This window comes from Falco peregrinus, chromosome 2 (genome assembly GCF_023634155.1).
Source record: "Falco peregrinus isolate bFalPer1 chromosome 2, bFalPer1.pri, whole genome shotgun sequence".
Lineage (NCBI taxonomy): Eukaryota > Metazoa > Chordata > Aves > Falconiformes > Falconidae > Falco > Falco peregrinus.
In genome coordinates, this window is record NC_073722.1 from 6,457,789 (window position 1) to 6,746,146 (window position 288,358).

The 288,358-nt window shown below is 41.7% G+C and overlaps 1 protein-coding gene and 1 non-coding gene across 2 annotated transcripts; one reads left to right on the forward strand and one right to left on the reverse strand.

Moving 5' to 3' along the window:
• The first annotated feature begins 52,345 nt into the window (after positions 1–52,345).
• On the forward strand, positions 52,346–203,620 carry FAT4 (FAT atypical cadherin 4). Its single transcript, XM_005238547.3, is given in 18 exon segments — positions 52,346–53,585; positions 53,587–58,053; positions 131,642–131,773; positions 135,845–136,106; positions 138,615–138,965; positions 143,154–144,076; positions 144,834–145,008; positions 161,935–162,115; positions 166,443–166,693; positions 169,598–173,947; positions 181,213–181,317; positions 183,025–183,332; positions 187,156–187,241; positions 188,374–188,553; positions 189,441–189,565; positions 190,702–190,919; positions 195,623–195,884; positions 200,118–203,620. Coding segments are annotated over 18 exon segments (15,081 nt in total). The 5' UTR covers positions 52,346–52,763; the 3' UTR covers positions 202,001–203,620.
• Positions 67,773–67,844, reverse strand: TRNAE-UUC (transfer RNA glutamic acid (anticodon UUC)). The gene has a single exon. It is a non-coding gene; the product is annotated as a tRNA-Glu (tRNA).
• Positions 203,621–288,358: the final 84,738 nt, after the last annotated feature.

The window sequence follows — 288,358 nt, forward strand, 5'->3', positions numbered from 1 at the left end:
CAACCTGGTCTACATCCTTCTTTCTATTTTACATGAAGAACAAGAAAACTTAAACGTGTGTCTTCAGTGTGAAATATGAAGGTATTAGACCAATTTTATTAAAAATTTATTGTTTGTTTGGAACAATTATACTTGCCATAGCTCATTGACATTATCATGCATGATTTGCATCTCTAATAAATAATGTATATTCCAACTAGTCTGAAACTCCTGAACAAAGATGATGAACTCCCAAAGGACTGCTGGCAGATAGAAATTTAATATAAAAAAATATATAAATGTCTTAACTTACTAGTTTATACTTTAATGAGGGTATCTGAACAAGGTCCCTATGTGCCATACTTCTTCCTGTTGTTCAGATCTTGCCTTTCAATAGCTCCCTGAGCTAAAGTAGCGATGCAATATAGCTTTGCTTGATAGAAACAATCTTTCAGAATTATTACAGTCTGGTTTTGCTACATTTAATATTCAGCTTTATATTAAATCATGTAATGATGTCATTATCAGTTTGTTAAAAATAAAAAAGAGCTGTCATGAAACAGTCTTATGAACTGATTCCAGCCACAAGCTTTTGTTTTTCACCTCTGGGATATGAACCTCCAAAAACCACAAAGAGCAGGCGATTGTAAGTACTGGGCCTCCTGGGTAGGTCTAAAAGCACCTTCCCTATTCTGGGGAGGTTTTCATATGCATGTTCATATTGTGTCTTCCTGCAAAGCCAAATCAGAGCTGGCACATTCAGTTATAATGCAGTGCTCTTATACAATTTTTTTGACCAAGGCTGTTATTGCACCTGTGTAGGAAGGCTGCAACATCAAAGGCAACACATGAAAGGGAGGAAGAAAAACCCAATAAATTTAGGGATTTGATTATTTGTGTAAATCATCATAGATACGGCATCTTTCTTTGATGTAGCCAGCACAGAAAAGGTTGGAAGGTCATACTTAAATGTAAACTGCTTTCCAGCTTCTGCATTGGTCCTCCTTCAGAGCAAGATTTTGGTGTGATCTGGTGTGAAAGCTCCCCCCTTTCATCCTTCCCTGCTTTCATCATTTCCATGCAGAGGGATTGCTCATTCATTGCTTATGCAGCTGCTGGAGAGAGCAGTACCTAAAGATGTTGGTGTATAGTCCAGTCTACCTTTTGGTACACTGAGATCTTCAAACTAGCCCTCCAAATACAGATTATGAAAGGATGTTCCAATAAAACTGAAATCTGCCTGCTGAAATGTCTTGAAAACTGAGCTAGAAGCACCACAATGAAGTGATGGTTCTTGTGAAACCAGGCTCCTGCTGGAGACAGGCAGGTTGTGAAGGTGCTCTGAACCTGGGAGATGCAGTCTGGGCTCCTCTTTCTGCTGAGAAGCAGCCTAATCCTGAATGTCACTGCAGTGCCTCTAATCCCCAATCTCGCCTGTATCAGAGTGGGAATATCGCTTTTGCATCAATAAACAGTACATTAAAAAGCTTAATAGTGTTCAGAATCTTATATAAAAACCATTTGATGTTTTAATCCTACTTGATCAAGATAACTATAGCTCACTTGCTTAAGCTAATTAGCTGGGAGAGTGTTATCAATGTCTGCCAAATAGCATGGAGTTTTACGCAGACTAAGGTCTCAATTAAAAGAACTATGTAAAATCTCACATTTCTGGCCCATGCCAAAATAGCATTGCCTGACTTTACAAGTTTGGTGCAGCTAGGTTTACATGAGCTGTGGTGCTTCTCTTTGATGTCATGTGTGACATTACAATCCGCAAGGCAAGTTTTCTACAGGAGCCCTAGAAAGCCGTGATTTCAGATTGCAACTCGGGCATACTTTGGACTCACTGCTGCAAACTTCCACTTGTGAAAGAAATGTCAATGAAGTCAAGGTGAATTGAGTGAAACAGATTTTACAATCACACTTTTAAAAGTCTGATCCTGTTCTTGCATCTGAGTAATTTCTTATGCTGCAAAACATCAGTCTTCCTGATGTTTTTAGTTTTTAACTAAAAGGCATCTTTCAAATACAGAGTTTCAAGGCTGTTTCTCTCCTTAGTTTAATGAGGAGAGGATTTTAGGGCTGTGAACTTGAAGGAATGAAGATGTTTCTGAAGTGGAACTTTCTAGCCTCTTTGTCGTTATTATTCTATAGGTATGGCTGAAGTGTCAGTCACTTTGGGGAAGCAGTATGTCCAAGCTCAAGTCAAATTGTTTCTGTGAATTGGGCAGATAATTAGAGAAAAGCATAGAAGTACTGGCAAATTACCCATAGGATATCACAGTCATCTATCCCATGGGGCTGTTGAGTGGATTAACTAGTAATGCTTGGAGAAATAGTCACAATTAATGTATTTTATTAGCTTGATTTTTTTAAAATTATTTTTCCCCCATGAAATTGCCTAAGAGAAGCCTATGGATTTTTAAAAGTGCATGTAAGTGGGATAAGAGTCTGCATTTCAAGTGCTTACCTACCTAAGCAACCTTCCTGTCTGCCCTATCGCATAGAAATTGTGCAGACTACCGTCCCAAAATGATGTTGGAAATCATAGAATGACTTGCGTTGGAAGGGAACTCAAGATCACCTTGTTCTAATCCCCCTGCCGTGGGCACATATCCCCCTCTTCCTTCACCTGCCTTCTGAATCCGACAGCAAATGGGGGGAGCTGGCTCTCACCTACCTGAGACTATAACATCCCCAGTCCTGCCCAGCTCTTGGACATGTATATGGGTCTTGCTATGAGAGAGGATGGTTGTTTGCTCACCCTGCAGAGTTTGTTGTGTAATACTCCATTCCATAATTCTTTCCAACAGAGAACAGTGATGTCTTTCAGTAGCTTGTGTGTCAAGAGACTGAATTTTGCCTTTAACATGTTAGTGATAAGCTGCTGCAGGCAATGACCTATCCACTTAACTCAATGAAGATGACTTGGAAAAAAAATAAAATACCAGAGGTGATGACTTCAGGACAAAAAAAAAAACCAAACAAAAAACCACACACATACATTCTTAGAGTAGTATTTGAGCCTATACTATGGGGGGAAACAGATGATATTTCAGATCAGACTAGCGGTGACTTATAGATACTGTAATGCTTCAATCCAGAATTCCAGGCAGCTGTGAAAGGAAACTGCTGTTTCCTATCCCATAATAATGCATTATTACCTTAAAAATACTTCAAATGCACCCAGAGGCAAAGAAAATTGCCCTACATCTTGAATATGGGTTATGCGCAGAGTACATAAAGAACACTTTTCCTGGTTTATCTTAATAAGTATGTTTCATATAGGTTTGGTTCATTGAGAAAAAAGGACTTTCTGCCCTTTTACATCAATTTTAATTGTGCTGATCCATATGGACTGGAATGCATGTGGAAGCCTTTGGTATGGCAGAGAAAAATGCATTATGTTTTCCTTGTATGGATGTGACCTTCTAAAGCACAGTAATAGGAAAGAAATTACATCTGCATCACAGGTTTTGTATTCCATAGCAATACATAGAAACTGCACATAAGTCTCATGTGGTGGAGCAAGGGATTAAATAATATGCGTGAAAACAGATCAGTCACTATCACTTTGGAGAAAATACCCCTTGGTTTCAGAAGGAACCGGGCTCTTTAACACCTATGGGAGGGCAGTGTGTTGGGGAGGGGGATTACAGTTCTTGAGTCAATTGCCCAGGATTAATTTTTTGATTCCTTGAAAATTGCATCTAGGAAAAATGTGATATGGCATGTTTGTTTGGTTTTATTTCTGGCAAAGCTGTTTATTCTCATGTGGACGTCTCATTAAAGGTAAGATCCAGGTGTAATTCCCAGAGGACTGAAACGGAACCCACGGCAAGGAAACTGCTTCACACATACACTCTTTCCCAGCCCTGGGAAACGGCAGCGGGGCACTGAGTGCACACATTTGGAATCCTTCTCGCTCTCATCAAAAAAAATCTGATGAGCTCCATCGTGGGATTAAGAGAACACGTTAAGAAAGCCTATCGTAATATGAAAGCGATGAAGCCTTTCTCTGAACATCTGTATGCATAGTGCGAGTGTCGTTACTCAGCAGCAGGCGTGTAGAAGGGAAGGGGAGCTAACCTCCCCATGAGCCCAGCTGCGGCATTTATTCCAGCACAGACCCTGGGCTCCTGTGCAGGGATCCTTCATATCTCAGCACAGCTTAAGTTAGCAGTGCTAATTGTGACAAGGTTCCCAAACCTTGGAAGGGGATGCTGCTCCAGTGGACAGGTCTCCAAGCGCTCTCGGAGAAAGCGCCGCCTTGGAGATTGCCAGTCTGCCCCTGTTCTACTGCACATTGCTTACACTGATTAGTTTTGATGGATGAATTGCTTTGGAAATAGTATTAGGCATCAGTGCACTCAAAGTGAGGCTTTCATTCCCTTATGGACGTGATTATCCTCATCCTCCTTTTGGCAGCATTTTGTCAGAGTGGCGGCTCGCGCAGAAGGGCAGGAGGGGGGAAGCCGGACGCTCAGCCCTCGTGAGCCAGCACAGTCGGAGCTGGGGCTGTTCACCATATTGTGCAAATCCGAGAGGGCTGACAACATCAAATAAAGTATTGCAAATTACATTAGCAGTGCTCCAGGTAGCAGGTTTTGAAATATCCGGTGACTGATGCATATGAATGACTAAAACCATTAGCTTTTCCTACTAATATTCCCACTAATGATTTCCAATTGGTTTCTCTAACAAGGAAAGCCACGCTAGGGAAGTGAAAACAAAACCGTTTGGTCTGTGCTGGGTAAAGCTCTTCAGCTGGAGAAAATGGTACAGTGTTAGTAATTGGATCTTTTCTCTTTCCTTTTTTTTTCCTGAAAGCATACAGGAAAATTGACAAAAGCAGCCGACTAATAATTGGCTTTGTGTCAATGTTCTGTATGTAGCACTGAAGAGACAAAATCCTTCTTGAAAGCCCTAAGGCAAGCTGCAGGGATGCAGCATGGCCACTTTGTGTCTGCTCCTTCAGCCGCTGGGCTGCCACAGCAGCTGTTACCTTCTGCATCTCCGAAGAAGCCTTTCCCAGCTAATTGTTTTGCATAAACACAAAGGGACTTTTCCCTCAAATCTCCCCTCAAAGGCAGCCTTTTAAAAGCTGGCAAGAAGCCTACCTCTCCACTCACTAAGCAGGGCTTTTTGTGGGACCCCTTTCTGCTCTGCTGCAGATTTGCTTTTACAGCCCCACCACCTTGCACTGGTTCTCTGTGTGGGGTAAATTCAGTCAGGTAGTTCGGCTGTGACGTCTTTTTTGTGTGTGCATATGTCTCTGTGTCTGCGTAACACTGCCGGCTTCAGCAAAATGGCTTGATCATAGGTAGGTCTGTATGTGACAGCTAACATCCAGATTTTTTTTCTGTCTGACAGCCCTCCCCTGAGCATCTTCCCACCTTTGGGTGAACCTCTGCAGTCTGCTCTGCTGTGGCAGCTCCTAGGTGCACAAACAGTTTCAGAAGTAGGTATGGATGTAGTCATGTCAAAAAAGCTGGTTTTCCAAAGACTGTTTTATATTTGTGCTTAACGTTATCAGAAACCAAACCTTCTCTTTATGCCTTGCCCATATGGATGTACAATAAAGCTGTATCCACTTCCTTTCTTCTTACACACATATAACTGAAAACCAAATCAGGATTTAATCTGCCCGGTGCAATGCCTGCTTTCTGATATAGTAGGCATCAAGTTATTTTTAAGTTCTCTGCAAAATTCTCTTGAACCTGCAGTTTTCCCCTTGATAAGCTTCTGGCTCATCCAAAGGCACCATGTGGGTTAAGCTGTGGTCTGTGCTGCTGCCTCAAACATCGGTGCCATCGGGTTAACTGGCTCTTCCTTCCAAGTGATGCTCTTTGCCTGCACCTCCCCGGTTTGCTGCTTCCTCCAGCTTTTGTATGGGTCTGTGACTCTTCTCTGCAGACCCTTTGCTGGTCAGGGCTGCTCTCATCACAAATGAAAAAATGAAATATATCCATTGCATTTTTTTCCTGAGCTCTCCATTCCAAAGCATCCCAACCGAACAGGAAGTGCTATTAAGCACCTTGTCCCTGTTAGAGCAAAAGTTGAAATGCTGCTGTTTTCAGTAGAGCTGATGTTTTGATTTTTCCACCAGCTGTACAGCATTGACCAGATTAGCACTCCTTTGTAATCAATACACTGAATTCTAAATTTTGTGCCTCTCTGATCAGATCCCCATATCTCTCCAGGCTTCATGGATTTGCTTCCCCTGTGGCTCCTGCACAGACGAAGTAGCCAGATCTATTAGCCACGCACAGCAAAAATGAAGATGCTCCTGTTCATGCCATGAAGTAAGGCTGTTCAGCAATTAGCTAAAGGGGACCAGGTGGGGCACGATTAAAGTGGATGGGCTAGAAGCAGTGTCCTGTTGGGGTGGCGTTGATCTGTGTGTATGACAGGCACCCAGGTCAGCAGGGTGGGAGCACGGGTTTTCTGTCTCACTGATGGTTTCTCTCTTTGCACTTGCACAAGCTAGCCGCTGGGAGAAGGGAGGAGTGCTGCGGCTTCTTCAAACCCTGTCCTGTACAGGTAACAATCTACCTTCAGTAGTTTCACTGCTCTTGTGGGCTCCTTCTCTTCTCAGCCTATTTGGCAAGCCATTTAGTTTTGCCTCACAAGCCAATAGCTGGCCTCTGGGCTGTCACTTGGACCCTGAAACAGCTCATGATACTTCTCTCAGGACCATTTAACCGAAATGTGTTAACCATGTCCTGGGTTGAGAAATCACATCTGCTTATGTGTATGTAAAACTGTCGCCATCCCTGAAATGACTAACTATACATTTCTGCTGTTCCTAAAGGTGCTGTGCAGTGCTCCTGGCTCAGGTCAGCTGCCTCATCAGGACAGAGGAGGCTGAACATCACCATTACTCAGGTACTCTACAGAGAACAGCACTGGATAAATACAAAATTATCATTTGGGTGTTCATGTAATGGGTTTAATTATCAGAGTTCATCACTGGGCCCTGTAGATGGATGTTGCTTTAAAGTTGCAACTTCTCAGACTTGAAAGAAACCTTGGGAACAACGTTGATTCACCCAAGGAGGGAACACGATGGTGAGTGTGGAAGTGCCAAAGGCCAGACCCTGGGAGTTACAGCCATGATGCTTTGTGCCCCGAGGCTGGGAAGGCACAGGGGAGGCAGCACGGATCCGGGCTGCACCATTCCCTGCTGGAGTGTTCCCCAGATCCAGCCCCAGCTGTACCCGGTGACTGTACCCAGGAGCTCCGGCCAAAGGGGACCGCTGGTAGCCTTTGCCCCGCTCAAGTGACTAGGTCCTGGCTGCCAGGGGCAGCCCCTTCAGCCTGGAATGAGCCACTGGCTTCTCAAGTTACCTTATTTATGATTATGTCTCAGAGCCGTAATTTAAAAAAAGCTCAAGCAGACGTATCCAGTTAATCTGATAAAATGTCAAAATACTTCTGTGTACAAGATAATCATCTGCAGGCTTCCTACAAGTGCTCTTTCAGAATAATGGCAGCCTTGTTCAAAGAAAATACCTGGATAAACCAGCACCTTTTGAGGCAGGTAATCATCTGGAAGATAGTCTGATAAAATGACCTTACATATTAGAAATGAGCTGTAGCTCCTTCTGCAGAAGAACTCCCCACAAACAAATACTTGCATATCGGTATCACCAAAATTAAATGAGAATCCATCTGTTGTATGTAAAAACGTATGTAGACCGTTTGCCTTCGGTGCAGCTATGTCTCCTTTCGCTAGATGAGACTATGAACAGGTGTAATTAGAAACTGTGCCCTGAGAGGCCGTGTTAGGCAGGGCAGAAAAAAGTGATGGCTGGCTGGACCACCTCTTCTTGTATTTGCCAAATGCCTCTATGCTTATGTTTTTAATTTCTTCTAAGAATACCAAACCTAAACAGTGAGCTGAAATTTTCCCTGCTGGAGGTCAGCTTTCCAGTGGTTTTATTTACTGTTTACTCCAACAGAAACAGTTTGGTAATTCTGAGTAGGAGAAAATAAAGTATTTTATCTTAATAATTAATTCTGTCAGTCCTTTTAAAAACACCAGATAAAAAGACTGCTCCTTTTTTGAGGCAAAACATTTATATTTAAAGACGGAATGACCTCTCTATAGCAAGAGAAATTTTTTTGCTTTTGACATGACAGCGTCAGTAGTATTAAACCATTATTTAGAACAGTGCAATAAGTAGTATTACCTCATTTCCATTCAAACTACTTCTCTTCTCTCATTTCAGCCCTTTATGGACAAAGAGATACAAGGCAACAAGGCATGTAAGAACTGTAGATTGGGATGAGTCCTTGCTGTAAGGCATAGCTTCAAACATGACTTTCTCCATTTCAACCTTAGGCTAGGTTTTTATCCCACTTCTTCCCTATGCAAATTGTTAACAGTGCAACAATAGCAAGGATTAAAAAAAACCCCAAAATAAGAGTTTCAAAAAGGTGAGTATTTTGCTTCAGGAGCTTCCTCTAAATCAGAGGCTGCCTTGCAGGCATTTTGTAATTGTCTGTTGTAGGTTTTCCTGCACCTCCATCTCCCATCAGAGGCAGGGTATGATTGATCAGAACCAGGAGGATGATTGTATTAACTTTATTTTGAAGTTCGTTTTGAGCTGAAAGTGGAAACTTGAGACAATCTTCATGGTATTAGGAAGCTAAGGAGAGTTGCTTTATAAAACTCTGAATTGAATTTAAAGCCTGGTCTCTTCTTTTTCAAATTGTCGTTTTCCCCGACCACCTCCTCTTTTTTTATGAACAAAAGCTTGTAAGGTGATCGCTTTCAGTATACTATAATGATTCTGGGAGGAAGATATTTCAGTGTCAAATGTGCCACGCAGAAGCAAAAAAAACATATTCCAATGAAGAATCTTCAAATTTAAAACAACCCTTTCCCTAGGTGCTTGGGGGGTAATGGTTCAATTCTTCACACAGGAGAATAACATCTTTTTAGTGTTTTAGATGTCCTGATAAACAATAGATTATAAGCCTAAACCCTGTATGATTCTCACATCTGTGTCATTAAAGATGAAGTGCCTCAGACCAGAGGTAGCAAATGAAGACTTTTTAATATTTCATGTGCAGTGGAAGTTTCAGAAAGCCTGGCTTAGATGCAATTTATTCTTTTTCTTTGCAAGAAGAGCTTTCAGTTTGGGGGGGAGTTTTACATCTTTTCCATGTTGTTTTGGATTTTTCTGTTTCCCTTTCATTACCACGGTCACCTAATTACTCCCTGTACATGTGTGTTTCCTCTTCACCCCCCCCACCATCTCTCTGCTGCATCCTTTCTGGGTTTCCCCTTCCATTTGTTTTCTGCTTCAGCCCCACTTCTGGGCCTACTGATCCCTATGTCCTTGTCCTAATTTCTTTTCCAGACTGAACTCATTTCCTTTCTTGGCCATATTTCTCCTGACCCAGTCCAAGCTTCCTTTACACCTGCCCAGAGCTATTTTCCTGCCAAACCCAAACTACAGTAATCATGCTATGAAAGTCTCTTAAAAAAAGGCCAAATACTGGAAGATGCAGAAAATGGTTGCGTTGTACGCTGTGTTGCTCTGCACTTATGCAGCTTCTGGTGATCCAAGTATGGGTGCCAGTGAAGACCGTAGCAGCTATCGGGTAGCATGTATCCCAAAAACATTTCTGGGCATAAAAGGACAGATGCAAAGTTTCAGTAAATTCGTGTAGCTCACTTGTGATAATAAAATGATAATTTTATACCAGATGTGGATTTGATCCCTGGAGGAGCAAGATACTAGAGATTATGAAACAAAGCACAGTGGTTTGCTGGTTTGTTTGTTTTGAGTGCAGTAATCTTCAACAGCTTTGTTTCGCATTACAATGACATTACTGCCATGTCTGTACTTCATCCCATGGAAAAAATTTATCCCAGCCTTTTCTGTTTTGTTCTGAGCAAGAACTTCTCCATTTACACTGCCCTTTTCTGTTTCCTGTCTCGCACTTGGAATTTTGGTTTCTTTACTCGCTTTAATTTAAAAGTCCCCTAAAGGCCGGTCAAGCACTAAGCATTAACCTTGCTAAGATCTGGGTTTGACCAGAACTTGTAAATTTTCATTCCTCGTAGCCTCCCTTGCTTTAAAACTAGCTAGTGCAGTGTTTCCTACATTGCTAGCTCTACAAAAAAAGCACCATAGGAAATAAGTTACTATCAGAAGTTACTTCATGGTATTCAAATTGTGAAAGGAGTCTGTAGTCAAAGATTAGCTTTTGTTTTAGATCTGGCTGGACTAACAGGAAAGACATACAGAAAACGGCCCTCCACACGCCCACATACTATAAGGTGTATGTAATCCAAGGAGTCGTGGTGGCTACAGATGGTAATGTATGTTGCAGCCCTAGTGTCGCAGGCTGTGATCTTGCCACACAGTAATGTAGCTCTCGGGGCTGGTCTGCCTTTGGGAAACTTCCAAAGAAAACCTAAGTGTTATAATAAGTGACGCTGGTGATTTAAGAGGTGGCATTTCCCTTTCTGTATTAATCTTGAGCCAATGCCCCAGCATGATGCTAAAGAGAATTATGTTTCTAGAGGTGTTATGCTTTGGAGGAGATGCAAAATGGTGATCCATTGCTCATGTCATTATTTTCTGTCATTCTGTGATACTCTATGTGGAAGTTTTGTTCCTTAAAAGGCAGTGTAGGGGCAATTGTATTGCTGCGATAATTTGTTTCACATTTGTGTTAGGTCTTGGAATAGTTAGTGCAATATTATTTTCTTGTGGTGTGTCATACGTATTAAATGTGGGCTATGGCCACTGCTTCTTGGTGATCTTTAATGAATAGGGAGGAACGTCCATAAGACTCACTTGCAGAATGCAGTTTGTGTGTAACCAAGGGCACTTGCTAACCCTACATTTTATATAGCCAGCTGAAGTTTCAAACCTTAGTTCTTGCATCATTTTCTCAAGGTATTCATATACACATATGCAAACCATGCTCCTGAATGCAGGTAGGTGCTTCCTTGTGCAAGTAGTTACTTTGACTCGATGCGCTTAAATGTTTTTTTTATTTTTTTTTTCTCAACTGTTTCGAGATGCATCTGATGGCTTTGTCTGGGAACACATCCTAGCACATTCTGTGTATTGAGAGACAGATAATAAATAGTTGGGGAAAACACAGTCACTTTCACAGGGAGTCTAATAACTGCTCCCTGTTGGTGGTATCTGTAAGATACAGATGTGGGAAACAGCAAGGGGTCCTAATACTGACAGCAAGAGAAATAAAGGTAGTTACAAGCCAAATATCTTTTTTTCCCATCTGAAAGGACAGCTGTACTACTGGAAAAGACTGAATGACAAAGTCAGGTAAACACTGATTTCACACTTATTTCCTGCTGTCACATAGAATCTAACAGGGTTGTGCTTTCAGTATTCCCCCCTCCCCCAAACGCATGCTGAATTTGATAGAATACCTCCTGTTGGACTACATGTCCTGTATATTCCCTCTAACTACTTCAGCACCTCTGTGATGAAGATCAGCTGTATCACATCCCAGATGGTTACAGAGTAGCCAACATCTCACTCAAACCTCATCTTTCTTCTTGGCACTTGAAGGTTGGGGGATGTTTTTGAAACTGCTTTCTTTCCCTCCAGTTACAAATGACCAGCTCTCTTCCAGCCCCTGTAAGTTGTCAGTTCCTCTGGGCTGCAAGTCCAGAAAGTTCTAGTGAAGAAAACCTCAGGGTATGAAACCCCTGTGGAATGGGGGATTTGTTTGCTTCATATTGCAGACTTTACCCAGCATCAGGGTTATGGGCTAAAAGCACAGAGCAAGGCAAGTCAGGATGAAGAGTACTTGCAGAGCCAGCTGCAAGACTTAAAAAAAAAAAAAAAAAAAAAAAAAAAAAAAAAAAACACCACCAAAAAAACACACACACACAAAAACCCACCACAACCTGGGGGGAAAAGAAAACAAACACAAACAGCCCAGTCTTGAGCAAAGATTAATCAATCAGCAGGCAGCAATCATGACTGTTATATATAAATGCAGCCTGTGTAAAATGGAGCCATGGCAATTAAGCTTGCAACTTCTTTTTTTTTTTTTTTTTTTTAAAATGTGGCTGGAGAAGAGGTTTTAAGTCGTGGTGTTCCAAACAAAACCCACCCTCCTCCTGTTTTTAACACATTTTCTTTCTGAAACTTTTACTTCTTCCAAAAATGAGTTTGCCTCCATATGTCATAGCTGTTCCCAAGGAAAGATGTCTGATAGTATTAAGACATGTACATGAAACATTTGGGCTGTGATACACATTTGAATATCATACGGTTTACTGCCCTCTGTCACCGTACAAAACTGGGATGATATTTTTAGATGTATACCTCATCAGCTGTGACTTTCCTAGAAATCCAAGGTGCAAACCATCTTAGTACACTGCCCCAGGAGCAGAGGTCGAATCCTCATCTGTTTTCCTTGGTAGACAGCACTGACTCTGCAGCTAGGATGCGCTATGGTAGGCTGACACAGGTCTGCTTTCTGGAGGGGAGCAAAGGTGCTACCTTTGTCCAGTGCACTCGCCCATCTGCTTGCTGTCCTTCTTTCTTCTACAATGCAGGAAAGAAATACAGGGTAAAAAATTCAGTCTGTCAAACGACTACGATAGCAGATGGACAGGCCGATGTTGGACACTAAAGCAGACCTAGAATGTGTTATACTTAATAACTGAAAATGTTATGACACCTTCTTTTCGCCTTGCCACTTCAATCTTAGTTCACAAAAACATTTACACAATGAACACGTGGAGTTCCAACCAGATCAAATGGCAACATTAACGGTTAATGTAAATCAAAATGTGATATCTTGGAAGCAAAAAACCTTTTATAACATAATAGCTATATTTATAATAGCAGAGAAAACCCCCAAATATAGGAAAAGAATCCTGCTTATAAACCTATGGCTAGACCCAAGAAAATCCTTGATCACTGTTAAGGCAATTCCAGATTTTCACGTGTCAGCCTCCATTATGCTGTTTCTTAGGCTGTAGGAAATTCCACTTACATCATTGACTTCCTGCCACTGTGGAAAATAGGTTTTGGTAATGGCTTAAAGTTAGAATTAACCCTCATCTGCCTTGTTCTCTTAACCATACCAGTTTAATTACCCAGAAATTATTAGTGCAGTCTATTTCTTTTTCCTCTTTTCATTCCCCAGAATTTCCCCTCTATCAAACAAAACCAAGTTTTTGCAAGACAGAGCAAAAGTAGGATTTAAAGCAGTTAATGCTGCTCAGAGCAAAAACCTCCCTCAGTCTACAAGCTATACCAGCCACAGGGAATCCCTAGACTGGAGGGAATGTTGTTGATTTCTACCGTCGAGAACTGTGATGCTCATTTGCAGAGCTTTAAGGGCCAGTAATAACGCCTGCGTTGCTTAAGCAGGCAGGAAAGCCACTGTTTCTCAGAATTTCATCCAAAATGCAGGCACAAAAGTGAGATTAGGATTGCTGCTGTGTGCCAGAGATGCCAGGTAGGAGCTGCCCTTTTTGCTGACTGCCTTTTGACAGTTTCCAGAGGTATCGAGTAGCTGCCTACAGCTGTGAGAAGTTTCTGCTGGTTAAGGATGTGGCAACGACCTTCAATGAACTAGTTGGGGAGAGATTTTTACCTCTTGGAGGGACACGTGTGGCTGAAGCATAATGAATTGATAGAGGTGGCTTTAGGTCTTGTGTTTCATCCCCCCTTCTCAGTCTCACTGCGCACGACAACATGTATTTGTTGCTCCTGTCTGGCAAGCATAAGAAACAGAGAAAAGGGGATGATCCTGATGGTACCGGCAGCAATTTGTGCTTTTTGCAGTAGTTCACGTATTTATAATGTTATCAGGGATAATACCTGAAGGCAACACAACAGCAAGGGCAGCTGATCTTCTTATCCCTTTGACTGCTGAGAAGAGATTCAGAGCCTAAAATGGCAAACATTATCTTTCCTTGAGAGTAATCGCTTGCTTGGTTTTACATTCATACCCCTAATGATGTATTTCAGGAAGGTAATGGCTTCTTACCTCAGGTCTGAAATAAATATTTGTGGGGGGTTTAAATGAGCATTTTGCAACTCTCTCCCCATTTCCAAGTGAGGACACTTCCACACAAGGAAGTGGAGGAGGTATCACGCTCATCCATTCACATTCCCACTTTTGGTTTTGTTTTTTCATCTGATGGACTTGCCCGAAGCTTGTTCCAAGGGCAGAGATTTCCAGCCCAGGGTATATTCTTATTTACTCAGATTATTGTGCTGAGAGAAATGCCCTGCTGTGATATCAAATGAGAAGAAAACTAAGTGGGAGATTTGATTAATGAGCTGCCTGCTGATGTGGGGATGCGTGGGCAGATTAGGCACAAGAGCAGAATTACCCAGCTAAACTTAAGTGCCGAGAGCTTCTCAAAGTGTTAGGATATTTGTATAAGTTTCAAGCTCTAGACTGGCATCTTAATTCAAGATCTTGGATGGAGCTTGTTAATAGTGAAACTTGGAGGCTTTGCCATTTGTCAGCTTACATGGTTAGCAATTAGCCATCAGAGTGAAGTCCTATTTATTGTAATTAAATTTGTGTCAAAATGCATGTGTTCATTACCTGTGGAAAACACTCACAAACAGCATACATTTTTACTGGAAGTACTATTGAACACCCTGTTTTTTGTCAAGGTATTCCCTTCTGATGTTATTACAAATTCCCCTACTGCTTGCTGTTGTCTCTTTCACCTTAACGTGCTTTGAGGGGACTGAACGAGGATGGCACAAATTTGAGGGCTTTCTCTTTTTAGCATCTCTGTGAACACACCTGAATACTTACCAAATCTCATTCAGCAAAAGTAAATAATATGTAACTTTAATATTCGTGTTCATAGTCATAAATACCATAATGTATATCTATTTATACTTCAGTAGTGTCAGTGACAGCAAAGCAAGGGAAATGTTTTAAATGAGCTGTCTGATTTAGCCTTACCTAGGCACAAAGTTCGTTAGTAGTAACGTACAACTCTTTGGGACCCTGTTGATGCTGCCCTGGACCATGTGGAACAGTTGTCACCTTCAGAAGGTGAATTGTAAAGACTGTCTGTTGATTGTACATTGATCCAGACCACTCACTTTGTTTAATTCCAGGGAAAATCAAGTTTTGTTTGCGAGTCAAGGCCGAGGACGATTTTTTTTTCCTATATGCTTTGATTCTTAGGGGAAAAAACTACACTGAATTCCCCTTTCAGACCATTCTCAAAAAAAAAAAAAAAAAGTAGGGTCATTTAGATAGGATGATCACAGAAAAGTATTCATGGGAGGTGTCTCCTTTCAGTGAAACCCTTTTCCTGAGCTTAGACATCATGTAGGTATTACATGCATTCAAGAATTCAAAAGTCAACAAAACCTACCCCTCTCCCAAACATTATTCTTTCCACTCCCCTCTCACCAGCTGGAAACAGGCAGATCACTAGTTTTGATGCCTAGGTGGTAGAAAAATATCCATCTGCAAATGCTGATAGGGACATACTGTCATAGCAATAGGCAGATATTCACTCCCCCACCAGACCAGCCTGTGCTCTGAATGACCACTTTACTGCTAGAAAGCAAGAATTTTACCAGAAAAGGGACTTGGTGATGAAAAACGTAGAAACACACTAAGGGAAAGTCTAATTGACCTAAAGGACATTCTTTTTCAGCCAAATCTGAAGTGAGCTAACAAACGTCCCTCATGAGGAATTGCACGTCAGCCTTTCTTGTCCCAGGGCTCCCTGACCTGTCTCTGTGTGGAGAGCAGGGTATGCGCCCCAAGGATTCACAGCGTTTATAAAACCTTCCCCCACTTATTCAGAATCGTGTCACTGCTAGGCTTGGAGAAAAGGTGTATGTAGTGATAACCATTGTATTTTTAACATCCCAATCTACAGCACACCTCAAAGTGTCCTTTGAGGTTTCTTATGAAACCTGGGGTGCACTCACCCTTGGGCCACCTACAACCCTGAGCAGAGAGGTCCTTCCAGCACCTCGCTCTGACTCCTGCTCTTTCTGCCCCTGCAATTCCAAGTCACCTGCTCAGCCCAGAAGTGCTCCCCAAACGCTCGTACAAGAAAGTCACCAACAAGGAAACTTGAAGCTGCTGCTGTGCAAGTCCCTGCAAACCGTGGTTTAGCCTAGCATCCTCCTGGCTTTTCAGCTCTTTCCTTATAGCCTCCTGTTTTCCCTTTTCATCCCAAGAGCAATTGACAAAGGCAGAATACAGGGAATTTTTTTCTTTCGGGTAAATATATCACCTCTTTATGAAATCAGACCAGACCTTTAATAGAACTGATCCCCCTTCATTTAAACAACAGGCAGCCAGCAGGTACAGCGTTACTGCTCTTCATAATTGTAAAAAAGCTTGCATAGTATAACACAAATTGGCTCCCAGGAGTCATAGAGACTAAACATAATGGTCCATCAACTCTAATTTTCTTTAAAAGTGCTTGGTATGAACTGCATTAGAGGAGGGAGTTAAAAATCCTGCATCACACAGCTACCTGCTTGAACTGCTCTCCTAAATAACATTTTTTTCCTAGGTTTATACACTGAATTGCAACAGTTCCCTTCCGTACCTGTTATTTTCTTGGGTAGGGGAATGTCTTTTTCTAAAATGTTCTGATCTTTCTTTCAGTAAGAAAAAATGCTATCTTTTAAACCATGCTAATCTTCTCAAAATGGCTTGGGACAAGTTCCACCTGTCACTGAGTGAACACGTGTCTCCTTTTAAACATGGCAAAGGTAAACCCATCATCCACTGAATTCCCCTGGCCATTATTTTTGTGTTTGTAAGAATGGGCGAGCCTAGCTTACCTCCCTTACTTCCTTCTTTGTTCTGCTCAGTTGCATGTTTTCTTTTAGTTATCTTCGCCCAAAAGTAAGGGGGCCAGCCTCAGTCACGCAGGACAGCCGTCCCTAACCCTGCGTGCCCACGCCAGGGCCATTTGCAGGCTGACCTGAAGGCACTTGTCCTGCTGCAAGATACATTCCCATCTCCTTGTGCCCCAAACATAACAGCAATTTCTTTAAAATAAGAGTATCGCATTTGCTCCCTTCAAAGGAGCAGCTTCTTGCCTTTCCCATTTCTAACCCTCCTCTCCCAGCCAGCCTGACATTTGAAAAGAGAAGCAGCACTTCACTTTAATTGTGGCTTTTTGACGTGAGTAGCATATAGAGCATTTTGTAAAATAGCACAGAAGACCATAAAGCTTTAGAAAAAGGCTTCCTATTTATTGCAGAACACCTTGTTCTCCTGTTAGTGCAAAGACCAAAAGACACAAAGACCCTCTTTCCCTCTAATCAGGTTACAGCATCACAATATGGCTCTCTTTATAGGGGTCATTAGATCTTTTCTTTGGGGAAGAGAGTTCTTCCCATAGCTTTGGTGAATTAACTCTTTTGTCTGTAACAGAAGGTGCTTCCCTCAAGCAAGCTTTTTTAGGCTCTACAGAGCAATCTCAACTGCCTGGAAGTTGTGTGTTTATTTTACTCCCTTTGTTTGCAGAAATACTTACTTTCTGAAGAGAAGCTACAGAAACTTCACGCTACCTCGAGTGTCTGTCTTTGCATAGTGGCTCGTTGTTCATATGCCGCTAGGTCTCTGAAGAAATTTGGAATAACTATCACAACATTCAAACAGCATTAAACTTTCCAGGAAGGCTGTCAATGAAAATTCTCCGATGCCTGTTACCTAACCTGAGTCCTGGATGCTAAAGGCGATGTGTTTGAATTTCTATCCACTAAAGCATCAATTTTAAGAAGGCATGCTTTTCAAATTAAAAACTTGTCTTTGTTCAGTCAAGTGGTGTATGTATTGGTTATTGTATGTATTGGGTTTGTTTGTGATTTGCAACTTCTTTTCTCGCCAGACGAGCTGCCACAACTTAGCTGCCACATAGGAGCACCGCAACCCGCTGGCAGCACTCCACAGCTGGGGTTAAGCTCTAAAGAAGATAAATATAGAGATATATAAAGATAGATCTGTGCAGGTTAGAAAAGCCCTTTGCTAAAACTTGCCATCGAGAAATCCGTAACAGAAAGTTGCTGTTACAGGCTCTTATTCACCTGCTCTTCATGTCTGAAGAACTCTTCTACAAAACCCTTTCTTGCATTGAAAAATACTAAATGTGCTTCTGAATTGAGATTTGCATGTCTGCTACAATTAAGAGTAGGAAAATAAAAACTCTCCATGCTTTTTATCTTGGGGCTCCTTCATTACTGAAGCGGTGTTTCCCTGCGAAGCCAGAGCACTGCAACAAAGCAACTTCTTTCTGAGAGAGGGGGGAAAAATATGATTAAGCAGGCAGAGGAGGTGTTTTGAGAGATCTGCAGTGACCTTGGACTAGGCAGCAGTCTCCAGGAGGGAAGCAACCGAGTCACCCCGCCAGCATGTGGCTGTATGACAATTAACAGATTTTACCATAGCCCAGATGTTATCTGCAAGGGGAATAATATCTCATTGTGTTATACCCAGAGGGTATAAAACTCGCTCATGCCATCCATATATATTCACTGTAGCAAACAGGGAGAGATCCAAGCTGTTAAATTCTTTGCCTGTGCTCTGTCGCTGCAGAATGGTTGGGCGAAGCTGGCTGGCCGCAGAGGCTGCAGAAGACGGATGCCTGGTGGGACGCAGGGGAGGGAGACCAGTCCCTTGGTCACCCCACTGGCCCCCCACAGCTGGCCCTGCCATGGTTTGAAGACAAAGCCAAGCGGTGCTGAGCAGGACCAGTGATGGGGAAAGGTCCCCATGTAGATGCAGGGAGCTGCCCCCCACCCGGGAAGTGTCGGGCCGGAGGGGCAGGCCAGCTCCCTGCCCCCACCTGCCCCAACCCCCTCCATGGCTGTCCTGCTCTCGGCCAGGACAGAGCTAATTCTCTTCTCAGTAGCTGGTGCAGCGCTGTGGTTTGCATTTGGTGTGAGAACAAGGCTGATAACACACCGATGCTTTTAGTTGTTGCTGGATGATGTTTATACCAAACCAAGGACCTCTCTGTTTCTCTGGCCCTGCCAGCGAGAGGGCTGGAGGGGCACAAGAGACTGGGAGGGGACACGGCCAGGACAGCCAACCCGAACTGGCCAAAGGGATGTTCCATACCATAGAACATCATGCTCGGTATATAAATTGGGGCGTGGGTTTGCCAGAAGCTGCCAATCACTGCTGGGGGACTGGCTGGGCATCGGTCACCACCTGCAACTGTGTTGTGCATCGCTTCAGGGGTTTTTTCCCCTTCCCTTTGGACTTTATTCCTCTCCCCTTCTCTCTTCTTTCCATTACAATTGTTGTTGATATCATTATCATTATTTCATTTTAATTATTAAATTGTTCTTATCTCAACCCATGAGTTTTACCTTTTTCCCCGTTCTCTTCCCCATCCCACCAGGGGAGGGGGAGAAGTCACTGAGCGCCTGCGTGGTACTTACTTGCCAGCTGGGGTTAAACCACAACATCACTCACCCCCTCCCACCCTCCGCAGTAACAGCCCTACCATGGCCATGGTTTTGGAGAGGAACTAGAAGGATCATTGCTAGGGAACACCACTCCTCATTCCCCTCCTTCTCCCCACTCTGTCTGGCAGGAAACCCTGCTGCTGTCAGTCCCTGCCTGTAACATTTTAACTTCTGGCTTTCGCCAGTTCCAAGAGTACCAAGCGCTCTCCCTGCTGGGAAAGTCCAGATTTGGATTGCAGCTGTCAGTTAAAAATCTACCAACCCCTACTGTATACTTTACACTGTTCAGTGGACAGCAAAAAAAGGGGTTAAATATGTCCAGAAGAAGATGGGAAAGAAAAACTGAAGAAGCTGACTAATTACGTATTATTTTTAAGCAAAAACGATGTAGCTGTTAAATGTGCCCTACTCAGTATTTTCCACAAAGCCAGAGTAAGATGATGACATCTATGTTAAGGTTGAAACATCCAGTATTTCAGTCATAAAAATACGTCACAAAATCCCAGATGATCACAGTAGGGTACCAGGGGGTACAGCCCCCTGTGACCACAGGGACCACCACCCACACGTGATTTGGATGAGCAGCCTGGAGGGAAGAGACCTTCAGCCACCAGGCTGGGCAGGTTAAGTTTTTGCAATCCCCACTCCTTTTCTAGGTAACTTGGGGTTTATCTGGGTCTGCTACTTTATTGTTATTATTATTTTTTTTAATGTGGCTTTAGAGGTCAATCACATTTCCATATTCACATCAAAATGGTTTTGAACATTAAAGGAGCAAGGATAATTGGAATCTACAGGATCCTTTATTTTTGATGGCAGTACTTGTCACAAATGAAATCTGTCTTCTTTGCCTCTCTCTCACTCTTTTTTGCATATGCATCTCTAATGCATTACTTTTTTTTTTTTTTTGCAATTTTAATAACACTTTGAAAAAATCAAATAACAGTACAAATTGAATGTTGCTTCAAAATTATTCCTGAGACATCATGACATTCCAAAAATGTTTTAACCTTCTGAAAAGTATTGGCTGCTACTCAATGTTCTGCTCAACTTTGTTATCACAGGCAGAAATGCATGATTTCTCTTCCTTGAAGCTAGTCTAATTCTTCTTGTATGTTATCAGGTCGCCTTCCTCCAGGAAATTAATCTTTGTCCCTTGTGTGAAGGAAATTTTCTCCTTCCTAGATCATACTGAAAAAAAATTTTAGTGGTTTCTAGAAAATTTAAGACTCCTGTTTCTGCACTTTAACTTCAATTTCAGCAATTTTATGAGCTTTTCTTTCCTTTCTTTATTTTTTCTCCCCCCCCCCAAAAAAAAAAAAAAAATTACAATGGCTTTACTTGTGGGTTTTTTAACTTGTTCAATTGCAATCTTAAAAACATTATTTTAAGGATCATTGGGAGAGCCTTTTTGTTATTTCTCTTTACCTTCAATTGTACATACCTTCAGTATAGATCTCACTATTCTGCTCTTCCAGATTGTTAAGCTGCTTCGACCTTCATCATCTTGTTCCATTTGATTTATTTCCCGCACACCTGAATTTGCTAAATAGTCTGCCCAGCCTTGTCTTAATTAGCAGCTTCTGGGCCGAGCAGTTATATAATTTAATTTATTATTATTCCTTGTACTTTAGGACTTTTATTGCTGCCTTTGTGCAACATCTGAGCTTTGACTCTGCTGTCCACTTTTAAAACTGGGATGAGGATGCTGTCGGGATTGCATTAGGAGAAGTAACAATGGTAACATGCAGAAGCTTCAGCTGAAGCTGGGACCCTCTGTAGATGGTGTGCACTGGTTTTGAAATGTCTTCTGTGAAAAGTGAAAGCAGACAAATCAGATGAGGAAACAGCAGTAAAAAGAGGTGATGTCATCAGGCTTTATTACTGTCTCTGCAAGGAAGAAGATGCCGTTCTCCAGACTCCTAATTTTGTACCAAGCTTTTGATCATGCTTCCTCCTGATAATGTGTTTTGCTAGCAAACGATATTAATTATTATGTCATAAGCTGAATGACCCAAAGCAAACAGATCAAATCCAGCCTGGCAGCAGAAAATAAACAAGAAAGCCATGGCAACACAACTGAAAAAGTAGTGGGCTGCTCTTGAAAAGTCTTTTCAAAACTGATATTGCCACGTTGTGCTCATTCAGTAACCTTTTAAAGAACAATCCTCTTTTGCCAAATATTATTTTGGCAGAAAAACTTAGGGAATAAATCAATAAATCTAGCAACATCTAAGAGCCTTTTGCAGAGTATTTGCTTCCACTCACACCCCCTCCTTACCCCACTCTCTCAGTGCACACTCCTGGCTTTTGTTTGTTTCACATAATAAATAATAGGGTTAATCGGTAGCATGCTAGTAGTCAGAACCTGCTATGGCACCAGGCTCATGTGAGATGCTGACTCCAATGTCTGTTGGATGTAGAATGGCCTGCTTGGCTGCTGGCAGCCCATCAAAGCCTGTGTGGCATGTCCCCTCCACGGGGCGGGTACGGTGGCCGACAGGGAACTCTGCATCGCACGCAGTGCAGAAGTAGAGCCGTCCACTGATCGCATCTCCCCCTACGGCATGAATACCACTGTAGTGGTTTTTCATCGGGGAAGATGTATGGGCATCATTTATTTACGGCAAGTTTGATATATTGAAATATGTCAAACACAAGCCACTGCCTTTGGAGTCATCCAAGGACTTAAGCTTGAGTGTGTAGCTGAGCATGCAACAAATCAGCCAGCACAGAGAAACTGCACAAGCACCAGCACAGAGACAGCAAGGGGCCGTTCTAGGTTCTGAATGAAGTCAAGACCAGCGCATGTTCTTTTCATAAACCCGCTGATCTTCACAGTGGTTAAAAATATAGCTGTAGACACTGAGACATACTGCTAACCTTTGTAAAGTACCTAAGAATAACTGAATAACTGTCTCCCCTAAACGTAACCACTACAACAAAAATCAGCTTTAAAGCTGTCTTTGGACTTACAGGTATTTGGTCTACGTTTGTGCTGATGTCAATGAAAATATCCATGAGTAAGGCCTGTTAGCAATAGGCTACAACAAGGTGTGCATTTATTGGGGTAACAGCCAGTTATAAAAGCAGGAATGCAGGTGGATATTTCTAGATCCAGGCCTGGTGGGGAGGGCAAGATGAGGAGGAAATGTCTACCTGCCTTATCCTAAGTGTCATTTTAACACCAGCATTATTGAGCAGCACCAAGCTGCTCCCACCTTGGTTCTGGGTGACAGTCATCTTTTTTTGTGCTCCGCAATTTCATACTGTAGTTATTTGAAGACAGAAGTTATCTCAGGACTAATAAGTCTTCTTTCCACAGTCGCAATCCTTTTTGAATCTTGGTGAAAACACAGAAAAAAAGAGTATATTCTACTTCTTAATCAGGAAAAAAAGCAATTCAAACCAAAGAGAAAAGGACACTTTTTCCTTCACAGCTGCTGCCATCTTTCCCAGTGAGACAGCTTTACTGTTTCAGTCTGTTGCATTTATTATATTTACTTTCTTCCCCAGATTCATTCATTATCACAGGTAGCCTGAGATTTACCTCGTGATCTCAAAACAAGCTACCAGAATACCTGGGGGAAATAAATGTTCTGAAATTACAGTGTTTCTGGTGAAATCGGTGCTGTTATTGTCTTTACTATTGTTTTTTCAGGGTTTTGGGTTTTTTTTTGTGGTTGTGGGGTTTTTTTGTTTTGTTTTGTTTGTTTGTTGTTTGTGGGGTTTTTTTGGGGGAGGGGGGGAGATAAAGTAAACCACTCATCAAAATCTTAATTTATCTAGACATCATTTGAGTTGCAGTCACAGAAACAAAACACTTTTTTTGTAAAGAAGTGTTTAATGGTGGTGAACCAATCTTTTAGCTGTTGCAAATAGTCATAGATTCTGACTTCTCAATAGCTGTCCCCTTCTAAACCAACTAATGCACACGTCGAAGTCAAAGGATGGGGTAGACCACTTGGGAGCTCACATTTCCATGACAATTTTGTCTGTTCTACTGTTGGCCTCACTTAAAACACCTAGGAAGAAGGAAATTCATCACCACGACATCAAAACTTCTGGCTCTGTAATATACCCTACCAGTATTTATTTTTCTGTGCTGCTCATCTTTATACATCAGACTTACTGAGGTGTTTTTCTGTGTGTTTCCTTCCTTCTTCTTCTGCATATGAGTCTAAAAGCGAACACTTCTTTCTCAGGCCTATGGCAGTTGATTTTCCTTTTCTGGGGGAACTACAGAAGTGGTGAATTATGACAGAACAGTTGTAGCTACAAAAATAAAAATTTCTGATAATAGTTTCTTCATTATCTTGTCTTCTGCAGCATGAATACAAAATCCATAGCTTCTGTTACAAAGAGAGAGATGTTTGTTGATAGGCAAACAAAAGAATAACCTTAGCTTGGAAATAATATAATCTATTAGCAAGTCACCAAACTCTTACACTGACAACAGACAAGTAATCGATGCTTTGTCTATTATTTGCAAAACAAAGCAGTTGTATTAAAATAAGAACTACATTTATTCACTTTCATTTCTTACATGTTGCTTCAATATTTGGAGCCACATACATTTTTTTTAAAAAAAAAGGAGGAGAGAAAAAAAAAAAAAAAAAGAGAAGCAAACTGGAAAGCTGTAAGCTTGCCAATAGCTTCCCAGACCTCAACTTTAAAATCAGCTCTCTGCAACTAGGTGAGAAATAATTTATTGTTTTACTGGATTATGCAGATGTTGAAAATATCATGAGGTTTTCTTGGTTCCACTGAGTCCTGCTAGGCTGCTTGGGCTCGCCTCCACAGTACTGGGATTTGGCCAGCCTGGTTTTCTTGGACTCTTTGATGTTCATATGCTCTGTTGGGCTTCCTGGGATTTGCTCCTTCCTGATTAGAAAAAAATAAGTACTTTCCCAAGCCCATCAATTCCTGGCACTTCTCTGAGCCGTGAGTCACAGGAGGCTAATTGAATCAGTGGTGCTCAATTCCCTCCATCCCGAGACCTGCCCCCAGCCCCAGCAGCCAGCACCAGCCTCAGGGAATTGCAGCTGGGAGCTGCTGATATGCTGGATATGTACAGAAGAAAACAGAAAGAAGAATGATTCTGTGTAAGAAGGAGTGAAACGGTGACAGTTAAGTGGCACCTGAGCAAACGTTTACTGCAAAGTGGGAATAATGCATGTTTATGAGGGCTACTCTTTGGGATTTTTTTCAGACTGAAACAGATTTCACACCTCCTTGTTTATACATTCCTTGCCATCTATGCCCGAGCTTGCTGCATCTCCTATACCTTGCGCTGTCATTGTTTTGAACTGTAGAGGCAGGTGCCCCACAGCAGTAGGTCCAGCCAGAGCAGCCTCGGAAGGGCCACTGGGAAGCATGGCTGGAGCAGTAAGCTCCGGAGATGCTCTGGTCTGCAGAAGGCAGGCTAGGTAATACTCCCAAAAAGATTGTTGTCAGCATCTTTCCATGCTAGCTGATTTTCACAGCTCCTGTGGTAGCTGTCACACTTCTCAAAAGAGAAAGGAAAATGCCTCTGTCTGGAGACTGAGCTGTGCAGAGCCCCTGAGATGGAGATCAGACCACAAGTCTCCACCTGCCAGGCAGCGGTGCAGCCATGAGGGCAGGCAGTCATGTTCCTTCTTGCAAGCTCCCATTGAAGAGAAGTACAGACAGATTTTGCAACACCTTTGATTACAGTTTCTAAAGTTTACAGAGAAGCCAAAACACACAAATGATATAAAACAACGAGAGAAGCTGGATCTTCATGTTTAGCATGAAGTTTGCACTGGAGTCGTGTGTCTGGAAGGCAAATGAGACCTTCTGGAGGGTTTTGCCGGGGCATGCCCTTTGAGCACACGTCCTCCTCCTCCTAGAAGGCTGGATTGCAGGCACTCGCTTGTTCTCAGGTAGTGCCACAATTTCTTTACACCCAACAGCCTAGAGGAGAAAAATATGTCAGCTGTGACTATCTAAAGAAAAGCCCTGTTGATTTACATTTAAATGCAGCTGTCACTTGCTGGTTATAGCCAGTAAAGCAAAGGCAATAGGACACGGTACTAAAACACTGCAGGGCGCTTGTACTTTGACGTGCTTGCAAAGCACCCAGCTCTGCTGCTCTCCAAACAGCACAAGGTGCCAGGAAGAAAATGAGTGGCAATGAATGCACCAACACCGGAGCCGTATCCTTCCAATATGCTGTTGGTGAGGGGTACGAGCAAAACCCACCCAGCTCCAGGGTGGTCCTAGGGGCTCCATTTGCTTGCAGGGAATGGGGGGACTCAGCTGCGGAGGAGATCAGGCTGCACGGAGGGAGCCGCAGCTGCTCTCACCCTGGCTCCCTCTCCGTGTCCTATGTCAGCGCTCGCACGCATAAAGCACCATTGTTCACAGGCAAAAAAATTGCCAGGGGAGCACTGGACAGTATCGCTGCCTCACAGCGTCAGAAACCACACGTGTTCCCTCTCCCACCCACGCCCGCACACATGCAAACAGGCATCCCGAGCGTCCCACTGACAGGCACGGAGAGGAGTATCCCAGTGTCCCAAAGCACCGCTGACTTCAGGCTGTCCCCCAACAAGCTCCCGGGGATGGCTCAGGCTCTCGGAGGGGTGGGATGCGATGGACACCCCCACTGGGGGTACTCCAGCCAGCACATCCCAGCTCAGCAGTGACCTAGAAGAAAAAAACCTGTGTAATAGCTGAGTGAATATCTGGTATTAAACCGCAGAGCTAACTCACTACTTTTTTCGTATCTCACTTGGGATGGAATATTGGATTTTTACATGTGGTTCTGGGGGGTTTCGAGCCCTCTGAAACATTTGTGAGTGTAGAGTGACATGTACCAACGATAAAAGGGAATAATTCCCCGGTGCTAGTTTTTAATTCTGTACATAACAAACACTTCTTTCTTTGGTATTTCTTTCAACTCCATTTTTGAAGTTGATTTATATCTGCCTCTATTTTGCTCCAGTTTCAATCTTCTGGCGGCGTTCCTTGCCAAACCAGCCTAATGCCCACATGAGCCCCATTCAGCTGCGTGCTGCTGTATAGGCAGAAGTACATGTTTTTCTGGGCTGAGCTTTGTTTGCCAAATCTGGGCCTGTTTTCACAGATAATGACTTCCTTTTTGTCTCCTTCTCCTTCTGTGTGCCTTTTTTCTACACACGGTCATTTCAAAATGTAACGTGACCCTCATACATCATTTTTATCAGCCTTATAAACCCAGCATTATATGGCGTATGATGTATGTAAATTCATGCACCTAGAGGCAGCGAGGGAAAAAAAAATCTTTTCGTTCTCTGTCAGGAACAAAGGATGCCTCTATGTCATTCAGAGTCAAGGTTTTTTCTATCTGCAACTATTAGCTACAACAGTCCTATATTTCGGATAAAAATGGAAATACCTTCTTTTAAAGAGGTCATAATTAATTTCTGCATTTTTTCAAATGTTAAGATTCTGACATTCTCTTTCACGGTAACTTTTCCTTTTCAAATGTATTTTTCTGCAGTACTATAAACCCCTTTAAATCAAAATCTTAAAAAAAGCAATTGACCAAAAAAATTTCACTTTTTCCATTCACAGAATACTTGAAGCTTTTTTCTCACTGGTAATGAAAAAATGTTCTGGAGAAATGCAGAAATATATTTTTCGAGTAGTATTCATCCTAGTCATATTTGTAGAATTGCATCTGTGTGCTAGACACAGAACCACCACTACCGAGTTCTTGGTGAGGGGACCTTGGCCATTGAGTCATAGAATGGTTTGGCTTGGAAGAGACCTTAAAGATCATCTAGTTCCAACCCCAAAGCACTCAGCTTTGCCATGGTAGCCAACCACAGTTAAAAGTTGGAAACTCGTTTTGCAAGAAGAGAGTTAGTTTAGTTAGGGGCACCCCAAGAATGATGGGGAAGTTTTACCAAGTGTCAGAAATTCTCAGCGTGCTGTGAGAAAGCCCATACCAGCCACCCGCACGGCTGAAGAACAAGCTGTAGGACATTGCTGGACACCAGCAAAGGATCCCCCGTCACCGGCAGGTCCTGCAGTGCTGCACAGAGGAAAAGTCAGGTCTCAGCATTACAAAAGCACATGGGACTATGAGGTTTCAGTTCGTTATGTTATACCCCCGTCTATTGATACTCCCTGATAGCATCTGGGATTTCTGAGCACTACAGGGACTTTTCTAAATGAAGTCGCCTCAGCGTTGTTGGTCCTAGACTGGATACGCCGAGGCAGACAACTGATAAGGGACCTACAAGCTTGACATCAATACACAGTTGCGCTGTCATAACAATGCAACCTCAGCCTCTAGGTTACAACTTCTCAGAAATAAAGAATGCTCATTAGGGTGAAAGATAATTGGGAGTGGTTTCCTCGAAAGGAGAGCCACTCCAGGCAGCTGCAGTGTCGAGAGCAGGCCTTCACAACGGTGGCATTGTTTAGAAGCCATTGACGTCTGCAAACAAAAATCTATTTAACTCAGTGTTACAATCTAAGAAAAAATTACCAGGAATCTGTTATCCTTCCGCTCCAAGCAGAGTTGACCGAGATTCAGCAAAACTACCTACATCTGTAGATAAAAGAAGGTTATGTTTCTGAGGGCGTTAATACGAATGCCACAGATTTCCTTTGAGGTATTTTATCCTCCTGCAGTAGATGTGTGACTAGGCTATATTGGCAAATATCACAAGTCATGTAAGGCCAGAGCAGGAGAAATATTTTTCTGCAATGACTGCAATGCAGAATACCGTGGTGTCTTTTCATTTTAAAACGCTTATATTTAGGTTTAAATGAAAACATTTCTTTGAAATTCCTAATCATCATGCATCTCTCAAATTCTTCAAATTTTACAGGCACAAGATGAAGCCATTTTTTAAAAGAGGGTCTACCTAGATCTGCATAAACAGTGTTTAACATACAAACAAGTGCCTCTAATATACAGACACAGAGATAGGTAATCTTTGCCCTAGAGCTCTTTATTTAAAATTCAAAAAGCAGTCTGAAAGACCTGCAAGCCAAGCAAAAATACCTCAGATCTGTCAGTTTTATCAATAATGATGCTACAGTGGAGACTGCAACCACGCTCTTTGGGCCGCAACCTGCACTTGCGTAACGTCAAGTGTAATTCCCCTTTGTCGACTTTTACACCATTGGGTATTTTAGATCCTTCATTCTGAAGGTAGAGAACAATTAATAATTGGTTATTAGAAACTTTATTGGCCTAATGTGTGACAGAAGCTGTTACAGCATGGCCTACATTCTTACAGGCTGGATGAACTGGGACATTCGTGGCATTATACTACAACTGAGCCCTTTTGTGTCACAGCCCAGGTCAATACTGATCAGTAATTAGCACCTCTGAGGGAAGTTTCCACCAAGAGAGCAATTACAGGGACAGCAGCTCAACCCTCCCTCCCTGATGGCTCTCTCCAGAACCTGAAAGAAACATATTTGTGAGATCACATGTTACATTTTTCAACGGCATTACATACGTTGCATGCCAACTGGACCACAGTTGCACATCAGTAGTTCCAGTATGCTTAACTGCCTAGACCATGGAGAGCAAGGCAGCCCTTGTACCGCTGAATCATTTTCCTCTGCCATCCCTGCTGTTTCGGTAGAGCAATCTTCTTGCCTTAATTCTCGTCTCATGCCTATGGAATTCCCATCTAAAGAAAAATTCACTCATGATTTTGTATGTATGCTAAATGAAATTCCTTGCTAACAAATACCAAGACGAACAAAAGCTTTTCACGTGCAAAGGGGCAATTAAAACATGAATTACGACATCAGGATGTCTAACTACATGCACAGGGTGTGCATCTATGTAGGTCTACTTCGTCCTTTTTAAGTTAAGGTGAAGCTGAATTTTCTTACCAAATGGAAAAGAAAAAAGGGGGGGGGGGGGGAGGGGCAGGCAGACGGATGGATGGACACTGTTAAATAGACGCAATTATGTCCATATTTATTCTAACTCCTTTTCCCCCTCTTTCTCTCCCCTACCTTCAAGAGCCCCCTCTCTTCCTTCCTCCCTCTCCCACTGTCTCTGTGACCTACATTACAGCCAAAAATTGAAAAGACAGAAGTGAACAAAGCTATAGGAAACCTCTGCACGTTTCAAATTGCAAAGCAACGAGAATTCAGTGCCTCTGTGGAACCAACGTCTTTTTCAGTTTTAGAATTACAAGATTTGCAGGTATGCACGTTTCCTTGTCAGCAAGAAAAAAATATGTAGCTGGAAAAAAGTCCTTGATAGCCACCAGTTGCACATCAGTTGCTCCAGTATGCTTAACACTTGGTAAACAGAGAGGTAGAAGTGAGGTACATATTGGGGTTTTTTTATCACAAATAATTGTAATTATGAGAAGAAAAGGTATTATGCTATTTAGACAATTATTTCCTTTTCTGTTCCTGAGGGATTTTTCAAATGCTCATTCTGAAATGAGAAACAACAACAACAACAAAGAAAACAAAAAGGAAATTCTTTAATCCCATCCTTTACTCTTAATCCAATCCATGTGACACAGAATAAATTAATTAAAGACGAAGTTTATATCTGAGATGGCACTTTCCAGTTCTTGGTTGGAGAGTTGCACTGCCTGGGCTGACCAGGGTGGACGTTTTCCTCCACGGTTACACAGCACATGCCATGGCACCGCCTCACAAAGCCAGCCGGATCGAACTCTGTTCAGGGATAGCTAGGTCTACGCCTGGCAAAAGCACATTTTTTTGCATTTTCAGCTTCCATTCTATTAATTATGGAGTTTTATGGGCTGCTGTGGACAAATTATGCTCCTTTTTATGAAATCTAGATTTTATCTTCTCTTATTCCCTCTTGGGAAGTGTTAATGGATACAAAAAGGAAGGATTACAGTGACGGTAACGCCACACTGGGAAACCCTCACAGCATAAATTTCCGAGCCAATCTAGATATTAAAGCAGCCCCTATCTCCTGCTGTTCCAATCCTGCCAGATTTACAAGATGCTCCTCAGCCGACCATACATTGTTGAGGAGTTCTCGGGGTAAGCGTGGGCTACTGCAGTCTCCTGCTATACAAGAGAGATGACCGAGCTGAAACTGCTGTGACAGCAGCCAGCTCCTTTCATTGCCATTTCCAACTCCTGCCTGAATCCAAAGGAGGTGCCTTTCCCATCCCTCCTGTAGTCACAGACGACGCACCCTGAAGACTGTGAGAGGTGTTTGCCAGCTCCGGGATTTGCCATCTATAATGGTAGCTTTTGCCTATCTTCCCCTAAGCCTGACGCTACAATACCCTTGCACTCTTAAATGAGAACAGAGAATTTCTTAAATCACCTTTTAGTCAGAAAAAAACAAGGTGAGGATGTGGAGCCCAGGGACTTCGACAGTACCTGTGGCTGGTAGATGGAGATAGTAGGAGAAGCTCTCTAACCTTTGGGTAGCCTGCTCTTCAGCCTCGAAGCGTGACTCGATGATTGAACATCATCACCGCATTTCATTTGGCTTTTGAACATGCAGATTATGCTTTGGCACGGCAGAAATCAGCGTGCCTGAGTGCCAGCCACAGAACAAACCGCCACACCTGAGCCTGTGAGGGAAAAAGGGCACGTAGATTTAGCTGGCTACCCAACGGGAACCAGGAGGGGAAACAAATAAGAGCACAAATAGAAATAAGCACTCATCGATCTCTGAAAGACTGATAAAACTGATTTAGTTTTATCAATATCTATTGCTAACTCATCATGGACAGTGGGAATATCATCACAGAATGAACGTGACTGAAGGCGTCAGATAATCTGAGCAGCTCAAAGGATCAGGGCGACTCTAATTACAAGTGCTTGATCCCATCCAAAGATAGTGCTTTCTTTCAGCCCCCCTGCTCAGGAGGTGGAGCAATACACACTCCAGGCTACATTCCTCCTCTACATACAGTGTACGAGCTAAGATACTGCAAGTTGTGTCCAGTATTTGCATCAAACAGAGTAAAGCATGCTGCTTGCTTATTAATTAGCATAGAAATTTAATACTGGCTGGTTTATTGGCTTACAAATACATTTTGGCAATTACAAGAACCTACTGGATATACCCACAAGGTGAAAGCCTGGGAATTTTTCCATTTATTTAAATAAAGCCAAGATTGACCTCAATTCAGTATAAGGAAGATGAACATTTTATCTTCTTAGGCATCTCTCAGTATTTTGAAACATTTTCTCTTACATGTAGTACTTCACATATGAATATGTACCGCATTTTATGGTAAGCTCTTGGTTTGTTTAATCTTATCTGTATTTTATTTTTTAATTTACAATAACTGGACATATGGAAATGCTTGGAAATAGATGAATTTGCATAAGGTCAGTGTTGTTCCACATTTTGTTCACTTAAGAAATGATGGCAAATATGCTAGTGAAATTTGTGCTCAAATAATTTCTGGTGTTCTGCTACATTTAAAAAATGCAATACTCCTGTTCCTCTCTGTTCACAGTAGATTTCATGTTATCCTCACAGCCCTTATTACCAAATATAATTTGTTTTTCCAGATTCTGATGCCAGATGCTATTATGTTGGAAAGCACTTGATATACATAAGTGTAACAGCCAATTCTATAAAACGTTTCATGGGTTCCCATGTTCCCATGCAGCACTGACAACATTTTGTTAATTAGGAAAATCAAGTTTGCCCAAGGAGGGAGAAAGGCTTGTCAATATTAATGATGGCAAGATCTTTCTCTCATCGTGTGAATCACACATTTCATAATAAGAACCGCAGAATGATATTTTTTGGAGCACAGAAAGAAAATCAGTTTTGCCAGACACCCACTGAACAAGGACAGAGAGGGGCTCTGCGGACTATGATGAGCAAAGTATTTGTTGTCTGAAGTGGACATATGGCAGCACAAGCTTTCAGACGTGATTTCGGGCTCTAAGAGGAGTGCTGAGAAAGCTCTGCTCTAAAGTACTGGTTAAAGTGGACCTAGCAGTGAATATAACAGGGCGTTTCATTTCTGTGACACAGCATTCCTGAGAATATCCGAATCCAAGATGAAATTTGGCTCAACTGGGTTAACTTTAAATGTGAAAGGAAGATGCTGATGTCCAATTAGCAGACACACAGAGGAGAGAGCTCTGTAAAACAATAAAAGTGCAGCTGCCCCACTGGCACCGAGGTGATGCCAGGAAGATCCGAGCATATGAGCTGCTCTGCAGGGCTAATGCACAACGTGGAGTCCACAGGGCATGTGATCATTGATGCCTTCTTTCCCTTCCCCCTCCCCCCCCACACACACACACACAAAAGAAGAGGGTTATCAGAAGCTATCAGCAAGGCTCTAAGGAAATACACCAACTTGGAAAACAGAAAGGAATCAAGATGTATGGAGGGTACCGAGCACTGCCTTTACATACATTGTAGGAAATGAGTGAATCGTGCAGGTGGACAATAAACAGGAGGAACCTTAGTGAAAGCAATTCATACAGCACTTGCTCTGTACTGTGAACAGATTTTGAAATCAACGTTGATAGCAGAGCGAGGATCTGTGTTATTTTTCACCTGGAGAGTTCATTGTTCGGGAACAAAGGGATGCAGGACCAGCCAGGCGCACGGGGTCTCGGCGGTACCTCCTGTGGGCGCAGGGTGGGGAAAGCCTCCGCAGCCTTCCCGAAATTACAGGCGCCTGCTTCAGTGCAGGAGGTGTCATGTCCACCCAGAGCATGCAAATCCACCTGCAGCAACCATTGCGAAGCAAAGTACTCTTCCAGTTTGCAGCGCACCACACTTATGCCACAAGTTTATTTTACAATGAAAAAATGCATGTGAACTAAAGCGGCGCTTCCTAGTGAAAACGGAGTCAGTTTGCTTGACAGCAAACTGCTATAGACCAAAGATAATGGTAATCAAGGATTATAAACTATTACTCTAATAATCCGTTATAAATTATTTTTCTACATTTAGTCATCATTCCCTATCTATTATGTATCCTCCAGAATATCCCATTTGACGGTGGTGAGAAAGCTAGTGTACGTGGATTTTGCTTGCTGCTGAATTTAATTGTGCCTTATGGGGATTCCCTTTTGTCAATGGTTAGTTGGATATTGATCTACATAACTGGAAGACCTTTTATTTTATTTTTTTTTTAAACAATTGATCTATAAACAAACATTCGCAAGGAAGCACACTAGACAAGGAGAGCTTTCATCTTTCAAAATTCTGCCAGTAAAAAGCCTACTAATAATCTGTAGATGTCTTAGACCATGTCCTTTGCTGATGGAGAAGTTTGGAAACGATGTCAGGGGGTGAACTGGAGTCAGAGTTGTTGTTTGGGGTTTTTTTTAAATTTTTTTTTATAAGACATCCCATCATTTTTGTGGCGCACAACAGGTGCAGGGAAGATTATTCAGCCGAGGGCAGAAAGACCTAATCATAGGGCTGCTGTTTAGCCAGGTACCACCTTGATTATCCAAATGTCATGGGGACACTGAATATGTTTGCCTAATTAAGGCCTTGGCTAATGGTGGTGCTTTTAAATGTAATTAATAGCTTTCTGGGGATACAATTATTCTGAAAAACAAGGAGATGGTGGTAATTGAGGTTCAGATAACTGTGGTAGAACAAACAAGAGCTAGCATGAAACGAGTGAAGAATTATGTGAAATATTAATTAGTGAATAAATATGAAGTTATCCCTCATTTTTAAGGATACCATCAAAACATATGAGCAGATGAATTGCAGTCACAATATGTGTTAAATTTAACAGAAAGTATGAAAGCAAAATTACATTTACAAAATGAAAAAAAACAAAAAAGAAGTGTTACGTTAGATTTTAGAAAAGCAACTGACAAATTCATTCCATCGTTTAATTAACAGTTTTCCTTCTTTCTCATTTGAGAGGCGGTCATTCTCACTTTGTTCAAGGTTCCTTCCTATATGTGTAACAGAAATCAGACACTTTCTTCCAGTAGAATTTGCATGTCTCAAATGATGTATGTGATTCAAGCCAGCTTTTACTGTCTCTTCAAGACAAAAACAATAAAAAAACCACCACAACAACAAAAACTCGAGTAAACTTCAAAACGACTTGCAAATATCCTGCAAACATGCAAAACACAGCCCTCCTCTCAGAGAAGCGAGACTGCACCTGCACCGAAGGCCAAGCCTGGCAGGGGCCGCCAGGCACTGGGCGGACAAGGGCCGTTCCCCCAACACGGCGGCCGGGAGCGGCGGCCGCAGCCGGCGGGGCAGGGCCGGGGCCGGGCAGGGCCGCGCTGGGCGCACCGCCCGCCCCTCCGCTGGCGCCGGGGAGCGGAGGGGGGCACGCAGAAAGATGGCTTTGTGTCCAGCCGTTTGGAAATATAGTCCATCTTTTCATATGCTCAGATCTAGGCAGAGACAGCGAGAGGGGATTTACATAGATGCTCCAAGAAAATACCAAGGGTATTAGGTTTTTTTTCAAAATCTTTAACTTTTTTTCCCCCTTTTAGAAAATAACAGAGAGCTACTGTACCCTGCTGAGACCAACATCTGTGCAGACAATTAAACCCTTTTAGACTCCGAGCAGGGGAAACTCAGAGGAACTGGCCCTTTTCTACTACATCCTCTGAAGGATTACAGTTAAAGAAAAGATTTTGCAAATAGCTAGGCACATGCATAATTACAGAGAGGTCCCGCTGATTTGTTTTTAAATAAATTTGGTTAACAATCAGGTTTTATTTTCTGAAAAATACTTACTGATATTGGCACTTGGACCTGAAATGCAGCTCTAACATCTCTGTTGTGTACCCCCTTTGGTAGGAAGCCAGATCTAAGATGACAGAATAAGCAGCTGAACAAGTCCTTGGGTTTTATTCTTCAAATTTCACAGGAAATAATTTATTAAAACTTGATTCATGGCAATGTGATGCCAAAAGCTCATTATGCAGCATTCTAGTTTTCTTCTTTAAGTGTCCTTTATTTTCCTTTACTTTTTTTTGTTATTTAGCTAGGGTTGGGCAAGCGATACAGAATATTTCTGTGAGGTACTTTCTCTAATTAAAGTTTATACCTGGGATTATAGTTAAGAAAGGGGCTCCAAGCAAGGAAGGATGCCATTGTGGGTGGTATGGGTGGTTTAAATGCAGAGCGAGTTCAGTCCCTGCTCTGGAGGGCTCAAAATCTAGATGAAGAAGGTGAGTGGTGAGAGAGGAAACTGAAACGGAGAGTTCTGCAGAAGAAAGATGAATGAAAAAGACACAACTGCAGATACAATTTTAATAGCACTTTCTGCTGAAAAATGCTTGTGTTGAAATTATTCTGACCCAGGGCTGTGTACTAACCGCTTTCAGGGCCAATCACTGTACATGCTTCCTCATGCACATACCATTCTGTAGAAACAGAAGTCCATACATTTATCAGATTACATGTCGTTCTGGGAAATGCCCACCAACAATTTCAGGTTTCCAGGCAAACAGGCAGATTAGCTGTGGTTCCCCTTCCCTGCACCTCTCCTGCCAGCCTGCGCCTTCTCTTGTGCCGCTGGAAGGAATTCCAAAGAACAGGTGGGTGCTTTCCACACAGTGGTTTTGGCAGTGCTTTGGTTCACTTTGATATGTAGAGGTAACACTGAGAAAAAGTACGCTCTGGGAAACATGTGCTGCCTTCAACTGGAGATAACAGCATGTGACACTTCTATCACAGACAGGATGCCTTAACGAAATCTGATCCGTCAAGGTTTAACTCCTTGGCATACATACAGTGCAAGATGCAGATGTTGCCTCTTACAACACCATGTGTTGTGTTTGTTTACATTTTTCTGTTGTTTTGTTTTGTTTTGTTTTTTAAAGCCTTGTACTAATGGCACAGTATCAGCAAACAAGTTTTACACCGTTTCTAAATTGTCAAACCCAATACAATTCTGTACATATAGCTTCAGGTTTGTAACAGCCTAAGAAACCCGGATTGCAGAGATGCATGCAAGAACAGTTTGTTTCCCGAGCTCCACACAGAGACTTTCAAAACTGATTTGCCCTGCAAGGCTAGAAACATAAGCATAGCAGTTCACTCTAACACCAAAAAATCAAAATTATTCCACAGATTTCCAATAGAAAATGGACAATGACAGACATTAAGACAAGTCAGGCTATTTTTCATGGATTTTCAATAAACATACCTACAACAGGAACAGTTCAATCGTGAGAAACTCCAGGGCAAGGAAGGGGACTATCTCGTTGCTGAGGCACTGCACCTGGCTCTCTGCCCCAGCAGCCTTTCATCCTTCTTCCCAACACCCACATTTCCATGCTACAGAAATCTGGGAGCAAAAGCTGCCAAAAGCCGTGCTGTTCCTTGGCCAGGGGCTGGGTGATGGCCACAGAAAGACCACCAGGTCCACAGCATGCTGGTCTCTTCCTCCAGGCATGTTTGGCAAGGGCGAGGAAGCTGCACCCAACCAAAGGCTTCTCTGCCTTCACAGGTCTTCTGCATCCCTTCCACACTTTGCCTCCTGTTTTAAGGTCATCATTTTGTCTGGGAAGTTATAAAGTAAATTTGAAGGCAGAAGATAAGGTCCCACCACAAAGCCTGCACTGTCACCTGGACAGAGTATACACACTGGGGTATAGCTGGCTACAAACCTTGTTGTCTGCAAACTGGAGCTGGGCTGGCAGGAGCACCCCCAGAGAGAACAGAAGCTCAGATAGGAAGAAAGGTTTGCTTATAAACAAAGAGGCAAATCTTTCTTTCTGAAAGTGTGATTATGCTTCATATTTAAACATACACCTCCAATCCAGCCTGGTACGCAATAACGCTGTGATATCAATGGTGATGATTTCAAGAGGCACCAAAACTGCAGCGATGAAAATGTTTATTTCAGTGTGAGAATATGAGCTTTCTTAATATTTAGTATGTATTTAAATATTTGTTTCAAAATGTGGCTCAGATTATAAAGACAGATGTTTTAAAGCAAATAACTTTAATTAGGTTTGCACACGGGGTTAACTCCATAACATTTAAGATTTATAGAACATGTAATTATGAGTGTTCGTCTACTAAATGATCATGAAATGAAAGGATGCTCCTGCAAAAGCAGAAATAGTCAAAACTTAGAGACCTGCAGTGCCTCCCCACAGCTAAGCATGTGCTGTCCCTGCTCTGGGAGAGGAGTCCGCTGACCAAGGGACCCTCTGTTCTCAGGTGCATTGTGTATGAAGGAATTAGTTATGTTTGTTTTTATGAAGGCACCAAACTTTGATGTGCCTTTTTTCCTACTGTGCCTCAAAATAGTGACTCTTAAATCAAATACAATCTTTTTGGTGATGGACACATTAGAAAGGGGGTTCTGGTAGGTTTGCTTTGTGAAGAAGCTAATCCTTTTGGTTCCTCCACTAAAGTCCAAACTCAGACAGGCCAAATGGAAATGGAAAGGTGCCTGCATGGCTCCAAGTGTCACACACAGGCTGTCCATCGCTGCTGCAATGCCAGCTTTTACTGGCTTTTGCCAGTGCTTCACAGGAATAGGGGCAGCTTTAAACTTTTCTGTCTTCAGCGTGAGTTTTGCTTTACAATTCCTACTGATTCCTGGGCCTGACACATTCTGGAAGCATGATGGGGGGTAATGGAAAAAGTCACAATAACAGAAACGTCAGCAGAAACATCCTAAGTGGAGACTTTCATTCTCATTACTTCAAAATTAAATGGAAGCAGTAAACAGAGAATGGGTCAAATGTAATGGTCAGCGGCTTTTCCATATGGATAGCGATTCCTCAAGGAAGTGAAGCAGTTCAGCCTCAAATACAGTTCTCATACAAATAAATAAAAGCCCCACCCTTGCTAATACAGGTGATCTTGTACAAAAGCAAAAGCTTCAAGTAAGCATTTATTCTGAAATCATGCAAAGAGTGTATACTGCAGTCCGTAAATAGTGTATTGCCTAAGGAAAATCAAGGCAGATATTTTAGTAATTGCCACTCCAAGAGCATTTCCAATAATGAAGAGGTGTAAAAGAAATGCTCGCTGCACTTGTTCTCCCTCTTCTGGTGTTCTGTTCCTTGGCAGAGATGGACACACAGACATCTATACACATCTACGTGAAGTTTTGCGTACCAGAGAGGTTTATTATTAAGGTATCTGAAACCTGAGACGTCAAAGAGCATCCAATGGACTTTGCTCTCTGTGCAGGGCAGTGCTCCGAGGGGAGGCTTTGGCTTCTTGCTGTGCTTGACAGCTCTGCAGGAACACGTGCTTTCTCTGCATGGACGCATATGGAGAGCAGGCACCAGGGAAGGCATTAACACAGAGGTACCTAAATGCATGAAATCAGCCCCGGTATAATTCGGTTAGGCGTGATTGTAGCTGTGAGGTAAGAGCTGCAGAACAAAAGATTCTCATTTTATCATTTGTAAGAATGAAAGGATCTTTGTTACACATTTTGCCAGTTGGTGTCGGACAAGGAATACACCTGCTGGTGTTCCTCCTTGATGCAACAAACTAAGGTCATTGCTGACTTTTGTGATGGAGGCCACAGCTATGGATTCAACACACAGGGAAAAAAAAGGCTTATAAATAGGACACAAACACAGAATCTATGTGGCTTCTTTATATTTTCTTGTCTCCACATGCAACATTGAACTCCAGATGATTAGGCCTGCTCAGCCCTTCATTAGCCCTGGTACCCGACAGAGGTTATTCGCTTTCTCAGTGAAAATCAGCCCTTTCAGATCCCATTAATGTGATGTGTGTTGTCAGACCTCAGGCAGGAATGTCACAATGGGAGTCTGAGCTGCCTTGATCACTACCTGGGTAGTGTGGCCACTGCCCTGGATTTAGCTGCAAAATCCTCAGAGGATTTTAAGACTCCACTGATGACTTCTCCTCAGTGTTAATGACTCAGTCTTGATACTTGTCACTGGGTGCAAGATCACTGGATCCTAGCACAAATCACAGTGATAAATAAAATTCAGAAAAATTACCCATATCCACTGAAGTTTTGCACTCAGTAACAACCAAGAAATTATTTCCTGGTTAAAAACAAAACAAAACAAAAAAAATAACAAACAAAACTAGCATGACAAAGGAGCTGACTTTATATAAACACTATGAATGCAATGCTGGAAAAGCCCTTATTTCCCAGGAAATTCAAATCTAGGTATGTGGGAAGCAGAAGCTACTTTAGCAGCTGTTGGTTCATCCTATAATTAGCCAATATGACCACAGTGAGCACCAGTACTATTTGGCTGATACAGCTCTTTTAGTAGAACAGCAATATTTGACGAAGTGGGGGACTCATTCTGCGTGTCAAATTTCTTTATTTCTTCGTGACATTTCAATGGCAAAGATTATACTCAAACCCAATGTTTGAAAGGAAAGCCTTATTTGCAGCAAATACTGCTGCTGAACTTAATCACCAATTTACCGTTACATTTTAAAGTAAAAACTTAATTGATGCCAGTTCCTATATATTATTTGACTTCATTTATAATTTGGTAGACTTACCATAACTTTCATATACAATCTATTTTTTATCTCCCTTTGATTTTTAGATTTATTTTAATAATGATGCACATTTCCAAACCACAAAAACATGTTAGGAATTTTATAGAATTTGGTAGGAAAAAAATAAATACTTTATAACCAGTCTTGAGGTTACCAGCAACCCCTAGATATTCTTTCTTTGATAAGTACTGTCTGCTGATCTTACATAAGACATTTGATACAGCTTTCTTTCTGACTGTACATTGTTAACCTCCCTATGAAATAAATTTCTGTCTCATACTCAATCCTATAACACTGTGCATCAAAATGATTTGGCACAGATCTCATGTTAGTCAGGTCCAAGTCAATCAAGTAAACAATACTGTAAATGGATAGACCTATTGGACAGGCTTTACACGCCCAAGAGACCAGTTGCTCAGAAGGAGGGGTAAGCAGTTTCCGATGAATTAGTTGCCTGATTGTGTCTCTGCACCGGAATAGATATAATTTAATGAGAAACAGCTTCTCTGTTTGAGGTCCAGTCAGTTACAGCAGGACTAACCCAAGTACATTAAGTAATGGTAAGGCTAACTTTCCATTTCAGTTCATGTTATACTGCATTTTCTGGAGTGCTCCTGTATGTATCCAGACACACATATGAACATCTTGAACAGATTTCAAGAGAAAAATCCTTATTTTGCCCAGTTCCAGGTTAATCCTTCATTTTGGTGTTTTCAAATTCCTCTTATGCTTCAAAGGGCAGCTCTGTACAGAAAGGTTAGAAGAATATTCTGCTAATCAGGGTTTGCTTATTGCTTCTCAGAGTGCTGTTCCCAGGAGTAGCTGTTGGTGTTCCACACATAGTAAGGTGTCTGCCATGACCATGGCAGGGCTTGCAGTAGAAAGCGGCTCTCAACCACCCTTCACTCGGGACTCAGCCAACCTTTAAAGGAAATATTTCTTACCTTTTTCTTTTTGGTGAAGCTAACCTTGAAAACGTGAGTGCAAAGAGTGTCGTGTGGCTTTTCCTCAGGAAGCCCACTACTGTTTCAGGGATGCCCTGGTACCCCCAGCAGATATCATCTCGCTGTAACCACGCTATTACAAAGGTCAAAGCATTGCTCCTGAAGTCCCGCACCGTTATTCCCTGGGAGAGGAGTTTGCAGCCCTGCAGGGGGGTGAGGGAGCTGGCACACCAGGGGACTTGGGGCCATAGCGCTGCCACCAGCATCACCAGTGACTCCCTCCCACATCCACCTGGCTGTCCTGTCTGTGAGGAGGCGAAACTGTGGGGTGCCACAGAGGCATCACAGCTGCTTCTCCAGCGATGAGGAATCATTTCTTATTTACTGTTACCTGATGTGAGTTCTGGCTTCATTTTACAATTCCCACTCAGCACTCTGTTATATTTTACCTCAGAGTAATGAAGGTGCTTTTTAGGATGACATTAAGTCATGATATAAAGTGACTGTGCCTTACCCTTAGGGTCCCTTCATAATATGTTAGAAATTCAATATTACTGGCATTTTTTTGAAAACAAAAATTCTACTTTAGTTCATCTATGAAAGATGAAACGTTTAATTAACATAAAACACGATGTATTTTGCCTTCTGTACAGCCTAAAGGCTCCAAGGTTTTTCTTTTTAGTATCAAAAAGCCTTCACAGTAAATCACCATACGATACTAGGAGTAAAGACATAAAAGTCTTGTTCTGTGTTATTCCAAGCCTGATTTAATTCTGAGATATTTTTTTTTTTTTTAATTGAGTGTGAAATATAGTAATTTGCTTTATGGCAACGTAGGATCAGGCCTACATACCACTTACATCCCAGGCAACTCAGTACAGAGCATACATGCTTGGGTGCTTCACAGTTTTTCTAAGGTATTTTAAAAAAACAAATGATGATGGAGATGGTGTTTCCCCCCTTGCCTGTGCATTCCTGAATGTTATAAAGATACTCTTTCTTACTGAAATTTAGTTCCTGCTGTTTCTTGGCAGTTTATTACCTATTAGCAACTTGGGTTGAGCAACAAAGTATCCCAATGATGAGTCTGAGGAGATAATCAGCAGGGGCTGAGCCTTGTTAACTGTCGTGGCAGCAACAGCTCAACAGGCGCTCCGTTATTTGGGTTTATAAGCAGCTGTAACTAAAATCCTGTAGAAAGGGTTGAGGTTTAGGTTGCTTTAGGGGTGGGGTGTTGTTTTGGTGTGTGGTGGTTGTTTTTTGTTGTTTGGGGTTTTTTTTTTGTGTGTGTGTGTTTTGTGGGTTTTTTGTTTGCTGGGTTTTTTTTTGGTTTTGTTTGTTTGTTTTTTCCTTGGTCTTTCTCTACAGCATCTGACCAGAGGATTGCAGGATGCTGGGAAGCAGGAGCTGCTGCTGGGTGATGCTTTCAGCTCTCCAAATTGGTAGCGTAATGGCTACTGGAGACAGCCCTTGCAAACACATAAATGATGGTAATGTACATCAACAATATTTCTAACAGGACCTTTTCCTAGCTTTTCTTGCTTTATCCTCTAATTATACCTGTGCTGAGATAGCTGCCATTGCAGGCTAAATTTATACCAGAATTTTATTCCTCTGAGCAATTTTTATATTAATGGCTTTACTGCTTTAAGCACTGTATTTGAAACATTATGGCTACTCTTTCTCTTCCTTAAACAAATGGTGTGATGACAAGAGAGTCAGTAAAGCACTACTTAGCATCAGAGCAGATTTAACGTTCAGATTTGTAGATTTGCAGAGCTGCTTTACTGGATAATAGGCTGTATTTCTGGTTTAGAGACAGGTGGTGTTTTTTTAATGAAGACTTAGTAAAAGTCCAGCAGCCTCAGAGTAACTGATGTACTAAGCTGTATTACAGATTTACTGGAATAAAGACAAATAGTCAATTTTCCCAATGTCTTGCTGCCAGTAGTTGCATCCCGTTACTAAACACACCAGATGAGACAACTGCATCCAGAATATGGTATACAGATGCTTGAAAGAGTAATGAGATGCATCTATTCGCTTTCTTTCAAATAGATGACAAAGGCTAAGTAAGAAACAAAAAGCTTTCCAAATGTTTACACAGATTGGGGGGGGGGGGGTGGGAGGGGGCGGTGGGGAGGGGGAAGATTGAAATTGAGCTTCTGGGACCTTAGCAAAATTAGTTAATAATTAGTTAACAATGCTATGTCTTTGTGGTCCAGGCAGCAGTAACTCAGTGCAGATTATCTTCTCAGCTGAACTCTACCATCTTGTGGGTTCCCAGGAAATTACAGTTTCGGGATCAAAATAATCTTTAGTAAATTTTTCAGTTTAAACTTGTTGAAAGCATTGCGATTTTTTTTATAACTAAGTTCATCCAATGAACAGAACGCTATTAAAGCTCTTCTTTAATTTGCACTTTCCATCTGTGACTTTCCAAGCCGTTATAATATCTATACATCCCACATATTCCAGTATTTTCTAGTTATTTTACAAACTTCATCTGTGGAAGTCTTACACTGAAAATAGAAAAGAGGATGAGGCAAACCTGTTGCTATTTAGGCTTTTAAATCTTGTGGCAAAGAAATCAGAAGAACAAAACTTAAAAGAAACATTAGCAGTCACCTTGAGAATCCCTTTTCTTTCTCCTGCCTAGTTCAGTTGTCCTTAAGTGCCAGAGATGCAGTACAGGCTTGTTTGGTTTTTTTGAAACTGCAGGATTTCTACTTGTTCAGGGGGGGTTGTGTGCTGTGTTTTGTTTGGTTTTGTCCTGGTTTTTGGTTGGTTTGTTGTTTTTTTTTTTTTTGGTTTATCTTCAGATGTGATGGAAATCTTCGGTTTGTTTGATGGGGTTCTGATTTTGAGTGGGATAACGCTGAATTTAACACTTGAATTGTAGAGGAGGTTTCTAAAAAAAACCTTTGTAAATGTGGCAGCTGCTGACTTCAGCAGGGTTTTACCAACAGCCAGGCCATAAGCTATTAAAAAAAAGACTCGTAATTAAAAAAAGTCATAGCCACCCTATACAGTTAAGTTCACTGCCAAGTACTCCAGCTGTTAAGGTAAAAGGAAAGCATACTGTTGCAGACAGGTGTTGAAAAATAAAACTACCAAGTTCAGACCAGTGTATTCCTAAGCTATAAAACATGGCTGGAGAACATTTTGGTGTTTTTCTCAAAGCACAGTGAGTCTATCAAGTGCTAATATCAAAAGACCGATGCAGCTCTCATTAATGTGATTGGGAAGACAACAGAGAATTGAATCAGACCTGAAAGAGCTGATACTGCTGTACCTATCTGGGATGACAGGATCCTCAGCAACACATTATAACTATTCCAGTTGAAACTCTTTAGCGTCAGAGCAAGTAAAACTTGAATGTTATGAGGACTAAACATGGCATATCAATAACAGGGCTCCATGATGTTATTATCTGTTTTGCTCTTTATATAACGACACACTCTGCTTACAGCTGTAGCAAGCTCCCTCCCAGGCTTGGTGGGAGACAAGTGCACAGTTGCAGCAAGGCAAGGAAGAAATAACTTGCTTCTGCCAGCTGGTTCTGTAACAAGTGAAAAGTGGGTGTGCACATTGAAAATAATGCTGCCTGTGTCTGCAGGTATGATTTCCCGTATCATATAAATTTCCAGAAAGATTTTCTGTGTTGAGGTCATAGCTCTGAGCCCCATGACCGTGTTTATCGAAAGGTCCTAGGCAGAGTTGATGATGATGAGAGCTCTGGTAGACAGCTCTCCCTCTCTTTTCCAGAGGCAGTAGCAATCACGTACCTTCACACTTAGAGATTTTACAGCATGTCTTTCAACTCATGACATGTGGACCTTGGGAGACCCATGAATGACTGCTGAAAGTCCCCGTGAAAGGCAATTGTGCGAAAGCAACCCTCTTGTCAGGAGTCTCAAATTATCTGTGGTTACACTGCTGCTTTGCTTGCTCTTGGCTATAGGCTGGCTTGTGTTATTTCTAACTCGCCTGCCACCCTGCAGTTGGCCACCTGTGCTCAGATCTCTGTTTTTATGCAGAATAATAATGAATAAGGTTGGGTTCAACACCTATTGATTGAAATCAATATTTTTCTGCCTCAATGACTACTATATTGCCTCCTGAGGGGAAAAAAAATCTAATAATATTTCATTCCTATAACATCAGATGAGAAAACAATGGAGAAAAGGTGTTTTCCACTCCATCAGCCCCGAAGTGAAATGCATAGTGGTGTTAGATATTTGAATGCAGTTAGTAAAAGGAGCCAATGGAGAGAAAGCTCAGTAAAAGAACAAAAAAGAATTAGATTTAATCATTCATCAAAGAGATGCTGCACCCTCTTAAGAAAGAAATGTCTCAAAATGAGACAGAGGAATAAGACAAATCCATTTGCAGATAAAAAGCTAGGAGAATATTCTAGGAAGTAAAGAAACTGACTGAGAAGCTGGTAAAAGAGTGGGAAATTCTTATCCTTTGCAACTGTATAATTACCAGAATACATCTAATAAAACTCGCCTTTGCCATCAAGCTTTTTAGTGGGAAATTCACAATTTCATTGTAAGACCTAGCATTTCTGATTACCATGCTACTTGGGGGCCTGAAATAACACTTTGGGTGTGCGTGTGTTGTTAGGGGTAGAAAGCAGGTTCCAAAACGTGCCTGTGATAAACCAGCCTGAAGCCTGATCTTTTGCACTGCTTTGAGGATGTTCACAGTTCTCAAGCAATGTGGTTGTCATAGCACCTCCAATAAAGTCCTGCCAGAACAGAGAAATACCACCTTTGAGGGGTTTTATAGGCCAATAAAAGAAGCTGGCTTGGGCTGGTATCGAGACATGGAATAAGGCTTTAACAGCAACAAGTAAAGAATTATTGAATGTTGCTTTATGTAAGTAGTGACAAGAACGGTCCTATGGTAAAAACTCCTGGAAAAATTCATGCTAGACCACTGATGAGGAAAACATTGGTTGTCTTCAAACACACAAAAAAAGGAGAGGAATAGAACAAAAAGCAATATTTACTGTACAAGTCGAGAACTGCAGCTCTTGTCTTGACTGCTGTGAAATGATGCAGTTTTATAAAACACACAAAACCTTACTGAGCTACATAACAGGGAATCTACACTGTCCTGTCTGAAATCATTCCCTCCCCAAAATGGTCAAATAAAAATAAATCTCCCCAAACAAAAAGAGCGGAGACAATCAACCTCAAACACGGACACCTACAAATGCAACTTAAATCCTAGCTCCAGTATCGAATGCTAGTTTAGATGCCTATCTTGGTCATAAAATTAGGCTTATTGACTTTGCATTAGCACTAAGATTATAAGGCAGCATGGCTTGAAGAAATGATTGATACATGTTGATATAAGTATGTGCTTTAAGTTTTGACTGAGCTATAATTCTGCAAGGAAAACAAATATTTTTAACTGCTTTCAATGGTCTGAAAGATAGCCTCCATTCTTGGCAGCTGCTGCGGACTCACTGTATAATTTGTCTCTTTTCACAGCATCAGATGGCTGAGTACAATAATGTCAGCAAAGCAGCTATTCTGGATTCTGTGCATTAAAAGAAAGAAAGGGGGGAAAGGACAGTATTAGAATAATTGTTGGCTTCCAGGACCTGGAATGCTCATTTTAAACAGATCCTTGAATGTATAAATGGAATACTAAAAGACAGTTATTAACATTATATACTTTTACAGGCTGGAGAGGACAAACCGGTTAGTCTGTTGTCTGTCATACAAAAATGCAAGGCTCCTGTGGCACACAAGCACAGAATTAAAGCACCGAATGCCAAGCTGGTTTGCAATGTACTTAAAAATAGGATTTATTGAAGAAATAAACAAGAAAATCTAATAAAAATAGTTTGATATCGGTTTTGTGAGTAGTGATACTAGGGTTCTTTACAGTATTTAATTTAATCCCGTATGAATCCTGATAAAATATCCCTGCTCAGAGAGCAGTCTGTGTTCAATACAGTAACACAAGTGGACCCACAGACCTAAAAAAAAAAAAAAAGTTCATGAATTATCCTCATTCTGTTAAGGTGTTTTTAGTGGCTCTGCCAGCCATGATGTAGTCTTGGTCAAATACCTTTGCAGACCTTTATCAATGGTCTAGAAGGAAATAATTCTGATAAAAACATCAGCCAACAGCAAAATGTGTGGTGTAGCAAAAGGATAAGTCAGTTATTCAGAGCAATTTGGAATGCTTTTTGACTGAGATACAGCACACCCCATAGGAAAACATAAAACTGAGTGGTTATGTCCCCAGAGACGCTGCATTATTGGTTATCTTTATCTACTGGAAAGCTGAATTCAGACCAAGATGCATTTTAATACAGCATAAAGTTGTGTATATAGGAAAAAAGAGCACAGCTCACACCGAGAGGGGAGCTGTTGGTGTATCTCTGGGACATGCTAAGATTTCAGACGGGTATCCGCCTGACTTCCTGACTACAAAGTTCCCCAGCACAGTGCTGGTGAGAAGTTAATGGATTCGATTGCTACACACAGGAGTACAGGAATCTCTTCCTGGAGTCCTGCCATGACTTTTCCTTGATATATCATCCTAGTGAAACTAGAAACTCCTTCCTGGGAAGACCTCGACAGGCCTCTGAACAGCTTCCAGTTCCACCATGTGCCCTTGCAAGGAAGACATTAGGCAGGTGAGAAGATCAAGTCCATCCTAAAAGGACTCTGGTATCTTTTATCACAAATGAAGCTGGGGTCTGTAGATGATGACAGAACCATTTAGGTTAGAAAAGACCTGTAAGATCATAGAATCCATTGTAAACTGTAATGATCTAAGTGTGGGCAAGGTTCCAGCTGCCTGCAAGAAATAATGAAAATGCCCAGTGCCAAGTCCCAGGTTCCTCAGGAGTGCGGTGCATCAAACGGGGCTTTTGTGGTCTCGCCAAGTACAAAACACAGAAACCTACCTGCCAGATCTGCTGAAATCGTAACTGGTTCCTATTCAGGCTGTAGAATAAAATCCTTTGCCTGTTGTAATACCCGACTATAAGCACGAGACCTCTGAGGACTGTGTGAGATGATGGGTACACATCCAATTTTAATTTAGCTTACACAGGAAGGAAACATGCTTAAACATTGTCTTTCTGCCCTACCATGCTTTTCATTTCATTCATCAGCTCTCTGCTTGCTTTCTGTGCCTCTTGCTTTCTCCGCTCTACTTTCTGTGCCTTCCAGTACAACATTTCAGCAGTATCGTTGGCTGCTTTGGGCAAAACAGCATTGGAAACACATTAAATGTGACAGCCAGATGTGTTGATCTGTTGACACTGGACACTGTGAGGTAGCTATTAAGATTTTTTGCAGTGGAGTGTGAACTGGGTGGTGTTGGGATTAGATTGCTTTTTCTGTATCTGGAGGTGAAAGCCTGATGAAGTGTTGGGCTGTGTTATCAACAAAGCTGTAGGCAAGAGGAAAAGTGCAAAATGACCTTTTCTTCACTTTCTTTCTGTTCTTACAAGTCGTGAGTGGTGGAACACTTCCTAGCATAGCCTTAACTGTCTAAATTTATTTGTTTTAATCTAGAAGGGGTCAAACCTCTACCCATGTTGTGGGTAGAGTAATTCCACTGACATGAGCAGAGCTACTCTAGACTTAGGCTAATGCAATGTGAAGTAGAAGTTGGCTTAGGATGTCTCTCTGTCATGGTTTACTCATAGGCTTTAAGAATTACAGAGGGGAAACAGATCCACACTGAAAGTTTCCAGTGAGCTTCAGGGAAGGATCTGGGGAGTTTCCCTGAGTTTTAAAACCTCTCTTCTTTTTTTTTCTTCCCCCTCTCTCTTTATTACCCTCATGCTAAGCAAAAACAAACAACAACAACAAAAAACAAAACAAACTCTATTAAAGTTCCCAGAATTTTGATTTTTTGAAGCAGTTTGGGTAGCACTTCCACTGGAGATGGTCACAGTTTCCACAGGCTTTAGTTCTTTAGGAGCTTCCCTACGCCAACAAAATCCCAGGTTTGTTTCAGTTTCAGTCTGAATAACAAGGACAAACACTGTTGCAGGTGATGGTTGATTTTTCTCCTGCTTCCTACCCCAGCAAGTGCCTCAGAACTACTCTTATCTCAAGGCAAGATGGGGAGCCCTTACGCAGCTGGCACTGTTCTCTGCGACTCAGGGCACTCGCTGGCCATGATCCTGTGGCTAGCAATCAAGCTTTCCTTAACGGCTTTTTGGTTTTGGTTTTTTTTTTTTTTTTTCTTTTTCTTTTTCTTTCCTGGAATGTCCTGTCTTTTTGCTACTGATATGTGAAATAATGTAGCATTTGTGATATCCACAGTCACATCCACATCTTCACATAAACAAACTGTTCATCTTTCAGGGGGCAAAATTATGGGCAGTGACAGACGAGAGAACCTATCTCAAGCGATTTACCACACTGCTCTGTTAACTCACTGAAAACTTGTCTGGCTGACAGTAGCAGTGACAACATAGGCAGGTTTGTGCTGGTTTATATCTACCATAGCTGCTTAATTTTCAATGGTTTTTTTTTTTTTTTCTTAGCCATTAAAATATTTTCTCCAAAATAAAAAAGAATACCTTAAAATTATTATTCTTAAAACATCTCCTACCTATGGCTACGTTTGAAATAGAAGCTCACATTAAAAATAGAATACAACTGCAATGAGAATATTATGATATTTTTTTTTTTTTTTTTTTTGCCTGAAATTGTTTCGGTAACTGAAAATTGGCTGTAAAGTTTTATATAATTTCTGTAAATTATTTGATTGAAAAAATACTTTCTGAATACTATGAGATGGGATTTTGATATACTGAAACACTTCAGGAATTTAAAAGTTGGTGGTTTTTTTTCTTTTGTAGGTAGCTTATATCTAGAAATAACACCTAAGCTAGCTTTACATCTACGGATACAAGAAGCTTAAGCAATGCTGTTTCTGAAACCACCTGATGATATTTAAAGTCATCGTATAAGATCAGTGATATAATTCCAAATAGTAAATTACACTGTCTGTAAGCTGACAAATAGATAGTTTTATTCATTTTATGTAAATTGCAAAATTTTGCAGTGTATCATTTTGTGTTAATATAATGCAAGGGGCACGTGTCATAATTCTGGTATCCAATATTGACAGGCATTATTTGCAAGTGTTTAGAATAGAATAAACCTGGTGCTTTAACACCTATTGTCTAGATATTCTCTTGTTTTCTAGACAGTCTCTTTTCCAGAATTTTATGCAATTTGCCTACCTCAGATGTACAGCATGTAAAAGGCTGATGCTGAGTTTTAGTATGTTTGAATTTGCTTACTTTTGTAGCAGTATTTTTCATTTGGGCATTTGAGAGAAGAATCCAGAGGAAAGTGCAAACTGTGGGCACAGAAAAGCTTGAACAACGGTAGACCAAGATTGTGTCTGTTCCACACACAAAATATACTTGATTAATGATGTATTCTGACCTAGTCGTTAGTAGGACCAAAATCCTTCCAGGGGGGTGTCAGAACACCCAGCGTGTTTTTCAGTACTGTGTTTTTGACTTCGAACTCAAGTTTAGCGGGCAGATGTGAAAAATCCCAGGCAGTGAGAAACACCTGTAGAGGCAAACGGTTGAAGAGTTATCCTGGCTAAGGCTGATGCTGGCGTATGCTGGTAATCCTCCCTCTTCACCCCATACAATCTTTTTCTTTTTGCGAATGGAGTAGTACCGTTGTTTTCTGCTGATTCCGAACACCTCATCTCGAGTAGGGGCATCTTTGTGGTGGAAATAGAGCAGCCACCCAGCTCCGCAGGGCTTGCTGCAGGCACGGCTCGGTGCGCGCCGGTAGATGGAGTAACACATCAAAGAACCGGTGCAGACCTGAACAGCGGTACGTGATCCCGGCAGCCAGGCAGGGCCCGCGGTCACTTGTCGCATCGCTTTACCGTCCCGCTCCTTGCAAGAGGAAAGGAGGCGTTTCCACTAACAGTTTGTAGGTAAATTTGCTGTTTCCTACAGAGCCGTCCAGGGCGGCTAGAAAAAGCCGAGCACTTTCAGGCACAAACGTCCTTCTCCGTGTCGGCAGCAGATGCTGGAAGGTGCAAAACTAAACACCGGCTGAGGGCAGCCGCGTCCGGGAGGGGGGGTCCCGGCGGTGGCACGGGGTGCCCGTGCACAGGGAGGGGTGCTGGGCATCAGCGCTCCCACCCGCCGTGCCACGGGGCCGTGCGCTGGCCGTGGCGGGGGGCTCCTCGCCCGACGGAGAGGGGGTTTGCGGGAGCTGATGGCCCGAGGCACCTCGTTGCCTTAGGTGACGGTACCGGGCAGGGGCAGGAACCACCGCTTCGCCCCTACTAACCCGGTCAAGGCTGCCGGTACTGTTTGTTTGATCTTCCTTTTGAAATCCCATCGGGGGGTGGCGGGGCAAAGTACGACATGGACGTGACACAAACTGCCTTTGACACCTTATCCTCACAGTTCTTCCAACCCCACATTACTCGTACGCTCTCCTAGTATCTTTTCACCTAACTTCTCTCTTTTCTTACTTTTTCCTGTTGGAAAATCCACTGCCGGGTTCATAAACTACTTCACGGGGAGAAAGAAACTCCGTATTTGCTGATTTCGTTACGTGGCTGGGCTGCGTGTGCCCGGTCAGTTGCACTGCTGCCCCCAGGCTGGCCGACCGCCGCGCTGGCATCCCTGCTCGCGCTGGGGTGTCACCGAACTCGGCATCAGCCTGTTGCCCCCGCTGGCCGCGGGGCCGTCCCTGCCCTGGCTCCCGGCGGGATTAGGGCTCTCCGCGCTGCTTGCAGCGGGTCGGGCCGGAGCAAGGTGTGGGCTGGCGGGCGGGCGGCGACCTCACCCAGACCGAGGGCGCATTTTCCATGTGATGCTCCTGCATCCCTGCGATGCTTCACTCCCCCCGCCCCCCGCCCGGGACAGCGAGCCCCCCCCGTCCCGTCCCGGCTCACCGGGCGGGCGGCGGGCAGCAGAGGGCGCTCTCGGCCCGCGCTTGGAGCGCGGCGGGGCCCGGGGCTGCCGGCACCGCGCTGCCGCTTGCGCTCCGTGTCCCGGGAAGTTTACCGCTGCGCAGCGGAGCATCTTCGCGGGGATAACGTGTCGCGCCCCCCGCGCAGCCCATAAGTTCCTTACAGACCCGCTTTAAAAACGCGGCGCGGCGCGGCCGCCCGTCGCCACGACCCTCGCCGTGCGGGGCAGGCGCGACACCGCCCCTCCTCGGCCCGACCGGGGCGAGGCGGGGGGTCCCCGCCGCCCCGACCCCCTCCGCACTGCACGCGGGAGCGGGCGGGGGAGCTGCGCCTCCCTCCCGGGACAGCAGGATGGGCACAGCCCCCCCGCCCTGCCCCGCCGCCTCCCCCGGGCGCAGGGGCCGGGGCGGACCCCCAGGTGCGCGGGGTGGCGGGGCCCCCGCCGGGCGGGGCGGGGCGGTGGGCGGGGCGGCGGCGGGCGGGGCGGCCAATGGGAGGCCGGGGGGGGGAGCCGGCCCCGGGCGTCAAGAGGGAAGGGATCAATGAGCGCCGGGCAAAGTTGGGGCCGGGCGGCGGCGAGCGCTGCGGCCCTGGATTACAAACCCGGCGGCGCCGCGCACCGCCGCTGAGCACCGCCGCTGAGCGCCCGCGCCCGGGCATGGTGGCGGGGCGGCGGCCGCTGAGGAGCGGCGGAGCGCGGGGCTCCCGGCGGTAGCGACGGCGGCTGGTGAGCGGCGATGCGGCGCGGCGCCCCCGGCCGCCCCCCAGCCCCGGAGCGGCGGCGGGAGGAGCGGCGGCGGCAGGAGCGGCAGCGGCGGAGCGCCCCGTGAGCGCGGCGCGCCGGCGGGTCTGCTCCCGTCCGCGGCGGGACAGGGCGAGCGGAGCCTCCGCGGGTGAGGAGAGCGGGCGGGAAAGCGGGAGCGGGGGGAGGCGGATCCCCGGGGGGCGCCGCCGGGAGCAGCGGCCTCGGGGCGCCGTCCCCCCCGGGGCGCCATGGGCCGCCCCGCCGCCGGCCGCGGGGCCCCGCTGCTACCGCTGCTGCTGCCGCCGCTGCTGCTGCTGCTGCCGCTGGGCGCCGCCGCGGAGCCCCGCCAGGTCTTCCGGGTGCTGGAGGAGCAGCCGCCCGGCACCTGGGTGGGCACCATCGCCACCCGGCCCGGCTTCACCTACCGCCTGAGCGAGCACCATGCCCTCTTCTCCATCAACGGCACCTCGGGCGCCCTGCACACCCGCGCCACCATCGACCGCGAGAGCCTGGCCAGCGACGTGGTGGACCTGGTGGTGCTCTCCAGCCAGCCCACCTACCCCAGCGAGGTGCGGGTCCTGGTGCTCGACCTCAATGACAACGCGCCCGTCTTCCCCGACCCCTCCATCGTGGTGACTTTCAAGGAGGACACGGGCAGCGGGCGCCAGCTTATCCTGGACACGGCCACCGACGCCGACAGCGGCACCAACGGCGTAGACCACGGCTCCTACCGCATCGTGGCCGGCAACGAGGAGGGACGTTTCCGGCTCAACATCACTCTCAACCCCAGCGGTGAAGGAGCTTTCTTGCACCTGGTTTCCAGGGGTGGGCTGGACCGGGAGGCCACCCCCAGCTACCAGCTGTTGGTGCAGGTGGAGGACAAGGGCGAGCCCCGTCGGCGGGGGTACCTTCAGGTCAACGTCACCGTCCAGGACATCAATGATAACCCACCCGTCTTCAGCCAGACTCTTTACCAGGCACGAGTGCCCGAGGATGCGCCTGTTGGGGCCAGTGTTCTCCAGGTCGCTGCAGCTGATGCTGATGAAGGCACCAACGCTGACATCCGCTACCCGCCTGGAAGGAGGTGATGGCAGCGGTGGCGGCGGGGAGGGGGCTGGCAGCCTCCCGTTTGAGGTGGACCCTGAGAGCGGGGTGATCCGCATCCGGGAGCGCTTGGACTATGAGATGCGACAGCAGTACTCGCTGACGGTGCAGGCCATGGACCGAGGGGTGCCAGCACTGAGCGGCCGGGCTGAGGCACTCATCCGCCTGCTCGATGTCAATGACAATGAGCCCCGGGTAAAGTTTCGCTATTTCCCAGCCACCTCCCGCTTTGCCTCCGTGGACGAGAATGCAGCCCCCGGCACAGTGGTGGCCCTGCTGACAGTGAGCGATGCAGACTCCCCTGCAGCCAACGGGAACATCTCTGTGTCAATCCTGGCAGGAAACGAGCAGCAGCACTTTGAGGTGCACAGCAGTAAGGTACCCAACCTCAGCCTTATAAAGGTAGCAGCTGCGTTGGACCGGGAGCGCATCCCGGCCTATAACCTGACAGTGGCAGTGGCGGATAACTATGGAGCCCTGCCGGCACCACCGGGCTCCCCAACTTCTGCCTTTTCCCCTGATGGGGTGGTGACAGCTCCTGTCAGCCGCTCCTCTGTAGCTAGCCTGGTGATTTTTGTGAATGACATTAATGACCACCCTCCAGTCTTTGGGCAGTCGGTCTACAGGGTGAACATCAGTGAGGAGGTGCCCCTGGGCAGCTACGTGCGGGGCCTGAGTGCCACGGACCGTGACTCGGGCCTCAATGCCAACCTCAAATACAGCATCGTCTCGGGAAATGAGCTTGGCTGGTTTCGCATCAGCGAACACAGCGGGTTGGTCACCACAGCCGGCCCAGAGGGCAGCACCACTGGGCATGCCATGGGCACGTCCATCTCCAGCGGGCTGGACCGGGAGACTGCTTCTCAGGTGGTGCTCAACATCAGTGCCCGTGACCAGGGGGTGCAGCCCAAGTTCTCCTATGCCCAGTTGGTGGTGACCATCCTGGATGTCAATGACAACAAACCTCGCTTTAGTCAACCCGAGGGCTACCAGGTGTCCCTGGCTGAAAACTCCCCGTCGGGGACTGAGCTGCTGGTCCTGAGCGCTACAGATGGGGACCTGGGGGACAATGGGACTGTCCGCTTCTCCCTGCAGGAAGCTGAGCCAGTGGTGGCAGCAGTTGGCCCCTCCTCGGTGACCCCTCGCCGGATCTTTCGCTTAGATCCTGTGTCGGGCAAGCTCAGCACTGTCTCGCAGCTGGACCGGGAGGAGCAGGCATACTTCTCCCTGCAGGTCCTGGCCACTGATTTAGGCTCTCCTCCCCTTTCTTCGATAGCCCGAGTTAACGTGAGCCTCCTGGATGTGAATGACAATAGCCCTGTGTTTTATCCTGTTCAGTATTTTGCCCATATCCAAGAGAATGAGCCAGCTGGGACCTATGTGACCACAGTGTCTGCCACAGACCCTGATCTGGGACCCAATGGGACAGTCAAGTACAGCATCTCTGCTGGAGACACCTCTAGGTTTCAGGTCCATGGCCAGACAGGGGTCATCACAACAAAAATAGCCCTTGACAGGGAGGAGAAAACTGCTTACCAGTTGCAGATCGTGGCCACTGATGGTGGCCATCTTCAGTCACAGAACCAAGCCATTGTCACCATCACTGTCTTGGACACCCAGGACAATCCACCAGTTTTCAGCCAGGGCGTGTACAGTTTTGTTGTCTTTGAAAATGTTGCCCTGGGTTACCATGTAGGTACTGTTTTCGCTTCCACCATGGACCTCAACACCAACATCAGTTACCTTATTACAACAGGTGACCAAAGGGGCGTGTTTGCCATCAACAGGGTGACGGGACAGATCACCACAGCTAGTATTATTGACAGGGAGGAGCAAGCGTTTTACCAGCTGAAGGTAGTTGCTAGTGGTGGGGTGATAACTGGTGATGCTGTGGTTAATATAACCGTCAAAGATTTAAATGACAATTCCCCACACTTTATTCATGTGGTGGAAAGTGTGAATGTGGTTGAAAACTGGAAAGCTGGGCATGCCATATTCCAGGCCAAAGCTGTTGATCCTGATGAAGGTGTTAATGGCATGGTCCTTTACAGCCTTAAGCAAAACCCAAAGGGCTTGTTCTTGATCAATGAGCAAACGGGTGCCATAAGCTTAATAGGGCCGCTTGACATAAATGCTGGGTCTTACCAGGTTGAAATCCTGGCCTCGGATATGGGGGTGCCGCAGCTGTCCTCCAACTTTATCCTGACTGTCTCTGTTCACGATGTAAATGATAACCCACCTGCGTTCGACCAGCTTTCCTATGAAATTACTATTTTGGAGTCAGAGCCTGTGAATTCCAGGTTCTTTAAGGTGCAGGCTTCCGACAAAGACTCGGGAGTGAACGGTGAAATAGCTTACAGCATAATTGAAGGAAATACTGGGGATGCCTTTGGCATATTCCCAGATGGTCAGCTGTATATAAAAAGTGAACTGGACCGTGAACTTCAGGAAAGATATATTTTACTGGTTGTTGCCTCTGACAGAGCAGTAGAACCACTCAATGCTACCGTAAATGTTACTGTAATTCTGGAGGATGTGAATGATAACAGGCCCCTGTTCAACAGCACCAACTATGTATTTTATTTTGAAGAGGAGCAGAGGGGTGGATCCTATGTAGGTAAAATAAATGCTGTAGATAAAGACTTTGGGCCAAATGGTGAAGTCAGATATTCATTTGAGCATATGCAGCCAGATTTTGAGCTGAACGCGGTAACAGGGGAAATAAGAAGCACTCATCAGTTTGACAGAGAAGCTCTTATGAGACAAAGGGGAGCTGCGGTATTTAGTCTCACGGTAATAGCAACAGACCAGGGACTGCCAAAGCCTCTAAAAGACCAGGCAACTGTACAAATCTACATGAAAGACATCAATGATAATGCCCCCAAATTTCTGAAAGATCTTTACCAAGCTACTATATCAGAGTTGGCAGCAAATCTGACACAGGTGCTGAGAGTTTCTGCCTCAGATGTTGATGAAGGGGTTAATGGATTGATTCACTACTCTGTAATCAAGGGGAATGAAGAAAAACAGTTTGCGATAGATAGTAGCACAGGCCAAGTGACGTTAGTAGGCAAACTAGATCATGAAGCTACTGCGTCATATTCGCTTGTCATCCAAGCGGTAGACTCTGGAGCAGTTTCCCTAAGCTCAACTTGCATGTTGAGCATTGATGTGCTGGATGAAAATGACAACAGTCCTTCCTTCCCTAAATCAACCTTGTTAGTGGATGTCTTGGAAAACATGAGAGTTGGTGAACTTGTGTCATCTGTCACTGCCACTGACTCAGATTCAGGTGACAATGCTGACCTCCACTACAGCATTACGGGGACAAACAATCATGGGACCTTTAGCATCAGTCCCAACACTGGTAGTATTTTTCTTGCAAAGAAACTGGACTTTGAGACACAGTCTCTATATAAGCTAAACATAACAGCAAAAGACCAAGGAAGGCCACCACGGTCATCTACAATGTCAGTGGTAATACATGTTAGGGATTTCAATGACAACCCTCCCAATTTTCCTCCAGGGGACATCTTTAAATCTATTGTTGAGAACGTTCCTGTTGGTAGCTCTGTTATTTCTGTGACTGCTCACGATCCGGATGCAGATATTAATGGGCAGCTGACGTACGCAATCATTCAACAGATGCCAAGGGGTAATCATTTCCGTATAGATGAAGTGAGAGGGACAATATTTACCAACGCTGAAATAGATCGTGAGTTTGCTAATCTCTTTGAATTAACAGTCAAAGCCACCGACCAGGCGGTTCCTGTGGAGTCCAGACGATTTGCTTTGAAGAATGTGACCATTTTGGTGACGGACCAAAATGACAATGTTCCTGTGTTCGTATCGCAAAATGCTCTCGCAGCCGACCCCTCGGCTGTGATCGGTTCCATCCTGACGACCATTATTGCTGCGGATCCTGATGAGGGTGCCAATGGGGAAGTGGAATATGAAATAGTCAATGGAGATACCGAAACCTTTATTGTGGATCGCTACAGTGGAGACTTAAGAGTAGCGTCAGCTTTGGTGCCTTCTCAACTCATATACAATCTCATAGTTTCTGCCACGGATCTTGGCCCTGAAAGGAGAAAATCCACCACCGAGATGACTATAATTCTGCAAGGGGTCGATGGGCCTGTTTTCACTCAGCCAAAGTACATAACCATCTTAAAAGAAGGCGAGCCCATTGGGACAAACGTGATCTCTATCGAAGCAGCGAGTCCGCGGGGCTCTGAAGCTCAGGTGGAATACTACATTGTGTCTGTCCGATGCGAAGATAAGAGTCTTGGGCGCCTCTTCACCATTGGGCGCCATACTGGTGTCATCCAGACCGCTGCCATCTTGGACAGGGAGCAAGGAGCGCGCCTCTACTTGGTGGATGTTTATGCCATTGAAAAGTCGTCTGTTTTGCCTCGCACGCAACGAGCAGAGGTAAAGCTTTAATTCAGTAATTACTACCTGTTTGCTTTCTAAACGAACCATTTTGTGTATTTGTTGTTAGCTGTTTTACAGATGGTAGCACGCTGCAAAAGACCTGAAAGTTAAGGCTGCTGATAACCTTTCAATTAGTCTGCCTCAATCTGTTTCTCTCAAAGCTGCCTCTAGAAATTTGAGAGAGGCTTAGGCGTAGTGCATAAATTTGGCTTCTGTAGGCACAATCTCGGTCAGATGAATTGTAGATACTAAGTACTTCAGCTGCTAAAAGTTGTAATAATGGACGTTTTGGAGTTTTACGTGCCTTCTCATTTTAACAATTGTTAATTGTTTTAAATCTTCCTATTCCTATGTGAATATATATATATGTTTAACTGAACTGCTTTCACTACAGTCATTGTGTCAGTATTTATCTGAGAACAGGTCAGTAGGGGATTGCTCTCTGACCAGCTCACCTGGTGTCTCAAGTCTTGGGTGTGCTTGGCATCCCTGCCGGGTTAAGTCCCTCAGATAGGTCTCCTCCTGCATGTTTGATTTATGTTACTTCTTTGCCCTTACTGATGACTATAAAAATGGCCTTGTTTCTGTCCTTGGATGTGACAGATGGTCAAAGCGTAACATGTGAGCTGGCAACCTTTCTTATCACAAAACCTTGACTGAAGGGTCTTTAATGTTCTCTGCATGAGCAGCTTCAGGAGCAAAGGGTGGAAAGCGAGTTGAAACATCATCTGTGAAGTATCAGTGTTTTATTTGCTGTGTCTGGTAATTGAGCCACAGAGCTGATAGTTTACACCATTCTTGCTGCCTTCTGCGGGACTACTGAGAAGCCTGGTGCGGCAGGGAGCCTCGTGTTTGTTTTTCAGTTGCACCATCTTCTGGAGCTGCCTTCTGCACTTCACTGTGAGCCATTTCACTTGCAGGTCCTGGCACTTTGGGGCTGGCACTGCTGAGTGGGTCAACCAGCAGAGGATGCTGGTAGTGCGTGGCAGTTCAGGCGTTTCCCTCACGAGCCAAACGTATTGCCTCAGTATCGCATAGCCCTATGCATCCCAGGCGTTACTCTCCAGCTATACTTCCTCGTAGGAATTATGTCTTAGTTCTGAGCCACACAGCATACTGTGGTGGTTTGGGTGGGTTTTGTTTCTTTTTTTTTTTTTTTTTTTTTTATTTTAGCAGATGTGGTATTTCTGATTCTCACTTGGCAGCTGTAGCTTTTTTGTTCCTAGCCACTTCATCATTGTTTTACTGTGGCTTAAGTATGTTCTGTACAGGTATGAAACCTCACTGTCCTATACTGTCTGGTGCTCTACAAAGTAATTGTTGAGGCAGAGAGTTTGAGCACTGTTCTCAAAGATAGAATTCTTAGCACGTATGGGAGAGCTCATCTTGGTGTGTGTGCTACGTGCTGTTGATTACCATGTTTTGAGGAACAGTAGTGTACTGGAAAATTGCTTGTTCTAGTGGTGCTGCTGGTTTAAATAATTCATGCTGTTCTTACGAGAAGATTCCTCTTATATAGGTCTTTGTACCACTGCTGGTATTTGTAAAAGATTTAACCTTTGTAATTTTTTCTAATTATTACTATGTTAAATTTTGTCTTGGTAGACCGTTGTTTTGAGGGTTAAGCCTTTGTCAGTGAGTATTTGGATTGTAATCCCTCAACTTTGAGTCTGCCTGCATGACCAAAGAGTTCCTTGACTGTAGAAGGACTTACAGGAGACCCTATGGTTGCAATAGTCTTGCACATTGTAAAAGTAATTAATGTGACTATTTGGTGAGCAAGGAGGAGAACCGCCATTGAAACTTTAAACAAATTTTACATTGTTGAATACAAACCACTCCTGAAATCAAAAGCAAATGTTTTATTCTGTTAAGAACATTGAAAGCAATAGTTGGGAGCTAGGATTTCCTATTACTACTTGTATCTTTATAGTTTCTAAAATGCTGCTTCTCCCAAATGTAATTAGCTTACTGTGCTTTTTTAGAAATACATTATAAATTATAATCAGCTATCAACTTTAAAAAACATAACCATATGCAGTCTTTCTCTTGACTGATTGAATTTCTCTGGAATGGCTTTTGCTGTCCCACACTTGAACAAGAACTACTACAGTGGCATTCTTTGTGCAAGCTGACTGTCAGTGGGTGCTGAATAAGCAATGCAGCTTTTTTCCATGTTGCTTTTGGATGGCAACTTTTTTGGTTTGGTTTGATGTATGCAGGGCACATGTTTTGGTCTTCGAATTTGCTGCCAATCTTCTTTCATAAAAAAACAGCCAGTACCCAAATATGTAAACACAATCTCTTACCTTTGGAAACCCACCTTAAAGCACACTCCTGCTAAAGTCTTTGTGTATCATGTGTAATTCAGAAGGTTTAATGTTTCAGTCCAGTCCTGGTTTTTCAGGTGATGGCTTGAGCAGTGGTATAACCAGAACACCAATGAAGGACAATGAATGTTCACAAACCTATAGAATATCTAAAGCCATAAAACTTAAGCATTCTTTTGCCCATAATGTCTACAACATATATATATATACACATAGCCAGATGAAAACTGACCGATTTTTAGATTCCCCCTTGAGAAGCAAGTTGTAAAGCATTGATGCAGATGTGCAGACAAAGCCTAATAAGTCTGGTACCACCCTACCTGACAGCTTTCTGAACAGATAAACTGGATATAAGTTTGGTTTGGTTTTGGTTTGTTTGTTGGCTGTTTTATTGTTTTGGTTTTTTTTTTCTTTTTTGGGAGGATGGTGTGTTTGGTGGTAGTTTTTGTTTGTAGGGTTTTTTTTTTTGTGAGGAAAAGTCTTGAATATTGTGTATTTTCTTTCTTCCCTTATGAAGAGTATGTTGGGGTTTGTTTCTGAATGTAGGTAAAGGGGAAAACATTAATAGGATATGATTAAAAACTTCTGCGTTCTTCTTCACTGCCTGCTATGCCTCCTGCCCTGATGCCAGACATCATCTTAATTGCTCTGTGGCATGCGAGTGAGCCACTGAGCACTCAGAGCCACGTGGTGTTAAACTGGCTGGCTGAGATTGATGAAGACAGCAGCAGTAGGAAAAAAGCTAATAGATTTTTTGTCTAATGTAGACTTCAGGAATGGTTATGGGTGGTAGATACCTGGTGTGAAATAGAGATATTTACAGCTTTGAAACAGTGACTAGGCTTTGTCTAGCCAGCAGGCAGTATAAAAGAGCAGGCTTCATGAAACCACTTGCTTTAGAAGTGAATCAATCCTTGTCCTTGGGAAATGGTGTGATTCCCTCCCCCCCAAAAAATTCTGACACTAAACTCCACCTTTGTTGTTCTTGTTTTGTTAATAATATCATCTACATTGGAAAGATCTGCCCAGTGCTACAACTGAAAAAGGCTTTTACCAGTCTTTCTCATCCATCCCTGGGGTTTGCCCCATAGGATCAGACTATAGATCCCCTGATTGCGTAGCTACTGGGGTTTATGCTAGCCCTTTCTGCAGCGAGGGCGGGAGGGAAGAGCTATGCAGTGGAAGGGCTATGGTGAATCCCCTTCGGATCCCAAAGCAGCTGTCCTGCCTCCAAACTGAACCTTTACATTGTATTTTCAGTAAAACATAAACATAGGAGGCAAAGAACAGTTTGTTTATTTACAGTTTGTGGATTAGTTTTTTTGGGGGCTAGGTTTCATATTTGTGTATGTTTCATGTTTGTTGTTACTATATGGAGAGAAAGTGGGAGGGGTGGTCCGAAAAGTGCGAGTAGCTGGGTAAAGCTTTGTGCTCAAAGCACCAAATGCTTTGAGATTTGCAAAGAAAACCCAGGTGCTCGTTCCATTGTATGTCACAGCTTTTTGATATTTGTGATTTAATTTGAAGGCTTTTGTAAAAATTATTTTGGACTTCTAGCCTTATTTCTGTGTAATCTCCAGTGACAAACCAGATGATTTGACATTGTGTGAACGTGCTCTGTGATCAGTCTTAGTTTTTCCTTTCTTGTATTAATGATCAGGTGTTGAACTGTTCTTCTCAGATAAGAAAAAAAAAATAATGTAGGTGTCCTGAAGGGAGCCCTTCTGTTTGCCATTTTACACATTTTTATGTGTTTCTGCTGAAAGAAAAAACTCAGCAATTGCTTAGCTCATTTTCTTGGGTCTCCACATAAATTTGCTTTTAACCTCATCAGGCAGGGCTGAAGGTTTCATCATCATGATTTTGTATTTAATATAGAATGACTAATACGTATTGGCATCACTTGAAAACCATGTGACTTTATTCAATCCTACTTCCCAAAGCAACAATTGTGTATGCTCTGGGATATTTTGGGTGGTCGTATGTTGTACCCTGTTTCTTGGCTGGCAGTAATAATAAGAACCCAGGGACAATACCTCATCTTCTGTGCTGTGTTACTAGGGATTAAACAGAACTAGACAGGATCTTGTTTGCATGTTTAACCCTTCAGTGGGCAGCTTTCTTGAAAGGAGCAGTGGGTTTGCTAGAGACCAGTGGTGCTAACATGTATATCACGTAGGACAAATGAGAGACACTAACAGTTTGGGAGGTGAACTGCTTGTTCAGTTAAACATCTTTCATATCCTTTGGTGCCAAAAAAAACTCGGAATGAAGAAAACTGCTAGGAGACTTTTTGTGCTTTTAGCAGCAAGGCGTTTATTTGTGCGCAGGGGAGGAGGTGGTTTGCACCACCGGAACTGCCTCCGAAGCACAGGTGCGAAACAGGCTAATTTATACATTTGACATACATGATTGCAAGAACATTTCATATAGTATTCATGTAATTACAACATCTCATTGCATATTAATGATGGGCAGAGTCTAGGTGGGGCCTGGGCGGAGTTTAGGCGGCATTTTCTTTTGGCATCAATTTTAGAGGGTCATTCCGGCCTTCGGCCTTGCTCAGGTGGTCTTCCTCAGAGTTGAACTTTTCAACTTTTTTTTTTTCATAAGTGACCCTACCAGGGTCTTGTACAAGCATCTTGCCTAGTTATAATTTTCTTCTATTGATGTGTCTAACTCTACCTAATTTATGATTTCTAGTACCTGGTACAGCGATTTCCAACAGTGGTTTAGGCCTGGGTACAGTGAGCAAGAACAGGGCGATTCAGCTCTACGTGCTATGGTTCCTCAGGAGCCAAGGTGAGCAATCTTGTAAAGCAGGACAGAACTTTTACCTGAGACTTTTCTCAGGTGGATCTTTAGGTTTTTAGGCCTTTTTCCTTTTCACTTTAAATAGATTCCTAGTTTCCAAGGAAGGGAGGGAAGGGTATAAATGAGGAACGTGTATAAACTTGAAAGATTTAGTGATGGTATTGATTTAAAAATGGAAATATTTGGAGAAGCAGACCAGTGATCCTGATAGCACTTTTTACTTGGGAACATTCACATGCTCTTAAAAGAGGGGCGATTGCCTTCATTTTCAGACAGGGAAACATGAGGCACTGTGTTTTCTTTTCCGTTTGTACGTTTGTAGCTGCTTCTTGTGATACATTTCATGACTGGCACTGTTAGGAAGCTTGGGCTTTCAAGTTGGGGGACATTCGTATCTCCCAAATCCATAGTCTAGGCAAAAAAAGCATTCATTCTTTAATCAGGCAAGGTATGATGATTTCAGACAGTGCTTACTGCTGGCATAGTAAAGACCCAGAAATTAATGAAGACAGGCAAGATGAATGGCTTTCTCCTCTTGGAAAGAAAATCATAGGACTTTTCACCTTGATACCATGTGAACTGCAGCCATGGCTGTAAACCGCAATTGCACGATGTAACCAGGTTATGTGGAGCTTTTTGACTCAGCCCAGCCTTGGTCCTGTGGCTTAGCTGGCTCCGTGTCACTCCTGCACCCACCCCATGAGTCCTCGCTGGACCTAGGAGTGAGATAGAGGTACTCAAAACCTGTCTCCTCTGTTGCACATATCTGGTGCGGGGCTCCAGAAACTAAGAGAGACTAAGCAAGGGAAGATGCTGCTAAGCAGGAATGACAGAATACGTTTTGGGAGAGGCTGCCTGAGCCACAGAGGCACGATGCATCCCTTGTGCTGTTTGGGCTGGGTACTGCTTCAGGGATGCGGGGCCGGATGTAACATCCTTTTGAGAGAGGGAAAGGGGTGGATTGGTGGGGCAAAACATTGAAGGTGCTACTTTTCTAACCAAGCTGGCTAACAGTAGAGGGCTTTAAATTTAGTACGAGAGTTTGAAACCCACTTCGAGAAGTCTTATCTGGCATGTCTTGTATTTACCAGTACAAATAAGAACAATGGCGTAGTCCTTGTATTCAAACTATTTATAAATCTTTTTATTCTTCAATGATACATGGCACATTAATTGTAGCTTGACAAAGGAAACTACTTATGAAACATTTGAGTAAACAATGAAAATCTGCTGCCTTGTCCCAGCTCCAAAACCATTTTTTTTCTTCATACTGCTGATATTGCTGATTCTGAGAAACATGCAATTATTTAAGTTATTGCTGTCATTTGCACTGATCTGAAAAGGGATCTTTAAGCTCTTCTTGAACTAGAGCAGGAGATGAATGTGCCTTATGTCAAAAACTGTTCCAAACCAATTTGTGGGTTTTGGTTCAAAGTTGTCACTTTTTTCATCCTCTCTAATTTCTTTAATGATTCTGCCTCGCTACGTTTTCTTAATATCTAAAATTTCTTACTACTTTGCTATCTTAGCAGCCTCTGGGCACTTTTGGATGTGAGGTCATTTCATATTTTTATGTTAAAAATCACTAGACTTTAAAACCAACATTCTTTATTATGGAAAATATTATTTTTCATGTGTCTCTAATGCAAACACTAGAAATAATGGCCAAAAACCAGAGCAAAATTTTCATGTGCTTATTTTTGCTAAGTGTTAAATTCTTCATACCACTCTCTAAATGATTCTTGGGTTCTATTGATGTTAATAAGCAAGTCCTTTTTCATGTAAAATGATACCCCCCAGAGCTGCTGGAGTACAGGCTTCTTTCCACGTGTTAGTGGTAGGTGAAGGAGTTGGTGGCTGTTTATTTAGGAGAATTCCAGAAGCTGGTCACCAAAGCCTGCTTGCCCTCTCAGTGTTGCTAGCTTTTCTGGGCTAAGAGTACGTTGTCAGTCGCTCCTGAAAGCTTTGCTATTGTATTTTCCTGTTTCCTGTACGTATCTCAAACCTTGAGACTGCGTCTCGTCAGAGGATGTTCGTACCCTTTTGACGGATGGAAGTAGGCTCCAGACATCTCCATGGTCTCTTCTGAGTCTTTTCAGAGGTTGGATTTTGTTGAACTACCACTCCGAGGGCCACTTCCCACCCCTCCAATAACAGGGTGCCTGTTTAATTTATATCAAAGCAACCCCTTAGCATGACATAGTTCTACTGGTATAGTTTGTTTTAACTGTGTCTAGACTAGGGAGTAGCATTACTGTTAAGTCAGTTTGGTTTCTTACCCATGTAATTGTGTCTGTGCAAAACCTGCAAGCCCTAATACTCTTGGGTTCTAATTAGAAAAGAAATTTACGGTGACTAAAATGGAAGTAAAACAAAGAGTATTCCTAACATATTCTTGTAGTCAGGAAGAGTGATGCCAGATCAGTATGGTACATCAGTACCATGCTGATTTGTTTCAGTAAATTTATAGCCTTATTTCACTTTGCCAAGAATAATACCAGATATGTTAGAGAAACTGGGTCTTTGTTTTACTGCAATGTTTCTCTCTATTCTAATAAATTTTATTTTTAATTAGACCCTTAGTCTAGACTGTCACCCAGGTTTGTTTTTGTAGCAATCTATTTTTGTTTACTTCCTCAGAGCCGTAACATACCAAAAGAATAGTAGAACAGATGGAAACTGATAGCTATGATTGCACTGTAAAAATACATATAGTCACATTAGTTAAAGCAAAAGAATTTCAAAGAGCCTATTATGAAGTGGTAATTTATGTGCCAACAGCTATGCAAAAAGTAATGAAAACAAGCGTTTGCCTTTAGCATTTCATATTCTGCAGTCTTCACACATGCACACTGTTAATAGGCTGTTGCTTGTATTGACATAGTGATCTTCAACTAGTGTGTAAGGGTTCTACTATATTTAATGCAGCCATCCAGACATCCAGCTCTACGGGCAGAAAGGTGTGCTCGTGGTAAAAACGTTCAGCAGCCTCTGAGGCTCAGACAGACGGAAGGAGTTTTCAGGGTCCTTCTTCTGGAGATGAGTCATCTTGCAGTGCGTCACCTTCCCCCTTTCTCTACCCTGTCGCCTGGAGGTGGCATCCCCTGGCTGAGTGTGGGATTCCTGCAGCGCCTGTGTCAGGGAAGCTAACTCCAAAGAGCCCCATGAAGTTGATCTGGATCCGCTAATAGAGCTGAAATATGAAGAAGGGATTTTTCTTAGAGATCTTTAAGTGAAACACATCGGAATAGCTTTGAGATGTGCCATATGGCCAGTACATGAAGTATCATCAGCATTAACACAAAATTGTAACTTTCTTGATTTCGTATATCCACATTTTCCAGCCTCATGGCTAGCTGTGCTCTTCTAAATAAGCATGTACATGCATGTGTCAAAATGATTCCCTCTTCAGCCACTCAGTTGGCTGCGCTCGGAAAACAACCAAACAGGGTCAAAGAACGCTGTAGTTTTCTCTGTAGAATCTGCCTGTACTGTTTTTAGTTCTTGTCAGGTACCTACCTGGGCCCCTTCTGAGCAGGAGTCAAGCCCCAGCTTGCCATTATGAGCCAAGAAGTGTGTAAAAGGTGAGGGAAGAGTGGCAGTGTGCCTCTGTGTTAAGTTTTTTAGGACATTCAGAAGTAAGAGGGGCGTACTTGTTTCTTCCATAGTAGCTATGATACAAGATGGGTGATGAAGGTTCAGAGCAGCCATTGTGCATTGTTTGGTGTGCTGCGTGTGTGCCTGTGGTGTGCTGTGCTATGCCCCCGGTATCACAGAATGGCCAGGGTTGGGTGGGACCTCTGGAGACCATCTAGTCCACACAGAGCAGGTTGCAGAAAGGCACGTCCAGGTGGGTTTTGAATGTCTCCAGAGGACACTCCACAGCCTCTCTGGGCAGCCTGTCCTAGTGCTCTGCCACCCTCACAGTAAAGTTCTGCCTCATATCCTGAAGGAACAAGTTCTTGTGTCGTGGTTTGTGCCCGTTCCCCTTGTCTTGTCACTGGGCACCACAGAAAAGAGCCTGGCCCCGTCCTCCTGACACTCGCCCTTAAGATATTTCTGTGCTTTGGTAAGATCCCCTGCCAGCCTTCCCCAGGCGGAGCAGCCGCGGGTGTCCCAGCCTGCCCTCCCCCGGGAGGTGCCCAGGCCCCTCACCCCCTGCGCAGCCCCCGCCGGGCCCTCCCCAGCAGCTCCCTGTCTCTGGAACTGGGGAGCCCAGCGCTGGGCACAGCACTCCCGGGGCGGCCTCCCCAGGGCAGAGCCGAGGGGCAGGATCCCCTCCCTGCGCCTGCTGGCCACGCTCCTCCTCACGCCCCCCAGGGCGCCACCGGCCTCCTGGGCCACCGGGGCTGGCTGCCGGCCCAGGGGCAGCTGCTGTGCCCCGGCACTGCCCGGCCCTTCCCCGCAGAGCTGCCTCCCCGCAGGCAGCCCCCAGCCGCTGCTGTGCGTGGGGCTGTGCCCCCCGGGGCAGGGCCCTGCACCGAAGGTGATGAGGTTGGTCTCCGCCCAGCTCTGGCCTGTCCAGGTCTCACTGAATGGCCGCGCAGCCTCCCGGGGTATCAAAACTGATGCTTCCCATACCGGGAGTCGAACCCGGGCCGCCTGGGTGAAAACCAGGAATCCTAACCGCTAGACCATATGGGAGGTGTCAGGTTCAGTTACCTGAACTCCAATGTGTCTGGGCATCTGTGGTTGGTTTGTTTTTTGAATAAATGCAAGTGCATAAGAGAAGGCTAAAGCTGCACTTTGAAGGATTGACATCGGTAGGTGTCTTCTGGGCCTCTGCAGCACACTGCTGCAGCCTGGCAAGAGGTGAGGTGCTCCTGTCTCCCCGGGAGCTGGGGGTTTGACCCAGCACTGTACCGTGGTGCCCAGCTGCCGTGCCCTGCCTGGGCATGGATGGCATGTCATCTATGTCTGTCTTAATTCCGTATGAATGGCACTGACAAAACTGATGAGACAGAGACTTCATGTCTTACAAATTACTTCTGACTCCTTTCCAGGCCCTTTGTTGGATATATCTGTTATGGGGCAGCGTATTAGTACAGAGCATAACCGCTACTGTCACTGATGGGAATGAAGAGTGGATTTACGAGCTGTGCTGTGCAAGTGGCCGCTTTTGGAGGTCCCCATCATAGCTCTGCGATACATTCCTGTCCGCTCTCCCGGAGAGCAGAGCTGGGCCAGCGCTGCGGCACCCGTATGCACGTCCTGCCTTTGGGAGCGGGGTCTGCCGTGCTGCTGCTGGCTTTCTGCCAGGCGTCGGGTGTGGAGCTGCTGTGGGCTGATTCATAGCTCTGCTCTGATATTGCTGCTGATGTGAGTTTAACGTCTAGTGTGAAGCGGAGAATGAACAAAAGACAACTTTTCACTCAGTGAGTTATGCTAGTGAGTGTTAGTTTTAGTTATAAAACCATTTAAGCTTTTTCCTTAAGGATTCCTTTGGAGGTATATTAAATTTTAATGCTTTTGTAGCCTTTTCAAGATGTGTTTTTGTCGAAACTATGAATGAGTAAAATATTAACTTTACAATTTTAAGCAAGTGCATCATATCTAAATGATATTATAAAACCTCTTCCGGTTTTAAGGCAAAAGTTTTATTTTTGGTAGCTGCACCGTTTCTTGAAATATAAGCCAGGAGAAGACTATTAATTCTAAGTATATGACACATTACCTACCAAAATCTGTAGTCTTCTTTTTAAGCTATGAGCAGCATTTATATCCTGCTTGGATCAAATTAATGTAAATTGCATCCAACACTAGATAGTGCTGAATTAAACTCTGCAATAGCAATTGGCTATCAAAACAAGAATTTGATGCGTAGCTTCCTGAAGTGGCTGGGGAGAGAAAACAAGTTCATATCACGAGGCAGATCTGTGTATTAAGATAGAAAAAGCACCACTTAAAACTCTAAGCTAGAGGTTGGGGTTTGCCACAGGCACTGTGTATGGGGAAATACGTGATTATGTTTCCCTTGCAGTGTACTAGGAGATAAATTGTTCCTTGGAGAGTTAGAGAGAAAACTGAGTCGAGGGCTTTTCATGTCAACTCCTTTTTGGATCATTTTTGATAAATAAGAGAATTCTATGGAAGTAGTTCAGAGGAATAAATAAGATGCCTAGCTATGGTACACATCTGCAGTGTATGTCCTTAAAGCTTGCATTTTCCATAGGGGTTTTCTTCTCTGGTATTACACCAGGTTTCCTGGTGCTTTTCCCCACTCCCATTCTTAATTCTTTTCAATACAACAAATCTTTTTAATCCATCAAAATGTCATGCTGTCTGAAATATGAAGACATGTTGCAATTACAAGGCTGTTCAGAAACAGAAGGCGAACTCAGTAGTTTATTGCGCTCATATTCTTTCGAGACCTGCATTTTTGTTTGTGTATATCTAAATGATTTTTTTTCTGAGCATGATTCTATTCCCTTTGAAAGGTGCCTAATAAAGTTTTTATGCCAGTCTGCTCTGAGAAATGAGTTTGAACCTTTATCATTTCAGTGAACAAATTAATGAAAATCCAGATTTGAACCCCAGTAGGGTCATGTCAGATTGTCTGGAAACTAATTTATGGCGGTGGTGATCTTACTTGAAGTTGAGGTTTTCTTTCCACCATTTCCTCTCTCTGGCAGCACTCTGAACTCCCGCACTTCTAACTTTCGAGGAATCGGCTTGGTTTATTTTATTTTTACATATAAGTTTCTTAACTCCAAATAATTCTTGCAGTCAGCACTGAAAGTTGCAGAGGTTTTATCATCCGTTTATTTCTCCTTGCTGTGCTATCAAGTGGGGTTGCGGTTACTCAGAATAAGGTTAAGCGATTGTGTTGAGTTTGTATTTAATTAAACATAAGCGCCGATACCTTGTTAATTCCAGCCCTGCGATGGACGGACTGAGGGTGCCGCGTGACCTGCGTGCTGGTGGAGAGGGGAGGAAGCGGGAGTGGACTTTTCCTTGCAGGGCAGGACGATACTGGGTAGGAGCAAGCTACGCACATCCCTGCCAAAATACTTGGATCAGACTAAAGGAACACAGATGGCTGAGGCTGATAAAGGTGTCTCTTTTTGTTTGGTTTTCTTTTTTTCTTTTTTTTTTTTTTGGTCTGCTCCGTACTGTTTTGAGTTTGTGTGTGAGAGAGGGGTAAGAGGGGAGGAAGACAACTACATGAATATGTTTATTTTGATACATTTTACAGTGTAGGAAAGGAGTTGTATAAATTCAATACTCCTGCTCGGTAGGATGCCAAAGGCTGGAGCTAAGCCCTCCTTCTAGGTTTCTGTAACAAATGAACAATAATGTCCCCTCAGGGATTTATGTCATGCTGTCTGACCTTCAGTTCTTATCTGCTAATAGAAAAATCCTGATGCATTTCTGAAAGTAGCTCCTAAAAACTGAACTGAGAAAGCCTTGAAGCATGTGGCTGCCTCTGCTCATAACCGACCTCAGTGCTAGCTCTCCTCTTGCATGGCCCCTTTGCATCTCCTTGTTCCTCAGGTCGCTTATTACAATGGTTATTTGTTTCTTAGTGTGCTTTATGTGATGCGTGTGTATGTATAAACATGTATATATGTGTGTATACACACATAGGGATAAATAATGTCTTGTCCTCAGAGGAGGTGGTGCCTAAGTCTGTCTGTAGTTTGCTTGGCAGAGGGGGAAGCCGAGCCATGGCAGGACAGGGTCGCATATGGGAAGAGCAAGTCCTGCAGACTCTTGATCTGAGCAAAGTCCAGTTCTTAGCATTTGTTATTTATTGTTGTAGAAATAACTGGTTGCTGCTGTCTAAAAATGGTATGTCTGAACTTTAAAGTTGCTTGCAGAAATAAATCGTTGTCACCAGACGTGGTGGTGGTTGTTCCAAGTCTGTCTGATCTGTTACACCCATGAGCAACACCATCCATCAGGGCAGGGCTGAGGAGAAGGGAGTAGAAGCAAGACCTTTTTTCCCTTCATCTATTTAAAGCAAAGTCTTAAACAGGCAATTTCATTAAAAAGCCTTAAGAAAGATTCGTGTTTTGTAAGTGATGGCAGTAATGTTCTCCTGCTCCTGACAGCTGGAAATCTGCAGGATGTTCTCGCTAGCAAACATGAAAGAAAAATGGTACTTGAGACTTCATGCTAGGGTGAATAAATTTCATTTTGAATATCTTTTTCAATTTGTAGTCATTAAGTTGAGATATTGCAGTTGCTTTTCATAGAAACTAATATGGTTGCAAAGCTGTACTGCTAATGGTATACTGTAAATAACTAAGACCAAACTTCATCCAAAACACTGCTATTTTGGTCTGTTGTCTTCTAAACATTCTTTCTCTTCTTCCTTAATCACCCCATATGTATATGTTTTTAAAACAGACATTGAAATTTATTTTTTTTTTTTTTTGGTGCAGCAAAGCTGCCCAAAACTGATGAAGACAATGTTTCATTCTGAGACTGTGCTGTAAAAATGAATGTGCTTTGCTGATGCCTTGAGGTCTCACATATGCAAACAGTCTCCTTTATAAATACACCATAATATTATGATTATTAATTGTGGCTACTACTATACAAATAGAAAAATAAATGCAGCCCAACTGTATTCCCTCGGAAAAAAAATATAAAAAAAGCCGTTTGTGTGAGCAGGAAAATGCTACTTTTTTTTCTGTGAAAATATATCATTGTTATTACAGCTTTGACTCTGTAAAGGACATATGAGCACGAGAATCTGGAATTTATAAAAGAAATTATTACTAACAGTGGACTGGCTTTTCTTTAAGTTATGCTAATTTTCCGTCACTGTAACTATATTTTGTTTAATTAAATTACTCTTCATTTACATTGTATAACCAAGCAGAAAATGATGCCCCAAGTAAATAAGACCTTATATTTGGGTAAATTTAAATCTATATTGAAAGTGACATAGAGTGAGCACTAAACATCTAACAAAAAACTTGCCTTTGCCAAAGAAATAAGGAAATAAAGACATTCTGCAGTCTATAATTAGGCACTTACATGAATGTTGCTCTGTAAAAAGGAATATAAGACAATGGTATTAGAACAGTGCTTCAAGGAAAAGAAGTAACAACAATTTGTAGTGTGAGTGGGCTACACTACAACTTCACGGAGGACGGTTTTGTAGGAGCCTCCATCGAGAAGTCAATTAACTCTAGAAATTAATCTGTAAATATATGCGTTCCTTGCTTTCATATAATTTAAAAATGAAGGGCAGCTTTATCTATTGTTAATTTTGAGTGCTTTCTATTGTGGAAAAGTTTTCAAAAGACAAAAATTAGCTGCTTTGTCTGACCTAAGTCAGAGAGTAGGTACTTGATGTTTAGATAAGCTGCTAAAAAGAATGGAGAAGCCATCTAAAGTAGTTTGGTGGGGGCATGTAGCAACTAAAAAAACAGCCTAAAAAACGTAGACATACCATATTTATTCCAGCCACTAATAGCTGCTTGCACTTATGGAAAGCAAAGAACACATTTTTTTAAAAAAAGAAAAACAACAAAACACCCAAAAAACAAACAAAAGAGGCAGCGCCAAGAAGGTTTGTGTTGATAATGCCCACCTCCATAATCTTACAGGTTTTATCTTAATGAAAATATTATTTCAAGTAATATTTCTTGGGAATAAGAATGGTTCTTTTAGGGGGAAAGAACTAGGCTTAGAAAATGTATTTGTTGAGAAACCTGAGCGTTTGCATGCATAATGACCTAACTACAAAATCATGTTGTCCTCATTCCTCTGGTTAGTTGCTTGGAGACTAGAAGGACTACTAGTGCAAGGCTAACAGAATATGATCTTCTGACAGCACCAAGACTTCTTGTAGGCCACCGCCTGATGTACAGGAAAATGAAATACCTTCTATGTAAAATAAAATGCATGGGCAATCATTGAAAAATGTTGAAGTGGGCGCTGCAGGGAAGGACTTCACCAAAGGCAGATTGAATGGAGCTATTTTCCTCTTCTATTGCTGTCAGGACCAGCAGTCCTTTCAGTTGAGGTGGTGGTAGGTTTTGGAGTCACCTGCAAGCTCTCATCCCCTGCAAGTCTTCTCTCTCATTGTTTTTTTTGATGTGGGGGCTGTAACACTACGATTGAGGTATTTCTTCATTTGGCTCTCTGGATGCATCTAGCTCTTATGGTTGGCTTCAGATCATGTAACTTTAGCTCTGTAAGACTATAAGATGCTTGTTGAGGCTTCTAGTGTCTCCTCAGCGTAGGACAATAGATCCCCCAGAGACTGTCCTTCAGAGGCAATCAAGAAGGGGAACGTGCCTAGCTATCATGGGACAGGAGACTTGTCCTCCCAAAGTCCCCGAGCTGGGGCCTGTGTGCCTTGCTGAAAGTAAGCCACTGCATCTGAGATTTGGTTAAATTTGGGTAGTGAATCCCCTGGTAGATGCAGGTTTCTGTTTACATCAGGAAATCAGGACCAGCAACTATCAGGAATAGTGACCAGCAAGTGCTTATAGAATGCTTGAGAGCAGGTTGGTGCTAACAGGTCTACTTTCCTGTGGCCCCAAGTTCATCTGTAGTTGGAAGGGTATGAAACAGACCGTGTGTTCAGTGGTTCATACGTTTTTAACCAAGTTTGCATGGCAATGTCCTTTGTAGAAGAAATTTCGTTTCTTAATAGTTTTTAATTATTTTTTTTCGAGAAAGTTGTATTGAAAAGAAAGAATTGCTTTTAGTAGGCTGAAAGATACTTTTGCCCTACTCCAAAATATACTATGATTATAACATATGCCTAGCTGTTGGTGTATTTCTGCAGTTAAAAACCAGAAGTCTGGTGTTTAGAATAAAGGATTCTGAAACAGAAACGGTGCGTTAGATTTCCTTTGCAACTCCCACAGACGTTGATTAATGGGGACAGTCAGCATGGCTTGCTTTTAGAAAGAAAAAGCTTAATGATTAACTAAGTTCTTTTTCTGTCTCCCCCACTGAGCATATAAAATGCTTATAAAAGAATGTAGAAAAGAGGCAGTTGGAGTTGTTGTTGTTGTGCACAATAGAAACAGAGCCAAATATTTCACAATATACTATATATAGCCAGAAACATTAATTTCCATGTGATAGCTGTCAAGATCTGAATATAATAATGTATGCTCCTAGTCATTCAGTGTTTTTTTGGGGAGAGAAAAGCTGTCATTCTCTCTGGGTTGTAGATAAAGTAACACCTATATAGAACAATGTACGAACGCTTGTTTTTACGTGTGTCGCAACACTGGAATTGAAAACTGGGGATTTGAGAAGTTATTACCAATTCTAAACCAAATGATGTTGCTCCGGCTTGACGTTTCTAAATGCTTAGAGAAAAGTAATGAGACTCGAAGATGTCCCCTCTGTGAATGTGTGAATTTTTTTCATTGGTGTCATCTGGGGAAATGAGAAATTTGTTCTATAAATAAGTGAATGGTAAGGGATCCTGTCTAACGCAGTTGGCAACGTCTGTCATGTTACACTTGTAATCCCACATTGTTGGTGACTGCCAGCGATGGTTGCAGCATGCTGAAACGTGTTAATAAGCATCTCTTGAGTGAAGCCTACACAATATTCGGTATTTCTTTTACCTGAATCAAATTCAACTCTGAAATTACATTTTCAAAACTAATGTATAAAATTTGGGCATACGCTTTTGCAAAACATGTTCTTGAGACTTGTTATATCAAAACTTCTATCTTCGTATTTGTCTCTCGAAAGTGGGATTTGATGTTTATCTAAGGGGATGGTGGGATGACCATGAGTTTCCATTATGCTTTACGGAGCTACTTGCTTTTACATCATACAAGTCTTCCAGATTTATTTAGGAATGCCTCCTTTGCATATTGGAACTTGAAGAGTAGAGGTGCACTCAGGAAGGAATGGTACAGTAAGAAGGTCGATGATCTTGTATGAATTGGATTCAGCAGGAGCAGCGCAATATATGTAATAGATGCAAAGCTTTTGGAGATACCATGAATTGTGGGGCATCACAGTTCTTGCTCCTGTTCAGTGACATCAGCTGCATTTCTCTGTTCTTAATCTCTCTCGAGACCCCCGGCTTACTTTCTGGAAACTGCTCTCTTGGGGAAGTTTTCCCTGTGTTAGCTGATAGTGCTTTGTAAATTGCTGTGATTTTTTTTTTTTTTCCTCCCACCACCCCCAGCCTCCATCATGTGAAGAAGAGTAGTAGGATATAGCTATATGATTTGCCACAACTTTTAAAATACAAAAGTTTATGTAACTTTGTGGTAATCTTGAATCCATTTAACAGATGTTATGTATAGACTTATGTGAAAGTTACAGCAGGATAAGTGTCAATGTGATGACTTTGATTTATATGTTTTGAAAGATATACCCTTTGTAGAACTACTTTATAAGTATAGAATTGTAGGTTTACACAGTCAATGTCTGTCAGTAGCTTCCAGCTCAATGTTTTTGTCTTAGGAGTTCCCTGAAAGTCGTTTTCCCTCTTAGTTATTAAACTCAACCAGTGGTAGTCTCATATGTGCCGGCTTGTAGCTTGTGCTCACCTAAGTACTTGAAACTTAGTTTTATTTTGATGGATGCTGGAATTAGGCCTCTTATGGCATGTGAGTAGTGTCATCAGAAAAATTTACAGCTTCAAGTCAAAGCCCAACATATACGTTTGGGGGCGTGTTTGCATTATAGACAGATAGGTTTTGTCTGGCTGCCCTGGCTTTCTGAAATATTGGTGGGAAGATGACACCATGGTGTCATGGTGTGGTGGTCTCTCATCTTGAGGATTTACTTTCTTCTGAGGAACGTAAATTCTACTCCAGGCTGATTTGTATTAATTTTTATTGTGGCAGTGGCTTTGTTTTCAGAAAGCAGCCTGCATTGGAGATTAGTATCAAAGCTTTCAGTAAGTTTGGAGTGCCTGGGCATTTCCTAGGACTTGGTTCCTTTTTTGTGCACTTCTTTTGGGTTGAAGGGGTACCTCTGTAAAACTGAACTTTACTCTCAATGGGAAGGGCCATACTGTATCCTTGACATAACTGGAGCCAAAGAATAACTCTATTTTCTTTATAGCCTTCTCTGTGTTGAGATTAATCTATTACTTTTTTTAGCTTTCTGTAAAATTCTGTTATCTCTCCTTATATCTTTTTTAAATAGAGGCTTACATTTTTCTTTATCAAACAATAAAACATGTTCTTATTTTTAAAAACTGAACTTTTGTGTTTAATAGCAATACTTTTGAAGACAGAAATGTTGTAGCGGTCAGGTTTTAACTGTCTTGCAGCAAGTCTTTCAAAAAAATATGAAAGTTATCTAAGGATTTAGTTAGTAGTAAAACTGTTCCCTCATTTCAAATGCAGACCTGCCTGGGTGGATAAGGGGTTCCAGGAATGCAGGGAATGCAGGAATGCAGGTGGATCACAGGGCTTCATGAGAAGCCAAGGTCATCCAGAGCCAGAGCTTCAGTGGTCACTGAGGATGAGCACTTGGCTGATTGCAAAGTGATTTTCCCCAGGCCCAGAGGGCTCCTGGTTGTTGAGTGCCCTGGCAGGGGAGGCAGATAAACACACGTGTCCTTCTCGCAGAGTATAGAGCACCTCACATAGGAGAGCTGGAGAGGTGTGGTCAGGGCAAGGTGTTAGAAAATGGGATGATACGTCATGTCATCTTCCCTAGGGAAAGAGGTGAAGTGGAGCCCCTGTTCCAGCCAGCCATAATTACTCGCTTACTCGATTTATTTATTTATTTCCGCCCCAGCCTTTGCCCTGGCTCTGAATCCTGTAGCCCGCATCTCCAAAGCATCATCTTGGGAGGCAAGCCAGGCAGGCCATGAGCTCACTGCATGCATGTGCAATGATGCTAGGGAGCGAAGGGGCTTGCCCCGAGGGCTCCCACCATTGCCTGCCTCTCACGCTCGGTTTTGTGAACTACTTGCTAGAGCAGTCTCCCAAAGTGAAATCATTGCAAGGTAATTCCTTCCTTGTGTAAGATCTCAGGCCTTCACATGTGAGGATCGCTTCAAAAGAGTAAGGTAACATATTTTATCTTTAGGAGACAGGTGCTTTTTTTTTTGCCTACTGTTGTGCTCTGGTTTTTTGATGGCACCCATGGGTACTTTACTCTCCTGTTAATTTCCAAATGTTAATTATATATGTGTGCATGTTTATTTTAGTGTGTAGTCATTTGAATTTATTGTTCTTATTTAACAGTTCTTCCTGCTCTGTTATTGGCAGCAGTATTTGATTTACTTCTGTGATTAATTCTTATCCCTTTGAAATCCACGGAGCCTTTAAAAAAGAAGAAAGAAATCCTAACAATAATAGTAGTATTCAAGCTCCTTTGTCTTCATTTTGTTCCAGTGCAGTGGTGGATATTCCAGATTCTCCATGGTAATAGAGAAGTATTTCAGAAGCAAATATCTTGCCAGATCTTTGAATTTTCATTACCATTATTGCTAAGGAGAAAGAGTACTTTATCAGCCATAGGCTTTGTGGCACTAGAACACGGATGTTTAAAGCTGATGCAAATGAGCATTCTCTTTTCATTGTGAAGTTACTGCTGAAGTAGTGCAATTTTTTAAGAACCAAAGATCTTTTCTTAGAAAAACTTCACTGGCATCTCTTTGGTAAGCAAGCGGCGCAATGCATCCCTGGGGTTTCTTACAGGCAGAACAGAAAGATCTCCTTTACTCGGCCTATTTTGTTACTCACGGATTATGTGCATTAGCTGTTATCCCATTATATGGTACATTCATAACTGTTCTGTTCAGGGCCTGAAGTAACCAGGTTGGGACTGTGTGTAGTCCCGCTGACATGAAAAGAGTACAGACAAAATAGAGATGAGTGTTTGGCTACTGCGAGGACAAGTAATCAACCAAAGAGTTTTATTTAAATTCAAGTTCAATGTTTTTTTTCTTCTTGTATGTTTACCTGCCTGACTACTAGTCTTGGGCAGATCATCTTCCCTCTTTGGTTTTACACATCACATCCAGCCTCAGGGGCAAACAAGGAATTAATTTGTTGCTCCTGAAGGTTCTGCCTGATTTTGCAGTGGTGCAAATAAGGGTTGGTTCCTACGCTGTAAATTTTACAAAACCAAGGCTGGAAACCGGGGGGCTTTTCTACGTTAATCAAAGACACAGTCAAGTTGCAGTAACAAGTATATTTCTGTTCCTACAATAATATTGCGTTGTTATTTTGTTCCATTCTCTTAATTTAATCCCAGAATTTAGGTCCTACTTTGTACTGAATTTAGAATTGGCACTTGTAACATTAAACCGTTTTAATATCCATTTATTCTGCTTAGAGAGTTTGTGGGACACATACATTACCCTCTCAAAAGAAATAATTTTGTGTCTGTTGCCTAAGCTTTCTTAGACCAAAAATAGTTCTTGTTGTGTAAAGGGTAGGAATGAATGCAGAGCACTGTCCTTGACCGGGCTGATTACAGAATACTTCAAATCAAGGATGTTCATCAGGTAAACCGTGAAAGAAGTGTTCTAATAAAAAGGAATGTTTGAAGAGCTTTCATCTCCAGTGAGATTACTTCCATGAGTCAGTTGAAAAACATTCACCTTTGTTCACTGATGTTTAAGAAATTAAGTAGCTTGGAGCTACTTGTTACGTTGTAGTTAATACTTGTTTAACTACCGATTGCATCTATAATATGGAGGATTAATTCTGGGGAAATTATATATGATAGCTAATTTGATATTTAAGGCTTCCTTAATTGCTATGCTAAATGATTATTAACAATGATGAAACTTGGACGGACATGGATCTCAGTCAGTTATGGCTGGGACAAGTATAGTAATGCAAGGCAAAGCACATGGAACTGTCAGCATTTGGATTAATTAACATTAAGTGCCTTTCACATTTTTTTTTTACTGCTCTCTTCACCAGGCTTTGATGTGCATTCCTGCCAGCATAAGAATATGCACGTTGATGGGAAGAAGAAAATAATGAACTAGTTCATACAGTTGTGAGAGTTGAGCCTAAATGGCAATATTGCAGTCAGGTCTGTCATGTATGTGTGTCCCTGTATCAGCTAAATATATGGAATAATATATAAGTAAAGGAAAAGGAATTGTTTCTCTTCTTATGGGTTTCATATGCTTAGGAATTTTTATGTTGATGGGTTATTTTTTGAGTCATTCTTTTTATGTAGATACATATTTCAGTCCAAATGGTAGTATCAACTGTGGAAGATCTTAGACATAGCAGAATGCGTGATGTGTTATGTAGAGGACAGCCAAGAAATGAATGTAATCATCCTTGTAATCACCTTTGAGAGCTTTGTATGGCCCTGCTGCTGGAGCTCGTGTCACTGCTGTGCTCCTGAAGAGGAGGCTGAATCTTCGGATGGATAACGTACTGGTAACTTTTGAAGGTATTGCTGTCTATTCCTTGTAATGCTATCCTGATAGCTTTCTGTCATAGCCTAGGAAATTTAACAAAGAAGCAGAAAAAGGCTACTATAAGGAAGGATAAACTTCTTGTTAAGCTACAATACCGGGCATCGGTCCCAACCCGGACTCTGTCGTGCTAAGGGGATTACTCAGTCTGTGCCATGACAGCTCACCCAAAACATGTCGGAAATATTAGTCTCCTGTTAGTTTAGATTAATGAACTTTAAAAATTCATATTTAGCTGGTTTGGGTAGATGTTGCTAATTTTTCCCCATAGTTTCAGAGGGAAGACACGCAGAAGCATGCCCTGTGGGACGGTACTTGAAACTTCGGCATCTGCCCTGTTAGCGGGGGCCCGGTCACTAAAGGGCAGAGAGCTCCAGTGTTGCCCGTGGTCATATCTAAAGGCAGTTTTCTTCCCCTCTGACCCTTAAATTGCTTTTCCCTGGTCCTTCTTAATGCTTGAGCACACCCATTTATTTTCACAAATCCTACCTTGTAGGTTCTCCCTTTCCCTTTATTCACAGGCTCTTTTGGCAGTAGGAAAATGATCAGTTCTTATTATTTCAATTCTTAATTTTGATTGATCTCGGTTTTTATTACGTTTAAGCAAGGGGAATATTGGTAATAACTGATTCCTAAAGATTAGAAATCTTACTAGTTAGTTACTGTGCTGCTTTGCTGTTTGGTGTAGTTAAAGAGCTCACATCATGAGAATACAATCTCACTACTTGTGCCACGCTACTTCTGAAGCGTAAGATTTTTTTGGTAGGTTTTTCCAACAGGAGTGAGGTTTTATTTAGTTGAAAGCTAAAATGATATTTGTCAGATGGTTTTTGTGAAGGGGGATGTTTTGTTAGAGCAGGACACAGTATTTGTTGGTCCAAAGCAGGTGGAGTAAAGCCCTGAGTTGAGACTGGGTAGAGGTAAGTCTGAAACAGTGTGGAACAAAGGATGATAGTATATGTAGGTTATATTCCTGCAATGCTGAATGCAACTAGGTAGGAAACAGTGAAATAATTTTTTGCAGTGAAGATATATCTGCATCAGCTTCTGCATACCAAGAGCATCAGTCTAATGGGATCTCAGTGTGTGCTTATCAACAGGAGCTGCCCGTCTTCTCTTGTTCTCTGCACTACCTGAACTCAAGTGTGCAAACAGATATCTCCTCTAGTGATACACCTTTACTTTGCTATACAGTATTTTTTTCTAAGGTGTAAAAGTTTTTCTTCAGTAAAAACAAAACAAAACCAAAAGAACCCACAACAAACCAAAAAAAAACCCCAACCAACCCAAACCCAAAACCAAACTGCCCCCCCTAAACAAACAAAAAATCCCAACTGAGAAACTATGATGAAATTATTTCCCTAGAAGCATTTAGAAGGACTTGAATAAGCAAAATGGAAGGAAGATGCAGTAGTTAAGACTGCAAAGCATGATGCCCTTCAGAAGAAACCTTGCTGTATGAACGGGGAGAACCGACCAGAGCTGCAGGGTGTTGTACTGGGAGGAACACCAAGTTTTAAGCGTGGAGCATCTGGTGTAACTCTGGAGACAAAACTGAATTGGGGGTGATGCCTGCCTGATAGGAGTGGTAGCGTCTCATGTGAATTAATATATTCAATCAGCTGTGATTCAGGTAACCTTCTGATTAATGACAAAAGATGTCATGCGGATGTAACTTAACTTTCAGTGATTTGTCAATGTCTGCCTGTGTCCTGGAAGTACTGATATGGATAAACAGCATTTCTTAATTAAACTTCATAGATATTTGTCCTTGTCCCCATGTTTCATTACATGTGGGGGTCAACTTCAAATCAATATTTCATATATTTCATTTAAAGTTCAGCTTAAACTGTCACAGATAAAAGCAAGTGCTTTGTTGTCTTTGTAGTATACTATATAAAAGTTTTGGACTGTTTTATCTTACATGAGCCATACCTTCCTGTTTTCAGAGACATAGTTCAGTTGGGTTCTTGTGAGCTGCATGGGATTACTCGTTTCTTAAAGGCAATCAAGTTTCTCTTATTTCACTTGCTGTTGACAAGTGGGGTTTTTTTTTTCGTTGCTTTTTTTTTTTTTTTAAGTAATGCTCTTAGAAGGTCATTTGACTTTTGAGGGTTATTCACTTCGTTAGCCTGAACACTAAAACCTTGTGTCCTTGGGTTCTGATTAGTGACACTTTAATAAAGTCATTTGAAGTTCAGTAGACTGAATTTTCCACCTTTTCTAATGTTTCTATGGTCACAGGGAAGCGACCTGTATTCAATCTTTTAAATGCAAATCTTTTAAAAGTTAATGTGCAATTTTGTGTACCAGACTTCTTCATGGGTTACAAAAAGTGCCTTTTTTTTTTTTTTAAATGGCTACAGCAGTGTCTTTTCTCTTTCTTCTTTGCTTTCCTCCTCTCTTTCTTTCTAGTGATGTGACAGCCAATTGACTAAACTTGGGTCTTTTGGGATAACAAAGGATTGAGAAAAATCTTAAAGGTTTTTATTGCTGCACTTTTTTTTTCTTTTTTTGGCTGGACCAGGGTAGACAAAGGCCTTTCCACTTGATTAGATAATAAGGCTAACGTGGGCTTTGAGTGAAAAATATCTTTGCATTCTGCTCTTCTTTTTCCGCCAACCAAAAAAAAAAAAGGGGGGGGGGGGGGGGGGGGAAGAGAAAACTATGCCTAATCAGCCACAATTAAATCTTTCATGGTGAACTCACTTTGGAGGAATTAATGCATTTTGTATTGCCTAACAACTCGAGTGAACATTAACAACACGTGAGAACTGAGGGGAAGAAAAATTATGGCTGTCTTTTTTTGGTTCTCAAGGAACAGGGAAGGGCAGGTCATTGACTTGATTTTCATGGGAAGATTGACTCTGGAGCGCTCGCATATCCAGGAGCGGAGCGAGGGGGTATTGACAGCTGGGGTTTGGGGAGGGGAGTGTGCGGGAGCAGTGATTGCGCCATGGCTTGTTGGGGAAAAACAAGGGAAGATGGAAAACAAAGACCGGAGAGGGAACAGTAGCTGCAGTGTACCAGGGCTGAGGGGCTGCTTCTCCTCACTGGTGGATGTGCGTTGCGCTTGGACTTGAACGGTTGTGGTAGAGAAATATTAGTATCATGAAAGGGCTGCCCTTAAGTGAGAAATAGTTTGCTCTTAATGAAGCTGAAGAGGTTGTACCGTGCTCCACCGTGCATGCTGTGAAAGGGTACAGGGGATGCTCATTCAGCCCTTTCATCCTCCTCACTGCTGAAGAACAGCTCATGCCAAAGAAATTTGGGAATCCAGATGTGTTTTCCCAAGATTTCTTAAGAGGTACTATAGACAAAGAACAGTAAGTAAAGGTGTCATTAACGATTATTTTAAAGACCTTTTTCTTCTGATACCTGTTTTGTTTGCACTCTCCGATTAAAAATAACCTGGACACTGAGGTGTGCTCACACAAATACGTTTCCCCTTCAGCTGCGTGGGTCCTGGATTTGACACAGGCATCCAGACAGACCCTTACGCACACCAGGGAAGGCGGATGTTCATGCAGTGTTACCACCCCTTCCCCTCCGAGGGAATCACGCACGCTCCATCCTCTGCTCACAGTACAGCCCTACTGCCTCTGCCATACATGTCCCAGGCCTTTCCTTCCACCCCCCCACTCATGGGTGCTCATTCCCCAAACGCTCACAGCCCTATTGAACTTGCCCACAAGACCTGGGGTCATTGATTGTCTCCTTTTACCTGTTTAATCTCTTTCCTTTCTTGTCCCTCCCTCTACCATCATTTCCCACTCGCTGCGTGCCAGCAGCCCTACCCCCTGCCAGGTTTCCTTCTCATGCACTGTTTTTTCCAACATCTTTTCAGGAAGGTTTTGGTCCCTTTTGATCGTCACGTGCAGGTTACAAGATTGTTATTCAAATTAAATAAATTTTTCCTTTACAAAGCCCACACTTAAAGTCGCAATATGTTAAAGCCTAATCTCATGAGGTATTAAAATAACTGAAACCAAACAAAAATGCAAATTATATATGGCTTTGCAGGTAAGGGAAACATGGCAAGAGCCAAAACAAACAAGTTTGGCCCATAAATGCTTCCTGAGAGAAGGCTCATGCCAGTCCTTAAGTCTTTCATCTTGGCATCCAGGCTCTCATCTGAGCCCCAAAATGTGGATACCCCCTGCGGCAGCCAAGCAAACCCCTTTTCTTGCTCACGGTCCCACTGGTTGTGTAGCCCAGTCTTGAAGGTTTCACCACTACGTAAGGAAGTATCACCACCCAAAAGCTCAGAACTAATTTTATTTTTTTTAAAGTACTTAACCGGGTTTTGGCAGCAAAAGCCTTGTCTGCTGCATCAGAAGTTTCTTCAGTTCATTCAACAAATTCAAGTCATTTAGAACTGGGAAACTGATTGGAAGCCAGGAAAAAAATTGAGAAAGCATACTTTCCTTATCTAAAAAAAATGACGAAGCTGTGAGAGAATGAGATCTGCTAATTGTGAGCTTCTGGAGAGCAGGGTGGTGGCAGATGATGGCTGGGTTTTTCCTTCCAGTCTCTGAGGGCAGAGAAAAGGTAACGAGGTAGCTGGCTCACTTATAAGCTTTTGTCTGGCTAGAAAACAATTGGATTTTTTTAATATATTTCTCTATTTATCAGACCCTTTCTTAGCGTATATTGTGGGATTACCACGGTTTCAGTGGCTGTGCCTTCACAGGTGATGACACAGTTAAGTACATCTTCGTAGTCTCATCCTATAGACAAATTTTCATTAATTCTTTTGAATTGCCCATAGTGGGCTTGTGAATATGTGTCAAGATATGTAAGCATATGAAAGCTGTTTGTTTTATTTAGGTGCGTGTATGCTGTTCCTCTGGGATGTGCTACCTCATTTTTCTCTTATTGCAGTACTTGTTACTATTTTGGGGGGGGGTGTATTTGTTTTTTCATTAATTGCTTAGTTATCCTTGTGCAAGTACTTTTATTTTATTTTATTTTTCTTTAAAAAAATCTGAAATTCATCAACTGACTTTTCTTTTTTGGAAAGCTAGTTTTATTGTTCATGCATGTAGCTCTTACACGTTTTGACACAGTTGCTCTGAATTCGAACTGCTCTCTGCAATGGCATACAAAAGCTATCCAAAGCACAGTCCACAGTTTTTGATGCTGACTGAAAGCAAACTGACCCACACACCCCAGCATCTAAAAAACCCTGGGGTTAGCGCTGCACAAAGATCACTATAGGAAGTGGCTGAGGTTTTTTGTGGTTTGTGTTTTGTTGGTTTTTTGGTGTTTTTTTTTTTTTTTTTACCATTGGCTTTTATCTGAATCCCTGCTTTGCTTGAGCTTTAGAAGTCAAATGAGCAGAAGAAATGCAGTAGATGATTTGAGATGTGTGTGGGAAGAATGGAAGCTGAAAGATTGGCTTTCTGAAGGCTTCGCTCAGTTCCTGCCTTCTCAAAGAGACTGTGGGGAGGTTATTCTTCCTGACTGCATCTCTGCAGCAAAATAATTGCCTTGAGGATAGCATTGTGGAAAAACACTTAATTCAGATTATCTTTGTTTTAATGGAGGTTAAAAAAAAAAACAACAATGAAAAAGCAGAGGTAGGGAATTGTTTTGGATAAATTTAAGTGCTTTATGGCTAATTTAATAATCAAGAATGGCATCATTAAAATCAAACAAATGTGGGTTCCTAAACGTGATGGCTGTAAGTGACATGCTGTATTTCACAAAGCAGCCGTTGTGAGTGCTGGAACATAGCTGTGCTTTGCAACCTCCTCAGTCCGGATGGAAGTGGGGGTCTCCTTGTGCTTTTAATGTGGTGGTGGTGATGAAATGATACAAACTGAGGAGGATGATCAGGTATTAGGGGGTCCTGCTGCACTGGAAGCTCGAGGCAACCTTGTGGGCACTGCAGAGATGGGACTTGAACGCAGGCTCTGGGAGCAAATGACTTCTACCTGCTTGAGATACCTCTTGCTGGGTATCTTCCAGTGGTCTGCCTGAAGACCTGGGAGCAAGCCTGGATCCCATGGAGGCATGTGGTGCTTTCCCTAGCACCTGCCAGATCAAATGCTGTCCTTGTCTTAGACCTACAGTGCCTTAATCGATTAGTCCTGGGGAAGCACTTGCAACTGTAATTGGTCTGATCTGTAATCTTATCACCTTGCCCAGCAGATTATCCATTTTTAGCTGATTTGAAGTAATGACCTGATCGCATCAGCAAGCCGATGCTCTCAGGTCACTTCTGCTTCAGCATTTCTATAGCTGCCTCTTTCCTTTCTGGGAGCTCTGTGCTTCTCTAAACCAGGGAAAAGAATTGACTGAAAAAGGAACATCAGGTCAGAAGATGACATTTGAGTGTTCAGAGAAAGCTGTATGTTATTGCTACCTATTCAAGCCAAAAAAAAAAATAATCTGCTTTCATTGAATTCGGAGCTAGTGTATTACGATAAAATGATGGTGCTGTATGTTGTAGATAAACAAATGTAAGGTAGCAACATTACATTAAACACAGCAACATCTGTAAAGAACTGAAGGCACAAAAAATGAAAAACCCATTCCTGCTAATTAGTATTTCTGCAAGCAACTGCTACTTTAATTCCAAAGCTGTTTTGTAGCATTATGGCTGCTATCCAGTGTGTTTCCTAAGTTGTAGGCCTTTTGTCTGAAGTTAAATGAAAAATTTCAGATCCAACCCATTGTGCATATTTAATGAAAATATTCTAACTGGAGAGTGGGGTGGGAAGTCATTCCTAGACGTGTCTTTATTTGTCAGGACACCAGTGTGACTTCCAGTTACTTGCTACACCTTTGTTTCTGGCCCAATGCAAAAAGTGAGAGCAGAAGCACTTTCATTGCCAGCCCCAGGCTCCAGACCTTACTGCTGGTATTTCTGCACCCTACACTTTGTATTTTTACCCCTTTCTAACCTCTGGAGCACTGAAAGGGTGGAATCTCTGATTTATCACTTCCATTGTTTGTATTAATCTAAGCCTTGAGTGGATCTATTCTCTGTCTTCAGCTTTTATTACTGATCGTTTTCCCAAGTTGCCTGGCACTTTTTTTAGTGGTTATGTGGTTGGATATTGCCGAAACGTAACATGGTGTATTTCTAATTTTTCTGAACTTAGTAGAAGTCCCGTTGCTGTTGGTTGCAGTAGGATTTCATGATGTTGAAGAGTGAGCTGATTATGTAGTTTCTCAACTTTTTCTCTGTTATTAGAGTAAACGGACATATTTCTGCTTGCAATTTGGGATAGACAATTTAGATGATGTAGTTCTTGTAAGTTAGACAGCTTTTATTTAAAATGCATGTAAGTGATTAAGTGGCTTGGCAGGCAGTCAGGATGATTGCTTAAGTACTGCAACTACACAGTAATTTCAAATGGAAAACCAGCTAGTAATTCAGTGATATCATTGAGAAATATAACATTTTTTCAAAGCAAGCAAAGAAGTTATGCACAAGGGATAGACATCATCCCTGCTTTTGGCCATCACTGGCTCATACATGCTTTGCTCCATGTTAACTGAAAAATGAATGTTGAGTATTTTCTTTAATCAAGTGCAAACTTTTTTGTTTGCTAACGCCCTACAAGGCATTAGAGCCCATCCACCCCAGAATCACAAATTCTTGCTTTGTGCAGTATTAATTGGATTAAGTTGTTACTGTTATCTCTCTGAGAAGAGGAGACAAGCTCTCTCTGGCAATGTTAGTGTGGGAGAGCTTGTTTATATGGAGTGGTTGTGCTTTGTTGTAATTGTTAGGAAGCTAACTAGCAATGCTAGCTTGCCAGTGGTGTTCTATCATTCCACCTACAGAAAACAGTACAGCCTGCGATCCAGAAATCCTTACCATTCACAAGACAAGATGAGCAGTAGCATGGGAAGATTACAGGCACGGAGAAGTGAGTCTTCTGAGTCCTACTCCAGTGCTGTGCCCTAGGCTTGTGTATTATTTTACATTTCTACTGACTTTAATACTGAAGGCACTGTGCAGACCAGTGGAGTGTGGTCCAGCGTGGACTGGAGAATTTCTGTTCTAGCTGCAAAAGCCACCTTGTAGTTGTGCAGTGTTGCTCTAATTGCCTACTGTTCATTTTCAAGGCTAAAATGAATCACTGTCAGGCTTGCGCATAATTCCATGTTTGGTCCTAATGCAGTGGTTGCAGAGCTTGCCTATAAACCACACACACATTTATATCATGGGAAATGTATTTTCTTGAAAACAGTCAAGGGGAAGCTAACAAGCCACAGCTTGCTCCAGTTTTCATCGCGGAAAAGCTTAGTTGTGTAAGTTGTCTCTTAGAAGCTACTGTCTGGAGGCACGGCTCAGTGCGTACCAGGCTAAAGTGTCGTAGGCTTCAGAGAGGGTTGCAGTGGGTCTAGCAGCGGCTGTGCCAAAGGCTCCTGTGGTGGCTGCCCCGGCTGGGCTTTGGGAACAACGGCGGGTTGCGGCTGTCCCTGTGAATCAGAGCGGCTTTTGCCTGGCACAGTTCTCAGGTCTTGTTACTCTTGCAAAAGTAAACCTGTCTAAAATTGGCACGGGCAAGCAGGCAAGAGCCGGGCTGCTTTGTTAAAGAGCTGCCTTGCGTCGCAGCTGCATCCTGTGATTGACGCGGTCGCATCCGGAGAGGAGCAGTCCTGCTGTTTGGATTGTGGGGTGTTTTCTGTCCGTCCGTGTCTCGCGGGCTCTTCTTGGTGGGCGTTGCAGACCCCAAGTTGATAAAAGACCTCCCTGTCACCCTGTCCATGTTTGGACTATTTGGGAGATGAGGGCAGCCGCGGCGGTGCTCCAGCTGGCATGCATGGTGGTCTGGTTTCCATACCTCTCCTCCTCCGTACAGCAGTGCACATCCCTAACTCACATCTCCATCAGCCACTTCATCCAGCAACGACTGGAAATACCAATTACTGGATAACTTTGGCTTCCCTTGAGCAAATAACAGATGAGACTTGTGTGTGTTATGTTTAGCAGTGCCACAGCTCTAGGGGAGGGAATGCCAATAGTTAGATGATCCATTTTAATGTGCTTTCAGGTAATGCTTGCTTTGGGGTCAGGGCTTGCTTGCTCTGCATGGTTTACAGATCCATTCTTGCACAGGGCAAGGGCTTTTGGGGTTCCCAGAGGTGGGGGATGCCTTCACCCTCCCTGCCCAGCAGCGGAGGTGACCACTGGTGGGGATGCTTGCTGCATCCCCTGGGGTGATACCCACCCTGGGAGCACTACGCCCATGCTGTGGGCAGAGAGGAGCAACCAGCTCTGAGGGGTTTGGAAAATCCCACCAAGGCATTCCCATAAGTCAAGCAAGCGGCTCTTCGTGGTCCCAAGAGCAGGAGTCAGCCTGAAGGCACGAGCAAGCCTGGTGTTTAACAAGTTGGTGTAATCCATCCCTCAAGCTTTACCAAATGTCACTTAGTGTGGTTTTTGGTCTGTGTGATGTGATGTGTGCTTCCTTAAATTGCATGTATCAAGGGTATCAAGCTAACATTTATGTTTTTTTCTTCCCTGTAAATGAAGGTGTTTCCTGAGAGAGTGCCAAAAAAATTCTCTTTTGTTTGGTAGGAAGTGTTTGTAATGTTAGAGAAATTAAAGCTTTAAGCATTCAATGCCTGTTGAGAACAGTTTGCTCCAGAGAAGATTTCTTAATGGTCTAAACTGTTGAGACACACAAATGCCCTCAGTAATGACAAATTAAGAAAAATGCCTAAGTCGCATACCTAGAAGACAGTTTAGGCAGGAATCTGTTTCTTACACCCAGTTCGTCCAGCTAATCATTTGCCTGTAGTCAGGGGTATTGGGCAACCACTACCAGGTGACAGCACCCTGAGAGGTAAAGCTGTAAGGAAGGGTTTTTCCATAGTGTGGCAGGTTGTATCTGCAGACCGCATTGCTAACGTATCAGTGTTGAACTGAGCTGTGAGGCAATTTGTTGAGGAAAAATCTACTGTGTAACTGAGACAGAAGTGGGGGAACAGGCTAGTTTAACAAACAACTTTTCATCCTCCATCTCACGGGTCTAAAGTACCAACAGAACAATTGACTAAGTAGAGACCAAAAAAAAATTTTATAGTCACCTATATGTATTGCAGAAAAAAATATGTGATGGTACAATCTTTTTATTAACTTGCTTTAACAAACAAACAAAAACAACCAGAAAACCTTGATTTCAGTCCTGAGCAGCACTGCAGCACTACTGTCATTCATCTTTCCATTAGCAAAATGAAATCTTTAGACCCTTCCCCCAGCTAATGTTATTCCTCACATGGTGACAGTCAAAAAACCATTGACAAGCTGCAAATGATGTGTGAAGCAAACTCCAGGATTAAGTTTATAACCTTTCCCCAGGGGGAAAGAATTTGGAGGCAGGAATGAACTCGGGACAGTAAAACAAAAGGGCACAACTGAGATGGATCAGGAAAACTCATACTCATATTTAGCTAAATGAAAAATACTAGCCAGTCCTAGTTTATGTGGTGTCCCAGGGGTTTTCCGCCCAGGTATGTAGGACATTATTTTATAGCTCCTTCTCACAGGTTTTACTGCTCTCGCTAATGAGAAACTACATCTCTCTCTCTCTCTTCAGCTTTGCAGCTGGGATTTGAAAGCACGATAAATAAAATATAAACGGTAGAAGACGGAGGGCTTATGTCCCGTGGATATTTTTGCATCTTGGGTTTCGAAAGGCATGTACCTTCCTCCTGGGGGGTTGTCATTTACTACTGAGTTTGTTGTCGGATGGGTGTTGAATAGGCTTTGGGGGCCTTTAGACACTGTTAAATTTCAGATGTTAATGAAGTGATGGAGCTAGGGACCTCCTTCCCTGCAGTAATCAAAGAAACAGCTAGTTCCTTCACATATCTATAAGATTATTTCCTTTCATCTGCCAGTATTAGTTTCTTTTGAAGTCATTTAATCTTTGCTCCATATAAATTGTGAAAAGTTATTTTAAGCAGCTCAGTGGGCAAAAGGGGGAGTCTTGTGACCCAGCCTTCACAAAAAGAGGTCCAGCCACAGGAGTTAACCCCTGTCACCCTGGCATCTGGTGCTCACCGAGGATGCTTCTAGTTAGCTGGCCCCTGCTGTCAACTGGATGCCAGGGTAAGCTGTGCCCAGACAGAAATGTGGCTTTACTGGAAATAGATAATTGAGGAGAACCAAAATATAAAGTATTTCAAGGCTTGCCAGTACGGCCACTTCTTAAAAAAAAAATTAAAAAAAAAAAAAAAAAAAAAAAAAAAGCAAAAGCTTTTTAGAAAGCCAAACAACTTGTGTTGTAAATTGCAGTAATGGGTATAAATTGGGCCTTGGGTAACTCCTAGGAAAGCAGATAGATCCTTTGACGTAAAGTAAGCCTGGAGAGGGGGTTGAAATGGAGTTCAGCCATGCCCACAAAGCGAGCGGTGCACTTGTCATAGATTCACAGAACAGTTTAGGTCGGAAGGGACCTTTAAAGGCCATCTAGTCCAGCCCCCCTGCAGTGAGCTACATCTTCACCTACATCAGGTTGCTCCGTGCCCCGTCCAACCTGGCCTGGAATGTTTCCAGGGATGGGGCATCTGCCACCTCTCTGGGCAACCTCTGCCAATGCTTCACCACCCTCATTGTGAAAAATCTCTTCCTTATACCTACCCTCCTTTAGTTTAAAACCACTACCCCTTGTCCTATCACAACAGGCCCTATGAGAAAGTCTGTCCCCATCTTTCACGTGAGCTCACGTGAGTGCTGAAGGGCCGCAGCAAGGCGCGGTGGTCTGACCAGAGCTGGCTTCCCAGCACTGTTCTATGCGCATATGTTACTCAACAAAGTTTGACACTTGGGCTTTTGGCTTGTTTTTGTTTCCTGACAGCATACTTATGAAAATGAAAAATCATGATAACTTGCTAACGGTTGCCAAAAATGCAGAGAACTCCTATATAAAGCTGAGCTCCATCAGCAGGACGATACAACGGGACAAATTCCTCTTGCCAAATTAAGATGTATGCTTGGAATGAGAGGTCAGGGCCCTGTGTCATTACTCTGTCTGATGCTGCGTTATCACCAATACGATAAATTACTGTCCTCTTCGTGGTTAGCTGTCAGGCGGCAGTGCTTCCCTTCTAGATTTCAGAGCTGTAGATTGTGCTTTGTGTGTCTTCATTTTTAAGGAACTTTTTTTTTTCCTTTTGTTTTTCCCTCTCTGGGTCATTGTATGCTTTTGGCACTACTTCTCCTTCTGCGTGAGTCACTTCTTTTAAGGAGGGACCGTAGTTCGGAAAGTCCAGAACTGTGCTTTTTCAGGAATTCAAGACAGAAAATATTTGGCAAGGTTTTCTGTTAGATATCCTTTGGAAATATGCTAGTTCAAAAGTAAATATTAAGAAATAAATTCAGGATGAGGGGGAAGAAAAGTTTTAGTAATAGCCAGTCTGTTGCATATAAGAACAAAGTTGTTGGTATCATCTGTCTTTTTAATTGCAAAGCATGAGTTCATATTTTTGTTTCCACCCCTTCTCATGACTCTCGGCACTCACAGCCTGGATTGCAGGCATTCCTGCTGTGTCCACATCAGGGATGATGGAAAGAGGCAACAAATGATCTACAGAAACTAGCCAACTGAATTATGGAAAATATGCAAACACACATTGTCTTCTGCTGTTCCCCCAAGTACAAAAGAGTTCCTTGTAGCTGTAATACCTCCCAGAAATTGAGGACTGGGCTCAGTCCCTGTGAAGCCCAGCAGGCACCAGGAGGGCAGTTTGCTGTGGGCTCTGCGAGGGGGGTGTGAGGGTTCTGCCCTCGCCTCCTCCTGCCCCTTGGAGAAATGTGGGGCTAAGTGTGTCTGTGATCAACAGAGGTGTTACGGCGCAAAGGCTTGGGATGATGTCTTACAATCTTTCCCTTAACTAGGCTTGTGTAAACAGTTTTACTTGCTGCATTTCAGTGAAAGGAGCTTATATTTGAGTATCTGCTTTTATGAGTGTTGTACATCCTGAAAAGAAACTGAGTTCTTGCAGAGCCTGCTGGGGTTTTCCTCCCAAAAGAACTGAAGTATCACCAGTTCTGATTCTTGAAGTTCTCCTTAAAAAGTTGAGGCATACATGTGCAGTCTTTGGACAGTTGATTATACTTGAAAATATGCTTTTGGTTTTTTTATTCCTTTTTTAAAAAACCCTGTGTGTCACCATGCTCTGTAAGTACTCTTCACATCTGAGACTTACTTCATTAAATATTAAAATGTCTTCAGCAGTTGTAGGTAATTCAGCATCTGTCTTTCTTGGTCCTTGACCCCTGGTGTGCTGTGGCTGACCCCTGTCCCCAGTGTCAGAGGATGGTGGTTTCCAGTGACCTGATAGCTGGCTGGTATCTCCAAGCAGTGACCTGAAGGTGAAGAGCTGTAGGCTGCTCCCCAGCTGCCTGCTCTGTCTGGTCTTCTAGCTGGGATGCTTCTATGGGGAAAAAGTGGTGACAACAGGTGATGTTTTACAGGGGTAAAGTAAAACTGCGTGGAGGGAAATTACCCCAAAGTGGAATACTCCAAATAGGAAGCCGACTGAAGACTGATGTTGTTTAGCGCTCTGGAATAGCCCGGTCCCACATCCCAAATATTTTCCCAATAGTCAGTATTAATCCCTGGATGTGATGTTTTGGCCACATTTACCGAACACCACGGTCAAAAAGTCTCACTCTTGTTGAATAACATAATTTCTGTTTGTACATATTGTTGTGTTGGAAGGTTGCATGTCATCCTGTGGCTTTGAGCTGCAATATCCATTAAGTGCTTCCCTATTATTATTTAAACCCTTACACCAGAGAACACGCACATTCCTTAGGCTGTTTCATTCGGGTTTCGGTGTTGTTGCACCTGTTGCTATTGTCTGAGGCAGAAGATGGAGATGATGGTAAAAGCAGATGGAAGCCATGGCCATCCGGAGACGTGGCAGTGGCCAGCTGTGAGATTCCCTGAAGCTTGGCTGAGAAGCTCATGCTGGATGCCTGGTCTTCTTGTTTTCAAACAGGCTTTGTTTTTCCCTTGCTGGTTTTTTTGTGGTCCTGTTTTGTAGTAGAAATCAAAAAGCAGATTACTGTTCTCCGTTGGGAGAAAAGAAGGGAAGGAGAGACCTTTGTGCGGATCTTCTTTGGAGGTTATCTCAGATGGTTTTCAGACGATCATAGAAGGGGGCGTGTGCCAAAAAGTTGAATCACTGTTACAGTGTCATACCAGAGGCTTGAGTTTTCCAGAATACTTTTGTGTTGCACATAATGCCCACATCTTAGATGCTGAGCTCTGAAATGTTTCCTCGGTGATCCTGCGGTGCTTTGATGAGAAAAAGTCCTTTTGAATTACAGGGATTGGTTAGCTGTCTTTTAGAAAAATAAATTCCAAGTGGTCTTTGTTAACCACTGAATGATAGGTTATTATGGCATAAAATAGAAGTTCACTTAGACTGCACATTTTTGTTCTGAAATCGGCAGGAGGAGGAAATGCTGATACGGGTGTGTACATGGGAGGAAGATTTATCAAAGAAGCGTACATTCACACACACCCTCTCTTTTTTAAAGTTATGGTCAGTAAATGATAGGCTTCCTTCCCTTGTTTTTGAATGCCAAATAAATTTCTAACAAAAGTATTTATATACACATTTCTTTTAAAAATATGAAGCATCACCAGGTCAGTGCAAGGCTTCACTGTCCAGTTTAAAGTGGGAGATGTGGAAACTTCAGGCACAACCTCCAGCCTTTCCTGTCACAGCATCTTTTTTCTCCAGGAAGGGAAGATGGATAATGTGAATTTAACATTTTATTATTGATAGTTTGCTTCTCAGTTTCCTCCCGCTTATTTTAATGCACATCGATTGCAACAGACATTCATTGCAGTTGGCCGGTTTAAATCTTACGGCTGTAACTTTGACCGGCTTTATGGCTTTCTTACTGCTCTGTGTTGAATGAGCCTCATGGTGACAGTGGCAGTGAGCTGGGTGTACGACGTGGTGGCCAGGCCGGTGCCCTGGCAGGCTGGTGCTGGCGGGAGGAGCAGGTCCGTGGCACTGGCTGGTACTGGCTGCCTTGCAGCATAAACGTGTCTTTTCCTGCCTTCTCTGTCATCACAGCACCTTGTGAGATCTTAGAGTTGTTTTTTTTTAAAAATACGGGCAAACACAGAGAAAGGCTAATTGTCCAAAAATACTAGATACCAAGGGAAGTATTTTTCCCCAAACCAAGCAAAAATATATGTATAGAGAGTTTATACTTTATTGGTAGACCTACTAGACGTACGCTATTTGTGTTGTTGAACTCACTGAGACAGTCAGGATGTAGGTTTCAAAGCAAATGAATGTGTATGTGTGCTTGCATAGCCTTCCTTCTTCAGAAACATTCTTCCTGTTTCCTTTTTGGTGTTTCTCCTAAAATTAGTTTATTTCTGGCAGTAGACACAATTGGGGTGCTTTTAGATAAAATATTACGAGCAAAGGGGAAAAATGTTACTGGTTTTAGTAGTCTTGCTGTGGGTCTGAGTGATGCTGGTAGCAGCTAATTAGTACCACTTGTTGTTTTACTTGGTGTTGCTGAAGTTGCAGCGTGCTTAACCATAAATGACCAAACCATCTCCTGAAAGGCTTTGTTTGTAACTGAGTTGAATAATCTATAATTCTGCAGAAATGTTTCTTTCTTCAGGCTTTGTTAGGAAGCTTTACATTTTAATGGACAACTATAATTAGTTTTATGGTTACCACTTGTCTAAAGTTTTCAAACTTTTTCTTCCCACCCTTCTGTCCCTAACACCGGTGGCCTTGCGGGGAAGGTGGCCTTGCCGAAGGCAGAAAGCAGGGCTCCCCGTGACCGAGACGTGCCCGCCGTGGCACGGCAGCAGCCCGCGGAGGATGAGCAGTGGGTGTTTGCAAGTGCAGGTCCCCCACACATCCTTGACCGGCTCTGCATCCCCCAGAGAGGGGACACCTCGAGCCCAGTGCACATTGCCCGTGTACTTGGGCATCTGCATCCCCCAGAGAGGGGACACCTCGAGCCCAGTGCACATTGCCCGTGTACTTGGGCATCTGCATCCCCCAGAGAGGGGACACCTCGAGCCCAGTGCACGTTGCCCGTGTAGTTGGGCAGAAGGACCTGGGGGTCCTGAGCAGCTTAGAGTGCCACTTGGATCGGTCATCTCAGAAGTCGTTCGTTTAAAATCATTCGTGTTTGCCTGCCTCGCTACTCTGTTTTAAAATCTCCTCCTCTTTAAAAAAGGGAACGTGCAAGAAGGTGAGTGAACTAGAACAAAAACTCCAGCGCTCGGTCGGTGGATCGAGCCGTGTTTTGCTGTACTGCAGCAGGAGCAGCAGAGGGAGCACAAGTTAGCACAGAATTCCTTTTCCAAGGGCTGCGCTATCATCGCTGATGACATTTTGCTCGACGGATGAAGATCAAGAATGAAAAAAACCCACCCCAGCCTAGTGAGTTTGCCGTAGGACAGGAGGATAGCAACCTTTACATTAAATACGGAGGGGTAGCGAATGAAAATGTATCCTATTACGGCTTCTGTTTTAAATTTTAGGTTTGTGCTCTCCACGCAGCTCCAGGTTGCATGATGTCAGTACGGTTTCATGCCAGGGTGCAGCCAAGGGAAGATTGATGCTGTGCGGTTCTGGAGGGCTGTGGTGCTGCATGGTATTCTCCTGATAGACCTGAAGCAGCAGATTAATAATTGTAGGTATTGAAAAGGAAAATGATGACGGCAAACAACCGGCCAAGTTATCTTTGGTGGGTGAGATCAGAGCCACAAGCTGGTCAGGCTTTTGCAGCACATAGCAGCCTGACCTGGCCTCCAGGCAGTATTTAAAGCAGAGCTTCATTTTCCTTGAGTTTAAAAACATGTAAAAAATTATAAATGGGTGTTTTTCCTTTACAACAAATGTCTGTTGTAGCCTTTCAGACCTGGGCAGTGTGGGCTCTCTTCATCCACGCAGCCCTTGCCACCTTGCCAGGGCAGACACGTGGGCTTTCAGAGCAGATTGCCGTCACCAATGTCACCAAATAATATTTGTCACTATTGTCTTAACCCTTGGGCCTGCAATTTTGTCAGCTGTTTTTCCCATAATCAAAACTTTGGACAGGATTGAATTTCCTCCTGCCAGTCCCCGAAGCAAAGTCCTGAACAGGGTCAAAGAGGAGCTATATTTTTTTTTTTTCCTCCCCTCCAGGAATTTTAATAAACAAAATGTAAGCTTTAAGTTTCTCCTTCAGATTAGAGATTGCCAATAGCAAATCTTTGCTTTGTTGAATTATTCAGCAGAAGTAAAGGTTATTGAAACGTGTACAGATAGATGGCTGGAGGCCCAGAGCGTTAACTTTAAAAAGCCCTGGCAGCGCTGGGGGCAGGAACCATTTTCGGTCCCGGAGAATAGAAAGGGCAGAAATTTCTTTGTGTGGAAAACATAAACCACTGGTGTACTTTCACAAATTCACCCTTTCCACCTTGCTGTTTTATTTAGCAGTCTACTTTTTCCAAGGCCACAGCTGACTGTACACCGGAGATAGGCATGGGCCGCTAAGAAGCGAGGAGTTATCTGAGCAGCTCAGGCAGCAAGTTCATTGTTTTCCAGGAACACTTGTTCAACGTGCAATTGCGTAATGCTCGGAGCTGCTGTGCACAAGTTGGATGCACAGATGGTGGCCTTTGTTATTCATTACCTATGAAACTAATTACTCACTCCATAGATTTTTAATGCAAGTTCTTGATAGCTGCTTTTTAAATACCTTCAGGAAGTGGCTATTTATTCTCCTAAGTCTTGATTTTCTTGTTTCGGGGAAGCATCCCTGGTTTATCTTAGTCATAGCTCTCCCTTGGATTTCCACAAGGATCTGAGCACATTAGCTGCTCTTCCCAAAGCTTGGTAAAGTTTTCTGTGCATCAGAGCACCGATCTGCTGCCGCCGTGCCCTGTGGCCATCAAGAGGGCATTAGCTGATGAATAGCTTCAGGCTTTAAGACTGGGGAGGGCACTGTGCTGCCCAGCCTGATGCCCGGCTTTCTCAGGCTACAGAGCTCCTCTGCTAATTAAAATGCATCTCAAAGATACCTAGTTTCTCTAAAAGGAAAGTTTTCCAGCACAAGTAGGAAAACCTCGCCTGCTTTTACTTGTTTCGATGGTTGTTGTTTTTCTTATGGGCAGCCTCATAGCAGAGACTTTAGAACAGAGATGTTAGAACAAGGTGAGATGCTGTCTTTGACTGGAGAATCTGCTTATAAAAACATCTAAGATCTAATGCAGGACCTCTGGCATTATGTATCTGGTACAAAATGTGGTCACCTGCTGTAGTCTGTCTTTTTAAATGACTCCCTTTCCTTTACCAGAAGCAGGGAACTAGAGATCAGAAGCCACAAATAGACATCACCATGGCCATCCCCGTTACCAAGGATGGACAGAAAGGTGACTTTATCTCATGTTAGTACTTTACCCATTTAATACTCTTAAATGCAGTAGTTTTAGGAAAACCTAAAAAATAAAATCTTGCTGATATCGGAGAGGTAATTTTTTTTTTTCTCCTTTATAAAGGTGTTGGCTATATTTCTGCCATGAATAAGAATATCATCTATCACATGTCTTGGTTTAGTTTCACCCAGCTGTTTTTGATTGAAGAGCTGATCTTGTTTCACAAGCAGGAGAGCTCAGAAGTGATAGAAGTAGCACCCCAAGTGCAAAATACAGAGTCCAGTATCATCTGTAAACTTCCAGCACTGGCTGTTTTTGCTTCTAACCTTTCCTGTTTGTTTAATATAAAAGTTAGAGATTGATCTGTGGCATTTTTGTGTGAGCGAGCTGTGAAGGTTGTTCTCTTCATGTGTGCCTCTGTTTTACCAATATCCTGTGTGGGAAGAGAAGAATGGACATTTGCAACGGAAAACCAGAATCATTGTAATTTGTGACTAAGTTTTTGAGGTGTTTTTTTTTTGAGGTAGACAATGCAAGAAGCAGTATATGACCATATCCACCTGTGAAGATGTAAAATAAATTCAGAACTTTGGGACTGGATTTACACAGACATTTTTGCAATTGAAAGACCTCCCTGCAAATAAGGAGGCAAAGGCAATCAGGTTTGTCACTTCTCATTTCTCTCCATTCTTCTTTTTCATCCCTGAGGAGCAGGGTTTGGGCTCCAGAGCTTTGCTTATGGCCAGTGTTTAGTGATGTTCCCACTGGTGGCTTCACTGGTGTTAAGTGTTGGTAGGTTTGTCTCTGTCAAGTCTCTAGATGCTGGTAGTTAGCTATCACAAGAAACAGCAGAGTGAACAGTTGCACACTTGTAGATCTATTTTTAAATTTTCTTCGATCCAGAGAGTAGTTTGCTTTATCCTAATCCAGTATTCAGTTAATAAATTCCATTGAGGACTTGATCCTGGTTCCGAAATAATTTTCCTGGGTCTTGAAGGACAGGCTATCGAGTGTAGGACTATTTGATGTATCGGAGTGGTACTTGAAACAGCACATATTGTGTTGATTTGAAGAAAAAAAGTGTTGGAAGGAGCTCTCAACTTGTTTCATCTCCAGGAGAGATGGTAGGGGGTGGTTCTTTACACAATTGATGGAGCTGCACAGTAGAGTTCCCCGCCAAAAAGCATTGTTTGCACTAGAAGTCGACATGGGTTCAAGGGGATGTTGGACAATGGTTTAGTGGTGGGCTTGGCAGTCCTGGATTAATGGTTGGACCTGACGATCTCAAAGGTCTTTTGCAATGTAAGTGATTCTATGATTCTATTCTACGATATTATATATAGAAACCACATCCTGCTCAGGAGGCCCTTGAACTGAAAATGTCTGGAAGCTGGGGAAGTGTGTGGAGAGTTATTCTTACATGCATCCCTGTGGTGTGTTTCTTGGTGGTTTTTTGTGGGTTTTGTTTTGTGGGTTTTTTTTTTATCCATGATTTTAGACTTGCCTTTTCAGCCCCAAATTATGGGGGAGGGGAGAAACACAAACAAGCCCCAAACCCAGCCATTAAATACATTTTACTAAAGAAATTTTTCCATACATGCTTTTCATAAATCACGTCTTTCACAAATAATAACTGTATGGAATTGAAGTTGGGCTCTTGCTTACAGCAGTATTGAAGGCCTGAGCAGGTGAACCTTTGGTCTGACCCAGTATGATCATTCCCATGCCGTTATGTAGAAGAACAGGCAATTAAAAGATAAGAAAGGCACCAGGAGAGGCACAACCTGACAAGACATTTAAATCACCTGCATTACTTTGGGAGCATCTAGAGGGTAAACAAAACACCAAAGAGCTTTTTGATTGCTGTAGGTCTTTATGATAACCACAACAGTGCTCTGAAAAGAGAATGTTCAAGCAATTGTTGTTGGACTGTTTGTGTTGAAAATTATTTTCACACCTGTTAGGGCAGGAAGACTGTTTCTGTGCCCATCACCTAAATGACATCAAACAAGAGAGGGGATGATGGAGAGGAGATATACCAGCCCTCAGAAACAGGGGGGAATTCTGCAGCTCCGTTTCTTTATTGAATGACAAAAAAAAAAAGGTGCTATTTTTGGCTTACTGCATCAAGGGAGGGATTGCTTAGTCACTTGGATAACTTTTTAATAGCGAAGTTATTTATGCCTTGTTAAGGGCATGTCCAGGGAGTTTGTGAAATAATTTTTAGTTCATATATTTCTTAAAGTGGTTACAGAAGTGCCTGTCTGGGATACCACAGGTACAGTTGATCCTCTCCTTGGGCATGGAGATGAACCAACTAGTTGATTTCCAGATTTTTCCAGCCTTATTTTTTTGTGCTCGTAATGTAGGATAGAAGAACTTGGCGTTGTTTTTAGGACTGCTAATCCTAGCAGTTGAAAAACTCAGACGTACCCAATTTTTAGGCCAAGCCGAAATACAGTACAATAAATAAATTGCAATTCAAGCTGAAGTGCCCCAAAATAGGAACAAATGTATTCTGAGCTGGAAAATGAATGTTTATGAACGAATTGCTGTTGATGGTAGGAATTTTTTGTATGGTGGCTTACCTTTCTGCATACTAAGTAACTGTTAGTCCTATGAACATTCTAGGTAAACAAAAAAGAGTAACAAGATTGTACTTTTCCCCCCTTTTCCACTTCTCCAGTAGATTTGATAAGAAGCAATGGCTCACTTCTAACCATTTATCTAGCAAATACCTACCTGAGATGTTCTGGTGGTCTGTTAAGGCACATGATTTCTCTGCAGCCCCGGGCATTGCATTGTGCTGGTGAGAACAAGGACTGCCAAAGACAATACTGAGCTGGGATTTCAGATTCGTTTCTTATCCACTGTTGCCTTCTTCATGTGCATCCCTTTTTCAGTTAAGAGGATGTGTTTCACAGCGTCAGGAAGCGCAGTGTTTTTCCAGCCCCTGTGTTCATTTCTGAATCTTTTTTGGTCATAATTTCTGTTAATAACGAAAGGTTCATGCCAAGATATATTTTGGTTTTAATTTACAGTTCTTCAGCTGCTGCATAGTGTGTATGGAAAAAAGGGTTTGCCGTTTGCAGTGTGGGGGTACAACAGAAGTGCATCGTTTCAAAAACGTGGGCAGAAGCTGGTTAACTGGCTGCCTTTCTCAGAGCATCTTCTGGAGTGTAAAAGACACCAAGGGTTGCTAAAATATTCATGTACTGCCTTAGCTCTAGGGAGGAGTGATGTCACCTGAAGAGCCTGAGGTGGAGATAAATAAATAAATAATGCACATTCAGAAGCCACTGCTGTTAAGTAAAGGTTGAGCAAGCCACAGGTTTTATTCAGCTAACATGAAGTTTCTTATAAAGTCTGTGAAGTCTACGGCAGGAGATCTTTGATCTTTTGCTGTCAGGGTTTGATCAATATTGTGTAAGGGCATTATACCAATATGTAGATTACAGCTTTAACTCCATAGTGTCAATATTTGCTTTTAAAGCACATGGGTTTTGGAAATGCATGCAGGTATGTATACATACATTAGGTAAAGACAGGAAATAGATTTAAACCCCACAAAGAAAAAAAACCAAACCAAACCTCAGATACTATTTAATTATTCTTTTTTTAATTGTGTTCTAGTCTCTGTTTCTCTGATTAGAAGAGGCTCTCTTCCATCATGTACTCTGTCGCCTAAAATAGTGTTAATAGTTTCAGTCTTGAGTAAAGTAATAATTTAGAAGCTTTATATTTTTGTGTTTTGTCATGGACGTAACTGAAGCTTGAAATCCTAATGTTCTTTACAGGTGGTGTGCCGAAATAGGTGAATACTGTTCTCTGAACTTTACAGATGATAATCTGTCTACCAGGGACAGATTTCATTAGGAAAGTGATGGGGGTAATTAGAATGAGGGACAGACTTACAGAAATGGGAGACATTTGTTACTAAGAGCCCTATAAAAATATTTCCTTCTGTAAACACAGCTGCTGTATGAAATGTTATTTTAAAATATATTTTAAGTGTCATATAAATGTCTAATTGACAGTTGAGATAGTGCAGAATGTAATCTGTGTGTATAGGTCAGGAAAAGAAAGTGATAATTCAATGACAAGATTGTTTTTGACACAGTAGTCGCAAATTCAAACTTTATGTATGCTTCTTATTCAGAGACTTAGATAATATGTACCATTTCTTATGGGACTTAAATCTTCCAGGACGTTCCTCCTCCCCATAACACCGGTTTCAGCTTCATGAAGAGCCTGTTTAAAACACCGTGCTAGTTGTTTGTGGAGGGGGGTGGGGCAGTGCGTTTGCCTGCATTTTCATGGCCAGCCCTGGCATAAAAGCCTTCAGTTGGCCATGTGTAGATGGCAGCATTTACCTACTGTACGTTCTTCTTACATGGCTTCAGGTGATGGGGATGATTAGTTCTCAGTGCTGGAATAAATATTCTTTCAAAGAAACAATAAGGATAAAAACTGATTTTGTCCCAACAACTGAAATAAACGGGGTATGCAAGTGGGTGAAAGGTGTGTGCACAGCTGACAGACTTTTTGTTTTTGCCAGAAAGACAGCCATCCTGCCATGCCGTGGTGTTTTTTCCACAGGGAAAAAGTTAACAGCACCATCTACCTTTGAGGGTTTGGCTATTTGGGCTAAAACAGGGCAGCACTGCGTGTCGGTGGGTCCTGATGAGAAGCGCTGCCTTGGGACTTCGCCTCTCGGCCATCGTGCCCACAGCGGTGGCTTGCCTTTCCCAGAAACAGCATCGCTCTTGGTTTGGGTCTCATCCGAATCTGCTGTTTTTCACTCTGAAATACGTATGTGAGTGCTCTCCAAACTTTTTTCCACCTATTTGAGGTTTGACCTTTCTATTAAATGGCTTATTTCTTGTTATTCAAGTTTAACCTTAATAACAAATGTAATACAGATATTCTTAGAAATGCCTCTGTAGGATCTTTCTTATTTGTCTAAAAGCATTTGAAGTAATTGTGTGCAGAAGGATTAGACCACCCCCACCACCCCCCAAAAAATAATATGTTGCCATGAAGTCCAGCTTTTGAACAAGTTACAGGTTATGGAAAGTAGACACCATATGGCACAGAATTTGGATGGCTGGCAAGCACCACGCAAGGCAGCCCTCTTCATTTTGCAGCACTAGGAAGACTTTTATAGGAAAATTTTCAAATGGCGTTATTATATGCATATGACCTAGCTTATCCCTCCACTCTGTAAGGTGCTTATAATCTGTTAAATGACTATTACTGTTCCTCCCATCACCTGGCACTAAGCGATCCGTTGCAGGTAGCTCACGAGCAGCGGCTCATGTGCGTCTGAGCAGGTGACTGGCTGCTGTGTGTGTGATGCTGTGAGAAATGCTCTGCGGTGGTTGTAGGGACACCTTTTACTGCAGTAGGCAGTAGGCTCAGCATTAGCCTGAGACAACTAGCCTAGGTCAAATGATAAAGCCATGTTCAGTATGTGCTAGCAAAGATCACAATTCAGTATTCTACTTCTGTAAACCTGGGCTAAGAATGCACAGCACAGACTACCTCTGCCCCAAGGAGTTTGCAGTATAAATAAAGCCATCAGAGCAGAGTGCACTGGGAAAAGCAAAAAGGAAATACCTAAGATTGAAAAAAAAAAAATATCTTCACATTATTATTATTGTTGACTCATATTTCTGGCTATTATATTAAATATAAAATGAGATGAGAACAAAAACAATACCTGGAAACCCCACAGTGTCCAAAAGTAGGAGGAATCTCACTGTATGGGTTTTTAGTATTATAAGATTTTTATAAGAGTCCATGACTTTGCAAGTTCTGTTGCCATAAGGATTGGCAGTGAAGCATAGTAAAGTAATAAAAGGGCAAGGCGTGGAGCCAAATACTTCTGTTTGTAATTGTGGTGGTGATGTGCAGAGCAGCAGGAAGAGCAAATCAAATACAGATGTTTTCTGTATGAAGTCTTGACTTTTATTGGTGATAGTGCTCAAGGTGGTGTCGACACTGAAATATCCCCGAATAAAGGCTGTTGTTATACAGTTTAAAAGGGATGCAGGCAAGTATCCTGCGTGCCATGGATGGTGCCATGCTGTAGTCCGAGGCTTCATTTTAGTTGCCCTCTCAGTTTTCTCACTGAGGTCTCTACCAGGTTGCTCTTACCAACTTCTGGTGGTGACTGTTCAACTAAACTCTTTCCTGACCAGTTACGGTATTGCAGGAGAGAGGGGTGGGAGGAACCTGCGTGTTTTCCAGCACCGAGGCAGGGCCTGGTCTGTCTTCATTTTTCCTGGCTGTGGCTTCTCCTGCTCCTTCCTAGACTCGCCTCCCTTCCAACGCTGCAGCGTTTCCTCCTGCTGCCGACCTAAGCTGTTTTTATTACAGTTTAATTCCTCTGGTTTTCAGACATGCAGAACAATTTATTCTCTTTCTCGTTGTGCTTTAAAGATATTTCCATATCCTTTCTCCCAGTCGTCTTTTTCTAGACTGAATCTCAGCTCTTCAATATCATTCAGCTGGTGGGTCACGTTCAGTGACTATGGTCATCATTGCTTCTCTTTTCTGAGCTCTTTCCTTTGCATCTTCCTATTGTGGTTTTCTGTACTACACTTTGATCCGAGTGCTGTAGCTAAGGTAAGCCTATGAGTAGCAGAACAGGAGGCTTATTTCTCATGCCATGTGCACGGCATGCATGGTTTTATGCCCTAGCATGTTGTTTGTCTTTCCTACAGCTGGGGCACAATATTGGCTTGTGTTCAGATGGAAAGACCCCCTTTAACAGAAAGATGCAACATCTGTGGCTTTTCCCTTATACTCATGGTCACTGCAGGAAATTCGGTCTGTTTTACACAGCTGGCTTTCTGCTGGTTTTTATCTCTTGGTGGTCTTCTAGGTGCCCATGAGCCCTTTCTTTGGTTGTCTAGGTGGCATCTTTCTCCTTTTGCATTCCTCTAGAAAAAAAGTCTACTTAAAGTCTCATGTCAATGGTTTGGGAATGAGCAGGTAATCTTTCCGCCTTCCTTCCTTTGCTTCTCCTTCAGGACTGATCCATCACGACATGGAAACAATGCTGGGTCATAACTGTTCTCCAGAAGGGACATATTAAACAGCTCCCATGTCTGAAGCATATGTTGGAAGGGCCCTTGTAAAACGTCAGGATATATTGACTATGTGTAGCTGTCATGCTGCGTTGCCCACAGTGTTGCCTGCTTGCTCGGGAAGGATATTGAAGCATGCATGGAAGAGCAATAAACATTATGAGAAGAATGCAGGTAGAGAATAAGGCCAATGAAGAAAGCCTAAGGGAGCTAGTTAATTTTTCAGTGGTTAGAAGACAGACGCCTTAGCTGTGGTAGTTAATCTGCCTACTTACATACAGAGAGACATGTATTAACAGCAGTGGAATAAAAGTAGCAAGGCTAGGCAGTGACACTTGTTGTCCTTGGAAGGCAATAGATTCCTGGAAAACTCTGCCTTCTTTGGCACCACCTCTGCCCCTAGTAGCTAGAAGAGGAGGGGATGAATTCTGGGCGAGTTGGGAGTGATAACAGGTGATCTTTTCTTCGTCTGTACCTAAGGAAGCAGCAGACCATGCAAATCCCACATTCCAGTGTGCAAGTAGGTGAGCACCCTGCCAAGGAAAGCAGTATTAGACTCTACCCACATAAGTCAGATTTAATTAATACTGTTGCATCAATACACCCATAGTAATGTTAACTCAGCCCATTTATAGCTGTGCAGCTACATTTTGAGTGAGCAACAAACAATGGAAGAGATCTCACAGCCTTTTCCAAAAGATGGGATATGGTAGCTTTTAGAAGTTGCACTGCAAAGGTGTGTGCCACCGCTGCTTCAGTGGGACGAGAGCACAGGTGGTATAAATTGCACATCTGGCAAATATTTGGACCTACTCTGCTTGGTTCACATGTTCTTGGCAGAGCCGAGACTGAAACAGAGGTAAAAGTTCTTGTTTGCCAGCCCTGAAATAATCTCAGGAGTGGGCACCCAGAGAGGGAGCGGCCATTCCCGCAGGACACCGCTCTGCCTGGAGCTGAGAGCAAGGAACAAACAGGTGGTCTCGTTACATACTGAAAATATTTTACCTTGTTTGAAATCATCTTTCTGAGATTTTATGTAGGCTCTGAGGGTATTCAGTAGCTTTCAGCTCTGAGGTATGTCACATTCAAACTCCCACTGAAGTTCCTTGGTTATCCCTCCCTCCTACTGAGATCCCCCTGCAGCCGGTCAAGGTTTGCGCTGAGCGGTTCATTTGATACCTTCAGAAACCTTCTGCCTAAAATATCAGGGAGGGTTAATGCTGACAGCTCTCTCTGTTTAAAATGTGGTGCTTTGGTTTTTCTGACCATAAACTTTTTGTTTTGAGGAGACTTCTTACTAAAGTATTTTTAACAGAAGATTTTTATTAAATTCTTTCTTTGTAAAACACCATTGCTAGCCAATGAATACTTATGATAAGTGTCTCCAATAGAGATTTTTCTTTTGCTAATATGTGCGTGGAAGGTGGCTCTTCCAGCTTCACACAAACCTTTTTGTATCTGAAAACATAACATAAAGCCCAGTCCTACTGCACACACCTTCTTTAAACTGAACTTTTGTCCGGTTAGCTTAGTCCCATCAGTGGGTTCATGCCCACTAAGTGAACTTATTGTATATTTTTTTCATTTGGCTTGAAGTTGTGAGATGATCTCTGGTCATGTTTGTAAGGTTATTGTTGACTGTGCTGCGCAGGTACACGCAAGCACATGAGAAAGCTTAAGAGCAGATGCTATAATTACAGAATTTTAGATGTACTATTTCTTGGTTTTAAGATGTGCATGGATAAATTGTTAGGGATTAAATTTACCTTTTTTTTGTTCTTTTTCCTTTCTTATTAATCTGCACCCTGTATTTTCCAGTAGGGTCTGCTGAGAGAATGGCTCACACTAAAGCGCTGCCCTGGATCCACTGGATTTTAAGGCTATATCTGGTAGCAAATGCAGTAACAACCTGGTTTTTTTTCTCTTGTGCATCGACTCTGTAAAAGTTATCTAGGTTACTGGAGCATTTGGCACTTGGCAAGCATTGCCTGGCCCAATGCCAAATGAGGGACACAACTTTTGTCACTGTGGTGCATAAGTTGTACAAATAAGAAGATTTTTATGCCTACAGGAAAAAATATGTCAATTGAAATTCTTAGTCACCTTTTCTTAGTCACATTGTAGAGAAACAAGATGATATCATAGCCATTGTACAGAGTTACACAATTCGGAGGGGCATGTGGTAAGATAAATCTTCTTAGTTAGCCTTATTTTGTTACGTGGTCGCTGTTTTCTGTTTTGTAGCAGATGACTAACATAATGGACCGCTTTCTGCTGTAGTTACTGGAGTCAATAGAATTTACACCAGCAGGAATTTTGATGTAATTTAATTATGTTTTTCAATACCAGGAAATAAGCTCAAGCTTGTATGAAAAATATTGAAGCTCTGCTCTGTTCCTGTGTAGGCTGATGATATTATTTGTCAAAGTGATTATTGAATTTGTGGTGTTAATAGAGTTACTCTTAGTAAGATGCACACATAAGTTTACCAAAAAAATCAGAGGAGCTGAGGTGTCTTTGTACATAAATTAGCAAATTTGATAAGCTACGGTGCTATAAAGTGTGTGGTACATTAAGCTAAATGAGGAAGCACCAGTGAAGTCAATGACTGTACAGTACAAAAGTTAGTGCAGAATTTGATATGCTTTCTGCGATGATTTTATTGGCTCAGCAATGTATCTGTAATGTTGTAGCTGTGTGTTAAGTTAAAGAGCTGCAAATAGCGGCAATCATGGTTTGCATCACACTTTCTAAGTCTGCAAAGTAGGAAGTTACTAAAACTGCACTATATTCCAAGCCCAAGAACTAAAAGTTTAAAGTTCTTCAAGCTTTTACTGAAATAGAAGGGATAAATGTGATTTTGAAGCTGTATGCGTAATCTTAGTGATCTTTCATGGAAAGTAAGTTATGATAATATGCTTCATAAGCAGCTTTCTCAAGCTGTTCTGACGTTTGTGGTGGTTTACCAGGGACAACTATAAATGTAGCACAATACTTTTAACTAACATTAATGCAAGAAGGATGTCTTCATATGTATCAAACTACTTTAGATAATTATCTGTTAGTAGAAAATCGATTTAGGATTCCTATTTGCATTTGTACTGTTCATTAAGTACATGTTCATGAGCCTGAAAAACAAGAAATGAGAAGGAGTTGTGGCAGCAGGTATGGATTTGCCAGAAGTGCCAACAGGACTTTCATGCCCTGGGCTTGTGGATCATATCTCCTGGGTTTGGGGATGTCCAGGCTGCCCGAGACCCCACAGGGTGCCCAAAGGGATGTCAGAGCTGTTGGGCTCCCCTGGTGAGTTCAATGGTCAGTTCTGCTCGGCTGTGCCCCGGCATGCTGTGCCATGCGTGTGGGCTTGCTTTGTAAGGCTTTTCTTCGTAAGATTTTTTTTCGTTGGCTTGTTCTCCTCTGAGGGCTAAGATGGGAGAAGTTTGAAAACTGACACAGGGTATAATTATCATAGGCTTCAATTGTGGCTTTGCATCCACTCGACATGAAAGGTATTGCTGTCTGACGTCTGCGGATCGTGGGGGAAATGAAAGGGGTTTGCTTTGCCTGGTTCCCTCCAGCTCTGGGTCAGACCTATTTTGCAGCTGGGCCTGCGTGGGAAGGATGGAGGCAGGAGGGAGAAGCAGCCCCACAGCTCGGCCACCGGCACACAGGGGCAGGTTGGGGCTGCTCTCCCATCCAAGCGTAATGTCACTATCAAGCCCAGAGAAATAAATGATTCCCCATGCTTTTGTGTGGCCCCTTGCTCCAGGGTGGCAGAGCAGGATCGGAAATGCAACGTCTTCTGCCATACGCTTCCCAGAGTGCTCGCAGAGGTGTGGAGGCATCACTTCAGTATGTACAGACAAGCTTTTTGGAAACCTCCTCCTGCCTGCCGTGATCTGAAATGATTGCACAAAATCAGCAAGGCTAATGTCACTGTTAGTTACAAAGAAGGGCGGGCAGGAGGAATAACATTGACTAAAACCAACTGGGCAAAATTAATACTGAAAAAATCTTAAACCTGCTTCTCACCCGTCTTTAACAGTGTTACAACAAACAAGTTTAGACAGGAAGAAAGTTAATTTCACTAGGTGTCCAACTACTAAACATAAATGCAGCAAGCATTGTTTATTCTGAATTCACAGAAGCTATTGTAACCATGAGTAATCTTAACACTTGGCAAAGCACGTCCTCCCCCTTATTTTGCGATACCTTACTGAAACAAGTGGGTAGACAGTAAATTGCTTAAAGTGTAACCTATTAAAGAAAAGCACATTGCGAGCAATTGTTGGTTTTAATTTACTCCATGAAAGCAAACTGTTTATAAATATTTTTTTTCTTGTTTGCCTTTATATAATGTCATCATAGCTCTAGCAGTTTAAGTTGCTGTATGCTCTTCACTGTCTGTAGGTGTGACCATACCAAGGATGACTCTCTAGCAAGATAGAGTTTTCTTCCTCCTCTTTTCCACTTTTATCCAACAGTAGTCCAAGAGACTGTGACGCTTACTATGAGCTGGTAAATCAGATTTACTTTGTTTAGTTGCATTTTTATATTGTTTACACAAAATCAGGTGCTTTGGGTATTTGTTTGGGATTTTTTTCCCGGTTGAGTCACTAGGCATTAGTGATTCCCCGGGTTTTGGTGTGCATAAGAGAGGTGCAAGGCAAATTTTCCTTGAAATGGAGAGAGTGGGAAGAGGCAATGTTTAGCCATACCATGCATAGTGTTTATTACCTCATTTAACTGAATATGACCAGATGTGTTTCTACATGGCTTTGTTTCCAGGTCTTGCATTTATTCTTCTTTTGAAGTTAACTACCGCAACTAAATGTTCTCTAAAACTGTTAGGTGCACACGTGCCAGTTAGAGGGGTATGATGCAGCTTTTCATTTGCCGGGAGTGAGTTGTCTTCACAAGTTGGGGAAGAAAGTTAGTTTCCTTCCCTGGGGGGAAAAAAATATGCACAAAGATCTGTATTTCTCAGCTTGTGAAGTATACAAGATTGTCTATTTATGAAATACCTCTTGAGGATGAAGGTGTCTTGTAAGGTTCTGGTTTGGATTAAACTTCTTGCAGTTTAACACCTATTTTCTTCTGATGGTCAGCTTTTCTAATAGGCAGCAAAGTGGTCCTCCAAGGCTAAAAGAGTTTCCTCAGATGAGAGACCTTGACTAAACATACAACCTCACCCCTGATATTTGGTGTCTTACTGTTCTGATTCCAGCCCTGAATCTCTAGGGCATCACAGGCTCTGGAAAAGCAGCTGTTAAATCTGGGAGCTGAGCAAGGCAGGCAGCTGAGGAGCGCAGACTCAAATGAGAAAGTTTGGCTACGCTGACCCCAGCGTGCAGGAAGCTGGCGCATCCTATTAAATATCAACCTGCATGCTGAAAATGAGGAGATAGCTGTCACTGGAGGTGGGAGGGATGGTAAAACGTTTCCTTTTTGCTGGTGATGTAAAAAGAAGGATAATTAGAATCATAGAATGGTTTGGGTTGGAAAGGACCTTAAAGATTGCCTTGTTCCACCCCCCCTGCCATGGGCAGGGGCACCTTCCACTAGACCAGGTTGTTCCAAGCCCCATCCAACCTGGCCCTGAACACTGCCAGGGATGGGGCATCCACAACTTGTCTGGGCAACAAATTAATTTATAATTAATAGGCCAGTTTTAAGCCAGTTTTAATTCCCAGGGAATTCAATCTCCACCTGGCTGGAGGAGATGCCACATTATGTCAGCGCTCTTAAGTGTGAAGCAGATAAATGTTGGTATGTGTTGTGGTAGCTGGGTTTTCTCCGTTCCATTCACTTCATCATTTTCAATATATAAAATTGGTTAGAAAGTGTATTGCATGGACCATTTGTGCAGTTGCAGCTGGACTGTCACCAGAATATTAGCAAGCTGCACCTCATTTTTAGTAGTGGAGGAGACTGTCGGAGCAGTAACTTCTCGTGAAAACTTTCTGTTCATGCTGAAGCATGTCCGTTTGTCAACCTTGCTTTCAACAGTAAATGCCAGAGAAAACTATCGAATGGTTTCAATAGAGTGTGAATGAATAAGTTCAAATATGGCATGACAGGGATATTTTTCTGGTTCTGAAAGTTCTAGATCATCAATATATGTAGAGGCACAGAAAATTAAGATAAAGCAACATCAGAGTTGAGCCTTTGTTTTTGACCAGTGCGTTGAGATGCGCCGTTGCCTACATAAGAGTTTTATTTGAGGATGCTCGCTGTTGCTTCAGAAGACTAAAGATGCAGGAACTCGGGGGGGCATTGCTGCAAGCCAAGTGCTAGGAAAATGAGTTGTTAATGTCCCAGTTGTCTCCTGCCTGCTTCATATCTCCTGAACTTTATATCAGCCTTTCCCAGTGGAAAGAAATGACAAGAGGGAAGGGGATCATCCCAGTTGCAGTCAACGCAGGTGAACTTGTGAGTTGGGTATGCTAGTGGATATTTTGTGTTTGATTTGAGATTCAAAGTTAAATCCAACTCCAGAGGCATTCCCAATTTCTTCAAGCCACGTGGTGGAGACCTTGGGACTGGTGGACAAAAGGGCTGTAATGGAGCTAAGCTTTGTAGAAAACAAGGCTGTGTGACTTAACTGGAACTTTTCAAATTAGCACATTCTTTCCTTACCATGAGAGCTTTTTTTCCATGGATTCATTGTTTTGAAACAAATATCCATGACTGTTTTCTAGCAAAGAGAAAGATTTGGCTGAATAAAGTTATCCAGCTTCTCAGACCCGTCTTGACTCTCTTCTGAACACCAAGTTGTGTGCTTGCTTGCCTGGTAGCAGCCCAGACCCTGATTTGGATGTTCGTTACTTTTCTGTGCATGTTTCTGTGAGCTGTCATTAACAAGTTTGCAGTTTTACTGTTGTCTCAAGATCGGGAGTTAGCAAAGATGATTAAAATGGTGGTGGATTCCATTGCTCAAAGAAGTCCTCTCTGTTGCATTCAAGGGGTAACGGACTGCAAAATAGAAATACCACAGCTAGAAGAAAGGAATAGATTTCCTATAGCATTTCTTAAGGGGAGGCAAACTGTAGGTTCTGGTGGTCCAGACGGGAGAACTGTTACGTTTCTTCTGGTCTTATTAATTCTGACATATTTGAGGGGTTTGCATTGATGCACAAAGAGGTTTTGATTAACCCTTTTAACTTCCCTGTATCATAGGCTCATTTTAATTAATTTGACAGCGCTTACCAAGTACATTAGTCTGTGCCACATGTGCAAAGAAAGGCATTAACCTTGCTGGAGCCTTTCAGGATTTGTTTCGGGGTAACTGAAAACAGCATGTGAATCCAGTCATCAATTAGCATTGCTGCAAATATTTACCCTTCATTTCTTTTTACTGTTGTTATTTTAACCTGAATTACTGTAATCATAACCTGTAACTTTCTCCCTGAAGCTTAGTGCAAGTAGTTACAGCATTTTGCATATCATCTCATTGGGAAATTACCATTGCCTGGCTGGAAAGCATATGTGAATTACTGGGCTTCAAGAAGGAAGCAAGCTGCTGTGCGTGTTTTTGTTAACGCCTGTGTAAGGAATGTGTTTGAAAAAAATGCACAGGAATAGTTATCAGGAAGATGTTTTGAATATATCAGCAATTTATATTTGATCATTTTTAGAAATAACTTCTTAGAAATACCTTCTTTTGAGATGGAATCTAACATGTCAGCAAATGGCACGCAGCAGGATGTGTTGTTGATTTCTAAAGCACAAGCGAAAGGTAAAGGTGCCTCTAAAAAGGCATTCAAATACTGTATCGACAACTCTGTGAATAAGCAGATAGAAACTACAAAGCAAAATAATGTATTTTGAAGTTATGAGAAACTTCTATTAACCTTAAGATTTGTAAGTCAGGATGGTAACATGAATCTATTTTTAGTTTATTTTTAATGTTAAGTGCACCACAGTCAGCAGATACTTGAAAACAACCTGACATATTTGGTTCTGTTGCAGAAAATAGTTTCCTGGCTATTTTTAATTTCTGCATCATTAATACTAATTTTTATGAGTTTCTGGTCACTTGCACAGTTAGCCCATCCCATAGCTAATGATGAGAGGGCTGAGGACCAGGCTGTGTATGATAAATTTACTGTATTTGTTTCAGTTTCAAAGCTTTCCATTCCCTGCCTGTTTCATGACCAATTCTCATTTATTGCATGCTACCAAATGTAAGAGATGAGTATATTTCTAAAGTACTGTAGAAAGTGAGCAGCACTTCTTAACTTCTTTATCTGTAGCTATCAAAAATTCCCTGTGGAAAGTCATTTTAAATTATGTTGGCCTGGAAGATGAAGATATTAATAGTTACAAATATAACTGTAAGGTAAAGGTATAGTGTAGGTTAGGGACAGATTTTTTCCAGCCTGGCAGGTGCTTACCTTTTGACACACTGTATTTGCAGAGGCATTTACAACTTAGGGCTTTCATTGCATCCATTAGGTTTGAACAAACTAACATACATCTCCTAAGCATCAAAACTGACCCTGTCTCAAATAGATATGTTGGTGACTCAATCAAATATGAGCATGTCCAGTTTCTGAGATACAGCAAACAAGATTCCTTTAAAAGCTTGGCGAGTGGTGGTGGATTAATGAGAGTGCTGATACTTGTCAAAACTCCCCTTGAGTATCTAAAATGAGGTGCAGCTTGGTTTTAAAGCAACTGTGGTTAAATCTAATTTGTCTTGTTCTGTACTAACTTCAACCAAATACCGTCCATCTAAAGTTACTCACAAGACTTGTGTCAGACTGTTCTGTGCAGTCTGAATAGGCGCAAGGTGCTTATAAAACCATAGTTCATTAAAGTTGATGCCAGTTTTCCCTGGTCACCAGTTTTGTTCTTCATCACGCTTGTACGTGTAAGTTTTCTCACAATTTGCTATCATTTATTCAGCTATTAAAGAATAATGATACTTTTATAGTACGTGGTATTAGGGCATTATGATAAAAATTGCTAGATACATCTCAATTTATTATACCATAGTTTGATAGAAAAATGAAATGCCTTTTAATTCAACAGTGGGTTGAACATGATATTGTCCTTTAGGCTTTGAATTTGATTGAAATTTATCTGTGAAGGGGGCAAACTGAACACTGGCTATATAACTCTTAGAATTTCATATGGCACCTTGCTAGGCAGGAATAGTCCTTTTACTTCTGCTGTTTTCAAGGCTCTTAGTATTATTGGTCTTTAATTCAGGATTAATGGGTTTAAATGCCAGTTAAATATCGAAGATTAAATGAAAGGCAACAGATATGCTACTTTTTCTTTACTCTTTGAGGTGTTTACTAATTTCATTCAAATGTTTCAGACTTAAATTCATCAGGTTCTGACAGCTAGGCTTGAAATATAGATCACGTTGTAGAGCAGTGGTTCTAAGTCACTAAATGCAGAATTCACAAGGAATTTTCAGAAACGCTAATGATTACAGGTTTAAGCTATTATGTGTTTTTTAGTTTGTGGTGATCTCAGTTAAGATGCTGGATATTGTTTAGGAAAACACAAGTATGATTGCTAGCAAATTAACTGAGCCGGTTCTCAGTGAGTTTTTGCTTTGACTTGCTTCTTCAAAGGGCATTTGTCCACATAGGAACCGAGTAAATCGTGGGAAAACGCTGCAAAACATTTAATATATTCTGAAATTGTGCATGTCTGTATATGTATTTACTTAATGGCCTAGGAGTGTAATAGTGTCCACAGACTGGGATTTTTTTTTAATCTGTAAATAGAAAAGCTTGACAAACTTCTGTCTGCTCATTTTTGTATATAATTGGGGAATGGGGAGAATTGTAGCTAGATTATTTCACTGTTATGATCATCATGGCAGCAATAGACAGTGAATAAACTTTGTGTGGTAGTACATTTTTATGGTAGTTTTACAAATATAAAGTTACTATGTGATTAATTTCTGATCTTTCTGCTGCTTGCAAACTGGATTTTCAAATTGCGGCACCTCTTTTTTAGGTGATGTACCTTAGGATTCCAAAATGAGGATACTCTTTTATTTTACCGTCCCTTGAAGTATGTTCTGTATTAATAGCATCTTCTGCTTCTCTGTACTATATTTTGGTCACAGAAATCACTGAAGGAATGACTGTGTTGTACCCATGCTTTGGGCGCTTTTTGGCGCTTTTTTGGGGCTGAGAGCGAGACAGAGATTTTTTGTGAGAGGTTTCCTTCCTCCCTTTGTCGCTGCTGTCCATGCAGCTTTTGGATAGTGTCATTCCGACTGTGAAAATGAGGAATGATGAGGGCTTAAGCCGGCAGTCAGATCTGCCATCAACTGCACTGTACAAAACATATCACCTTATTTCTCTGTCCCTTATTTTTGCCCCTGGAAGACAAATTCATTAATAATTTTACTACTACAAAGATGCCTTTAGTCATGTTTGAGAAGTCTGCTGGAAGTTTGTAGTAGGCATCTATTGATAAATGCAAAAATTGATGCTATTAATTTCTCACAAATGCTAATAGTGCTTTTCAAACAGTATGTTTCTGGATAGGTATTTATATTTTCAATTATAGAATGCTTTTAAACAGAGCATCTGCACCTCTGCTTCCTATGCAATTACTTGTAGTACGAGAAACAAATCCCTGTAAAGCACACTATGATGTCTTTGAGGCATAACGCTCTCCCAGTTGCCCTATCACCACCTGTTCATTATGAAATTATGTTAGTAATTATGTTGTTGTCAACATTAACACTATGAGCTAGCAGAGGCTTCTGAGTTGTTGCCATTGTTTAATTATTCAGAACTCTTTGCCTGCTTTGTTTTCCTTCTTTCCACTGCTTGATGGCTTTCTCAGGAAGCTTTTAGGATTATTACATTTGTACCTAGAAAATAATTTTTTACATAAAGGTTTTCCTCTGGCATTCTTCTACATTATACTGAGGGGAAAAAAGAAATAAACTGTGTCCTACTCTGTAAGGATCAAACCAGGCTGAGACTGAGGAATTTTACGGGGGTGGTGGTGGTGGAAACATACAAATGGAGGGGGGAAATGCAGCATTATTCTCTAGACCTCTCCATGATGCCCTGATTTGTTGCTGTAATTTTCTTACTAAGGGTCAATATATGACTTCCTTTGGTTTAAGATTTTCATTTTTCCTACCCTCTGTTCTCCTGCCCTTTAAAATAATACGATCATTTCACTGTAAACCATTCCATTTCTGCCTGCAAAATACTTTTTTCTTGACTGTTTGTAAAACTATTGAAATGCTTCAATGGTGAACATACAATGAATGATCATCCTCTAATCTGTTCCACATGGATAGGGGGCCACTTTGTACATCCAGTACATAGAACTTCTTGATTCAGTTAAACGCAGCAAAACTGATGCTGTTGCAGTTTAACCTACAGGATCACTGAGAAAAACCGTATGTTTCTTAACAATTGCGTGGCACAGCATAAATACGCTATTGGAGGCATGACATACATTATCATCTGTGAAGAATGGAGAAGCAAAATGAAGGATTAATGCACAGAAATTGAGTTTCGGTTCAATCTTCCAATGAAAGCATTGTACCTTCTAGTTGTATATTTAAGGGTGCTTAAACTCTGTGAGATTTTCTGCATCTTTTATGGTTACATTTGAACATTCATTCTGATTTCTTTTTTCTTTTTCTTTAATCCCCCACCCCCACCCGAGTATTTTTTAAGAGGGAACTGGTGATTCTCAGCCCTACTAAAATTCATCCCATACGTTTTTAAACAGAGGCTTGTCGTAATGACCGGTGGTGGTGAACTTTCAAAGGATCAAAGAGTTGGCATGACAAGGATAACAACTAAAAACCCAAGTGCTATAATGCAAGGGATAGCTGTGTCACTTTAGTCAGGACATCAGACAGGGACCTGAGCAAGAAAAGTCTCTTTGGTTTCACTTGTGCTCGAAATACCATGAGAACCATTTTCTTGTGGTATTTCTGCATCCTGCCACACTAAAATTAAGATATGCAGAAATGCCAGTATATTTCTTTCTTCTCCCACCCCCCCCCACCCCCCCCCCACCCCCATCTTTTTAAAGTTTGCTAAGATTATCAAAAGTTCAAATTAGTTTTGACTTGATTGAAAGGAGGCTTTGGTGTGGTCCTTCCTTGTCTGGAGCAGTCCAACTGGCCCTTCCTAACAGCTGTGTTTGTATTATAATTGTCGACTGCTGGTGGTATTTCTGACTCAGTAATCAGGACTTGCTTAAGACTATCCACAAGAAAACCACGTTCTTCTAATGTCCTTTGGGAGCAGGTGGCTGTGAAGGGTCCCCAGGTCAGTCATGGTGTGTCCCATAAGGGAGCTGCAGGACAGTGTGTACCATTAGGCGTTCACCTCTGCCTTCTCCTCCCAGGCAGCCCAGAATTGTACTACACTAAAGGCAGAAAAAACCCAAAGAAGCATATCAATCAACGCTTTGAGGAAGGAATTAACCACAGAAACTGCCAAATAAGCTCACTCTGCTCATGTATTGTATATACGTATGTCTGCTGTCTCTCTTTGCTCTTCCCTTAAGGTGTCATCTTTGAACGCATTGAAGTCAGTGAGAGTATGGCTGTGATGTAAAGCCATCGGTATCGGGGGAAAGAGCTGTAATATAGCACTTGGGTATCAATAGAGGATTTGGACTATTAAAAGTTCTCATTATGGACTGTAGTGGCCAGAGAGTGTAACTTCATAGGTTGATGTAGGTTCTACATATAAGGAAATATGTAGCAGATATTTAGGAACCCATAAAAGTAAAATCTCTGAATTTATGCTCAAATAAAACACTTCATATTCTTTATTAAGGAAGATGACTGTAAGAATCCCACATAAGCACACTGCTCCAGATATTCCAGCTATTTCTGTGAAAGCCTGTTTTCTTTTGCTTTTTCTTCAGTGTGCAAGGTCATGGATAGATATTTACAGAAGTGAGGAAATGAGAAGTTTGAAAGGTACCTTTTAGTTAGTCTGTAATGCTTGATTTTTAAAAATTATTCCATCTCAAATCCGAGGTCCAACAGCTGAGTAAGACAATTCGAAAGATAAGTGTGGGAAACTAAATTGTCATTGGCTGACATGAAGGATTTTGTAAACTGAGCTTCAGCTACCTTCCCCATTCCCAGGCCAAAAAATGGTGTTATTCAGCACATGTCTGGAGATCAAAGTTTGTAGTTATATGTAAATTTGAATCTTCACAGTTTGGTAAAGTTCTAGTATCTTTGTCTCTATTCAGCTTCAAAAAGCTGCAAAACCTCATCGCTAGAAACAGCAATTTCTTAAGGAGGGATAATGTAGACCGACTGAATGTTGTTGGGCAGAAAATCTAAGCGTTGGAGGCATGTGGGACTTTCTTTTTTGTCCAGGTATATAAATTGGTCTAATACATCCCGCAGCAGCCTACTGTTAGCAAGAATGACTAATTGTAGTAGCGGTGGTGTAGTCATGATTGACCAAAAAGATAACTGGAGTAATTTTTGCATGAAAATTCAGCTGCCTAAACAGAGATTCTGATGTATGGGAGAAAGGTGGGTAAAGGAGGGCCGGTGTGCCCAGAAAATTGACGTTCTTGGCTATTTTGCTCAATTTTTATGAGGTGAGCAGGGAAAGCAGCATAACTCTATATTTTAAAAGATGCAGATTTGGAAAGAAAAGAGAAACAGAAGGATTTCCTTCGCCAAAGATAGTTTCCCCAAACCTGCAGCGTTGCAGGGTTAATCTTTTTCATCATTTGCAAGACCTAAGATGAGCATGAAAAGCCTTTGAGGTGGGGGCCAAGGAACGGTAGTGGATTCCAAGTGCTTACCTTCACAAGCTCTCAACCCACCGTTGTGCATTTTGATGTTCTTTTCCCAAGCTGATAGTACTCATGGAGCTGGTGTTTCCTCCAGGAGGAGGAGAGAGGCCTTCCCAGCCAGTTCTCAACTGCCTGACCCCATGGTGGAGCAATGCTTCTGCTGCCTTTGGTGACTTGGGGGACATTGCTCGGTCACGCTGCACCAGTGGACCCCAGATGAATTCATGTGTTCCCATCTTGGAAAAGCCAGACAGCTCAGGTTTAACTCCTGTCATAGCCATTGCACAGCTCCCCATCATGGACACTTGGGGGCTGTTGTGTGGGTCCCACAAATAAAGTCCCATTTGTTTCTAAATGTCCCCTTATCTGCTAGGGCAGCAGCCTTGTGTCTCTCCTTGACAATTTTCAGTGAGACCAAGGGTGAAGTTGGATGAATCAAAGTTGACCCTGTTGTAGCCTTCCCAGGACTAGCATTTGCCTCCAAAATGTTCAGGAGAACGTACAATACTTTAAGTCCTATGTGACCTGTGTTTGTTTGAGCAGACCTGCCGTGGCTTTGGCAGCCATGCAGAAGGTGGGAGCGGCAGGGGAATCTGCAGCGTGTGGCCGGGTGGTGTGGAGTCACTGGCACTCAGCAAGCTCATCTTAACAGACCTCTTTGTGATCCTCTGAGTACCCAGAGCTCGCCCAGCTGGCAGAGGAGATCCCGCCACCATAGCCTTGATGGTCAGCTGGGTCGGCTGAGGGCAGCCACAATGAGAAGGTCCATCTGTGGCCACATAAAAAAGCCTTTCTGGCTGCAAGTGGCCCGTGGCCATAGGGAGGGAACCCACCCCGCCCCTGATGCTGCAGGAGCAGATACAAAGCAGCCGCAGAAGGCTGCAGTCTGCAAATGAGGAATAAGGTGATGATGGCGTTTCCCTGGAATTTGTAGGAGGATGCAAAAATTTGGAATTTCTAGCCCTTGCGGTTCCCTGCTAGCAGCCCGCTTGATGCTCTGGGAAAAAAGCTTTTGGGCATTTTTAGAAAATGGCTCAGTTCTTCTAAATGCGAACCTGGAAAGCAACATTTTGGCCTCGTGTGTTTTAATTGCTAAAATCTATTTAGACTCATATAGTGTTTCTTCTCAGAAAGGTGCCACTATAAAACCCTCTTAATGCTGCAAAACATCAGTCAGCATTCAGTCCTATATCTTTAATTAATTCCCTTCCACTCACAGGAAAAAACGGTGATTTCTGAAGTGACTATAGCAATGCTTTTTCTACTGTGGCCCTGGGTAGAGAGCTTTTCTTCTCTGTTTGGGCAGCCTTCAGTAGTGGAGTTATCCTATTGTCCTGATGGCTGAATGTGTCTTAGATGTCACACCTGTGAGTTTAATTAGGTGATTTATTTAATATAGAGGTGTGACATTCCCATCCTTGAACTATTAATGCTTACTTTTTCTGTCTTTATCCTTCTTTTTTTTTTTTTTTTTTTTTTTTTTCTGGCATGGACAGAAGTGTTCTTACCAATTCAATCCATTTCTTATTACATGGCAGTAGACTTCATTTAATTAAATGCAAAGTTATAAACTAAATGGTTCCCAAATGTATAATGTTTTAAGTATTTAACAAAAAAAAACCCCAAAACAACAAAAAAACTAAAAAGAAAGAAAAAAACACCCTCACTAGCAAGTGTTTGCCAAGTGTTTGTATTGCTTTGGCAGGTATTTGGAATAGGTTTTGTAACTGGAGGTACTGCTAGATACAGAAGAATTAATGCTTTTATGAGAAAATCACCTCTTTTGTCTGGGGAAATGACATAGGATCACATGTGTGCGCATGTCCCGGTAGGGAAGGGTAGGCAGTGAATGGATGGGTGGAAGAGTGTTTTCTGGTCCCTGCAGTGGCCAAGCAGTGCTGCTGACTCAGGGCTCCAGGGGCAGATGGAGCCGCTTTGCTCTCCCTGCCCTCCTCGCCATGCACCGTGCCCCGATGGCAGCACAAGACGCAATTGCACCTCCTAACATGTGCTGTGTGCCGTAGTAAACGGGTCTTTCTGATACCCGTAGCGGTTGCTGAAGTGCATAGCCCTATGGTGCTCCCCAGGTGAGCGCGTTTTCATGTTGAGATTACAAACTGGGCGATGCATGCACTCTGGGTATGCTGGACTAACTGAATGCAGTGCTGCCTGAGCTCTAACTTGTATGGCAAACCTCTCTGAGATGTTGTTCCAGCGCAGACTGGAAAACTGATCCTCTCCAGTTGTGGGAAGAGTCATAGTTCACGTCAGCTTCTCCAGGAAAGATGTGCCTTGCCTGCCCCAGCTGCCTGGGCTGCGCCATCGGGACCAGCTGGGTGAGGAGAGGAGACATGCAACAGCTCTGCCATGTCCCTGTGCCCACTCTGAGCAGGTAGGCTGGCGTGGCAAGCTGGCCTTTGTCATATGCATGTATACATACACATGCACACACGGGTGCCATATGCAGTTGGAGCAGCTTATGGTCCTCGGTGCCAGCACAGTTACGCGTCCGTCCCACCGGGCTGCTGTTTCTGGGCGGACCTGGGAGAGGTCCTAGTATGTTAGATGGCCCTGTTGAAACGGAGTTCAAAATAACTTACTCGAACAATCAATCTCTTTTTTAAACTGTATGAATATTGACTGAGCTACACATGTTACTCATTTACCAGTACTGACAAAATAACCTGTATTTCATTATGGTTTTTGTGGTGAAGGGGCGGGGGGGAAACATGACTGCTTGTGGCATTTTTTATCAGTTTTATTCCTTGTACCACTTGGATTTTTATCTCTCATATATTGTGAAGTTGGATTATTTGGGGTTTACATATATATGATTATGCATGTTTTGATGTGTGTTTTAAAAAGTGTGCTGTTACTTTCTTATATTAGCCAAGGTTTGAGTAGTGCATTCCTCAACCCAGTCTTAATTCCCTCTTGTTGCATGTGAGACCATGCCTCTTTTTAGAGAGCAGTAAATGATGTAGCGCTTAAACAATTACTTAAAAATATTGATTTCAGGAAGAGTGGGAATGACAACGTGGCTTGCTTTGCCTTTAGAAAAACATTTTTTACTGTTCTGGCTTTAGAAACGATGGAATCAGCCCCCAAAGCCTTACTCATCGGTACCGCACTGCATCCTCAGCTAGCCTTTGCAGGTGTCTCAGGACTGGGAGCGGAGGTACCAATGTGGTGTCCTGGCTAGCGATCTTCTGCTGGGTCAGCAGAAGTAGTCACCTTTGCTAGAGGAATGCCACCAGCTGTGGCTGCTTGCATATAACGCGCCCGAGCAATAAGGAATTGGTAGTTGAAACATAGCCTGAATTGTTTGCTTCGCTTGCATTTGAGTATCCAACCCTTCCTTTCCCTGTGCCCTGGGGTGCGTAACAGGACATCGTGACAAATCTTTGCCTGGAGTGACCTGATGGGGTATCTGAACACATGAATGGCTTGGTTGAAGTGGAGAGAGTCAGTCGGGGAAGCCCAGAGAGCATCTTTGCTTCTGGCTTCGGACCCGGGAGCTGCTGAGCAGCAGGGGTGAGCCCCCGGCTCCAGTGCTTGTTTCATTAGTGGCTGTGTCAGGATACTGCTGGTGGCCCCTTCCGCGATGTACGGTATGCCTGCCAGGGGCAAGTGCTGCAAAGAATAGTTTCTAGAAGTTTATTTCTGTGTGCTGCTTGGGCGTTTATTCATCCATTACTATGAGCATGTAGAGCAACACAATTTATCAGCCACATGTGTTTACTCACAGGCTAATAATGCCGTTTCCCATGTCTCTGGTTTTAATGAGCATTATGCCCAGATACTGATGGACCCCTAGCACGAATGGATAAATCATACTGCATGTCTGCTAAAACCGGTATTTGCAGCTCTCTCACATGAACGAGTCATTTCTTTTCAGTGGCGTTATCATCTGGGCTTTGCCGAAAAGTTCGATGTAACCACAGTAGGTAGCGTGTTTCCAGACAATGCCTTATTGTCTGCACAGGCTGGACGCAGAGACCTTGCATACCTACTTAGAATCAAGATTAAATTACCAACCTTTTTGGCATTTTTATGTAAAATGTTCTTTATTATGGTCTTCTCATAGCTGAAGCATGAGTCACTTGCAAGCCATAATAGATTTTGGCTATGCTGCATGATGAAGTGTTCTGGATGCAGTGAAACATTTAATCAAGACTCCAGGCAGTGCAACTCCCAGTGGTCACCTTAACAAAAAAAAAAAAAAAAAAAAAGGGGTGTGGGGGGGGTGACAGTGGGAAGAAAGAAAAAACAAATTATGGCACCTTTTCTTTGCAGCACAAAGAAATTACATCTTCTTAACTGAAATTTTACATAATGATGAAAATGGATTTACACCCAATTTAGACTAGATATAAGGAAGAAAATTTTCTTGACGGTGGTGAAACATTGGCAGAGGTTGCCCAGAGAGGTGGCAGATGCCCCATCCCTGGGGACATTCAAGGTCAGTTTGGATGGGGCTCTGAGCAACCTGATCGAGTTGAAGATGTCCCTGCTCACTGCAGGGCGGTTTGGGCTAGATGGCCTTTAAATGGCTCTGCCAACCAAACTGTTCTGTGATTCTATGATTTTTCTGGTAGTGTCAGTTAAATCCCTGAGTTTTTGAAAGCACTCTGATTTCCTGGCATTTTTTAGAAAATACTGATGCTTTATGTAATTGTAAATTTATATATATATATATAAATTACATAAATAAATTTATGTAATTGGTTGCAAAACGTCAGATTGCCTTACTAAACTGTACTTTACCATTTTAACTCCTGGGAAGTTACACAGTGTTAAAATACTGGAATTAGAACCCACAGATTAAAATTAGCTGGGTAACTCCAACATTACATATAAATCTTATTAACCATGTTTCCATGCATGTTTATTTAATGGTGAAAATTAAACATTGACAAAATGCATTGAGCCCTAAGTTTCCAAACGATTAGAAGGCTGGTAATCAGTAGTAATTCCTGGTTTTGCGAAGGAGAAAGAAATATTTCTATAATCCCTGTTCCGTATGGGCTCAAACTGTTGTCTTTTCCTGGGTTAACGTTTATTCTGCGTTGGGGTGCTTGGAGTGGGCAGTTGTGTAGCCCTGGGCAACTTCCACATCCTCTCTTTTATTAAGGTACCCTTATGCTCAGACATCAAAATTAAGTTTTGTGCCCTCATCAGCTTCTGCAGAGAGATCCTAATTGTCCAAGGTCTAAGCATATGGCTGACACGTGTTTATTGCCTAAGTGCTCGTCACCGTCGCTTAAAATTAGGGACTTTGCCTGAAATGGACTAGAAGGAGTTTGGATTATATTCACCTCATTGATTTTTGTTGTTGGGTTTTTGTGTTGTTTCTTTTAAAGATGTTACTCCAAAAGTCAAAGATCAAGTGACTGCTGCTGCCCCATGACATTCAAACATGTCTTTTCTTTCCAAATAGCACCTTTTTAGAGGTGGTTTTTTTTCACATTTTCTCCCCAGCTGCAATCTTACCGCTGTTAATAGTGGGACTCTTAACAACTTTGTTTTTCTATTTAACAGGTTTGCTGGCCTGCAGCACAATAGACTAATGTGATTTTTATTGTACTAGCATGCACTGGGATTGTTTGCATCCTGGAAAATGGGATATTCAGCTGCCTCGTTCAGCCTCTGTCTGAGCAAAAGCTATTGCCTTGTCCCAAGACATTTACTTTATAAATGGGCTTTCCGTCTTGTTGTGGAAATTATAAATATGCATGCTCTGTAGTTCAGGTTTTCCACCTTCCTGAGCTCTGCTATTATTGGTTATCCAAGTAATTTTAAAACATAAGTGTTTATTTTTCGTCCCCACACTTACTGTTTCCCAGTATTTTAGTTAGGGCAAGGTGGGAAACTGGTTCAGGGTAGCTTATGGGTTTTTATCATTATTAGGAACATTATTATAGAGATTTTCTAGGAACATCTGATTTCTTTTCCAAAAAGGATTTTTCTTCTTTTCTTTCTGGAAATGCATTTTTGCTTGCTTGTACTCTGGTAATCTTTCTGTTCCCTTGCCTTCACGGTTTGGAGGAAGCATGCACGTGCTGGTCCTGCAGACAGTTTAACTGTAACTTGGCTGATGTGAGTAGCCAATATGATTACTCACATCAACAAAAAAAGGAATCCACACATACATATGCCTTTTTCGGGATTAGTGAAGCATTATTTTCTGGATGAACAAAAAGGCTAAAGTGCTGGAGGCAGAAGAAAAATTATTAGCGTTGGCCAGTTTTTTCAGTCAGTTACATGGGTGTGATGAATTAATAGTTGAATTTTTCTTTTTTACGATTGTGAATGATATTGTTTAGAATATTTAACAAGGGATAGGGAATAGACTCCTTTCACTTTTATTCTGTTAAATTTGGTAACACACCTCCATGGTGTCCAGTGAAGAAGCAGCTCCTTAATTTTTTTAATGTGAAGGGTCATATAATGGCTTAAGCATAAACACAAGTCTACAGGCAATGTGTGGCAATGCTGCTTGTAGATTATTACATGGTATCTCTTGAGAGAGGCAGTGAACCTCACATCAGAAAGCAAGGGGAAGAAGAATGACTCAACAACCTCTAAACTGAAAGAAAAGCTGTTGCCTTTCCACTCTGTTTGATCTTTAATCAAATAGCCGTAGCGTTTGAAGAAGTATCGAACGTGTGAGACATCTGGGAGTTCCTTTCTTCTTAGGTCGTGTTCTGTCTATAGATCTCCGATCGAGCATGTAATGCGGACAGGGTGGCTGCAAGCAAGAATTACTGTGTGTGTTTGGGGACTCCCGGTGAAACTTGCTGCTGCCACATGAGCTCATTCAAGTTTCTTGTGGCATCTATTTTTCCCCTCATTTTCGTTCAATAGATGGAAGAACTTTAGAAAAAATATTCTGTCTATAAACCCTCCTCACCTTGAAATAAAAGAAAAAGAAATGTTAATAAGTGCAATAAAACAGAGGGATAGGTTCTTGCCAAATGAGCCCATTGGTTTATAGAAGGTGTTACGATCGGATAGAATTTGGCACGTTGCCTTCCAGTGCAATGTTTTATTTTACATACCTTTGTAGCTCATAAACCCAGTAAGTTTGGTCACTAAAATAATTTCTTGTTCCAGAATAAAACTCTCATGTTAAGCTTTTTATGTTGAGCATGGAATTTGTCTAGCCTTTCAGTAATAATTGCCTGGGGCACTGGTGTTTTTGAAGTGGATTGGTTCTTTTGCCCTAAGAAATGAAATTTTGTCTTTGAGCAACTGTTCCTTAATTCAACAAATTACTTTGAATAAGAATAGATTATTCAAATGCAAACTCATATTCATTTTGGTTAACAAAAAAAAAAAAAAGACCTTTTTTTCTTGGTTTCCATCATAATTTTCTCCTTCACCTCCCTCAGAATAAATTGTTTTCAGAACTGTGTACAAAGTATGAAACTACTGAAGACTTGACATTGCAGCACCACTTTCTGTGTAAAGTGTCTCTTTCACAGAATCCTCATGAATGCCATCAGTTGATGCTCAAAGAGAGCATTTTGTACTTTCTTCAAAGTAAAGACATTTTGAAGCAGCAGTTGAATTTCCCAGTGACATTTTGCGTTCAGGTTCCTGCCCTAAATGCTTCAATAGATACTGTACGCTTTAGGAAGGGAGGTTCTGGTATGATTTCTAATATCTGTTAAGACCTGAGGTTTGCCTGAATGAAGAAAAGAACTCTTATTTTTCTTACATCTACATGTAAAGTAAATTGAGGCAAAACCGTGTGAGGTGAGTGCTGCCCTGCCTCAATCTTTTCTGAATTTGTTTATGGAGAAAAATACACAAAAGACTAATTTGAGCAGCAAATATGAATCTTAAGAAGATAAAGGTAATTAATACTTGCTCAGCTTTGTACATGTCTATGACAGCAGGCTGCAGCAATTTAATTGTTGCAGATGAGGATGGGTTGGCCCTCTGTGATAGTGGCAGGGGCATGGCATCATTGTCAGAATGTTACTAAGCCTGCAGAATGAGAAATTTGATTCAGACATGGGGAAATTTATGGTATTGACCCGCTACTTTTGCTAATCTATGAGTTGTTGTATGTCTGTATTTTTGCATCTTAATTTAATATAGGTTGACTCAACATAAAACACACACAAACAAACAAAACCTACCCAAAGATAGTTTACATAGAAATTTATATGTAAAATTATTGTGGTTTTTTTTATAGGACATAGTAAATAAGTAGTGTATTTTTATGCAGAATAAACTGTGAGGGAAAGCTTTAATTTGCAGTCTTTTTTCTAGACATATTAAACGTGATGAAAAAGCATTATGTTAGAATTTATACAAAAGTAGAGTGATTGTTGTGGAGGTTTACATACATATGTACGTGGTTAGAACAAAGCTTTCTGATTCCTTCATTTCGCTTTGAAGAAACAAAGTAAGGCAACATTTTGAATCTATTAATCAGTTTTCCGTCCCAGGCTTAACAGACTTAGAAGTGTCTGTGACTATTTATGTTCCCATGGCTTCTGCAGGAATTCAAGGCTGTTAGAGGAGCAAAGCCCACATCAGTGCCTGGACCACCAGAGAGAGCAATTTAGACAACTACAAGGTGTGGGCAAACATGCGTCGCTACCTTGGCTGCTGCTATATTTTATTATGTTTGAGTCCTCTGAGTGAAAGTAAGAAGTTTTGGGTCCTTTATTATAGGTACTGTTGATATAAATGGAAATAGAGGATTTATCAGATGGAAAGTTGTGGAAGTTTTTGGTTAGAGACTAGCCATAGTGCTTCGAGTGGTCCAAGGACTGCTCTCAGGTGACAGATTCGTGCACCTGGCTTGCATCCTGGAGTCACATTAACTGATGGGTTTGAGGTGAGTCAAGAATATTCCCTCTGTTGGATAGATTTGGAGAAGGGAGGGGTGGTTATTACTTTTCATGTAACCTGGGCACGTTGCTGCCTACAGTGATACAGGCGTTATCACCTAATGAGTCCTTCCCATTCCAGGGACCAAGGTTTGGACAAATCCCGTAAGATTATTTCTTTCTTTCTTTCTTTCTTTCTTTATTTATTTATTTATTTATTCCTGTAGCATATTTCAGGTTTAGAGGTCTTTGGTTTCCTAGATATTTATTCTTGTACTTGCTGTTGTCACTGGTGGGTGTTTTGTCATTGGTGTACGCTGAGAGCACAGCACATGTTCTGTAGACCCTTCTGAACATGATGCCCATGGTACAGATGACCAGTATTACTGCCATGAGCACCTTGTCTTGCCTTCATTAAGTCTGAGGCAGAATTGCACGCAATTACTAATTGGTAGCATACGATACTAATCAATCTCTGTATTTCAAGAATCAGTGATACACGTCGATATCTTTATGCAAATGTAATGTGGGATTGGAAAGATAGAGGCAGTTGGGTGGTGAGAGATGTAGTTTAAATGTTTGATTAAAGCTTTGTGGGTTATTTTTTTGTCTCATCCCTCCCCAGTAAAGATGTGATAAGACGTGCTTAAATCTTCCAGTGACCAAAGGTGGAAGACTTTGTGCTTGTGGTTGTCCAGTAGGCTTCTGCTTTGGGTTGGAACTTCTGAAATAATTTTGAAGTGACATGAATTTCTGAACTCCTGATTAGAAGACTGGACATTCAATTTATACGTTAACTCATTCAGGATGTATACTTTCTAAAATGAGGCCTTTGGCATAAAACATAATGGACTCTTTTGTTTTGGGGAAAATGTGAAGATTTTTCTCAAGGTTTTTCTTAGAGATGTATTCCTTGAGTGAAATTTCTGCAAACAGGCACATCCCAGGATCTTATTCCGTAGGTTTGGGTTATTGCGTGTAAGCCGAAGTCATAAGTTATAGGAGAAGTAGAAAGATAGCTTTACATAGGGATGCTAATTAGACTTAGCCAACAATGAATTATGAAGCAATATGCATTACCTAAGCCCTGTGGATAAATAGTAAATCATGGTGAAAATGTTCTTTAAAAATATTGCGGTCTCTTTCTAAAAAATTCTCTTCCTTATTTGAGAATTTCTTATTTTACCACTAACTAAAGCACGCCTTCAGTATAAAGTGCAGTGTCTTTGTTTACTTGTGAGCTGAATTTTAAGGATAAAATTACTTTCTCTATTTTTTTTTTTCAGTTCTTGGGAATCTGACTTTATAATTAATTTATTTTGTCCTGCAACCCTTAGCCATCTGTATTCTTGGATTCTGATTATTTTACGTTATGCAAGCTGTAGGCAATACACAGCTCCTAACCCAAACCCCCAGAAGTTGTCATATATTTTTCATAGGATTCTTACAAAAGGCAATCTCTCATCACGAAAATGAGTTCTGGTGGTGAAATGTCACCTGCAGCTGAAACATTAGCTGTGCGTGACATATATGGTACCAATAAATAAATTGCAAAGCTGTGCAGCTGCTTTACCTTGAAACCGTATCTGGGGAAATGCTATACCTTGAGCAGAAGAGCATACGCGGTTTGCTGTGCCAGGTCGTGGGGCAGGACCCGCCTGGCAAGAATAGCGTCTCTCCCGTTTCTGTGATTAATTGTCGCCCAGATGCAGCAGTCGCCATGAAAACCGACCTAGGCTGGTTTATTCCCTGAAAGTTTGTGTCTGGTTTGTTAGTTGTCGAAGCCTGTGGTGCTCCAGTCAGCTCTTCTTGTGCTCCTGTTGTCAGGGATTTAAATTTAATGATAAATCTGTCTCAGGCCGTAAAGTGTTTTGTGTACCATTTGTGAACGGTCAAAGGAATTAAATAAAGAAATAATGGCCTCCTGTGAAAGGTCATGTAAAGCCTATAGGACCAGGGGTTTGTCTGCACTTCCAGCAGATATATCTATAATATGAACGTAATCTTTCCTATGCTTTTAAAAACACTGCAGTTCTCTCTAATGCTGTGGAAACGTTCTGGCAGGGTGATGGTAACAGTAACCTACTGTGGGCATAAATACTGAACACAAAATGAGGGGGCGGGGCGGAGGGGAGAATAAAGCTTGCTTACTTGAGGTGGCTGAGGATGGCACCAGGTGGAAGGTGTCTCCCTGTGTGGCATATATAATACCCAGAGACCAACGTAGCCATAATGTGTTGACAATGGTCTAGATCTCTCCACCCTCTGAAGAAATCCTCTTGGAGGAAAAATGCTTATCAGGGAAACAGCCGAGCTCCTCGCAGCCTTCTCTGCATTAGAAACATCCTCTGCAACAGAAGAGATGGGTGTGTTGGGATCAAGTATACTCGCAGAGTACTTACATGTCTACAGCAGTTTATAGGTTTGGGGTCTTTGACGGAGGACAGTAGCACAACACGCCAGATCTGTTCCATCACGAAGCCTAGCACTGGTGGCAATGTTAGCCTTTCTCAAACAGTTGCCTTTGGGAGGAAGGAGCAATGGAGCATCATTCAGGACGTGGTCTCAGGAAGCACCTAGAGACCCATGACCCTGGGGTGCAGCCGCTGAGGGCTCAGGGAAAGATGCAGCAGGTGAGCCCGGGTGACTAGGTTGTTCTGTGGGCACAGCCAAGCCTCTGTCACCAAGTGCTTATCTTTGGGATCATCCTGGTCATCAAGCCAGAGTGACTTGCCAATTGGTGGTCTGTATGAAAATAGAAAGAAACAAGAAAATATTATGGCAGGCGACTAGAAATAGTAGAAATCGTAGACTTCAGATGGCCAGAAATATCTGTGCCGATTATAGCCAGAGCAGCCTAACCTGTATATTTTCGACAAAGTGCAGGGAGATAGATTCCTTGTGGGTAATGACATGGCAGGTACCGTAGTATAAATAATACGTTGTCTGTCAGTCTAGGTATCTTCCATAGCTTTGCCTCCCTGTGCAACAGCCCCATCTCCCCTTCTCTATTCCTCGATGAACAACGAAGACAGACTTCCTTCAGCTACTCGGCTTTCTCATTTAGCGGGTCTTCAGAGTTTGGTGGCCATTTAATATTTTGGGTCCAAAACAAGCCTTTTTCCCCCCTGATAAATGTAAACCAGCTGTGTCCTCTCTTTCCTTCTTTCTTTTTTGGAATATTACATGTCATACCTGGTGACGAGGGAAAATGGAGCTCTGAAGCTTTTTGAATTAGCGTCAGCAGGGCAGCAATTTTGCTTATGTAAAACTAGAAATAAAGAACACACAACAACCCTTCAGGAACTGTCATTACTGCTTGGAAAGCATACAAATATTGCACGTAAAAAGAACATTTGTCTACGTGTGTGTAGGCAAGGAGAGTAGATGCTAGTGGGTGCTTCTAAAGTAACGTTTAATGTTTGCAATTAGAGGAGAGCTTAGAGAGAGAGAGAGAGTAAAACGAGATTATTTTTGTTAAAAAAACTTAAAGTGCAAGGGTGTTTTTTCCCCCCTTGGAAGGGGAAGTTGCCAATATATAAACATTTCAGAGAGAATTTTACACCACCTCATCTTTATGTCAGGCAGCATTTAATGGTTGAACGATCTCCTGCTCCGGGACTTGGCAGCTGTCCTCCAGGGGCCGACTTTGAGGATTACAATGACAGTCTATCAGTGGATCTTTTCCAATATAAACTAGACTAGGACCATTTAAAATCAGTTGCTATCAACAAGTCAAATTAACTTTATTTATGTTAGAGGCTTGCCTATGAGTATTTTTTAACAATGTGGAATTTTAATATCCGCAGGGGCTATTCTTATTGGTGGTGTGATTTGGGAATGTTCTAATTTGTGTGATTAAGAACAATTTACCTGATTTCTTTCAAAATTATGCGATTTGTATCATTCAGGTCCAATCAGTGTCTAACTCGGCGCTCACGCAACTTTTTCTGATTCCTGCTTTTTACAGGTGGAAATAACACTTCAGGATATCAATGACAACCCACCAGTATTCCCCACAGATACGCTTGATCTGACCGTAGAAGAGAACATAGGAGATGGGTCTAAAATATTGCAGCTGACAGCCATGGATGCTGATGAGGTAGGAGCATGGTTTCTTATTTGAATATCTGTATTAAAAAAAACTATTCTGGAAATGGACGTTTTTACTAATTCCCTTGCTCCTTCCATGAGAACTTGGCCTTGGGAATCACTGTGGTCATGCTTTAAACTGCATTTGGCCCTTTTACAAAACTGTGTTTGTCATCATGGAGTCACAAGAGGTGCACACACACGAGCAAGTGAGACAAATACTCTATTACTTGAATGCTGCTCGCTGCTTTGTATGTAAGGAGTTAATATTTTCCTTACATCTTTTAATGAGCGGTTCTGCTAAGTGCAAAAAATTGCCTACATTTTGGTTTTAGATGGTCTTGTTATCAGTCTCATCTGACGCCATACCTTGTGACTTGGTGAAGGTGCTGGACTGCCCAGCTTGTGATAAAGATTTATTGACATTTAATTTAAGGCACAGCTTGAGTTCTAAACTAACTTTGAAGCAGAGATGTTGTAGTTGAGCCCAGTTTCAAGGTGCCCAATGGAATTAACGTGAGACGAGCCTTGGAGAACAAGAAAACTTCTGACGGTGCCTAATTGCCCTTTGGCTGTACTTATTACCAGTTTTATCCTTTCTTAAAGAAGGTCTTCACCAAAAAGAGGGGGAAAGAAACAATGCTGGAATACATGCTCTGTACATGAACCTGTTTGCAAAATAGTTTTACCTGCTTAGATTCATTACTGCGAGGACACTGCAACTAAGGATCTATTAAGAAACTAGCAAAAGGCTTTGAGCAACTGACGTTAAACAGTTGGCCAGTCACTTCATGAGGGATATTGCAGTCTTGTTGTACGTGTTAGGCAAATATATCTACATATAATTTGATGTATGCATTTGTTTTGGAAAGTAAGTTATGAGAATGTTTATCATATTGTTTCATTCACTTGAACTGATTCTTTCCACTGGGGAAAAGCCTAAAAAGTCAATATAAGCATTCAGAGAAGTTGTGTTGTCACTAAAATATAGGGTTACATTTGACAACGAGCAATCCTTGCATTCAAATAATAAGGTAATTTAACCTCCTCAGGAGAATTTTATTTCTGACCTTTTTTGTGTTAGCTTGGTTAGTCGTCCTGTGACTTTTAATCGATGTACTTAATCTTACTACTGCAGAGGGAACCACTGGAACACCCCCAGGAATGGTATGAATGTGATCATGAACTTTTTGTTCTTCCCTTTATTTTCTGGTAGCAGCCTGACACACAGACAAAAAATAGAATTTTGGATATGTGCATATCTGTAACAAAAATTCTAGCTGTTCGTCTTCAGATTAGGAAGAAGTAAATACTGAACAACCACTCTCTGCTGTGATATGGCAAACAGATGTCTAAGATGTTAACAATATATTATGCTTCAGCCTCTTTTGACCATTCCTAAACTGCACCTAATATGTTATCCGTTCTGAAGCACTCCATCCAGTGGGAATTGATTTGTTACCTTAGACAGAAATCAGTCAATCTTTTTATAAAAAAGGATGATTTCAATTTCCCTACCAGAACATTTGTAACCCAAACCCTTTACAAAGAGTCTGAGGGTTTTTAGCAGTGCAGTTTAGGGTTGCAATACTTCTCCCCCCTCCTTTTTGAGGGCACGGTGAGCGCTCCTTGTTTTACATATAATATTCATGCGAGGTTACATTTTTCTGGCTTCTTTCTTTGCACACACACAACCCATATATGCAGCTCAGTAAAATGACATGCTGCCTTTGCTACGTGCACAGATGCTCTCGGAATCACAGTTTTAGCTTCAGTAGGGTAAGTGACAGAACAGAGGTGTACAAGAATCTCTCTTGTAAATGCTTTAAAATGGTACGGTGAAGGCAGCAAATTTCAAGCCCTTGTCTGTTACAATATGGACATCATAGAGATCTGAGAAAAGACGTAAAGCCATTCTTTAGGTGCTAAGTGGTCACTTTAACAATTGCAACAGTTTCTAGCACTTTGCAACTTTTTAAAGTCAGTTGTTGGTGGGAAATTTCTATACAGATTTTTAGTAAGTTTTACTTATCTGTATCTCGTTCTGCCTCTCACCTAAATCACCCAAAGTTACAACTTTGATTAAAGCAGCATCACGCCTGGCTGTAGTTTTAGCTGTGCTCTATTGGGAGGACACCGGCTAGTCAAGCAAGCAGTGATGAATATGGTCATCTCTGAAATCTTAAATTCTCATCAGATTTTTTTGATCTGATGATCAGGCCATCAGATGTTTTTGATGAGCCACACAATTAGGGGGAAGTGTGTGACCTCCCCCAGGTACACCTGAACACACAGATGCTGTGTATGCTGAAGCACTGCATGCTGCTCTTCAGGGCTGGGCACCTGTAGAACCTTGTTTTCTTTCTAAATTTCATTTTATCAGTTAGCTCAGTCCAACTCTTTGAAACAACACCCCAGAGAAAAAGTTTGGCACGAGGCACTCTCATAAGGTCAGGTAACTAAAGCTTGTCTCTCATCTCACAAATACGAGCAGGTGTTTATCTCTGTTAATTTGCTTTTTTAGGCAAGAGTGTTTGAAACAGCGATAGAATTTCTGTCTCCCTGATCTCTTTGATCTGTTGTTCACTGCAGAAGTGCTACTTGTGTGCCAGCAGCAGGTTTCAGCTGTGGAACCTGAGCTCTGCCCTGGCACCAGGGCAGGGCACGGTAAATACCTGCTCACCCACCAAAACACACTGCGGGCACAGTCAGCGTGTGGGGATGTAGGCACATGTGTCCAATGTTGGCAGGTACCAAACCTTCGGTGCCCTTCAGCCTGCCTTGGAAAAAGAAGGACGTGACTCCAGGATTGTTAGGTCTCTCTCTGTTTTCCCTTAACAACCAAAGTTGGCCTGCTAAATTTTGATAATAATATAAAAATAAATTCAGAAGCAAAATTTATAGCTGAGTACTGGCTTTTGGGGGAGATGTCACCCAAGCTGGTGCTGCGCGCCTCTATCCCTTGGACCACCCTCTGGGTGCAGCAGTCCCTGCACAACCCGTCCCCAGGAGGTGGATGAATAGGGAGCTCAAGTAGCATCCCTTTTTCTAGGAAACCTCAGTCCTCCTCAGAGCTAAGAGCTGTAGTAAGGTTGATCAGTTTGCTTGTTAATAGTCAATGATGCAGACTGGATGCAGGGGACTTCTCGTGGTTTGTGACAGGGCAGGGCTGAGGCAAAACGCACTGTGTCAATATTTTTTGGATGGAAGCTTCCATATTTTTTTTCCTAAGTTTTAAATTCAACCTTTAAGTGGGGGGAAGTGATCAGTTTTCTACATAACGTTTATTTTCCTTAATTTTCTTTTTTAACAGAAATGCGCAAAGTCCATATGAAACCATTTTTTCCAAGGACAAATGAGATACTTTGACTCAAAAGCAAATGCTTTCGACTTCCAGCGCAACCCAAGAGATCATAACTGTGATTTTAATGACACATGATTTTTCGCTGCGGGGCTGTTTATTTACAGGGGTAAATGTACTTCCATGTAGAAACTGGCCTTTGAGGGGCTGCTGCAGGCATGGCTCCCATGAGTTTCTCCTGCCCAAGAGCTGCAGCTCTTGCCATGCATGCTGGCTGATGGAGCTGCCGCATGGCTGCCCCTGGTCCTCCCTCCTTTCATCCCTCCCTCTCCTCTTCCCTCCATCCTGCCTCCAGAAAGCGAGAAAGGCAGAGCTGATCTCACTGGCAGGCATTTAATTTAACCTTTGAACATAAAACAAGAAGAATAAACACTGATCCCTGTTAAGAGGGAAGATGTTGCACTGCTCAGTGATGCTGGCTTGAAATTCAAACAGGTATCAGAGCTTTATGGCACTGACTGGATGCGATCCTTTCGTGAACAGTGGAGCAAAAAGTATCCGAGTAATCTTGTCATTTCATGTCTCATAAATAAAAAATGTGTGCGTATGTGTCTATACTGGAGAAATGAAGGGAGTGGACAAGAAGGCTGTTTATTGAAGGAAACAGTTATGAAAAATATTTGCCGAGTACAGTTACTGGAACAATTCTTGTGTTACTGAAAATTACGATGTGGTTTTCCTGGCAAATAAGTTGATTTGACCACTTCTGTTTTTACTTAGGGAGCCAATGCCCTCGTCACATACACTATTATCAGCGGTGCGGATGATAGCTTCCACATTGACCCCGAGTCAGGAGATCTGATAGCCACCAAGCGCCTGGACCGGGAGCGCCGCTCCAAGTACTCCTTGCTGGTTCGTGCTGATGATGGCCTGCAGTCCTCAGACATGAGAATAAACATCACTGTTAGCGATGTGAATGACCATATTCCCAAATTCTCCAAGCCAGTGTATTCCTTTGACATCCCGGAAGATGCCACTCCAGGTGAATAGGAAATGGCCCTAAAATGGGCTGAATTTCTTCTTTTCGCTCATCCACAGGGACTTGAGGGGGAGGGGTAGCAGACCTGTCTGACTTGGACAGGAGGCAGAAGATGCTGAAGGCAGCTATTGGATGGGGCAGGGAAATGCCGGGAATCGTGCCATGCCTAAAGCCTGCTTGCTGGGAAATCTGTATCACTAGTGAGGTCAAATATATTTTCAATGGGAAGTAGAGAAATGATTGCCACTCAAATAAATAAATCCTAGGTGCAGAACAGGCATTACACCTGTATCCCAGTGTAAGCCTCTGAGTGCAACTACTTAAAAAATAGCTAACAGAAAAGTAGGGAGAGGCATGATTTACAGGATACAAAGAGTATAACCTGTCATGAAGATGTAACGGTGATGCCAGTATTGATTTAGTAAGCTGTCTCCAGTGAATGTGACTTACACGACTTCATTCATCAAGTGTGGGATCACAGAATGGGTGACCATTGAGCAGCCGCTAATATACTGATTCTGTAAGAATATTCCCTACACGTGCTCAGCTACTAACCCTACCACCGTGTTTCTTTGATCTTGTCTTTGACTCCTGGTTTTGACAAAGTTTTTGTAGAAAATCTAAGCCTTAGATAATTAATTCTGGTTCCTAAATATGATCACTGACCTCTTCAGCTGGGTTTTTTTAACCTGCTTTTAAAGCTAGTTTCATATGCAAAAGTGTTTTGATATGTAAAAGTTAGGTTGTAAGCTAGAAAATACTTAGACCAAAAAAAGGTGTTCAAACCCAGTGCTATATTATATGCCTCCAGGTGGGAAATGAATATTACTTGCAATAAAACGTTTCCAGTCTTTTATACAGACTGCCAGTATGAAAGCAGTATCTAACGGCGTTAGTAACTGAAGCATCTTTGAAGCTTGTTCTAAAACAAGAATAAACAAAGGAGATTGAAATGACATGGTGATAGCTTTCAAACTTTTCTTAGGACTTTGACTTATAAGCGTGGGAGGCTCAGCTTGGGACAACCAAGATTACCCCCATGCTTCCAACTTTTGCACTCTGTCCCACAGTCACATCTGCAAAATTCAGTGGTGTTTTGTGTTAAAGGATTGCGGTGCGATCAGCTGCGCCTCAGAAATCTGATCTGGAAGTCATGGAGATGTCTGTTTAGCATGGGATGGTTTGGTTGCTGATCCCCAGCTAAGCTCGTCTCTCTTGTCACTCCGAGTCCTGAGGCTCACTCTGTTTTAGCAGGAATAACGCTGGAAACAGTGAGCGTGATTACCTCCACGTTAAGATGAGGCTCCTTTCTTTAATCATTTGTGGGAGTACGCTTGTGCCTTATACCCTCTACACGGTCCCAGAGCAGCGGGCAGGCTCATCCAGAGGGGAGGTGCTGCCGGCTTTCCCCTTTGGGGCTTCGCTCTCTATCCCAGAGGGTTATCCCTGTTCCCCTTGCAGTCTGGCCGCCGGGATGGGGAGTTGTACCTTCCCCGAACCCTCAGCAAGGCGCTCCGCTGACCTCCCCTGACCCTGCCGTACTGCAAACTGGCTGGAGGGCTGATAATCCCATCCAGCTTCAGGACGGCCCCCTTCACCAATTAACACACAACCCTTCACCAATTAATGCACAATCAGAAATGCTAAAGCATGAGCTAATCAAATGGATGTAAAAGATACCAGCAGATTCAGCTGGATTAAAGTTGTAGCACTTTTCTCCGTTTTGGTGATAAGCAGTTTTTGTTGTCACGTTGCTCAAAAATAGTTAGCTGTGCCGCAGCACTTGTAATTCATCTGGTTCCATGAAAATGAAATTAAATGATTAATTTTCTTGGAAATTACCTGGTCTTAATTATAATTAATGTTATAAATACTAAAAAGTGACACTTCATTTCCAAACTTTAGTTGAGATAGGTCAGCCATGCAAACGCAGCTATGCAGAAATGAAAACAATGGCACAGATTCACAAAGAGTTGAATTTCAGAAAACAGTGAAGAACGGACCCCTATAAGGTTTCTGGTTTTCTAACCGCAGTTACCCTGTGAAGGCACTTTTTCAAAAAGTAGAGCTGGGATATTTGGTTTGTACTGACATTTTGGTTTCTGCATTCAGAAAGAAATACCCAGAAGGTTTCAGAACTCGTATTTGTCTGTGGGGAGGAAGGGGGGTTCTTTGAGTCATGGAAAGAAAATACCTAGCAGGAGAAAAGGTATTTTTGCCCCAGTTGATATCTAATCTGGACCTGTTAAGAAAAAGCCAAATATTCCTGACCATTTCTGTTTGTTTTTTTTCTTTTTTTTAGTAGTCCTTTAAAAGAAACATCACACTGAATACTGTTCCTTTCAGCTTTGAAAAACCTATCATGGTATTGAGTCATACAACACCCAGGCTTGAATTTTTACCGAAGGATACCTCCTCTTCTACAGAGCAGCTTGATGATGAGCTGGGTCTGACCACACCAGTGGGCTGCCTGTTGCCAGTGCTTGATTTTGCTATCCTGTTTCTGTGCAGGTTCCTTAGTGGCAGCCATTCTCGCCACTGATGACGACTCTGGTGTCAACGGGGAAATCACATACAGCGTAAGTGAAGATGATGAAGAAGGTATCTTCTTCCTGAACCCCGTTACTGGAGTCTTCAACCTGACTCGTGTGCTGGACTACGAAGCACAGCAGTATTACATTCTCACCGTCCGTGCAGAAGATGGGGGAGGCCAATTTACTACCATCAGAGTGTACTTCAATATATTGGACATCAACGATAACCCACCAGTGTTCAGCATGACCTCATATAGCACTTCTGTGATGGAGAACCTGTCTCCAGGATCCGCTATTCTCAACTGCAGTGTCACTGATGCAGATGATGGTAGGTGTTCCCTCATATTCTACATCTCTGATGATAAATATGTATTTCACCTTAGTGACACATTAGAAGACCTAGTAGAAAGGGCAAATTAAGGGTATTCTTAGGGTGCCATCATATGCTTAAATTCACTGCATGTTGTGTAAATAAACTTGTTTTTCTCATATTTCACATTAGGTTTAAGTGGGTGGTTTGTTCCTTGTTTTTATTTGTGATAAATCAAAAATATAGTCAAATACTGCTTTTAACTTCTGTTGTGGAAATGAGTTGTGGAGCTGTAGTTTTACCTAGAGAATGTTACAGCAGTTGAACACCATGGTTTCTCCCCTGGCATTTTTTTGCACATTGAAATTAGACTTAAACGTTCTTGCAGATTGTTTTGTTTGGTTTTTTTTTTCTTAAAGTTTATTATATATTCTAGATAAGGTTTTCACAATATGAGACATCATCTGCAATAGTCTCAAATGTACTGTAACTTTTATAGTGTATCATGAAGAGAATTGCGGTCTACAGGGTATTGATAGTAGATGTAAAAAATGATTAGCAGAGATCATCGGAAAATTTCTCATTAAAATAAGCTTTAATCTTGGGGTTATTTATGGCATCTAGAAGGTGTTAATGCGTTGGAGTGTAAAAGATACAATCTTTATAGCTTGCTTAACTGTTTTGCCATACAGTTGATGTCCAAGCAAGATTAATTATAGAATATGGCCGTAAAATACATAAAAGTGACTCCATAGCATATTTCATTTTCTTTGGTGTCCACAGACATTAGTCAGTGTGACTTAATACAAAATTATTCATAACGCTCATAGTGACTTTACAGGTGAAGGTTATTTTTGTGACATGTTAGGCAACCTTGTCTCCTCTCAACTTGACACTAGCTCAGCAAAGCCCATAGAAATTTCTAAAACTGAAATGTGTGCTTCAAGCACAAAGCACCTACATGCTTTGAGGAATCCCATTTGCTGCACCTAAAGTGACTGAACTGATTAAGATTATTCTGTAGAACAGTTTTTCCTCAGGAAGTGCCGAGTTGTTGAACTCAAACATTTTTGTGGGAATGTAATTTTTGTGCTGTTGGATAGAACTTTCCATGGTAAAAATTGTTCAAGTAGTTTTGAGATCTAACTGAGAAAGTGAGTGAGATGACATTCCATAAGATAAGCCAACAAGTCAGAAATTATAACTTGGTGGCACTGGCTATTCTTGCATGGATCTCCCTTCCTCACCACTCTTGTTAAAGCTTTGATTTTAAGTAGACTAACTGTAAGTTGGAGGAGGAACTTGTGCTTGCATTATGCCTATCCAGGGAAGGGATTGCTCCTTCAGACCTGTAGATAAATGGGTTTGTGTCTAATCTCTCTTCTCTTTTATTTCTGGTGTTCCTATTAGGGGTGCAATGCTTGGTTTCAGATATTTTTGGAAGTTAATTTCGCTTAACCATAATGGGTCTGTTTTCCTTTTCACTTGCACCTCATACATTAATTTCCATCTGCACGCAGCAGACTTGAACTATATCATAGCACTGACGTATCGTTTTACATTCATCATGCACTCAATTATCAAGGAAGCAAATGGGTATTTGAGGAGCAATGCAATGACAAGTCAGATATCTTGCCTTTTTATTTTCTGGCACACTTACTTTTCTATCAGGCTGGATTTAAAATTAATGGGGCAGAAATTTCATTCCAAGAGCGTGCCAGGTTGAGTTCCCCCACAGGACTGTAACTTCAGCAAATGCTATGATCTATTGGTGTTTCTGTTTCAAGCCCAAACTTGTTCTCCTGTGTTGTCTTATATTTATCTAGAGTACAGAAATGGCTAGTACTATCCTCCTCTGCACAGATAACACACTCAATGCACACAAATACAATTTCATTGATTATTTATGTTATATGATCCCATAGTTTGAAGGAGCTCTGAAAGGACATTGTTTTATAATGAGGGTATACCTCCTCTTTTAGGATAAACACTGATAAAAGACAAAAACATAGTGATAGTGAAACTGTTCCCATTGTCATTTTCTTGTTCAACACCCCCCTTGGGAAACCGTAGCTGTTTATCTCAGCTTTGACAGTTTCCTATACAGATGTATAGTAAACATCAGCTACAGCTCTTGTCTATTTACAAAGCAATAAAGAACTCAGTTTCCTTAAACGTATTCATTTTGAGATTCAGATTTGAATATTTTCCACATCAAGTAACAGGGAAAATCTCAGGGCAAAGCACATACTTCTGAAGGAAGATGGGAGTAAGATGATTTGGGTGGGGTGGTGGTGTCTCATTAATAAATACATAAAAATGGAAAAAAACCACCTATAAAAATCATCATTAAATTGGTGGCTTCATAGAGTTTTATCAGGTTGGCCCTCAGATTAAATAAACCCAATGCTCAGCTCCAAACCTGGGGAGAGGGAATGGATGAGATGCACAATGCCAGCTTGGCATGCTGTGTCTGAAAAAGAATAGTTCATTGTCTGGCAATCCTGGCTCCACTGATACTTAGTCAACTCTTCTGCTTCACGGTTTAGTCTATATAAGCATTAGCAGCACCAAAACCTAGGAGAATACAGGACAAGGAATGAGAAGGTATATGGAGGTGAGATAAAGAAGAACTAGCAGCACATTTTATAGGACCACCACCACCATACAAAACACTGGGGAGCGGGGAAAAGAGTATTTTTAAAGTAATTTTCTTCTGTAAAATCTATTTCCTACCCATCTCCAAAGTCAATTGACAAAAATCTTGAATTGACAGAAAGCACTTTACTGAAATTAGAAGACTTTCATCCATATAATTAGTCATTTGAAAATACATTTGAACAAAAATAGACTAGCATTAGACTTTCAAAGTGCTTTGCTTGATTAAAGTAATGTAGAAACACTAATATCTGGCATATAATGTATTAATTTCTTTAATTGCATTAAAATATTTTGTCTTTCACATTTGGTTCTATTTATTTTATAATTAAGTTCCTATAAAAGAAGAGGAGAGAGGGAAAGATGCCAATTAGAGGAACTGCTGGGCGAAAGACAAGTAAGACCAGAGTTCCCAAGTCTGAGCATAATCAGCAGCAGAGATTAATAAATCTAACGCAGGAATAATTTTATTATCAGAGCAATTCAGACAGAAAAGAGCTTCTGAGTAAAAATGACAAAACGCACAGCAAAGTAGTCAGGTACTTAGACAGCTTGGTTTCTTTACGTGAAAAAGCAGGTTTGAGGGGTAAATTAGTAGCGAATGGTCTGTTAATCTAGTGACCCTAGATCACAGTCTTTATGACCCAAAAGAAGAAAGCAAAAGTTTTCAGAATTAATTAAAATAGGAGAAGGAGTAAGATTGATATAGATATAGTTATATACAAGAGAAGACTCATTTCAGTCAGGTGTTCCCGAGACTTAGTTGTTTAGGGTGAGCTCTGGAGTTGAAGTGGCAGCATACGTTTGTTTCCTGTTATGGCGTATTTAAGGCCATTTCACAGCCTTGTCAAGATTCAGAATACGTTTCCCTTACCAGAATTATGAATCTCTCCCTTGACCGTAATTGCTAGTTATGTTTCAATCATAAGATGATGGCTGTTCATCTGATATTTTGGAATACCATGCCGTATATGGGAAGCATACCTCTCCCCAGTATTCACTCTTGGCTTGCTCCGGCTAGGCTTGGGAGTTTCTTCTTGTGGCTTTTTTTAATTATGTGGCAGAATTCAGGAAATAATTACATTAATAATAATGTTGGTTAGTTGAACTGGGGAGAACAGAGGAAAACAGCTGTTCAGTGAGCAGCAGAACTCAAGTCTTCATTTCTGAAGGAAAATCCCCCAAAACCTTTATCCCTGACATTGCAGTTGGGAAATAATTGCACGTGTTGTCACCGTGCAGCTCCTGCTGAATGAAATGCAGAGAGGAGCTCTGCCAGCCATTCCCTCTGCAGCCACTTCAATTGACATCCTTCCCTCTCTTGCTCTTCAACTCTTGTCAGAAAATAATAATTTCAAAGGCTTCTGCTCCACTGTGAAACTTGTCTGAAATTGACTGATGGATTCAAAAAAGGTGATGAGGAGGCTGAATGGGCAGCACGATCACACAGTCCTCATTTCCATAGGAAATGAGGCCAGAAATATTTATATTTAGGTCAGTGGGATGAAGTCATGTTCTCTACCTTTCTTCTCCCCCCACCCCCCCCAGGCTCCAACTCGCAGCTGTCCTTCAGCATCGCGTCCGGGGACAGCGCGGGGCAGTTCGGCATTGATGACAGCGGGGTGCTGAGCATCAGGCAGCCTTTGGACCGGGAAAGCCAGTCTTTCTACAGCCTCGTCGTGCAGGTCCACGATATGGCCCCTCTCCCTGCCTCCAGGTACACAAGCACTGCCCAAGTTTCAATTATTCTGCTGGACGTGAACGACAGCCCTCCCAGCTTTATCTCCCCGAAGCTGACCTACGTCCCAGAAAACACACCAATAGATACGATTGTGTTCAAAGCGCAGGCGACCGATCCCGACAGCGGTCCGAACAGCTACATTGAATACAGTCTGCTCCGGCCTCTGGGAAACAAGTTCAGCATCGGCACTATTGACGGTGAAGTGAGGCTTACTGGGGAGCTCGACAGAGAAGCCGTGTCCAACTACACCTTGACTGTGGTAGCCACCGACAAGGGCCAGCCATCCCTTTCCTCATCGACGGATGTGGTGGTTATAGTCCTGGACATTAATGACAATAACCCACTTTTTGCCCAAAAGCTTTATAAAGTCGAGGTGCGGGAAGATACTCTGACAGGGACGGATTTAATCCATGTGTTTGCTACAGATGGAGACGAAGGTACAAACGGGCAGGTCCGCTATGCCATTGTGAGCGGAGATGCCAGTAATGAGTTTCGGATAGATTCTGTGACAGGGGTGATAACGGTTGCCAAGCCTTTGGACAGAGAGAAAAAGCCCTCCTATACGCTGACTGTTCAGTCGGCTGACCGCGGGAGCAGCCCCAGGACGGACACCACGACAGTCAGTATTATTCTGAAGGATGTCAATGATTATATCCCCACGTTTGAACTTTCTCCCTACTCTGTGAACGTCCCTGAGAATTTAGAGACGCTCCCAAAAGTGATTCTTCAGGTGAGAACATTCAGCAGATAAATACATATCTCCTCCTAACATTATAAGCGTGCCTCAGTGGATGATGTGAAGGTATAATGTAGTGTCTTTCCTCCAAAATTAACAATTGAAAATTTGCCCCTTGGCTGTAATCTAACATCCACTGGTTTTTGGCTTGTTTTAACTTTTGTGGGGTGGGGTGTTTTGGTTTTTTGGTTTTTTTGTTGTTGTTGTTTGTTTTTTTTTTTAACCAAAAGTTTACGTTATGCTGTGGAGGATTGTTTGTGTCTTCCCTACCTATCTTCCTACGCTGGGACTTTAAGAGTTTGCTGTATCTCTCATCTCAGTCTCAACTTTCAGGCAACAAATCTATCAGTCTGATCATTGCCTACATGGGATGAGGCTCTGTGCCAAGCATTGAAAGAGCACTAAATGGATTCAGCCGGCAGGACATGCAATGCCTTCTTTGATACGGAGCTCAGGCTATACCAGATCATCTGTGGTCTTCACTGAGCCCCAACACGCTCATTACTGTATTCATACTTAAGAAAAATAAGTATTCAACTATTTAATATTTTCCAGCTATGATTTAAGTCCATCGTCAGTGTTAAGTAATTTTTACAACTACAGCTAATTTATACTAGCATTTGGATTAATTCAATCCGTTCGTTTGGTTTATTTTCTTAGAGAATATTTCCTCTATCCCAATGAAATTTTGCAGACCCTGCACTCCTCGGTTCTTGGTATTTGTTCCCACCTGTTTGCACTGCTTTTCTAGGTTGTGGCAAGGGATGATGATCAGGGCCTAAACAGCAAGCTTACTTACGTGCTGGTGGCTGGAAATGAAGAAGGAGCCTTTACTCTCTCGGCCAGCGGGGAGCTGCGCTTGGTGCAGAGCCTGGACCGGGAGACGAAGGAGCAGTACGTGCTGCTGATCACTGCTGCTGATGCAGGTAAAGCAGATAGGCGATCTCTTCTGGGGAAATCTCGTCACTTGAAAACATTGCATTCTGGATAGAAAAGTATTTTCATGGTGGTCTGAAACTTTAGTAGACAGAGATTGGTACCCTAGTTTCGGTTTTGATCTCTGAGGGGAGAGCTGGGTTTACCTGATGTCAGGGAGAGTTTGGTTTCTGGAAATCAGGATTTATCCTTATGACTAGTTATCTAGTATTACTAGGACTCGCTACAGATCTAGGCAGATTGATTTTTGCCCTGCAGTAGTAAGTGGTCCTACCTAGGTCATAAGAGCTTCATGCATGGCAATAAAAACCAATATAAATGGCAATAAAACCCAATATAGTGTTATCATCAGAAATGTGCAGACAGGTCCACTCAATGGCCAGAAAGCAGCTGTGGACTACTAAGTTAATCTTACTGAAATCTTACTTTTCAACGTTTTAATTTTCTGCTTTGCTCAGCATCCAGTCGTATGTTTACTCCAGAATCCCAAATGTATTCCAGCTTCCCTCAGTTTTAAACAGGACGTGAATTCTTGTTATGAAGATTAATTACACTTTCACTTGAGGTGTCCGAGCACAAAATTTTGGTTTCAGATTTTGGTATGAATATTAGTAACGGAGACATCTGCATCATTCTGGACCGATCTCCAGTCCCCTACAGTCTGATGGATTTAATTTACTGCAGTACTTGTTCTTACTTTCTGATAATAAAAATAGAAGCAAATCCAGCTTGTTGACAAGTGGATACAATTTTGTTTTCTGCTGTATTGTGTGCAGTATCTCGTGTCAGTGACAGTATCTATGACTTATATTTTCCTATTGCGGCAGCGCTCAGGTATTTCACAGTCTGAGCACAGCTGAAGCTGCGAAACAATTTTAGGATTTGATGTATCATTTGTCTTGTACTTTGGCTAGCGATACTGTATGCTTTGTATTTTTTCCACTGGCTTTCCATTACTCTATAGCCACAAACTGCTCACTTATGACTTGGACTTGCTTGGGCTTGAATGTCCTTACGTTCCTTCAGAAGCTGAGGCTGGATTTGTAAGGGAAAGCAGATCCTTCATGTCTGTTTACTCTGCCAGTCCAAGTTGGCAGGAGCCAGTTAGGACTGTACAGAACTTATTAGCTCTACAGACAAAATACCCAGAGACTGAACTGATGAGGCGTGTCATGCAACCAAGAATTATTGTCCTTCTTGGAAGAAGAAGGGGAGCAAGAGGTCAGTTGTACCCCATACCTAGCATAATGTTTACACATTATCCCGAGAGTTTGACGAGAGCACAATCTTTGTCTAGACTCTGGTCCCTAAAAAATACAAAATCCAGGAGATTTACCCAACCATACCAAAAGAAAATATTTATTTGTTGGGAAATTCCTGAGTTTCAGATAATCCAGGGGTGTGCATGGGGCTATTGTTGTTAAGGGGCTGAGAAGAGCAGCAGCATGTTTTATTGGTTCCTGTGTTTAAACATGTAGATATGATGCTGATTAAACACTGTTTGAAGCTGTTGGGGTTTTTAATTTGCTGTGTTCTTATAAAGCTAACTCACAAGTTATTATTCCCTCCTATCAGTGTTAAAAGGTACTAGCAAAAGTGCTCAGAAGCAGATGTTCAGTAGTAACTTTAAGCTAAATTTGACTGTTCTACTGTGTTTAAGTTTACAGTCTGACTAATCCACAGTTAGTGTGATTTGGTACAGTTTTCAGCCACCCTGATGAATAATGTTAGATAACATCTTCTGATTAGACTTGTCTAAATTTATGCCATCAGAGAATACATGTAAAACTAAGTTAGTCATGATTTATCTAAACTTAAAACATCACAGGAAAGTGTCCAGCTTCAGTAGAAGTCAGTGCTAGAACTTTCCTTGTTTTCATGGAAGCAGGATGTGGACCACAGTCATGGTAGATACTTAAATTAAATTAAATTAAATACATTACAAACTTAAGAAATTCTAGGGGATCCCTGTTATGTTTGAATTAGTCATACTGAGTTTAAGCAGTCTAGATGGTAAAGAACACTGGCATACAATTCATTGGGGATGTCTTAAAAACCCATGTTTGTCACAATGATGTGGAACAAAGGGACCAAGTTACAGATGCTGGGATTTCTGTCGAGCTGCATCTCAAATTTTGTATTACTATAAATTACATTATCATACATAGAACGCACATGTACTTCTGTAGACATTTGGCAGCTGAGTTAGAAAAATAATGTGTGGGAGGAAGCTTTGCTAAAAGAGTTGCAGTGTATCAGAAGAAGAATATATTTTTTAAAAATGAAATATTTTTTGAAAATATTACAAAATATTACAAAAGCTACCAGTATGGGTGTATGATGGATATCCAGATGGTAACAGTGACCTTTGCTAGTCAGTGCCTGCATCATTAAATTGGGTAGTTCTGGTCCTACTAGCAGAAAGATGGCAATGACACAGTCTTGATACGGGTAAGAAAAGTGTTTTCAATATTATGTTCTTGAGCAACTGCTAAATGTTTGTAAAACAAACTCTGACAGATGTGTCCAGTTCTTTGTCTAATGAAACTATTCCTTTAGAGTGTCTTTGTATTTTTTTGATAATGCTTAGAAAGAAGGATTTTGTGTAGAGAATTCAACCAGAAACACACACATAACACAGGTAGTAAACTCTGTAGGAAAGCAGTGCTTGCCAAAATACTGAAGAAAGCAGGCTTGTCTGAAATTATCCATATCCATATTATCTTTGAAAATAAATCAAGGCAAAGGTATTATACTTTGCACTTTGAGTTTGGCTTTTATTAGCTGTAATAAAGTCTTTTGGATTGTCTTTAGCAGGCCGAGCAACAGTCTTGCCATATATGGTGCATCTTATTTAGGTTTTTGGGTTTTTCTTTTACAGATAAAAATCATGGTAGACATCCAGATGCAGTTAACTCTGGGAACTGTCTGGGTAGCACATTAAGGGCAAAATTCTGTCTGTCCATCCTGCTTCCCATTTTCCTTCATATCTGCATCTCAGTTTTAATAGGCTACACTGACTGGTTTAAAATATTAAAAGACTATACCCTGCTCATATAGAAGAGTATGCCAAATCTTTCCTTTCTCTCAAGGAAGCAGACACAACACATACTTAAAAGCACCTTTAGACAGAAGTACTGATGGATTCCCGATTTGGTTTTGGCCATCTTCCTGATCTCCCTATACATAATCAAGGATTTCTTACTTATCTTATGTTTATTATCAGTTCATCGACTTGTGACTGTGGTTCTTACAGTGTTATGCTAGCCTGTGCACAGAGAAGTTGGAAGAAGTATTTTTAATTTTTCATTATTTTTATCTAGAGGTATCAGCTTAAAGTACTGAAAACAATCTGTGGCCTCAGAAGGGGCAGTGGCTTTGGGTAATGGTGGTTATTTCATCCTCAGTACCTCGTGGGTTTTATAGCATGTATTGGCAGCACATGTGCTGAGTCTGTCTGTGGCAGGGGAAGGATTAGGACACGGCGAAGCAGCAGCCCGCGTGGTGCTGAGCTGGCAGGGCTGCATGGGGTGTGGTACCTTGTCATGAGATGGAAGTGTGTTTCCAGACCCCCAGTCTCAGTCCTGGGCATGTGATAGGAGCTATTGAGTTATTAAGAGTTGAGATGCTCATAAGCATGCTGGGCAGGTCAGGTGGGGATGGCTGGCGGAACCACAGGCACCAGCGGTGGAAATTCGGGCAGTTGATGCACAAATGTTTTCCCAAGCAAAAGCTTCCCTCAGGCCCAGAGAAGTCAGCTGTGATATATGCATCGTCCTGGCTCCAGCCCAACTATTCCTTGGCCTCGCCTGCTAATCCTCCACCTGGTCCTCAGGGTAGATCTTTGGTCGGCAGAGAGTCTTCTCCCTGTGCTGGGGGAGGAAAAAGCCTGATAAACCATTTTCTGTCATTGGGCTCAGAGATTTGTGGTCATGCAGCCTGCTTCATGTCCAGTTTCCACAAGACAGTCTGCACAGAGGTTCTTGATTTCAGCCGTGTTTTATCATCACTCTTCCCTCGCTTCTGCACTTCCACCCTGCTCTAACTCCCGCTGGGTCTCAGACACTGGGCTGCCACTCTGGGCAGTGGGGATTTACTAAGACACACAAAGCGCCCATCGCCAGGAATATTCAGCATCTTCCAGAGCTGTGTACCTGGGGCTTTGGTCAAGGAATAAAATATAATTCAAGCCCAAAGTTCAGCCACCCCAATTTCGAGCCCCTCTTGCAGCACAATCTGTAAGACTAGAGTGCGTGAATTATAAATACAATGACAGGCAAAATGATGGGCTGTGGAATAACATGATAGTGTTTAGGTTGCAGATGCTCCCCCAAAATGACTGCTAACATAAACACCAAGAAACCCACATGCAGCTATTTGAATGTGTCTTCATGGGTCTGTTTCTACCACATAAATCATTAGCTTCACTATACCTTTCTTCATGGCAAAATGGTTGGGAAAAGAGACTTTGTAATTTTTTTTTTAATTTTTTTTTCCACCCTATCTGGTGGGGATGCAGCACTGGGTAAACATTCAGCTCTGGCAGCATGACAAGAACCGGTGCAGCCGCTTTTATCATCCCTGTCTTTAACTCTTTGAGCAATTTTCTGGACAAATGTTAGCATTCCAACAGTCCTCCTCCTTTTATTTATTTGTTGCAGGGATGTCAAGTAGCACATCTGGAAGCCTGCTAGCGGCCCAGGACTACTGTTTAAATAAACTGCAACCACCATCTCTCGATTCAGTTGTTCAGAATGGCATGTTGCCACAATAAAACCAAAATCAAAATGTGATGTTTCTAATGAGAAGTGTGTTCCTGTGGGGTTTTGTTTTGTTGGGGTTTTTTTGTTTGTTTGTTTTGTTTTGTTTTTTTAAATAAATAATCTATTTACTGATTTGGGTAAATAGTTCTGAAAGAAATGAGTCAGTGGACTGATTATTATATTTAGTTAACTGTTCTTTGTATACATCCCTGGCCTGTATGAAAAACAGCCATATGTTTTCTCTTTAGAAAATGTTGGTCCTTGACTTATGCATTCTTTTCTTCAAGAATGCAGGAGGGCAACCAAGCAGAGAGGTTATATCCTTCTCAGGAATTCTCTTCCGAGATAGGTTTTTGGTTCCCTTCAATCCTAAAATCAAATAAAACCTGACAATGTAGTTGTTTTGTTGTGGGGGTTTTTTTATTATTTTTTACACATTTTAAGATTTTTTCCCAGTTTGGCGTAAAGCACCGCTCTTTTCCAGTAATCATAAGAAAGTCTTGAGGGTTAACACTGTGTGAGGTTTATGTGACTGGGCTTAAAGACATTTATACTCATCCTGTTTTCTTAGCATACACCGCAGTTCTACTTAGCAGGCAATCTACAGTGTGAAAAAGATGTTGCCTGAAAAGAATTAGTCGTATTTTTAAAACCAATTCAGCTGTCTTTAAATTTTGATGCTGTCAAAACAAGCAAGCAAATTTCAGTTAGAAATGTCCTGGTTTGCATGCTTTCTGTGCTGTGTCTAAATATACACATCGCTTTGGGTTTCAGTGAGCGAACTGAAGCTGATGTATGCTTACCTTGGTGCTTAGCAGTTTGCATAATGATTCTCTCTTCTATGGTCTTATTTTGTGCCACAGCTGTTTCAAAATGAATATTGGTTTCTGTCCCAGCTCCATTTATTTCCTTGCCCTTATGGAAACTCGTCCTTGTGTGGGTGTTGTCTACTTGAGTCTAGTTTTACTGGTTTACTATTTTACGACTTTTTTACTTTTGCTCTTTTAATACCAGTACTGAAACTATCATTTAAGTAGTTTTGCGTGATCTTTTGATTTATTTCTAAATCGCACAGCGGGAGGACTGAAATGGCGACAGACTCATCAGTGCGTTCATAGTGTTCGTTTTGTCTTAGTGTCATCTAAAATCAGGAGAGAAGAGAGCTGAGACTGGCTTTTTGTAACTGTGGGAAGCTAATCGCAGGATCGCACCCTTTCACAGAGCCTGGAAAGTTAGCACTTTTCAATTTTTCTCTAGAAGAAAAAGCTCAAAAAGCTATTTAGAAGGTGTGTTTATGGCAAAGTCATTCTGATGTCCCCTAAAGAGTAATTGTCAAGGAAGAGAGTGTACCCACACCTATATGTTGTGACATATTTACCCCCTAAAGGGGATGAGGGCTTTAGCCCATCCCTTCAGAGAACTGCCCGGTGAGATGTGCAGCCCAGCCCCAGAATGCCGTTTGAGGGATTTAATCTTCGATTTGGAGTTAAACCTTCATTATTAGATCACTATTTTCAAAATAGTTCAGCGAGAGCCTCTGGGCTAAATCCAGGCATATATGTTCTCTGGGGTGGGGTGCGGGAGAGATGTCTATGCAGGTTGGCAAAGGGCTCAGGCTGGCCAGCGCAAGCTGAAAGATCTATGAAAACAACCGAAGTTTTTCAGCCGGGTTAAAATAATGGACAGAACTCCAATTTTGAGACCAAGTCAAATTGATGGTGGATTTTATTTGGACAAGGCAAGCAGAGTTAGAAATATATATTAGATGTAGTTCAGGCATGCTTGTCGACTTTTAGAAAAGTCCTCAATTTAAGTGCACGCCTCTCAATTCAAACATTTTTCCGCTGTGTGATTCCCTTTCTGCTCTCTGTTGGGATTGTGGAGAATCCAGTGAGTAATTGATGGGTTTATTTAGGATGGGATGAACTGCTTCTAGCCAAGGTTTGTTGGGTGAGCTGTCCTCTATTTCACTGCATTCAACAAAAAGAAAAGAAGGCAAATTATCTTAAATACTGTAAGGTCCTCTAATTTGTGGTTGGTTATTTATATATATGTGTGTGTGTGTATATATATATATATAAATCAACCAATAACTAAACTATAGCCTTTAGAAGTAGTATTCTTCAGAAACAGATCTTCAGAGATTTTACCTTGACAGAGACAGAGGCAAGAAGGTTCAAAAATTGGGTGTAGGAAGAGAGCCAGCTATGGCACAGCTCATGTGGGAGGGGGGCATCAAGCACAGTGTATGCATGTTTCTGCTTTGCAATGTCAAAACCTGCGGACTATCCACGCAAGAATAGAGTGTTGTTGTTCAGGTCCAAGTGATGTTAGAGGAGACCCTCATAGGTTCCATCTCAGTGTGGTTTCAAATTCTGTATTTGTTTTGTTGGCTGGTTTGGTGGGGTTTTTTTTGTGACGGACAAGCAGAATTGTACTGATTAATGTAATTCTCCTCTTTAGGAAAGCATAAGATAAGATGTAGTAACACAGCCAAAAGTTTTAATTGCTCTACAGATGTTCTTGAAATTAATAGTTGAAAATATCAAGTTTTATTAAGTAACTAAATCTTTTGCCTCTTTGCACCCCTCATAAGTAAAAGAAATACAGACTATTGGTGAAAACATTATTGTTTATTAAGAATTTTTGGTTAGTCGTAAATATTGGTGAGAACTGTTGTCTCTTTTAAGGAACATAATTTTATGGTGCCTAAAAAGGCTGAGCATAGGTGATGATCTTTCTTATTCTATCGAGTTACCTCATCACTAATGAGGTATACAGGAACATCCAGAAATTCAGTGTTCTTTCTCATTATCCAGAGTTTCGTACAAGAATTCTGTAAAAATAACAAAGGAGAAAAATAAAGGGCTACAAATACCAGCTTTGCCAGGGTTATGTGTGCCATGAACTGTCAAAGTTCATTTATGCTCCTTCTTAAAGGGTTAATCTGATAAAAAGCAATTAGCGTCGTCTTTGATGAAGGATTACAGATTTGTCTGATTAGACCTTTAAATATTTTCAGTCATAAATGATAAAAGTATTGTTCTATGTTAAGTGGAGATCAACTGTACTACGTACTGTACTGTATGGAAGACATAGTTCAAACAAGTTCTTACCACTTTTTCGGGTGGGTTATCTATTTGGTAGGGACATTTTTTCTCCTTTATTTCCACCCATGTTGGGATGGAAATTTCCATCACACAGCTGGGAGAAAGTCCCTTCTTGCTTTCGTTGAAATAGCATTGTTTTCTCAAGCTGTGTGATTGTATCATCTTAATTTCTTGAATGTCATCCCCACGTTCACAGAAAACTCATGAGCACGTACTGTAACGTGTAGCAAATATGCATGGGATGCAAGCACTTGGGGGGGCTGCTGAAATTAGCGTGAGGTTCGTTAAACAAACCAGTTATTGTCCTCATCCTCAGTCTCATCTCGCATGCATGGTCTTAAGACCGACGTCTCCTCTCAGCCCTACCACTGTTTCAGTACAGCTTTGCCGTATGTATGTCAGAATGTCAGTTAAGCACTGTTACCAGTAAAGAGTGTACTGTGACCGTATAGAGAGGGGGTGATGAAGAAGTGGGAAATGAACATACAAAATATCCCAGAGAAATTCAGGTTTTATTAAAATTTGGCATGGTACAGAAAAACATTGCGCAGTATTGATCCAAATGCATGAAAAGGTGACTGTCGGATCTTTAAGCTTTCACTGTTGTCCTGGCTTTTTTGGGGACCTCCCCCTGTCTATATATAAAAAAAAATATTTCATAATTTCTTGGTGTTAGTTTGGGGGTGGGGTGGGGAAGGGGGTGGGCATATCTCTTTGAAAAAAAGCTTCAGGTTCAGGTAGATTTATTTAAACTGGAAAACAAGCTAGAATATGGTGATATGATGCTTAATATCTAGGGTTTAGTAGGCAATAGAAAATTTCAAGGAAGAAAGAATTGTCAGTTTATTATTTTTCAAGCTCTTGCACTCCTGTCTCTTCATTCATCCATCTTGCTATGATTAGTTTGGAAGTTTTAAATGAAAATCAATTTAAAATTGTTGTCCTTCCTTGACATTACTTTTATATGAATTTCTATTTCAAATGTGCTAATGAGTTCACTGACTGTAATCTGTTTTGCAGAAGAACAAAATAACTAGAGTAGTCATTATGCTGTGCAATTTCTCAGACTTTGAGAAATACTAAGATTTTTCCAGTCTTGGTGATCTGAAACCATTTTTTAAATTAAACGTTACACCCTATAAATTGAAAGTCTGCTAGCTCATTCTTCAAATATAAAGCTACAATTTCAGGAAGCCTTAATTGCAAGGATAAAACAAGTAAAACATGCACATATGGTCTGAACACTTATCCTGCTGGTTAATCTTCACTATTTATACAGGGTGTTTTTAGAGCATAATTCAAAATCATGCATTACAGGAATTTCGCTGTGGGATATTCAGGAGTCACAAGCAGTCAAAAATCGCCTTAGTCAGCAGTCCCCGCAGGAGCCAGCTTCTCTATTTTTTCTGTTTACAGCAATAACTTATAACAAGGAGAAGTAATTTGGTGGGTTTAAGAAAATATTTTTTTGAATGTCTCTGCCTTTCTTTTAAGTTGCAGTTCCACTGTTTAAATCTTACTCTGGTCACCAGAGGCTTTAGCAGCGCACGCGGCCATGCCTACCCTCCCAGCGCTGCTCCCTGCGCGGGCACGGGGAGATGCACCCATATGCCCAGCCATTTGCCAGCTGTAAGCATATATTCAGCTGTGAAGAATTTTCCTTAAAGATTCATTTTCTGAAACACAGTTGGAAGAAGGCCACTTCTTGCTCTGGAAAAAAAAAAAAAATGCGGTTCTGCCAAGCCATCTGCAATACCTGCGTGTGTCGTTTCTGAGCGCCATCCCCAAAGACCTGTACCTTTGGTATGAATAGGTTATAAACGTGTGTCAAGGGGGTTATGGCACATGGGATTGGTGCTTGTGCCTTTCGTGGAAGGAGAACGAAACCTGACAGCCACAAGTCGCTTTTGTCAGCAGCCCTGTATCCAGTGTACGTGGCGGGCAGTGGAGCAGGGCTCTTTCAGCCTTTCCTTCGTACGTTTTGAAATTTGCCAAACAAAAGCAGCAATGGGGGAACATGCTAAACTGGAGGAATATATTAGCTACCATTTTTCAGATGCAGAAGTGATAAGTTTATGATAAAGCGCGTGTGTATGTGTAGAAACAGATTGCTACGTGGAACAGCTTGAAGTTGTGCTAAATATATACTATGCTTTTGCTTTATTGCACGTGTCTTGTCCTCGCTCTGAATCTGTGTTCCAGTAGGTCCAGCTCAGTAATAGTGCTGCAGCTTTTTTTTTTTTTTTTTTTCCCTCTCTGGGTAAACAGGTGCAGGTAAATTGTTCTGATGAGCAGATCAGAGGAAAAGAACAGGGATAAGGTTATGTGTATACTCACCAGAGGACTTAAAATTGTGTCTGTGTGTGTGTGTGTGCAAGTAAGTCCCATCCTTTCTCAACAGAACATTAAATGTATTGCAATGTTGTGAAACTGCAAAGCTTAGTGAATTTGTAGAATGCGCTTGTCAGGAATTTAAAAATCATATGGATAACACCTGATGAGAAATCCCATCTCACATCACTATTTGGGACAAAGGTTTCTTTTGCACTGTCAAAGCACACATAAGTATTTGTGTTTGTGCATGTGCATCAGCCTAAGCATGGCTGGACATGTCATTGCTTGAACAAGGTTGGACTCTTCTCTAGTGATATTTTTTTTAAAAAAATTATTTTTTACTTTTGATGCCTCGTCTTCCCAAATTTAGGTCTGTTTGCTCCCAGCTTGTTTAGGCTGAGAGATGAGGGAAAATATTGAGTTTTCTAATATCTGATGTAGTACAGATTTTTTTTTTTTTTTCTTGGCAGATAGTCCTTGCACAACTGCAGATCTATCCCAACATTTCCCTTCAGTTATTTAAGACTTAGTATGGAAACCTGCAGTGAAAAATTGAGTAAGAGGAAACCAAAACACAAACCACATACCCAGCCAGGACAAATATTTGTGGTGCAATCTTTTTAAAAGAACTACTTATTTTTCTCATTTCGCCTATGCACTTCCTTTTGTGTTCTTGATAAACAAGTTAATTTAAGGTCATCTGCATTTCAAATCAAGCTTCACGTGCACGAGAAATCCAAAGTGTAACGCAAACTAGTTGAATTTGAACTTACTGTATTTATTGTAAAACTCAGCAGTTGTTTTTAAAACTCAGCACACTGTCTGCATTTAAATGCATTTAGAAAGATTGGCCATTTTACTGTGAGAAAGGCCTTGTTTACTTGAGTGAAAAAGTTAATGCTCTGTAATAAGACATGCAACTTCTAGTCCTGGGACTCATTCACCGAGTGTTTGACTGGGGAAGTGAAATCCGCTTTGTTGCAAAGCAACACATTTCAGTGAAGCAAAAATTCCATTTCTGTTAAATCGCTTTCCAATTTTCAGGATAATGATGTGTTTAATTTACCACAAAACATGGTAAACTGCCTGCAGCATCAGTTTTGATTAGTCATTTAGATTCATTTTATTTAATTTTAATCCTTTTTTTTATTATTTCTTTTTTGTGAAATGTATCTGTAGGTTGTTTTGCTTAGGTTTATTGTTAGCGTTCTAGCACTTAATTTTGATATTTTAATGCTGGCACAACCTTTGAGTTCCTGGTTTCTGAAAAGAATGATAGTTTTACTGTCTGCTGTGTTAACCATGGCACAGGCAGGACCCAGAAGCCATTAAAGCTTCAGACAATATGTGGATAACGTGCTGCACACGTTCTCCTATTTCTAATTTTTACTGTGAGCCATACAGTACCACACAGCTGAGATAATTTCCAAGAGCATCATCTTTTCCTGAGCTTTCTTGAAGAACGTAAATGGCTCTGCAAGTTTCCTCTGCTTGTTCGCTTTTACTACCACAGTCCACTCTGATCATGCCCCACTCCTCCTGGTGTCTGGCTATGGTGTGGAGAGCTGAACAGCCACTGGAGCAGATGGTGCCACGTGTTTGGGGGTTACAGGGAGCCGAGACAGCTTATGTCCCCTGTTCCCCAGGACAAGGGTGGGGGAAGATAGCGGGTGGTGCTCCCTTCTTTTAAGGCTGCACGAGTAGGCTAAGGCAAAAGTGAAAAGAGTCTTTAGGTGCACCACTTGTAAATGACTGTGTGGCTAGTAAGCCTTAGCATAAATTAGGGGAATAAGTGATTTATGATGAATTCACCCAGAAATGTGGATTGTCCTCTCTTTTCTGGTTATCCTGCATTTGAGAAGTAGAAATTGTCAGGTGAAATATTTCTTCCCACTGTCCCCTTTCTGCATTTAGTTTCCTTTCTTCTTCTTGCATTGCTGCACGTAGCCAATATTTTTCGTCCACTTTCTCCTGGATGGGGGGAAAAAAAAGTCGAGAGGGCTCGTTCTAACTTCTAAGCTGACGCATTGCTGGTATCATTGTGTTTTTGTGGCGATCAGCCACAAACAAGTGCTGCTGAACGGGGCAGAAAACCAGCTTGTAGGTCTTCGCCAGTCCTACATTTGGGAGAAGAGAGGTCCTGCCCCTGTGCTGCTGCCTGCCCGCCCCACAGTCCCCCATGGCTGTTTCTTCATGTCACCTCCTCAAGCATCCACACAGAGAGGGGAGCCACAGCCCAGCGCTGCCCAAGCCCTTGGTGGCCTCTCGTCACCTCCCCCTGTAACTCATCCTCCACCGTGGGCCTCCAAAGAGCAAGCTCCCAAGGTCTGCTCCTTCTCTTCAACCCCAGACACATGTTTACTTGCAGATGTAAGCAAAAAGCTTAAATTGTTGGAAGAACATCCGTGGGAAGCAATTTTCTTCCCGAACTCAGCGTTACTATTTTGACAGTATCCCAGGTTAATCTTTATTTCAGCAATGACGTGTGGACATTTGTGGAACTGTCTGCTTAATGTATATGTACAGCTGTCACCGAGAAAATAAACCATTCAGTTCACAGAAACAGAACGCAGCACACAGCAATGAGAAATTCAAAACAATAATAATATATTCATGTCATTGTCTTTTACAATTTAAAGACCTGATATTCACTGAACAATCAATCCAATCTCTGCCACTTAGTTCGCATCGTTAACTTTATGTTCTCAGGTTATTCATCATTAGATGGTTCCTTCCTTCCTCTGTCTTTCTAGGAAACTTTTTTTTCAACATGGATATCCTAAGCTTCTGTGAGGCATTTTTGGGATTTGAAAAAAAAAAAACCAACCAACCACAAAACCCTAGCAGTAGTATAGCACTAGAGGAATGCTTTAAAATAATAGGTGTCTGACAAAAATATAGTCAAAGAAATAGCTTCTGCTGAAAAATAATTCAGACCTTTATGAAAAAATGGTAGACATTTTAGTGCAAGTTCACTAAGGGTCAAGTGTGTGTGTGTGGACGTTTGTGGCTCTAACCCTCACGGCTGTTTGTAGGACTATTTAGACTACTATAGACTGTGTACAGCAATTTTATATAGGTTATAACATGTCTGTTTTATTAAAAACAGTTTGGGGGCATCTTGAGGGTTTGACTAATGTTGCAGTATTTACCCCAAATTTACTACACTTATGCAAAATATTAAGTGCAGTTTGAAGAAAAAAGGGGTGATGCTGGAGCGTAATAAGAATAACTGACTTGGGGAAGATTTGCTATCGAAGCAAAACTAAGAAATCTGGGAACTCAGCCTGACCATGGAAACTACTTCTCTCACCACAAATATGACATGTACATTTTATGAAACCTATTTATTACCAGGGGCCAAATTCTGTGGTCCTTATGCAAGCACAACTTTCAATGAGCGTTCACTGAGGATGGTAGAATTTGGCCCCTAGCTATTTCTTTTCCATAGAAAATTACTTCATTTGTAATTTCCTCTTCTTATATTTCTCAGTAACTGCAGAAATATGAGCTAGTCATTTAATTTCAAGTGGATAAATGCTTTGAGGACTCTGTGAAATTGCAACTTTATCTTTCAGTGTAATAGAATAAAGGAGTAAATTTGTGGACGTGATGTTTTACTTAGAGGAAAAAAACATGGTTGGATAACTACATACACAGGAAACCAATGTAAATATGTGAGTTTTTCCATCTAAGTAAAATAAGAAAGACTTTGGGTTTTCAACTGAAGAGCAGTGACCTGGGGTGTTACAAACAGCTGAATTAATATTGGAGTTCTGGGATGTTTCTGTGAGGACAACACAGCCACAAGCCAGCGCTGGATGAGATCGGGGGTACTTACATTACCCTAGCTAATTGTATTAGTATGGTGCTCAGCCTTGGCAGGTATGTTCACTTCTCTGAGGCTAATATAAATACATCCAGACTGCCCTGTACAGTGCCTTGTAAATGCATCCAGCAGGGAAGCGGAGCTGGAAATATGGCATGGAATATATAGGGGGGCTGAGGCGAGGGCTGGGGGTGGCTCTTGGAGCGTGCGTTTGGTACCCTGCAAATTCATGCTCCTCAGAGAGGAGAGGGGGAGTCAGGGCTGGTTGGAGCCAAATGGCTGAATCAAAAGACGCTGCTGTCAGTGTAATCCTGAGCAGAAGAATCTATCTATTGCCCTTACGCAGCTATTACACCTGGCATCCCTCTTAACCATTTCCATTATGTGACCAAAGATTTAATAGCCATGCAGGAGAAAGCACAAACCCATTGCAGTGTTTTGCTGTTAGCCTGTGTCCACGCGGTGCTTTGCCAGCAGGCATGGACGTGTTCTCCTCGTCCTCCTCTCTTCACCAGCTTCATGAGCATAGCTAGCACGGCACCAAGCCCAAGGTCAGTGCTGCCAGCCGGGACAGGACCAGCCTGCAGAGCTGCACGGGATCTAGCCCCATCACCCCAGTGTGGGGTCACCTCTAAAGGTGCTGCCACTGCAGTTGTTTTCTGTGAGTAAGCCCACAACGTGGCTTTTCCAGCATTGGCTCTTTGTCTTAGGAAATAACTTTAAAACAATGAGTTTCAGGTTTTAGCTGTGAGTTACCTTTCTTTTCCAGACTGAATAACGTTACTGATGCTCGTTGAACGTGACTTACCCAAGATTAATTCCTGAATAATGTATAAATTGTTTAATCACCTGTGAAACTTTCAACTTTTCATTTCATTAGCTGCGAGATGAATGTCGATTAAATGTGGTTGGAAGGCCAGAGCTTGATGACACATGCAGCAAACACCACTGAGGACTCTGTTTCATTTAATGCAGTAATAATAAACACTCCATGGGCAATATTTCAGCTATCAAGAACGCTTTTACAGTCTTTTCTATCTATACGTGTTTGGCTAAATGACAAAATTGAGGGGGGTGGGGGTGGGGGAGCAAAAAATGAGTCAGACTTATTGCCTTAATGTAACCTTCCTGGCTGAAAGTATATTAATTGGCAAAATGAATTACCTCAGACTAGAGCGGAGAAAGGCCTCCATTGTGCGCAGCCGTGGCGTGAAACGTATACTCTTTGGCTTGTACGTTCTTTCCTCAGCGGCATGATCCGTCCAGTCTGATCAGCAGGCTTCAAAGTCAGCCTTGCGAGATTGATAGCACCTTACGGTTGGAAGCTCTTTCATTCAGTTTGGTTGGGCCTTAAGCCAAGTTACTTTGAAGTATTTTGCGGTGAAAAACATCCTTCCCGTGCAGAAGCTGCTCCCAGCTTCTTCCCACATTGCGGCATGGTACTTCTTCAAACTGCAAGGGTTAACGTGAGGAAATGAGTCGTTATTTCTCCTTTTATACAAGAGCTCCATGTCTGGAGCCCTTGCTAGGACCACATGAGACCCACGAGCAGAGCCTGCTTCCTTCCCAGCCCTAAGGTTGAGGTCCAGCAATAACCTCAGGTAGCAGCGTCCCGATCGTCTGCTGGGTGGGAAGGACTAGGGCAGTCGCAGGGGGGCTGGCTATGTTTCTTCAAACGACAGCTCCAGGTAATAAGCTTGCCTTGCACGAAGGACTCGGACTCGAACCAGTCTCTGGCCCAAACCATTCATTATCATCACTTTTTTCCCAGTCTGGCAAACACTGTAATTGTCTCCGTTTGAGATGGAAGGGGAGAACGACACAATCTTGGGCAAAATAGGCATGGTCATCATCTGTCTTTTGAGTAAAAGAGGCCATAACTGATGTGTTTTATGCTCTGCTGTCACTCTCTCCTCTTTCTGTTACGTGTTCAAAGAAAGAAGCGATCCCCTTTTTTTCAGGGACCCTCAGTGAAGAATTTGGTTAGCAGAAGATGTCTTGCTGATTCTTGGCTGAAGAAAATAAGTGTAATAAACTGTCAAAACTAACATGAACTTGTAAAACTCTTCATTGTCTTTTTTATTGGATTTGCTGAAGGAAGAGCTTAGGAGAATAAATACCAAAAGATCGCACATGAATAAGCATGCTATTTCTCACTGGTTGCTGCTCCTCGGAATTAAGTATTAGAATAACAAGAAGGATGAGAGCTGTAGGTTAAACCAGTTCAGTCGGATTTCCTGTAAGTCAGCATCCCATCCGAGCGAGCGTTATTTGCTGTTATAGGTGGTTGCTTCTATGGAGAAATTGAATCTGAACGGGGCTGGAGACTGTGCAACCTTCTCACCCACTTAGAGGAGGTCTCCCCAGGTCAGGGGTGTGACCGGCAGTGGAAAAGCCATGCGGAAAGCTGGGGTTTGCCGCTGTTCCCACTCTATTTGTTCTGCGGATAAATAAATTGAGGGCTGGAGTCTTCACGGCTGTCAGTTTGCCACCTTTGAATGTCTTCTTTTAGAGAAATAGGAAAGTCAACCGCATGCTCAAATTAGTCCTAATTGTTACAGGAAGACTTCTGAGTGGTTCCAAGACCATCTTTTTCCACTGAGCTTGTATTACAAGATATTTCTGGAATTAGATGGAGCAAGAAAAAGAACAACTTTTTTTTTTTTTTTTTTTTTCTTTCACAGCTTGTACGTTATGTTAAGGTGCCTTTGAAACAAACCTTTGAAACAAATCTGACCCTGTCCTGTACGTTGAATTGGCTTTCTTGCTCTGTGAACTGTGACATGTTCAAGTGCTAGGCTTTAAATTAGGGATGGCAGACTTTGGATTAGCATGGTGGTATTTGTAACCTCTAGCATTTTGTATCCCACTTTCCTGCAGGATCTCCTGCCCTCACTGGCACTGGAACCATTGCTGTCACGGTGGATGATGTCAATGACAATGTCCCCACATTTGCCTTTAACGTATATTCTGCCACTGTATCGGAGGATGCTCCTACGGGGACAGATATTTTGCTTGTAAATTCCTCAGATGCTGATGCTTCTACAAATGCTGTTATTAGGTAGGTCATTTACTGTTGCTACATGTAATATTGCCTCATAACTTGCCTGAAGATTTTTTTTCCCCCCGTGTCCATCACCAACATGCCATAAAACTGTAAGACACAAAAGGACGGCTGCACCTGTATAGCTAACTTATTTCAGCAAATTTGGGGTTTTTTGTTGTTTATAGGCTTTTAGAATTATGTTAAGGACAAATAAAGCTGCAGTGTCATTTTAGGTTTTTACTAAGTGAAAAGCAAATGAGTTTAACTTGCCTCTGAGTGCAATTTTTTATAGACTAGATTTATATTTCTCAATAAGCATAGATGAATTTGAAATTATTTTTTTTAAAAAAAAAGAAGAAAGTCTGAAACTATAAATAGTGTCTTAAATGGATTAAGCACTTCAGCTTGCAGTCTTTATATATAGGTCTTCTGCATAAAGGAATACGGTATTAGCTGTGAATGATCATCATTACTAGCTGCCATCAGCTTGTGTAGCCTTTGTTGGAAAGGCTTTTGCCTGTTATTTAGCATAGCTTTTAGAGTTGAGGACATGTAAGGAAGGATATAGTTAACAGGTATAATACCGATCTTTTAAAAGTATTCCTGAAGAAGCTAGAAACCGTTGTTCCTGGAGGCTGGCAGGCTTCTTAAATACTAATTGAAGGAGCTTTCAGGCTTCTTAAATACTAATTGAAGAAGCCTTCAGGAAGGGATTGGTGGGGAAGAGGAAGATGTAGTTTTCAAACATCATTAACAGATTTGCTACAAAAGCTGACTTGGAGGCAGAGTTATTTTTTTTTCCCTTACTAACGTTTAAATGAAACCGCTCACCCTAAAATAAGTGAAGTTGGTCTAGTCATAAACTTGATTTTTAAGCTAGGCAAATCTGGAAATCAGTATCACTCTCTTGCATAAAAAAATGTCCAAAGTTGTGGATGGTATTAATTTTGTGAAAGCATACATACATTTGGGGAAAGTTTCAGTACTTTATTTGAGACCTTAAATGGTTTTTCAAACCTAACTGTAGTTTACATGACTGCTTATGCAGACTTGGATGCATTTATAGTCAATTAGCCAGGCAGGTACAGTATCACCCAGCATGGACGCTGCAGACCACTGTCAACAGCAAACACTGCCTGCCTTGCTGCCGCATTCACATCTTCTCGTGTAGTAAGCAATTTTCACTGAAAGCCAACATATTCCTTGGGTAAATTCATGATCAGTTTTATGATCATTAGCAACAGTTAATGTCTTCAGTTTAGAATACAAAGTGCACAAGGCAAGGCTTAAAGTTTGTCCCATTCAGAAAACCAGTAAAAAGTTAGAATTTGGCATTTTTGCTTTAAATGCCAGTGGTTTGCAGAGCTCAGTTGATGCAACTTAACTGGGCACTGGTCTAAACACTGGCCATTCCCAGTTTCACAGACAAGAGTAATGAAGATGTTGAGTGGCAGTGACAAGCAGAAGATTATCCACTGAGGACTGATGCATTGCGAATGGAACACAAAGCAGATTTGTATAAGTTATTAATTGGAAGGACACGTAGGTAATCTCATCACATTTACACTGCAAACACCTATATCTCTGTTTCCAAACTCACAGAACAGGATATAAAAGTAATTTCTTTATTTACTTGTGTTAGTTCACCTCAGTTCATTCTTCAAAGTGCTTAAGAATATCACTGTGGTTGTTCTTTTTTTTTTTAAAAAAAAAGGAAGTAAAATAACCCAGAAGTATGTTATGGCAAAGCAAGTTTGTATGAAATGCTGTAATATTTTCTTTCCAACTAGCTACAAGCCAAAAATAGAAACTTGATGTTTTGGCATCTTTAAATATTTGAAAAGCATCCAGAATTACCATTTATTTAATTGTGAAACAATGAAGCTTTTAATTCTATTCACTCTTACTGTAAGAAACTATTTCTGGCAAGCTCTTTTAGAAAAAAGAATTCCATACAAAGCATGAATTATTGTAATGATTGCATCCCATATTCAGAAATTATCAGTGCTCTGGAGTTTCTTTAGTGTGGGTGAATTGCTTTAATATCTCTGCCATTAGCCTTTGTCATTCACTCAGTGCCTCATAGTAGAATAGTTGATAATGTTGGGTTTTTTTTCTTTGTAAGTAGCTATTTAAAAATTGTTTTCAGGGTTTGTTTTTAGACTCGGCAGCATACTTCGTTTTTCTTGGACAGAATTTGTCCAGATTCAGCATTTACAGTAATGTAACTCTTAAAATATAACTGGTATTATGAAACTGGCAAAAGCCAGAGGGACCAGAACACATAAGGTCTTCTTATCAGAGGCGCTGAGCACTCAGAACTCCCTTTCAGTCTTGTTAGATCCTGTTTTGAAATCAAACCTTAGGTTTCCAAAGATGATATGTAAAATCCTCTGCTAAAATTTTCATGTAAAGTCAAAAAATGGACTGTGTTATGCAAGAAGCAAATAATATTCTGCAAAACTGTAACGTGTCCTGATGTGCAGGGTCTTTTTCTCTTACTTCTGGTGATAACCTGTGAAGTCATTAAAGGAGGCTGATGAAGTTGTTAAAAGGCAATGAGCGCTTGAGTGGCCTTGTTAAAAGATAGCATAGATAAGAGGGGTCAGCACAGACTAGTCAAAAGGCCAGGTTTTAAGCACTTCAGTCAAATTCCTTTTGTGTCAGTTGTCACCATTAAAGTTTCAGGGGCGTTTGGGGTTTTGTTTTTGGCTTGGGCTTGGAAATTTTCAGTAACAATGCTGAGGCACGCTTAACATTGTCCAGTTGGTTTGTGTGCAGTTGTGCTCAGATATAACTCAGAATATCCTATGGCAAATGTAATTTGTCTTTATCCTCTTTTTTTTTTTTAAAAAAAAAAAAAGTTTTCATAGCATCTTTCCAATGCTAAAGCTTGAGGTGGAAATACAGAAGAGAAAGTCTGTGCCTTCTGCAACACCTCACACAGGGTTAAAACATTGCAAATCACAGATGAAATTTGCTCATGCTGCTCGTATTTAGGGAGATTTAACTGCTGCTTTAGGCTTTGCCCTTATTCTTTCCACCCTAGATGCACATTGCTGTGGCTGGAGGATAATTACATATGGCCATCATATTATATCATAATTAAGCAATTAAAGTCTGCTCATGGCATTCTGTAGAGATTAATGACTGAACAGGAGAAGTTGCCACAGCTTATTACGCAGGCTGGCTATCAGTCCTCTAGGTAAAGCTTCTGGCCAGTGTTATTATTTCTGTCATAACCTGCTCTGATTTTAAAAGGCGAAGATAGGAACATTACTCTCTTTCATAAAAGCCATTTTCTTCTGAATCTTTTATAGAACCATAGACCTCAAAAAAAGCTGCTGCTGTGCTGTACCAGGCTTCTCTGAAAGAACCATGCTAATCACAGCTGTGCTGGTTTTGGTCGGGGTTATAATATGGGATATGGAAATAGTTCATTTTAGCCAGGTTTTGTTTTGTTTTGTAGAAAACCCGTTATCTGTATTAACTAAAAATGTAATATTAACCAATTGCCTTTAAAAATATGGCCCAGTGCTTCACGTTTCTTTGAGATCCGTTCTGTATGAACACAAGCTGGGTGAGCATTGGAAGAGAGAGGGGCGAGTTCACTGTGCTAATAAGCCAGAGGTAGCTCATATGATGCACTGCAGTAAGCACACGATCAGTTCTTATCAAATCACATTTTTGCACACACTCAACAGATGCGTGCAGGTACATATACACCAATCAAGGGTGAAATTCTGGTCCCAATTATCCTGTTAACGTAGCTCTGTTAACGTGGCTACTAATTTGCTATGTTACTGTAGATTAACATTGAAGTCTTGAATGGCAAAACTTAGCTCAGGATCAGCAAACAATATGAGTTATACATCCTCGTATTATTTTGTAAAATTTTCATCCTTTTATTTCAGAAAATAGTATTTTTTTCTGATTATATTCTGCAGATTCAGGTAACAGCTATGTCAGCTTCTTGGAATAGCACTTAATGCATTAGCCCAGGGAAATCGGTACTAGAGGATGTCTCCAGCAGGCAATTTTGGGGGCATGGCCACCTGTACTTCCAAATGTACTAAGGTTCAGTCTGCTTCTCATCTATTAGAAATCTATCTGCGTTAAGCAACTACGCTTGGAAATCCCCAGAAATGTCATTTATGACAGGTCTCAAAATATGGAAGAGAAAAAATGTGAACACAGATGGACAGTTAGACAAAAATCCGTGTGCTGATACCCATCGGCATGGTGGTCTGAAGTGTATAGAAAATTGTTATTATCTTAAGACAGCAGGTTGCCTTATGAAATGCTAATCAAATTTTTGTTCCTTGTTTTTTCTTTCAAACAGCTACAGGCTTACCGGTGGCAATTCGCAATTCACAATCAACCCATCAACAGGACAAATCATCACCAGTGCTCTCCTCGATCGAGAGGCAAGAGAGAACTACACTTTGGTGGTGGTGGCAAGTGATGGGGGCTTCCCCAGGGCTCTCTCCAGTTCCACCAGCGTGCTTGTCTCCGTCGCCGATGTGAATGACAACCCGCCCAAATTTCAACACCACCCCTATGTCACCCATGTCCCATCACCTACCACTTCAGGTAACCTGATCAGTAGCAGTGCTTGGGATACTTCAGACTGCACAAGCGTCTTAATGAAAATGCAAAGCTGTGTCACAAGAAATGTTTCTGAAATGTTCCTCTGCAGCTGTTTTCCAGGTTTCGTTATCTTCATGTTGCATGGGAATGAATAATGGCGAGGGTCAATATATCACCCGCAATTTAGCAATGTGTTTTGTTGTTTTTTTTTTTAGTTTGTTCCTTCCATCCAAATTCAATTCTTTTCCTGCAGTTATGTAAAGAAGACATAGTCTAAATGAGCACCCACTCAAACAAGTTACTAAACTGTTTTGCCAGAGTCAAGAGGGCAATGGCCTCTTTTTTTCCCTCTGAAAGTCTCCCCTGCATGTAGATTTTCTTTTTCCAGACTGAAGAATTCTTAAAGAGGATTTTGTAAACCTCTTCCAAAAAGGCCATATCTATATCAGACGTTAATGGTGTTGCCTTTCCTTGAGCCAAGTAGTGAAGTAAAATAAAATAAAAGTCAAGCAGCAAGCTTCCTTTTGTGGAACCTACACCCAAATTAAAATGACTTCACTCAATGTAGGAGCTAATTCCTGATTCAGTTTATGTTCAAACAAGCTTGGTAAATAAATACATTAGAATTAGGTAAGTTCAAAATACTAATATTTTTTTTATTTGCAGAATTGGCATTGCAAAGGGTAAGAAAGCAGAACGTGGGCATTTGCATGTTGATGGAGAGAATTTACTGAGAGATTCTGCTATTTTGAGATGTATTTTCTTTTAATGGACTAATACCAGGACCTCCACTATCTCAAAACAGTAAAAGGATTTTATATGATCACTGTATTACCACAGATTCACCAAACTGCAGTCAGAGTGGTTGGCTGTGGAAGTTGGCAACGCTGTGTGTTTTCAGATGCATACACATACATGGAAATGTGATGCCTATAGAAAGGTTTCCAAGACAAGTGGTTTACAAAACAATTTTTTCTTTTAGAAAGAAAAAAAAAAAAAGGGGGCTTATTTCCATGTTTTGAGTTTTCTCTCTAAATTATAAACAATTGCAAATACTTCTCCTTTTTATGGAAGAATGAATCTGTTTACATTTCTGCCATGTTTCCAGAACAGCGTTATGAAATTATTTTATTATTGCATTGGTGAATCTTTGTGTATTCTGGCCAGGGCACAGTGCCTTTGTGCAGTTGTTTTTGGAGTGCTTCTTTAAATGCTTTTAATGAGGAGTGCACACAGGTTTAACTCAATTTAAAGGTTTTCTGGCAATATCTTCTTGGGTGCTTTTTGTTTGAAACCCGTTATAGCTAAAAACATATAGAACGGCTAAGCTATGTTTGCTCTGGTTCTAACTTAGCAAAAACCTAGGGATGCATGTGCTTTTGTATTTGCAGCTTCCACAGTTGATAGTCACTGTTGTTTAAAAGGAAATGTCAGTATCTTTTCACATTATTTTGAAAGGCTGTTGACAATGATGTTACTAGCAGGCATGACATCCATTAAAAAAAACCAAAAAAACCCAAACAACAACTTTATTGCAGTCCAATGTAGCATCTGACAATTCCAAGAAAAAGAACAAACCCTCATAACATGATCAAGACTTTTGCTTTTATTCCAATCACAGAATATCTAGTGTACATTTTGAAATAAAAAGCTTAATTTCTTTGTTATTTTTTAATCAAGTTTAAAAGGGGGAGTTACTAGTAATAATAATAATAATATAGTTTAACTGAAGTAAAAATCTTAATTTTTTTCCTGTCCCATTTCTCACAGGGGTTTGAATACTGTTCTTATCTAAATATGCCATGCCCTGGAGTACAAATCATTGCACATGACAAACGGTGACATGAAGTACAGCTTTAAGGGGATGCTGTCAAAGTCATTCCTGCCTGTAAATGATTTTGCCTTAAGAGGTCAAAAACAACATGACTTTTATACAGAAGTGGGTATTTTCTAAATTTCAGTACCAGTGAAACATCAACAGAGTGTTCTGCAAATCAGTTGGACAGTGTCAAATTTGAAAGACGTGCCGTGCATTAGATCTGTAAAGTTGGTACAAAAGAGCACCCTGGATTCTCCTTGCAGATATAGAAGATGATGCAAATGGTGTCCCTATAGTTAAACTTGTATGCAAAGCATAAATTCAAAAGACCTGAAACATAGTATATTCATGTTATTGCACTAGTGTGCAATAGTTTTCTACATGATTTTACTCTGTCTCAGAGGATCAGCATGCTTTTAAAAACGTAGTCCCCATTAGTTACTGTCCTCAAAATACTTTTACAAAATCAGAAGCAAGGAGCTGTTAGGGATGAAGGAGCAGCATCTAGGGAATAGGAGGAAAAGGGGCTGCAAGGGAAGTTGGGTGTGTAGGGTAAATGTCCATGAATGCTGCCTGTTCATTTACATAACCTTAATAGTTGTTGAATTCCAGGTGGGTTTGGGTTGTTTTGTTTGGGGTTTTTTTTTGGTTTTGTTTTTGTTTTTTTACATGGATAATAAACTATGAGTAATTTAATAAAATCAAAATAACATTTAATATTATTAGATTTATGGCTTTCATAATGTGAATGTTCTAGAAATGGGATGGTAGACTTGCAAACACTTGCAGGTCCATTTTCCAGTGCAGATGAGTCTGCAGCCACTGACATCTTGTACATGCATTTCTCTGAATGCAGTGACCTACTTTTTAAACCCAGACTTTTTGGCTGTGTGCGTGTCTTGCAGGCTCATAAACTCACTTACCCCTTGTTGAACTTACCATCTTGTGAAAAAAGCAGTTCATTTTCAGTGCAGCCTAAGGAAGAGCGTACTGCTGCAAGACATGCTTCTGAGCGAAAAGCTGGTATCATGTTTCCCGCAATCGGTGCATTCATTAAAGAACCGCCCTAACTTTCTCCTCTGTTTCAGGCTCATTCGTGTTCGCTGTGACTGTCACCGATGCAGATGCCGGCTCCAATGCTGAGCTCCATTATTCACTTGTGGGGAAAAACTCCGAGAAATTCCACATTGATCCAGCGAGGGGGGCGATCCTGGCTGCAAACCCACTGGCAGGAGAGTCCGAAGTCACCATTTCTGTTCATGTTAGGGACGGCGGCCGGTACCCCAAGACAGACTCTACAACTGTCACCGTGAGGTTTGTGAACAGAGCAGAATTTCCTCGTGTTCAAGCGGATCAGGAGACCTTCACATTTCCTGAAAACCAAGCAGTCGGTACGCTTGTCACCACCGTCTCCGGATCTTCAGCCAGAGGAGGCTCCTTGTCTTACTACATCGCCAGTGGTAACCTGGGCAGCACCTTCCTGGTGGACCAGGTGACAGGACAGCTTTCTGTTGGGCGGGCTTTAGATTTTGAAGCCATACAGAAATACGTGGTTTGGATCGAGGCCAGAGATACAGGCTTTCCTCCCTTTTCCTCGTATAAGAAACTGGAAGTGACGGTGATAGATGTCAATGATAACGCGCCAGAGTTTAAGCAAGATCCCTTCATTGCAGAAATAGTGGAGAACCTGTCCCCACGGAAGATACTGACGGTGGCTGCAGTCGACAGGGACAGTGGTCTAAATGGACAGCTAAATTACGAAATAATCGAGGGCAATACAGAAAATAGTTTCAGTATCAATCGAGCCACTGGTGAGATCAGAAGCATCAGGCCCTTGGACAGGGAGAAATTGTCTCGATACACACTAACCATAAAAGCTTCGGATAAAGGCACCCCGCTCCAGAGCACAACCGTCAAAGTTATCATTAATATTTTAGATGAAAATGACAATGCTCCAAGGTTTTCCCAGATATTCAGTGCCTCCGTGCCTGAAAATGCACCTCTGGGTTTTACAGTAACCCAAGTCACAACGTCAGATGAAGACATTGGAGTGAACGCGGTCAGCAGGTACTCCATAAGGGATACAAGTCTCCCATTCACCATAAATCCCAGCACCGGGGACATCACCATCAGCAGACCATTAAACAGGGAGGACACAGACCGCTACAGGATCAGGGTCTCTGCGCATGACTCTGGGTGGACAGTGAGCACGGATGTCACCATATTTGTCATGGATGTCAATGACAACGCCCCACGATTTACAAAGCCATCCTATTACCTGGAGTGTCCCGAGCTTCCTGGGATTGGGTTGAAGGTCAGCCAGGTTTCAGCCACCGATCCCGATGAAGGGTCAAACGGTCAAGTCTTCTACTTCATAAAATCCCAGTCTGAGTTCTTCCGAATTAATGCGACCACAGGGGAAATTTTCAACAAGCAATATTTAAGGTACCAGAACTCCAGCGGTTCAAGCAATGTCAACATTAATAGGCACAGCTTCATCGTTACTTCTTCAGACCGCGGTAGTCCTCCGTTAATGAGCGAGACAACCGTCACCATTAACATAGTAGACAGCAACGACAACGCACCACTGTTCCTCGCTCATAAATATTTTACTCCTGTTACTAAGAATGTGAGGGTCGGCACAAACTTAATTAAAGTTACTGCGGTGGATGACAAAGACTTTGGCTTGAATTCTGAAGTGGAGTACTTTATCTCTGATGAAAGCAAAACTAATAAGTTCAGACTGGACAGGAGTACAGGCTGGATTTCTGTGTCATCTTCACTAATGGCTGATTTGAACAGAAACTTTCTGTTTAAAGTGAAAGCAAAAGATAAAGGTAATCCTCCACTCTCCTCCGAGGTAGCTGTTGAAATAGTAGTAACAGAGGAAAATTACCATACACCTGAGTTTTCTCAAAGCCGCATGAGTGTTACTGTCCCAGAGAGTCACTCTGTTGGTACAGTGGTCCGGACGGTTTCAGCCAGAGACAGAGATGCCGCTATGAACGGGTTAATCAGATATAATATTTCCTCTGGAAATGAGGCTGGTATCTTTGCTATTAATACAACTACCGGTACACTGACACTAGCAAAACCACTTGATTTTGAGTTATGCCAAAAGCATGAGCTAGTTGTTACCGCCACGGATGGAGGATGGGTGGCCAGAACAGGCTACTGCAGTGTCACTGTTAATGTCATTGATGTGAATGATAATTCTCCAGCATTCAGCCCTGAGGACTACTTTCCCAACGTGTTAGAAAATGCCCCCAGTGGGACAACTGTTATTTGTTTAAATGCCACTGATGCTGACTCTGGACCTAACGCTGTGGTTGCATATGCTATTCAGTCCTCAGATAGCGACCTCTTTGTCATTGACCCCAATACAGGAACGATCACCACCCAGGGCTTTTTAGATTATGAAACAAAACAAAGTTACCATTTAACAGTCAAGGCTTTTAATGTTCCAGATGAAGAGAGGTGCAGCTTTGCTAGTGTCAACATCCAGTTAGAAGGGACAAATGAATATGTGCCCCGTTTTGTGTCCAAGCTTTATTATTTTGAGGTTTCTGAGGCAGCCTCCAAAGGTACTGTTGTAGGAGAAGTTTTTGCAAGTGATCGTGATATGGGAACTGATGGAGAAGTCCACTACCTTATCTTTGGCAGCAGCAGAAAGAAAGGCTTCCAGATAGATGAGAAAAGCGGCCAGATCTACGTTTCAGGACCTCTCGACAGAGAAAAAGAAGAACGAATCTCTTTGAAAGTCCTAGCAAAAAATTTTGGGAGCATTCGCGGAGCAGATATAGATGAAGTGACTGTTAATATCACTATACTGGATGCCAACGATCCTCCTGTTTTTACCTTAGGAACCTACAATATACGAATCAGCGAGGGCGTTCCTCCAGGCACCCATGTGACGTTTGTGAGTGCCTTTGATTCAGATTCTGTACCGAGCTGGAGCCGGTTTTCTTACTTCATTGGGTCTGGCAATGACAACAGCGCCTTTTCCATCAACCCGCAGACAGGACAGGTGACGGTCACTGCAGAGCTGGATCGAGAAACATTGCCTGTGTACAACCTGTCTGTGCTGGCCATCGACTCGGGAACGCCGTCTGCTACAGGAAGCGCCTCTTTATTGGTCACTTTGGAAGATATCAATGACAATGGCCCTACCTTGTCCACCAGCCAAGGAGAAGTGATGGAGAACAACCGCGCGGGAACTCTTGTGATGACGCTTCAGTCATCTGATCCTGATCTGCCTCCAAACCAAGGTCCCTTTACGTATTACTTGCTCAGCACTGGCCCAGCAACCAGCTACTTCAGCCTTAGCACCGCTGGCGTGCTGACAACGACGAGAGAGATTGACAGGGAGCAAATCAGTGATTTCTACCTGTCAGTGATTACAAGAGACTCTGGTGTTCCTCAGATGTCTTCCACAGGAACTGTGCAGATCAGGGTAATAGATCAAAACGACAACCCGTCTCAGCCCAGAACAGTAGAAATCTTTGTTCACTACTATGGCAACCTCTTCCCAGGTGGAATTTTGGGCAATGTAAAGCCACAGGATCCAGATGTCCTAGACAGCTTCCAGTGCTCCCTCACCTCAGGAGTTGCTAGCCTCTTCAGCATTCCCGGGGGTACCTGCGACCTGCACTCGCAGGCAAGGTCCACGGATGGCACATTTGACCTGGCCGTCCTCAGCAATGACGGGTTGCACGGTGCCGTCACCAGCAGCGTCCGGATTTTCTTCACAGGCTTCAGCAACGCCACCATTGACAACAGCATCCTCCTCCGCCTGAGCGCCCACAGCGTGCGGGATTTCCTGACAAATCACTATCTCCACTTCTTACGCATCGCCAGCTCCCAGCTGACGGGGCTCGGCACTGCCGTCCAGCTTTATGGGCTGTACGAGGAGAGCAACCACACCTTCCTAATGGCGGCTGTCAAACGTGGCAACAACCAGTACGTGAATCCCAGTGGCGTGGCCACCTTCTTTGAGAGCATTAAAGATGTCCTCTTCCGCCAGAGCGGGGTGCGGATCGAGGCCGTGGACCACGACTGGTGCCTGCAGAGCCCCTGCCAGAATGGAGGGAGCTGCCTGAGGAGGTTGGCGGTGAGCCCGGCTCTGAAGAGCCGCGAGAGTGTCCCCGTCATTATCGTGGCCAACGAGCCCCTCCGGCCCTTCGTGTGCAGGTGCATGCCAGGGTACGATGGGAATCTGTGCGAAACGGACATCAATGAGTGCCTGCCTTCCCCCTGCCACAACGACGGGACTTGCCACAACTTGGTGGGGGGCTTCTCGTGCAGTTGCCCAGAGGGCTTCACTGGCATGGCCTGTGAGAGGGACATCAACGAGTGCCTTTGCAACCCGTGCAAAAACGGCGCTGCCTGCCAGAATTTCCCAGGAAGCTTCAACTGTGTTTGTAAAACTGGGTATACAGGTATGCTTTTACTTCTTGTGTAGATGGAGGAGGGCAGAAACGTGCCTTTTTAGTGCAAGACTGTATGAAGATGAGCATCCCCGATAGGTGAAGAGGTCATACCCAATGTGGTATTCGTAGTTGTGAAAACTCAGAAGACCAGGTGCCCCGCGGTATTATTTTGTTTCAGCTCTGTCCTCAGGCAAGTCGAACTTACCTGATTTGCATTAGAACAGAAAGACTTTTAAAAAGAGGTATTTTAATTTATTAAATATGTAGGAACCGTTTCCAGTGCTTAATTTTTCTGTTCGTGTTACTGTAATGCATTTCGCGGTAGCATTTCAGGTCTGCTAAGACCGTGCCAAGCAAGAAAATCGGCCTCTGCCCCAAATTGCTTACAGTCACACAAGACAGAAAACAGATGAAGGATATGGGAAAAAACAGAATTCAGGCAAAATGATCAAGCATGTCTGTTCTGTATTTTGTCCCTTTTTCTTTTTTTTTTTTTTTTTCATTAACAGCAGAAATGTCTGCAGCATTCCTACCTGCCCTGAGTATTTTTTTCTCTAATATCTATTACACCTTCAAACATAACATTTTATACCTAGAAAAGCAGGGTGATGTTTGCCGTTGTCATCAGTATGATATGGAAGAAAGGTCTGGACAATATTAACTATTGCTTTTGGCCACTTTTTGCAGACATCATAACAAACCTCTAACCAAAGCCTAGGTAAGGCTTTCAGGATGTTTTCTAAGGAGTATTTCTGTGCAGCAGGTGCCCCAGGGAGCCCAGGTTGGCACAGCCGTGCTCATTACATTGTGGCTATTCGGGCTTGCCATCACTGCCCCCAAAACTCATTTGTAACCAGCGGAGTGGTCAGGAGGGGCAATTGTTTTGTTTTGTTTTGTTTCTTAAACCAGATTAGTACAGGGGATGTGATACACATTATTGCAAAGGAGAAAGTTAATTTCATAATAAAGGTTTAACTACTTCATTTAAAGCACAGCTACACCAGTGGGTACATATTCAGCACAAAAGGTCTGTTGGTATAAAGGACACTGATGGGATCTTTTGTGTGATGCTCACAAACGTACTACTGAGCCTCAGGTCAGGAGCAATTATTGTTAACTGACAAGCGGTTCTAATTAAGTTACCAATCCAGGATTTTATTTCATGTGGAATTAGTACATCAAATTATTTTGCCATGAGCATGGCACAGTAATTCTAGGGCGCCTATGCCCTGTAACTCTTTAGGTTGTTAGCACCAGAGATTACATGGGCATATGTTTGCTGTTACAATGAAGTAAAACACTTCATTAACTCTAGCAGCATACTATAGTATAAGCCTCTAGCCTGTAATTTGAAACATTAAAGAAATGTCCAGCTAATTTTTTTCTGGTATTAAAGCTCATATCTTAATGTTCAACCTTTATGTCAGCTAAAAATCAAGCTCTACATGTGACAAGCTCAAAAAAAAGAATATTTTAACTAAGAAAATGTGATGAAAGACTCTTACGGTTTGAAGTGTTGGATTTCTTTCACGCCATGAATTAAATGTGGCATCTGATACGAGCTTTCTTAAACTCCTTGTCAACACAAATAACTTCAAAATAGACTGCCACTGAGGCAGACGTTTCTATTTGGGAGTCAGATCTTTTTGGATTAGTTGCAGAATCAAGAATTATTTAAATGGCTGGAGATTAATTGATAGAGACAGAAAAAATATGGCACTAAAATATGTAATTAAAACCCATAAACTCTTCAGAGTTTAATATCAGCAGAGCTGGTTAGATAAGATCACAGTTAATATTCAGTATATTTAGACATTTTATGTCTGCAAAAGCATATTTGAAATTCTGCAAATTTAATCTTCAATAGGTTCTGCAAACAAATGTCAGAATACAGACTGAGAATGCTTGACATAGAGACTATTATGGCATTATTATACTGTCAACAGAAGGAGAACACAGCTGCTTGGGCATTTAATCCTGATTCGTATATGATAAAAGATAGCCATGATGAATGTAAAAACAAATCTTGAAACTGTTTCTTTACAAATAGAAACCTTAAGTGCCTCAGCAAAAAAGAAAAAAATAATCTGAAATAGTGGCTTTCTAATTCAGTTTACCATATACATAGCTTTACTGCTTCTCTTGGAATGAAAGTATAGTCTTATAATTGAGTTTGCATGCTTGGTAAAAAAATATTTACATGGTACTGCATAAAAGTAAAAAATAGTATTTTCTGAGACAGACTCTCTGTTCACTGTAAATTAGGGTACCTGAGCTGTAGACCTTTATAATGGCCTACCTGAAAACTGAGAGTCTTTTTTTTTTTTTCCTTGATTTATTATGTTTTGTCAGCTGCGTTTCACTTCATCATGCTGCAAAGGTAATACAGTTCTTTTCACTGAATAGGATTATAAAGACTGATTACCTCAGAGCAACATCATTAGGGTTTAAACAATCTGTTATAATTACATCTCTTAATGATGATCAGGTTTGTTTTTAAAATAATCACTTTCTGGAGGGAATACACTTTGTGATTTACAGTAGTTGTCTGCCCTTCCTTTGAACCCTTCATTTCCTGTTTTCCAGGACTCATTAAGATGAAGGAATGTCGGTTTGTGAAATTGTTTCAATTGCAAGATTAAAATATTAGAATGACCACTTTAAAAGATGGACACAGAGAACCACAAAAACTGAAACTCTCAAATCAGTTGAAATCTAACCTGAGAGCATTCAGCTGGTATCTGTTCCTGTTACATTTTTCAATTAAAAAAAAAATAACTGCAGGAAGTTAGATTTTTGCAGAAGCCCCTGCATGTGATATCATCAGCTTGAGGTGTTGAATGATAAATGCTGAATGTTGTCTGTTATCAATTATTGAGTGTTACCCTAATTTTCAAGGTCTTCAGAAAAAGATCTTTCTGACACAAAAATTAATACCCCGGATCTTTCAGTATTTCAGCTCAGAAGACATCTATAAACTCAACAGAACATTACTCTTAAATTTGTGTTGTAAAGCTTAAATCAGCAGGCTGTAGTAGAAAGTGACCTTGGGAAACCACAACTGCTCTCGTTTTGTAAGGTTAAGATAATTGGCATTATCTTTCTGGAAAGCATAAAACTGAGGACTTGGGTTCAGATGAGGATGCTTTTATGCATAGTGGCAGTTTCTCACCCTCTTCAATCTAGTAAGGTTCCTTGAACGATTTGTTTTATCTGTGCAAGAGAGAATTTCAAAATACCTAGTACTTGTGTAAATTCTCTGCTCAAGAAAAACAGCCCTCTCAAAAACTCCTTTTTTGGGGGGTTGTGGTTGTGGTTTTGGTTTGTTTCTTTTTAATCTCTCAACAAAAACTAGTATCTAAATACAAGCATTGTATCTTAGGCAGAACAGCAAAAACAATGGGCTTGCAAGCTATGTTTTGTTATTCCAAATCTAAATCTTTAGTAACACACCTTACTGTGTCTGTAACCCATGAAATTGGTAGGACATCAGGCTGGACGTCACTCTTTTACATTTTTATTTACAATACACACTTTTATTTACAATAAAAGAGTGAACACGCTCTCTTATTAAGGTACTGGAAAGCTAGCATGAGCATGCTGCAAGGGAGATAACGGAAAGTGGCAGGACAACCTGCTGCCACCTTGGATGGCTCTACTTGCTAGAAGATTAAGGTGTTAAAAGAAAAAAGTCAAAGTTTAGTATAAATTGCAGGCCCAAGTACAATGTAACTGGTATCACAGCAACTTACCTGGAGGAATCCCCACGGTCAAGAAAAGAGAGAGCAGAGAAAAGCCCTGCTGGGTAAAGCCCTGAGCAACCTGATCCAACTTTGAAGGTTGCCTTGTTTGAATGGGAGGTGGACATCATGACTTCCAGGGTCCCTCCAGCCTAACTTTTTCCATTATTTCTGGAGTATATATCCTTGTTAAGAGGTCTAGGAAGATCCACTTCTGGAGATCAAGTCTGGGCAATGCTGACAGAGGGGGAAGTAGCAGCACAGGAGGAACGTGGTTTGGATGAAAATGGAAGAGTAAGAAATGTGCAGTTTGAACACCCCACCAGTGTGGAGTTGTCTGTCAACTCTGAAAACCGGGTGCTGATAGAAACTCACCGGATCTCAGCAGAGTAACCAATGCAGGCTGCCAATAGCTGGAAACATGGAGACCTTTCCTTAGAGGATGGACGAGGAGTGCATGAGTTTCCATCTCGGAGGAGTCTAAGGAGGGACTGACCAAAGATCTGAAGGTAGCAGGAAATTTGGATTAATTGATGAAGTTCAGGATTCTGCAGAAAAGAGGGAATGAGGCTTTGTAGGAGCAACTCTCTTCAGAAGAAGATGATGTAAGATAATTGGTAGGTAAGATTGCCTGGAGGGATACACATAGGAGAAGTAGTTCAGGAAGGCTGGAATCTTTTAGAAGAAAGAAGTGGTATAAATAAAAATTATCTTAAAGCAGGAACGAAAGATGGATTTCTTTAAGAGTTTTAGGTGGTCCATACCAGAATTATTTCTTTTTTAATTAAAAGTGAGTTATATACTAAATAAAAATAAGTTTCTGTTCTTTTGGTAGTTACATGACATTACATTATACTGTTTATCTACTTATTTATTTATCAGTTTCTAGTTTATAACTTTCATCGTATGTTTACCAGGTTTTTTAAATTATCTTGCTTTATCAAAGTGATTTATTTTAAATTTGTATACAGAACAACTAGAACGGTATTCCCAAGTTATGCTTTTGTCCTGCCGCTATCTGGCTGAAGGACTCTTGCTTTCTAGGATATGCATGCTTAAGATGCATTTGAAGAGGAAAAATAAGCTGCAATCTTTTGTTGTATTGTTACTCCAAATGTAGATAAATATATTTTTTCCCAGGTCTTTAGCACTCCAGTGAACGGCAAAGAACAGCCAACATTTCTTCATTTGACATAAACAGAAGTTTTAATAGCTCTGATGAATTTTTAAATCAGAGTATTCAACTTCTGTTGCATCAAAACAGTCAGAATAATTGCAAACAGGGCCTGTTGCCATAGGCCAAGGATGAATGGTTTTAAACCAGAAGAGGGTACGTTTAGACTAGATATAAGGAACGTGTTTTTCATGATGAAGGCAGTGAAGCACTGACAGAGGTTGCCCAGAGAGGTGGCAGATGCCCCATCCCTGGGAACATTCAAGGTCAGGTTGGACGGGGCTCTGAGCAACCTGATGTAGGTGAAGATGTCCCTGCTCGCTGCAGGGGGGCTGGACTAGACGGCCTTTAAAGGTCCCTTCCAACCCAACCCATTCTGTGATTCTAAACACACCTTGTAATCAGTTTCATCAATTGTTTGAATAATCGTTAAATACAGAGATGTTTGTATTACTGGGTAAAATATGTGCAGCTAAAATAAATATCCATATTCTGTTGCTGACTTGGCAAATAAGCCAGATTTAATGTTAGCTGAGAAAAATAATTTAGACTGAATTGCAAAAAACTAAGTCTTATTAGCTACGCTTGATTTTTGTGAAAACTAAGAAACATCACTGAGCTATTTTAAGCATCTCTGCCTCATTCCTGCTACATGTTCTGCTCAGTAAGTCAAAGATCTGTACTATGTACCACAATTTTAAAAGAAAACAACAAAATCTAACATAAAAAATTAGCTCATCCTCCAGTCATGCCCATTAGAGAATAAAATACAAATACATACCCCCAAAGCATAATTAGATTCAGACACTGGAAATGTTTCCTGGATTTATGGTGAATCTACAAGTTACATACTAACCACAGGAATCCTCCAGCGCTTGGTTTCCATCCTACTTGTAGTCACACATGGAGGGCTGCTGCTCACGCGGAAGAACGGCCCCCAGACTTCTTTAGGATAAACAGAAAAGTTGGGGGGAGGGTGTGTGTGTGTATGTGTGTGTGTGTGAAGAGGTTTTCTTAGTTAGGTGACTGAAGTTGTGAAATTCTGAAAAAGCAAGCAGTTAATATAGCACAGTCCTAATTTTCTGCAGTTTTAGGGACCAGCAGTCCCTAAGGACTGCATATTGTGCAGTGCTGTCATGTGAGGTATATGAATTGTAAGATGCATGTGACATATAAGAATGGACACACTCTATGCAAGCTCATGTTGTACTTTTAGCTTATAACGTATATTGTATTTATTAACGTATTAAGATATATTTATATGATGTGAGGAATAAAATAATTAATTATCACTGCGATAAGAAGCATTAAGGCAGTCTTAGGCTTTTCTGTGTGTATATATCCTGGCCTACGCGAAGTTCGAGGAGGAGTCTGGAAGAGCGTGGCTGATTTGACCAGTTTTTGCAGAGAAACATGAGGGACACACATGATGACACTTTCAAGTTTTTGCTGAGCAGGCAGCGAAGGCCGGCACTGCTGGCAGGAGAAAGGCAGGTACCAGGAGTGGAAGTGTTGCTAACTGGATAAAAGCTAAGCAACGAAGAACTTCGAAGTGAAGACCAATACTTTTGTAGTTAATCTTTCCATACAGAGAAAATTTTAGTTTTGAACAAAGAATCCCCTTGTCAGTATTCAGCATCTGTTAAAATCTTCACTTTTTTCTTTTGGTTCCCTTCCTTGTTGAAATGAATTAGGTGTTTTCAATTTATTCTCCAGTGAATAATATTTACCACACGTGACAGTGTCTGCTTAGGAAAGGACTGTACCCAGGATAACTTGTTTTAGCTCCAGAGGACTGTGGTCCTTCTGAGTCAGGAAGGACTGTAATTGTAATTGATGAAGAAAAATAAGAAAAATAATATATAATGTACAATAGCAGCCTGTGTTCAGCATGCCATGTTCATACAGGGTCCAGCAAGGGCTGCCTGTATCTCCTTCACACTAATGAGTACGTTGCGTTCAACAGGGAGAAAAAAATTCATTTTTTTTTTTCCTTTTAGTTCAGCATCTCCTTTCATGTCATGATCTCTCTTTTATGGATAACAGTTAATAAAAAAACCCAAACAAACAAAAAAGTATCAACCAAACCACCAGTGTCTATATGAGGTAATTACAATCAGACACTTGAAAAGTGAAGTTAATTCCTCTGGGCTGTGTGTTGTGCCTGTGTCAGGGCTGGGAGCCCAGCATCGTGTCTGTGTTTGCTCCCTCCATCCAATGGCCACAGCTGGTCCCTGGCACCCTCCCTCCTAGCTATGCATTGAGCATTGATTCATAAGCTTGTTACCTACGTACCAGCCTGACCTTCCTATTGACCTGAATACTCTGACCTGGAAATTGCTTTTATTCCCTAATGCCAGGGAAAACATGCGACTCCACTGTGAATTACTGTGAGTGCAACCCCTGTTTCAATGGTGGATCCTGCCAGAGCGGGGTGGAGGGGTATTACTGCCACTGCCCCTTCGGTGAGTACGCTTCTCCTCTCTGCTGATCTTCCCTTTCCTTATTAATATTTCTCAAATCGCTCTTTATTTTTACCCGCATAAAAGTGATGGGTTTATAGATATATGAGTTTATAGATATGTGGGTTTATAGGTATATGGGTTTATGGTACATGGATCCTGGTCCATGGGCAGGTGTGAGTCATCTCCTGGCCCTGTCCTCTCCATTTTTCCCCAGCTGTAAGAGGGAGAAGCTGATATTCCCACCACCATGGTGGTAGATGGAAGCAGGTGGCAGCAGTGGGGGGTCACTGTGGCTGCTGGGGAGGGCACGCTGAGGGCTTTGAGCAGTGCTGGCTCTCCTGCCTAATAAAAGACACTTGTTATTAGTCTGTTATTATATAAATATTATATATATATATAAGAGTAAGGCTATTGTAAATGACATCAGTATTCTTGCATCCTACACACTCACAAACTGCAAGGATGTCGTAATATTAAATTGGGAAAAGGGACTTGGGGGTGATACTGAGTGAAGAGGGTTGGTTTCCTTTTGAGAAATTTGCATAATTTGTCAAAATATCTGTAAAACATGAATGAGAGAGCACCCACATTTTTCTGCCTGTGAGGAGCACAACATTAGAAATTGGCTTTTTTATATTTGGTAGATTTGATTAGGAGAGCCAGACCAAATCAAAGCAGCTTTGTTATCCCACACCAGTACTTGCCCAGTCAATTTATTGTACGTTAACAAAGTTCTGAGTTCCAAAGCCAGAGTGCTATTCTGAGAATTAGAGAAGCATGTAGCACTGCCTAGATAGTTTAATAACAATTATAATTTAATTATCCCAAACCTGGTTTGTGGAATTAACCCAATAAAGACATAAAACAACACAGACATTTTAAAGTACCATGTTATAATTGCAGCAAGATTGGTTCTGAATGCATATTAATCCAGAATTGTCACTGTTCATGCAGAAAAGCATGAACATAAATGCAACAGATTAATCAAAACCCAAATAAACCTGGGAAAGCATATTTATTCTTATTTCCTTTGTTTTACATTTCCTCAGAGTTTATTCATTTCCTATACAGTCAAGGTCCATTGTAAATGTAACTGACATTCATAAATCATGTAAATTTTTTCTCATTGTCACTGTAGTAAAGATATCAAGGGAAACTGTATGACAGATCTCAAAAGAAATATGTAGAATGCACCAAAATATTCAGATCAATAAAAACATGAGAAGGCATAATGTTTTAATCACACATATGCTTGTATCACAAGTATAAAAAAAAATGAACCACCGACTGAGAAATTGTTCAGATAACAGTTATAAATAGAAAAATAAGCTCAGGTTCCAAATTTATTTCCATAACTGGATTAACAAATGCCTGATGATAACTAACAACCATATCTGACATAGCTGTCAAACTCACTTTTTTTTTTTTCTAAAGAAACCATAGAGCTTAATGAAATGTACTTTGTTTTTCAATAGATGTAACTGTAGTTTTTAACTCAGTTTTTAAGATTAGATATAGATACTGCAACACCCACCTGTGGGTAATAGGATTCTTCTGTTCAAGTTGCATATTTTTAGTCACACGTTCGAGGTTTCTTGAAGAGCCTGTGTGTCATGGCCCTATCTAGAGCAAGCACATCAGTCCTTCGTGTCTGGGGGAATGCAGAGTGAGGAAAAAACCTGTCTGATACCGGATTTTATTTTCCAGGTGTTTTTGGGAATCATTGTGAATTGAACAGTTACGGATTTGAAGAGTTGTCGTATATGGAGTTTCCCAGTATGGATCCAAACAATAATTACATCTATATAAAGTTTGCCACTATAAAAAGTAATGCCTTAATGTTGTATAACTATGATAACCAAACCGGAGAGCGGGCGGAATTTCTGGCCCTGGAAATAGTAGACGAGAGGCTGAGATTCTCCTACAATCTTGGCAGTGGCACGTACAAGCTTACCACAACTAAGAAGGTGTCTGATGGACAATTTCACACAGTTATTGCCCGGAGGGCTGGAATGGTAAGAAATGCTAAAATGAGAATTTAAGACAAGTTCAGCCAAGTCACTTTGGCTTCCACATGAACTCAGAGGAACATAAAATTAGTAACGTTGCGTTTGCTAGCAGAAACTCCAACTTTGGAAAAAACTTCCCACATTTCTGTCTTACTCCAGCTGACTCGAAGACCTATAATGGTTTGTTTAGTATGATGGTGATAAATAATAATTAAAAAAACACGTGTAATGCCCTGTACTGTAAAAATGAAATAAATTGCTACACGTGAGGCTAATTACCTGATGCAGATTACAGGGATGAATATCAGAGAAGGCTAATTAACCATGGTAGCTACAAAAAGCCTCAAAATAATTTTTCTAAACATTTGGAAAATAGAAGTGGACAAACTTGAAATTCCAAACATCCCTGACCTTGTTGAGCTAGTTCAGAGATTTTACCAACCTTGTCAGACTGGTAACCTGTTTTTCCTCTGTAGCGTACATGTAAAAAGTTCAAAGGTGCTACAATGAGAAGGCTTTTTTGGGGCAGAAGGGAGTGAGCTACTTTTCTCTTTGTCCCCCAGAAAGAATCTGAGGGGAGGAATTCTGCCAAAAACTGGACTGGGACAACTGATTGCCATATGCCTGCTACTCTGACCCCTCTCCTGCCTTTGTGGTTTTGGATTTTTTTTCCAGTAGATGTTTTCTATTCCTCTTCTCTCCTTTTTTAATAATATTTCCAGAGCAGAACATAAACCAAATGCTCTTTGAGTTCAAGCCAAGCTTTTTGACTCCACAGTGTTTGCGTTAGAAGTGAAATCAAATCTATTTGCCATCCATAATCAGTAACTATTGCCCAACAGCTCCTTTCTCAGACAGAAATGGCTAGCACACGTGGAATCCCATATTCTTCCCATGTTTGAAATTACAGTCATATAAGAATTATATATGGTTGGGGCTCCACATTTTGTTTTCTCTATTTCAAGCCAGAAGTGAGGTAGGGAATAAAGGAATAAACTGTTCTACCCAGTGTGGCTCCCCCTGAGTCCTTGTAGAGGTTTCCCATCACAAACTGCTGCGGAAGGCAGTGCTGCTGACATACAGCCCTTTTTAAGCTGCTCTGCTCAGAGCACGCTGCTGAAGAGCTTCAGGTATGGGGTGAGATGTCCATAGGCACAGCTGTCCCAAGAGCAGCAGAGGGATTTACGACTTTACTGTTTGAAGTTCTTTATAGGACCAGGGTTAATTCCTGACCTTCCTAATGGTGGGTTTTTTTCTCTCTCTTAGAGAGCCTTGAGCCTGGACTGCATTTCAGTTGCATGGGGCAACACCCGATTTCTCCCTTTATTGAAGGCGGGGGGGAATGCTTTAGACTTCAGCTGGATTTGCAAAGCCAATTTGTGTGTGTTAGCAGGAGTTACATATACAAATAAGATGAAGGATAATTGTGATGTTGAGTAATGACTTTGTTTTATTGTGTCTTAATATCAGATAGTTAATAATTTGCATCACAGCTTCCAAATGTTAAAGCCTGAAGGGCACCTAAATCTTGAAAGGCACCAGGTTCCCATTTTAGTAACTAAATTAGTGTGGTATTTCCATCAGTAAGACGTAAATGGCTCACTATAGGAGCACACATTAAAAATTGCAACAAATAAATGAAATACACGTAAGAAAAAATAGAGCAGGAAAATGTTTTACTTGCAGATATTGCAGAGGGCTGGACTATAGAAGTGATAACAGAAAAAAAGACTCTTTACAGAAGTTTTCAGTTATGAATACTTCAGCAATTGAATGCAATGAAGGACAGCAAACATCTAAGACAACCTATACCGGTGTGATTATTACTTTTTAAAAATGTTTAAACCTTCTCAGTAATGTCAGCTGTTTACAAACACAGTATGTGAAAAGAATCGCCTGTGTCTTAGATATTTCTGCTGCAGGAAAAATGTCTCCCAGGTGCCCAGAACTGTATAAAATAGCCCCCCTTCAGGATTCCAAATCTGTCATTTCCTACAGCACAGTGGGATTTTATCGGAAACTGGTAAAATCATTAAGTTGTCAGTCCTGAGCTATTGCAGAGTGACAGGATAGAAAGTCTCATAATGCGGCAAGGTAACCGTAGAGTAATGCTTAAGTAACAAGCAGGAACATTTGACTAACATTAGAAAATAAATTGTGTGAACTCTGGTCCAAGTAAAATACATTCTCAAATATCTAGCCCTTCAGCTGGGGCTGTAGCTTGGCTTTCACAGCACATAGCGATGTAAGTTAGGGAGATTATGCTGATTGAGCTAAGAACAAAAAACTCATTTCATTTTTTTGTTGTTGATATTCTGAAGGAAAATATGTTTGCATGTGATGGCATACAGACCAACCAGCTTATTATTCTTTCTATGAATTGTTTCATTTATACAGGGCTATAATCTGCTTTGGAACTGCAGACTGGTGTTTCTCGGGAGAAGCAGTTTGCTCATTATGTATGGAAAGAAAGTCAAGATAAGCTTTCATTAAAAACAGCAAATTGAACAATTTAGGCGTACTGTTAGGGCATGATTTAGGGCTAAGAGCTATGGATTTATTTTGTCAATACAACGTGTCAGCTCACAGTATATATTTGGAAATAGCATGGACAATCTACAGGGATTTCAACAGGACGTTGTTAGTGAACTTAGTTGCAGGCAGGAAAAAAAGCCATTGCAGAGTAATGACGTACTGATAGCTATTGCTGTTTGCTCAGCTCCTGTAGAGTAATCTAAATCAAAATATAAACCAAGGCATTTTTAAAAGTGGCGTTTGATTTAAATTTGCTGTAAAACTGTACCACACATCCAGTTGAAACATGAGAAGCTGATACATACAATTTGGAGATTAGGTTCATTTTCCTGAAAATTTGTGTTAAGGAATAGCTAACCTTCAGGGCTGGTGTTTTGTTGTTTTTGTCCCAGCGCATCTGTTATTAATCAATTGCTGTGGGTAGAATTCTTTGCTAAATAAGGAATAAAATAAAAAAAAATCCCTTTATAATCATCAGGAATTATTTCATGATTTTAGTGAAAGCTTTGGTTAGACTTTTAGAGAGTTTATAAATAAAAGTGCCATGATTTCCTTTAGTGTAAATGGCTGATGGGTAATGAGGCAACCCCATTGTCTAGGGTTTGATGGCTTGGAGATAATAGAGAGGAAGACTGCTCTGAGTGCTGGTGATGCCTGGTACTTCTCTCAATGTCAGCTTGGTCCCACTGTAGGTATCCACGTTTCACCCATATCAGCTGACATCCCTCATGACATATATCAGCCTAAGGGTTACCCTAATCAAATCCACTTGGTTACTCTTTGAGTGTTAGTGAGCAGTTGGTTATTATTTTTACCTAGTAATTTCAGCGTTTGCATTCCCAGCTTTTGTAACGCGCTCTTTGTGAAGTTCAAGCAATATGTTTAAAGTCACGGTCAAGCCCCTGAAGGAGTGCCCTTTGTGCTCAGAGGGAGCAGCTCTCTATTCAGATCAAGAGTAAGATACGGTATGAGCCAAAATAACTGCAGTTTCAAGGAGTAAAGCAAACAAACACAAAAGAAGCCCTACTCAAATCTAAAAACTCTGTTAACTGATTCTCTGTATGAAGCAGTCAATTAGCTCAGTCTCTGGTAATATCCGCATCTTGGTCTTTGCTGTCTTGATGCAGAATGCAGTTGATCAGTGGCTGTGAAGGACCCTGCGATCCCAAGTGACATAGTAATATACAAGTGCTCCGTTCTAGCCAAGTCCTTGGTATAATATGTTTAATATTTAACGTGGTTGGAGACTACAGCCTTGTAAGATTCAACATATCTGTGCATGTGGCTTTTGCAGGCAGCATCACTGACGGTGGATTCCTGCTCTGAGGACCAGGAGCCAGGCTACTGCACTGTTAGCAATGTTGCTGTTTCTACCGACTGGTAAATAATTCTTCATGTTGGGAGGGGTTATTTGGAGTGAAACAAAAAGTAAAATGAAAAAGTAATCACCCTCTAAAGCCAGAGAAAGTTGCAGTATTGATGAGATGCCCTTAGCCAGCCTCGAGCAAGGGACAGATAGCCTGGCTGCACTCCTTCAGAGGCATATAAAGGCGAGGCCCCAGGCGATGTTTTCTCTCATCTTTGCAGAAGCAAGTTAAATTTTCTGCGTGTACTGCTACTTGCTAACTCAAGCTACTTTTCTGCATGGAGTTTGTTCATGACAAGGTGTTTGTTCAGAAATTCCTGTTCTCAATTCCATCTCTGTCCCTAGGCTCTGGTGGCACACGAGGAATATATGGCCATGGGTAGTCTGCACTGTGGTGTAAACAGGAATGAGCCTTATTGCCTAATGATTTGAGATCTTGTATTTATGTATTTTTTAAAACTGTACCTCTCATTTCCTGTAAAGGTGTAAGAAATAACATCACCCGATTGCTGCTTTCTTAAAAAAAAAAAAAAAAAAAAAAAAAAGAGTACTTACTTTGACATTGTTTTGAGTAATTTCCAGATGGCATCTTTTATCGTTTTCATTTCTTAAACATTGGCCAGTACAGACAAAAAAACCTCATTTTTTGTGTTTACCATAACTGACTCAGAAGCCTTTTTGTTGCATTTTTAGATACTCTTTGGAAATAACAGTAACTTTAATCCCAGTCACTTTGGCGAATATCTCTACAATAATCACATATTTCCTGTCACACGTGGTTTACCCGCTAGCAAAGATGTTCTATCTTTGTAACGTAATGAATCCATCTTCCAGCTATTTAAATATCATCTACAATTTAAACGATAATTGAGTAGAAGACCTTATTTGTTATGATTTCAAGCACGCTGCTCAGTCAAGTGAATAAAAATTTTGACATGCAATAACTGAGTGTGAGTTTAGAGTCATGCCCATTATAACTGTGAGTTCAAGCGCTACTGATCTCTCTGTCTCCCCTTCTAAATATAAAATAAAAATCTTGGAATAGACATTTTAGCTGCAGACTGTAGCACATGGTTACAGTTCCAGTGTTGACATCGCTGTCTTAATGTCTGATACTGATAAATTCTTTTTCTGACTCTTTCATAGGACTCTTGATGTACAACCAAATCGAGTTACTGTTGGTGGCATCAGATCTGTAGAGCCCATCCTTCAAAGGAGAGGACAGGTGGAAAGCCATGATTTTGTGGGCTGTATAATGGAGTTTGCAGTCAATGGACGTCCCCTGGAGCCCAGCCAGGCTTTGGCAGCTCAAGGAATCTTAGATCAGTACGTCTGCTATATATGGTATCGAATGGACTGCGTTTACAGTAAAGGAAACCATCATGAAAAATCAGATGCTATTCTGTTCAGACACTGTCAGATATTTCTTGTTAAAAAATTACCGCAGAGTTTATTGTAAGGTGTGAAAAATGTAGGAAGAAAGTGAATTTGGATGAAAGGTTCACAAAAGATTACAGAGGCTTCGAAAAAGCAACATCATTATATTTCTATTGCCAATTATTATTAATGTTGCTTTGCAAGCTGAAATAGCATAGCCCTGATATTGGGTTTCTTTACAAATTCCACCTGGGTCTGACTGTACTTGTGCTGTCTGCTAACCCTCTACTTCTCCCTCTTGTTTTTTTTTTTTAATCCACAATGCCTGTTCTATCACTTTGCCTTTCAAGTATCACTGAATTTCCCTCATATTCTCCGAGTGGTCTTTCAGAAATGATGAACTTTCTGATTCTATTGTTTTTTCCATCTCGGTATTTGAAGTTACAGTTGTAGCAATAATGTCAGTCACTCATCCAAACTTGCTAGCTCACCCTTCCCCTCTCAGCCCTCAAGTTTGCCCTGTTCGTTGTGATATGAAGTCTCTGGAGGTCTGCAGTGTAAAAAGCGCCTAAAAGAGTTTTGTCTTCTCTTGTGTAACAGATAATGGGAGTTTCATTGGCTCTGAATTCCTTTCTCTTTTGTAAGGCTATTATAACTTGATGCTGAAAATTGGGATCTGTTCAGAAACACGAGCTGTCTATGGAGAAGACCCTCTCCATTTTTGCATCTCTTGAGGGAAGAAAGGGACTATTGTTCAACACAGGACACTTCACAGCACATTTGCTCCGCTTATTCGTGTGCATATAATTCAGCATCTATTTGCTGATTTGTTTCAGGTGTCCCAGACTGGAAGGCGCTTGCACAACCAGCCCCTGCCAACATGGTGGCACCTGCGTTGATCACTGGTCATGGCAGCAGTGTTACTGTAAAGATGGACTGACGGGAAAGCACTGTGAAAAATGTATGGAGAGGGTTTTACTGTCTTCCTTTTTAATGTACACCTAACTATGGTTTATAAAAATGCCATTAAGAGTTCCTTTTCAGGAGCATGGAGGAATGAATTTTATAAAATAATGAAAACAGGTGGCATGCTTGCCTCTTAAATAATTTTGAAGGAAAAGTCCACAATGGACTGTTGTCCTTTCGTGAGCTAAAAATAGTAACAAGTTACATGTATTATGTCTTCTGGTCTGTATATCACATTTCAGGTAACTTGCACTCATTTAAAACTACTGCTTCCCAATAATGTATGATCAGCTATCCCGTAGGAGGGATTTGTCTGGGAGGTAAGAGGGTACAGGAAAACCCTTCCCTTCACATAAACATTGTATGCATGTGCTTATGGCTTCTCGAAACTGTAGGCCTTTTTACTAAATGACCGACAGATTATACACAAGAAAATATGGTAAATGTAAATGAAAACAAGCCATTTACACTCTGGGGTTATTAACTCACATATGGATAGCTCTGTAAATCAATATGAGATTGTCAGGGAGAGCAAAGTGATTTATTTCCATGTAGTTGTACTATAATGATGGGGCTTTGTTTTCTTACATGTCCCATTATTGTTTAGCTGATTTATATGTTTTTATTGCACCAGTTTACAAAAGAATTTAGCCATAATTTTAACAGCATTTGGTAGTCAATGCTCTGCCATTTTTTATTCTTTTTTTTTTTAATGCTGTAACAAGTAGAAAGTCATTATCTCTGCCCTGAAGAGCTTACAGTTCAATATATCATGAAACTGTGCTTGCAGTAATGGAAACAGTAACATCCCTGGGAAGGAATTACAGTTCTGAGAGCCAAATTTTTTTCTCTACTCCCTCACTTGTTCCCTGGCGAGTTTTAATTTACTATTGACTGATAGCAGTAGTAAATTACTAGCACACTCCCACTCTCAAACACACATTCTGGTTGAAGCCAAAGGACAGAGGGGCTAAGATCGCCATTCATTCCTGCTTCCCCCCCCCCCCCCCCCCCCCCCCGACCTGCTCTGAACTTGATCTCTGCTCTGGAAGAAAACGGTTGGTTTTAGGCAGGTGATCGCCATAGCTGTGAACGAGCTGTGCACTCAGTACTTCCCCATCCTTGTCCCAGATATTACTGCCGACACTGCCTTATCGTTAGAAGGCAAAGGACGACTTGACTATCACATGAACCCAAACAAGAAGCGAGAATACATGATGAGACACAGCAGGCGAGGTGCTGGCCCCGGCCCCCCGAATGCAGACCGCTTGGAAGTGAAGTTCAGGACAAGAAGCGAGAACGGTATTTTAGTTCACGTCCAGGAAAGCAGCAACTTCACTACTGTGAAGGTAAGGTTACAGCTAACGCTCGCTTTGATTTGATTGGACTGCCTTATGCAGAGTGATCAAAATCACATTTTTCCATTACTCTTGCTGTTTCCTTTATAAAATATTAGGTCTTTAACCAGGGCTAGGCACTGCTCCAGTATCATTCATCTTCTCAACAATTCCCTTGCTATTTGCCAAGGTATCAGAAGATCTTGATGGTTTTGTATCTAATCAGTTTTGTCTAGACTCCAAATAGTGACTGTTTTAAGGCAAGAGCGGTATTCAATGCCATATTTGTTATCAACATAAAGTTACACTCTACAGACCAAATCGTTCCATTATTGGCCTTTTATCTTCTGATTTTTTGGGCCTTGAACTCAGGCCGTCCTTAAGCTAACAAACAATTGCCAAAAAGTTTCATTAATTCCTACCAGCATGGCTCATGCTTATCAAACTAGGAAGTGAGGGATAACTTGAATTCACAAGGTTACCCGTAGACCAATGTCAATATCAAATTATTTTGAGATACATAGCTGAATTAATGCTTCAAATGCCACACAGTTTTGTTTTTTTCCCAAAGAGTTTATTGCTGCAGAAGTTACCTTTCTCAAGAGAAAGCGAAGGTTCAGTTCCTGGCTATGACTCAGTCCATTTACTCATAACTCTAAATGAGTACAGCAGTGATGTTGGCAAGCCCCTTTATTGGGTTGGTGGAAGCTCCAAGTTTCCTTGACTGCTGTAAGGCTTTCCAAGTTTTTTGTCCCTGACTTTTAAAGAAACTCATACAGAAATTCACACTTTCTAAGCTTCAGCCCCATGGATATTCTCCACCTGCCTGATCAGAGGTACAAAGCTTCCCTGACACACCGGCTGCATTTGAGAAGTGAGGCTGCATTACTTCCCCAGCGTATGCTTTTACCGCATCATCTGATAGGAAGTTTCTGCCTCAGTTGTATTAGCAGATAAGATCTCATTATTTTGAGTTGTGGATAGAAAAAAACAAATGCTACCTTTTTCTCCCTACTAGAATTTGCTAGGTCAGCTCTACAAGCATTATTAAAAAAAAAAAAAAGAAAAAAAGAAAAAAGAAAAGAGAGAGTTGCCTTTCCTGGCTGAAAGCACCAGTGGTGTGTTTATGCAAACACTCTTGTTATTGTTAATATCGGTGAAGTTATACAAGCACGCAGAGGGTGTCAGGTCCCAGATCCAGCTGTGCAAGGGCAAAGAGCAGAGGTTTGCCTAGTAACAGATGCAGAAGTTTGAGGGAGAAGGAGTAACATCACTGTGCCGACTGTTGCCAAGAAGTTCCCAGATGATGCTAGTTAATAAAACTGTAATAATTTAACTGTAGTTAGTATGATGTGGCTTCTGCATTGCCACTTATACCTGGAGTAGGTATCACAAGCAGCACTTCCCTCAGCGGTGGCCCAAGATGTCAGTGAAGCCACCCCATGTGTAGGTCTCCATAGCATCTCAGTCTTCCCCCAGTGCAGATGAGCATTAGGGACTTTGGTTTACAACTGTTGTCAGTCTTCAAAACAGACAATTTTATAACTTGATTTTGGGGTCTCTTAATATGTTCGTTATCCAAAGAGTAAGCATTCAGAGAAACCCTGCCATGTGTTTTCAATATTAAACTGTGCTCGGGAAAAGTTCCGAGTCCTGTGCCTACTTCCATGGCTCCGCATTTTTCCTCTTGTAGTTAACTGGTTTTGATGTAGCTGGGATTGGGGCAAAATTAGAGAAATGGTAATAAAGCAGACCCATTGACACTGTGAGCAGCTGATTCACTGAATGATGGGTGTAAACTTCCCCCAAAGAACCCGCGAGAGGTCTTTATGATATAAAGGGATCCTTAATCCAGGAGAAATACAAAACCTAACAGATTAAATTCAGATGGAAAATGCACACCCCACGCCCGACCCACCAAAAAGAAGAGGGTAGGGGATTCCTTATTAGTAAAGCTCTTTGTCAACGGCTTATTTTCCTACAACTACACATTGCAGCTAGTTCAGTTAGAAGTAATGGGATAAATACAGCAGGGTAAAGGTGAAATTACCTGCCTTGGTTGAGTTGAAAATCTCACCTAAAGTCAGATTAAATTAGCATGACAGTAGCTCTAAGATCTATGAATTGTACGGGTAGAGAATGTGCATTACATGTTACCTATACGAACGAACATATGCGTATGTTAGGGTGGTGGGGCACAGCTGTGGGTGCCCCATCCCTGTAGATGTTCCAGACCAGGTTGGATGGAGCTTGGGGCAACCTGGTCTGGTGGAATGTGTCCCTGCCCACGGCAGGGGGGCAGCATGGACTTAGGTATGTTTAAAGGTCCCTTCCAACCCAAACCATTCTGTTATTCAATGCACATACGGAGTTCCAGGAATAAATCAGAATGTAACTCTTTTAAGTGATGTCTCATCCTACGGGCTATAAATCTGTTAAGATAAAGGCTAGGGCTTAGATTTAAGACAAATATGAAGCAATTTGCTCAGTAAAGGAGACTCAGAATATTAGTAATGTTGAATCATCCTTGTAGTTAGGAATATGTTTGCTTTAGTGGTTCGTTCTTTTCATTACATTCTACTTGTCAGTTGCTTTGCCATTTAAATAAAACCCAGGAATGGGTGTTACTCAATACTGTCAGCATCAGCATTTGTTTCAAATTTAGAAATATATTGTGCTTCAAGAAACCGAGAAGATCACTCCTTATTTTTTCCTGGTGGAAGAAGTCATGGACTGGTCTTGTCTCTGGAAATTTCATTTTCCAAATGCCACTAGCATATTATTTATGAGTCTGTTAGCATTAGTCATATGCAATTTTAAAGAAACAGAAATAGAGCTAGAGTCGTAAATCAGTATGGAAAATAGAAGCTGCTGACAGGTAAATAATTCTATAATTCTTCTCTAATATGGAATTAAAAATTATGAATCTGTGCTTATCCTTTCCGTAAGCTTAGAGGATATTGTTTGATACAGTATATTTCTTTTTGTTTACATAAAGACCAAAACAGAAGGCAGTATTTTCATGGAGCATAAAAGACAAAATTAGACTAACAAACCAATTACAGCTTACAGACATAAATATATGTATTTATTCAGTCCAGTTAATCTTTTTATAAATATTTTTGATTGTAACAAATGGGTTTTAATATGTTACAATAGTCTTTGTGACTGCATTTCCAAATGTGGGATTTTCTTTGGACTGTGTGATAGTTTAGCTGTATGCCACTTGTGTTTGCCAGTAAAAAAAACATCCTATCTCTCAGGGGCAGCTTTATCAGAGTCCCTCAAACAACACATTTTCAACTAGTCCAAATTATTGCACTTCATGTCTGAAGTGTGTGCATGTATTAACCGTTGTATTTCCCAATCCAAATGGAATACATGTTAGACACATGCAGTTCAGGCTGCTGCCAAGACGTGAGCGTGGTCTTACAGCCATATTAAAGCTGATGTGTATGAACAAAGTGCTCGGCTTGCATCACTGAAGAAGTAAATCCAGAGGATTTAACAGTTTCTGGAAACGAGAGCAGCATTCTTGTAGCCGGTGTGTCACCTCACAGTTCTTCCCAGGTGAACATTATTTTTCCTGGAACAAACATGCAAGGCTTAGTGAGTTTTCAGCAAACCTGGGGCTCCAACCTTTCCTGGACTATGCGTGTGCACGTTCTGCATGCTCGCGTTACGGAGCATGGACCGGCTGAGCTGCAGCAAGGAACACAGGAGGGAAAACAGGCATCTGTCTGAACATGTATGACCAAATTGTGTAGAGTGTGGAAGGAAACTTGGAGAACTACCCTGTATGAGCTGCACACAAGTCTGTATGCCCTTAGGAGGTCAGCTGACATACCTGACTTTTATGCAATATCTGAGAAGCTGGCAGGCTTGGATGTTGGTTTTTTTAAAAAAAATCCTGTATCTTAAATGCAAAATTTGTGCTGATCTCATGTTGGGATCATTTAATAGTGACCTAGTAAGAGATTTGAAATCCTGCATCTCATGATTCAGTAGAATCCTGAGGCATCATTCCTAGAGGAAAAGCCAAAAATTTTTTCTTGGAATTTAGTAGTACCTTTTTTTTCTGAGCATCTCACAAATGTAAAAGCAGTTTGCTCAAGTAAGCGGAGTTAGAAAATTCACACGAAATAATAAATTTTGCAGCTCTTCTAAAAGGTTTCTAAAATACGACTATATTTCTGCAAAATGCAAATTATCAGAAAAATCAGATAAATGGGAACCTTGCTTAAGCCCTGCTAGGCCTATGTATGCCTAGTGTGTCATAATGGAAACTGGATGCCATTTGGGGGGGGCAAGGACAACATCTATTTACTCTACAAAGTATTTTCCACACTTGCATTGAAGAAGCAGAAAGAATTATTCTTTTATTGGTTAAATGTTTTGTCATGTGCATGCCCTATTGCTGGCCTCTCAGTAGGTTTTCCTCTTATGAGATTAGTCAGGGAATGAGTGGGCGGCAGCTCTAAAGATTGCTAAAGATGCAATGTTTTATTTAATGGCAGCCAAAGTTTTAGTACTAAATAATTAATGCATTTTTAGCACAAAACAATTGTTTGGGGAAAAATGCACCCAGGCTTATTACAACCAAAGCTGCGTGTTACTGTAGCTGTACTGAACAGGCATTACATTGGTTATCTGCGTATAGGAGTGGTTCTGTGTATATCGTTTTAAAATGATGCATTTTGTATTCTTCTGATCAGATAAAAGGTGGGAAAGTGCATTACATATCTGATGCTGGAATTGCTGGGAAAGTGGAAAGAAATATCCCAGAAGTGTACACGGCAGATGGTCAGTGGCATTCGGTACTCATTGAGAAGAACGGGTCTGCTACTATCCTGTCTGTTGACAAGACTCATAGTCGAGACATTCTCCATGCCACACAAGACTTCGGTGGACTAAATGTTCTTACAATTTCTTTGGGAGGAATCCCATCAAGCCAGCCTTTCAAGAGCACAGTTCCAGGTAATTTTTATATATATATATATATTTAATATAGTGCACATAAGAACATTTGAACAGACGAAGGGTCTCTGTTTGTTCAAAGGTTGCAGAAAGTGCTGTAATTCTTTATCAGTACCATTCTTTGCCAGAAAACCGGCAATTTGAATGACTTAAGGATTGCAGACTTTGTTCCTTCAGTACGCTTTGCAGCCTTGTTTCCAAAAGCAGGCACTCCATCTGCAGGGCTTTTTGGAGGCCGGGGGTGGGTTTGCTTGCTTATCTGTAAATCAGTTATAATTTTTTTATGCTAATGGAGAAGAAAGGGTCTATTCTTTACCTGGATCAGAATCTGGAAAATGGAGGCAAATCTTTCACTTGGGCAAAAACGCTAAATGAGAACTTTGTCTCTGTAGGGGTTTGGTAAGTACTGCAGGATTTAGCCTGTTATTAATATGATTAAAATATTTCCCGAAACTCCAACTTCCTTCTGCTTTATCCTGCTGTCAAATGAAGAATAGGATTTATTTCTGAGCAACAGAAACCAAGGACAATAAGGAACCACCCTCTGACCGATGTCTAGCTGTTAAGAAGTAAAACAATCTCCCTTAAGAGTTGAAGCAACTGTCTTAAACCCTGGCAAAAGAAGTAGATAACATATATTTGATATCATTCCCCTAGCAATAAGTAAAGATGGAAGTGATTTTTAGCTACAAACTGTGAGATACTCCAGACAATGCAGGCGTAGGTTTCACAGAGTTTTTATACTGAAAAATCTTCCTCACATCAAGAATTGTGACCAGATAAAGTATCTTTGAGTGGAGCAAATTCACATTTCATGTTTGTGTATTGTGAATTCATATGAAATGTGGTATGAAATAATATGGGTTTACCCTTTTTACATGTATGTTTTACGAGCAGCATATGCATGGAAAAATTGGAGGCTTTTAGGAAATCTGGAACAAAGAAAATTGAGGACACTTAACTTCTCACCACTGCCCGATGCTGTGGCAGACAAATTAGGAATGTCTGGCTTCCATTAGGAATACACAATCCAAAATCTCTTATTCATATGATTTTATTTTATTTTAATATTGGACTACATTGTGTACAACATACCAAGGATTTACAAGGGGGTGGTATAAAACTCTGCATGAACCCAGACTCAAAAATTATCTGCAGTCCTGTTAAAGGCAGACAAAAACATTCGCGGGTAAGAGTCCCAGGGCTGTGAAGCTGGTATATCCAATATCGTTTTCAAACCCAGGTAGACCTGACAAAATCCCGATTGCTGTTTATCACATCACTGTTGCAAGGGACCACCAAGCACGCTGCAAGGTAATTGTCCATTTTGCTTGGGCTCCCACCTGAACCCAAATCCTCAATTTCCTCTTTATTTAGGAATGTAAAAACAGGAGAAAATGACAATACAAGTAATGCTGAAAGAAAACACATCTCTTTTGGAATGGAAGTAATAAAGAAATAGCATGCTTGCAAAACTAGAGAAGGCTCGTTTGTGTGCCTTTAGACCCCATGACTTGCATCTCTCAGTGGAACGTGTTTGATGGTGATACCCAGTCGTATTCAATTTCTGACATCAGAGGGTGTTCAAATTTTAAAGCAATGTGCTTTGAAGATTATAAATCTGTAATATCATAATATTTGAGTATATTTACTATTTCATGACTGAGTGAATATTCACAACAGTTGTCTCTATGCTACCCATTTTTACAGAGATGTCCACAATTATTCACAAAGTTACCATTTCCTAGTAGTGGCTGTTCTTCCTTTCCAGCAATACATTTGCAGAAATGAACCTTACTCTGACACTACTAATGCATGGAAAAATTGCTCCTGTTTGTTTCACCCATGTGCAATGCTTCCGAACTGAGTAGTGGCACTTTCCTTCTCCTTGTTGGTTATTTTTAGTGATAAGAGCTGATAGAATTGGTCCTGAATAATATCCTCCTGTAAACCTGGCACCATGCAGGACATCCTAAGGAGAGCCCATCAGAAGTAAAGGAGAAATAAACACGTTTCCTACAGCCAACCGCACATGTGGACGCTGAGAGCATAACTTGCAAACACATCTCCGCGTACCATTTTGACAGCTCCTAGCAGAGGTCAGCATAAGGTTGCATTACCCTAAAACCCTTGCAGAAAGACAAAGTCTGGGGAACTCAGAGAATTATTAGTCTAGCAAAAGGCTGGATTTTCCTGCAACCTCACATGCAACCACCGCACAAAGGCCAGGGATAATCCCATCTCCCTGGGCTCTCACAGCACGGAACCTCGGCGTTACCACTGGCGGGGCAGCACTACAACCAAGCTATGGGAAGTTTGGCAAAAGGCCACTCAAGGTTCAGAGACACGGAAGTATTGCCATGATTTTAGGAGACAGTAGGACAGGAGGCTTAGCTGAAGCACGCTAGGCAACTTCAGGTCAGAACAGGGGAATCTGGAAGGCACACAAGCAAAGGGGAATGCAAGCTAATGTTTTCTGCTAGCACAGCCGAGCCAGCTGCGCACAGGTTTCTCTGCGTGGAAGAGAAGTTTTAGAAATATGGGAAAATTTAGAAACAAAAGCAATTAAGTATATTGAATGAAGTCGTTAGAAGGAATATTTGCTCAAATTCATTTTAAAGACATTAAATACTATTAGAATAGATGTTTCCCTGTGGCAACCATTTGAATTATTGGCTTATTTACTGAAGAATGGAGCCTTTCATTTAGCTTCAGCGAAATGGGTCTATAAATTGAAAATGAGTCAGTTTAACAATATATTTTTAGAAAACATGATGTTTCTGCAAAATCTAATCATTTGTTCATTGCTTAGTATTTAGGCAAAAAAAAATTGCTTCAAGGGGGAACTACATTACAATAAAGATCTGAGAATATAACCTTCAGACTTCCTTCGACGAGTCTATCTGTAAGACAAGCACGCTACAATCACAGAAGTATCTGTTTGCATTGCAAACCTCAAGTCTAATCTGCTCAGTGAGTTAAGTCTTCGTGTGAGCAAACTTTTTTTTAACCAAAATGCATCTTTTAATTTCGTTATGTGTTATGTTTTTTCCACAATTCGAACTTTATTCCCAGTCTCCAAGCTTGAGGTAGATACTGCCTAATCGAGCAGTAGTTCATTCTCCTGCATGGCCTTGAATATAATTCTTGAAAGCCAGATCAGAATTTCAAACTATGTTTAGGCTTCTGCTTACAAGTCCCTTTTTTTTTTTTTCATATTTAATGAAAGCAATGGGAGTGCAAATTTTGTTACAGGCCTTCTAGAAAACATGTTATTTCAGCATCTTATTTATAGGGTTTAACATGTTTTATTTACTCACCTAAGAATATTTTCGTTGCTTTGAAATCTTAGTGTTGAAGTTAAAAGCCATGTTCTCTTTCAAAATTCTTATTTGGCAGACTTAAAAGAACCAAATACTTTTTGCAGGATATGTCAGTATCATCTGTGTAAGTGCCATGCATAAATCTTCAGATAAATTATGTAATTACTTTCTTATCTTTAATCTCTATTTCTATGCACAGCTTAGATGTGAAAATCATTAGTTTTAAAAGGTACATGTGTAGAAGTTATGTCAGAAGCTCCAGGTGTGACCAGCCTTTACTTAATCTCATTCTGCTTAGAAGCAGATTTCAGTTCCTATATAATACAAGCCCCAATAACGTCTCAAAATTTTATGAACAAAACAGCTATTACAACCTAAGAGGAAATATTGAACAGAAACAACATAACATTCTTTACACCCTAAAGGATTCAGTACAGATGATCAGGTTACTGGAACATCTGTGAATGGGCCATCCTTCTAGTGGAAGAAATTAAGTGACTCAGATCCTGCACTGTTACATGGTTAATATTGCACATATTTTTACATTAATCACAACACAAGGTGAAAATGTGGGGAAGCAACTGTAAGCTCAGTGCATGTAAGATTCAGTTGTGAAAATACGGCAGCTTCACATGTGTAACTAGCAGTGTGATTTACCCTAGACACTGCTTAAAACCATGAAATAAGGCTGTCGCCACCACTGTAGCATTGGGTTTTCCATTTTGTTGCTCTTGTGTTTGTGTTTCCCCTTTCATTTCAGGGGGCAAGAGGCATGCCACAGGTCTTGTCATCTGCTGATCCAAAAGGTTTCCCCTCTAGCATCACATTGGTGCTCAGAGTGCCGTTGGCATCTCTTGGTGGCACACACCCTGCGTTCAGGTCCTGACGTGACTGTTGCTTTTTCTCCTAGGCTTCGACGGCTGCATTTCCTACATCAAGTACGGCAGGGAGAGCCTTCCCTTCGCCGGCAAGCACAACCTCGCCACTCTCTCCAAAACAGACCCCTCGGTGAAGATCGGCTGCCGCGGCCCCAACGTCTGCGCCAGCAGTCCCTGCTGGGGCGAGTTGATGTGCATCAACCAGTGGCACGCTTACCAGTGCGTCCCGCCAGGCGCCTGTGCCTCCAGCCCCTGCCAAAACGGGGGTAGCTGTGAGCCCGGGGCGCACACCGGCTTCACCTGCAGCTGCCCCGAGGCATATGCAGGACAGATGTGCGAGGCGGTGGTGGCATGCCTGGGGGTCTCATGCGCCCCAGGCCACGAGTGTAGAGCGGGGATCAATGGTGGCCACACCTGCCTGCCTGCCCCGCACCCCACCGAGCTGTCCCTGCCCCTCTGGGCTGTGCCAGCTATTGTGGGCAGCTGCGCGACAGTCCTGGCACTGCTGGTCCTCAGCCTCATCCTCTGCAACCAGTGTCGAGGAAAGAAGTCAAAAGCCCCAAAAGAGGAGAAGAAAACAAAGGAGAAGAAGAAAAAAGGGAGCGAGAATGTGGCGTTTGATGACCCTGACAACATCCCGCCCTATGGCGATGACATGACCGTCAGGAAGCAGCCTGAAGGGAACCCGAAACCCGACATCATTGAACGAGAAAACCCGTATCTCATCTATGATGAAACTGACATCCCACATGCCACGGAGACAGTCCCCAGTGCCCCGCTGGCTTCCCCTGAGCCCGAGATCGAGCACTACGACATCGACAATGCCAGCAGCATTGCCCCATCAGATGCCGACATCATCCAGCACTACAAGCAATTCCGGAGCCATACCCCCAAGTTCTCTATCCAGAGGCACAGCCCCCTGGGCTTCGCGCGGCAGTCCCCCATGCCCCTGGGAGCCAGCAGCTTGACCTACCAGCCCGCCTATGGGCAGGGCTTGAGGACAACATCTCTAAGCCACTCGGCATGTCCTACTCCCAACCCCCTGTCTCGGCACAGCCCCGCGCCCTTCTCCAAATCATCGACCTTCTATAGGCACAGCCCGGCGAGGGAGCTACACCTCGCCATAAGGGAAGGGAGCCCGCTGGAGATGCACAGCGATGTCTGCCAGCCCGGCATTTTTAACTACGCCACTCGGCTGGGGAGAAGAAGTAAGAGTCCACAGACCATGGCGAGCCACGGCTCCCGACCAGGAAGCCGCCTGAAGCAGCCCATTGGGCAGATCCCTTTGGAAACTGCTCCTCCGGTGGGGCTGTCCATTGAAGAGGTGGAGAGACTGAACACCCCTCGCCCCAGAAACCCCAGCATCTGCAGCGCAGACCATGGCCGGTCCTCTTCTGAGGAGGACTGCAGAAGGCCCCTGTCCCGGACGAGGAACCCAGCCGATGGCATTCCCGCACCCGAGTCCTCCTCTGACAGTGACTCCCACGAGTCCTTCACCTGCTCGGAGATGGAGTACGACAGGGATAAGCCCATAGCGTACACCTCCAGGATGCCCAAGTTATCCCAGGTCAATGAGTCCGATGCGGATGACGAGGACAACTACGGCGCCAGGCTGAAGCCCCGGCGATACCCTGGCCGCCGAGGCGAGGGGGGGCCGGTGGGGGCACAGGCGACCGCTGCCAGCATGGGGGAGAGCTCCCTGCCCATGAAGCTGGGGCAGCAAGCGGGAAGCTTCAACTGGGATAACCTCTTGAACTGGGGCCCGGGCTTTGGGCATTATGTGGATGTTTTCAAAGATTTGGCATCACTTCCTGAAAAAACAGCAGCAGCAGCAGCAGCAGCAGCGAGTGAAGACGGCAAGGGTGGTACAACAAAGCCTGTTTCCAAGGATGGGGAAGCAGAACAGTATGTATAGGGTTTCTCTCCTGGTATTGCCCCAGCGCAAAGCCACGGGGACTGGTCAAACCGTTATATGGTTGTAGAAAAGCAAAGGTCAGCATTTGAACCCCAGGCCAGTTTGGTTGGAGGAGACTTTAAAAATAATAACCATTATGCTGCTGAAAGAGACTTAAAACATTTTTAATTTAATTATGCTTGGGTGAATTTATTTCTCCTGCATGCATTGTATTTGAAAACAAGATATTCGGCATGCAGCCTTTGAAAAGGTTTCCTATTTACCATTGTTTGGTTTGTGATTCTTAAATTAATAATGCTTTGATCTGAAAATGAACTAATTTTTTTTTTTTAATTGTGAAGGATGTGCATATTGTCTCCAGTTACTAACATGTTTTACGATGCAAGAGTATTGAGGATTTAATTTTCCTGAGGAAGTGCATGGAAGGATGGTAAATGAAGGAATTACAGTAGTAAGGTGTCTCAGAAAACACAGTTACCATATCCTGCAGTTGCTCACATGTGACTTTATGGATGAAATCAGCTTGAATAATTGCTGGCAACAGTGCTGTAAGTCTTATTCCATACAAGAGGTGCTAGAAGCAGCTCGAGCCAGCCAGCACTTTAGGAGTTTGGTTTTTTTTAATTTTCAGCTTGTTTATTTGTTTGTTGCTTTGGTTTTTTCCCTTCCCCCCCCCCCCCCCCCCCCCCCCCTTTTTTTTTTCTTGTTTGTTTTTATTATTTTTCCCTTTTTTGACAAAGTTGTGTGAGAGCTTCTGAATCTCTATGAAATGTTTTGGGATGCTTAAGCCCAGACCCTGCCCACCCCCCCAGTGCTTCCAGTGAGAGGGGAGCGACTGGCGTTTGCCAGCCCTAGCCCAGCCAAGCAGCCTGGCTTGCAGCAGCGGCAGCAGCTCTGGTCAGCGGGAGTGAGGGGGGAAAAACCCCCACTTTCTGCATCTCCTGGGCAATCATCTCAGCTGTGCTGCTGCTGCAGCCCGTGCCTCTCCCCAGATTTCGCTCTCCCGTCTGTGCTATGGAAAGGTAGGAAAAACACTTACCTACCTCACAGGGGTGTTGTGAGGACTAATTAGTTAACTCGTCTGAAGTGCTTAGACATTATAAAGCACTATAATAAGTATTATCGTAATTATTATTAAAGCACTGCCTAGCCTTTGTGACCTTGGAGTGGCATTTTCTGCATTATATGATTTTCTATGATGGAAACTGAAGAATTATTTATTGTATAGAAGATTACTGCACTCTAGCATTATGGAGTGGATATGAGGGAAAACTACTTGTAGATTCATTAATGTAGCTTACTGTTTGTCCCAAATTCCCTGATGTTTTAAGTAAAGTAGAACCTCACAAAGTCCTTACATCTTCATGCAGATCTGATGAAACTTATCATACTGTGTAAAAACTTCAATTTTTTTTTTTACCTAAGCTGTGTTTTTATATCAATATTTTCCTATGCTGAATAGTTTTCTTACTTTCAGGGAAGGTAAGAAAAATACTTTTTTTACATTTGTTACTTATGTAACATCCATATTTTTCACATTTTGATAAAATTGTAACATACTGTATGCTTTCTACCTGTAAATGCCAATAATAGAATTAAAATATTTATTTAAAATCTTTAGTGTGTGTTATTGCAAACCTTTCGTCTTTTCTCTCTAACTTCCACTCCTTGCCCTTCACTTGCACTAGCTTCTTATTCAGAAAATGGGCTTTAAGAAGGAAGGTGATGATGTAACATTATGCATTCAGAGCTCATTCACAGTGAAGGCAGTACTAGAATTGCTGTGGAAATGGAGTGACTCTCTCTGCAGACGGGCAGCACAAGCCCAGTGCACTTCTTGAAGACCCCCCGAGCCCAGTGCCGTTGTCCCATACAAAGGGATGAATTTCACCAAGGCTGAGGGAAGCATTCAGCCTATCCCTCTTGTATTTCACGAGTGACCTTGCTATGGTTGAAGAACAGCAGGCTTCACCTATCTCGGGAAGATGGAGAAGAGATGGTATTGTGACACTATTGAGCCTAGGACTACGTCAGAAAGTACAAAATCTACTTTCAGATTTCTAATAACACAATAAAATTGTGTTTTAGTCCATAGGGGTTTATTAGTAGCAGCTGGCTTTGCATTTATTAACCAAGACTTCCACCTCTGCTTGAAGCTGAAGCTTTCCAGGACATAGATAGTTAAGAGTGTGAGAATAAGAGTTTTCTTTAATAAATCAGGAGTTGAACAATAAATAACTGCATTCCTGTATATTTATAAAAGAATAAATCAAACTTGGACAACTTGTTCGAGAATGCAACAAGTGAAAAAGTTAAGGCTGCAGCAGGAGGTGAGTTCTGAGGTTACACTTTGAATTAGTGGTATTTTGTTTAAAGAACTCAGAAAAAGAGCAATTTGATGGGGTTTTTTTTATCTGTTAGTTAGTTGTTTTGGATTTTTTTGGTCAGCTTGTCTCAGAACCGGCAATGAGGAACTGGCTTGCTTTGGCTACAAATGCTGCCAACTTCATCTTGCCCCACAACAGTGAAAAGATAATGGGCCAAAGTAGCCCACATTTGTAAGTAAGTAGTTTCATCTGAAATAACAAGAGATCCGCAAATGTTTTCAGCATTTGAGAAGCTGCTGTAATTAAACATCTGTTAAAAAGCTGTATGTTTAGTTTGAATATTATCCTTTAATACAAGCTGTACCACATCCAAGCAGTGATTTCAATAACACATGAAAACTTGGACAAATGAAATCTTTTAAATGTAACACCAAACATATTGAGAACTGCATTATGCCAGTTAAGCATTGTGAGCCTGTGAAAAAGTTTTGTTAAAGGAAAATAGTACGCAATATGGACTTACACAAAATTTGTGTCATAACTTTAATGCAGTTTACAGTTTATTGAGTTGTAATACATTCCTCTAAATTTTGACACTTTCATGATAGAAGTATAGCTTACTGATTTCCTTGTTTCCCCGTTTCTGAAAAGCACAAAGATGTTTTTGACACTTAAACATATGATCCATTTTTGCCTTTTTTTAAATTCTTGCATGATGAGGATCAGAAAAGGTTTCCAAGTGAATCATGTGAAGCGGTCGTCCAAAGTTATTAGAGTTGTGAGGAATGAGCTGCATAATTCCCGTGGTTCGTCATTGGAACTGCATGATCCTGTTTCAAGATCTGGGACATATTATAAGTCACCAATATGTGGAAAGGACAAGAGCCTGCACTGCTCACTTCAGTGCACGGGAGCCTCCAAACACATCTCATGTCAGCAATTTGACTTGGCGACCTATCTTTCTGCTAGTAGCTTGCAGGGAGGCGCTCCTGTTTCTTTCCTGTGGGATGAGGGAGAGGAGTGTGCCACTGTCCACCTTCTTCTAGAGGGCTACAGCTGCATTGTCGTTGCCATCTCAGATGGGCATGTTTTATCCTGGTGAGTAATCAGACAAAAATGGACCAGGGATAAGGCAGATTTACTCGGCATTCTCTTGTATACCTATGAAAAGCAAAGCACAGTCAGGTTTTTAAGTACTGTAATTTCCGCTTGGGGGATAAATTACTAAAAGAAGTGAAATGCAGATTTGTCTGATTCAAGACCTTCCAATATTTTTCATCAAAGTTAATATGTTTTAAACCCCACAAAATTAATAGAAAGGCACGCTACATTAAAAAGTAACGTAAAGTCCCACATTCTGGTCAAAACACACACTATTGACAAGCAGACGACGAGTCTGCGTTGCAGGCCACAGCCTGTGTCAAAGAGTATCAGCAGAGCAAAACCCAGCTGGAGCTGCATTACTCCAGTCTGGAAATGGGAAGGCTTGGTTTGGGAAGGGGGTGCGGGATCTCACTGATGCTTTCAAAAACAGGAGACTGAGCCAGACGTTCCTCAGAGTTGCACGGCAAAAGGACTAGAGCTTTCGGTGGTCATAAGGTAAATTCCCATTGGATTTGTTTGAAATTATTCTGGCAATGGGAGCAGTTAGGTGCTGGAAGAGATTGCTCAGCGGTGTTGTGGCATCCCTGTCCCTGGAAACAGTCAAAACTTGCTTGAACAACACACCGTTGAACCTCATCTAGCTTCATAGCTGGCCTTGTTTTGAGCAGGGCGTTGGACGACAGGACCTCCATTGGTGTCTCCCAACCTGAACGATCCTGTGACTCCAGGTATGTCCAGCACCCTCCATTTCCCTGTCCTGTTGTCATAGAAAGAAATGGGTGAGACATGCTGGCCAGGGGCACCACTCCTCTCGCACCAATACATTTGAAGGCCTTTCTATCGGAGTCACAAATGAGGAGTGCAAAGAGCACCTTGAGCTGATATCAGCAAATTAGCTTCACTGCGGTAATTTACTGTATTTCACTTATTTCTTCTGTGCAACATTGACCGTATTTAATTTTTGCCAGCCAGCTCCTACAGGTGATAATCTCAAGTGCCTCTGAGATGATGTATTGTGCGCTTTTACTGATCACCTCCTGTGCCACTTCAAGAGTACTGTCCTTTTTGTTGTATTGTAGTTTATATTTCTGAAGTGTAGAATTCAAATTATAATATTGTCTTTCAGTGTAAGTATTTAATTTTAAAATGTTGCTATGTAAAGGGCACTTTCTTAACTGAAATCCATAAAAGACACCTAATAAATGTTTTCTGTTGTGGATCTTTTGAAATTTGGGAAGGAGAATGAGGAGAAAAAGGTGATTAAGAAAAAAGTGCTCTTTTTTGAAGTAGGACTGAAGGAAGAAGAAAGTGAAAAGGTTGATTGATCTCTCTGCTTTCTCATACTGGCATTTGACTTGTTCACCCTTTTATCCTTTTCCATGTCCAGCTATGTACTCATTCAACAATCTTTGCTCTGTGAAGTCAGTGCTTTGTTCATCCCAATGTGCTCACTTTGGTTTTCTATAAATGACACTTAATGAGGATGACTGACAGCATGTGTTCAGGTTGTCGATGAGCATGACAGCCTGTCTTGTTTTAAAATTTGGATATTTGCACTCAGTTGGCCTTTCCTATGTTTTCATAGAATCATAGATAGAATGGCTTGGGTTGGAAGGGACCTTGAAGATCCCCTAGTTCAAACCCCCCTGCCATGGGCAGGGACACCTCCCACCAGACCAGGTTGCTCCCAGCCCCATCCAGCCTGGCCTGGGACACTGCCAGGGGTGGGGCACCCACAGCTGCTCTGGGCAGCCTGGGCCAGTGCCTCACCACCCTCACAGCAAAGAATTTCTTCCTAATATATAATCTAAATCCACCCTCTTTCACTCTTTCAGTTTAAAACTCATCCCCCTTGTCCTATCACTACAGGTCCTACTAAAAAAGGCGGGGTTTTTTTGGTTTTGGTTTGTTGGGGGGTTTTTTGGTGTGAACCTCACCTTTCATTCAGCCAAGCCTTACAAGAGCTTTTTTTGGCAAACAAATCCAATTGGATTCTTAGTCATTTTTACAGCCTTGTATTTTTTTCCAGTGACTTCCAGGAATCATCATCCTTCTGTACTGAGATGAGCAGCAGTGAACAGCGTGTTTCTAAGCTGACTTTAGTGTTTAAAAGTACCTTTATCCCTGGTCTTCACAAAGTAAATTCTCAACAGAATCACTGTTCAATTTTAAAGCCCTGTGTATTTCATTTGGGAGCATTTAAAAAAAAAAAAAAAAAAAAAAGTAAAAAATAGCATTGTAGTAGCAGCAGGTGAATTTTTGAACAATTTCTAAAATGTAAGGGGAAGAGTCTACAAAAGCAGTGCTAGAAGGTTTGGCAACCTGCTAAAACAAAACCACCACGGGGCATTTCAGTTGACTGCATTCTCCATTGGGATGCAAACAGTGAGAAGCGTGTCCGCCGCTAATGATGAGTAGTGCTGGATGTTTAACCAGCTAACGATGAGGTGCCCTCAGCAGAGATTGTGTAGAAGCCTCCTTGTGCAGGGTACCGGGCAGACCTGGCCACCTTGCAGACCTCAGCCGGGACCTGCTTCTGACAGCACCCGAGGCCAGAGGCTTTTGCAGCATGCTTTGGGTTGTCCAAGAGCCCTTGCTGAGGGGAAGTTCAAAAGCAATACTATCTTTTGCTCAGACCAAAGTGATGATCTGGTTTCCAGGGGCTGCTCTGAAGTAATTCCGCATGGATGACCAAAATCTGTTCCTCTAATTTGCCATTTATTGGTAGGGAAGAAAAAGGCGCTCAGTCTGTGGTTCTGAGGAAGTATTTTGTTTTGGGGGATGGAGGCAATTTTCAGAAGTTTCCACCAATGTGGTTCGAGCTCCTCGCACCCTTTTTCAGCTGAGAACTCACGAAGGGCTTACGGGAGGACCCTGCACGGTGCCTTATGTCAGTCCAACAGCCGTGTGCTCTGCCTGTTCTTTGTGGTCATCATGGATCATATTGTGGCTGCTTGTAGCTCTGTCATCCCCTCTCTTACACGATCTGCCTGCTTCTCTGCTTTCAGCATGGGTCAAAAGGACGATCCAGCAAGGTGTTGCTTTCCCCTCTCCCTTACAAATGGAAAGCACAACTAGCAATAGGTGGTGAAAGAGTAGAAATGGCTCCTCCTAACCACCGGTAAACAGGAATGCTGCAGTAAATGCATTTCACTAATTTAAATCCTTTCAGAGCGAGCATTTTCAGGGAGTCATCAAACAGCATCAGCAAGAAGAAAATGAAGAAGAAAGCCCCACAGCTGAAAATTTGTTTAAGTCAGGACAAATCATCAGCATACCAATTAAAAGCCAAAATCTTTACAGTCTTTCTAGAGTTCTGCCTGAGCCCCAAGGACAACGTGTGATATTTCAGGTAACTGATATGTGTCAAATACTGCACTAAAACTGTCAAGGGAAGAAAGTGAGACAGCTCAGGGTGGAAATCAGAAAGCAGTAGCCACTGAAGTTCAGAAAGTTGAGTGTGAAAAGATGCGCCAGACTGAAAAGCTAAAAGTAGAAGATGAGATCGAGGGAGCAGCAAGAGAAGACCATGATGGAATGAAAATTTTATATATTTTCCTCAAGGACTCCCACTCTCATCAAACACCCTCATTACCACCATCAGCATACACGAACTGTTCAGGTGTGTGTGATCGGCAACTACTGTGCAGCCTGAAAAAAAAAAAAAAAGAAGTCAACAGAAACTCTTTTTACAAAGGAGGATGGTTTTATGCACGCATGCATAAATTGATGCGTGCACATAACAACATATGTGTGTAGACATTTATGAACATGCTTTCCATATGGCAATTAATACCTTCCAAATTCCCTGGCAAGACTCCATGATTAGAAAACAGATTAGCAGCCTCTCCACCCCCAATAATAAAAAAACAAGCCACTGTTCCATATAATTATGTGCATTCTCTTAAAATACTGTGACTCTTTGTGCAGCCCATCAGACAAGGAGTAGCGAAAATAAACAGGTCCCTGTCTTGCCGTTTGTTGGTTTATTTCCCCTGAGTCTTTTAAAAGCCAGAGTCTGATTTAGTAATTAGTGTTTGTTCTTGCATATCTTGCGCAATTAGCTAAAACAGCAAATTAGGGAATAAGAAATAAACATTAATATAAAAAACCAAACATTAATATAAAAGAACATATACCAGATGAGAAATGGATATTGTTGAGTCATTCAAAAAGCATACTTTGGTGTAATGATCTAGAATGCTTCCAAATATGCATTGTAATTTCCTTTAAAACAACTCCCTCTTAATAATCTAAGTCTTTATTAAAACAGTTTGTTAAACCTTGGCAAAGACACTGACAGCATCATTTTATAAGAATTCCTTGTATTTTGTAGAAAGCTAAGTGAGAACTAGAATGGTTTGTCTGTCTTAAAACAACTGCTGGTAAGCGTATTAAAAAGCAAAAGGAACAATTTAAAAACATTTGTTTGCACCTGTAGAAATCATTGCAATCATCAAAACAGGCTGGACTTCGCAGAGCTGCATAATATCATGCGGCAGAGAAGACCGTTTATGTGATGATGTGGAGATAAGGCAGGTAAGACCTCCCTGCTTTGTAGAAGGGAGTTACAATTGACAAGGCACGTTATTAGGAAGAAAGTTACTACACCACAGTGCCAGAGGCAGGACGCTGGTTTTGAGAAAGAGCAGTGAGCTCTGATACAGAAATCCCACCCTTAGCCTCAGAACACTTGGACCAGGCTCGGGTCCCAAGTGCAGCCATCGCTTACAATATTGCCAGGACAGCACTAGTAACTGCCTCTGAATTTCTGCCTAAATATTTATTTATAAGGGAGAAAATTCTTTTGCATGATGGGACATCAGTCTGCATCTCAGTTTGAACCTGTTACTGTCACCAAGAAAAAGGATAGGCAAAAACTTGTAATCTTCTCAGTGTTCCTGGCACCTCTCTTGTTGTCCATGTTCTTTTAAAAGCTTTTTGGCAGAACAGGTGAGCAAATAATACTTCTGGAGGGCAGGAAATAAGCAGGTTTTCTAACAATGGCTGCAGAAGCGATGACAATCAATAACAAATACTCCTTTTCTTTAGAAAACCCAACGTGAATGTCTTCTGAAGGAAGTGACAGAGGCTATGAGGACAGTCAAAGACGTTTCTTGGCTGTTGTATGCCTCTGTGCCAACACTGTACGACCTCAGAACATGTTCCCCTTTCCAGAGCCAAGAGCATGTCAGGGCACACAACTGTTCCTCCAGTTGTATACTGATTTTCCAGTGTGTGCACTGGAAAGGGGTCACCTGCTTGTTAGGTGCTGCCCCGTCTGACCCACCACGCAAGCAGCGGAGCGCCCTGACAGCCCAGGCACTGCCACGCAAACAGGTACCAGGTCAGAGATACCAGGGCATGGTTTCATCTGACTGCTGTTCTGGTTTTGAAGTACAGCTTATATAGGCATCACATGCTGGAAACTAGATTTTGCCTGAGATTTAATCAAAGCATTTAAAGGTAACAGGATGTGAGAAGGCAATCCTTTAAAAAGCTAAAACTTAATGTATCTAAGCTACAGGAGCACCCCAATGTTTCAGCAGTAGTATAAAACTGCGTAAAACTCTGGCTTCCCAGAAATGCCACAGGAAAGCCAAATAACCAGATTATTTTATCCGTATCAAATACACTTCTATTAAAATTACCCACAGAATCTACAGTGCACTGGCTCCACGAACAGCACCATGCAATCACTCAAAAGCACAGCAAGTGGAAAACAGATTCTGATGGAACAAATAGGTCCCAGAGGATGACAATTGTTCCCTGCTTCTCCTGAAGGAGATCGTTCCTGCTAAGTGCCAGTGATGCCCAAAACCTGTAGGCTCAGTTTTATTAGGAAATTATTTTTCAGCTAGGGCAACATGCACTGTGGGTGTCATTTGGAGCTTTTGTAATCCTGTTATGTTTATGGTTTTGATCCTTTTTTTCCCCAAAGTAGTTTGCAGCTCAAGTCATATGAAAGAGGTAAGAATCATTCTCATTACTTCAACATAACTGATTTTTGCAATGAAGTTTTTAATTGCAGTAAGGAGTAGTTTATTATGAAGGAGATTATATTAAATTATATGCGCTTTGACTTCTTTCCCTAGTGTTAGCAGAGATTCTGTTGGGGTTTACTGCTCTGTACTCCATTTGGTTTTCTCAACATTAGTTTTATTCACCTGTTCTTAGCATTAAAACCTATGGCTGGCTTTTTTTTTTGTTTGTTTTATTTGGTTCTTTTTTTGTTGTTTTTGGTTTTTTATGAAGCTAATGCTATGGATAACAATGCATGGGAAACCTTTCAATACTTCTCAGCAGTTTGTGGTGAAGGAGGCTCTTTTTCATTGACTTGAATATACTTACTGAGTAATTGCATCTGACAAGGTTCTGAAGCTTTGTCAAAGTTTCCTTTGCTTTCGGATTTTGGTTGCTTCTGTTTTGACTTTAAGATGTCCCTGGATGTCTGTCACGGGAAATGAACTTGGCTGTTTGTTTTGTTTTAAGTGACATTCAATACTCTGAAGAAAGAAGTGGAGTATGACAAGTCTGTAATTGTGTCAATTTTGCTTTTTCCACCCATGAAATAGCTAGACATTTACATATCAAATTGTTCTGCTCGTGCAGTACACTGCATCCTGGATTTTTAATAGGACTTCTCTGTAGCTAGTTTAGGAGTCTAGGATTGACGGGGTTTTTGCACTTATAAATGAACTTTGTGACTTCTGTAGAGCACTGAGAGCTTTTAATCTGGCAAAAGACAGTGAGAAGAAAAAAGCTGCAGTACATCAACTAAAAGAACCTTTTCCGATTTTTCTCCTCAGCATTTCTCTGCCCTTTGGCAGGAAACATTGTCTCTTTGTGAAAAACAAAGCTACAGTCTGTAGTGCCTGAAAAACAAAGATAACGAGGAGACCCATAGAGTTCATGCACAATAAGCAACAGGTTATGAAACTAAAATCTGCACTTTAATAAATGTTTTTAATAAGATCAAATAGTGCAGATTCCTGGGATTAACAGCCTCATACTGGTTTTTGCTCTGACGGGTTGATGGTGGGGTAAAAAAAAAAAAAAAAAAGAAGAGCTCCTGATGCAAAACTGGCCCCTTTTCACTGAAAACAAGGGCACTTTGCTGATTTATAGCAGCTGAAGAGCTGACTCTTGGTGGTTAGTTACGAACAGCACAGGTCCCCCGGCAGCTGTGAGTAGACTTCTGCCCCCTCAGCGACATGTGTGTGGAGTTCTGAATCGGCCGGGCTGGGTGAGGTGCAGTAGCCAGATTAGATGCTTCTCCTATAGGTATATATGGGCTGGTTTCCTACCGATGCCCTGAGATACCGGCTGTGCAAAATGTTGACCCAAACGTGTAAGCTTCCCATGGTAGCAATTACGATGGCACAGTTTGCACGCAGCAGGCACTTCCTTGCTAATTAACCAGCACCATTATCAGCACACGCCTGTTCTCCTTTGGTCGCGGCTATTAGGGCATCGCTGCAGCGGCCGTTATTTGTGCCCCTACAGACACTGGCAGCCTGTGCAGATCTCGGTGGCTACTGGCTGCCGCGTTTTGGAATTAACACGGGAGGGTTCAGTTGTGCTTTTAAAGGAGTGAGTCAGAAAAGGCTTAATGTGGCAACAGGTGGGCTCACAAGTAAGCAGAGAAACAGCATGCCGGGGAAATCTGCATTTCAAAGCGCTGTACTGACACACAAGGTAATTGCTGGTTTGGACAAGATGCTCTGGCTCCTTAAAAAGGCAGATGACTTCCATAAATGCTATTTTTTTTCTCTTAGTGGCAAGGGGCTTATATGGATGAAGAACTTGTTTTGGTTCTACGCCGCTGTGTGTTTGTTGACCACCATGGCATGACAGTATCCCTGATATTTCTTTTTTAATTTGAAGCAAACGAGGCTGCCACCTTTGAACCTATTTTGCCACCTAAACAAGATTTTGCTTCTCTAATAATAATAATTTATTAGACTTCTACGTCTTTGACTTAAAAATGTAATATGGAAGACATCAAGGGATGAGGTAAACTGTGTCTTAAGCAAACAGAGCCTCATCTCTGGGTCTGATGTCCAGCTTGTCTGATATTTGCTGTCTGATAACACTTCCACAGCTCCTCTGAATTGCCTCCTTAGTTGCATAAGCCTAAGGAAGAGATTAATCCTCCCCTCTCGCCCCCAGCTCTGCTCTCTATTTTATACACCTACAGCTGTAGGACATCTGCTGGAACAGAAGATTCTACATAAATAAGATGTTAATGTAAAAAATGTTATTTACATTATCTAAAATGAGAACTGTTGGGGAAATGTCCAAGAAGCTGTGTATCTTTCTTGTGACGGCTGGATGGAGGTTCCTAAACAAAAGGCAGCAGCCAACATAGTATTTTCAAGGGGTCCTTTACATTTTTCTAAAATCTAAGATTTTGGTGGAAAAAATCTTTTAAGGTTCCTTTTCCGCCGCCCTTTATGGTCTTGATTGCTCTATTGTACTTTATTTTCTTCTTGTTCTAGTGGGTTCTTCCCCCTGCTTATTGAAGCTTAAAAAATGATTGGGAGAGTCACACAGAACATGTGGATTGACCTTCCAGACAAAACCCACGTGGAGGAGAGGAATCCTTGTCCACCTTTGAAAGGCATCAGGGCTCAGCTTCCAATGCAATCCTTCTCTTTCTTCTAGGCTTAATTTGATGCCAAAATAGTCGACTGTCACACAGATCTAGTTTTTGTTTAATCTTTTTACTTGATCCCAGGTAGAGTTATGTTGTGGTCGTGTTAGCTGTTACGATCAGCACCGTGCTGTACATCCAGGGATTTGGGCCACACAACCCTGTTTTCAGAAGACACAGGTTACCCGAACAACTGTTTTAACAAGGTTATCCAGATCCCTCTGCCAGCAAAAGGATCTCAGCCAATTTCCCAGCTACGGGATCATTAAAGGCAACAGCTTCTGAGTTTTCACAGCCAGCTCCGAGTTGTGAGGGTGTGAAAGGCAAGCAGCTCTGTGTTGCCACAGCTGCAGCTGCATTAAAGAGGTTGTACTGCTCTTTTGCTGCAGAAAACCATACCAAAATGATCTCAGCTTGCAGAGTCCCTTTTCCTTGGTTATGCTGATCTCACATCCAGACACAGGTGACACGCAAGGGGTTGTCTATTGATTATAATCACTTTTGTTACTGAGAAAGCAGCCTCTGAGTCTGACAGACTTCAACACTGATATGGCAAGCGCAGTCGGCAGGGAAAAACATGCCATGTCAGCAGTATAATATGAACAAATAAAACCATCAGATTATTTGTGGTTGGATGTTTGTTTCATGACTCTTTTGTCACTTCAGCCGCCCTTTTCTTCATCGTGTTTTTTTCTTTCCTGCAAAACCGCTTTGACACATTTTTCCATTCTATACGTCACCGATGATTGCTGCCCTGGGAGCGGCTGTGGTAGGATGCATTCCTTCCTCTTTATCCCTGGTTTCTGAACATTTATAGCAAGGCAATGGCCCTTCAGGTTGTAACTGGGTGCTCCTGGTGCTCAGGGATCACCTCGCTGGCTCCCTGGCATCTATTCTGCTGGGGATGTGAACCAGCGCTCTGTACCTACTTGCTCACCACAGAACTGAAGCAAAATCAAAAGATAAGCACAAGCAAAGCTGCGAGGTCTGCTGCTGGCGGGGTAAAATGTGAGTGTCTGGTGAGCCCGTGCTATGGGGTGAGGATGTTCTGTTGCCTGTATAACGTCTGATCACTTCCAAGTTGTGTTGAACCCAGATGTTTAGATGCTTAAATTCCCATGAGGTATTCCAGTGGTTTAGGTTGTTCTTGATAGTTCTTGAGTCCAGCCACCAGTTACCGAAAGCCTCTGTGATGCTTCTGAGCCGATGCAGGACTTTTTATGTTTGCAACCCTATTGGAGATGATTTACGTGACCACATCTCTGTTTCCCAGCTGGCTTCCTAGGAGTTAATGAAGCAGAAGAGAACCAAACCTGGCTTCTTGTCCGACCCCGGGTGTTCAGTGCAGCTCGCAGACCAGAACTGGTAGGGCTCCTCATGACCATCAGTGCCCAGAGATGGCCTGCCCAGAGCCATATCCAATCTCAAAGCAGTGTAAGCGGCACCAGCTAGGTGAAGAGAGGCAGGCTTTATCAGCGTGTGAGCCACAGCACAGCAGGGACTTTGCTGCTGGATGTAGCCTGAGTGACTAGAGTGGAACAAGAAGAGAAATAAAGGAGAGGTGAGGCTGTGGCACGGCAAGGCAGTAAAACTACCTGTTGGTCACAGAGGTGCACACACACACACAGACTCCACGGGGATCTTGTTCGGTACAAGATCCCAACACGATGTTCTTGTTCTGATTGTTTCCTGCTGTTGGTTCGGCTCCCAGGCTAAGAGCTGCTGCAGGCTACTTCCCTCCTGCCTTGGCAGTGGGCTGAGGGCATTGCTTTTATAGGATCATTCAGTCCTACCATAAAGCGAGCCTTCCAGGTAAATGGCAGACAGCTTATGGGCTCTAAAAGCGGTTTCTCGGCAGCTTTGGGGCTGATAGCAGATGACCCATACTCTGAACAACTTTGTCTTTAAAATGCTGTAAACAGCAAACTAATTTCTCAGCAGTGTTTTAGAGTCATTAAGTATTTTAGCATTTGTTATTTCCTCACTGTATGCAGTTATGACACATCTACTCTCCTGAAATCTAAGCACGCCGCATGAAATTGTGTCCCTTTGGAAGGACCTCCAGCGTTGGCCTCCTTTCCTTGCAGTGAGTGACAGCAAACAAACTGCTTGTCTTCATGAGACGCTTTAAGGAATGTATGTTTATGGTAGCTGCTGATCCTAGTTTTAATGCTTCCACCAGGCCTGCGCTCAAAGACACACCATGTTTAGCAAATGTCTCTTTTAGACTCTCAGCCTTGCAGAACGGGCTGATGAATTTCTTTGTGTACTGCTTTTCATCTGGTGCTATTTCTCCAGCAGCTGTTATAAAAAGAGCTCTGTCAAATGCAGGACTCCAGGTCTGCATGCATAAGAAAATATGCATGTGCAAAATGGACAGAGAATTTCTATTTTTTTTTTTTTTCTAATCAGATGGCATTGCTTTTTACCTTAATGAAATTCTGATTATTCTACAAACCAGTTTTCTCAGTCCCAGCTGTACCTAGGTCTACCTCTCTGGGATGTGATGCAGCATCTGGGAGTCAGGCAGCGTGCAGCTCTTTACAGCATGCTGCAGCTCTAACCCACATCACACGGAAACCAGAGAAGTGTGCTCAGAACAGTGTCTTATACCTGAACTTAGGTGCTGAGAGGCCCTCCTTAGGCTAAGAGCACCCACAAGGATTAATAGGCTGAAATGGAAGCACACAAGAAGTGATAATGGGTTAAGTGCAGCTCAAAGCATCAGAACTTTCCTTTCTTCTAGGAAATACTGCAGTAGCCTTCATTAACGTATCTATTGAGTTAGCTTTTCCCTGGGCCAGTGGGATTTGGGGTCAAGAATCAAGAACAAAGAGAAAAATATACATAAGCTATGTTTTTCACTGTAATGCTCTGGTCACCCACTAACCAAAAATGCTGAAATAGCTGAGTAAATGAATTCGTCTGATGCAGAACCGCATGAAAGACTGTCTTCAGGAGCTCCCCACTGCAGGCCTGCCACTCTCTGTTTTTTCCCCTATGGACACCAGCTGTGGTTTATCCTCTCCTCCCCTCCTTTTCCCACTTTAAAAGGGCTGAAATCTCCATTCCCAAAACAAAGAGAATCATTAGTTACTGACACTTAAAAAAACTACCAAATCTTGCTCACCTGAACCTCACCTCAATGATATATGAGGAGGATGGGCCACCCTTTGCTGGAGCAAGTCTCACCTAAAAAGATCTCAGGCTATAGGGCCCTATTGATTCTCCTTTCTGGTTCATCCTCAAATGAAGGATTATCCTCCAGACTGTGCTCCGATTCCTGGATATAAGCAGGGTTATGTGGGCAGCATTTAGGTCCATTTCCCAGTTCCACAACCTGAAAAGAGAAGGGGCAATTGATCTACATGTTGTTGTTCAGTCTTTCTTGGCTTTGGATGACCTTTTCCACTTGTTTATACTGCATTTCTTTTTGCAGTGTATGTGATCTGTATACGGCTGGTCAATTACAGCTAAAAGCTGTAAATCTAGGAAAAACTGGAGAGAAGCTGTAGCATTTAGAAAATGCTGATGGAGGCATGCCCAAACAGAAATTTAACCCTCTCCCATCCGTAGAAGATCCTCAAGGTGCTTAGCATTGCTTGAGTGGGCAATGAGAAAAAGTTGTGTTGTGAGGAGACTGTGTTTCTCTTTGTGACCATTCCCCAATCCCCTGCCTTGCTAATTAAAGGCAGATTTATTTGGCTTCATTGATGCTAACAGGGGTTAGAGCTGCATGGGGATATGAGGATTTTGTGAGGGCTTTGTCACTTCTAAAGGACTGATCCACAAGTGTTGCTTTGCCCACTTGTGTTGAGGCACCTAAGGCTTTGGAAAGAAATCTCTTATGTGTTTTGGGAATAATACTAGTCATAATAACATCCATTCAGCATTTCATGCCATGGAATACAATCATATGCTTCTCTGGTGTGCAGGTTCAATGCCATTAATCACAAAATGTTCCACATTGTCTGTGTTACTGATGGTTTTAGCTGGGGGAGCTGTTACATTCGGCTAATGAAACCTTTGCCTTGCTTGGAGGGATTGTTCTTTAAATAGCAGATAGAAAGGGACCATCAAAAAAGCTAATCTGATTGCATGCTCCGCCGTGCAGAAATAAAAAGTGCCTGTGTTGGCCTCTTCCATTGCAGCCTGGTGTGAGCAGCCGTGATGGACCTTGGATCTCCAGCAAGCCCAGGATCTACCTGTTCTCAAAACGCTGACTTCAGCCCATCAGTTTTACACTTGTTAAAAGCCAGTCTCAGGTCTCCAAATTACTCAGGTGATATATCAGAGTGCACGACTACAAGGGGGTAACAATTGCTGTCTTGGGCTGTCAAAGCAGCCCCATGTAAGCCCTGTGCTCTGCCCACCCGGCCCCTATATAACATTACATAAAGCAGGGTCCTTCTGCATCTTACTAGTTACATAGTTCCTTGTGTAAACTTTTCTCATAAAATTAAAAAGCTATGCTAGCATCTAGCGATTCTAAAGTATTGAGTTATAAGACCTAATTAATTTTCTTTTTCTCTCATAATAATGGGAAGCATAGCAGAGTATTGTCAAAATGGCTTATTTCTATAATTGCTGTTGGAAGAGTCTGCTGGCATTTATATTGTGAATGATTTCATTGAAATAAAGATAGACTTACTACGGATTAACCAGGAGCAAACTTTTGACCTTACAACAGCAAAAAATAGCAATATTATTCTTGCTATCTGCACACTGGCTTTACAAGAGCACTCTTCTTTGTGTTGCTGGGTGGTTCTTTCTTTGGAGGGGAAGGGTTGTTTTTAATACTCAATGATAAGAAGACCCTGAAAAAATAAACAAGCTTGCTGGGATTGAGGGGCAGGGGTAGCAGGACTGCCCTCAGTAAACTATTGTGTTTCCAAAGCTTTGCTCTTCTAACAGCCTGGCTCTGGAGTCATGACTCTCTATGTTTATTATTGTATTATCATTGTATATATTGACAGTCTGACCAGTAAAGCTCCACTAGCATCATTCCACAAAATGCTGGAGAGAATACAGTAATGAACTATCCAAAAGAGTACTTGCTGATGCTATTTTCCTCTGCTGAGGAACTAGCAAACTGCAGTGAGTTTGTTCATATGGCCCCTTTCTTTCCCTTTTTTCCCTCCTGTTTTGTGCTTTTCTCCTCTCCTGCCCACCCCTAGTTTTTTCCCTGTGTGGAATCTGTTGGCATCACACCAGGCCACAGAATATTTGGTTGCATTTTTCAGGAGGGACGGAGATAATCAAGCTAAAACCTCATCCCAATTTTACCAACAGACTTGATAATGGTCTGAGCTGGTAGCAGGGATGGGAACAGAAATTTGAGAGCAATGGCTTTCAAATTCCTGGTACTAAATTATAGTCAGGCCACCTCTGAGACTGCATAATTTGGGTGCCCCAATTAAATCACTACAATAGCTTCAACACAATTTGTGTACGGCCTGTCAGCCTTCAGAAAGGTGAGGCAAAACACCCATTTGGTTCTGGGTTGATGCTGCATCACCAAGCTGGAAACCTGCCTCTCTGCCATTCGTTCCTCACAGCTTTCCAGCATTTTTTTCCCCCATTCTTTTGTTTTCCTTCTGGACTAATTACAATCAGATTCTGGGCTAGTCAGAGCACCAAGCTGGTCAAAGTGCCTTGTTTCTATAGTCTTGAAATGCAAACAAGGGTGAAGAAATCCTTTTCAGAGAGACAAACTGGTACTAGCACTGAGTGAAGGGAACAGTTTAACACCTATCCAGCTGTCAGTGCTTTGGAAAATGTTTTCTTCTTAGGTTGAGTTATCTCTGAGTGGTGTGAGGTGGCACTGACCGCTACACATTCCCCAGCTGATAGCAGACATTTCTAGGTGTCCCCCAGCTGACAGCATCCATTGCTATGTGTATATCCCCTAGCTGAGCAGCATCTGGATGTGGCGGGCAGGGGCAATGGGGCTGAGGCTGCAGAGCCCAACTGGTACTCTCAGCGATGAAGAGACAAAGAGCAGCAGTGCTTGTTTGTGAAATCCACCTCTAGGCTTGTAGCCTCATAAGGAAAAATATGCCTTAATAGAAGGCAGGAATTGGCAGAATATAAGGGAGAGGGAGAACTCAGCCCTAGTCTCCGCTGTCATTAGTTTTAAATTAGTGGAACTCCATTGGCTTCATGGGAGTTATTTCTTCTTTACACTGAGATAGCTGAGACCAGAATCAGATGCAAAATGTATTGAAACCCTTTGTGCTTAGAGCTGTGTGACAGTCCTGCCAAAACAGCCCAGGTAATGCCCTATTGTGCTGGGCTGCGAAGAGGCTGGTGCCCGGCAGTGCACCGTCCAGCACCCTGCTACCCCACCTGCCAGAGAGAAGCAAAGCACTGCAACGTCTTGTCACCAGCCTCGCATCGTGCAAAACTCCACTGGTGTGCTGGGTGTCACCATCAAGCACATAATGCCTTTTTCACAGAGGTAAGGAAAATCCATTAGCCGAATTAATCTCTACTTTGAGAGGTGACCTCTCTGCAAGAAAAAAATGCTCCTGTTAAATACAGTTTGGTGACAGATACTTTATGATAGTGCTGAAGGCCGGCATTGCCATGGTTATTTATACTGTGTTACAGTGTATCTGCTATGGACAAACTGCACTGCCGGTCCTCCAGGCCTTATTTCTCAAAATGAAACCTTCACTCAGCAGCAAAGCTTGTTTCCGTAATTAATAACTTTGTAGACAGGAGCTTAGTTTCTCCCTAAAACTTCTCTTTTAATACTATTTACACTGCAGAGATTCATTGACTTCTTTCAGTTGGTACCAGCTAAACATAACCTAACGTTACTGAGGTTTGCTGTTCCTTGATTTTTTTTTCCAATACTCAGTTATGCTGATCACGTTCTAATCAGAAGGGAGATCAGCAGAGACTGGAGGAGGCAGAAGAACTGAAACCTGAGAGAGTCAGCACGTTACAGCCAGCCAGGCACACTCAGCGTGCTCCACGGCAGCTCCAAAATCTATCTGCTCTCTGCTGACTGCCAAACCTCCTTAGCACGGGCTTTGCTTAGGTTTACATCTGCACTTCTGTAGTCCTGAGTGGCTCAGGATGCACTATCTCAGACATGCACCAAGGCAGTCAGGAGCAGAATCTGATTTGCAAATTAAACTTCAGAGTGAAACCAAAATAATGACTCCACAGGGGAGTCATTAACGTCATTCAAAAGCCTTTGGTGTGCTACGGGTAAAATTTGGGCTGTTCTGCTTCTGTGCTCGTTCAATATCGTCACTAGAAATGAGCCAATTTGAAGGAAAAAAGCAGCATTTTTTTTTTTTAATCAGAATGCCAAATGTTTTTCTTTTATTTTGAAAATCTTGCTAAATCAAATTTCCCTAAATAGGTGAACGTTTTATAAAACCAAATAACTGTATATTTACCTATATGTATATACATTCTGTACAGGTATTGGCTTGCTTCTTGACCGTTTGCAGTGATTTAAGGTTCTGGCAAGACAGCATTACCAAAATACAGCAAGAAAAGTTGTGTTTCAGTAAAGCCCAAAGCTGTTGGACCTTTCCTAGCAGCATAAGGTCTTAACAGTACCAGAAATCCTTCATGAAAGCATGGTCCCAAACTTACCTTTTAAGGAAGTTTATGATGATTCAGATAAGACTGGAAAGAATTTCCCAACTTTCAAGCACTTACCCATTTCTATAAACAAATGTAACACCTAAACTCCTGATAAATTACTCAGGGGTTTACCCACTGCACACTAACGTACTCAGATGCAGTGCCAATGTATTCTGCAGTTGGGTCTGGTAAAGGCAGTGGGGGGAAACTAAGATGTGCTGCAGTGATTTCATGACCTGAACCGTAGTTATTCATTTCAGTGTATCCTGTTGTATTTCTACCACAGTCTCTAACCACACGGCTGCGACTCAGCTGGGAAAATAGAGGGTTTGTTTGCAGTGACATTCTGGGTAGCCTTAAAGCTGTCTTCCCCCAGCCCCAGCTGCATGAGCTCATTCACAGCCTGCCTCAGCATTTGTGATACAGCTGTTCACCGTATGCGTCCTGACCCTCGAGCGGATCCCCTGTTCCACCCAGTCCTGCTCCTCTTCCTAGGCTTGTCTTTGTCGATCAAAATTAGAGACGTGAAACGTAATATAATGATATTATAGCCTAACAAGAATGGAAAAAGGGCAGGAAATCAGAGCTAGCGTTTGGTTGGATTGTTCCTGAGAGAGGGGCTCTGCTTTTTTGGGGGAGTTAGAGGTGGTCTGGGACACTAACTCCTGAAGTATCCAATACTGCTTCTTTTCCGGATTTGGGCAGAAAACTACTCAGACTTAAAGCTTTTTTAGTGAGCTGATGAGCATGGGGTTAATGATGATCTTAAAGCTGATGCTTAATTTTAGTTCAGACTGAGAATTCATATTGACTAATTTGGGTAGGTAGGGAGGGAAAGTTTAATTAATCAGTCTGAAGGCAATGATAAAGAAACCGAAGATCATACACCAAGCCTTAGCTTTGCAGTGCCATCCCTGCACCCCGGGCAGGTGGGTGGGTACTTGACTGACTCCAGCTCCAAAGGCAGAGCACTGAGCAAACATCTTTACCTGGCTGCTAAGTTCGAAGGGTCATATTCTGCAGTGCCTCCAGTATTACATCCTCCTGAACAGGGCAGCTTAGGCACTTTCCCGAACTTGTGTGGCAAGCTGGGGACCATACTCAAACTACATATGTTAAAGGATGGTGCGTACGATGAGGAAGAAACCTTTTAACCCTGTGGAAAATCCCTGCTTTGGGCTAGCTATTCTTCAATAGGATCCAAGATGTTGCGTAAGGTGGTGTTTGGTGGCCATTTCACAAATATTAAAGTGGGTTCGCTAGACAAATGATTTGCTAGGAAGGCGGATGGAATTTCTGCTAATAGCGTCAGATACACTTGGAGCTGAGCACTCTTCTGAGGGGAAAAAAAGTCTGGAGTGAAGGTTTCAGGGGGATTTCAAAGGATGGCCCAACCCATTAACATCCATTCAGCTACTGATGCTTTGATAGTCTGCAGAAGGAGCTTTAAAGCAAGCAGGCAAAAAGGAAAAAAGGGAAAGAGACAAAAACTGTCAGCAGTCCAAATGCTCCTAAGGCTTATGCAGTGTGTATGGTGCTAATTGCCTTTCTTGCTTCCAAGCCAGCTCATCTTCTTAATTTGAGGTTTTCCACAGATCAGTGTAAAACAATTTTCTGTAAATCCCAAGCCTAACAAAAATAAGCCTTTATTGTTTAGCACTTAATTACGGGTCACCATTTCAGTTCTAAACAGGGGGGAAAATTATTGTAACCTGTAGGGGAAAACAAAAACACATCCTACATCAAATCTGGTAAGAGTCACTGAAGTACATAGGTAGATTTGAGAATGTATTTTTCTGATAGGTAACAGTCAGTTTGGCACTCACTGGGTGGAAGTCCCTGTGCTTGTCAACTTCAAAACGGGCTGAGATCATGCTCAAGATCACTTATGGTTAAGTAAACTCAGATTAGTTGCGTCCTTCTGCCCTGGAAGACAAGGCATTGTGGCAATACAGACAAAAAGAAAAATGCTTCCCTGAGTGGAGATATTCAGTAAGTAACTAATTCCTAATATAAAAATACATTAGTGATTTTTATATATATATTTAATGCCCGATTCCAGAAATGGGGTTGCTGCTGGATGTTTTGAACACCTGACAATTAGAAAAAAGGATGGGGCAAATTCTTTCCTGCTGTGACTCAAGCAAGGCTACTGATTTCAGCAAAGCCAGGCTGGCTTACGCTACATGCACGTGTAACTACGTGGGACCTCCTCAAGCTATGAGATGGGCTATCACAAGGGTGATATACTTTTGCCCGTTTTTGAGCATGTCCAGCTTCATTTTAAAAGCAGTTTGGTTTTTTACCACTGTTGTTTCTTTACGGCAAGCAAATTTCATGTGAAAATTTCTGGAAGACATTAAATATGGACCCTCACACTACCACTCTAACAGACACTTCGGCAACCACACAGCCACACTCTGATATTGCTTAAAAGTTACTTGTTATTTTTTGTACTCTGATCTAATTCTTATTTCCCCGTAATGGTCAAATAACATTCGTCTAATTAAAATCAGGCAAATATTTTGTGTCGTGTGTAATAGGTAATATAAAGTACATATGTAATGATTTAACTGAACATCTAAGCTTTGGATAAAGAAAAGTTTTCATCTGGCATTAAGTTCCCAGTAGACGGAGACCAACGACTGTTGCCAGTCCCGTTGGAGCTCGCTGATAGATGCTGCATGGCTAGCGCTGGTCTTTCTATAAAGGTTATTCAAACACAGCAAGCTCAAGATTTTTATTTATTTTTTTTTCCAGTAGCTCTCATTTGCATGGGAAAACTACCCTCAATGATAAGAGATGAAGATAGAACAGCAGCAAATTTTTGTGATACTTCTGTAAGAGCGTCCCAATCTAATCTCCATTTGGTTATGGTAGTTGGATTAGTATGAAACATTAGCAAATCGGGTCTCTGGCTTCACAAAACCAAACACAAATATTTAGCCTGGCAAAGGACTTTTCAGTAACAATCCCCCAAAAGTCGAAGAGAAAGTAGGCCTTGAAATACTTTTAAACTGATAAAATACTCATGTGCCAGTCTGCAGCCACTGTTCAAGAAAAGCAGCAAGGAATTCTCTTCAGCCGGGAATATCTATTGAGAAACAGAGGTGTAAGTGTTGTAGTCCCTCATGAATGCTGAGAAAGAGCCCATTTAAATTCCTACTTTTTTCTTTTCAGAATTTGAGTTGAAAAGTAAATGCAGGTAATTTTCTATATTTCTGGCTGTGCCCAGTGTACCCAAGTTTTAAAACAGTGTGATGAGAGGAGATGGCTAAGTCAGTCGGTGGCCGTCCACCGGAGGAACGGGTGAAGGGAGAAATATTTTACTGCTGAAAGTATGTACTAATATTTCTATTTCCCCCGAGGTTTATGACTCTGTAAACTGCAGCATAAAACTATAAATCTTTTCCCCTTGTTTTCCAAATTTATGTACAAATGGCGTTTTTCCTGTTCTCTTTTTAAATAGCTTTTGCTGCTATTTATATTTTTCTTGGCTTATTAAAGAGAATCATCTATGAAACATGATGACAGCACTTGAAAGACTTAGAAAATATGCACACACAAACACACTCGTATATGTATTGGCAGGTTATAACAAATATGTGAAAGTCATTCTCAGAAGTTATTACTGATATAAAAGGTCTTACAGGAACTGAGAATATTTAGGCATTGTTGTAAATTCACATCTGCATTATGCAGGATTAAAAAGTAGTGTAGGATTAAAAAGAGAAAAAGAATAGAAATCTTCACGCTTTGTGGCATAAGCCAGCCGTTAATTCACAGTGCTTTCCCTGGAGACCTGGTTTTCTGCTTGTATTCTCTTTTTGAGATGTCTCTCACTGGCTGTTATCTGAGAGAAAGGATAAAGTGGATCACTACCCTGAATCTGTATGGAATTTTCTGTGCTTATATTGAAGACATTCCTCCCACTCTCCCCTTTCCTGACTTGGTTGAGGGTGGGAGAGCCTATGTCAGGAATCAGCACTAGCAAAAGTTCCCAGAGTCCAGTCCCTTTCACTGCACTTTCACTGCAATTCCTAAGGTATTGTTCTTTATATTAGGATTTGAAAAACACTAGTTTAATGTTAGGAATTTTTTCCTTAGATTTTTTTTTTTTTTTTTTTTGGGGGGGGGCATGTGTATGTGTGTCTTAAAAATTTAAAACATCTAAGCTGTTAAATAAAATCACTACTGTGAAATGAAACCTTTAACTTTCCTTAATTGGAATAATTGGCATAGGCAGTATTTGACAACTCCAGAGAGAATTAATCATGATTTTCTTTGATTGTTTGTTTTCTTCTCCCCTAAAACTGTGGTCTACACATGGATTCTGTTCTCACTCATCTCCCATTCCTGCTTTGCTGGCTGGGGAGGGATGCCAGTCAGGCAGCACAGCACCAGCCCCTCAGCAAAAAGCCCTCGGACACCTCTGGCAGAGGGGGGTCAGCCTCTCTGCAGCCCTCCCTCCAGCCAGCCCCCACCGCAACAAGGGCCTGCAGTCAGGAGCATCTGTAACTTGGTGTCCCAGGATTCAGCCACACTTTTACTTCCTGCAGCTCTGGGTACATCTAGTGCCACAGCCCAAAGCAGACCCCTCAAGGTAATACTGATTTTCATGAATAACTCTTCTCTTCAGGTTGTAGCAGCACAGCAAAGGAGACAGCTGGGTGCAAACAAGTGGCAGGGACTTTGCTGTGAACTGTGTGAGCCCTCCAATAGCTTCAGGCTGAACACATTCCAAAGCACTAGAGAAATATAGTTACCAAGAGCCCAGTTCTGTAAAGGCAAACATCTCTTTTTATTAAGAACTATGGACTTTTAACCCACCCTGAACAGAGTTTTGAAAGTTTCATTTGACTTGCAGAGACTGTAAATTGTGTGGTTTTGTATTTAGCCAAGGCTCCAGTCCTTAATTCCCAATACACCTGAAGTCATGCTCACAAGCATGACCAGTCACTCTAGTCCTAATAAAGCACGATGATTTTTTTCTTATGGCCAGTCAAGAACTGCTGTTCCAGCACACCTCTCCCTACCTCCTCAGCCCTGTGCCTCCCACCCATCCGCCCTGACATGGCTGCTAAATGCGCCTTCATTGAATTTTCATTTCTTTTTACCTGGACTAATTGCACCGTCACTGAACCGGAGCGAGAAGCTGAGTGGCCACCAGCGTGGTAGCAAGAGCATTTTCCCAGGAGGAAGGAAACAGTGAATCCAAGGCCTGCTCCAATGCATTTTGAATACTAAAACCCCAATAATCACTGGAGTAAGGGATTGAAACCTAGACCTGCCCTCTAGGCGTGACACCTGCTTTATAGAGCTGCACTCCATCCTCTGGTTGTGAGATTAATTCCGTGTAAAGTAGGGGCGCCTTTTTCCATCCCAAATTCCAGTGGCTCAGTGTGAACGCACTCCTGTTGGCTAAACTCCTGGTGCTAAGCTTACAGGGCTCTGGCAAGAGTATTGTGACATGCAGTTTGTGGCGGCTGGTGACATAGACTCTAAGCTGACTTCAAAATACGTCATCGGTTGCACAGTTGCTGCTGACTGTGAAGGAGCAGATCTGAAGGGCTGGGTGGGGACTGCCAGTCCCGCGTCACCAAAATCAGGGGTCTAGAAAGGAGGAAGGGTAAATTTGTCTAGGTGTTTCATATGCTAGATGGGAGCTTCTGGGTTAACGGAGGAAAGGGAAAGTGGGCACAGCTACCTTATTTTTCGGAAAGGAAAAATACCCACCTGGGCTTTATTCACTCCTCTAAGAGCCAGCCCAAGCCTATGAATTGTAACAGGATGGAAATATCTTTGCACCTTAATGAATAAAGGATTTTTAGTCCTGGACAGATGTCAGGATGCTCAAGTGTTGGTATGTGGCACGGGCAAATTTAAAATCAGCCTGTGCAGTTAGGTGTAAACAGGCATGAACCCTTCTGCTGACACTTCCAGCCAGCTGGACCCCTGCCACCCCCTGCCCGGGCGGTGTGGCGTGTGTCAGTGCTGCAGTATGCCTGAGCCGGTGTCAGAGAAGGGGACGTGTTATCGCAGGCACTGCACTCACACGACAGAGCCACACGGAGCCAGTTTTGAGCTCGGCAAAGCAAGGTTGGGCTAGTGTGCCCAAAGGCAGCGGGGCTCTCCCTACACCCTGTGCTGGCATAGCCTGGTACTGGGGGCTCCCGGGGGTTCCGAGGGATGTGTAGCCGTAGCTGGTTAGCTGATCACCACTCACAAGACTTTGCAAGGTTTGCACATGGTGAAAAAGATATTGACCTACCGAAGGAATAAAGCTGTGCAAGCACCAGGCAGGGAGTCTCTGAGAATAGAGTTCTGGGGTTAGCAGCGATGGGGTACAGTGCTTCTCATGCAGGACTTTTTCAAAATATCTGTAAAAGAGATATGTGAGCGAGGTAGGTATTACAGGCAATTGAAGACAGTTTTCTCATTTTATAGCCTTGCTGCTAAGGAGAGTAGCACAAACACTGAAAGGTACTTGCTTCCAGTTTCTGTCTTCCCTTTCAGTGCTGTCCGGGTATGCATGGCTTATCTAAGGAAATGATGGGTCACACCCCTTTACAGAAGGATCTGGCAGGGGCAGGGTTAAAAAATGAGCCCTTTTCCAGAGAAACTCCCTCTGCAGCAATTGTCTGTTGCTGGGAGAGGAGCCACCTGCAGCCCAGCAGCATGGGAGGTGTTGATGAAGAGCAGTGGCTCTTCTGATCAGTGTGAGAAAGCCCTCCCTCCAGGGAGGGTAAAAAGCTGAGCCAGGAGGACTTTGGAAGGGGGATGCTATGCTTAGGTTTTTGTAAGGAGTCAGGTATTATTATTATTGTACTACTACTGTAATGTGTTTTGCTTTTTTCTACATTAGGAATTTCCTTGAACTCCAGCATGATTTTTCTCCTCATTTCTTGCCCCTATTCCAGGATTCCTTTTTGTTTTTTTGCAACAGATTAAGAGAAAAGGTTTTTTTACCTCTGTAGTTTGCACAAGGGGATATTTGAAAGGGAACGTAATTCTGTAGGCTTGCCTACTGCTTGACACGAGCTAAGCTTGTTTTAAATCTTAGTGTAAGGTTGGTGTGTTTTTAACAGTCCAAACAAAAGAGCTGATAAGGCACTGCACATAAATCACTAGGACAGTAGTATTCAGGAATATATCTTCTCTGTGTTTCCTTCTAACAACTGTAAATAACAGATAAGCTATTTCTTCAAATGCAACTAAGCTTTTAAAAATCGTGCAGATTTTATGTCTGAACCTGCATATTGCAGTTCATTTTACTTTGTATCTTTAGACTACATCTAATGATTGATTTGGATTAGAATGAAGCATTTAAATTCTCTGGAAATTTAATTGTTCAGAGTTGTAGGTGGGGATCATACCTATCTAACCCTCCCGTAGTAACCAGTTTTAGCAGCTGAAGTATGCCGATTTGATCCCAGCCCCACTTCTCCCTATGGAGAGAGAGGGGGGAGAGGGCTGTGTAAATGTGACCCGTGGGTAGTTTCTCCTGTGTTTCTGCCAATCTCATGGAATGACCAAAATGCCTGGGATACTTGCTTCAGTCGGCACCTTGGAGCATGTCTGAGGAATAAGGTTGTGGGAGCAGAGATGTGCAAGGCTTGCTCTGGCTGCCGTTGTAGCAGTAGTACTGGCTCTATCTAATCTGCTGTTAAGGGCTGTTGTAGCTGTAGTTGCCAGCGCTGTTATTCACATGCTGGGAGAGAGCTAGACCATCCGAATGCTGCTTGGGCAGACGAGGTAGTAAAAAACCAAACCCAAGAAAATGTTTGGCTGCCTTACCTATTGCAAATGGCGTTGCCAGTCTGCAATAGAGGACTTCTCTAGAGGAAGGAAACTAAATGTTTACTGACACTGATTAGCTTCTGAAAAGACTTCAGAAATCTGTTTATACTTGGGCTGATGGTGATATCATTTTGTCTGATGTCTGGGAAGAATGAAGACTTCTTGAATTTGCTTATTCAGACATTAAGGTCTGAGAGGTGAACAGAGAAGGCACCACGTTGCCTCATCACATCAGTTGGAAAATTCACAAAGAAAGCAAAAGGCCAAATAGTCTAGATTCAGCAAGAACAGCTGACTTCAAAAGAGAGCAAAACCTTTTTCGCCGCTCTCTTTTTCAGGCAGGAGCTGCTGAACAAACTTGTGCAACGTGCCTGCTGGGCAGAGCAAGGGAACAGAAAGCCGTGCTCTGCAGCGCCTGGTGTGCTGCTGCTTGCCTCCCTCCCACCCCTCATCCACCAGGCTGCTGGGGAAGGGGGTTCAGAACCATTCCATTACAGCGGGACAGCTGTTCTTGGCCAGGAGGCAGTGGCAGAGCAGCTTGCTGAGGAGCAGGAGGGTCCCCGGGGTGAGCCAGCTGTGTGCCTCCTACCCTCACCTCCCACCAGCGCTCCCAGGGAGTGCGGCAGCCGAGGTGAGTGGCCACAGGGCAGGCAGCTGGTGGGAATGCTAATACCATTTCTTACAGTAGGTATAAAAATCTGGGAAAGTCTTCAGGTTCGTATTTATAAAGCGTTTGAGCTGAAGTACGTGTTTTACCCAGGAGAGTGAAGGCAGACGTGAGAAGGGCTGCAGGAGGTAAAGCTTAGCTCAAGGTGAGGCTTTAATTAGCTCAGTCCTAGGTTAGAGCGTGGGGTCACTTGCTTTCCTGAGCTGAGAGCCAGGCGTGCCGCTCAGCGTCATAGGGCGCAGGAGGTGCTGGTCACGGTGTGGGTGAGAGAAAACCCAGGAGATCCAGGGAGGAATGAGAATTTATGGATATGGTAGACTGCAAAATGGAGTCTGATGGTGAGGTTTGAAAATCGACTCGCCGGAGTAATTTAGTATTTACAGATGGTGGGGGCAATTAGATAGCTCTGGTTTGCTCACAGTGTTTCAACACTCCAATTATCAAACCAATATGAAATCCTAGCCAATACTGATGCAGTAAATCACAGATGAATAGAAAATGAAGAAGTTCAAGGAAGTGTTTAAGAGCACCAGGTACCTCCTCCTTTGAATACAAATGGATGTTTTCCCAAACAACCTGCAGAAGGCTAGGCTAGGCTGTGATTAAAACTGAAAATGTTCCTCCTAAAAACCTAATATCAAAGGATATGGTTTCTGCTGTGGTAGGTGAAGGGAAACATTTTTCCTACATGGCTGGGGTCAGAAGATGATTGTCATTCTGTAAAGTAGAATCTACTTGGGTTTTGTAAGTCTTACTTCAGGTTTGCTTGTTGTCTGCTTGTATTGTACAGCTTATCTTTCAAAACTGTAGCAGGAAAGTTGGGATGAAAATGCAAATCACTGCTCTGGGGACCCCTAACAATTTAAAACACGCTGTACCTTCTATGCCTGCCTGTAATATCTCCTTTACTATGTGATTGTGTAATTCCCTTTCATGTGGCATCCTGTTCAGCAGCTCTGCTTTATGAATTTCAGGTAAGCAATAGTGTGAAGACAGCATAATAACCTATCCAATATGGAAAATGCAATCTCAGTATTTGGGAAATTTGAGACATAAGGAATGGATTTGGAGGGGAAAAAGGTGATTGAAGGAAGCCTAGGGCCTGAACGCTTTTAAAATGCTGGCTCAGTGTCTACTGCGCTCTTAATTAAATCCTGATCCCTTTTAGCCTTATGCATATGGTTAAGTGTCACTGAAGCCAAAGGGATTTAAGAAGACTCTGTTCAGCACGTGACTCTAGCATTGCTCAAATTGCTGCCCGAGTTGCTTGAGTTACATGTTATTAGTAAGGATCCGAAGAATTACGTATTTCAATAGTTTCATTGTTTTACAAGGTTCTTCGGTGTCATGGTGAAATTTATATCTTGTGAGGGGTAACGCAGCTTATACAAATTGACATCTTCCACCTCCAGTGGAATGTAGATATGGGAGGGAGTAAATGAAGAATGAGAAGGTTCCTCTCTCTTTTTTTTTTTTTCTTTTTTTTTTAAAAATCGGTTTTACAGAATCAAGAACATACTAAGCACTTAAAACAGAAGTCCAACACTAGCTTGCAGACAGTAAACAAATAACAAAAGGAAATTGGTGATACCACAACATCACTGATACTTTAAAAGTCTGCATTAATAATTGTGGGATTGATACCACTTTGAAACTTACAAACGATTTATGTACAATAATGACCTTTAAGACTATAATTACCGTAGAGTTTAGTTTAGCCTTTATTTTGTTTCTTTCCTTCATTTAGTGCTTTTGCATCCATTATTTATCTTGTTTGTTGGAAATTACTTGTGTGTCTTTAAGCCAAATACAAGTGTTTTTAATGTATTGGGAAGATACAACACTATCTGTTGTCAATCAAGTTAGAGGCGGTGGCCAAATCACAACTTTACAGAACAGAAATGAGTCCCCTGTTATTCTGGGTATGTGGAATCCTTGTTATTATTACTTTATGTCCAGGTTTGAGTTAGTATAAGGACGCCTACCTTTTCTTCCTTCCAACCTCTTCCTTCCAGGGGAAAGCATGGCTGTTGGTATTTTTCATCTTCCTGGAGCCTTAGGTAGACTTGAGAGAATGCAGAGAAAGAAAGATTCAGGGATCAGACAAAAAAAAGGTCATTATATGAATGAAGAACCCTTCTGTTCTTTTTGAGCAGAGAGCACTCTGAAGAAGATAGCAAGTTTTTTTCATCACATTTGGTATTTTACTGAGCACGTTTGCATGTTACACTCTCCTGCTCAAATGTTGCAAACATTTAAGCTGTATGTACAATAAATGCACAACAAAATCATGGCTACTTTGAAGGAAAAATGCTTGACTGACTTGAAGGGCAATAACATCTTTTAGTGGTTCCCATGCAAGCAAGATCTCTGTATTCTTTGATTTTGCATGTGTTTTAGCTTTGCATGTGTTTGGTTATTTGGATCAAACACTCCTATGCATCGATGTGAAAAACACTAAAATCTCAGCATCACTGGTATGTGGGGCTCTGGGATTTGGATGTTATCAGTTCTCATTGGCAAGTTAGGCGAGCATGGACCATTGCCATCATTTCATCCAGCCTCCTTCAATGCTGCCCAGTTTTTTCTCTCTTGGATGCTATTTATTCGGGCCATAGCTATTCTTGCTGTCAATATGAGCTGGTCAGCACTTCCAAGGTCTTGGTAATATAAATAATATTCCTGCTTGTCCCAAAGCCTTATAGACTTCACTGGATACCTATACGGTTGCAAAGTTTGTTGCTCTAACAACAAGCTAGTGGTTCCTTGCCTCATGAAAGTACATATTCACAATGATCTTTAAATTTAAAATATTTTACCAGACAAGTCTTTCAAGATTGATTTTTTTATTATTTTTTTTTCCTAAAATGGTGTATTGGGAAAACAATGTTTTACAACCCTAGTGTATAATTTCCAAAGCAGTATATTCATAGGACAAATGCCAATAAGTTTGAATGTTACACAAACAAAAATGCTATAAATTACGTGTGGACTATTTACATAAAAACTTCAGTTTGAGAATTTACACAATAATTCATTTTTAAGTATTTTATAGCATATTCAGTAGAAAAGAGGAAAGTAACAGAGTTAAACCGTATCTTTTGTAATTCAGAAGTTTAGAAAGGAAGATTTATCAGATGGTCAGTCAAATTTTGCATAGTCATGAACAATAAAATCTCAACTTATTACAGCTGTAGTTACTTGACAGACAAGAGCATTCAGCTACCATAAGCCAGTAACATGAATTGACTAGTAGTCGCTGTAAACAGATGTTTATGCATTAAAATTCAGTGACTAAAGGAATTAGTTTTGTAACATATCAGGGATTTCTTGTTTAATATTAGTGGTATTATATACACAGATTAGAAGGGAAGAAATCTTATTCCCCTTTCTGATAATAAGACTTGCACAACTGTAAACTCTGATCTCTCCTATTAATGTTTTGAAAGTCTGGCAAAGTTGGAAAGCAAAAAACTGGGGTGTGAAGGTTCTGCCTTGCTCCTGTCAGGGTCAGAACTCTGCCAGGCATGTAACATCTCTAGCAAAGCCTCTTTCATCACAGTGGGTATTTCGACAGGATATTCACTATTAACAAATCCTTTCCTTTGCATTAGCTAAAGTGAAAATTTTAAACCAATTTATAATAGTTTTCTTCATTTTAAACAAAAGCCTGAAGGGGTTATTAAAACTGCCTGGATGGAAGGCCATGGTCTTAAGTTTAGGTTCCGAGTTTTCCTGAGGAATGAAGAATATTTCTTGATTTCAGTTCTGTTAATTTTTAATATGTTGTTCTACAGAAAATACATTAACTATATTACAGCTGAAATATAAACAGAGATGCTATTTGTTTATCCTCTGTTTTCTCTCCCCTGCCATAGCAGGTTTAAGCAGATCACAGCTCTATTTCTTTTATTACAACCTGCTTAAACCTGCTATGGCAGGGGAGAGAAAACAAGGATGTTTCTTACTGCAATGCTTTCATTTATGATAAAAACTCAAAACTTGTGATGATCTGACGAGTTACAAAACTCATTTTTCTTCAGCCGAGTGGCCACAACAAACCAACAAAATGTGAACTTCAATGCTTCAGTCAGATATGCTGCTTGAGTATTTTCAGAATGAAAATGCTATCTTCTTACCCTCTTTTTACAACAGTCTTGCTCTATTCATTTTGTCTTTGTTTAACCTGAAAAAAACCCAAAAGTTCAGAGACAATATTCTGCCATTTCCCAGTCTCATGGTATTAAGTGGTCTGAAATACTCCCTCCGTCTTAATACCCCCAAAACCTGGCCTTAGCACCTGGCACTCCTTTGGGAGCGGTATATTCCTGGCCAGTGCTCCTATTTAATACAAGCTTCAGAGATTCAACAAGAAATGTAGAAATGTATTTTCAAGAGAACTTTTTATATTGAGACTAAATCTAGCCTATATAGATATATATAAACCAAATCCAAATTACAAAAAAAAGAAAAAAAAAGAAAAGAAAAGAAAAAAAAAAAACCCAAAACCAAACACCACCACTCCCCCCCATCAAATAACCAACAAAAAATAAAACAAAACAACCACACCAAAACCAAAATCACACCCACCCTTCTGGAATGTCCCTTCTTATATGAAGTCAGATGGCTGGTGAATTCCACAGCTGTGTGGTTTCTAGCCTGATTTTAGGCTTCTGTTATCTTCATGGTGACCAGCTTACGCATTCAATTGCATTCAATAATTTCTGGGTTTGCAATTTGAAAAAATGCGCTTTAGGGCATCATCCCATTCCATTTGTTTCTTTGGAGATAGCACTGTGATGCTTGTGAACAGCATTTCAAACAAATTAGGGTTAAATGAATTCTCATATTCAGAAGTTTCTTTCATTTGGCTATTTAGAAGGAGAATTCTTTTCATTCCTCTTTTGTTTCATTGGTCACATGTGTCAGAATTAAATGCACAAATACAGTAGCAACAGAGAATCTGTACCTGTATAAAACTAGCATTTTGTGCAACGGCGTAAGTTTTCTGTGTCTATGTACATATAAAAATGTATTTACGTAGTGGAAGTGGAATTAAGAAATTGTTTTGCGCATGTGACAGGCTAAAAATTGTTGTTTATATGTTTACACACATCTGCAGGTGTTTAGGTTTATGTATGTGAAGCTGACTAGAAAACTCATGAGAGTGGTGAGCTGACTCTTGCTGAAGGCATGTGTAGGAAGGAAAGGCCAAATGAACTCAAAAATACACTTGTTGTAATGTTAGATGGAATTGATGGTCTAGTGATCCCTCATCACATTTTTTTTTCCAAAATGAAGCCCGGTTTTGGCCACTCTTTTGTAGCATGCCACCTTGATTTAATGTACAAAATGCTTGAGCTGTTGGATATGACTGTAAAACTTTTTACCTTACATTCAGGTTTTAAATTTTATCTCAGTAACAAGCACCTACATTTCATTACAAGTGAACAAGGCTCTCTGAGAATAAATCATTGCAATTGTTTTTGCTTCCTTAGTAGATGAGTAGACTTCAGTTTCTTCCCTGTAGCTCAAGTACAGGTATAGGATAGGAGAGAACAGTTTACTTGGGTCTCAGATATAAATACAAAGTCATCCTCTTCTGGACAAAATTTAGTTAGGGTTAATCCAAATTTAAATTTAAGTCTGGCTTTGGCCAGCACGTCAGTGTGGCTTTAAGTATAGCAGTCATAAATAAAATTCCAGAAGAACAGATCATATTCCGTGACATCTCTCTTAGTTTGTTCTCTGGTGTTCATTGTCCCAGCTCTGAAGAAGTATGACCCCTTCTAACATAGTATGTTTCTTTTAAAGTGGTGAGCATACCTAGGTCCAGCTGTATTTAATTAGATCCCTGTTGGCACACCTTTCTGTGCAATATCTGAACCCCAGCTGTGGTGAAAGCTTATGGTATTGGAAAACTCGGTGGAGCTCTGTTTGGAGAGGTCCTCTATGAGGTACGAGGACATCTACGTTTGATTTACCATGCTTCTGGATTTTCTTTTTCTTCTGAGTTATGTGTTCTTTGTCCAAGATTTTTCAGTGTTTTACAGCTCTGTCAGTCAGTCTAATAAAAAGATATTGCATCTTCTTACTAATGATTCCTCTCCTATGCCCTTAGACTGTTACAGCTGCAACAATATTGCTGCTGTTTAAATCTTCACATTAATCTCTTTTGTTTTGCTTCTATTTTTTCTATTAAAGGAATCAGGGTTTACTTTGGTAAATATATTTTTCTTCAGGAAAGTAGTAATTCTGTGGATGCATAGTAACTTAATAGTTATTACATTTTACAGATTTAACACTTAAATTTTTTAACCTTTTTAAGAAAATGCTAATCAATTTCATACTAAAGGTAGCTCATCTTTTAGAAATGTTAATGAAAAAACTCTAGTATAGATGCAGTTTAAATTATTTCCTGATCCTTGTGTTTTAAGATCCTATGAGCCTGATAAATGCAGCACAATACTACCTTATCATTCTATATTTTAAAAAACCCAACACATTCACCATTGATTTTGAAAGAGGCATTCTTTTGACTGTAAAAAAAAATAATAAAAAGTATTAGTTCAGTGGATATTAATGTGCTCACAGTTTGGCTTTCCTAGACGAGTATTAGTTGCTGTTGAAATGGCCCTCAGTAAAATCATACCAAAAAATTACCATGTTTTTAAAACGTTCAGAGTGCTTGTACTGAGCAGGCAAAGACTGACAGATAAAACTCTCTGTTCTGCTGCTTAGAAGTTGAAATAAGAAGGCCAGCTGAACGTGCCAGATTTTTTGCTGTGGCTTCTCTAGATGCTGAGACTTTTAGAATCCTGCTTATAGAGTGAAGGTCCTGTCACATCCCAGAATACCCAACACTGGCACTTTAACCTCACTGCCTCCGTGTCCCTATTAATATTTTAGCTCCTTGTTCACATGTAGGTTTTATTTGAAGAGCTTTTTTTCCTTTTAAGGTAGGTAGCTTTTTTTTTTGTCTGCTCTTATTTTGTTTGCATTTTTTATTTAAAGACTCTAAAAAAAATGTGCTACGTGCTGGAATGTCTAAAGGGAACAATAAAAGTACATGTTTACATTCTCCTTTCTCCTCCATCAGATATCTACTGAATCAGAACATAGCAAACTGTTAATTTCTGAATATTGCTGTTGGACAATTCCAGTGAACTTGATCAGAATACTCACGGAATTAAGCCTACACAGTACTTATATGTTTGGAGGTTTCAGATTCCAAAGCAAAACCTCACCTTAAGTAACTGAAAACCCAAAGGTCTTCCATGAGCATTGATTAAAGATAATGGGTTTTGACTTGACCATGTTCTTGGTTTTTCAGCAGTGCACGTAGAGTAGGGAAAGATGCATAAAATTAAAGGAAAAAAAAAATCCTCTCTAATTGAAATTCACCACCCTTCCAAGATTCTTAATATCTATTGGGTGAACTGTAATTGTGGAGCACATCCATCAGACAACTCCAAACAAAATACAGTGTGTTAAACAGCCATATTAACAGATTAAAAGGATATTTGCATGTGTTTAGCAATCCCGCATGAAGCTTAAACAATTTGACATCCTTTCAGCTTCAACCTCCTGTTTTGTCTTTTGAACCTTGCTAATAGCATCTACCTCCTTCCGAAAGAAACTCTGTCTGTTTTCTCCCTTCCCATTGGCTATATACTGTGAAATCAAAGTCTACTGAGTTAAAATCAGAGGTCCAGGCAAAAGAAGTAAGATGGTCAGAGACCCTTAAAACAAAGTATAAGTTTTAAACTCTGCAAAGTTAAAGTTGTAAGAGGGTTTACCACACTACTAAACAAGTGCAACAGATATTCTCTCAGCTCCAGATACTCTAAAACTCATCCTAAAAGGATCTGAAGCAGCAGCTTTGCCACTGAAAGTCAGAGATCAGGCTTTAAAAATGTGTCCTGTTGAGTGCAGAGGTCACTAGCGGAGCTCCAGATGTTGGTGTGTTTTGGGGCAAGAGGGGCAGTTTGAAGTTAATCTCTGCTTTTGCCAGGTCTGCTCCCTCTCTCCTCTGGGTGGCTATACACTGAGTTTTGTTTGCCCTAACCTCGCAGTGGGATGGTTCAGCACGCTGAAATGAATTTCTGCTGCTACAGCAACATGAAAAAATCAGAAGAATCCAAGCACAAGAGCTGACACCTAGTATAGAGAGTCTACGACAGCACTATGGCGAGCAAACTTTGGGTAACAGAAGGTTTCAAAGTACTTTAAAATACATCAGAAATTTGCCTGAATTCTCTGACACAGAAGATACCATAAACAGGATTCGGCTGTGGTTTCAGAGTAGCCAGATTTACACTTTGATGTATTCCCCGTTAGAGACTATAGCTTTCTTTCTAGAAAGATGTCTATTACACTCTTGGATTACCAGCAGAGAGCAGATGAGATGATAGGCTTTTTCTCTTGTACAGAAAGAGAAACAGCAAGAAACTGCTAGATGGTCCTTTCTTATCACAGTTTGCAGTGAGGAAAGAATAGATCAGTGTGTCAGGCTATTACTTAGCCATGGCGTGACTGATGACTGAGGGCTGTTGCTGCTTGTAAGGTTGTGAAGGCTTCCGTGTCTGCACAAATAACACGTAGTGAAAAACCAAGTCTGTTGGCTGGAGCCATGGGTATTAAAAAGAATCTTGAATTATTATCTTGTTTAATAGAAAGAAATGTTAAATGCAATTATTTTTCCTTTAGGTTTTCAAGAGCATTGTAACAGAGTCCATCAGCCACTAACATCATACAAACTGTAGTCACAGCATAATCATACACAGAAGTGGTCTTTCATCAACCAGGTTGAACTGTAATTCAATAGAGAGATAAGCTTTGTACCTTTTGTACTCCATATGAATGTCCCATAATACATGTTTTTTTAGTGGCTTGCTCTTGTTTTATTTCAGGCTTTCTGTTTTTATTTTGCTCCCTCTCCCGTCCTGGTGTCCTCATTAAAATCTGTCATTTAGAGACTCTATTTTTACCTGCGTTATTTGGGTCTGTGGAAAAATATGACTAACTACAGCTTAGATCTAATCTTTAAAAATACACTATGAGTTCAACATAACTTTATTTTCTCCTCATACTTGATCAGGCTTTAGTTATACATTAGACACCTAACATTTATGCCTTAATGGTGTAACACCATTTTGGTGAGAAGCACTCTGTGACCACTGCAATCTTGTCCACTGCTCAACCCAGACACCCTTTGTGATGCTTTCCAACAAGATTCTCATCCATTTCTGCCAGAGAGAGACACCATGTCTTCCTACCCACCTAGCATGAGCAGTGGCAGCAGTCAGATGTAGATGTACAGTGCTTTGAGCACATGAGTCACAGTAATGGGCGCCTGGACATCTCATTGCTGCTTCAGTTCACAGCTCATAGTTGCACTTACTGTGGTCTCCTGTGGTGATAAATAGGATTATCTTTGCTGACGGTATTCAACAAAACATTGCTTTCCTTCCTATTGCTTCTGCCAGCTCAAAGAAGCAAAGAGGTACCCAGGAGAAGCAGCGCTGAAGGATGCCTGTAGAGCCAGGCAGAGGAACGTCTCATCTGAGAGCCATGTTTCCACTCTTAGCTGCTGCTCCCCAACTGTTCTCCAAGAAAGCATCTTGTGAGGGGTGTGCTTCCTTGTGGGAGTTAAGGCTGTGTCTACACTAACTGGCAAGACTGTGCCTGCTTCCTCAGACATCCGAGCAGCAGATGTATGTGGTCCAGCTCACATGTAAGTGTGGGGTTGGTTCACTGCAAAGGGCTGCATCTGATCCATTTGGACATAGTCCTGTGTTTCCTGGCATTGCATACAGCCTCAGAGACGGTTTCGCCCCAGCAGATCCTAAAATGTTCTGGCTTCTGTCCTTGCCCTTCAGTAAAATGAAGTGCTGGATTAAATTCCCATGTTGCTTATACAACATGTTCCTTTGTCCTCTTCCAGTCTGTTGGTGCTTTTTTCATTTTGTGTGGATGCTGAATGTCATGGTCCCTGATGGTGAAGGACTAGTACCCCTATCACTTAGGCTGTTAATCCTGGGATGACTAAGTGAGCACCACCTGGCTGATTATGTTATTTAGCTGGGCTCCCAGCCACCCAAAACTGTCCCCTGGTATAAATAATTTGTTAAAAAGAAGATACATTGTTTTATGATTTGAAGAGCCTGAGCAAGCTTCTAAACATGGCATCACGGCTAGTGCATACGCCTTGTGAGACTGACAGTATTCAGCTGCAACCTTTATGAATCTGTTTAATCAGCGTCATTGGAAAAAAATGCTATAAATTCACTGTGGAGTAGTGCATCTATACATATGTTATCACCAGTATTTTCTTTTTAGCAGGGAACATATTAAGCTCAGACTGTTATGAACAACCTAATTTGTCTGGGCATGTGATATTCATGAGGAACAGATAAAAGAAAAGATTTAATAGTTTCAGTCCTTGGCAGTGTATTTTGTTCCAGTAACCACACAGAATTTAAGCTGTTTGTGTTAAACTTGAACAAAGCTAAACAGAAGAAAAGAGAGATCATGCTGATTTTCACAGCCAGTCAGAAGAATCTTTTTGGAAGCTTACAAAAGGATGAAATATTCCCTTCCCCAGAAAACTTTCTTTAGGATGAGTAAGCTCCCATTTGTGGGGTTCCTCTGAGTTTGTTCAGAACAAGAGGGTGTCTTTCTTCTTGATCAGTCAAGTGGCTGCCAGGTACTGAATGCCAGATAGTCTAAAGCAAACCGGATTATTAGTGGTGGTGTTATTATTATTGTTAAAGTTATTTAGAATAAATGACACAATGTTAGATTCAATTCCAACTGTGAACACACAAGCTGGCACTTTGGTACCTCCTGCAACCTGAGTTTTCTACAAGTTGCTTTTTAAATGTTTTTCTACCATCTTTTGTGCGCGTATTAGATGAGTTCCCAAAGTCAATCTTTCTGGTGTATCAATAATGTTGCATATTTTGCCAGGGTTTTTAATCAGACTGAGCACAGGTTATCTACAGAGAGAATAATAATTTGTGAAGGTATTGGCACCACTAGACTGTAACTTTGAGGGTGCGGTAAGGCTTATGGACGTACCGGAGTATAGAGGAAGGAAACGTGAGACCGATATTCTGGACAATCAGTAGAGATGCAATAGCTGAGCAATAAGTTGATGCTGTCTTATAACACCTTTACTTTGATAGCTGGATGTGGCCAACCACAGAGGAAGGAATAGTCTGAGCAGCTCTTTTTCCCGCTTGCTTTGTCTGACTTCCTTGGCTCTGCTACGTGGGTAACACAATTAACATTTTGTGCAGAAAGGAATGGAGGAGAGGTTTTACAGCAGCACTCTGATTGACCTGTCCTGTAAACAGGGGGATAAAAAGCCGATTCGGTCTCTGTCTTTCCTATGCTTCCTATTGGAAACCTACCTATTCTTCCTTGTCAAGGATGAAAAAGCCACAAACCATGGCAGAGATCCAGGTGAAGGATTTCCAGAAAAGAAAAATAAATTAGTAGACAAATACAATATTCGGTCAAGTGTTGGTAAAGAAATATTTTGAGAGTTTGCTAAACTTCTCCTCAGCTCCTATACGCTATTAAAGACACTTGAAATTAGTAACTTTTCAGTATTGGCTGGCAGCTGAAGAACTTCCATAAAGATTAATTAACTAAGAAATGAAGGAAAAGCTTGCATCAGAACATAATGGCATTATAATTCGCAAACGAACATTTGTCAGAGAGGAAATTATTACTAAATGTTACAAAAGAGTCCTATAACAAAGGAATCTTATGGGAGGAAATGTTCAGAGATTTTTATGGTCTGTTCTCTGTTTCGGTGCCTGATGTAACAACTAGCTCTAGTGTGCACAGTCAAGGTCATTCAGTGGAACTTGAGCCAGCAGCCATTTGTTCCAACAGTCCCTCTACTTCTTCTCAGGTCTTACTGAATTCCTGAAAGATTTTCTTCCCATTGTTTAACAGAGGCTGTGTGAGGTCTAGGAGTTGTCTCCTATTCTTTTCTTTTTATTGCCTTCTTTATAATTCCTCATTCTCTGTTTTGATTAGCCCTACACATTTCATTTTCTCCCACAGATGCTAATGTGAATTCTCCGTGTCCCAAGAGGATAAAAGCCGTACATATAGGTGCAATTTTTTTTCTCTTTATTTTCACCGTTTTATGCATCTTTAAAAATTATTGCTCATGTTTGAATTTCTCTAGTATGGTCCAAAACCAGAGCAACTTTCTCTAGCTGAGAAATTTTCACAAACCAAGAAAGCTGGCTAGAAGTTGTGATGTATTTTGCCTCCTACTTGTGTGTCTCCACACTTGTGAGGTCTTACAATGTTTTGTGAGTTGTAATATTTAGCATGTAGTTTAGGACGATTCAGCATTATCACCTTGGTTAGAAAGGCCGAGCCTTCAGTCCACATTGTCTCATGTAAAACATGAATCCTTAAGCTTTATGTATGAGTTTTACAAAAATTCATCTTAGACATGTCACTGCCACTTATTGGAGACATCTGAACACACCAGTATGTCATCTTGGAAACCTGCCACAGATCCTAAAACCAGACCAGCGGTTGCAAATTTAGTCTAGAGTTGGGCTCTTTGGCAGGATGGAGGGAGCAAGAGGAGACTTGCGTGCCATAGCCAGTCCTGTCCTGGGGAAAATGGGAGCACAGCTCTGGATTCCGTGGCCAGTGAGGTGACAGTGGTGAGCACTTCCTAGCCATGGTTGTCAGGATCTGCAAAGGGTTACTGCAGGCAGCTAGTCTGAATTCAGACACCTCGTGTCTGCCTGTGTAGGTGCACGCTAATTTAAGGAAGCAATATTTCTAAGTGGTTCAAGATATTTGGATCAAGTGAATTAGTCCAAATTCCTTCACCAAATGGATTGGACGAGAATAACTGTTTGCTCAGCAAAATATCTGTTTTCATTACTGGTTGCTATGATTATATATTGCCAGTGTTTTCCCAGTTATTTCCAAATTAAAATATAGCTCTGTCTGAGCTAAATTAAAGTGCGATATTTTCAATGTGGAGTTTGGAGCCTCAGCTAGAAAATTATTAAAACACTTCAGATTTAATCAGATCAGCCCGGTCCTTAATCCAGAATTGAAAAACAGATAATCCTGTTTCATTTTCACTTTCCCTCAGAAATGGCCTTGTAACTAAGGGATCTTTCAAGCCCCTGACATTACAAGCAACTACACGTGGAAAACAGGTAGTTCACAAAAAGTCTCTTTCCCACCTCCAGAAATTAACTACACCTGTCCTTAGCCAGGAAAGTAAGTGCCATTAAATCATGAAATTGCTTATGATAAAACTAAAGGAAGTGTGAGTGAAAATGTAAACACCATGAAGACTTGGTGGTGCCAAAATTAAACACCAGCTGATAGCTAGCTGGAAGTCAGAAGTATGATACGTTAAAATAAACAGTCTGAGATTAATCTTCAGCTATCTGGCAGAGCATGAATTAAAGCAAATTTCAAATAATGTCAACATCAGTTTAATTCTCCTTCCCTTGCACCCTCTTCCATTCTCCAGCCTTATACACATGGCTTTAGTTGAAATGCAAAGTAGGGGATGGACTTTGAGCTGCTAGCCAGTGGACCCTCTTTCGCATGCCCAGACATCTGGGAGCACAGTGTTTTAACAGGAAATTCCCCAGGTCATCTGGAGAAAGAGCGGGATTCTCCATCATTTGCCAGCCGTGCTGCTTTCAGAAGAGATGATTGCGAGACCTTGGAGTTGTTCGTGTTTCTTTTTTATTTCAATTTCTAGAAAAAAGCCATCTGATGTTTGAAATTCAGGTTTGCCTTAAGGCTCTCATTGCTCTATATCACCTATAAGAAAACTTTCTGGTTTTGTTGCAAAAAGCTGCATGCCAAGCCAAATTGAGTAGTGTTTGGATTGAATACTGGAGCAAGGGGAGATCATACAGAAAATAAAAACCACTCCCCTGTTGTGCAAGATATACTTATATGGCTCTGTTCACTTGAAAATCTGTTCTCGTTGATCTTAGTCTGACTCTCTGCAGGGTTTCCTTGGTCAAGGAGGCTAAAATTGATTCAAGGCCCAAAGCTCTTCAGCTCAGTGTTGACAAAACCTAGAATCCAACGTCCTTGTGTCAACACGCTCTGACTTTCTTGGATCTTCAAACCACATTTTGTTGTATGACCAAAAATGGAAGGTGGATCACAATGAGAAACATATGGCTGGGAATGGAATTTCAAACTGGAAGAGAATTGAGGAGGAGGAGGAGGACAGAGATTGAGAGGAAAAGAGCAGAGGAAAGTAGAAAATGAAAAGAAAAATTAAATTTAGGCTCCTCTATTAGGAAGAAAAAAAATAATGCTCTCAACTGTTCTGGTGACCTTACATGGGAACCTCACAGAGCTTTATTTTTATGACTTCTCCCTCTTGCATTTATTTTCTTTCACTGTTATTTCTGTAATGTGTTAGACATTAGATTTGGGGATAAGCAGGAGAGCTACGCATTTTGCATTATTTACCTGCTTTCCAGGGTATTCCAAAAGGGTGTGCAATATGTTTGAGCATAAAGGCAGGAACAGCTTTTTAAATGAAGAAGTTTGGCTATGACTCTGTACTTCAAGGCTATTCACAGAAATGTCTGAAACAAAAAATCATCCAATTAGTTCATAATTAGAGCTGACTGAAGGGCAACAGCAGTTCTGCTATGTGGCAACTTGTGAGGTCCAGAAATTTGGTTTTGCTCAAACATGGCTTTATCTACTGGGAATTTAAAAATGTCCACTTTTCATTCTGACGTGGAACAAAGTTTGGGGCTTTTTGTTTGTTTTTGCAAAATACCAAGGTATTTTTACAGGGAGGGGAAAAGGGCTTTCGGCGAGCTGTGCTTCGTAAAGCTTAGTTACAAGAAAGGACAATGCATGGGCAGGGTTCCTTACATATGCTTATGCATGCAAAGTGTCCCCAGCTGTCCCTGAAGCAGCGTTGGCCCTTGCTGGTGGCTGCAGGGGGCTCCCTCAAAGGGGTCCCACCAAACCCACTGCCCTTTGGCCTCGGCGAAGCTCCACAGCGTGACTGAGGAGTCCTGCCAAACAGACATGTGATGCTGAAAGCAGCCAAGCATAAGTCAGGTTGGGGAAGGAGAAAACGAAGGGGCTGCCAGCCTCCCGCCCTGCAAGGAGCGAATGGCTTGCTGGTCGCTCTCAGGAGCTGGGAAATGACTGTGGCTGGGGACAACGGTAGGGTGGCTGCAGGGAGCCAGGCGATGCTCTCTGTGGTCACACAGGTGAATTCCCACGTGGTCCTGGGGGCTGCAGAGTGCCTGCTCCCAGGAGGTGGAGAGCGGGCTGGCCTTGCACTGATGCTGGAGACGCAGTGGGGTGGGGGTAAAGGGACGTGTCTCGGAGGAGCTGCCTGGCTCTGGTAGATACAGGTTTGAGCTGGAGCTGCTGCTTTCCAGGGCACCTTCTGGGCAGGGGCAGTGATTTAAAAAATAAGTTTTGCATTTTTGGCCAGGTTGCAGGAGAGTCCTGTCTTAGAGCATCTAAAACAGCACAAGGTGCCCTGTGTTTAGATAAATAAATTCATCCTGTTCTGTCTGTTGTCTTTAGTTATAGATGCTGGCTATTCGGAGCTGAGAAAGACCTCTTTGTCTCATATATAGCTGCTCTTATCATGTGTTAAGTAGTCTTATTTTTTAAGTACCACAGAAACCAGGACTTTCTTGGCTGGCTTGTGGCATTATGTCTCTTGCTGTAGCTTTCCAAACTGCATCATACAAAGCAAAAGGGAACAACAATACCAAATAAGAGATGCACATGATTCATACCAAATTCCCTGTTTCTAAAAATGATGATGCAGTGGAGATGCTACAGTTACGCTGCTTCAGGCCTAATAACACTTGATAACCATAACTATGTCCTTTATTTTGGCAACACTCCCTGTGAATGTCATGGGTGCAATGGCTCAGAGGTAACCTTTAAAACACAGTGGCTGCTGCTGGACCCTCCTTCTAAATTCACTATATGCCAACAGTGCTCTCATCTAAATCTTTAACAAAGTTCTCATTGATTGCACTCGGTAGTAATAATTGAGCTGATTCTAAGTGATTCTTGGCATATCAGCTGAGATTTTAGGGGTAGAACAGAAAATCAGGTTACTACTTTATATGATCTTGACAGTGTAAAGAGATTTTCATACGGACGAAGAGCATGGTTAAACACTGATGTGAGTGTCAATCTGTGCTAAGATTTCTGATAGGGAACCAGATTATAGCTTTAATAAGTAGCCATATGAGATGCAATAAACGCTTCAGATTTTGATTTATAAAATTCACTTTATATGACATTGGCCAAGGTTATATGAATGTTATTATTTTTTTTTTTTTTTACAAATAGATATCTTGGAGCATTCTGAATTTATTTGCTCTACAAAAAAAAAAAAAACCCAAATAAAAAAAAACCAACCACAAAAAAAACCCCAAAAAAACCCCCAAACTAATCTGTTTTGGACCGCCTATTAAATACTACACAGTACAGACTGCTTTAAAAATAGCATAAGCTAAACATTGATGGTTTTTAATAAACCAGACTTAAACACTGAGTAAGTTTAATAAAGCGGATACTTAAGACAAGCATAATGAAAGGTGAAGGTCTGTTTTCTTTTTATACCATTTCTTAACCTCTACTCTTCAATCCTATGTTTGGTTTGGGGTTTAAAATAAATAATTCTCTTAAATGAAGTAATAAGAGAACTAGATTGAGGAGCCAACCTGTGCAAAAAAATTTATTACAGAGAAACTAGCAGGCGGGGAAAAAAAGTTCCTATATTAACTACAAAACAGTAAGTGCTAAGACTTTAATAACTTTATTGCAATGAAAATGTTTTTCATAGAGTCAAAACAGATTAGTTGCAAGAAAAAATATTTAGTTCTACTTGAAGTCAAATGGTGAAAATTTCAGTTAATCTAAATAGATTTATGGCCTTCATCGTAGTCTGTTCCCTCTGATGATTTGGCACCTTTTTTCTGTAACCAAACACCTTGAGATTGTACTCAGCCTAGAGAGAAAAGTGATCGCATGTGCCCTGCTGCCCTTTCATAGCCTCATGTCCCTCATCTCCCTCTGGTTTCCTACCAGCTCGGGTCAGTGTGACTGCAACACACGTGCGTGTTTCTGGGCACTGCTTTGGAAGAGGCGCGTGTAAATTGCTGCCTCCTCTTCCCAACTTCTACAATTTGAGGAGACACTTCAAATTTTATGATGCGTTGCCTCATTTTGCATTAGTAATTTTTGCAGCTGCTCCTGGTTTTTTTGGTTTGGTTTTTTTTTGTTTGTTTGTGGGGTTTTTTTGCCAGCACTACCAGGCCCCAGTAAACGCAGAGAATTTCCCCCAAAGCTTCTGTCCATATTGAAAACAGTCTTGCACTGAATATTTCAAACAGAACTGTTTCTGGGGAAAAAAAAAGAAAAAAAAAAAAAGTGGTTTCAACATAAAGTGAAGTAGGAAGGAATAATTTTCAGTTTTCATTGTACTGATTCCTGAAAGAAATACAAAGAGAGACACAGGCATATGAAATCTAGTTTAAACTTATTTGTGTGTGAACAGTGGCGAAGAGTCCTGTAGCAATGTTAAGGTATTGTGTAAAGAAGCTTTTCTTTGGAGAAGAATTATTGCAAAGTCATGAAGGCTGTAAACGATTTAAATCTGACAAGTGAAGGAAAAGGAGGAGGTTTTGGTTTGTGTACTTGTATGCAGGTGAGCACTCACTCATGCTTATTTATGACCTCTATTGATTTTATCGGGAGGAGCCTATGTATATCACAGTTTTACAAGTCATAAGTTGCAGCTATTAGATGATAGCACTGTAGTAGCATATCACTTCAAAAGTATACTTCTTGTAACCATTTTATTTGTTTTTCCAGTTCACATTATACCTAAGGATAAAAATAAAAAAATTATGCATGTTGACATTCACGTTAGGGCTGTTGGCAGTAATGGAAGAAGTTGATTACAGTGGACTCAGGTGACTGTGAGCTGGTGACTGGAAAATATCCTTAAGACATATGTGAGTTTTGCTTTATTGAAGAGAAATTTTAGAATTTGAGGGTTTTTTCCAAGTTTAAGAACATTATGTTGCTAAAACAGAGGGATGTCAGTGTAGGTAAGAAAGAGAATAACTCTGCTGACAAAGGTGTGAGGTATTTGACTGAAAGTTGCTTTCTTTTTTACCTCCATGTGTGGAAAACCATTTCCCTATGCTCCTACTGTTAACAACATGCTCCAACTCTCTTGATATTTTAAGTAGGAACATGTGTTGCCCGAGAGACCACATTGTCTTCCCTGAGACATTTCACCTGCTCACTGCGTTATTCTGAATTCATGAAAACGATTTACAGTTGCTGTTTTCATGACACAGAAGGAGAACCTCATTTTAAGAAAGATAAACATGCCTGTCAGGCTGATGCAGGCTGGAGGAGGGATGGCTGCCCTCTTGACAGGCGAGGTGAGCATGGATGGACTGTTCCCAGAAAGCGCAGCCCCTCTCTGAGCTGTCAACCAGAAACCAGCTTGCTTTCTCTCCAGTGCCGTACTGAGAAGAAAAAGAAAAAAAAAACAAACCCAAAACTTTCATGCTTTTCCAGCCACAATGCTGATCAGTAACTCTGGGAAATTCTGGTTACAAGGCAGCAGCGGTTTGGGGAGTTTTGTTTAGGTTTTTTATTAGTTCACTGCGACAACAATCTTAATGCATTAGGGAGTGGGGCATGTTGGAGAAGGGGACTTTTTGGAACTGTGAAAATATGAAAGTCCTGTATAATTTCACTGTATTGGTTCAGACACCACTTCTGACAAGACTAACTGTGATAACACACAGAGATAAATTGCAAGTGACTGTTTATACAAGATAATCACGTTGCAGAACATCAGAAGAACCTGACCCCCTCCCCAGCCATGTGCTGCCTTCCTGGCCTCGTCCCAGTGGGAGCTCACGCATAATTTCATGTAAGCCTTGCTCTCTGCTGGGTGGATCAGTTATTTCTGCCACTTCAGCTGCAACTCCTGAATTTGTTGTGTGGCACATTAAATAACCCCTCTCCTGATCCCAAAGCGGTTTAACTGTTGAGAAGACTCAGTGCAGAACTAGATACTCTGAGAAACCAGAGACCATCCATTTAATTGGGTTCCCAACTTCTCTGCACATGTGGAAAAGCTACGATACTTTTCACTGTGTACACACTGCATTTTTAACTCCTTGCTTGCTCTGCCTGTCCGACTCTCCCATGTTCTCCTTGTGGACCATGTGAGATGCCATGTCCAGAGTGGTATCACAAAACATCCTTACGTGAACCTGGCCGATGACTTCTCCTGTTCTCATGTGTGCCATGTTCTGTACTCGTAGCCAAGGCCCTTCCACTTTGGCTGTCCCTCTTTCAGACCCCTGCTCTGCAATTTCACAGTCTGGACATCCACTTTTGTCCCTGAAGGACCATAACTGTGCTCAGTGGGCATCTCCAGGATGAGCTGTCACTGGGGAGCTGAGACCTGAGCATGGCACAAGCACAGTGACCCCTGACCCTGGTGTAGGGACTGCCATCACGGGGATTGATGTCTCTTCGTGGTAGTGCTGACAGCAAGGATGTTGTGAGCTAGGTTGGAGGGATGCAGCATGTGCACAGAGGGCGTGAGGATCTGAGGTTGTTCAAATATTTCCCCCTCCCGGCCGATATAGGCAGGATATAAATGTCTGCTGTGTCTTCATGTTATGGGAACAGGGGATCGCAATGGCAGCTTTGGGCGGATGAATTATAACTGAAGTCATACATCTGGATTTTTATTTATTTAAATACCTTTTATTTACATTTAATCTACCTGGAAATACTACAGAAATATTGTCACACTGATTATTCTATGGTGGTGCATGTAAGAATGTACACATATCATACCACATATATTGTACATCAGTTGCATGAGGGATCCTGATCCTTCAGGTTTTCAAGAGGATGCAATTGTGTTGATCCAATTTGGGTATTTTTAATCTTTCTTTTGAGGTGTTTTTACACAGTCAAGACTGAGAAGCTCAGTTATTTTCTTCCTAGTCGTATGAGAAAACTACAGTTTGCAGTGAAATGCCTGTTTAGTTTGATTTGGTTTATTTTAACAACAACAACAAAAAAGTGCTTTAATATTTAATACTTTGTAAAGAACTTGGTCATCCAGGAAAACATGGAAGGAGATAGTGCACATTCACACAACTCATACCACTTACCTTCAAAAGGTAAGTGGTATGAGTAAAGCTTTACACCTTTTGAAGGACTGCCCTGAGCTGCTCTAAGAGCTCCTGGGAAAGAAACAGAATGGCTGTTGGCTGCAGCCAGACATTTCCTTGGTTGTGACACCGGGACGCTGTATTCATGCAGCTGCACTGTAGCTGGGAAGGTGGTGGAGCACACAGCTGTGCTGACTCAACACCGGCGCAGGAGCCCAGCTGTGACCATCACACTTTGTCTGCAGTTTCCTCCCTGCTGCCAGGGGGAAGTTGTCACCTGGCAGGGCAGTGAGGATGCCTTTCCCTCCTGGCAGCACCTCTCCTGGGTGGGAGCATCCCAAAGCTTCCAGAAATTCCCAGGATTTTCCTCCCATTCACACAGGAGGGTGGCAGAATCCTGTCATGGAGTGGACAGGCTCCTGGGATGGGGGATTTATCTGCCTCACGCGACAGTGCTCAGAGATGCTGGAGGCAGCTCTGAAGAAGGTTGCGCGCAGATGCTAGCTTGGGGCCTGAAAGCAGTAACGTCAGGCAGACGGCGTGTTGGGCTCAGGTCGGGAAGCCTGCAGGGAAGGCTGGTGGTACCCTGCAAGCACAGCCGGTTCTAGCTCACACCTTTATTCTGTGGAAACATGCTGCGCACAGTATGCATGCTCTTTGGTAGCCCTGTATGTTTTATATGCAGCATTGGTACACTTGGCTTCCTGGCTCCCTAGGTTTTCTTCTCTGTCTACCTCCTTCCTTCAATCACATGTTTTCTTTTTTCTCTCTCTCTCTCTTTTTTTTTTTTTTTTTCTTCCTTAGGCTAGGTTTGTGGTGGGCATAATGGAATGAGTCAAAAGGTGCCAAATTAAATTAGTTCACAACTTTGGAAGAAAGCCAGTCAGGAAATAGCAACTGCTTTTATAAGAAAGCATGAGAGAGGGAGGGAGAGAGGGAGACGGGGAGGACCTGCCTGCCTGTGCGCATGTACAAATGGAAACCCTGTGCCCAAAACCAAAGTCAAATGATTATAAAGGTTTTGGATCGATGCTACACATTTGTGAGTGCTTTCTCATACTTCTTCCTGGAAAAAACCCTTTGTTTGTTCATAGAAACAGCCAGATGTACAGCATTTATTGGGAGTAGGATTAATCGCTGTCTTGGTATTTTGTATGTTTAAAGGTTATGTTGCTATGCTGATCAGTGAACGAGCTACCATGTATACCTTATTAACTTGATGTAAGAGAGAGTAAGTGCAATGTATTCAGCCCACTAACTACATAGTAATGGTCTACATTGCTTTAGTTCTCCTCTGAGCTTAGTAATGCAGCAGCCATGAGGAAATCTTTCCAGCTACAGCTTGCCTTTACTTTACAAGTTGATCTCATTTCATTTGCTCATGTGACTTCCAGCAAAGTTAAATCTGCGGAGGCTTCCTCTCACTTCATTTCATCCTGAACTTAAAATAGTCAAAAACCTTTTATACGGCTTGCAACAGAAAACAGCCGTGGTGGCTTTTGACCAATTACATCATGATTATGCGGTAATCTGTGTTTTCTCTGTGTTCAGAAATGTATTTTTTGCCGCAAGTGCCTGATAGAGTAGATTTATGGAAGAAAAAGGGGCACACTTTCTGCTTTGTAAACTGAATATTTTATTATATTTGGGGCTTGCCAAAGTTCTAATATATCTTGTGTCATACTGTTGTGGGAAACAGTACAAAATGGAATACGTTTCTTACTTTCTCATGATTACTGATCTCTGAAGAAAAGTATGGACTATACTCCACCAGCTTATTCTTAGTCCAACACTAAACATCTAAATGAGATTATAATTCTTAGGTAAATTTACTGTACTGCTTAATCCTCCGTTATCAATAGCACACAATGTATTGAGACACATTGCTTGAAATATTGAAATTGAGGTTATTAAATGTGTTTTGAATCATTTGCATATATCTACCTGTATTGAAGATCTTCAGAGTTCTTTACAATGGATACCTTGCACATTTATTTATTCTACATTTACAAAGTATATAGCGTATGCTACATAATATATATTAGATATGTTATACATCTTACATCAGTAAAAAGTAAAGTACAAAGCTAGAAACCAGGAGAAATTAAGTAAATGACTTGCCAAAGCCAGAGAACAACTGTGTGGCAACGTTAACGATATAATGTTAACAATAAAAATCAGGAACTGTGATTCTTGGACCTTTATTCAAACCATTAAGCAGTAGTTTTCAATTCTACATCGGCATTTTATAAAGGTTTGTTGTTTTGGAGAGGAAACTACATTGAGGAAGTCTTCTTCAGCTTCCCAAATCTGAAGCACTTTGACTGAAAGTATCATACAACCACAGCTCCTTTAGAGAGCTGATAACGTGGTAAAGGCTGGTAAATCAATAGGAGGGAAAAACTACTATGACTTCAATACAGGAATAAATGGTAGCCACAACAGTAGTTATCTTGCTGCTCTCTGCTTCCCATGCTCTTTTTCAGCTTTCAACATCCAAATGACATTGGTTGCTGAACCTAAAAAAAAAAAAAAAAAGAGAAAAAAAAAAAAAAGAGGATTGCTTTCTTTATATGAAACTGTAAATGCTTGCTAAGGCTGTAAGGCTGAGACGAGGGGAAAAGGATAACTGGCTGTTCAGCCTTTGCTCATAGTGTAATAGATGAAGTGACAAATTTCAGGTATATTTGCAGTTAATCTCATAAATGAAAGCAGGGATGGGTGAAGGTCACTCAGCCCCAGAAACTGACTTCTAGCCTGGCTGGGCAGTAAACTGTAGATTGCTGAAAAGCCTCTTTGCTCGGAAAATAAAGAGGGTCCTGAATAAAGTATTGGCAATTGACTGGGCAGAAGAGCACTTGTTCCACTGAAAGGAGAGACCAGAACATCTTTCAACAGAGAAGTACTTCTGAAGTTCAGTATGGGACCTGACACCACCGGGCTCACTTTAGTTCTTGGCTTTCTGCTCATGTTTCTCCTCACCTTCCTTCTCAGTCACTTTTGTTTTTCATAGGTGAAGATCACTAAATGCTTAATCATTTTGTAAATCTAAGGCTCTGGCGTAGCACTTATTTATGGTGATGGCAGCTAAAATCCTTTCATGAATGGCTCCAGAGCTCATAGCTCTCGTACTTGAACAGGAAAGAGCCATAAAACAGACTGTGTAAAGGTATCAAAAGGGACATCTTTCACGTGTTTGCAAACGGAGACTCTTTTCATCTACTTGGCATTCACATCATTTATCCGTTTCACACAGCTGAATGGCCAAATTCTGGGCACTTTGAGATGCTTTTCTCTTAACAGCACCTTCCCTCACTGAGATCAAAACAATAAAAGTAATTAATCTGTCTTACATGGCATCAACAAGGGGTTTGTTTAGCTACAGTAATATTTTGTGAACAACATCTTGTGTTCCAGGTTTCCTTTTCACCGTGGTACCATTGTATCTGTTTAATAGATGCACTCATCCAGAGGTGCTGTTGTTTTGTGGTCTACATCATCAGTCTCACAAGTCTTTCTAAAGCAACCAAGAAATGTATCAGAGCACCTTGCTTCTGGTAGATCCCTTGAAGATGTTCTAGTGGTGAATAAAAATGAGGTAAAAGTAAGATATATAATGCATAGTATATTTCCAAGAGGAAAGTGTCTGAGTTTTTGAGACGAGGAGGTAGATTGCATTTCATTTCAGGTAGAAAACCTTGGGAAAACCTCATACTCTGAGCTTTATTTCAAGTTCAAGTTAGTTATTCATATGATTATTTTTCTTTCCTAGGTACCACCTTTCTCCATTCCATAGTCTGACAATAAGTAATACATCCGAAACACCTATACTTTTGAACCAAGGAAAACACACTCAACAGTGAACTGATTTTGTTTATGGCAATCAAAATTCAATAAATATAAAGAATTAATCTGTTTTTCATTTATATAAGCACAAAAATATATTTAAGAAAATTCGGTTTCCTTTATATTTTACACTCTTTAAACTCCAACTTGGCTTTAGTAACTTTTTCTTCCAACTTAAAACCTTGTTTGCCAAGATTCAAACTGAGTGAATTTTTATTGCACAGTTATAAACCATTGAGGGGGGAGAATTATATAATGGAAAAAAGTTGAAATAGCCTCAACTCTAAGAGTGCAAATAACATACAGCACCCATTAAACAGAAAAAAAAGGTCATCACTAATATTTTCATCGACACCCTCCTACGATGCTTTCAGGTGCACCCAGGGTGCATTTCACAGGTGGTATCCATGAACATAGTTAAGAAGCCATGACCACTGGGGAGGGCATTTCCTGAGAGCTGATGGCTCGTTGGGGTAAAAGGTATGGTGAAACCACCAGGCCAGAGCTTCGCAGGTCATTAACTGCCAGGAAATGCCAAACTGGAAGGTTGTCATTACAAATGCAAGCTGTGAACATCCAAAAATGTAAATAAAACTAATTAATATTTTAATATATTGAAAATGTAGGTATGGAACGCATCTGATACATGTTTCTTTTTATGGGACAGGCTTTCTCCTTGTTGGCTGCAGATGGCTCGGCCACAGGTGCCAAGTGAATGGGAAGCATCATGTTAGCTGCCCCATTCTGTGGAGCTGACAGCATGGGGGAAGACCAGGGGGTGAGCTGGAGGCATTGTTCGTGGTCATCGTGAAAGAAGATACGCATCAAGTGAAGATATTAAACACGGCAAAATAGGTACACTGCATTATCAGGCTCAGCATTAATTATGAGCAGAAAGGTCATGTTAAAATATCTAGTCTAAAGGTCAGCTTCCAGTCTTGGAGTCAAGCTCAGCTCTTATTTATCAGCACCCTGTTTGTGCGTTCCTGCAAGTAAAAAATATTCTGCTGGTTCCTTGTCTGACCCTCCTTTCACCAAAGTTACTGGGTCAGGTGGTGGGTGCAAGCAGAATAAGGACATTTTGGAGAAGAGGAAGGGGGAATACTGGGGTCCTGATGATGTTCAGCGTATGGTGTTTTGACTCTGGCGGCCAAATGAGCATGCTGATGCTGATAGCTGTACAAGAGGAGGAAGAGGAGGTGTAAATACCCAGGGAGATGTCAGCTTTATAATAACCACCCAGGAGAAGCTGGAAAATGTTTGGTCTCTGTTAACAATGGTTTGGATATGCGTCCAAATTTTTCTTTTTGAGCCTGACAGCTGCCAAGACCTTCACCCGTTGTTACTTTGCATACTGGGATGCAGGTCTCGGTAATTATTCATCCCAGCAGAGCACAGTATTTTTCAGTATAACCTGTATGGTCAAATCTTTGGCTAGTTCAATGATTTAAACTGAAATACCATCTGGCAGTAATAGAAAGTCCAGTGCAGTCAATGAGTCTGGTGGGAGGTGAAATGGAAGAGTAGGAAAGGATTGGTAAAAAGATATGGCTGGAAAAAAAGAAAAAAAAAAGTAGTTCTGTATCAGTAATAGTATCAGAGTGCTGCTATTGTCAAAATACTGTCAGGGTCACTCTAAGAAATTCTATGGTGTGTCTTCTTGGTTCCTTCTTACAATTAAGTTTCATAAGGGTACTGTTCATGAAAGAAAACACAGAGCTTTGAGCAAAAGAACCAGGGTTCTTCTGTCGTAGGAAACTATTTTCCTTTAGTCAAAGATTGTTATTGCCATTTACAAATACATAATAATGAAGGGGAACAAATAACATTCATTATAATTCTCTTGAACCAACAATCAGAGTCTGTTTAAAAGTCAAGTGTCTGGCAGTATATGAATTACCTTGACAGAATTAGGAAAATGCTATGGAAACTGGAAAATGTACTACATAAAGCTGACTCTGTTTTCCCAATTCATACTCCAGTGCATTTGTATAATTTTTATACATAAATGAAGCATTGTGTAATCTGTGTAAATCATTTATAAGTACTGGGAGCTGTAGTATCTAGAGCATGAAGTGTATGGAGCCAGAGAAAAAGCTCTAAAGAAACAGCAATGCTAATGTGATGACTGAGAAGTAATCACATATCTTAACTGTCTGTAAAATAGAAAGATGTTAACTGTGACACAAGAGGCATAATTATTATAGTACAGCTTTTCCATAGCTCTTGAGGACAGTATATATATCTTCATGGTTTTGCATAAATTTGTGCATCTATCTCTGAACTAATTTGAGAGAAACCAAATCTTTTTACCTTTTTATTTTAACATCTATTTTTATATCATTATTTTTCTATTATCACTTTATGAATGGGAAAGAAAAATGTTCCCATCTCACGTAGTTTCATGTGACTTTTATTAATATTTGTTCTTTAATTTAGTAAAACTCCATTTGTAATACTTCTTTTCTTGAACCTCATTCAAATGACTTTCTTCAGGTTTCACAGACATAATGTTTTACAGAAAAGTTTCTTAATGCTTGCTGTGTTCTGAAAGACAGTGATCAGGATAATAGGAGCTTTAGGTTTTATTCTTTAAATGAAGAAATCCTGTAAAGGCCTCAGTTGTTGAGCATGTTCAGAAAACAAATATCCAAAGGCTCCATACTCAACACCTGGGAAAAAAAATCATGGCAAATTCTCTCAAGATACAATGCATAAACCCCTTTCCTTATTCAATGAAAATCTCCTAATTTTAAACAATGGGGTCTTTACCTGCCTGCCATTGTCCAATAATTCTGAATAACTGTTGTTTATTACAAAACTGATTTTTTTGCCAGAACATCCAAATTCTATGGAAGTTTTTTTAAAAAACCCCAAATATAGATAAAACAATCTCACATAACAATCTCAGTAATTTTCAACATGAAAATATACAGAAGCATAAAAATAAGCTGATATTTAGTAGATCAAACCAGTTTTGCATGTTGCAGAAAAAGTGAGACTGAAAGAGTTTGAAAAAAAGAAAGATGAAATGGCTTTAAAAAGGGAAAGGGGGGTCTCAACAGGAGAAAGAGGAGGTGGTTAGGGGAGAAATCAATAAAATTTCTATTAAAGGCCAACCAGAATGGAGAGGGAATTATCAGCTCATAAGGTTTACTAACCCATTATCCTGTCTGAGGGCTTTCAGAATGTCCCACATAATACCATTTCTTTTTCCTTGGATAACATCAGTCCATTCTTCATAGACAGCGATTCCTTGTATCTGACAGCCACAATATGAGCGGTAGTCCAGATCTCCATCATAAACCAAGTTTGGATGGGTAAGCAAATAGGGACATCCGTGCTGAATTTCCTTGAAGTGAGCCGACTTGTGGGTTTTGTTCTGGCAACACTATGGTGCTTTAGTCTGCAGTATGGGTCACCAAACGGTTCCCTGTTGGGTTTCAAGAACAAGCTCATTCAAAACCCTTGTCTTCCTGAATAACTTCATAGTACATGCAAAGACCAACCACTTTCCCCAGCTTTTGGCAAAGTGTGAAGTACCAGTATTCATTTCCAGGCCAGGGATATTTGAAACTTAGTTGTTAACAGCCTAATAAAAAGCTTTCTCTTTAAAAAAATATGGAATATTGATCCAAATTGTAATCCATAGCTGTCCATTAAGCATGATTCCAAGATCATCACTTCAGTGCTCTGTCATGACCATAAAAAGCTGCCTCACTCTGACAACATCCTTGTTAGATTTTCCTGGGCCGTAGATATGAACCTGGTGTTTTCACTTGTCCCTCTTTAAGAGTGTAAAGAACAAGGAAACTAGTTTCACTGACTGATTTAAAGCTATGTTTTCCACAGTAGACAGCTGCTGAGAAAGCAGCAACCAATCCATTTGCTGACACAGGTATCAGGTTAATCAAAAACTTGTGGGTTTTTTTGTGTTTGTTTTTTTTTTTTTTTTCCCTGACGTAAGGCTACGCAATCTCTGTCTTCAAGAATCAGATGGGTCAAAATCCCATTTTCTAGTTAAGCTTCTTGGTTGGAAATGGGTTTACCATAGGACAGAGTGGTCCTACAGCAAGTAGGCAGAAACTTCAAAGACAAACTTCTCATTAGACGTTTGGCAAGCAAAACACAAGGCAGCTCTGCCAAGCGTCCTGTGTCCAACAGTGCCTAGCATCCTACGCAGAATGAAGTCTAGTGAAACTTTTGATACCTTAATGAGCTAAAGAGGCCATAAAACCAGTAGTGTTTATAATATGGATGTTGTGCCAGAAACCAAAATGAATCCACTTGTTCTCTCCCTGTGCGAAGGATAAAGAGGGAATTCATGGCAGAGAAATAAAAGAAATTACCTCAGGTTTACAAGATATTTTTTTTTATTTGAAACTTTTTTTATATGCCTTATCAATTAATTACCATAAAGTAATGTTTATCTTTGTTGCATTTCAGTGGCAGCTCTGGGTACTTATGATTTCTTTCCAAAGTAAATGTTTGAGCCTTTTTGACTGAAATGACAGAATATACCATTTCCATTAAAAAACAAAGCCGTAAAAGTCAAGTAAACAACTTTTACAGACTCTGTAGCCACCCATCTATGTTTCTGTAAGCAGACCAAAGGACACAGAACTCTGCCAGAGCAAAAGTATTAGCCAGTGACATCGGCTGGCCACATGCGCTGTAAGCGGCTGTGCGTGGGTAGGCACCAGTGGTGGAGCAGCCAGTGTCCCAGCTTGGTCCTGCTCCCACCGCCCATGGGGTGTCCCCTGCATGCCGCAGCCCTCGCCTGGAGCTGCTGTCCATGCAGCAAGGCTGGTTCTGCTCCCACCCGTGGCCAGAGTTGATGGGAAGGGGTTTTGTGAGCGGTGTGGTGAGATGCTTGGCGTGGAAATTTTCAGTAATAGGCTGAAAGGCCCATTGAGAAAATACGCATTCTCTCTGTGCACTGAGGTAGCTCTTTATCCAGGGAATTTCCTTTTTCTTCTCTGTATAACAGTATTTTAAATATTTTTTTTAATTTTATACATATTCTTTTTTGTATTTATTTACACCTATTTATATTATGTAACATCACATGTCAATAACCTTAGGAAACACAAGTGTTATTCTTCAACAGCAATGTATTTGCAGAAGTATAGCTTCTATATGTGATTTAATATGAACACATATATACTTGTTATACCTTCTGACCACTATTTAGCTTTCATTCATGATGTCAGCAACACACTGACTATGTCTTGAAATTCAGCCTGCCGAGCCTCTAAAGCAGACCTAAAAGCCCCATGCTTACACAAGAAGGAAGTTGCTATACTATCTTGGAGTTTTTTATTATGAGAGAGCATAAATTTTAAAACTCAGGATGTCTTCTTGTTTTACTGGACTAAGACTAAGGTGTTCACAATGGTTTTAAAGCTTTCTGTGGGAGGGTCTAGTGTCTAAAAGACCAATTCAAACAAATCACCTCTACTGCTGTGAAGCCATGTAGGTCCAGAAGGTAGCATGAAGCTTCCAAAACCAGCTGGTCATTTAAATCGATGTCCTTCTACCAGATCTCTGGTTTTTTTGCATCAAGTTGCTCTGACAGAAGAGCACAGTGGACACTTGTGCCTCAGAAGTCACCTCAAAGTGAATTTCAAATTAGCTGCTAAAATGTCAGATAGATATCCTCTGCTTAGGGTTGACTTGCTTTGATGGAAGTGTGTCTTGAAACATGCTGTATAAGCTGTGCTCCAGTGGGAAATGCAAATACATACTTTGTTAAAATGCATTCGTGGTATTCGTGGAGTCGAGTTGTAAGGACGTTTTAAATGGACTCGCTAACAGTGTCCCACCTTTCCTTCCCCTTCTCTTTCTGTTAACGCAATGCTAAAGGTCTGACACCCTGAGCTTGCTACCTCCTTCAGGGGGATTATTTGTCCCACTGCAAAGGAGGCTGAAAAAAACAATACTATAAGCATAATCTTTTGTTGCTGTTTTGTGCACTTTGTATTACTGAAATTGCAAAACTGGTTTTATGCTGCTTGGATGGAAGTTCTTTCCCCACTGAAATAATGTCTATTCTGACTCCACTGGCTTAGTTCAGTTGATCGCTACAGGCCTTTCCCAAATTTTCCTCTTCCATTCATCCCTAGTGCCCAACCAATAGCTGTAGGAATAAAGCTCCATCACTTTTGTGTTCCTTTCACTTAAAAACTTCTGATGGAATGAGTACTACTGCTAAGAAATGAATTGTGGGCATTTGTCTGTATAGCCACTCACAAATTCTTATTGTTAGGCCAGGAAGTTATCAGGGCAACTACTGAACGGCGTTGCCCTTTTGAGTTCAAAAATTTGTTCCCTGACATAAGATGCATCATTGCCACATCTGTGGTCACTCTCCTTGCTAAAGATTCCTGCCACAAAGGCTTTGCTCAGGGTTTGATCAGAGGAGTCACCAGTGCCATGCAGGCAACCATTTGTGTAGGGCATGTGAATCACAAGAGGACAAAACTCTGGTGGTCTCAGTCTGTCTAAAGCCTTAGGTCAGACTTTCCATCTATAAACATTCTCTTGTATGTTTATGTTTTTATACAGCTTGATTTATTGGAGGTGAAAACCACTGTATACTAACTTTTCTAAGCTAACTGATTAATTACTGTTGATAGTAGAATATGCTCATCAGCAATAACTCCAATGATCAGTGCATAACACCATACTATTAAATCATCTGCATGATGAGCTCTTTGGTTAAATGTCAAAAAAGTGGCCATGATTTTCTTAACTTTTGGAAAAAAAATCTATTTCATAATTATAATGTTAGTGTTTTAAAATATATGTCTCCAGAACAGATGAAATGTCTCTATTAAATTTCTGTCTGAGTGAAATTACAGACATCTGCAACACTCAGTGGGTGTTTGTTCATACATTTTCAGTGTAAAAAGAACTTTATATTGGGAGCTGAGAGGCATTCCTGCATCTTTAGACACACAAACGTACTTCATGTTTAGGGTAAGACACTTAAACTTTGGGCTGTAGTTACAATGGCTGTAAAATAATATTTTACTCCTGCTTGTAAAGCACAATAAAAGCTCAATGTTTGTTTAAAAGTGGAATACATTAATATATAGCAAGATAGTTTTCAGACTGCCTACAAGGCAGTTCATAGATATGCTACTGCAAGAGCTATTGAGCGAGCTGTATGATTTGGTGCCAGCTGAGTGCTTTATTCCCAAAACAAAGGAGGTTTGCACAGCTGCTGCTCAGGCAGAGAAGGTACCTGTGGGTCCTCCTTATGCTCACTGCAGCCCTCTCCTCCTTCAGCCTCTCCAGCCCCAGGGCGAGAAAAGGAGTTTGTGTGGCAATGACATCCAGTGTGATCTTCTTGCAAGGCTGAATTTTTGAGTAGCAATGCTCTAGGAAAGCCAGTACATCTTCCACTAAAAGCATAATCATTTTTTTTTTAATACTTTGTTCAGTATTTTGTGTGTTCTTGCCTTATCATTGCTTGCTGCTAGAGTAGCACAAGCAAGACCTTAGCCATTCTAAGAGATTTCTTTTTCATTTCCATATCTATGGTATGAATTTCTCATATTTTGTAAATTATTCAATGTGTACTAAAATAACTTTAAATCCAACTTTCCTTTTTTCTCATAAGCCAGATTCACTTCCTTCAAATGCAGAAATTTCTAACTTTGTAGCTAACTTGAAACGTGGAGCAAAACATATAATTGTTGCTGCTCCATCCTACACAGCTCAAGTTAACCTCTCAGTACATAAGTGTAACGAAGTGATAATACAGAGGTGAAAAAGATTTCTTTAGGTGTATCTTTCAAGCTCGTGTTTGCTAGTAAAAATAAAATCAGTGCAAAACTTTGCTTTGGAACCCAGAATAATTAAATTTTAAATTGTTAATCTATTTTGAAGAAAAAAAATTCACCAACTTGTTCTTTTCTTTCTTTCTTTCTTTCTTTCTTTCTTTCTTTTTCTTCTTTTTATTCATTTGTAGGCAGAAGTGTATGTCGCTTTATGATGTGTGATCTGATCACAGGTACAAACAGTTTATGGCACTGCAGTCATACCATCCAACATCAAAAAGCAAACAGCCTCTCTGACTTTTACTGTTACACTATTCAGAAGAAATTTAGTCCCAGGACCTGAAGTAGCAAGCAGGCATGAAACGCGATATTGTTTAATGGTGGATTTCAAACCTTTCACAGGGGGAATCCACGAGAAAAATGACTTCTGAGCAGCCAGAAATCACTGGCTGCCAACTGCTGACATCTGTACTTCTGGTGATGCTCTGAAATTCCTGACATATGAGGTTGAGCAAACAGAGTAAATTAATAAAGCAAACATAATAACTCTGGATTTCAACTCAGTTTCTTCATATTAAAAATTGTGAGCAGAAAGCTTCAGCATGGCAACTGTTTTTGAAGAGAACACATTTTGCTTTGATGTTACTCCAGTCCTGGTTCAGTTCTGTGTTTGAATTGTTAGAACCTCCAGATTCAACCTTTCATACCGTTGCAAGGAAGTGTTCCCTCGCTGACCTGATCTCACATTTTTTCAGTGTGAGATTTCCTCAGTCTTGAGATATTCTTTACTAACAGCCCAGAAGTTCGGGGCCCAAATCAAAACTTTCAGCACGGTCAGTCCAGCTCCAAATGTTATAGCTCAATTTCTTTTTGTTCATGACTTTTGTACCGATACTCCAATAGCTATGGGGAAATCCAGTATATAACTATCATTTTCCACTGTCTGCTACAAAGTTTTTATCTTTCTGCATTTGTTTTTATGGTAGGATAGTTTCTGGTTTGAATTTTATCTAGCATAAAAACTGCCTAAAGGAGCAGACCTAGATACTAGTCTATTATGCCTTTCAGATTTTGGCTGAAACTGAAACATGGAGGAAAACCAATTGTCCTCCTTTTTCCTGTTCTAAAAGATAAGTGTGACATGAAGCACATGCCTCTCTTAAATGCTCTCGCATGTGCCTAACGTTTTAGGTCAATAAACCCAGCTCTGGAACACGGCTGAGGCAAGCATTATGGATTAAGGATTTGTCATGAGGGCCAGATTCCAGGCAGAGGTTTCTTTGTTCCTCCAGAAGGGTTTATTCATACACATTACTCCTCTTTTTATGTCTCCGTTTTTCTGTGCTTAGCCACTAGCTACTAACAGGATGCAGCCGTGCTTCCCCACTGCCCCCATGCCTTCCCCATGCACTTTATCCCTTGCACTGCAAATGTTCAAAGGGTGTAGATATGGATGTCCATGTCAAGTCTCCCTTGGCAGACTGGAGGACGCCATTGCTTCTGTGTTTCCAAGACTCCCAGCAACCCAGAACTTGCATCTTCTTTGTTGTCACACGTGCATTGACCTCAACAGGCATCTGAGCTTTTAAGCAGTTTAGAGTTGTAGCACCTAGAAGCTTTTCCCATCAGTGGAGGTGCTGAACTTGTCCTTGGCAACATTATTTTGGGCCATTTCACATTGTTTTGGGCTTGAGCCCAATGCCAACCACCTGTGTGATATCACCTGTGTGAGAGTCTTCTTATGGGCTGAGTGACGCAACAGCTTGTTTGCTACCAGACTCACTGACTGTTATGAGACAGCAGCAAAGGGATGGTACCCAGTACAGCCAGACTAGAAGAAATATATACTTTAAAAAAAAATAAATAAATAAATTTGGAACACTACACTAGTCTTCCAGGTAGCTACTACTTCATGTCCTGAAAGTTGTGCATGTCCTGAAAAAGCACTTTCATACTTCAGCCAGTCTCTTTAAATTTTAAATTTCTATGGTTTTGCTATACCTCAGTGGAAACCTCTATCTTCTAGGAGAGGCTGAGTAAGAGTTTGTATGTGTTGTAGCCTCTTGGAAAGCATCTAATTCTCATTTAAAGTGAATTGCATTACCTAAGCAGAATCTGTCTGGATAGCATTTGCATTTTTCATTTGTTACCTACCTAAGGAGACCAGGAATAGGTGCACCAGACATTCCTATATTCCGTTAACAGTTAATCAATTAACAGTTGATCCAAACTTTTCAAGAGAAGATCCCCGCAAAGGCAGCCATGATTTCAGCCAGCTAAGGCAAATTAACTTGCTATCAGGCAGCCAAAACTTTTTACACGGCTTTTAACTTACATCCACTTCCTACTGCTTCATTTTCAAGCACCCCATTCTCTTTTCCTTCTGCTGGCGTGAGTTTTGTCTCTGGAAGTGAGGTAGCAATGGCTGCATGAGCCCCGTTCAAAGAGCAGAGAGCACCAGGGCAGGAGAGCCGGGAATGCTCAGCTGAAGACAATCTTAGTTTTGCCTTGCTGTGCCTCCACTCCTGGGGATTTTCTGTTACTAAATAATGCTCTTAATGAGATTTAAGTCTCCTATAAAAATAATTAAATTAACTCTGTCGAAAGACTGTTTTCCTTTCTGACAGTAAGATGGGAGTTAATGATCAATTGATTGCCTGTTCCTTTCACCCCTTTAAAAAATATTATAAATATAGATTTAAAAGGATATGAGAGAGGTGAGAAATGAAAATTATGGAAAGGCTGGGTCCTTGTTATAGCTCCAAAGAGTCACAAGCACAGCCTGTGGCTCACCATAGGAAAAGCTGAGTGGCCAGCTTTGGCAGTCAGAGCCAATTGCCTTATGCACTTCCCTATGGTTTGGCTCGGCTCCTCTTCCCCACATATTTTTGTCTTTCCTCAGCCTTGACATCTACATCGTTTTAACTTGTCCACTAGTGACATCTCAGTCAAAGTGTTTCTCTTTGATTTCAGCCCCCTGAATTGCAAAGAGGTGGCTGAGGATTAGTGTGCCGGAGGCAGGGACCTGCACAGCCTTCTCCAAGCAGAGAGTCTGGAGAGTAAATAACCCTGGGTGAACCCGTCCTAGAGAGACTGAAAGGGACAGATCTCCTCACACAAGGACAAGGAAAATGAAATAAAGTACTCTGAAAGAAAGTGTCTGGCTTAAGGCACGAGTGCCAGCTTTGCACCCAGGCAATGAAGTAACTTTTCTAGCTGCAGAGAAGGTGCATGCCTCCATGTAACACCACTACCAGCATGCTGACCTTACTGTCCTCAGAGAAACCACCCATCAGGAGAAAGAACAGAGTAGTCCAGTAGATATATGCCATCAGTGCTGGGTGCTGACAACGGTTTCATTTTTTATCAATGGGACAAAAGAGTGGAATTTAAGTTGGGAAGTAACCTAAGCCAGCACATTTACAATAGGTCACAAGAACAATCCTGGGGCAAAATTCCACATTTACTTTAAAAAACTCCTATTATGGCCAGCATTGGAGCTGGCCCGGAGGTAAAACTTAGTATCTATCCATTGCTCTGACTTGACGACTTCTTATTGGGGGTTCTGAGCAGCTGTGAGCAAAGTAGGACTCACTCTCACAGTCAGTGGAAAAGGGCAGATGTGTCTGACAGGCTCTTCTCCATGCTCTCACTGTTTGGTGAGTGGGTAATGTATTTGTGGAGTTAAAGGAAGTCATAGTAACAGGAAAGCAGTAAATACAGTGAGCAAGCGTCCTCCCCACTTGCCTTATTCCAATAATGAGCCTAGTGTCACTAAAACTGGGGAAAAAAAGAAGTAAAAATATTGAAGAACTGTTAAATTGTGATACAGCTTTTCTAATTATCTGGAAAAAGAACAGGGTACCTGGCAGAAGTTTTGCTTCCTGAGTAGGGAGAGGTGTTAGGAGAGAGAGGAAGCAACTCAGGCCAGAAAATTTATCTCCTGGCCCCAGGCTCTATAAAACTGAAGACCTAGCTCCACAAAAGGCTGGGGGCATCTCCAGAAGGTCTTTGGAAGGGCTTAGTAACCAAACCTGAAATTCCAGCCTTCAAAATGTAGGCTTGACTGCTTAACAGTCCTATAAACCTCTGCAATTTAGATGTGCTTTCGTTTTAGAAGCTCAGGTTCTCATTGTGCCTTGCAAGTATTTGATACCCATGTTCCTTAAATTATCCTGCCTCACTGAGCATGCAAATATATGCATACATATACAGGTGCTTCTACCATATTAGACTCCATGTGAAATATAACAACACTCATTGCTTGCCTTTAAAACATAATCCCCAAAAGAGGTGGAAGCAGTACCCTACTAATACTTTTCATCCCATGGCAAAATGTTCCCTGCTTCTACATGGTAGCTGTGAAGTTCAGTGTAGGAAGTTGTACTTGAAGGAGGTTTTTGCAAGTAGTGAGTAGCTGTGCAAGAGGTTCACGTTAGAGTGTGCATAGCACGTGGAATTCAGATACCAAATGAAGCATTTCTCTTCTCCCATTTTTGAATGCTACATGGGACCAGAAGTAAATAACCCAAGAAAAATCACCTGAGATGGAGTAGTGAGGCAATGGGAAGCCCCACTAGAGCAGAAAGAGGATGAGCTAAAAGGCTTCAGCTGTCCTTCGCTTTATACTAGCAACTACAGGTACCAACAGAATAAAAACAAACAACTTCCTAATGATAGCATCTTCTGGAACACCTGGATTAAACCTAGGTATCTCCTGTTCCACATTTAGTGTATAAAAGGAGAAAACTGAGCTTAGAACAGGGACTGAAGCTGAGGACAAGTTTCTTTATCTCAGGTTCTGTCCTAATATTGAAGCAAATTTTTTCCTTCTTATTTACTCGCCCATTTAATGAAAGATAAGTTATTATTTTAACTTCAGGGCCTCAGAATGCCTTTCCATATGCCTACTAGAGTAAGTAAAAGGAAATATGGTCCCTGTTCTGTGCTTTGCTATGATTTCTAGTGGAGACTTTCTGGTCTATAAATTTAAAAATATGTAGTTTGCAATAATGGGATCATCCATATGTCTGCATTAGCAATCAGGAAAAATTAATTGCTCCAGAGGTGATGGAGACCACCACCTTAGGTGTGAAGCAAAGAAGTTGCTTAGGTGTTCTCTTAATCTGTCCTAATGCTTAGCAGAACAGGGTTGCATTATCGGTGGTCCTATCACAGCTGAAGGCATTGTTTCTTCTTCTTAAGTGATTTAAGACTCACAGGTCTTTGAGATGTAGAATTTCAATCTTACTGGTATCCTCAGTACTTCATATTGAAAAGCTTTAGGCACTTGCCTATGCTGTTATTCTGGCATGCTATATTGAGGTAGCACCTTTTAGATCATCTCATTTTAATGCTCACAACCTGAGGCAAGTCACTCACAGAGAGAGTGTGTGTGTGTGTATATATATATATGTATATATATATATATACATATATGAGGCCTGGATGCTTAAGTGAAGGCTATGAATCTTTGCAGTGCCAGACAGCTGTAAGTTTAGTACAGTGACAGCTGTGACAGCCACAACTACTCGGTGCACCTAGATCCTGATTCCGTGACATCTGCCCTCTCTACTGAGCTAGAAACCTTTTCCTCCATGGGGAGAATATGATGAATTGTATGGCTTTAAACTGGTAAGAAATATTAAAGAATAGGGATCCTTTTTACCTTCAAAAAAAAAAAAAATTGGCCCTGAGGTTTCTTATATGTTTACTTTGGCCTTAATGTAAAGAAGGCAAATGAAATTCATTTCTGAAGGGAAATAATGTTACTTCTGCTGAAAAGAAAGGAAGTTACATACACTCCAAAAAGTTTTCTATAAGTTAATTATCTCAGCAATAACATCTACAGTCTTAATGGACAGGTCTTGCTTCTGGTCATTTAGGAGAAACCTTTAATAACATGGTTCTTTGAAGAATCTTCTGTATAATTTTATTATCACAGTTTGGATTACCTAGTGATTATTTTTAGCTCCTTTGAAGAGCTCCTATCTCTCCTGTGCCATTTCCTAGGACCGGGGAATTGCCTCGCAGAGTGAACATATGAGTTCTGACACTTGTTTAATAAATGATTACAGGTGCTGCAGGTATTTTGCCAGCTGTTCTCTAAAGGTATCTCCTGGGAGGGGAAAAAAAAAAAATCAAGGTTGATTCTGATTTTCCTTGTAGTAATCGTCTAGTGGCATAATACCATCAAAACCAGTCAATTAATTTCACTGACAAAGTCCAGAATAAAAATGGTAGTTTCTTACTAGCTTTCAATATTTCTGATAGGAAAGGTATGTTCTTGAATTAAATTCTTGGAGTATACACCTGGGTACCTTCATTCTTGTAAGTAACTTGCAGATTTAATGTTCAAAAACTAGAGATAAATTTCCTTTAGCCTAATTATTACCTTTAGAATTTCTCAGTGAATAAAGGCACCAGCAAGACATCAAGTAAGTACGGTATATTTAATATCCCCTCAGTTATTGCTGGCATTTTCAAATAGTTATTTCCTATAAAGTTCACATCCTCCTATTTGTAATGTCTGGTTTGCCCCAAGTTAATGGCTCTTTTGGTTATTAAGGTCTGATTTCTAATTGTGGGCATGCCAGAACGCAGTGTTTGCCTGGGCAGGCAGCTAGGTCTGCATATAGTCAGCCCTTTGCACGTAGCAGTCACCCTCTGAAATGGCAGTAATGGCAAAGGCACAGAAATAACTTTGTGTGCACACCTCTGAAAACCATGCCAGCACTCTGAAGAATGAACAATTGTATTTATTGCAGGTTTTCTTGTACCTGCCTGGAACTGGTGGAGTGAACAGAATTACCAGGTGGCACCGTGCTTCTCACGTAAGTCAGCCCTGGATGCAAAACCTGGCAACAAGGCACGTTGTTTTGTTCTTTAGCAGTGTACTGGGATTCAGATAAACACAGAGGAATAAATCACATATAAATCATTTGGAAATATCTAAATATTAAGAATTCAGCTCCTTCAGTTCTTTTATTGTTGGTGGTTTTTTTGTTGTTTGTTGTTTGTTTTTTTTTTTTTAATTCTCCTCCTATATTTTGAAATACATACTTAAACCACATCCGTTTCTAATTAATCTGGGCCAGTGATGGCAAACTTCTGGCTGGTACATCAGCATTATCATGCAGCACCGCTGTAGAGCAGCAGACACCATCCCCTCTGGTCCCTATCGCTCTTCCTACACCTCGTCCTGGCCCTGCCGCTGGGGAGGATGAGCTGCCCCAGGGTCTGCTTCTTGGTATGAAGCACACAGGCATGAAATGACTGGTAGGAGCTCTGTTTCTGGCCGTGCAGGTAAAATTCATTAGATGAAGCTCTCTTTGCTAGAATCCTTCAAGAGGTGAGCCCCACCGTTCGTTGTCTCTCATAGTAGCAATAGTATATATATTTAAGCATGTTTAGAAGGGCTTCCCAGAACAGCCTCCTTCTCAAGTGAATACTTCTATAGATGATGTAGGCTTGTTGTTTATCTATAGCTGAAAAGAGGTTGTATTAAATTACTTGGTAGCAGCTAAGATAGACGGTTCCATTTTGTCTTTATTAAATCACATGTTGCTGAAAGTTTAAACCATTTGAGCAAAACAGTGAATCAAAGTTCAGAGCTGTTGCAGACTCCACTGATTTCAGCTGAGTTATATCACTTTCACCGGGGTTGAATTATTTGTGAAAGCAAACCCTTCAAGTCTATTATTGTGGTAAAAGGAATGGAATCCCACATTATTTTATATATGATATTGTATCTGTTTTTTTCTACTTCAAGTCCTGTTCTTTACAAAATTCTTCAGTTTAATTGACTTCAAAGAAGAATTTGCCCACATTTAAGTTATCAAAACTTTAAGCAGAGCAGATAGGAGTAAAGCCAATTATTTATACTTTATTTTTAGTGGGCCAAAATGATGAGAATATAAAAGGCAAAAAGATTAACCCAAACTCTAACATTTTAAGGTCTCAAAAAACAAGATTGGGACTTTGAAAAGAATCCAAGTAATAAAACCACAGAACCAAAACACACAATTGTAATAAGTTTATTACAAAGAATCACAAGAGCGGATGGGCACAGACGCTAAGCTAAGTTGAAAAAACTTCAGCAGCCTTTCGTGTTCCTGGACTTTTAAAAATGAACTGGTCAGACGTAATAAGTTAATGATGCAGTTTCATGCTCGGATGCCAAAGCCTGGTGAGGTGCTGGGGGAAGGGTAAAAGAAGGGTGGGAAGTGAAATGCTCCTAGCCTCCTGCCTGGTGCCTGCAAGCAATACACAAAGCCGATGATTTTCCCCTCTTTGGATAAAGCAAACACTGAGGCTATGGAGACATAAATCTGTCTGACCCGAGTGCCCCGAATGGAGCTGCAGAGGACCCAGGCTCAAGGGGCTGCTGGGCGAGACTGTGATGATCATCCCTGCCCCCAGAGAAGGGTCAAGATCCAGGTCCATGCAGCTGGGGTAGAGCCCCATGTGTGGGAGACCGTATGATGTCCACGGGACAGGGGATGGAGCAGAGGTACTGGAGAGACACCCCACCTGCAAGGGACTCTACCCTTGCTGGCCCCGCTCATGCTGGGGATGAAGAGTGTGCCTCAATTAAAGGTAACTACCATTTTCAGACACAAATCTAGTTACAAACGTAAACAGCCTGAACTCAAAATTATTAAGATCCTTGTCAGCAGATCTGTTCCTGGATTTTGTTCAAAATCATAGCTGCTGGTTTTAGGGGAAAGGGGGTGTAGCTTTTATTTCCTCTATAGCCTTGCAGATTTCGCTGAAGAACAGAGGGGGTAACTCCAGTTGTTCTGAACACCAACAGAGCCGCTTAAGAGCAGTGAATAAGCTATTCTTTTGCAAATCCACTGGAGACTTAATTTAGTGCGATACACTCATCAGGGAAAATAAGCTCAGCTTTACTTGGAAATTTCTGGTTGTATCTCTGGACTGACAGAAAGGAATGCTGTCAAAATCAGTAATTTTGGCATGGCAATGAATGGCAGATAAGGATAGTTTCAAGCATAGTGCTTGCTCCCAAGGCACCACATTTGCAGTCACTTTTCAGAGTAGAATTATATTTTACGTATTTACTTTTCTATGAGGCCTGGATGTGGTGGGTCTTTTGTTTTCCTGAGTTCCCTCGAAACACAGATCTCTACATTCATTTTATGTAATGATGCAAAGGGAATTGGTCTACTTTCCATCTCTTTCTTGCAGCCTTTCTTCTGCTTCTGGCTGCCTCTAAGAATCTGGCCATGAGACTCACAGGTAGACAAAGGAACTGTGTCCTTTTTCCTGCGGTTGAAACCAATGAATGACAAAGGATATTTCTTTTTATCCTTCTTCCTACTCCTTCTCCCATTTCTTTCTTTGTCATGTTCACATTTATTTTGGGAAGTAACTAGATGGAAGAGCTTAGAAATGAGGGACCTATTCAGACCCAAGTGACGCATCAGTGAATGTGGCATCACACTTTCCTATAAATTTATATTTAGCCTCTGTACTTGAATATCCCACTTAAGTTATATGGGTAGCACAAACTGACAAAAGTGTTAACTGATTGATTGGCACAGCACAGTAACTTCTATTGCATCCACGTTCTCCACCAGCTCTACATTTTCCATGCAGCTGGGCTGCCAATTCTCACACCTAAAGGGTGAGTCCTTCTATTTTGTCTTGCTTGAGCAAAATTCCATCGGCATTTCCAAACTGATGCTTGCACCCAGGCATTTCCTAGCTCTCTGGGCAAGGTACTGGAAGGTGAAGGAGATCTCGCATGTTACAGTCTTGCTTACCAATTATTCTTAGAGGTGCTTCTCACAGCTTTTCCAGGCAGTTCCAGTTCTCCTCAACTGTCATAACCTTCTGACTACTCTGTTTCATCTCAGTTTAATTCCTGCAGTTGTTCTTACAGCAATGGCAAAGAAATGTAGATTCCCTCTTCTGACATGTCTCCAGCTTCTTTGGGATCTCCCGCATGCGTTATTTCTAGGCACCGCTGCCAGTAGACTGTTTTGGATAATGTTTTGATGACCAAAATTCTTCAGTGCAAATCTTGGAGGCATCTGGTATTACCTGCACCTGAGGTGCCTTAGATGAAAATATAAACCCAGTTCTATGATGGAGCTGAGAAAAAGTGGCTCCAAAGGAAGATGAGGATATTCTGTCTGCTCTGGTTAGTTTCTGCAGGGCTAAGTGGTACCATCTGGAGTAGGCATGGTTCTTCACTGGTTGTCCATGGGTATAGCATATGGTCACAGGTTATTTCAGTAGAATCTCTGGGTTCGGTGTCTGTGAAATTAGTTTTCCATTGCAGCAGCTCAACCGTTCTGGGGATGTGTCTGTGTATTCCATCGTAGCTTTATGCTGCAGGGAAGGTGTGCTTCGGGATCACCACTCTGCCATCCATTCAGCTTTTGGTCATTGATTTGCGGAGAAGAATAGGGCTGATCAGTCAGAGGAAAGAGGCAATGGACCAGAGTCCTTGTAATTTTGTCTGCCCCAGTCAGACAGAGAAATCCGAGTTACAAAACTGTAGGGTGCAAAGACTTAAAAAGAAAAAAAAGAAGTTTGGCAGAGACTGGAAAAGACAGAGAGGCCAATACATGAATGTGCTACGCTGTAGCCTTAAGTGGTTTTCAAGTCTTGATGGAATTAAGGGGGGAAAACATGTTTCCAGGTTTTTTAATAATATCTGAGAAGCACAAGATAAGAATTCTGCTTCTCTTATCCCCAGTGTTGGTCTTCTGTCCTGTGCACCAAGAGGCAACTTCACCTAAAATTACCAGCCCTGCACATGGTCTTTTCCAAGCATGAACTCCTATAGAGACCGTAACATCATACAATTTATACATGCAAAAATAATTTCTAAAATGGATTTTCCAGGTGCAAATTCAATCATCTGTTTAGCCAGGTGTGAGAATCTATCAGCTGTGCACACAGGTGTCAGTGCTTGAAAAATGATCCAGTTTACTCCTCTGTTATGAGTTTGTACAGGGGCCTGTGTCACTTAAGTCCATCTTAGGCTGCATTTTGAGGATTGAAGTGGAATTTGAATGGTGCTTTCTGTGCCGAAGTCCCTCTGCATAGGGCAAACGCTTCACGCTTCACGAAGTGTATGCACAGATGGGCAGATTTGGCGGCCCCTATGTGAAGCTGGGCTGGAGGCCCAAATCGATAATCTTGCCCCAGATATGTCTCCTCCTAGAATGTGTCTAGCTCTTGTCAGGCTCATTAGAAAGGGTGGTTTTGGCTGGTTTGCCTTTTTGGTGTTTTTTGGGTTTTGGTTTTTTTTTTTTTTTTTAGTGAAAACATAGCATTTCTCAGTGTATCAACGATCCCAAACTTAAATATTTAATAACCTCTGTTATCTAATACCTGACTTGGCTTTGCATTAGAAACAATTGCTTGCAAAGTGTTTATCTATTGAGTGAGAATGATTAAAAGAAAATATAAAGTTCTTCTTATACTATTTTTGGGCAACAAAATGACCTTGCTGTTCTTTTAAATATTTCAGTATAATTTATATTAGCTATAATACCATCAATAAGGCTGCTTGAAAATTAAGTGTCATTCTTGGCTTGAGACACTGGGTGTGTTGTGGGACTGAATGCCATGTGCCAGAAAAAAAATTAAAACCAAAACCGTGGTCAAGTAGCTAAATTTATGGAGAGAGCAAGCAACATGGGCCTGAACAGCACAGCTCCTTTGGACAAATGTCTATGCCTCCACCTGGGGAAACCTTAAAGTCCCCCTCAACCCTAACAGACGCTAAACCGTGGTGGGGAGAACAGCAGCAAGGTGGCAAAGCTGTGGCTGGTGGTGATGCCGTCATCCTCCAGCTAGGAAATGCGGGGGGTGCTGGAAAGCTCTGGGGAGCGGAGGGGAACTTGCCGGTGTTTATGTCCCCAAGTTTTGAAATAACAGTGATCATTTCCCCTATGGGGGAGGCTAAAATGCCCAGCTCAGTCTTTCACTGATTTCTGCAGTGAAAGTCTCGCCTTTACCCAGGTAGTTTGTGCCTTTGCTTCTTCCTATGCAAACCCGTTTTCCTGCGACATGGAGGACATTAAGGATGTCGTGCCAGACGAGGCCCCTCTAAGGCATTAATGCTTCCTTATCTCTTCTGGAAATCCCTCCCCTGTTACATCCCAGGAGAACATTTTGCCTTTTTCACAGCTGCATCACACTGATGGTTTCACGATCCTCCTGCGCTCTGCTAAGACGATGTGAATATTGTGGGATTTGGCAGTGCTTCCTGGCTTCTGGGTCCAAGTGCAGGTCCTGGACACGTCCCAGCTCTGTGCTGGGCTGGGATCTGGGTGTGCAGTTCAGCCCTTTTCCTCCTACCTGTCCATACCATAGTTTCCATGGAACTAAATGCAGAACTGCTGGCCAAAAGAGAGCCTCAGTACAGTACATTTTGGCCAGGTCCCCTGTCTAGATAATCAGTGAACAGGATCTTGGAAAACACTGCAGCTTATATCAGTTGTTTCGACACAGCCATATATACCGTATCTTTCTTTTTTCTTATTTTTCCTCAGGTGTTCAGAACAGACTCCATTCTTCTCGGCTGATCCTATTTGACATCTCCTTTTTTCTCTCACTACACCTGCATGACATAAGAATATTTTGTCATTGCTTTTCCACTGAGCAGCAAAATCCTATCTTTTCCTCCCATTTAATCTATTAATCTCCTGGGCATCTCCTGCTCTCTTCTCTGAGACTTCCTGAAGAACCATCTGCTAAAATTATTCTTCATTCTTTCGTGTAACCAGTTTGCTCCACATTTTGAATAAATCTACCAGCTCTTTCTTTACACACTATCAAATTTCAGCTACTTCTGCTGCTTTATATGCAATCTATAGACTGACATTTTATAGCTGCCTGCCTGTCTTGTACAGCACAGTAACCTCATCGTAATCCTCTGCAGGTGACAGTCTGCCTAAAATAATTTCTAAATCCAGTCCATTCACTGATTACCCTCTCTTTTAGGAGCATTGACACAAAATCTTACTTCTTTTGCAGTATTTTCAAAAACAGAGGCAGCGAGGACACTAGGAAGTACAGTGGTGCAGCTAAAACGTCTGTGTTCTAAATGAGAAAATTGGTCTGCTCTTTGAGCCGATCCATTTACACACTTGAAGTGTCAAGTCTAAAATTAAGATATCTATCCTTTGAGAGATGTATTGCATCATATTTGTAAGTGACATATGTTTGATTTCCAAAGGATCATGCTAATAAGCATACCTAATCACTTATAAATGTCTACTGTTAATGACAGTTGTTTTCTTGCAGACTTATCCCATCAAGTCGTAATTCTGTTTTTTCAAACAATCTCAGAAACAATCTGGTTTTGTAGCTTTGCAGTTGTGTGTATTTTTGCTGAGTTGGTGAACCTCTTTAACTTTTTAGTATGCACAAAAGACCCATGACACTGAGATTTATGGCACAAGGCAATAAAAAAATACCTCTGGTGGTATGCAAAATATTCAGAGGGGTTAGGAAAATAATAGCCTCTATCTGTATGTGGCAAATTGGTATTAATAAGTTAAAATCCCCTCAAAGGAAGTTTTGATTTTAAAAAGCAGTGTTGCATTTTACCTTCAGCAACAGTCTGAGAAGTATTTTTCTCTTGTGTTCACATATTTGCTATCATACAGACTTGTGAAATACTGCAAGAGAATTTCCAGGACACTTCAGACATGTGGAAATAAGACAGCATGTGAAATCTCATACAAAAGCTCTGGACTCACGACATCACCAACGCGCTCAGACACTCAAGAGTAATGTAAGATCTCAGCTGTGCTGTCATGACATCACAGAGTTTTTCCATTAACTTGAACCCCTCAAGACACTTCTCTAAAACTTTCTCTAGTGTGAGTGAACACACGGATTACCAGTACCCTGCAAAAAGGTCTTGTATCAAAACTCCCGTTAAAGTGAATGGGAGTCCTGTGGCAGATCTGTCTGTATAATGCACTTAGTCTGGGGCTGAATGGCTAACTGCTTAATGCTGAATGTGTAGGTCTTGTAAGAACATTTTTTTAAAACAAAGCAACAATATTTTGCAGGGAACATAAGAACTTCGACACACTAGGCTTTTTCTTTCTCTTCCAATGATCCCTCCTGGATCAAGCAGGCAACACTAGAGGGGTCTCAAGCTCACACTGCTTGAAGGACTTAATTGCCCTAGGGGACAGAAAACAGAATCCAGCTACAAAGTTTTGGTCTCCATCCCAGATACTTAGTCTATTAAATGAGTCAGGAGGTTACAACTGAAAAGAAATAAGCCCCACAGCAGAAATGTATTTTGCAATCTGCTCTCTTTGGAAAGGTGCTGACGCAGAGTCAGGCTGCCAGTGTCAGGAGATGTACTGATTGCTATTGAACCAGATGGGTAGGGGCAGGGGGGAAAGGAGGGGGCAAACAGGCATTTGCAGGCTTGTTGAAGAGGCCAAAAGTCATGCTTTTCTACACCTTTAGATACTTGCCTCCCCTCCTCCCCAACACAGTTTCAGCAAGATGTGACTTGAAGCAATAACACTTTCCTAATGACATAGGCTATTGGGTTTCTGTGATGTGGCTGAGGAACGTGGGAGGTCTAGTAGCTGGGAGCAGAGGTCTAGGAGTCACTCAGTCACTTTGTCACTTAGGGCAAGTTACTTGACCTTTCCGCATGGGCTTGAGCCACATCGGATAAAGAAAGTGGCTTGACACCAGAATTTCATGTGGTACCAGAGACCTAACCTGGAGTAAACTTCCTTTAGTTCACTGAAGAGGTCATCTGTATAATCTTGAAATGTCGCCCACGTCAGCTGGGTGAAAAACTGAAAAAATCACCAATCCATTTTCCGAAGTTCATCCTATCTCTACATTTGCATAGAAGTTAAATGTTTACAAGACACGAGCAGTGTTTGTGGGCGTAAAGCAGGTAACTGAATTGTAACACAGCATTTGTAATTGCTGTAATTCGTGGTAATTAAAGTCTGGTGACCTATAACCATGTGAATGTAAAATTAGATGCTGCTTCTGAAAACACAGGCCTGTGTAGGCTTTTCAGATTAAATGAAATAGTTTCTGCAGCTGGAAAAAGTACATAATTAAGAAGCTTTCTCCTTCAAGTTTACTCAGTCATTATTAGACCGAATCAGTGGATGGTAAAGCTACTCTGAAATAAAGTATTGGATCATTTGAATAATTCATAGGCATAAAAAATATTGCAGTTCTTGTTTCTCTTTGCTGGCTTAGGTAGTAGAGAAAATCATACAGTCTTCAAATATAATTTCTGCTTGCAGTGCTTTCCCTCTGGTCAGACTGAAAGGGTGATATTTACATGTGGAGTTTGTAGCTGAAACTGATCACAGGAATCAAACAAATTGTTTGAAGTCACTGATTAGGTAGAAATAACTCTTGTAATTTCATGGGCATATTTAAAAAATATGCCAGGGTTGTTCACCTTGAATTACCAAGAGTTAATTTGGGGGGGGGTGGGGTGGGGTGGGGGTGGGGGGAACCCACAGCCAAAAAAAAAAAAAAAAGGCAAATAAAAAGGATGAAAGAATTTCCAGAGAGAAAATGGAAATTCATAACATCTTTAGATTGGGGAAATAAAATCTATTTCTTGAGGTCTATACTAGATACACTGCTCACTTTAAAAGTAATTTTCTCTTACTATTCAGACAGAATGCATGCTTGGTGTTCGCTGTGAGGAGCTGATTAATGTAGTTGCTGCACCCAAATCCCTTAAAATCAAACCCCCTTATACTCAAATAAGTATAAAGAGATATTATTTCAGTGTTTGAAACCGGTTCCATATGAATATGTTCATGTGCCAGCATTACACAGTTAAGGCTACTTTTAAGCATATAGTGCTTCTCCGTTGGGATTGTAACAGGAGCAGGGAAGATCATGGTAAAATACCAATGTTGTTGTAGTGCAAATAAAAGCCCTACATGTATGTCTTTCAAAAAAACACATGAAAGGTGAAAGTCAAAAGTTTTGTCTTCATTTTTAATTAATGCAAAAAGAAAAGAAGAAAAAGAAAAGAATTCCCCCCCCCCCCACCCCACCCCCCCCAAGATATTTACTTTGGGTCTTATTTGCTTATGTCAGTATAGCCTCCTCCTTGTGTTTCATTCCAGTAAATGCTTTGCAGTTGGAACATGTAGAGCTGGCTTGACCTGTTTGATCCTAAAATCTGTTCTTCTAATTCCTGCAAAAGCTTTTGCAGCTCTGCTCCTCCCGTCATCTGCCACCCCTAGTTTGAGGACTGCACTTAGTATAAAACTTAAAGTTAATAATGGGGCCATCTAATCAGCACTGTGAGTTGTTAAAGAACATGAGATGTTCACACAACTTTGCTTCAAATGTATGGCATTTTCCATGAGCTTGACGAGTCAGCAATTACTGTGCAACTGAAGAACAGAGGTACTGTATACCTTGCAGTTACATAAGGCGCTGCCTGTTTTATTTTTTAGTAATGATCCCCATGATTATTTTTTGGGTTCAACCTTTTTGTAAAGATTGGAAAACTGTGTACGTGATGTTTTCAAATTGCCTGAAGGCTCATAAAGAATAAGGACCTGGTGTATTTCTGCTCACAGCACACAGGTCACTAGAGGAGTCAATGTGTGTTGGACTGTCAATGGTTTTCGTACCTAAATATTTGTTCCTTAGGCCAAGAAGAGATCACAAGATCAGCTAGTACAGACTTGTAAAACACATCATTATGCATCTGTCAAGTACTCTGCATCAAGACCAAAGACTTCAGTTAGTCTGTATATTAGTATCAAAAGCATAAAGCATGACTCTGCAGGCAAAGACCCCACGGGGAGGATGACTGGATGGCTAGATGGATCCCCTGGAAGGTTTCCTCCCACCCTCGTGCTGTAGAGAAAGTTGAAAGCCAGAAATGCCTCCCCATGGGTGGCTGGTGGGAAAAGTTCTTCTGTCCCCAAATAGGTAGAGCCCTGAGGATGATGTACGAAACATTCAGCAAACTGAGGGGGTTTCTCTGTGCTGTCAGAGAGCCCTTTCAGCCGCGCTCAGCACCTTGTTACCTGCTGCAATCAGTCTTTGATACTGGGGAAGAAAGAACAAAGCAGACTTATTCCTCAAGCAAAAATAATTCTGCTCAACCTCAGTAGAAAGCTTTCATGAAGAGGATTCAATTACACTTGTTGCACAACTGTGTAGCTGTTAAATGTGATAGGGCATTGCAAGCAAAGATATTTTTCAGAGGGAAAGTGAATGAAGGTGATAAATGGAAGGGACTTGTCCCAGTCTTAGCACATACATAGCCAAAGAAATTCTCAAAAACCGATCAAAGCATACTTTAGCAAGTTATCTGATCTTATGTCAAAGCTCACCTAGCTCCTCAGTAAAATTCTAACCTTCACAGCTTTGAAGGTGTCTGTTTCAAGGCTGCACTAGTCTAACTAGCTCCCAGCCACTGTAGGGCTTTAATAGAGAAGTCTTAACAGCTTATACCACCAAACCTCTTGTCTATGCTTATGCTGTCAAGGCATTGCTTGCCTTCCTTTCTTTGCTTAAAGTAAGCTGGGCTCCTTTGGCAGCGTCTCAAAAAAAACCTTCTTTCCCAGTTCTGAAATCTCTCAAGTCTCACTGGTCCTGGCTACATCTTCCCAATGTGCAACACTGAACCGGAACATGAAGTTTTGCAAGATGCCCTATCACTGATACTCTCATTCATATTTCTCCTTAAATTATATTTAAGGAAAATAAGCTGCATTTGCTGCAGCTTTGGACCAGGAGCTCATGTGGACGTAATTATCTGCGATGACCCGTAAATCTGCTTCTGAATCATAGCTTCCCAAGACAGTCTACCATTCCATGAGACTCCCTGTTTCCCAAGTGTATTACATTGCATTTGGTTGATTCAATAGGTTGTGTTTTTAGTATGTGATCATATAACCCAGTGAGCTAAACTGTTCCGAGTGGTAGTCTGTACTCTTCTTTTGCTACACCACTAATCTTTTTGTCAGTTGCAAGTTTTACCAGGAATCGCTTTAGAACACTGTTCGTCTCCTTGTATAAAATTTCTGAATAACAGACATCAATGATTAGGTTCTGACAAGCCTCTAAAAGAATCCAGTATCATCACTGAATCTGTTGTGGTAACTTCTGCTGGGTACATCTCACTACAGGTGATCTTCAAGGTACACTAAGGACCTGGGTTTCCACAGAAAGACTATGGGTGAAACAGGGGTGAGTGTCCCACAGAGGAGCCCACAATTAACGGGAGAGAGGTGAAGAAGACTATATTTGTGTATATCTATATTCCTGCGCCTCTTTTGGATGTTCCTTTTACCTATTGGTGACTCAAAATTGAATCACAGGTAGGAAAAGTGGATGTGCCAAGAGCAGCAGTCATTTTGGCTTTTCTGCATGTATGGAGAGGAATCATCCTTCAGGCTTCTCATCTACCACCAGCTTAAACAGCCCTCTGTGAATGCCATGCAGTGATGCAGCAGACTGTACAGGCATACTTCCCCACCTCTTAAAGTAGATGACTATCAGGATAATTTAATTTTCTGCCTTGCATACCCAATCAAGGGCTTCCAAGTATGCAAAACTGTTTCAGAAGTAGCAAAACAAATTTAGTTTATCAGCTCTCCTGTTCAAAGTCTGGAGTCCTGCTTTACAGGTATTTTTCAGTTTTCCTCTTTAAAAACCTGTGATGAGTTTACTTTCTGTAGCCTTCTGTAAAGAAAAGAATGAGAGGAATTTGAGGTTATTTTAATCCTTTCCTTACTCAGGTAATGGAATGTAAAATATGGGAGGGGGGGGGCGGGGAATCTGCTTCCCAGAACACTGAGCAAGATTTCTAGGAATGGATTAAACAGAAAAGCTAAATATTTTGTAGCCTTTAACTTAATCAGTTGCAATTGGGTCACTGGGACAATGTGCACCAAGATCTGAATCTCCACTGAGTTCAAGGCCAAAACGTCACATACGATCTCACTGCTAGCTTCCTTCCCTCATCATGGTCTAATGAAAATTAAAATTACTTTTATACCAATCGTTTCAGCCTCTGCTGCTGTGATTTGCCCAGGGGTGCTTGCCTGCTTGCTTCCTGTTGCTGCGAGGAGCTGTGTGTGGCAGGAGGCTGTCCCAGCTGGGCGCATGGGTGGAGTATTGGCTGATGGAGCAGTAGGTGCAGAACAGCCTATGGGGTCAGAAAAGCAACAGGGAGGGTTCGGGAGGCTTTGCAGGCAGGTGAGGAACCAGTTGGGGCAGGAGCTCCTTGTCCTTTGGAAAAGGGAGGGTGCAGGGCATCGTCTGGGGTGGCCACCTTCCCATCAAGCTCTGACACCAGGGCCCCAGCAATGCCCCTGCACAAACTGCAATCCCAGCCCTGGTTTAGGAGTATGGCTGGAGCCCAGAGGGTGCATCGGGACGGCAAGGGAAAGCAGGAGTAGTGTTTCTATTTGCAACATTAAATTCAACACTTGGAAGATTCAGTGCTGTTAGCTGACAGAAAATAGATGCTGGAAAATACTTTTGCAGCCAGACAAAGTGTCTAAATGCATGCTTGTCTCCAAACTAGTGATGAATGTAGCTTAAATGAGGGAAACTTTTGGGACTGTAACCTTTTTTAGCTTACTGTAAAAATGTCCAGTTTACTGAGCTTTCTAATGACTTTAATACATTCCGACTATTAAAATTGTAACTTTCGTGAAGACTGTAAGGTTGTTTCTGGTCTAGGCAGGCTTAGGTTTTGTTCCATGGAAATTATAAATAACAATTAAAAAAAGGTGGTTTTTTTCTTCAGCACTCATGAGAAATGGAAGTAGAAGTTACCAGCAGCTCTAAATGACCAGGAAAAGTATGGCTAATTGTCTGTTTTGTGTGTTTTCTGGAAACCATGCAAATATCACACATCAGTTGAAATTAGCTCCTTAGAAACACAATGTATGCAGAGAAATTTGTTGGACTCAATAGCATAATACTGAAGAGATGTGCAGGAAAAGCCCATTGAAAGTAGTTTGGTATCCAAGTAGAACTGATGACTAACAGCTGTCAGGTGACCATTTCACAGAATCACAGAATGGTCAGGGTTGGAAGGGACCTGTGGAGACCATCTAGTCCAACCCCTGCTAAAGCAGGGTCACCTAGAGCAGGTTGCACGAGTCACATCCAGGTGGGTCTTGGATGTCTCCAGAGAAGGAGACCCCACAGCCTCTCTGGGCAGCCTGTCCCAGTGCTCTGCCACCCTCAAGGTAAAGTTCTTCCTCATATCTAGAAGGAACTTCTTGTGTTTTGGTTTGTGCCCATGCCCCTTGTCCCGTCGCTGGGCACCACTGAAAAGGGCCTGGCCCCTCCTCCTAACACTTGCCCTTTAAGGTATTTGTAGCCACTGATAAGATCCCCTCTCCCGTCTCCTCTTCTCCAGGCTAAACAGGCTCAGCTCTCTCAGGTTAATTTTCTGCATTACTTATCTTGCTCCAAAAGGTCCTTCCCAGGTTCAAGCACTTCCCAGAGATTCAGGGAAGGAGGTACAGAAGGGGACATGATGAGGAAAAAAAAGGAAAAGGGCAAGAATAGAAGAGTTAAATATTGTATCTGTGGTCCTTATGTGAGTCATACATCAAGCCCGATGCTACACAAAAGTCTTCCACCCCAGCACAGTGCCTCGGTCAGCTGGGTGAAGCTGCCTGCCCACCACTTCTACAGAGAGGTTTGCTTCCATTTCTCCCAGTGAGGTGGCTACTGAAGCTGCAATAACAAGAGGATTACATGGGTATGTGACTGGATATTGGAAAAGGGTCTTTGCAAGCAGGCAGAGAAGGAGGTACTTAATTTGTTTAAAAACAAAGGCTCATATTCCGAGGGAATCTACAACACAATCTGTGTGAAGCCCTAATTCCCAAAACCAATCTGTGCTTCCACCAGCGTAGAGAATTACTGACCCTAGCAGTGCTCCAGATGGCAGATAAGGATGTGGAAAAGGATTGCTTATTTTATTAACTCTAGCTACTTGGGGGAGGGGCTAAGCCAGCCGTTGCACATCGAGGACACAGAGACTATACTATGACAATTCAATCCAAATCAAATATCTTTCACGAGAAATTGTGACAGAATGATGCTTCTAATATCTTTTTTCTTGTACTGTGGCTTGTGTGGATGAAGCACGTGTGTAAAGCTGAAGGTTTGAGTCCTGCCTCACAAATGGAAAAAGATGAATTAACAAATTTTGCAACCGGGACAAGGGTGGGGGTGGGGGGAATTCTTTTGTGATATTGATCTGGGAGCTAAGGGTTTCCATGAAGCCTTATTTTCAGAGTCTAATTTAAATGCCTAGTCTTTCTGTATAGATAGTTATTGGAGAGACAAAGACTTCTGCATATGGACTTGGAGTCCTCTGAGGAGGACTTTGAATAGGCAACATCAGTTCCCAGTAAGGATTTGCATGAGATATGAAAATCTTGAGAGCCTGAATATCTAGCAAGGTCTTTCAAGGTCTTCCATTCCATTTTTAGAAAAAAAAGGAGCTGGAAGTCATGTACACCTCAGATTAAGGGTCTCATTTACTACAACAAAAAGCTTATTTCATCTGCCAGCATTATATGGAATATCATATCTGCAACTGTGTGTAATGAAACACTGTGGTACATCTAGAAAGTAATATTTCCACATATGAATCCACTTTCCTATGCTTTTAACCATTTTATTTTCCAGTAATCAGAAAACTGTAGGAATCACTGGTGTGAATTTCACAGTTTTTCCATTGACAAGACAGATGCAGAGCTGTTTCATCAGGCTAAAAACAATTTGTTGCTCACTGACAAATGTTTGGAAAATAATCTAAAGCAAATGCTTTCTCCTACTTTCCTTAAATTGTTTTTTGTGGTAGAAGGGAAAACGATTTGTATGGTGTGGGTTGTAATTTGTGATCTTCATGGAAGTGAGTTTTGAGTAAGAAGATGCAGATACACCATGACTTCTAAAGTCAAAAAAGGGGCATGAAGACTAGAAATTAAAAAAAAAATTAAAAAAAAATAAAAAAAGAAAGAAAAAAGGAACTGTGTAAGACAGTATATTGTAAGCTGTACTTTCCATTTGATAGCTTCTGAAATGAATCCATGGTATTCTCACAATACAGTTTCAAATGAGCCAGGCTGTGCCTAGTTTACAACATACATCAACACATAAAAACACATATTCAGAAATTTCAACACATATTCAGAAAAACTACTGGGAGTGAACAGGGGAGTACTTGTTTACCCACCAGACAAAACCAAAGCATGGTAGAAATGTTAACAATAAAGTCATTTTATGAGGGGGAACATCGGTGACGGGGTGAAGAATTACAATGAGACTGAATCTCATTGCTGTGAGAGTTGTTTTTTTTTTTTTTATTTTTAAATAGCACATGTAATCTTCATCTTACTGTGATTTTGCCTAATATACTTGCTCTAGAACCATGTCCTTTCGGGGTGAGTGACATCTGGTAGAAACCAGCACCCTGTATTGAGATTGATTTTCACCAGTCAAAACAAGGCAGATTGGACAATGTAAATCTCTTTAATGATTACAAGTTCAGCCGATGCAGGATGGATGCCAAATGTTTGTTATTAGCATTGTGCTCAACGAATGCTTTAGTGTAGCATTCGCCTGATGAATCCCATAAAAAAAGGCATATGAAGTAAACAAAACTGATGCACTTTGGCCTTCCTTTACTTGCACGGAAAAAGGTTACTTTTGCTGGAAAGGTTTTATCTTAGTTTACTCTTTTAGCAGAAAACAGAGGTCTTTTAGCTGAAGCTTTCCTTGCTTATTGAAAACAACTGTGCTGAATTTAAGCAGAAAGTCAGAGTTTAACTCCCTCATGCTGTTTCATACCTCTCTGTCTGCAGTCATAGCTGTATGATCAACAGCACTTTAGTTGGCCTTGACAGCCCCCAGAAGAGCAGACACGATGGAAATCATAGATCTTCTGAGACCCCTGTCGAGAGGGAACTGTTTGGAAAGTTAGAGACCTGCACATGTTTTTTGTGTGTGCATTGTTTTCATACACAGAGCATGGAGGAGAAGGGGGCTGTAAGGTCTCCAGAACCAAGGAGATACCGTATGTGCAGGCACCACAGTAGAACTTTCGGTAGGACCCCTTGAGACTGGGAAATGCATCCAGCACATTGTGCAGGCAGAAATGTCCCTAAGCTGGGAGGGATTTTCTGGTTCGAGCAAAAAAATACTTCAAATGGAACAATGAGTAAATTTTAGGTAGCCACAAAAGGTGGTTACACCTTGCTTGCCTCAGGCAGTGTGCTCTCTTTCCTTGGTGATAACAGGAAATGTTTTAAAACTGATATGCCAGGAGAACACAGCGTATAGCCATTTGAAGGAAATATTACTGGGACTAGTAGGATGAAACTAAGGAACAGGATATGTATGCTAACAGAAGGAAAAAATAATAAATCACTTTTGTCAAGTGAACTGTGAATAATCTGCTGAGGAATATAGTGGAAGTTTTATCCCTTGAGTCACTAGAGCTATAGAAAGCTCTCAAACGTGTCTATGGGGAAACATCACCATGCTGGCACAGAAGTGACTTGCTAGTAATTTTCTAGTCTTTCTTTAGGTCAGGAAGACTGGTTCAGCTCTAAAGTTGCAAATATAATTTCATCTTTCTTTACCCCCATGCACCCCCCCTTCCTCCACTTGCATATTTATATTTAGCTTTGTTTTGATTCTAGGCTCTGAAGTAGCTGCTGATATGAAGCAGGCTGTTTGGGGGCAAGCTTGTGCCCATGACAATGTGCAGAGCCCTGTGCAGGATGCAGCCACTGGGAGATGGTGCACGGGTTTGGTGGGGTGCGTGAGATCTGTCGCCTCGCTTACTGAAACGGTGGGACTTCAGTTCTCCCGCGAGAAAACCATACCACGATCAAGTCTAGAGAGTTACCAACAAATATGTTTTAAAAGTGGTTTCCTTCTGCTGCTGAGCAATGAGGGGAGAGGGACCTGGTCCTTCTGAGGAGAGAAAGGGAGAGCTCTCCTGAGAGGGTGGCCAGCAGGCACAGGGACAAGTCAGCAGCTGCTCTTGTAACAGCAGTGCTTCCAGCCGTGCCCGCAAACACCGTCCTCGGACCATTGCACTCCTGACCCAAATAGCCCTTAAACCCAAGGCAGCAATGCCAGAGAATCAGATGACACCAGCAGTGTAATAGCATCCTGGATGGTCAAAAGCAGCATCGGTTTTGATCTTGAATTACTCGTTAAGGAGACTTTGGGATTGCAGTCAAAAACTTTGGAAGAAAACATTAACTGCTAGGACATAAAGGAGCGGGGCACATATCTTTCTGGGCAAATAAACTGGGAAGAAAATGAGCAATGGTGGGTGCCGGGGATCCATTTTTAAACAATTTTAAGAAATCTGAGCATTTCATTCTGAGAGACCCCAAACGCAAAGTGAAGGGAGAATCAATTAGGAGTATGTGACTCGTAAACAATCCTTAAATGAGAACACCACACAGGGAAAATATTTGCCTGTATGAGCATACTTGATGATTTGATATTTCATCTCCTGACCACTACTGAAAAGTGAGCTGTCAGCACTGACTGTTAAGCATTGTTCCTGGGTGCTAATGAGCAGATCAGAGCCAAATGTTTTATACATCAGTTTAGGAATGTATTTTCCCACATGAATTATTTTATGTTTGTCTAAAATGATTCATTTCATTTCAAAAAAAAGTAGCACAGTTTCTTCCAAAATCCTCGTGGGAGTGCAGAACAAGGCATGACATAGATTATCAAAGGTTCCTGAAATCAAATATCCTCCTTAGCTATGGGTACAAGAAACCTTGCAACAGGATAACAGATGCATTATTTAGCCATTAGTGGTTCTATTTCTCCCCCAAATAGGAGAACATACAGCTCTTTTTAGGTTTTGTTTTATTGTTACTACCAGCGTTACCTAAAACAATACGGATATTCTTATCATGTACACCAATGTCTAATCCAGATGAGTGAGATAAGCAAACATGTCTGTTTTTTCATTCTGAATTTCTTACATCTCTATTTAATCCTGCTTTCTTTGTTGTTGAATAATAATTCAGGAAAGCTTCAGCTACAGGAAAAGGTCTTTCTAAGTAGTTTATTTCACTGGTATTGAGTCATTACTGAAGTCGCCCATTAGGAGTTATTCAGGAATTGTTTTCTTGTCTTGGGAGGAAAGGGAGGGATAAAATGATCTGTGAGTCTCTGAATCCATCCTGTTCTTCTGCAGCATATGCAAGATTGTGGGTAGAAGGGATCGTGTGGGGTATGAGGAATGTGGGAACCTTACGAATGGTACTATTGCTACTCCCCAAAAGTGAAACGAAGGAGAGCTGTCTCCCTGAAAACCTACAGTCGCCTAAAGAAGAACAAAGACCAAGGCTGTAATTGCACAACTGAGCTATGCTGATAAAGCTACCTTTCAAAAACAGCCCTGGGTTGTTGGTGTTTTTTTTTTTTTTTTTTTTTTTTTCTCCACTAGTGAAATCTCTGGAAAGCCCTAAATAATGGACTGTTCAGGAGCCAGCAACTGAAATAGAAGTTGGAAGTGCTGTTTGCACAGGTGGCTAGCCTACTGGGAGACTAAATGCTTAGCCTCTCGCCCGTATCAATTATTCTGAGACTCTGTCTGTTTAATGTCTGCCAGTTTTGATAACAACAAAATCCTTTTAGAAAACTGCTGATGCAACATTTAGCATGCTATCTTTATGGGATTTAATTTTTTTCTTTTTTTTTTTTTTTTTTCTTGTTTCCCTTTTTGCAAGGATATAGTAAGCAAAGGTACTAGAGGAGCTGCCAGGACAGTAAAGTAACAAGCCAATTAAACAACTACCCCAAATTTCCAGGAGTCTAAAAGTAAACAAGTAGAGAGACCTTGTGGGGATTTAGATTGGTTTACTTTAAAAGTGTGGTATGGGCTTCTGTACAAACAATGAAATTCAACCATTCATCCCTGCAGTTGCCAAGGGACTTACCTGTCTTTTGAAAAAGTCTGACTTTCATGAAACTTTGCCATCTGGTCCAGACACTGCAGCAAATCTCATACCACATGCAAAGATTTGTTTCAAATGAAAGCTGCGACTTTTATTAGCTCATCCCTGTGCAAAGCAATGAGCGAGATAAATCCTGTGGGATTTCCCCAAATAAGCAGATGCGGAGACCAGAGCAGTCCTTAAAAGGAGGCAAAGCCTCATCTTTCCACAGAGAATCGTCCAAGCTACAAGCAGAAAGTCCCCTTTGGAGCAGATTGAGATTTTTGGTGGCATCACACATCTTCTGCACTGTATGTTTCTTT